Source organism: Pinus tabuliformis, chromosome 5_1 (genome assembly GCF_031772625.1).
Source record: "Pinus tabuliformis cultivar Carrire ecotype Pingquan chromosome 5_1, CPIR1, whole genome shotgun sequence".
Classification (NCBI taxonomy): Eukaryota; Viridiplantae; Streptophyta; class Pinopsida; order Pinales; family Pinaceae; genus Pinus; species Pinus tabuliformis.
The window spans coordinates 937,110,388-937,398,745 of NC_142305.1; the positions used below are offsets into that span (position 1 = coordinate 937,110,388).

Below are 288,358 nucleotides of genomic sequence, written 5' to 3' on the forward strand. Positions count from 1 at the left end.
TTGAGACTTGAGGGGAAAAATAGCATGCTGCAATTCTTATGTGATTCTCATTCTTTGATATTTTCAACCATAAATATTGTTTATTTGCATCTTCTTTAATTAACTGAATGTGACGACCTTCTTTTTCTTTCACTAAAACTAGTATTCCCCCATACCCTTTGCCATTTTCTGCTACCTTGTTCCAAACTGCCAACTTCAAATAACCGTCAAACACAGGAGTTTTGCAACCATCATGCTCATGAGTTTTCGTGAGACAAATTATGTCTCTACCTTCCACAATAGGCCCTAACCCAGGTCCCCTCCTCCAAGGGTAACCTCTACAATTCCAACAAACTAAACTTAGGTAGACCTGGGTAGGATTTGACTGCTACGCAGTTTGGCACATAAGACTCAAATTTGAGTCTTCACCCCTTTTTGTCCATGTTGCTCTTGTTGTTTTTGTCTCTATTATTGAATTCTCTGTTTTTTCTTTACTGTTAGCTTGGAGGCCCAAACACTGCAATAACGACTTTCCCATTGTATAACCATGCCCTTTTCCCTTCATTTCTTGCTGTTCTAATTTTCTCCACTTCATCCCTTCTCTCCTCTTGTTGTTTTTTGGTTAAATCTTCATCGAGGAAGAAGTATGAGCCTTTCAAGAGTTTCTTTTTGCCCAAAAGCTGTCGTTTTTCTTTTTTTTTTAACCACATGGTGAATCAGTAACTATCAAGTTTAATCCACGGGAGACCCAGGATCAAACCTCATTGCTGCCACTATAACACCAAGAGCATAACCAACCACCTGCAAGTCGGGTATGCTAAGATCCTATGATTTTAGCAAGAGCAGACCCAGCGGTCAGGGGGGGTCCGCCCCTCTAGCCGCCACCACAGCTGGTCACTGTACTCCATGAGATTTGAACTTTGGTCTCCCGAGCTTCGCCCGTTTGACTTACCGTTAAACCACACATCACTGCACCAAAAGCTGTCGTTTTTCTTGTACACTTGCCATGGTGACTTTTATGGGTCGAGGCCTCTCTTGACATATCCTCCCAACCCTTCTTGCTTGGAAAATTTGCCCTTTCCAATGTAGTTTCTCTTTCAGAAAGTCTCTTGTCAAATTGAGAGTACTTTCATTCATCCCATAATCTCTTATTCCCCTAATAATAAAGTTTGTTTTTCTGTCCTGTCTTTCTTTTTGTTCTATATCCTATGCTCTGCGATCACTTGCATCTTCTTCTTCCTCTGTCATTATGTAACCATTAGCGTCTTCAACTCTAGCTTTGATTTCTTTTGGACTATCTTTCCCACTGTTCATTTTTGCCTTCTATTTGGAAATGTCTATTTGCTGAGATAACTGTGTATCTTTTTTTTTCCACTGGAAAAATCCGTAATATTTCATTATAAATATGAAAGATTACATATGTAGATGCTTTGAAGCATATGCCAACTGTTCTGTACATTTTCACAAAAAATTTGCATGTCTGTGCTGTATATCTGTCTGTTACATTTTAAAAAATTGTGCAAAATAAAATTGTGCAAAATTGGTGCCATTTTTGGCAATCCTCAATCTATTTCAAATTATATCATGTTGTGCAGTCAAATCCTCAAAAAACTGTTATGTTATGTCGCCTGTTGACCCGCAGTAGGATATGTCGGGTCTATATATGGCCGATGGTAGTATTTCTGCTCCTGCTGATCCAAAAATTCAGTGATTTCCCATAACCCATTCTCCATCACCGCGGCCTCCTTGGAAAGCTTGTCAGCAGTCTGGTTATGTTCTCTGTATATATGAGAGATGTGAAAAAAGTTAAAAGCATCCTTTAGTATAAATACTTCATCAAGCAATACATTTAGAGTGTGTGAGTGACATGTGGTAACTCTATTGACCCAGTTTGTAACAATCTGAGAATCGCCAAATATGTTGATGCTGGTGCATTGGTGACTGAGTGCAAAATGTAACAGATGTCGGAGAGAAATGAGCTCAGAATAATTGTTTGTGCCAGCCCCCAATCCTACTTTGATATGAAAGAAGTGCCTCGAGGATATGTGTAAAATGATACCCCCTCCGCAGCCATGTTCGTTTGCAGCCCCGTCGAAATAAGCCCATGTCGATATTGGGAGGAGGGGTCGGCCGTCGCAGTTTTGTGGGAGGAGGATTTGGTAATTCGTTGTATGCTGTGATGATGCCAGCTTCAACGAGTGGCCACCTAGCCTCCCATCCATCAAATATCATTCTATTTCTGGACTTCCAAATAGACCAGTTAACAATGATAGGGAGGTTTACAATTTTCGAGCCACTGTGTTTGTTCCCCCAATCTATCCAAGCGCTGATAAGGTCTGTACCAGACCAGTCTCCCGTGTACTGTATGTGAAATTTGATATTATGCCATATTTGTATAACAATGGGGCATCTTAAGAATAAGTGTTCAGTGGTCTCTGTGTCTGCTTTGCACAGCACACAACGCGAGGGTCCCGATACTGCCCTACGCTTGAGGTATTCATCAGTGGGAATGCGATTGCGGAGGACACACCAAGAAAATAATTTGGATCTGGGCGATGCAGTTAACTTCCATATCTGGTGCCACCATCTGTCTAGCACTTCCGGCTTTCTGTGGTTAATGATGAGTTTATATCCTTCACGAGGAGAGTAAATCCCACTATCAGCAATCTGCCAGATGAGTTCATCCGGCCCTTCCACAATTCTGATATGGGATTCAGAGAGGGCATCGCAATATTCTTTCCAGGGTTCGTGCCATCTGATCGGGATATCTAATTGAGTGCCAGTTTTCCAAGCCTGGTGTAGTATGTCAGAGCCCTCAGGATCAGCAATCTGTGCAAGCACCCTGATGCCACGGGAGTTTAGGAGGGCAATCAGATCCGGTGGAAGCCTGTGTCTACCTCCGCATCCACTCCATGGGTCCATACCTATGCGAGCTCTGTTTCCACTTCTGATGCGCCACACGATATTGCTTCTGAGAAGGGGGAGGGAGTGTAGGAGGGCTTTCCATATGGAAGAGATGCCCGTTCTGTTCCAGTTTGGAAGTCTAGCCCAATCGATGATGTCGAGAGGCCAGATGTACTTATGGTATGCTATGTCAGTCCATAGACTGTGGGAAGTCAGCAGCGCCCAACCCATCTTTGCAGCAAGAGCTTTTGCAAAGGATGCCAGGTCCTTTAATCCCCATCCCCCCCATTTCTTGGGGAGAGCAATCTTGCTCCAGGAGATCCAAGCAAAGGTGCGCTTCTCTTCCTTTCCAGCCCACAAGTATCTGTTGCATAGTCTCTGAATCTTTGAGAGGATGTTCCGGGGGATCCATGCTAATGCCATCCAAAAAACAGGGGTCGCTTCCAGCACTGATTTGATCAGAGTTAACCTTCCCGCTCTGGAGAGGTATCTGAAGTACCAACATGATATTTTCTTTTCAATCTTGGTGACAAGCCACACCCAGTCAGCTATTTTTTGATTTGTAGGCTTTAGCCAATATCCAAGGTATTTAAGACCTCGATCCAGAGGCTGAGTGATAAATGGAAAAGCCTGCATAGCCGAATATGATTCAGCTACAGAAGTACCTACCAAAGTGATGGAGGACTTCTCCTGATTTACCACCATTCCCGTGGCATGAGTAAATAGTTTAAGGATTCTGTTGAAGGATGAGGTGTCCCGGATACTTCCATCAAGGAGAATAAGGACATCGTCCACGAACAGAAGGTGTGTTAGAAAACATGCTTCTGAGATCTTTAAGCCTCGGATAGTTCCCTCCCTTTTTGCAGAAATGATGAGTCGACTGAGCGCTTCTGTTACCAATAGGAACAAGAGGGGGGAAAGGGGGCATCCCTGACGGAGTCCCCTCTCTGAGTGGAAGAAATGGGATGCAGCGCCGTTAATCAGAATACTATAAGTTGGTGAAGTAATGCATGCCATAATCCAAGTGATAAGCTGATGCGGGAAGCCCAGATGGATGAGAATCATCTTGATGTAAAGCCAGCTGACTCTATCAAAAGCCTTAGAGAGATCAATTTTGAGAAGAATGCTCTTGAGGTGCTTAGTCCAAATAGAGTGAATGGCTTCCTGTGCAGAGCCAATGGCTTCATGAATCTGCCTGTTTTCCAAGAAAGCGAATTGCTGTGGAGCGATGTGTTTGGATAAAATGGGTCTGATCCTATTTGCAATGATCTTGGATATGATCTTATAGAGAACATTGCATAGCGAAATGGGACGAAAATCAGCGAAGGATGATGGAGAGTCTGATTTAGGTATGAGAGCAATGAAGGTGGTATTAATAGCATGATAGATCTGACCAGAGGTTCTGCTCTCTTCCACCACCTTCAAGATGTCTTCTCCAATGATGTCATAAAAGGCCAGATAGAATTCAATGGTCCATCCATCGGGGCCAGGACTCTTTTCCTTCTGAAACCATTTTATGGTGTGCTCCAATTCATTCATGGTGACCGATGCATTAAGATCCTCCAAGTCTTCATTGTTAACAAACCTCGGGAAATGGGATGCTACGCGGATGATCTCAGCAAGGTTGGTTCCCTCAGGGCATTTGAAGATACCCTTGAAATAGGAAGTGCCTAGACTGGATAGCTTGATGAAGGAGTCTGCCAGACCCCCATCAGGATAGGGTAGGTTCCAAATGGTATTTGCCACTCTCCTCCCATTTGCAAAATTATGAAAAAATCTGGAGTTTTCATCCCCTGCCTTGAGCCAAGTAGCTCTACTTCTCAACCTGATCGATTCCTCTCTGAGCTTGAGTATACTGTGCTTCTGCTTCTCTAGTTCGACCAGCCTGTGTTTGCTTTCCCCAGAGATAAAGCCCAGGTTTTGTTCATCCAGCAGAGCGTGAATGTCTGCTTCTATCGAGATGAGCAGTTCATCTTCCTTGGCTTTTTTCATCTTTGCCCATTCAATCACAATATGTTTAAGTTCCGTCAGATTTTTGACAAAACCCCTAGCCAAAGAGGGTTCCCTGCTAATAGGGTGTGCTGCCCAAAAGTCCGTGACCAGTTTAGAGAAACCAGGGTCCTGCAACCATAGATGGTTGAATTTGAAAGGGGCTTTTGGTTTAGGGTGAGGACCCATAATTTCCATCAGGATGGGAGAGTGATCCGAAATTCCCCCAGTACTCACCCACTGCTTATAATGATGGAGATGGCGAAGCAGCGGTCCTTTGATCAAAAAACGATCAAGTCTACGAGCCAAAGCTGCTGGCCCGATCCTTCGATTTCTCCATGTGGGAAGAGGGTGATTCATGGGGATGTCGATGAGATCATGTTGATCGAGCAGGTTCCTCATGAAGTCTGATATGGGGTCTGCTTGTGCCGATGAGCCCCATGATTCACCATATCCCAAGGAGAAATTTAGGTCTCCTCCAATGATCAGGTTTTCCTCTTGCATCAATGATCGATCAAGGAGGGTGCGCCAAAATCCTTCTCTCTGCTGACAGGGTCCATAGATGTTGATGATACGCAGTGGCAGCCCAAGGTCTTTGGAAAAAATGTCAGCACCCAAATATCCTGGCCCTCCCCATGAAGAGTCCAGTCTGATGGAGTAAGGATTGAGTCCAATGGCCATTCCACCCGAACGGCCCATAGCATCCAGCCCAATGTACTGCCACTTTGGCGCAATCGATTTTAGGGCAAGAGATATAGATTCTGCAGAACCCAAAGTCTCTTGAAGGAAAATGATGTCTGGTAATTCGACCTGAAAAAGTCGTTTTAGGGCTAGTTTTTTGGGGGAGCTAGCTAAACCCCTGCAGTTAAAGGATAGGCACTTCATGGGGGACCCCGCTGTAGGGGGTTTGTAGCTCTAAGGGCCCCGACAATGGTGGATTGACGTCCCGAAGCAACTTCAGCCCCAGCACGCCGAATGGCTTTGTTCAAATTTGATTTTCTTCCCCTGGATGAGGTGTGACCAGGATCAGGGGGAATAATGCTCAGCCCCGAGGTACCATCAGAGACAGATTGTGAGGGTCGGGGCCGGAGAGAATAATGGTGAGGCGGTTTTGATTCAGGGAGAGGCACAATAGGGCGAGATGGGGACAAGGAATGATCAAGGGTAAGGGAAGGAGGGATTGTAGCAGTAGTAGGAGGGGGCGGCGGGATAGAGCACTGAGCCTTTGATACAGAGATAGAATTAATGCAATCAGATGATAGGGAAAGAGTATGAGATGAAGGAGATAGATCAGTACCCGATTTCTGAATAGCTGCAGCTGCTGCCCTTGTCCTTGTCATGGGAGGAGTGGATGTGCCCTCAGTAGTAGACGGAGGATGATGAAGCGCTCCATGTGGAGTTGATGTAACCATCTGAGGCGGGGAGATCTGAGGCGCAGTTCTTCGAGGAAAGATAGGAGTATATTTAGGAGGGCTGTTCTCGCGTTTATTGAGAGGGCAATCCTTATAGAGATGCCCTACCTGGTGACACCGGTTGCACCGAAATGGAACACCCTCATAATCCAGTATCTGAATGCGCTTGTGCCTTCCCCATTGCAGGGTGATGTCCTCCTCTAATCCTTCCCTGGTGTCAAGATGTACCAGGATGCGCGCCATGGTTCTTCTCCGAGTATCTACATAAGAGCGATCGTGATCCAAGTATGTCCCCAGAGCGTTTCCAATTTTGATGAAGGCCTCCTCATTCCAATATTGCCGGGGGAGTCCAGGTAACCTTACCCACAGAGGTCCAGCAGCGATCTGCTCCCTTTCAGGATCAAATAAAGGGGTCCATCGCTTCAAGAGTACGGGAGCTGTCTCAATGTGCCAATAGTTCTCAAGTACAATGTTCGTATGATCTTCCTTAGCGAATTGGAGGGTGAACCATCCCCGGGGGAGTACCTCAACCTCAGGGAGCTGAGGGAGAAGGGAGCCCCAGATTTCCTTAACCCATCGAAGCAAGCGGTCCGCCGAGAATGTGCGTCCTCGCACGTGACCCACCAAGACGGTGCAAGCGAGCGCCATAGTTTCCTCGAAACTTGTCGAATTCCCGAAAGTGACTGTGGTTTCCTTCCTGATAGCCCTAACGCATCTTGCCTTCTGCTTCTTTGTTCTCGGGGCGGATGGATGATCTGAAAGAGGGTTTGAATAGCCCGCCGAGGAAGGCCCTGGAGCACATGAATTTACCACGGGAGTACCGAAACATCCTGAGGGCTTGGGCCCTTTTGACGCGGAGGGGGTAGCCGGGTTCGACTGCGGGGGCACATGAACCCTAGGTTCCGAGAGCGAGGAAGGTAAAACAATCGGTGTGGGAGGGATATCTTCGAGAGTCAGAGCCTCGGGGTATGAAGATGCGAGCAAGAAGGCGGTCCCGGGAGATAACGGCGGAGCCTCAAGATCCTGTTCCGGCGAGGCAATAGACGTCAGGTTAACCCTAGTCAGAAGGTCATTTGCAGGATTAGATGCGAAAACCGAAGATGTGAAAATGGGTTCGGTGAACACTGACTGTCCAGATAGCGGATCCTCGGAATAGTCCACGAGGTCCGTTACGGAAAGTCCTCCATGCCGTCCGAGTTCATAACTGCTCCCGTCGCCGTCGTGCTGTCGCCTGTTCCAAAAAAACCCTAACGCCCGACAGAACTACCGTTCCCTGTGGTCCTGCGGCCGTGCTGAGATGTCTTCAACCGAAACCGTCGCGGTCTTCTGCGGAGCGCGGTTTCAGAGCCATTTTCCGCCAATCGCTTCATATTAAAAAGGAAATGTTAAGAATTGCTCCTATATATATATATCAGAGATAACTGTGTATCTACCTGAGTTTGTTTAGAAATTATCACATCTCCGTTTGTTGTTATTACTTCTTTCATGTTTTGCCATTCTTGTTTCCATGTCTCTAGAGCCTCTTGTAACATTGTTACATGTTCCTTTAAAATTCTATTACCTTCCATTAGACACTGGTTTGCAACTGTGATCTCTGAAATTTTGCAGTCTCTTTCCTATTCTTAGGCTTCCACAATCTCCAACCTTGTTTTGACCTTCATCAGTTCTTGGACATATAGATCTGATGACCAAGTAAGAGGTGTAGATGTGGGACTGTAAATGATTGATTACTCCTTATTTTTGTTTATCTTATTTATTTTCTTTTTCTTGATTTTGATCGGTTTTCTTTTCATTTGTCCCCATTTAAGGTGAGCAATCCTACACCTTAAAATGCCCTCATATTGCTTTGCATTTACCCAAATCCACCTTCTTATTTTGTTTGTTGAAACAATTTTGACTTGACCCAAATGATTTGTTTCCACAAAATCTGAAATTTCCTTGCTCTTTAAGCCTTGGTTCCGCTGAGCGTTTCCCGTGTGAGTAGTGAGTTGGCAATAGGCCCCTCTTGTGATATTTTGTTAATTAGAATGATTGGGGTTGAGAGGCAAAGCTAGGTACTCCCTAGGGTGTTCGCAAAGTCAATACCTATACCATTTTTTTATCGGCGCAGTTACAATGCTTCCGATGACACGCACGTGGAGTGGGAGTGGGACCGGGAGTCCGCGACTCCTATCTACCCACTGCTCTATTTCACATGGGAGAAATGTTAATGGTGACGAGTTTCGAACTCGGCTGTTCCTCCGCAATATTGACTTATAGCCAGTGGCAGTGGGGCAGTGTCCCCTGCATCCCGTGTCATTTAATCATTGAATGAAATGAAGCTTTGATGTTGTGAAAGGTCCCGCCCGCGAGTCGCCATCCAGAACGGTGGACTACTCGCCGGGCCTATAAATGCTTTGGTTCTGCTGCATGCATCTTTTTAATGCAGTTCAGTCAAGTCAGAAGGGTGAATGAGATTGAACACAAAATAACAGAAACAGATGGGGTGGGCTACACGATTCTCACTGTCCTTCATTTACTCGACGGTTCTCGTGTCTGCATCCCTTGTCTCTTCGACAATATATTAATCCTATATTACAGCTCTCCGGATGTCTGCGAATTAACTGGTCGCTCGAAAGGGGTGCGTGACTGCGACTTCCATTTGTTGCTCATGTCCGAATCCCAGGAAAATTAGGAAAATTGATCAAACTTGTGATTTCGAAAAATTCTTATTGGACATATTAGAGTGGAAAATATGCCCGAAAACCCTCCTAAGACATTGTCTTTTCATTGATGAAGGCAGACTCCCAACCAAGCAGATCGAACCTGGAAGGGAGCTGACATTGTCTTTTCATTGATGAAGGCAGACTCCCAACCAAGCAGATCGAACCTGGAAGGGAGCTTTGTTCGTTGGCGCGGTCGGAGATCTGCACTTTAGAATTTCCAAGAACTGCCAAGTAAAGACATTTGAGGTTCACAAAGCTATCCTGTTTACAGTATTCACTTTTTTTCTCCCAACTTTCCACTTATTCCCAGTCTATTAATTCATACTAGACATGATGCAAGACTTCCAAGTCGTATCTTGAGCGGGTTTCGTTTTGATTTCCGAAGTCTTCTTTGCTGAGCTCTTTCGAACCATATCGAGGTTTTGCATTTTATTCTATAGAAACCCACCACCATTTTGATTGCATTTATCTCATCTTTCAGACTATTGTAAATGAGGTATTAGAGACAGAATGGCCAAAAGCTTATCTATGATAAATATTTTTATTGTCCATTATCATGAATGAATGATCCGGCTCACTCGTGAGCTCTGGGGTTTTTGCTTTTCAAGTGTTTTAGCCCTTCGTAGTAATAAAGACCCACAATTCTGCTCAGTGTTCGTCAAAGTACATTCTGCAATTGTTGCCAATATTCTGCAGGGTTAAATCCATGGCCCTGATTTGTGATTTGTATTTGGGACAAGTCTCGACTAGCTCCATTTATTTGATTAATATAAGTGGAATTATAGGGAATCTTTGGCTGGCAGATCGTGATCTTTCAGTTAACGATAAGGAACTTTATTTTTAAGATTTCAATTTCTCTTCATATGCAATGTGGAATGAAGTGTGATATCTCTTTTTACTTATACAAAGGAAAGTTTGAAGTTTAGGGTGAGGCCAGAAATTCCACACATTTTAAATTTGGAATTTTTATGGTATCATAGCTGCACGGTGTTGAAATTTCTAAGTTTACTTAGTTAGAAACCCTCCATGCACTTTATTTGATTTATTTCTACCTATTTGTTATTTTACTTAACAAGTTATTTACAATGTAAATACTGAAAATAAACACTAGTGCATGCTCAACATATTACAAATCAACAACTAAAGGAAACAGAAACAATCACACCATGTGACACCATTATTTTTGGACCAATGTCCCTGAAAAACCCAATGTGGCAAAACTGATGCAACTATCTGAGAGTTTTCTTATTAAGCAATACCAGAGTACAATTTGGGTGCCGAAACTGGCCTACCCAACATAGAATTTCCTTGGTAGTAATACCTCTTAGTTTCTGACAAATCTCCTGGTTGAAACCCCAGATAATCCTTCCGGCAGCTACTCAGCGCCAATCTGACCCAAAAACCCTAGTGTCACCCTCTCTCTGGACTGTGTCAGCCCCTCTCTACCCAGCGCTGGCCCTGCGTCACCCCGGATGGCTCTGCGCCAACCTTAGGAGGCCTTGCATCGGCCTTTTGGTCCTCTCAGTCAGCAATGCTGGCTTCTCTGAAGCTCCGCGCAGCTCCTGGCTGCCTCTGCGTGAGCCCTGGCTGGCTTTGCGTCACTCTCCCCGGCTACTGCGCTGCTCTCCCGACACTATCTCTGCCTCTCTGTCTCTCAGTATTCAATGCCCCTTAGCTGCAACTCTTGATTACTGATTCTATCTCTCTTAGCAAACCCCGCTCTAGAAAATAAAATCACTGATCACTCTGGTGTATTCTCCAAGTGACCCTCAAGCCTCCTCTTATATTTTTCTCGTTGACATATCAACGACCGAGATTAAGTCCATAATCGACGGCTAAGATTAGATCTGGCTTGATCCATGCCTTTTGGACCATTCTAACACAGTTTCATATTAATCCATTTAATTTCCCTAAGTTTAGACATAGGGACTCCATTAAAAATATTAATTATTTTAATATCTGCTGGACTGTTTAGAATCTGCCCAAACCCTTTCTGGGTATTGGAAATCTCATGTGCTCCAACCTCTCCACCAAATTTCGTGGCTGGAGCACATCTGATGCCACCCCAAATCAACACACTGGCCGTTAGGTACATTGAAATCATATACCATCTTAAGTCTTTCCTAAGACCTTATGGTCCTATTATCCATGGGTCACTGACAAGTTCTCAAGGACTTAAAATGACTCATCCTAATATGCCCTTGGTAAAAGAGCACATGCTACAAATATAATGTACCGATAGTATCTTCTTAGAGCAACTAATGACAATTGAAAAACTCAATAATCCAGGAAAGCCAGTAACAGAAGTCCTAGGCTTTATGTTGAAATTGGAAACTAGGGCCAAACTCCATGTGGGTCATCTTATCAATGACAACTGATATTTTTCTTGGATCCCTCTGATCGAGAGATGTAGGATTGATCTAAAGATCATCTGATTCCGATAAATATTCATGGAGATATGAATTTATTAGTGTTATGGGACAATTCGTCAAGGTCTGCCAACAACCAAATAAACCCCACTTGTGCTCAACGTTTTAGTATAAATAGAGGTGGACTTCAAGTCATTTAAAAATCATCTCTTGTGATCTCACTCTCCACTTGTTTGGGTTTTTGGTGGAAGGGGAGGTCTAGAGGAGATGCCTTCTACGCAGCCTTAATGGAGAAGCCTTGGATGTGCCCTAGCCGCAGTCAAGAAGGGCAGTGAAGTGTAAGCCCTCAACGCAGCCAAGGAAAGGCTCCCTAGTCTAAGGGAGCTTCAATGCAAATCTAAGGAATCCTAGAGGGAGCCCTAGTCGCAGTAAAAGAGGCATTCACACAGCTGAAGGTATAGCCCTCATATGCTGTCCCAAATGCCCTAGCCGCAGGTAATGAAGGGACCCTAATTTGCTATCTCAAGAGACCCTCAAAAGCATCAAGAAGAGAACCTTGATCTGGTGTTTATGGAGCTCCTAATCCGCAATCCTTAAAGGTTCTCATACGCTGTCATAATGAAGACTTTAGGAGAAGAGTCCTATACGTGGAAGTGCAGCAAGGAGATCTGGCCACAGGCAAAACGGAGATGTATTACGCTGTCATAAGGAAGCCCTCAAACAGTTAGGAAGAAATCTAAACACAGGGCTAAAGGGAGATGCCCTAACTGCTATTTCAATGCACAGTCATAAGCCCTAAACACTGTCAAGAAGAGGTGACCTTAATACGTAGTGAAGGGTGATAAAGAAGCCCTTGTTCACTGTAATAAGGTGTCCTAAAATAGGCTATCATTAAAGGCCTCAATCCGCAATTGAGGATCATTGTTCTAGGAAGCCCTTACTTGTTGTTTCACAGCTAGAGGATGATTCACAACTTTAGGAGGATGGTCATAGGCAACACTAACAGTTGGTTGCTGTCCAGAAAGAAGCCTTACACAATCACCTAGTTGTTGTTGCTGTAGGTGACAACAGGGCCATGTTTGGGTATGATATACTGGGCAAAAGTATCCAATGAGGAGGAGCTATGAGGCTGCTGCTTGAAGGTTGATTGGATCACTGTATAAAGGGACAAGGTTACAGTCAACTGCTGGGCTAGGCCGCAGGCCATAGCCAGCAGTTGGAGGCCTCCTTAAGTGCTGCGTTCAAGCCCTATAAGGCAGGCAAGATGCAGTCAATAGATGGATTGTGGGGTTGATTTAGAACGCTGTAGCTCACAGTGTTTGTGCTCTATTCAGTGTCCAGGTCTGCTATGAAATGCTTTAGTCCTTTCAGTTTACACAAGTTGCTAGATGGGCAAACTTGACATGATTAGTGAAGCAACAAAGGAGGAAGAGCATTATAGAAGGAAAGCTTCAGTATTCTGGACAATTGGTTGAGCTGCTCTAGGTCTATCATCTGCCGCATTGTGTTATCTCCATGGTGAAGATCTCTAATGTTTGATCTCTTTCTTGTCAAGTCAAAGTATTGACTTCTGATGTATATGTACTATCTCTCTATGCTGAACTATTGAAGAACATATAAGAATAATTGATCAAGGGTTTCCCCACATTGGGGTTTGTCCCTGGCTAGCGCCACATCTTGTGTCCTCTTTTCTTGGCTTGTCTTTTGCGATTTATATTTATGTTCTATCTGCAGTTTACTTTAATGCTGATGTGATTGCTAATCTGGAAAAGATTTTGAGCTAGCTATGAAAATTGAAATAAATTGCTCTAGCATAGAACATACCTAAAACTAACACTTTAGGAGCTCAATACAAAATGATTAACTTAAGCTACTAGAAAGCTCAAAGAAAAAAGAACCTTTTAAACTTTTGTCTCTTTCGCAGTCAAGGCCTCTTCACAATGCAACTGTGTGAAATCATTACGAGTATCGATATAAATATGGAAGAACAGCAGTGGGGCCTACTTTGACTTTAGCTTTATATTGTTCACTGAAGGTTCATCCAATGAAGGATCAATAATTTTGAACGCATATCATACAATCGTAATAATCTTTGACAAGGTTTTTAATACAGTCTTTGACACGTAGCTGTAAGATTGGTGGGGCTTCCCAGAGTTTCTACTTTTCCCACAACTCTATTTATCCTTCTCATTATCACAATGGAAAGATCAAACACCCTTTTTGAAAATATTAGCAAGAAAAGGGTTCCTTGATTTGTGCCTTAATCATAGGAGTCAGAATGTGTTCCTTCTTGTGTAAGACCCGAGTTCCCAAAAAATAGGAGATTCCCTATAAATTAGGATGAGTTCCTATAATTTAGGAATTAGTCTCTAAAAATTAGGACAAGTTAGGATGTAATTAACTGCTGTGTTGAAATTGAAAGTTGTGTTTTTGATTTTCTTGTGTGAGTTGATTGAGGAAAAACATAAGTGTTTGAGTTCCAAGTGGTTGACTTGAAATAGGACGAGTTGCATGAGCAGTTAACTAATGCTAACTCAATCAATCACAAAATCATTCCTTAATTAGAAAACGCACTAGTTTTAACCATTCGAATTGCCTTTAAAAGGAGGAATGAAGGCACAAGCTATTCGTTGTTTTGGTGAGCACGAGTTGGTGAGACCAAGCAATAGTGAGCACAAGTTTGTGCGTGGAGCTTGTGAGAGGAAGAGTTTGCAAAAGAAGCTTGTGCACAGGTTGGTAGAGGGCAACAAATATCAACAGTCGCAAAAGTTTCAAGCTTAGATCAAGCAAGAAAGACAAATGTGTCTTTTAGATTGAAATAGTTGTATTTTGTAAGAGACCAATTGCTCAGTTTTTGCTATCAATAAAATTCTCATCAAGTAGAGGGTTTTCCCTGTTGGGTTCCCTAGACAATTCTGTGTTTTTGAATTGTGTGACTGTGTTTTTATTTCTATTCCTATTCTGCTGCATCTAGTAGAGAAATTTTGTGTTTATATGAGAAGAAATTATATTTCAGACTGCTCATATAAGCATATCAAAATTTCGTGGATTTCCTACATGGTATCAGAGATCTTGAAACATATTTAAGATCACCACAAGAGCAAGATGTCATAGAGGAAGAACATCTCTGAGATAGCCGCAGTCCCTTAGGAGCTTTTTTGAAATGAAAGGAGGTCGAGTTTGCTAGTCTTCCTGTGTCTTTGGAGGGCCGAGTTAGGGTAGATGGTTGCTGAGGTCTAAAGGTAGTTTTTTGTGCATGATTGGGGAGCTAAATCCTTTGAGGATTAGGGCGCAATTTTCTATGTATTCTGGAAGGAGGGCCGAGCCCTGTAGCTTCAGTTTTGGAGAGGCCAAAAGGCCTAACAGGTGGCTAGAACAGTCCTAAAGACCAACACATGGAGGAGGCTTGAAGAAGGAGGAGGACCACAATTTTGTTTAGGGAGTTTTTGGACCAGGTTTAGGGAGCTGACATGGACAGTCACTAACCCTAACCAGAGGGCTGGAAATTCAGACTTAGATGCACAGGCTGAGTTGATTTCGGGACAGAAGTAATCGTCTAGACCAAAGATATGTTTGTATTCTTCCAAGGTTGATGATTTTGCTAAGTGTTTGAGTCCAGATTTGGGGCAATTTTGGTGGCATATTAAGTACAGGTGGAGGGTTGTTAGTAGGTGCCTAATTGTGGCCAGGGAGCAGATATTGTGAAGGACAACAAGAGTGCTAGCAGTGGCAGAAATATTGAAGCCCAAGAGTTTGCAGACTTTGAAGGACTAAAGGAGCAGTGAAGTGGGCAATCACCAAGCCTTAAGTACAGTGTTTTGTGAAGGATTACGCACTGTTAGTGGGTAGGGTTTAGAGAGCTCCCAGGGGAAGCAGGATGGCTTACCAAGGGTTGAGAGCAGATCACTGTTTAGAGGGAGCATCAAACTTTGTTTCATGGAAAGGGAGGATCACGATAGTGCAAGAAGAGAATGGGGTGAGAGAGTACATCAAGTAGGTGATAACACCACCTCAAGGCCCCCAACAATTGGCCTAACATAATAAGAATGATATCAAGGCAAGGAGGATCATTCTAGTGTGAAAATTCGGCTAACCCCGAATCCTACTGCAACAACTGATTAAGTTTCTTCTATTTGTTAAATAAACTGAACAAATTATTTACTGTGTTCTACGGTAAATATCGAAACTAATACACTGCAACCTTCACAAAATAAATATTGCGGAAGAAATAAAACACTGGAAGAATAGATGCACACACACACAAATACACAATTATTTTTGGACTAAGTCCCCGGAAAAACCCAACTCGGGAAAACCGGTGCAACAATTGAGGGTTTTATATTATGTAGTAGTAAATCTGAGTACAAAACTATGGATGCTCAAATCTAGCAATCCATACAGAGAAATGACTGACAAAAAGTCTAGTGAGAAAAATCTCACTCCCACTGGTGATCTGACACTAACCTTTGCTCAATATGAGTTGCTCTCTGCTGCCTCTGCGTAGTCCCTGCGTCAGCCTACGCAGTACCGCGTCCCACAACTCGGAACTGCTTCTCTCTCACTATCTGATCAGCTGTTGTCTGGAAAATGGACTCTCTTGGCCTCTAGGATCCCACTCTGGCTTCTAGCACTGAATCATTGCTTCTCCCCAACAAAATACAAAATTCGCTCTGAAGCACTGCGCTACCTCTGTGTGGCTCTGTGCTGCCTCTCTGTGGCATTCAGTGCCTCTCTCCAATGCACTCACCGAAACAGGAAAATCTTCCTCCGACCCTACTATCCCTACCCCTCTCTCATTGCTTCGAGATCACTAGCTCTCTCTCCGGCAACTCAGTGCTGCTACTCTGGAGTTTGATCTGTAGTGAAATCGAACTACTGGTGGCTCAAGTGTGTTCTCCAACGCCCATCGAATTTCGTCTTATAATTTCTCGTTGAGACACCAACGACTAAGATTAAAACATAATCGATGGCTAAGACTAACTAGAATTCGATCCATGACTTCTTTTAGAAGATTCTCACCATGGCTTAATTAACACCCTTTAATTAATCAGATTTCCTAAGTTAGACTTAGGAAACATTAAAAACGATTAATTATTTTAATTAAGTCATCTCTAGGTGGAATTTCTAGAAATGATTTCTGGGTTTTGGAGAATACATGTATTCTAGCCTCTCCACCAAATTTCGTGGCTAGAACACATCCGATGCTACAAAAACTAACATCTAGAAGGGGTAAAAGATCATATAGTGCTCCATGCCCATGAGAAGAAGACATCGTTTGAGATGTACGATACAATCTTGAAGTTGTATCAAAGTACTAGTGATACCAGGAAGCTTTCTCTTAAGGAGAAGTTGAGGCATATCTGGATGAGCAAGGATGAGCCCATCGTCCCATATTTGACAAGGATCACTCAGGTACGAGATGAACTAGGTGGGGTGGGCATGGTTGTATCTGATCATAATCTTTTGAGTTTTTCCTTACTTGGACTTCACAAGTAGTGGAAAGGGTTCCAAGATGCTATTAGTGGGAGAGAGAACTTCCCAAATTGGGAAAGGTTTTGGACTGAATACATACAAGAAGAGATCCGAAGAGGAACCATAGAAGGGAGATTAGTTATGATAGAGGACGGGGAGAACTGTGCCCTGACAAGCAAGAGTAGCAAGGCCAAGGGCAAGAAGGGCCAAGGAGAGGCCGAGTCCAATCAGGAGGGCAAGAAGAAGGATCTAAGCAAGATCAAATGCTTTCATTGCCATGAGATTTGACACTGTGCTTTTAAGTGTCCTCGTAAGAAGAAGGGGGTTGGGAAGGATCATGCTGCTACATCAACGAAGGTAGATGACTTTTCTGCCTAGTTCGAGAAAGATTTCTCATTGATTGCTTGCATGGCAAGCTCAATAGATAGCAGTGTTTGGTATATTGATTGAGGTGCTTCCTTCCACATGACCGGGAACAAAAAGAGTTTTAGCCACTTGAAGGAGAAGGACATGCAGTTTGAGATTGAGCTAGGAGATGGTGGTATCTAGAGGAGTTGGTGCTGTCAACTTTCAAAGGGAGTTAGGTAATCCTCTTCATCTCATAGATGTTCTCTATCTTCCAGGATTGAGGCAAAATCTTGTTTCGGTAGCTACCCTTGAGGACAAGGGATATGATATCATCTTTAGCAGAGGTAAGGCGTACCTCCAGCACTTAGCTTTTGGATGTAAGAAGCAAATAGTTGTGAGGGTGAAGAATCTCTACAAGTTGCAGGTGGAGACAGTTTTAGCCTTGAGCAGTAAGGCAGGGAGTACTCAGATTAGAGAAGTGGTGGTTGAGCAAGAGCAGGATATATCTCTCAAGATGGAGCCTCAACGAGTATCTCAGTTTTAGTTTAAGCTAATTCCCAGTTGGGCTGATCAGCAGGATGATGATGATGAGGACCATAGCCCAAGGTGAGTGGAGGAAGCCACTTAGTCAGAGACTTCCAGTATAGGAAAGTTCGAGCCAAGTGGACAGAGGATTTGGTTAAGGGAGATCAAAAGAGAATTGAGTCTCCCAACATCAAGAAGCAGACAAACAGGTACACAGGATACATGTCCCTTATGACTAAAGTGGTGGATTCATAGAGCATGGTGGGAAAGAATAGGTCTTCAAAGTAGGTTTCGCTGAAGAAAGCAGGGAATCGTTCTAGTTCAGAGGGAGTAGCTGCAGTGGCGGAAAACATGGTAGAGTTGAAGACAGATCTAGGTGGACAAGGTTCTTCCAGGAACACCTTCCTCGCTAAGAGGGAGTGTTGAAAATATGAGAAAAGGGTTCCTTGATTTGTGCCTTAATCATAGGAGCCAAAACATGTTCCTTGTGCATGAATTGAGTTCCTAAAAATTAGGAGATTCCCTATAAATTAAGACGAGTTCCTATAATTTAGGAATCAATCCCTAAAAGTTAGGACGAGTTAGGATGCAGTTAATTGATGTGTTGAAATTGAAAGTCGAGTTCTTGATTTTCTAGTGTGAATCGATTGAGGAAAAACACAAGTGATTGAGTTTCAATGTAAGAACTGTGAATAATTTAAACAACTATTCCCTATGAACAGAATATTACAGCTTTTGCAGAGACAGTAAAGGCTTCTAAAATTACACATCATAATCCCGTGATAAAAATGACTGAATTTTATAAATTTAATTGACAAAACCAATGAAAGTACTTACCTTTAATCCTACGGTCGATGATGCCTCAAACTACTCCTGCTTCGGTTACCAAAAGACCGAAACCACCCAGACAAACTGAGCAGAACCTCACTACTTAGTACAGTAAACTTCTCAGTTGAAGCAGACTGTTCCACCGTGCCCAGAAACCTCAGAACAAGCAAGGCCCAACTGTTCCTGATGATAAACAAACTCTGTGTATAAGCGTTTCTCCTGTTTTTCTCCCCCTGCCTCCAACCGTCCTTTCCTTCTTATAAGTTTTCATTTACCGACATCCTCCATCACTGTGTCCAAAGTATGATACATGTTGATTTTTATAAACAAAATCTGATTTTATTTTATTTGAATATCTTAATTTGAAATAAAGTTTATTTATTTATTTTAATGATTTAATTTATAATTAATTAACTTTATTTGATTTCATAAACTTTAATTTACTATAAGTGGGTCATTACATTCAAGTGGTTGACTTGAAATAGGATGAGTTGCATGAGTAGTTAACTAATGCTAACTCAATTAATCACAAAATCATTCCTTAATTAGAAAACTCACTAATTTTAACCATTCAAATTGCTTTTAAAAGGAGGAATGAAGGCACAAGCTATTTGTTGTTTTAGTGAGCACGAGTTTGTGCGTGGAGCTTGTGAGAGGAAGAGTGTGCAAGAGAAGCTTGTGCACAGGTTGGTAGAGGGCAACGTAGATCAACAACCTTACAAACGTTTCAAGCTTAGATCAAATAGGAAAGACAAGTGTCTTTCAGATTGAAATAGTTGTATTTTGTAAGAGATCAATTGCTCAATTTTTGCTATCAATAAAATTCTCATCAAGCAGAGGGTTTTCTCTGTTGGGCTCCCTAGACAATTCTGTGTTTTTGAATTGTGTGATTGTGCTCTTTTTTTCTTGTTCCTATTTCCCCGCATTTAGCAGAGAAATTTTGTGTTTATATGAGAAGAAATTATATTTCAGATTGCTCATATTAGCAGATCAAAATTTCTTGGATTTTCTACAATCCTTACTTCAACAACGTCACAAAATAATACCCTTATCATTCTAAAATATTCCTGGGAAAAAAGAGTTTTTTGAAACCCAAAGGGAATTTGATGATTTTGTAATGTGCTCAATCATTCATATAGTGGGGGATTAGGTAGGTCTACTAATGTAATGTTCCCGGAACCCACGTCTGGGCCATGTTTGTAATATTTTGGGTACATATTGTATTTTCCAAAATTCTTTTCAACCTCGCTCATAACTTACTTTGATAGCATAGGTAATTTGTATTTCAGCTGTACCACAAGCTGACATTCACCCATAAACTACTCTGATACCATAAACCTATTATGCATTACATATATACAATTATGGAGGCCAAATGATATGCAATCTCATGCACAATGACATAAACTACAAAATTATACATGCAAAATATTTATTAAGTGTAACAACAACAATTAAACACATGAACACACATTATAATAGCAATATTATTGTTGAAAATGTAGCAAGCAAGGTCTTCTGGCTTGTGCCTTAGCCAGTGAAGACCTCGAGTTGTCCTGATAAGTTAGACTTCCGTTAGGATGACTTATTTCTAGTTTATTGGAATAATCATCAAGTTAATAGCTTTAGTTATATAGGAGTCTTCATCAATTTGACTATAGAATAAGGTGGCGATTAGCAGTTCAGCAAGAACGAGTTAGTCATCATTCTTGATTGTAGGAAGAGCAAGTTAGATCTCGTGTTGATTAGAGAAAGCATGAGTTAACAAATCTAGTGATGATTGGAAGGAGAGCGAGTAACACTCTCAGTTAACTTTCCAATCAACAACTCAAGTTCTAAATTTAAACTAGTCCAATTTAACATGGATCGAAACTATAAATGAAGGACGAAGGCACAAGGATTAGACAACTGTTCTGTGCACAAGGTTGTAAGACAAAGCAAGCTCACGAGTTAGTGTGAGAGTGAGCCTTGATTATGGAGCGCAAGAATTGTGTCCTAAAGAATAGGAGCACAAGTGCGCTAGAATTAAGGGGAATTGGTGTGCGTAGGTTGTGTGGAGCTGGGGTCCTAAAAAAGAGGAGCTCGATTGCGCTAAGAAATAGGGACAAAAGTGCGCTAAGAAATAGGGCCAGAAGTGTGCTAGGAAATAGGAGATGGACACAAGGAATAAGGAGGCCAAGTGCGCGAGGAAGGAGGAGCATAATTGAAGCAAGACAACAGGTTTTGAAGAGCAAGTCAAGGAGGTAGCAGAGGATCAATTGTGTGTAGGAACCAAGATTAAGTAGTGATCAAGGAAGGCCAAGATAAATTGTATCAATTGAGTTTAGTGTGAGAAGTAGAATGCTTTCTCATTACAAATTGCTTTGTAATAGATTCAATTGCTCCAAGGACAATCAATAAAATAGCCACATCAAGCAAGCAGGTTTTCCCTATTGGGTTTCCTTAGAATACAAGTGTGTTAATATTTGTGTGATGTGTTTTTATCTCTGTGTTTTTATTCCACTGCATATGAATTGTTAAGAAACTCTGTGTCTTGGTGAAAGTAAACTAGTTTCATTTTTCATTTATTCATCTAAGTAGTTGTAGAGTTTCTTGGAAATTTAACATGGTATCAGAGAAGAGAACAATATAAAGACTAGCACCAGATTGACCAGTTAGTGAAGAGCGTAGATCAAGCAGAATGCTTGTGCTAGAGTTTGAAGAGCAGAGCTGTTCTTTGGATAACAATATGGCATTCCAAGGACTAAGGTTAAATCACAATTTAGAGGAAACTTCAAATTTCTACACATGGAAGGAGTGAATATTAGTGGTGTTGGAAGATAGTGGGGTGATAGAGTTTGTGAAGCAGCAAATAGTGCCACCTATAGATGCCCAACAATTGGCCCAACATAACAAGAATGACATCAAGGCGAGGGGAATCAGTCTTGAGGGGATCAAAGATCATATCATCCCTCATCTCCATGAGAAGAAGACAACATATGCGATGTTTAAAGCCATCTTAGATTTGTATCAAGGTTCCAATGATGCCAGGAAGCTTGCTCTCAAAAAGAAGCTAAGAAGTATCCGGATGAGCAAAGGAGAGCCCATCATCACATATCTTTCAAAGTTCACTCAGGTTCGGGATGAGCTAGGTGGTGTGGGCGAGACAGTAGCAAAAAAATACCTTGTGAGTCTTGCGCTTTTGGGACTCCGTAAGTCTTGGTATAGTTTTCTGTGTTAATTTTCATAGTGTTCTATGCTGTTATAATCACTTAAAACAATTTCTTATAATTTCAACCACCTAGTAACAGATAAGCAATTATAGATAGAACAATAAACAATAAGTGCACAATAGAAGATAACCAAGCACAATGAGATAGAGATTTTTGGTCAAAGACCAAGGAAAACCCCAGAAGGGGGAAAACCCATAATCAATTCTTCTTCTTCTATTAGTCAATCAATGTTCAACATGAGATATATAGTCCAGTAGTACATACAATAACTAGTCAAAGTCAAGCTTTGACTTTCCAAGTCAACCAATAAAAAACCAGTCAATAGAGAGAAAGTCAAATCTAATCCAACAAATCAGTCTACAAAAGAGGGCTAAAATTCAGGCTAGTGAAGTTCGGTCAACCACAATCAACTGTCTGCCAAAATCAACGGTCAAATCAACCTAGAAAAGTTCATTAACCCAACAGATTATTCGACCTTCCATCAACACCAGTCAAAGTGCCTAGAAAAGTTCGGTGAAAGTGTCTTGCATTTCGACCTTCCAAGCCGGTTAGGAAATTTGGTAAAAGTAGCAAAGAATAGCCTCAATCAACGAAATTCAATGCTGGTCATAATAGCCCAAAACAAAAAGTCAATGCTAGTCAAAAGATAATCCTCTCTCTCCTCCCCATGTGTGGATGTCTCTTGTGATTTTCAGATCAGATTTGATTGATGTCATGTGTGATGTGTATCTCTAAATGAGGTCAACAATGGTCAATATATATGTGACTTAGGAGGACCAATTTCCACTTTAGGCTGACTTGTCCTTCACTAGGCCGACTTAGTTAAAGGTGATTTTTTTTTTTTTTCATCATTTTGATGGTGAAATTCCGACCGAAGCCCATTTTTAACACTCCCTTTCAGCTAGGGAGGAATTTCTGGTTGCATCATAAGTCTCATCTCAGATGTACATGTCTTAATATAAAAGGAGATCATCTCATCTCATCTCAGCTAAACAATGATGATTTGATCCATAGAAGAAGAAGAACGATCCACACGACAATAGGGGAGATCTATTTACCACAACCAAGTCCATGGCAATCATAAATGACCTTGGTAAAGAGCACACACCCAATGTCCACTAACTAACCCTCACCCAACTTGGTCCTCAGTAATCAAGTGGTAGAACACCTGCATCCAATACTTAGGGGAGAGATCAATTTACCACAACGAAGTCCATGGCAGGTGCGTCCGCCCTTGGTAAAGATCACACACACCTAGGTCTCCTCACCCATTGGCCAAATGGGTGGCAATCCTGACAAGCTTAACCAAGTCCATGGCCTTTTGGCCAATAAAGGCACAAAGGTGACTTGCGGGTAGGATGCATACTGGGGCATGTACTCAGGCAAGTCCATGGCTTAAAGGAGTACCCTCACACATAGGAGCCTTGCTGCTCAATCCCCCCTCACCAAGTTCATGGCTAGTTGAAAAATTGGGGGAGAGCATATGCTCAACATAGTATTCAAAACTTGTCAGTTTGAACTGTAATCGGTCAAACCGACTGGTTCATTAGCCCAGGCCATCGAAGTAGTTGAAAAACCGGGTTATCTGACCGGCTCCACCAGTTTTTTGGTCTGACTGGCCATAAACCGACTGGTTTATGACAAAACCAATCGATTTTCCCAAAAACTGGCCGATTTTGTCATAAACCGGTCAGTTTATTGCATTGCCAGCCGCGAACCCCACAAAATGCGGTTTTGTGAGTTTTGAAGCGGTTTTGAGGGAAACTTGGGTCTGTTTCCCTCCGAAAACAACCTCTCCTAGAAAAGCATGTCTCCCCTCTCATTTGACTCACACATCTAGCAACGCTGGCAATCAATGGTAATGTTAAATTCTTAAAGTAAAAATGACATTTCCTTTGTCTTTCATTTTCATCCTTTTACTTAAATTTTTAATATTACCATGAAATGACTCAGGATGTTTGAGAGTGGTTGTTGGACACCTAATCCTAATGGGTTAGCGTGGAAGTTGAATGGACAAAGCAGTCCAAGAGACCTTGGGATCTGAATCCCAAGAGTCACATATGTGTACTATAAATGTATATCTATTGTTAATAAAAATGCACTCACTGATTTATCTTTCATATATTTTGTGCTGTCCATGTGTGTTTAACATGGTATCAGAGCCACTTGTTTTTCTGTGGCCTGTTATGTGCACGTCAGTCCTGCACCTCTGCTCATAATTCTGTCTCTGAGCTGCTCATACCTTAGCGCTGCCTCTGTCATGCGTTTCATTCTCTGCCCTGACACTGCGCCCTCTGCCCTGCTGAATGAGCGATTCCCTGAGCGATTCTCTGAGCATATAGCGTTGCCACTGCTGTAGTTTATCGCCCTCTGTCCTGAGCGCCTCTGACATTATCTGCACATCAGTTTTTCCTGAGCGTTCTCGTACTATCCCTCTGAGCATGAATCTGAGAATTTTCGCTGGAAACGCTGCTTGAATAATAGTTTTCCCCATCGCACCTTCTTTCATTGTGGCCCAGCTGGAGAACCCTGAAGCGTTGATGAATTCCTCTGAAGCCTGAAGCGTTAAAGTCTGGCACGCCCGGTGGGACACGAACCCACAATGGAGGCCCGTTTGCGTTCCTCTGGTATACAGTGGTCAACATTGGCGTTCTCCTCTAATCGCCAGATTTGCAAACGTCTCAAAGCTAGGTAACATAAGGCCGTGTCTTAAGGAAGCGAATCTTGCGGCAAAATTTTATTGGAAAGCTCCCGTCAATCTGTGCAGGGGAGGTCTCCAGTCCGAATCAATTCGGTAGTCGATCCACTTTCAACGGCCTATTTACAGTGCTGCTAAATTGATTTCACCGGTAAATTTCTTCCTTCAATTGTATTAATTTTCCTAGCCATTGAAAATCCGTTAGGTTTTGAGCTCCGCATCCTGTTTGCTCTGGAGAAACGTTTTTCTTTAATTTCTGGCATCCAAACGATGTCTGGAATTCTTTGGATTTGAGTTACCTGGCGGGGAATGAGAACTTTCAAGGTATTGGCGTATTAAAGATCTTAAATTTCGGTTTCTTTGAAGTTTCATAACGAATTTAGCGGCGAGAAAGCGTGAATTTCAAAATTCCTTCAGAAAACTTCTACCGGTTGGAAACTATATACAGAAATTCGAGCAAGATCAAATTGAAATTCAGTTCATCGGCGGATTTGCCATCGGATGTTGAATCTTGAATTTATTTTATTTTCAATCACGTAACACTGCTAGATTTATCCTGACAAAGAATTCGGAACCAGCGGTGGAGGAGTCGACGTCGCCGGCACGGCCTTGACACTGTCGTACTGTTCAGCTCTTCCCGGAAAAGGGAGACAAAATAATAAAAGAAATTGCAGCCAGAACCCGTGAAGAGAGCATGGAAATCCAGTAACATGACAAATGCTCCATACTTTTTACAGACAGTGGAAATAGACGGTAAATCCGCAACTCTGACAGATGGATTAGTAATAGATTCCAGGAAAACAACTGTATTATAATTTCTGGGTTCTGCAGTTGTAGTCTGCCCATTTGCTTTAAGAATGTTCTTGAGAGAAAGCTCAAGAGTTTGTACGTTGTGCACATCTAGAAACTGTGTCCTTATTCCAAACCTTGGCGCATCAACCTCAAAAAAACTCTCGAGTGATACCATAGCAGTCAAACTGTGCCAAAATAAGATCACCTGCTTTGCAGAAAGATAATATTGCTGCCACTATAGCCCCCATGCCAGAGGATGTCGCCAAAACCTTGTTCGGCTGCTTCAAGAAGAGCGACGGCCTTTGCAAGTTCGTCGGAGTTGGGAGAACCATATCGTCTGTAAACGTAGCGGGCAGAGGCTAACTCTTCCAGGGAATCGAACTCGTAAACTGACGACTGCCACAAGGCTTTCCCACTGAAAGCATTGCTAGAATCCCCTGCGCACAACGACCCTGCACGAGCACAAATTGAGGAATCCAGGAGCTCCTCACCGGCCATGTCCTTGGCAACCACTTTTTATATAAATTCTTTTTAATGTGGTGCGCTGTTGCAGAGAGGATGAGGGGGCATCATGTCCCATCGAGATAACAGGCGGGCCCTGTTTGAACCTGTTGGTGTTACACAATTTTTAATGCGTTTCTCTGCACTGCAATTGGCATTGAATGTGTGGGATGAGTTTGGGATTCTTTTAAGAAGGCAATTGATATGCGCGGTAAGCTCATTCATGTTGTTTGGCAGAACATAAAATGAAATGTTTGATATAGAAAGCATGGTGAACGAATTGAGATAGAGATTCAGAACAGGTTGAGTGAATGAATGCCCACACTTTTAAAACTTCAATCCTGCTGTTGTATTATTTTCTTTTCAGATCCATCTCTATTTCCACTCCACTCATTGCTGCGCAATCTTATCTTTATCTCTAGTGACCCATTCGTGTATTGTTCGGTAGAGTGGTTTGGGTTAAACTTTGACTGCCATGAGAAGAGTTTTGCTGTTGACAGAGAAAACCTATTGATTTTGTAAATTTGAAGGGAAGGAAGAAGCTTTTGTTCTGCTTGGGCTAATTTTTAGAGAGAGATTTGCTGAACTTTTGCATCTAGATATATTTTTTCTGTTTAGTAAAGATATCAAGAAATGACTCAAATTACTGAAATATTAGAGTTCTTAAAAACTCTCATACATTCCTCAGATCATGATACAGTGAGAATAAGCAAAGTTTCTCTGGTTGATATTAGAACCTGTTTGTATAATGTACAAGAAGATATTGAGTTTTTGCAGCTTGAGACAAAGCTACAGCAGGAAGAATTACAACAGTGGAGTCATCGTTCTGAACCTGTTTCTGTTCAGAAGATTGAAACAGATTCCCATAAACAGCAAAACAATAATGTTACAGTTCATTCAGATCCAGTGCCCAATAAAGCAGCAGTTGTACATGCAGATGCAGAAACTCAGTCTGCACTTCCCAAGCCCATCATCAGACCTTGGGAACAGCTTGTCCACAACAAGCACAAAACTGGTCTTGGTTATGACAAGGACTTGTCCTTTCATATTCCAGACTATGCCAAGCCCATTCAGTTTCAGAGTGCTGGATTCATTTATGACAGTTCACCTACTCCTCATGACGTTTCACCTCTAGCTGTTCCAGATTCTGCCCCTCTTCCACAGCAACAACAACAACAACAGATCATAAAATGCCAACACTGTGACCGAGTTGGCCATCTGAAAGATCACTGTTTTGATCTTCATCCGTGTAAGCACTGTCATAAAACCAGCCATTTTTCACACAGATGCTTCAAAAACAAACGTCCTGCAAGAACAAAGATTCATCTTGGATGGATCGCTTCTTGGCAATGGGCATCAACAGCCAAGAAGATATTCCAAACACATATAAGAACTTGTTCCAAAGTATTGAACAGTCTTGCAGTTGAGTCTTCTCCATCTTCTCACCTTGTACCTGACAGGGGGGGAAATGATGGTCATCTACAAGCTTCAAAGTCACATCAAGCGAGCCTGAGCCACAACCTGCCACACCAGTTTCAGAGTTGTAGCCAGAGACAAGATGCCTGAACATGCCTTCAGTTGGCAATCTGGGACTTCCTCTAGCAGAAGACTCCAGCTTCTTGCCAGTTTTGGAAGAGTTCCAGCAGAGTTGTTGGTCATCCTTAAACCATCACAGATTAAGGACACTTCCTCTAGCAGAAGACACCAGCTTCTTGCCAGTTTTGGAAGAGTCCAGGAATTGCATTAAGCATTCCAGAGTTGTTGGTCATCCTTAAACCATCACAGATTGAGAACACTTCCTCTAGCAGAAAACTTCAATTTCTTGCCAGTTTTGGAAGAGTTCCGGGAACTGCACTAAGCGTTCCAGTGTTGGTGGTCATCCTTAAACCACCGCCCTTTTTTACCAACATTTCATAGAGCACATTCAGCCTAGTGTTGCCATGCATCTTTTGCACATTTTGTATTACAGCTCTCTTCTTGGACTCATACATAACCCTTCGGATTAAGGGGGGGAATGTTGGACACCTAATCCTAATGGGTTAGCGTGGAAGTTGAATGGACAAAGCAGTCCAAGAGACCTTGGGATCTGAATCCCAAGAGTCACATATGTGTACTATAAATGTATATCTATTGTTAATAAAAATGCACTCACTGATTTATCTTTCATATATTTTGTGCTGTCCATGTGTGTTTAACAGTGGTTTCGTCTTCATTGGATTTCATGTGGAGAAACTAAAATTTTAGATTTCACTCAAAATTCAATAGACTTAATGGTTTTCAAGATGGTTTGGGGGTTTGTAATATTTTTGTTTAATTCTATCATACGTGAGGGTATGAGATTGGCATTTGATCAAAGAGCATGAAGCCCTTTAAGTACCTTGATGTTGGTGGCATTGATTGTTGAACTTTGTTGATGATGGTGGTATTGATTGTTGACCTCCCCTACCATGGCCTTAACAAAAATGTACCCTTACTCAAAGGAAAATAATTGGTTAGGCATGCTAAGTTTTTTCCACTACATTATAAGGTTGAGGAGATGAATCCTTCACTCAAACCAAAATCACTAGTTAGGCATGTTAAACTTTTTCAATTTCTATCATAATATAATGTTGAGCAATCCAAGTCTAAAGACTTTGAGGTAGATGATGGTTATGTATCTCTTGTTGATGATCCCATTTCTAGTAGCACTGAGTCAATGATGAGTTTCATGAGTGATCATGTTGATCAGTGATTTGTAGTTTTCATGTCTAGTTTTGCTACTACTACTGCCACTATTACTGAGGTTGCAGAAGAGTTTTAGGAGTCCTTAAACTCTGAGCCAGATTATTTATGTAGCTCATGTTGATGATCCCATGTCTAGTAATGGTGATGAGTTTGATCATGATGAGGAATGCTTATGTTGAACATTGATATGTAGACTTGTAGTAGGCCAGTGGCCCCATAGCTTGTAGCATTGTTTTAGGACTCTAGAGGCCATTTAGAGCCTCATTGATTATGTATTTTGTTGCTGATATGTATTGCACTCGGTGCCATTTTGATATATTCACCTTTACATGGTATACAAATGAACAAACTTTGCATATTTTGTCTCTATTGGTTTGGAATCATGGTTTTAAACCTTAAAAATAGTTTTCTTCATTAAAATTAATTATTTCACGTATTTTTTAAAGACCGATTCATTGAGATCTGACCAGTCTCGGCTGGACCGGTTCCGGTTTGAAAACTAGTTCGATATGTGGACCAGTCCAGTCACTGGTTCTGGTTTTGAATACTATGATGCTCAGTGTTCTCGATCAATAGTGTTCCCTCTTGGGAAGGGATACATTTCTGAATTCAGGCTTCTGTGATCCATATTACATTAAGAAGAGTCTTTTCGGTAGAAATCACATAGGAGAAAATTTTGCCGATGTGTTTCAAACCAGCTAGTGTGGTTCATCATCAGGACTAGATGAAGATGCAGATCATGGCACAAACTTAAATACAGGGCGACGTAGAGACCAAAATATCATATACTAGTTTATGAAAATTAATATTTTAATAATGATTATTAAGATCAAATAATATTCCTATAATGGCTAGTTTAAGAATAATAATATTATAATTTATAATAATAATTAAGATACAAATAATAATAATTAAGATACAAATAATAATAATAATATTAATTAAGAAAAATCGAAAAACGTAAACATTAATAAGAAACAAACAATCGAAGTCAACCAAATACAGGGAACATGGTCATAAAAAATAAATAAAATTTCCCCTGCACTCCAAGCCGCTCTCTGAAGAATAAGAACTTCGCTTTCGGCAAAGAATTCATGAGAATGTTTGCAACCTGCTCATTAGTCGAGATGTGTTGAAGTCTCGCTGCTCCTCGCAATACCATATCTTTGATAAACTGGTACTTGATCTTGATGTGCTTCGACATGTCATGGAATACTGGATTCTCTGAAAGTCGGATCCTGCTTTGATTGTCACAGTGTATGACGATCATATCAAGCACTTGTCACAGTATATCACAATTGTATCAAGCACTTGATCAGATTTAGTTGTAATAAATAGGGAAATTACTGATAGCGGGTCTATCAGCGTTTTAGTGATCCGATATGGTCTGCCGAAGGAATTCGTTGACAATTGGCTTATCAACAATTTCATTTTCACTGACAGACCAACTATCAACGTCGAAACCAGATTTTAAATTTAAAAAGTGATGACTATACTGGCCATGTTAGCGTCAACGATATCATTCAAACATGTCTCTAGCATCAGTGATATCATTCAAACGTGTCTCTAGCGTCAGTGATATCATTCAAATGTGTCTCTATCTGTTTTGAAGGGGTAAAAGAGTACTAGTTAATAATTTTTTATTCGCTCTATGAGTGAATTTAATTAAAATGATTTTACAGTATGATACGAACTCCATTCGTAATCATCACCTAGAGCTTCGTAATCATTCACTCGCCCAATTGTAATATTCTGTCTGCATGTCAAGTTGTTTTACCAGGTCCCATCAGTGAATTTGTTTTTATTAGTTCGGAGTTAGTCACACTTGGCATTGAAACCGTTTTACTCATAGGGATTCAGGATCAAATCCCAGGAAGATCATACAACGCGATGGGGAAAGGAGGCAAAGCAAATCGGTCTGAGCCCATATACCCCGAAATCCAACAACTGTTTCAGCAAGCCTGTTGGAGTGAGTTTTCCACTACTGTACCGACTACCACAATGCAGTGGCTCGGTTTTTTGCTCAGGGTTTGATGGAAATCACGTGGAGGTTGGAGGCTTGTCGTTTTCAGTTACAAAGCAGTCCATTGCTGAGGCCACAACCTTACCAGTAGATGGAGACAAGATTTTTCACAGTCATGTGTTGGTAGGGATCGATGTCTTGTTCTTTTTCAAAGAAGAATTCAAGGGTCAGAATTGGAGGGCCGTAGTTCGGAAGGAGTGGTTACAGGACAAATGGCATTTACCTCTACACCTTCGTCAACAATATTTCACCTACGAAGGGAGGTTCAATCGGGTAAACCTCTACCACTTCTATTTCCTTGCACATCTTGCTGGTCAAATTAGAATTAATCCTTGTTTTTATTTATTAGAAAGCATTAAGCATATGGCAGCTAGGTTCAAGGCCCGCACAGACCCCTCCTCCCATTTCATATACCACAAAGCCCTGATAAAACTCCTAATCGAAAACTAGCTAGCTAGGGCAGAAAGGACTTGAAGCCATTTTCATTTTTGGGGAGGTTTTCAACCTCAACCCCTTAAAAGACAAAGAGGCGGACCAAAGACTGCGAAAAAGGGGAAGAAGACCAAAGGACAAGCCCATATTGAGCCAACTACCAGCCATGAGAACATAGAGATTCCATCTACATTTTTTGGCCCTAAAATCCCCAAAGTCTACCTGAGGAAAAGTGCCAGGCTCAGTAAACTAGACCTTGTATCCCCTGTAAACCTACCTGCTGATATCGGATTTTCCCAGGTTGTAACTCCACCTATTGAAGCCTCCTATAGACATAGCCAAAACAAAGGTTCTTAAAGGCAAAGAAGTAGAGATTGAGACCCAAGAGGAGGAAACACTATTTGAAGTTTTTAAGGGTGGCAAGAGACCCCATACAAGGCCAACAAACAAATTAAGATACAAAATCAAACTCAGAAATAACCCAGAGTTGGCCAAAGAGGTGATTGATGTTGACAATATGCCACTGAAGGACCTCATCATCAACAGGAAGAAGGCTACAGGCTCTAAGAAGAGCAGAGACAAAGAAACTGTGAAGAGGAGTCCTATGGAGACAAGGCAGAGCAAAAAACAAAGATTGGAGAAGGTGGATGTACTTCTTAGGGCAGCTAGTACCCTCAGCTAAGAGGCTTGGGGGAGTAAACTTGAAATTTTGCCTATCTATTTCACGAAATAGGGGTTTTCATTTTATCGCCAACAATTGGCCTAATAGTTTTTGCATATAGCGGAATAGTCGGGAAGCTGACATTCCCATCGTCAACGTTTTTGGTGAAACTGATAGATCCATTGTCAGCTATTTTGACTGTGTGATCGTTGATAGAAAATGATACAGGGACGAAAGCCGACATTCAGTCTATCAACGATTTTGGAGCAAACAGGGAGCGCTGACATCTCCATTGTCAGCGAAATTCAGACAGGGGAAAATGCTGATCTTCCCATTGTCAGTGATTTTGAAACAGGTGGAAAAGAAATGCTGGCAGTTAGTCTGTTAGCGAAAGCTACAAATCAGAAAACCAGTGAAGCTAACAGCAACAATATCCGCGTTTTTTCATTAGGAGATCCGAATGAAAGAAAGGATGAACAGAAAAGGCAGTTTCGTTGGAAACTTGATCTTGTTTTGCAAAGGGACCTATTTTGCCAACTAGGATGTTGTGCTATCAATTAGGGATTTGTTTCTATTTCCAAGGAAGACAATTTGAGAGATATTTCACTTGACCTATATATCAACATATTTTCCAGTAGCTATTTTTAGGAAAAACTGAATGTATTTAAGTTTTTATTTACATGCATGAACTTGAAGATATTTAGATATCTTAGATTTTTGTCATTAATTTGGAGATTATTATTTTGAAATCCGTTGATGTAAGTTCTATAAGACAATTTATGAAGAATGAAGAAGGGTTCAAATTTTATTGAAAAACATTTGCATTCTGGTATATTTGAGCAGTGTTGAATAGATTACAGTTTTTAATGAGCATTTATAGGAAACTCGTGTTGTATTTCCCTGTCAGTTTTCTCTTTGTTATAAAAACTTTCTTTCATGTATGAAAATATTAGTATCTAAGATTGGGATTCATTAATGCTCCTTTCTTGTATTTATCTATCTCATTTCAGTGATTTTCTTCCAATTTCTCAAACAATCAAAGGATTTGCTGCTATCATGCTTTTTATAGCTTGCTCATTAGATCTGTAGCTTTGCTTGTTTAGAACTGGACTCCATGCCCAATGGTAGTTTTGTAAACAACGCAACCAATTTTATCCTATGAACTAAATCTAGCCACCGAACTCAATTGCGAAACCAACTACTACAATGACCATAGAGTTGAGTTTTTCGGAGAGATCCCTCTTTCGATTGAAGGGCCAACTTTCAACCTAAAAGAGGTTTGAGGTTACCTTAGGGTTTTCTCGCAACCAGGGTTTTCTCTAAGTGATAACACCACCATCCCAAATCTCTCCAAGAGTTTGACAACATATTTCCTTGGTTAAGGAAAATCTCTCCAGGTCTCTGCCACACCTCTAAGCCTAGGACATAATGCATCGACCCAAGATATTTCATCTCAAATTCGGAGTCAAGCTCCCTCTTATACTGGATGATTAGAGGCTCTGCTCCTGTCAAGAATAAGTCATCAACACATAAAACCAAAATCGAAGGCATACCTTGGATAACCTTGAAGTAGAGTTTTGGATCGACACTACTTCCTGTGAATCCCAACTTCATCAAGTATCCGTTGATCCGAGCGTAGTAAGCCTTGGGGGCTTACTTCAATCCATAAAGGGCTTTCTTCAATCTGCAAACACGGGTTTCCCTGTCATGTTCCTCAAAGCCTTGTGGTTGTTCCACGTACACCTCTTCCTTAAATATGCCATGAAGAAAGGTTGTCTTCACATCCATCTGATGAAGACTCCAACCCTGATTAGCAGCAAAAGCAATGATGGATCAGATGATAGTGTATTAGGCAATAGGTGCAAATATCTCATCATAATATTCTCCCTATTTCTAGGAGAATCCTCTAAGAGGGAGAATCCTCTAGCCACGAATCTTGCTTTGAACTTCTCAACACTACCATCACTTGCGTGTTTAATTTTGTATATCCACTTGGAAGTCACATCAAACTTCTCCTCAGGTCTTGGAACAACCTCCCATACATCATTTTTCATGACAGACTCATATTCTTCGACTGTGGAATCTCTCCAAACCAGTTTCTTCATTGCTTCTTCAAAGCTACAAGGTTCAGATTGTATGATATCCCTCATCAATGCAACATATCCCTGATATTTGCGAGGTTGCTTGCTCTCCTTGAACGTGCCTCTTGGGGCAAAATGTCACTCTGCATCCTGTAATGTATCACAAAGCCACAAGGGTTTCTTCCTCGTGGGAGGATCACAACAAGGAGGATCTAAAGGATCCATAGGCTCATTTGCAAGGTTAGTCTCTGGCATGGATGGCTCTTCATCTACATCCATAGAATCATATCTTTTCTCAGTGTTGACAAGGGACAGGAGAGTCTCTTGCTTTTCTAAGGCGACATCTTCATCAAAAGTCACATCCCGACTGAACTAAATGTTCCTTTGACCTGGCACATATATCCTGTAAGTGTAAGCTTTAGAATTTTCACATTAACCAACAAATTACCTTTCTTTCCTAAAGCTTCCGGCTTGGACCTCTTCTCTTTTGGTACATGAAAGTAGATAGGACAACCAAAGATTCTCAAGTGTCTAACTTCTGGTTTCACACCTGTAAATACTTCTTCAGGAGTCTTGTCTTCCAAGCCTTGGTGAGGACTGCTGTTTTGGACACACACTGTCGTATTTGTAGCTTCTTGTGACACAGGCAAGTTCCCTCTGCGGACAGAGGCAACCCCTCTAGCTCTAGAGTGGGTCTAGTCACCGCAAAGACAATACCAAAGCAAATTTCCTTAGAAAGTTGGTGTTACGAAGGCCTACCTTCAGATCGTCATTCAATGAAGTCCTCGTCGTGTCGCTCCAGGTCTTGTTCTTCTAATCACTTGTACCTGAAAACAACATGTAGAGAAACACCACAAACGCAATAGAAAACGACCAAACAATCTACTTGAAGAGTCAAGGAACTTCAAGCTATCGACATACAATTCAACATACGATATAGGAAACAAGCTATTGATTTGTATTAATATAAATCAAGGTAAAACTTACAATTGAGCCTTGACATCGTAAGTCTCCTCGAAGGGTCCTGTCGGCATGTCTCCGTAAGCATTCACTTGTGAACCGTCTCCCAAGGGAACAAATGACTCTCTCTTTTGTCCAAAAGGTTGATGCTAGAAAATTCTCAAGCCAACTCTACTCAAACATCTCTCAAGCCAAATTACATGTGAGGCTACTTCCACACTCTAATAACACTCTCTACCTCTACTCCTCTCTTAGAATCTTGAAACTACCAAATTACATCTAGCTATCATCAAGTTACATCCAAGCTAGCTGATTTCAGTCATGGAGGAGGCATTTATAGGAGGGAGAGCTTCCATAAGAGATGGGAGGAGGAACTTATGCTTTAGGGAGGTTGCATAAAAGGTGGAACAACTATCCCAAAAGAGAGAGGCGATCTCATCTGACCCAACAACCAGCCCTAGGACCGCACATGAAGCAGTTTCATCTCGAAGCTTCGACGAGTTGTTTAAAAAACTTGCCAAAAGTTGTTTAAAAAACTTGCCAAAAGTAGCTCGTCACAGGTACAACACAGGGATAGAGTGACGACTTCGCTAGGGCTAGTGCAAACTTGACCATCTTCGCGGGTGGGACAACTGCTGGCTCGCGACGACTAAAAAACTTAGGTAAAAAAGTGTCTGCTTTAGGGATAATGAACTGAGACATTCTTCCTGAGATTATAAGGAAGGTATTGACACATAATTGGCAACATGACACAGAATAGATGTCAGTAATATGGACCGACAGTGTCCGGGATCAGGGAATGCGGGGTCGGTGACAAATTACTGTGTAACAGATGCCCCCTAAAGCATGAAGGCCGAGAGAGTGGGAGGGGTGAAATGCTTTACGAATCCATAACCGAAACAGAACATCATCGTGGAGAACCTGCAAACGCAAGTACAACTGATATCTATGATACATGAGTACTTAGTGAAAAGGAAATACATGTGTATAAGGCATGGGTGCAGCCATCCAGAAGATAAACATAAATGGTCTGTGGTATGGACGCAACCATCCAATCAGAAAGACCACAAAAAAGACTCAGGTATGGTCGCAGCCATCCAATCAAAAGAGTCATGTATGAATCAATCCATGTAACCTGGACTTGTGTAATCTGAGCCTAGGGTCTTGAATCACAACTTGATCATGGTACAAATTCTAATATGCAAATAGATGTGCCGAAGTCGAGCATACTAGAAAATCACTTGATTACCGGCCAATGATGTAAACCGTTAATAAGTGCGAGAGAGACCACCAGTGATGTCAATGGTTCTCTAAGTACTGTTAGTACAATCCACAAAGTGTGAAGAATGATCTGAAGTCGAACACTTGTGAAATCACTCGATCGAAGACCAATGATGCAAGTTTGTCGTCGAATGCGAAGAACTTGCCATTGAGGCATGCAAGCTCCAAGGTACCAGAAAGGAGTCTCTAGATCAACTTCCTGGATAATGAGCTGAAGTCGACAGGAAGCGACCGGTCGAAGGAGGGCCATAATGTTTCCCACATCATCGACGCGAGACAAAGGAATAAAATGAGGTGGATGAGACAAAGAATCAGAGGAAGGTGTGTAAGGATACAAACTGCAGAAGGATTAAGCTCTTGAACATATTGGCGACACGACTCCGGAATTCGATAGCATTTTGGTACCAAGGGATCAAAGGTCATGATGATGTAGCAAGGATCAGATGGAACGAGGCAAAATGAATAACCCAAAACCCGGAAGTCCAACGATAGAATGAGGATATCCCAACCCAACATGAAATAGAAAGAGTGTTGATGTCTAAGAGTGACAAGCTGCCGTAATAACTAACACAACCAACAGAATGTTTCCAAATTTCCCCCACCATTTTTGGCGAGTACCCCAATTATTTTTGAAACACAATCTTGAAGGGGATAACATATGCTTGTAATGTAAGTTCATCATTTGGACGAATCCCACCTACTGATTTTTAATGAGCCCTAGGAAGGAGAAGCTCGGTCTCGTCATGGTGACAAGTCCAATGCCATTAGGGTTTAACGAGTTCGACATAGGTAAAACTCGGAGTCTTTTTCATATTTAGAGAGTTTGAAAAAAACACGGAAAAGAAAACTCCAAAGGTCCCTTTTCGTAAATTTGTCCCTCGAATCCGAAAAGGTAGAAAACAATATCCAAGGGAACCTATTGACCATGATAGATCAACGTATACCTTTTTCGTAAGTAATCTATCCTAGCCCGTAAAAGGGGTAAACTTATACTGGGTAGATGACGCTTCGCAGCCTTTAACGAGTTCAAAGCGACAAGAGCTTGGCGATCTTTTCGGTTTTAAAGGGTCGAAAAAGAGTTGAAAGAAGACCTCCCATTTTTATTCTCTTTAACGAGTCAAAAAGGGAAAAATACTCGGCAAGCTTTTCATTTTTTACGAGTCAAAAAAGAGCTTAAAGGTGACTCGTCCTAGAGGAACGAGTGGTATAAAGGGTAGCAACTGGTTCTGGCAATGGAGGAACTGCTCAAAACACATAATGGTCAAGAGGCTGGCTAATAAAACCACTTATTGCTGCGGTCCCTCAGGAAAGGAAAAACAACCAAGTGAAATCATATGATCGTCCAAAGAGATGGTGACGATGGAATGAAACAACCAAGGCTCATCTAGCAGAAATTAGCTGATAAAAACGACAATCACGAGATGTAAATCGGGTGTGGGTTCATTTTTACACAAGCTTGAACCATGGAGAACTCTGCTTGGATTCGGTTTCATATTTACACAAGCGTGAAACGAAAAAACTAAGCTTGCTATACATTCGCATGCCCCCAGCATAATGACTTAATCGAGGTACATGCCCCCCAAGCTTCATTTTAGTCAACTAGGTGAATGGAATGAAGGTTCACTTGCGAGATCTTGGAAAGACTTGACTGGGATTTTACGCGATGTTAATCAAAGACTCGATTTGGAAAAGGGAGTTGTTTCATTTGTTAATGAGGTTGACACAGTAAAAAACTATCCTCTTGACCCTTGTTTCATATTTTAACGAGCTTGACACAAGACAAAAACTATGCTCACAACCGTTGTTTCATTTTTTAACGAGGTTGACACAAGACCAGAAACTGTCCTCATAACGCCTTGTTTTATTTTTTAACGAGGTTGACACAAGACAAGAAACTAGCCTCGTAACATTTGTTCATGGACCATACGAGCACATGGCTCCCAAGAGATCCTCACTAGATGGAAGAACCATGCTCTGGGAGGAATACATGTCATTTGGTACCAAAGACAGATCAAGTTCCAATGCCCCCAGTACATAATGTACTATACCATCTGTGTGATCATCAGCAGATGTGGAGACAGAACGGGTAGCCACATAATTGACCTGTGGCAGGGAAGGTACTGCTTGCAAACAAGAGCCGATAGGGGATGATGGTTGCAAAGGAGGCACCTGGTGACCAATGAACGACAATTGATCAATAGTCACAATTCTTCCTTCGTGCAGAAAACAAACCACACGGAAAAGTGAAGAAACAAGGGCTCCCATGACATAAACATAGTCACGTCCAAGGAGAAGATTGAAATCTAAAGGACCTTGGACTACCATCACGTCTATATAGACGGTCTTTCCTCCCAAAGTAACAGGGAACTTCGGAAGGATCCCTAAGGGTTGACTGGTTCCTCCGTTGAAAGCCAACAAATTCTGGGTGACAGGCACAAGCTGTGGGGAGCCCAAAGCTTGCCAAGTAGTGGAAGACATGATGCTAACAGACGCACCTTCATCTAAGAGAGTGCCAGGTACTACCATATTATAGGCTTGTACTGTGATCTAGAAAGGCACATAAGATGGGAGGCGGAAAGTAGTCAAGTGACTCCAATCGAAAGAAACAACAAAACTACTTGGTGGGGGTATCATATGATTGCCCCCATGCTCGGCAGGAATAGAAGAAGGAATCTCTTGAATAGCCGGGATGGGAGGGTCACTCTTTGATTCATGAGAATCTGAGGAGACGAGAAGAACATGAGCAGTATGATCACCACGCTCTTCTGGGACAGAGTGAGCAACTGGTGGTGAAATCAAGTCGACACTCTTTCCGACCAATGGTTGGTCGGGAACAGACACAAGAGAGTCAGGTTCAGGAAGAGCAGGATGGGCAAGAGATGAATCCAAGTCAATCTCTTTACCAATTGGGGGAGGGTTAGAAGAAAGCCTCTGATAACCAACAGGGAGTTGGGGTTGAGGAGCTGTAAGGTTTTCCAAAACTTTGGAAGCTTTATCCATAAGAGGACAAAGGTGAAGAAGATGCTCTCCTTCACATAACCTACGGGGAAATCTAATCTTCCCTTTATTCTTACCATCACTAGCCAAGAGTGCAGCATGGACATGATCTCCAGAGGTTGATGGGGAGGGTCGATCCGGATTTTGAGACCATACCTCTAAGACTCTGGGAATGCCAGGATAGTCTCGGAGGAGATGGTCACCCTTACATAACCTGCAAGGGAACTTGAACTTTCGTGGAGGATCAGAGGGTTTGCTGATAGGAGGTGCATTTGAAGTAACAGCCGCACGGTCGACCCCTTGCTTAGCTGACTTCTTCTTCTTTGTCTTCTTCTTCTTCTTCTTAACCTCCTAGTTACTAGATTTGAAACTTTCACCAGGCGAAGTAGAAGAGGAAGGTGAAGAAACAGGGGAAGAAGGCGAGGGGTCAACCTTAGAATCATCATGCTGTGATTCGAATGAAGGAGACGGCGGGGCAGGAGTTGAGACACTCGGGATCATTGAGGTCGAAAATAACCAGACAAGTAAACCAATGGTTAACCCAAGGAGGGACAACGTTGCCATATAAGGAGCACCGACGTTTCCAAAGGAAGGAAAAGGACCAAGATTCCCTTTCGAGGGGAACCCTTGACTGCTAGACTTCGGAAATGTTGCCATTGGAATCGACTCTAAAGAATTACTAAGGAAGTCAACTTTTACTAGGAATATTTCGTGGGAAGTTAATTTTAGAACACTGAAAAAAAACTTTGCCTTTTCATGTTTTAAGAGTCGAGAAAAGGACGAAACGTGACTCTATCACTTTCGATTGGAAACGAGCTCGAAAAGACAAGCTCCCAAATGATCCTTTTACTTTTAAAGAGTCAAAAAGGAACGAAAGTGACTGCTCTGGAACTCTAAGCAAAAGGTTTACTAGACAACCGTGAATTGTAGAATACCTCCCGACGAACCAAGAAGTACAAGCAGGCAATCTCCCCGAATGCTGTGTTCGGTGTATCACATTTGCAAGGTGGCCGACTCGGTTTCCTATGGATAATAGGATTACAACCTAGTGGGGTCTCCCATCATATACGCGACGGTACAGGGAGCACAAGTCCGTACTAGTACTTATCGAATCACAAAAGGAGGAATCACCCAACCTTAGTGAAAACAACAACCACTAGGTTTAACGACGCTAGAACACGTCTCTAGCCTAGACCTCTAGATATAAGCGTTAAGTTTCAATGCTTCCTTAGGTTAATTCAATAAATTTTAACAGTTTATCTTGAATTAGATCTCAGTTTCAAGGCCCTACCGAATGTATCTTCAAAAACTCCTAGAATGCAACTAAATGAGCAAAAAGACCATTCTCGTTGAATGAACAACTAGCTAAGGAAGAGTGAGAGGTTCAATTCACAACAGCTAAATGGCAAGAAAGCAAACCAATCAAGGAAAAAAAGAAATACTTCTACCATTTACTTAAACTTGCAAGCAATCTAAACAAGAAAATGGAAAACACACTTTTTGCTTTTCAATGTCTTAATCTCAAGAATTTACTCATGCAAAAATCGTCTTTCAAGTCTTAATACAAGATGAATGCAATTTTTTGATTTTTCCAAATAAATGATAAGCAACTAAATGCAAAACGAATCAAAGACTCAAAACTAAGGAGATATTTCTTTTTGCAAAACTGGAAAGCTGTCTCATTGACCGGGAAGCAATGTGATCTATGCCAAGTGAAGGAAGGAAACCGAATGAACAAGACATGAAAGTTTGGTAACCAAACGTCACATACCAATCAAGAAGATGACAAATAATGAATAGGAAGAAGCCTCAAACAAAGTCAGAGATTATGCCAAGCAGAGTCTAAAGATCCCAATGAATGAGCGACCCAAGCAAACCAATCATTCAAGAAACCCTAAGGTATTTAGGTCACACGAGGAAGGATTTCAAAAGACTTGAAACCTGGAATCGAAAATCCTAACAACCAACACTTTTGATACAATAAAGAGGCAAAAAGCAAGCTCAGAGGATAGAACACACTGGCCAATCAACAAACAAACTTCAATATTTGAAATCTACAGGAATCGTCGCGAGTGTAAAACTAACAACATGCGCCGACAATGAATCGTCACACCCCTCTAACTAAGCACTTTGCGACGTCGTCGCATAAGTACACTGGTTAGCAGCGCCGAGCCGATTTCAGAACTCTTCGCGACTGTTAGGCAATTTAATTGCGCCAGACAGTAAAAGGCGCAACCCATAAGACAGCGCAGGCGCGACTACTTCGCGACTGTCAGAAAATAAACAGCGACGACCTCAGATCAAAGGCAAAAACGAAAGTTTGGCTGAGGCAAGGCTAGATCTATCACTCATGAGAGTGGGAAGACTACAGGAGTAGTCTAACAACTTCCAGAGTAGAGCATGCTACCCAAACAATGAGGGAGACAATAAACAAACAAAACCAATCAAAACAAAATACAAAAGACAAGATCCCCAGTATGGTCGCCAACTTGTGACATAGGCAAGTTCCCTCTGCGGACAAAGGCAACCCCTCTAGCCCTAGAGTGGGTCTAGTCACCGCAAAGACAATACCAAAGCAAATTTCCTTAGAAAGTTGGTGTTATGAAGGCCTACCTTTAGATCGTCGTTCGATGAAGTCCTCATCATGTCGCTCCAGCTCTTGTTCTTCTAATCACTTGTACCTGAAAACAACATGTAGAGAAACACCACAAACACAATAGAAAACGACCAAACAATCTACTTGAAGAGTCAAGGAACTTCAAGCTATCGACATACGATTCAACATACGATATAAGAAACAAACTATTGATTTGTATTAATGTAAATTAAGGTAAAACTTACAACTGAGCCTTGACGTCATACGTCTCCTCGAAGGGTCATGTCGGCATGTCTCTGTAAGCATTCACTTGTGAACTGTCTCCCAAGGGAACAAATGACTCTCTCTTTTGTCCAAAAGGTTGATGCTAGAAAGTTCTCAAGCCAACTCTACTCAAACATCTCTCAAGCCAAATTACATGTGAGGCTACTTCCACACTCTAATAACACTCTCTACCTCTACTCCTCTCTTAGAATCCTGAAACTACCAAATTACATCTAGCTATCATCAAGTTACATCCAAGCTAGCTGATCTCAGTCATGGAGGAGGCATTTATAGGAGGGAGAGCTTCCATAAGAGATGGGAGGAGGAACTTATCCTTTAGGGAGGTTGCACAAAAGGTGGAACAACTATCCCAAAGGAGAGAGGCGAGCTCATCTGACCCAACAACCAGCCCTAGGACCGCCCATGAAGCAGTTTCATCTCGAAGCTTCGACGAGTTGTTTAAAAAACTTGCCAAAAGTAGCTCGTCGCGGGTGCAACACAGGGACAGAGCGATGACTTCGCTAGGGCTAGTGCAAACTTGACCATCTTCGTGGGTGGGACAACTGTTGACCTGCGACGACCCAGAAACTTAGGTAAAAAAGAGTCTGCTTCAGGGATAATGAATTGAGACATTCTTCCTGAGATTATGAGGAAGGTATTGACACATAATTGTCAAAATGACACAGAATAGATGGCAGTAATTTGGACCGATAGTGTCCGGGATCAGGGAATGTGGGGTTGGTGACAAATTATTGTGTAACACTTCTCCCCACAGAAACATCAAAAGTTTTTGATCATGAATCATGGCTTTGGCTACTTCCAAAATGGACTTGTTCTTCCTTTCAACAACTCCCTTTTGTTGAGGGTTGTATGGAACAATCACCTCCCTCTTAATCTCGACATCTTTGCAGAAGTCTTTGAATTCATTTGAAGTGAATTCTCCTCCATTATCTATCCTTAGGATCTTGATCTTCTTCTTGGTTTGATTTTCCACAAGAGCCTTGAAGTCCTTGAACATGCTGAAAACCTAATCCTTTCTCTTCAAGTAAAAGATCCAAGTCTTACGAGAGAAGTCATCAACAAAGATAATATAATATAAGTATCCTCCAAGAGATTTCACCAGCATGGGCCCACAAAGGCCAAAATGAATGAATGAATTGAAGAATCTCCTTAGATTTGTTGCTGCTAGAAGGGAATGGTCCCTTGATATTCTTTCCACTGGCACATCCCTGACATACACCTTCATGATCAACCTAAATCCTGGGAATCCCTGTAACCATCTTGCTCAAGTCAGGCAAAGCCTTGTAATGAAGGTGTGCAAATCTCCGGTGCTAAAGCTCACACTGATTAGTGGTGTCATGGACCAATGCTTGAATTGGTCATCCACAAACTCTGTATAGGCCTTCATTTCAGACACCAAGTGTGAAGGCTACTCTCAAGTTAGATCTCCTTAGCCAAGCAAGGAATTTTCCATTAATGAATACAACTCTTTATCTTTTGTCTTCCAAAGTAGAAATTGAGACAAGATTCTTCTTCAAGCTTGGCACATACAACACATCCCGTAGATGAATGGTTTGACTAGATTCCAAATGGAAAGAAACACTAGACCCTTTGACAGGTTGAGAAGAATTATCTCCAAGTAGACTTCACGATACACGGTAAAATGTTTAGATGCCCCACTATCCACCAACCAACTATCAATGCTATCTAACGATGAGCTAGAAAGAGCGACAACAAGATAATATTTAGATTGAGTATTAGCAACATTATTGTCATACCTTGTGTTCTTGGACCTCTTTTGAGGGCTTTGGGACTCTTCAATACTTGCATGGGCAACAAGACCTCTTCCTCTCCTTCTATTGTTGAAGTTGTTGTTATTGTTGTTGCTGCTAGGCCTTTGAGTATTTCTTCTATCAGGACAATCTCGGACAATGTGGCCAAATTTATTACACCTGTAGCATTGGACTTTGGAAAAATCCCTCCTATTATTGTTGAATGCAGGGGCTGGCTTCTTGGGCTTCCATTTGGAAGGTCTTCCTTTCCCTTTTCCTCTCTTGACATTGGCTGACATTGTCTTTGAATTCTTCCTCTAGAAATGAGCCTGGATTCCTCTTGAGTGCAATTTCCTAAAAGCTCATGAAACGTAGGGAGCTCTTTCCTACAACTAATGCTTGTGATGAATGTCTCCCAAGACATGGGGAGCCCACCAAGAGTCATCTGCACAAGCTCTCTATCAGATATGATTTTTCCAATGGAAAGAAGCTGATCTCTTATTTGAGAGATCCTCATGAAGTAGGCTGTAATATTCAAACTTGTTCATCTCGATGTCATGGAGTTGACTCTTCAAAGATATGACTTGGCTTAGATTGTTGACCTCATACATCCCAATCAATTCGTCATACATCTTCTTTGGCTTCTTCATCTTGGATATATAAGTGATGAGATGATCTTGGAGAGAATCGATAATGATCTTCTTGGCCTTGATCTCACCCTTCTTGTACTTAGATTTGGTAGTGGTATTAACATTCTCTAGAGGATCAACTACTTGGCTTTGCACATATTCCATCACATCATTCTCTTCATGGGTAAGATACAATCTAGCCCTCCATGTTGCAAAGTTAGAAGCATCATTCAACTTCTCTTCAATCTTGAAGGAGGAGGTAGTCATCTTTACCAAGAAAGTTGATCACCAATCAACAAGAAGAGTGTCTCAAAGGGGTGCTTTCTAGTCTCCTTAGGCTAACCTTCACCTTAGCTTCGATGCCATGTTAATTTTCATTGTTCTATGTTGTTATAATCACTTAAAACAATTTCTTCCAATTTCAATCTCCCCGGTAACAAATAAGTAATTATAAATAGAACAGTAAATAGTAAATGCACAATGGAAGATAGTCAAGCACAATGAGACACACAGAGTTTTGGTCAAAGACCAGAGTAAAACCCCACAAGGGGGAAAATCCAGAATCAATTCTTCTTCTTCTATTAGTCAATCAGTTTTCAACATGAGATACATAGTCTAGTAGTACATCCAATAACCAGTGAAAGTCAAACTTTGACTTCCCAAGTCAACCAATAAAAACCAGTCAATAGAGAGAGAAAGTCTAATCTGATCCACCAAATAAGTCTGCAAAAAAGGGCCGAAATTCAGGCTTGTGAAGTTCGGTTAACCATAGTCAACCATATGCCAAAGTCAACAGTCAAATTAGCCTAGAAAAGTTTGGTCAACCCAGTAGATTATTCGACCTTCCTTCCTCAGTCAAACTTAATCAAAATAGAGACAAATCTCTTCCTGCCAGTGTTGCGGGGGAGTGCCCCACCCCCTCTCGATCCTGCTCCCAATCCACGCTTCGGGCAGGAGCGACTCAGGAGCGGGTCGGGAGTGTGCTCCCAAAAAGGGAGTGATTTCGGGAGCGCGCTCCATAAAAAAATGTGCGCTCCCTGGTTTTTTTCGAATCGACAGAGGGAGCGTCGCTCCAGTCGCTCCGGGAGCGCTCCCTGGTTTTTTTCGAATCGACAGAGGGAGCGTCACTCTCGTTGCTCCGGGAGCGACTTTTACAACCCGGGAGTGATTTTTACAACCCGGGAGCGATCGCTCCCATCGCTCCGGCAGCGATTTTTACAACTCGGGAGCGGTTGGGGAGCGATCGCTCAGGGAGCGGTTGGGGAGCGATCGCTCCTGACCGCTCTCGGGTTATAAAAATCGCTCCCGGTGGCGGTGATCGACGCGAAAAAAAATAAAAATAAAAATTTGACGGGTATGAAAAAAAAGTGAGGGAGGGAAAGAATATAAATAGACCCTCCCTCATATTCATTTCATCATTTTTGAGAGTGAGAGTGAGAGTGAGAGAGTGAGAGGGAGAGAGTGAGAGTGAGGAGCAAGGAAAGAGCAAGAGAGAGCAAGAGAGTGAGAGAGCAAGAGAAAGCAAGGAGCAAGGGGAGATTGAAGAGCTTGCAAGGGGAGATTGGAGGCCAAAGAGGTAGGCTCTACACTCTATTCTAACAATTTTTTTTAATGTTCATTCCTAAATAAATAAATAAATATATATATATATATATATATATATTATTTTTTTTTTTTTCTATTTCCCATTCTCATTCCCATTCCATTTTTTTGCAGATTCAAAACTTCAAATTTCAAACATGATGGTTATATTTCTTGCCATTTTCTTCTTCTTGGTTCCTTTTTTGGTTATTATGGTGTTGGAGAGTAGAAAAAGGAGGGTTGAAAATGAAGAAGGGGATGAAGAAGGGGGCCATAGTGGATTTGATGAAAATCCCGGTGAGGAGGAGCTGGAGGAGAGTGAACATGAGTTAGCTCAAAAAACTAAACAAGACCAAACCCCATTGTGGAAATATGTTAATAGACCTGAAGCAGGGAAAGGGGGTGGAACCACTAAATTTCATTGCCCCCATTGCAACAATAATTACACAGGTTCATACACCCGTGCTAGAAAGCACCTCTGCGGGAAAGGCCATGGGATGGAGATAAACAAATAGGAATCAAAACTTGTACAGGTGTGTCAGCAGCAGATAGAGCCAAATACATAATGGAAGAGGAGGAAACCCAATACAAATCTAAAAAATCAAAGGGTTTCTTTGAACCAAGCTCACAATCACATGCACAAAGAACTCCTTCAGCATCCTCCCAAGGCAGTGGATATGGAGGCACAGGGTCACCAAGTTTAAGGCATAGAAACATATCAGATTTCCTTGATGAAGGGTGTAGGAATGATGTGGATTCAAAAGTTTATAGGTTTCTCTATGCAAGTGGGATACCATTCAATGTTCTTCGCTCACCTTATTGGCACGAAATGGTTTCTGCCATAAATGATGCCCCTAAAGGATACAAGAGCCCTGGGTATGACAAGGCAAGAACCGTTGGACGTGATCATGAAAAAGCAAAAATATCACATTCTTTGAATAGAATGACAAGTTCTTGGACTGACCATGGGGTGTCCATTGTATCTGATGGATGGACAAATGTAAAAGGCAAGCCATTGATAAATGTTCTTGCTGCGTTTGTTAGTGGTGTCATCTTTCTTTCAGCATATGATTACTCAGACAAGTTCAAGACCGGCATGAACATTGCAGAACCATTACTTGAAGCAATTGAGCGTATTGGGCCATACAATGTCATCCAAGTCATCACTGATAATGCTCCTAATTGTAAGGCTACAGGAGTAATTATTGAGGGTAAATACCCCAACATATTTTGGTCTGGGTGTTTGGTTCACACAATGAACCTTTTGATGCATGATATTGTTAAGAACAAAAACGAACAATACAAATGGATTGGTGATTTGTACAAGAGAGGCAAAGAAATGATAAAATTTATTACAAATCATAGCAATACCCATGGGCTTTTCTGCAGTCACTCAAGATTGGAGTTGTTGAAGATTGCGAGGACTAGATTTGGTAGCTATTACCTCACCTTCAAGCGCCTTTTGAAGGTAAGAGAGTCATTGGCTAGCATGGTATCAAGTCCACACTGGTAGGTATTAAAGGAAAGGGCTACAAATGCAGCTAACAGGCAAGGTTTTGAACAGGTGGAGGAGGCCGCTCTTGATGGTATGTTTTGGGCACGTGTGAGGCAAGTATTGGATTTCACCAAGCCCGTTTATCACATGATTCGGTTTGCAGATACAGATAAACCAGTGATTGGCGAGGTGTATGAGCAGATGGATACCATGTTGGGGCAAATAAAAGATATTGTTCATAACAATGATCCCAACTTGTATAAACTGATTCACGATTGTGTGTGTATACGGTGGGATAAACTTAATGTTCCACTACATTGCTTGGTGTATCCTTACGCCAAAATACTACTCTGCATCTTGGTTGGGCCAACCTGCACCAGGGGGTGGGGTTAGGGTCAAACCCCATATAGATGAAGAGGTATCTATAGGATATTTGCAAGCATTAGAAAAGTTGATACCTGACAGGGAGGAATGTGCTAGTGTGCGTCTTGAATTAGGCAGATACTTCAGTTGCACTGGTTTGTTTGGTACCTTTCATGCAATGGAAGATAGAGACAGATTTGATGCTCTCACATGGTGGGAATCATATGGCGGCCAGGGACTTTTGCCAAAATTGGCAAAAAAAGTTCTCTCACAGGTTGTAAATACTTCTTCTGCAGAGAGGTGTTGGAGCACCTATAGCTTCATACATAATGTGAAAAGAAACAGACTCAATGAAAATCGGGCAGAAAGCTTGGTTTATGTGCACTACAACTTGAGGTTGTTGAGTCATTACTGTGATCGGACTTATGAGGATCCAACATATAAAATTTGGGACAACCACCCAGAGGATGATAATTTGGAGGATGGCACTATACATCTTGAAGAACTGGAAGCGGAACTTATGAGAGAGGAAGATGAAGCAACAACCATGCCACCTCCACCATCCAGTAGCAGTGCTCGAGTTTCGAGTCTTGTTCCTTTCCTGTCGCCGCCTCCATCTACACCCTCACGTGGAGGGCATGTGCCTTCTGGTTCTGGTCGTTGGTCTATGCGGGAGGAGACTCCTAGAAGACCACCACGACCTACTCATACATCAGACACTTCTCGTGGCAAGGGCCACATGAAGTAGTAGATAATAGATTTACAGTTTACTTGTCTTTTCTAGTTTCTATTAGTTTTCATAATTGTTGAGTCTTGACTCTTTCATATTTATTATGATATTTTTTGTAAACAATATATGACAATTTAAGTTTGAAGTTTGAAGTTGGCAATTATAACTCATTGGTAATGATTCTGAATTATGAATATGATGCTTCGTGAAAGTTGTTTCATTTCATTTCATAATTCATTTTATAACATTTCATTTCATGTTAGATATTATTTCTTGTAATGGTTGAACTTAGCTTACAAGTACAACTTTGGTGATCAATGATGATAAATGTTATATATTGAATTTTCAATTTTGAAAGCTTGAAGTTGGAACTTTAAGATTGATGAATCATGATTCACGAGACTCAATATGTTGTATGTTACTAACTTGTGGACATGGTTGATGAAGATTATAACTTCTAGATGATTGATGTTATATGGTTCAATGATCAATATATGTTTTTTTATGCTTTTTATATCTAATTCATCATTCTACATGTTTTTGTTGACATATATGTATCAAAATATAAAATATATATATATTATATAAAAATCGCTCCTGGATTTGCTCCCAAACTGAGAGCTTTTGAAAATGTCGCTCCCGCACCCGTTTTCGCTCTCGCTCCCCGCTTTCGCTCCCGCTCCCCGCTTTTGCTCCTGCTCCCAAGTAACACTTCTTCCTGCAATTCGGTCAAATTCCACAGTCAAACCTGTGATCATATCCTAGATCCAACCTGCTATCAATGACAATCAAAGTGCCTAAAAAAGTTTAGTCAAAATCTCTCGCAATTCGACCTTCCAAGGCAGTTAAGAAATTTGGTCAAAGAAACAGAGAATAGCCTCGGTCAACAAAAGTCAACGCTAGTCAAAATAGCCCAAAATAGAAAGTCAACACTAGTCAAAGCATAATTCTCTCTCTCCTCCTTTGCACATGTGGATGTCTCTTGCGATTTTCATTGATAGCTTGCATGGCAAGCTCAACAAACATCAGTGTATGGTATATTGATTCAAGAGCATCCTTCCACATGACCAGGAACAAAAATATTTCAGCTACATGAAGGAGGAGGACATGTAGTTTTAGATGAGCTAGGAGATGATGGCATGTATGTAGCTAGAGGAGTTGGTACTGTCAATTTTCAGAGGGAGTCAAGTAATCCTCTCCATCTCAGAGATGTCCTCTATGTTCCAGGCTTGAAGAAGAACCTTGTTTCAGTAGCTGCCCTTGAGGACAAGGGTTATGATGTCATCTTTAGAAGAGGCAAGGCTTACCTCCAACACTTAGCTCCTGGATATAAGAAGCAAATAGGTGTGAGGATGAAGAATCTCTACAAGTTCTAGGTAGAGACAGGCGCAACCTTGAGCAACAAGGCAGGAAGTTCTCAAAGTAGAGAAGTGATGGTTGAGGAAAGCAGGGCTCTGAGAGAGTCCTTAGAGTAAGAGCAGGTTAGAGTACTTGAGAAGAAGCTACTCAAGATGGATCCTTAGCCAGTATCTCAGCTAGTTGGAAGATGGGCCCACCAGTAGGATGATGAGGAGCAGAGCTTAAGATAGTGGAGGCAACCACCCAGTTAGTGACTCCCAGTGTAGGGAGAGTTCGAGCCAAGTGGGCAAAAGAGTTGTTTGGGGAGAATCAAAAGAGAATTGGATCTCCTAGTACCACCTTTGGCTAGAGTAAGCAACCACAAAGATACACTGGGTACATGGCGCTTATGACTGAGGTGATAGACTTGTAGAGCATGGTCGGAAAGAACAAGTCTTCAGATTAGGTTCCATAGGAGAAAGCAAGGAAGTCTTCTAGTTCAGAATGAGCAACTGCAACAACGGAGAATGTGGTAGTGTTGAAGACAGATCTAGGTGGATGAGGTTCTTCTAGAAGTACCTTCCTTGCTAAGAGGGAGTTTTGAAAATGTAGTGAGCAAGGTCTTTTGGCTTGTGCCTTAGCCAGCGTAGACCTCAAGTTGTTCTCATGAGTTAGACTTCAGTTAGGGTGAGTTATTTCTAGTTTACTGGAATAATCATCAAGTTAACATGTGTAGAGTTGAAGCTTCAGTTATGTAGTAGTCTTCATCAGTTTGACTACAAACAAGGTGGTAGTTAGCAGTTCAGTTAGAGCGAGTTAGTCTTAAGTCTTGATTGAAGGAAGAGCGAGTTAGATCTCCAGTGTTGATTGGAGAAAGCACGAGTTAACCACTCTAGTGATGATTGGAAGGAGAACAAGTAACACTCTCAGTTCACTTGCCAATCAACAACTCAAGTTCTAAATTTGAACTAGCCCAATTTAGCATGGATCAAATCTATAAAAGAAGGACGAAGGCACAATGATTAGACAATTGTTTTGTGCACAAGGTTGTGAGACAAAGCAAGCTCACGAGTTGGTGTGAGAGAGAGCCTTGATTGTGGAGCGCAGGAATTGTGTCCTAAAGAATAAGAGCACAAGTGCGCTAGAATTTAGGAGAATTGGTTGTGCGCAAGTTGTGTGGAGCTGTGGTCCTAAAAAATAGGAGCTCAAGTGCACTAAGAAATAGGGCTAGAAGTGCACTATGAAATAGGAGATCAGCGCAAGGAATAAGGAGGCGAAGTGTGTAAGGGAAGGAGGAGCATAATTGAAGCAAGGCAACAGGGTTTGCAGATCAAGTCAAGGAGGTAGCAAAGGATCAATTTTGTGTAAGAACCAATGTCAAGTAGTGGTCAAGGAAGGCCAATATCAATTGTATCAGCTGAGATTTAGTGTGAGAAGCAGAATCCTTTCTCAAGAGAGACAAATTGCTTTGTAATAGATTCAATTGCTCCAAGGACAATCAATAAAATAGTCACATCAAGCAAGCAGGTTTTCCCTGTTGGGTTTCCTAAGAATACAAGTGTGTCAATATTTGTGTGATGTGTTTTTATCTCTGTGTTTTTATTTAGTTGCATATGAATTGTTAAGAAACTCTGTATCTTGATGAAAGTAAACTAGTTTTAATTTTCAGTTATTCATCTAAGTAGTTGTAGAGTTTCATGGAAATTTAACAATTATAATGGTCACACATTATAATATGAACACACATTTACTTGTTCAGTCTAACAAAATTTCGGCAGAACCTCCCCTTATAACTTCGCTGACCAGCTAAAACCCAACAAACAAATCAATGTGGACAGTGCCCAAAATGATTTTGGAACACTTGCAATTTTTTAGTACAAAAGCCCAAAAATATTCTAAGTAAAATGCTAATGAAATGAAATGAAATTTCTACTCTAAGACAACCAAGAAGAGCTGAGTTTAGTCAGTTTTTCTTGGCTGAGTTGTTGTTGTTAGGACAGCAGCAAAAATGAGCCTTTAACTTGCTAAATTTAACAATGATGTCTCATAAATCGAACCAAGAATGAAAGAAACTTATTTAGAATTTTATGTGAGAAGAGAAAAGGAAAGAAGCTTGGAGAAATCTTCAAAGGATTAGAGGTGAGCTTGATGCGAGGTGGGACTAAGCTTCTTATGTTCTTGAAGATGGGTACTCTAACCGAGGAGGATCCCAAATCTCCAAGCTTGAGGCACTTGTAAAACTTAAGGTCTTTGCCAAGACAAATTGTTAGTAGATAGGTGCTCCCTACACAAGATATCTCAAAAATATGTCAGTCCACCGAGATGAACATATAATATAAAATCTCAAAGTGCAAGCAAGCAAATAGACTAGCAAATAAACGAATTTGAAAGCCTATTCTTAATGGGTGACAAAAACCCTTCAAAGGCCTATTACAATAAAAGTCTAAAGCAAAACAATTAAAACAATTATACCTCCATTAGTACTCCAAGCAACTACACAAGATTCAAAGCACCATGAGCCTCCAAAGCCTTCTTTTATTAAATAACGAATGAACAATTACAAAGTAGCAACAATTTGCCAAGAGTCTACCTTTTCCATCACTAGCTAACAATGGGAGAGAGCTCTTGAATTTATAGAGAATGAGGGTGGAGATACCAATGAATTGATGATCCCAAGGCAGCCAAGCGTAGATCCCAAGAGTGACATGAATTCTAAGAGAGTAATGAATGGCCAAGTATAGCATTGCATGGGCTGCCAAGGAGATGCGTAGGTTGCTAAGGAGAAAGCGCATGCCAAGTGTGGAAGTGTGTTGGCATGAAGGGGGAGTGAATTCCCACTCACTCTTAGTCAACTCCAATATAGCTCAACCTCAACTAATGATAGATCTCAAACCTCAATTAATAACTAAATCGACCCCCAACAAGATCCTCAATTCGTGGGCCAACTAAGCCTCTTTGGGAGTTAACTCGACCCTTGACTTGGCACTTAACTTGAGCTTTCCAATCAGCCTCTTGAATTGAGTTTTGAGTGCTTACTCGGCCCTTGCTTAATTGATTGAGAGACTTAGCTTGATTGGAGACATGTTTCCGACATGTTCCCAGTTTATTTAATTCTGATTTTTCTTATCTTTTTCTCACTTTTTTGAGTAAAAGTAAATTTTCGTAAGGGAAATTAATATTTTCCACCCCAAAGTGGGTATTGTTACCACTCAAACTAACTGGGGGCCTAAAAGGGGATCCTTAAAGGGCAAATGCTAGGCCAAGGGCAACAAATGGAGACTTAGCCCATTGTCACCTCAGCTAAGGCTCCCTTTTATTTACGGACTTTCACCGATTGGAGGAGACTCGGTATGTGTGGTGTGTGGAGTCACCAATGAAGGATAAGTCAATGAATGGATATGAGTGACCCAAATAGTCCCTTTCCCAGAAGAGCTTGAAGGATGGAGCTTGCTTGCTTTCTAAGCAAGGTACCATGCATTCTAGGGAAAGGAAGAGAGGATTTGAGGGTTAGGTTTATGAGATAAGACTTGTGAAGGAGTTCCCCAATCCCTAAAATCCTTGTTGGAATTGGTATCCTGGATGGTTCTTGAAGAATGATCTTTCAAAGGAATGGGACCACACAGGGCCAAGTGGACCCAGTCTAGGGTATGAGGAAAGAATGTAGCAACCAATGATATTCTTACCCTAGACAAGGTGGGGAAAGGATCAAAGAAATAATTTTCACTTGAAGATGTTGTTTTGACCCTATGAGGTACTAGCCTTGGGGATGGTAGGGCAAGGTTTGATCTTGGAGCTAGGGCTTGGCTTTTCTCCCAACTCCACCATTGGAATGGCTTCAAAATTGGAGGAGAGCTTGAGGAAAGGCCAATGTAGGAGACCCTAGGAGATCGAACTTTTTGGAGGGCTAGCTTGTCGGGAAATTGATGCCCTAGGTACCCCAACTTGGCTAGACTTGGAAGGAGGTGAAAGAATATGATTTTTAGTGACCACCCTTGGTAGATCAGTGCCTTAATCTTTTGGGAGAATGGAGTCTATGATGAATATGAGTAGGATTTCTTGGTTCCCAGTCAAGGAGGCCTCAAGATCACTTTGCTAGCCTTCTAGGTCAAGAAGAAATAACTATGCAGCTTTTATAATTCAATGCATAAATCCAATGCGTCCCCTAACCTTCCAATACAACAAGTCATTAGAGAAATCGAGTAAATGAGCTTACCTAATGGGTTTCGGGATGTGCCAATGTCTCCCAAACTCCAAATGGGGTTAACCAATAATCCCATTAGGTGGTTTCTATTTTTAAAGGGGATAATATAGTCAAGGTACATCCATCAAAAGGTGGTGGCATGTGGTAGATAGGTGAATGAAGTAGGGAATGAGAAGGGGCAACCCTGGGTCACATGCTGGGTACAAGGGTAACTAATAAGAGGGAAGCCCACACTTGGGTTTATAATATATAAGAGGGAGCAATCGTGGTACATGAGGTACCTCGACCTTGATTTTCCCACCCTTCTTTATATGCCTTCTGCCTTTTTATGATTTTCTTTGATTGACCGCTCGGGGCCGAAGGGGTAAGAGCATGATGTATAAGATATAGTAGTGAATACCTCCCTTTAAGGTGGGGCAGTTCATTTCCCACCAGGGGTTGGGACAATCATGGGTTCCTATATGATGAAGGAGGTTCATAGAACCTGTGGCAACTAGGGTGATGCCATGATGATGGGGTAGAGCTCATGTATTGGCTTTTGCCCACGTGCTAAATGTATTTTTCGCGGCCATTTTTTGCATTTTGTGGTACATTTTCCTATTGAATGTGGCCATATATGCTTTTATCTTTCTTTTCAGTTGCATCAACCTCTGGGCTTCATTCTAGGCCATGACCCAAGTTGTGGGCAAGGGGAAGGGGCAAGCTAACTCTATGTGGACCCAATGGAGGAATGTGGACCCAGGCGGGATAAATGATGAATGGGGTAATATAAGCGAATAAGGAAGCGGGACCACGCAATCAAAATCAGGGTTTCCTGTGAAATCCCATCATTGGAACCAAATTGTCAATAAAATAGATCCCACGAGACTAGAATCCAAGATTAATTCCTAAAAGGGGTATAGGGGACAAAGGCACAGACCTAGCCCATTCTTTCCGCAAATCCCTCCATTAATACATGCCTAAAAGTGCCCATGATAAGCAAACTACAATGCTCAATTTCCAAATGACAAGGCATATCTTTAGATTTGAGAGGCCCACCTTCAAACATACAATCATGGTAAATGGGCGAGGGTCCACATGGTTGGCTCAGGTCGTGACGAAATGGCACAATGAGCTAGTTGGTGGCTGCAAGGGGTTGCTGGTCGTTGGCTGAGGACCATCTTGGAGAATTTTTTTTCTCCTAGGGATATTACCCACAAAATGGTGGGTAACAGGGACCAAGGTAATGTTGGTACTCTAAGGATGAGAAACGAGTACTCACATGCCATACGACATTTCATAGCACCATTTTTTTATCTATTACATAAATTTTAATTAAAAAATTTCTGTCATGCAGGAAACGTTTAATTATTAAAAAATCCTACTAAAACCTAAAGCAATTCTGCTGGAGTCATGATAATCTCTAGCATGGTAATATACGTTGACCCTAGACTTGAAAAACACATTCACGACCAATTTATTAAGACACACTCTAGCTTTGGAGGCTTTGAGTGAAAATACTCAATTAATTATTTATTTTTGAAAAAAAAAATAATTAAGTAAAAAAACACTCTGGAGTAACTTCCTTAGTAACCATGTCCCAAGGGTCTAAGTCTTTTACACAAGTTCATCATGCTAGTGACATTTTTTCCAACTTCCCCATGGGGGTATGAAATTTGCATAGACAAAGAATGAGAGAAGGAAAGAAGAGAAAGGGGCAAAATTGCCTTGCTTGACTTTTGAACTTGAAAAACATTGTCAGGTGCCTTGTCCATTGGGTAATGGAGTCCTCCTTATTATGCTAAGTAAAACTGATAAGGTAATAGGTTCCTTAACAAATAAGGGAATGCTGTAAGATATACGAGCTAAAGATTTGAATGTTGGAGAGGGATCATCCAAAACAAGTCTGGATCTGATTTGCCTTTTCCTGTTGCTTGATTAATGTCAGCCTTTATGTTTTTAAACCTCAAAATCTACTCAACTTGAGCATAAGTTGTAATTTACAATTGAAATTGAGGGTGCATTTCTTCTCAAGCAGGTAGGAAAGCGATGATTAGTCTAGGACATTATGATTTATTCTCTTTACTTGTATTTATGTATTAAATTTTTGTAGTTCAGTAAGTTTGTTTTGGTGTGTACATATAATTTACATACGTTGCAATGTGGATATGTGATTGCTCATGTATTCCTCTAATTCAAGGGGCAGTTACATATTATTGGTCAATCCCATGTAGTGTTGAATTTTCCACGATACTAGAGTCTAGGATAGAATCTTAAATCACTGGTACTACCAATCCACTTATCACAACAAGACTACTTTGCACAACAAAATAATATACAACATTAAATCAACACGTGCACAAATATAGACAAATTTTTACACAATTTTTACAATCCAACTTCATTATATTAACAAACTGATAATACAACAGTCTAGGGCTCCTGTGCAAGGGATAATGGCCCTCATACATCCATTCAAAGATATGCAACTAGGGTTTAGTGTCGGTCACTTTGACATTCAATCTACCCTAAACAAGATACACTGACCGCCTAGCTGATGTAGTTGACTTCACAACTGCCTTGGTCGTACCCTGAACACATCTGTCCGATCCTTCGTCTCTTGATCTGTAGCAACCCCAATTTGCCTCTATCAATGAACTAACTCCATTAGGCCACTGAACTCGACTTTACCTGCTCTCTAGTTGATCATTTGTCCTTCAACGCATCAACACATCAAGACTCATGTCGAGTAATTCACAACTTCGTTTGTGAACAACTCTCAACTGCCCACTGCTTCTCCTCAACTCTTTTGGTTCTTTCTTCCCACTAGTGCCTTCCTGTGCTGCCCGATAAAGACACACTTAGGGTTGGAGGTATTCCCACTGTCAATGTCGAATGTCCTTCTCTAACAACGAACTTAGGGCATGGAGGATTACCAAACTTCTGCTGTAGATGTCCTTTTCCACAAGTCAAGTCTAGGGCTACTAACTACTCTTGGTTGATCAGACCTTTGATCTCTTCTTCAACCACTTCTAACAATCCGTTAGTCCTTGAAGAGACTTGTTTCTTAGGGCTTGAAGCAAGCCTGTACAACCCTCCACAAGTTGTCCTTTAGGTTGCTCCGACTTTTCCACTTCTAGCAAGCCTAAAGTCCTGCTAGGTCATTGCACTTAGGGCTCAAATTTGGTCCACTCTCCCGCTGCGCTACAACAGTCCGCGAGCATGCAATACAAAACCAACCAAATTGTCCAACCTGGACACTACATCCACTAGCAAATCAACATCAACCAGAGACCATCTGCAACACATTGTTGCTGTCCTCTTGCCTCGGGATCTGTGCAACCTTAAGCTCTGGTTAGGGCACACCAACAACCCTAAACCCTGCTCAAATCGCTGTACCTCCTTGTCCCACTAGGTTGCTCCCTTCACTTCTCCTTCAAACCCTCTCCATGCACTTTTTTAGGCCTTGGGCACCTCCACAAGGCTCTCTACAGCCCACAGTCTGCTACAACAAAGGAAACCTGCCCCAAACTTCAGGAGAATACCCCTGTTCAACTGCGCTGGTTTGTCTAGAGGCCGCGGCTCAGAGAAAATCACCTTCACAAGGCCTCATGGCCCTCCAAACAACCTCCCTACAATGATGTACCCACAACACTCTTCTGCTTCCTAAATAAAGACACAAATATACATACAAACAAGCACATAACAACTTCTACCTCACTTCTGATCTGCGACCTTGTCCTACTAGAAGATCCGCTCCAAAACCTATCCAAGACTAGTCTTCTAGGCCTCCTCGCTGGCTGCCCCAGACCTCAGACACCAACGACTTTGTCTCTCAAGGAATCTAGACCAAAACAGTGAGAGATCCTTTCACAAAACGTTCTCCTTGCTCCTTTCCTAGTTTGCCTCAGATTCGCTCCAATTTAGAGGTATATCTTTGATGTGTTTCTCATTGGATGTGTGTAAATGACCTCACCACTCACTTGTATATATATCTTTCTCTAGGGCAATGTCTAGCCCATCTAGGGCCTTCCTTAAGCTATAAGATGACCCTACTTCTTGAGTATAATATCCCTAATTTTGATTTTCCGCATTGGAGACGATTTTGGAAGAGGAGGCAATTCCAACATTGGGAGTTAGGAGGAAAAAGGGAAATAGTAGCTCTAGTGGAACATGTGGCCCACAAGAGAGAGAAATTTGGTCCAAAAAGGCAACTCACACTCTTGTAGGAGAGAAGTAAGAGGAGGGGGTGTGAATTAGGAGAGAGAAAGAGTGGGGGCCACCAAGGGAGAGAAGGAGGTCAACAATTATAAATTAGGAGAAGAGACCTTCGTTTGCATCTTTGACAATTTAACTTTTGAACACAAGTTTTCTTGAGTTGTTTAGCCAAGTCAACTAGCGCTGTTTAGTAGGAGGGATTCCCAAGCGGGAATTCCACCTCTACTTTTGGTGAACTCCGAGTGTCACCCTAGGAGAGTAGAGAGAAGTCTATCTCAGGACTTCTAAAGGAGCTTCATTGCATATTATTTCAAGCGGGTGCGTATTTTCCTTAGGCGCAGAAGTTGTTCGAAGCACTCCAATTGGGATCAACTATAGATTGCTAAAGTTTTGGAGGATTTGCCGGAGTTTTTCCCACACATAGCCAAAGATTTTGTAAATAATTTGTTGGGCCGTAAGGCGGGGATTTTAAGGAGCCATTTATGTCACTCTGAGCATTGTGCAGGGGTTTCTGGCTTAGACTGCGCAAGGGAATACGAGAAGAATTTGTGGAGAGATAGGGGCAGGGGATAGAAGGTGTTTTTCCAGGGAGATTTGCAAGAATTTGGGAGGCATTCCGGTGAGGATTATGGCATGTATTAGCTGAGCTATTTCTAGCAGTGCGCATCGTCTAACAGAGAGAGGAGCTCACACCATTTTGGGGGCACTGGTGACTTGTGGATCTAGCCCAAACCCTTTCTGGGCTTTTGAGGGATTGGTGAAAGGAGGCTAGGATTAATTTTATGGAATTTCCTGAGCACTTCCGAGGGTAGAATTCCTAGTTCCATCCAGCAGCTAGCAGTAGAAATTATTGAAGGAGGGCGCAGTTTAACCTAAGACCATTTCCACCATTCGGGTTCGTGAGATATTTCTGGGTCTTGCTGTGTATCTAGTGAGGAGGTCACCATCAGAGTTTCAGCTCATTTCAGGAACTCTTCAGAGCAGTTCCTCTAGTTTCCTTCCAACAATAACTAACAGTTTTTCCTGGGCATGCACAGTTCTTCTTGGGGGACCTTTCCAACATTTGAGCATCATAGTCACACCTGGGTTCTTCAGAATCTTGCCATAGCTTGCAGTAGCAAGCCTAGGTTCCTTCGATCTCATTTATTGTTCTCATATTTATCAAAATCAATACAATGACTCAAAGTTTTGCTCATATTTCTGTGTTCAGATGTGTATGGTTGGGCATTTCTGAATTTTGTAGCTGTAGCTAGTTCATTGCTTCTGTTATCTATGGTATTTTCCCATTTGGAATATTACAATGGTATCATAGCATGATCTTGGCCAACTATGGGGTAGCCAACAAGATCATGGAAGATTTGGGCATGTATGCACAGTGACGGGTGAAACCATAGACAAACCCATGGCTCAAGGAAGATTCAGTATCCAGGAATTCTGGGGTGGAATCCACTGGAACGATGAGATGTTGGCCTAATTGAGGAAGGTGACAGACCAAATCCATCCTCATCCTTATAGCAGAGACACTATAGGTGCACAGGCTGTGGGGGTGCAACCATCTACACCATGTGGGGAAAGTCGACAAAATTAGGGCATCAAATCTCCTCAAAACGAGCAAAGAGGACAGGGACAGTTAGAGGGTAAGACCAAGCGTCTCTTTTGCTGGTGGAGACATGGCTTTAGATATTAGGAGCACGAGGAGGAGGTTGAGCATGAGGTTGAGGGCACATAGGGTTGTGAGGAGCATGTAGATATACCCAGCGTGACGTAGGAGTCACCCTTGTTGGAGATTCCTTTGATAGCTTCGGTTGACACCTTGGGGGAAAGAGTAGAGCATACACCCATAGGGCCATCCATTGACGAGGTGCCAAGAGACACAAAGGTGTCCATTGTCTAGGAGGTGCCATATGTTGTTGAGGTATCCATTGATGAGGTGTATAGGGTCGTGTCCGAGTTTTTAGGTGATAGCAACACACAACAGATTGGTGAGATTCCAAGAGACATATCCACCATTGATGAGGTGCCAGGAGACACCGAGGTATCCACCATTGATGAGGTGCTAGGAGATACAGTGGTATTAGATGATGGCTGCCCACAACAATTTCTTCAGTTTTAGGCCGACCTTCTAGCATTGAAAAGGAAGGTCATGACAGTGCGAGAGGCCATTCTATAGCAGAATGGGGAGCTGGAGAGCATGAGAGCGGTTTGTGCCGAGTCAGCCGCCAAACTGATTCACATTGAGCGATGGTTGGATTTCCTAATGGTATAGCTAGAGTGCACATTGGAGCATCAGAGAAGCCCTCTTCAAACATACATAGATGGGGCTTGTAGCACTAGTAGGTTGCCTCTGCACGTTGGTGAGAGCAAGGCCATGTCACCTAGACAGATTTTATGTGACGACCAAATCAGTGAGATGAGACGACATGAGCTGCGTAGGGGGAAACATTCGTAGGATGGGGGGCTAGCTCCATGTACAAGAGTTTGTGCTTTCGATCCTTCCCTTGGGGTTGGATGGCGAGAGATTCTGAGTTGGTACCCGGTGGAGTGGGCTAGGCATATGGAGTTGATCATAGACTAGAGTGAGGGTCAACAAGTGCGTTCAAGCATCAGGGATACTAGAGGCCCAGGTTGGCATTGGGATCCAGGTGGGACTACCTACCATTTACTAGATACGCAGATTGACTACGACATCGGTGGCATAGTTGACCCAATGGTTGGGTGCACGCATTCACTATGGGAGTTTCAATTAGCACCATTGGCCAATCAGTTTGTGAGGGGACTCCATGGGTCATTTGGGTATGTTGGTTGTGCATGGGGTCGCGGGATGATCCACACACTTTGGCAAGAGATTGTCAGAGGAGGTGGCATTGGCAAGCCACCAGACAATGCCTTGTATGGGGCTGGGGATTATCCACAGTTATGTGGTGCACAGGGGACACAAAGTAGCAGAGCAGTGGTGGCATCGCTACTGGTACATAGGGAGATTCACCTCTTGGGTCCCTCAGGGAGGATTTGGAGGGAGAATCCATGCATCAAAGGGTATGGTGATGTGACGGTGGAGGTGGTGATGCTGGTAGGGTGCGGACCGTTGTGTATTGTCTCAACCTTAGGCCATGGCATCCAGTGGGGTGTAGGAGTGTATAACATTGCGTAATGGTTTGCAGGTGGGCATGGAGATGCATGGTGGTGTGCCATAGTGTCTTGGATTGTGCTATGGAGCAGGAGAAGCGATTCACATATGTAATATTCCTAGGGAATTTTTACAGTAAATATGCAAAGAAACATAGACAAAAGGCCACAAAATTTAAACATAAGAATTAGATTACAAAATTGCACCAAAACTGCACTACTGGGCCATTTTATTAAAATTTGAAGAGGGTACAATTAGGTGTTGGAAGGAGTGCACTTGGGCTTGCTCAAGGCAAGCTAGCTAAGCTCAAATGAACAATAAGAAACGCCCTCAGGTACACTGCTGCTCTATCTCTTGGCTCTGCCTTGAACTGCGCAGAAATGCGCTGCTGGGTGAGAAGATATGCTGCTAGGGCCTCTTGTAGTGCTCAAAAAATTTCGGGAAATTAACCCCAGACACTCCACCAAATACCTAGAATAACCCACGAAGGAATTGGGCTATGGTTGACCTCAGAATGTCGACCCTCTTTTCCCTCTATGGCTCTGCCGCTGGGAAATTCGGCCCACCTGTCTATCCTGTTGCAAATGCCCCCAAAAATAGTGTTGGGTCCCTATAATACTAGTGATTACCCCATTACTATTGTAGTTATACCCCTTATTTATATTATTGTGCCCCTATTACCCCCATATTGTTATTTCTGTGCCCCATAGAATCCCTCTATTGTTATTTTTGTGGCTTTATATTATTATTGTTAAGTCGGCTGGATTATATTGTGACTCCTTAGACTCCTATATATAGAAAGGAGGTTTTGTCATTTGAATCATCCAAGAATTGTTCATTTATGTAATGTAAAGGAGGTTGCCCCCTCGAAGAGGCTGAATTCTAAGGCGTTGATCTATCTTTTCTATCTTTTCTTGAGCTGGTTTCATAACATTTGGTATCAGAGCTTTGGATTCTAGGGTTTCGCTGCTCCAAACAGGTCATCGTGGCATTTTCGCTATAACTTTTTTTCTGTGACGTTTCAGAAGTCGCAAGAAAAAACCCATTTGAGAAGAAATCGCGCTGAACCTTGGGTCCGAATTTCAGAGCTTTTCGCGCGATATTTGCAGAGATATGATCTGAGGAAGTTGGTCTTTTTGCAGACTCCTGAATTACATTCAAAACAGGTGACCTGGGGAAAATCGTCATAACTTTCTCTCTGGGGATCGGATTGAAATTTCGTAAGAAGGTACAGAAAGAGGACGGACTGTAGTTTCTTGTATGCGTGTTTCAGATCCAAAGGTTGAAACAGTGACTCGTGGCACGTCGTAAAAGTTCGCTCTACTAAACTAGTCTAAAAGCAAGTCACTGTGGGAGATTTCACATAACTCTTCCTTGGAGAATCCAATTTGGGTCAGACTTGTGGAATTGGAAAGAGGACACAGAAGGCTACTACAGGTCGCAATTTCAGAACTGGATGATCCGAAATTACAGAGATACATCAGATTCAATATCAGGCTTCTATAAAGTGGAAAAAGGTGTGTAGTTTTTTTTAAATTTTTTATGTAAGCTTGGTTTAACGGAATTCAAAGGGCATAGTAAAGCATTATTATCGGTAACTGATGCCCCGAGGAAAGAAAATGCAAACACCTAGTAAGGAACCTGAAAGCTCTAGCACGACTCATGAGGAAGAGGAAGAAATGCTACATGATATATCAAAATTACAAGAACAAGTGCAACAAATGTCACGCTCACAAAAGTTAACAGAAGCTAAGATAAATGGCGTGGAAGCTAAGATGAATGGGATGGAAGCTAAGATGGACAATTTGAAGATGGATTTGAACACAAATTTGAAGACAGGCATGGCAGATTTGAAGACAGATTTGACAAATTTTCTACAAGAAATACTTACTAATGGTGAAAAGGTAGTAAAGGAAACTCATGATGAGAACAAAAGAAATGTTAATCATGATTCCATAGACGCTAATGTTGGATTGAAGAATCACCATATTCCAAAAATCGATATGAGGAAGTTTGATGGCAAGGATCCCGCCACATGGATATTACAGATGGAGCAATTCTTCGATCTCAATAATGTGCAAAACGCACAAAAGGTACGTATGGCCACTGTATATTTGGAACCAAATCAGTTTGTATGGTATCAATGGCTTTGTTCTCGTAAACAATTTATCACTTGGACAATTTTAACGGAAGAATTGATAGCACATTATGAGGATACAAAAAGCAACACTTTTTTTAGCCAATTGATAAGTCTCAAACAAAAGGGTTCAACAATGGAGCACATTGAGGAGTTCCAAAAATTAAACATAAGGGTAAAAGATATTCCAGAGGAGCATAGGATTGATGTGTTCATAGGGTCTTTAAAGGATAATATCCAACATGATGTCCGCCTTTTGGAACCTGATTCATTAGAGAAGGCATTCATGTTAGCAAGAAAAATGGAAAGCAAAATTATGGCAACTAGGAAGCATACCACTCACAACTATAAAGACGGAAGTGTTGTTGCCCCTAGTCTTCCACAACCTACAAGGTTGACACCATAACAATTGGAAGAAAAAAGAGCAAAAGGGCTTTGTTACAGTTGTGATAGCAAATACACAAAAGGTCATAAGTGTGCTGAGAAGAAATTATTCTACATAGATTGTGAAGAGGAAGAAGAAAATGAGCAAGAAAGGTCAAAAGAAGAGGATATACTCTAGGAACAAAGCCTAGATGAAGAACAAATAAATCCGACCATATCTTGTAATGCATTGGCGGGAATTACCACTCCTCAAACCATCAAGATAGAAGGACAAATCAAGAAGAAAAAGGTAATAGTGTTGATTGATTCAGGAAGCACCCACAATTTTATTCATTGTAGGGTAGCAAAAGAATTGAATTGCTTCCTATATCCAGCACCAGAGTGTCAAGTGATGATTGCAAATGGAGGAACAATAAATTGCTCTGGAAAGTGCCATAATATCAAGCTATCCATGGGAGAATATGTATTGACTAGCCCAATGCTTTCCATTCCAATGGGAGGTGCTGATGTTGTACTAGGAGTCCAATGGCTACAATCCTTGGGTACAATAGCTTTTAATTTTCAAGAACTTTTCATCAAATTTTCTACGGAAGGAAAGGAAGTTGAATTAAGGGGTATTGCAGGGAAACCAGGAAAGATAATAAGCTCTAATGGCATGACAAAGCTTCTAAAAAAGGAGCAAAGAGGTGTAATTGCACAATTATGTTCGCTAGATGTTTCCACATTGGAATCATCTATTTCTCCAGATCTCCAAAAAGTCCTGGACAATCATTCCAAGGTATTTGAGACTCCCAAAGGTCTCCCACCTATGCGTGATCATGATCATGCTATTCATCTGATTCCAGGAAGTGTTCCTCCAAACATCAGGCTGTATAGATATCCCTATGTCCAAAAAAGTGAAATTGAACGTATGGTTGCAGAAATGCTAGAGGCTGGTATAATTCAACCGAGTCAAAGTTCTTTCTCAGCTCCAGTAGTATTGGTGCACAAGAAGGATGGATCATGGCGCATGTGTTCGGATTATAGGGAGCTCAACAAGCTCACTATTAAAGATAAGTTCCCCATTCCTGTCATTGATGAATTACTGGATGAATTGCATGGATCAATTTACTTCACCAAGTTGGATCTTCGTTCAGGATATCATCAAATCAGAATGAAGATTGAAGACATTCCGAAAACGACATTTAGAACTCATGAGGGTCATTATGAATTTTTGGTCATGCCTTTTGGCCTTACCAATGCACCTTCAACATTTCAAGGTTTGATGAATTCAATTTTCAAACCATTCCTTAGAAAATTTGTGTTAGTATTTTTTGATGATATACTAATCTACAACAAGTCTTGGAAGGATCATGTTGAACATGTTGACAGGGTGCTACAACTATTGGAGGAGAAACAATTATATGCAAAAAGATCCAAATGTTTCTTTGGAGTCCAGGAGGTGGAATATTTGGGTCATATTGTATCTCATGAAGGAGTTAAGGTAGACCCTAGCAAAATTAAAGCCATTAAGGAATGGAAAATCCCCACATCCATAAAGCATCTGCGAGGATTTCTTGGGTTGACAGGGTATTATCGCAAGTTTGTTAAGAATTATGGGAGAATAGCAGCACCTCTAACAACATTATTGAAGAAAGATTCATTTTCATGGACTCCGAAAGCAACAAAGGCCTTTGAACATCTTAAAGAGGCAATGTGCCAAGCACCGGTCTTAGCTACACCGGACTTCACAAAAACCTTTATTGTGGAATGTGATGCTTCAGGAAATGGAATTGGTGCTGTTCTAATGCAAGATGAAAGACCCATTGCTTTTGAAAGTCGTCCAATCAAGGGAAAGTTTTTAAGCAAAGCTATTTATGAAAAGGAAATGTTGGCAATACTCCATGCACTTAAGAAATGGCGACCCTACCTAATGGGAAGACACTTCAAGGTAAAAACGGATCATGATAGCCTTAAATACTTTTTAGAACAAAGATTATCCTCTGAAGAGCAACAAAAGTGGGTCACAAAGATGTTGGGTTATGACTTTGAAATCATCTACAAAAAAGGGAAGCAAAATGTGGTGGCAGATGCACTCTCAAGAAAGGATGAGGATGTGGAAGCATTGTTGTGTGCCATTTCTATTATCCAACCAGATTGGATAAACGAAGCAAGGGAGGAATGGAAGAATGACGAAGAAGTGTGGGCACTTATTCGAAAGCTACAACAAGATTCCAGTACTTCTGATACATTTAGCTGGCAAAATGATTCGTTATGGTACAAAGATCGCTTATACCTCTGTAAGAATTCCCAGCTAAAACAAAAGATTCTTATGGAATTGCACACTTCTCCCTTAGGAGGGCACTCAGGATTTTTAAAAACTTACCACATGGTTAAGAAGGAATTTTTTTGGGATGGCCTTAAATCAGATATTCAAAAGTTTGTGGCGGAATGTTTGGTTTGCCAACAAAATAAAGTTGAAACAATTAAGACACCGGGTCTATTACAACCTTTATCCATTCCAAGCCAACGTTGGGAGGAGGTTTCAATGGATTTTATCACAGGTTTACCCAAGTCTGAGGGAAAGAGTGTCATCATGGTGGTAGTTGACAGACTTACCAAGTATGCACACTTTTGTGCATTATCACATCCATTTAAAGTCAGTACAGTTTCTACTACATTTATGGAAACAGTTCAAAAGCTACATGGAAACCCAAAGATTATTGTAAGTGACAGAGATCCTATTTTCACTAGAAATTTTTGGACAGAATTATTTTCTTGTCTTGGTACTCAGTTAGCTCATAGCTCATCTTATCATCCTCAATCTGATGGGCAAACTGAGATAGTAAACAAATGTTTGGAAGGATATCTTCGTTGCTTTGTATCTGATAAACAGACACAATGGGTCAAATGGTTGCCTCTGGCTGAATGGTGGTATAACACTTCCTTCCATACAGCAACAAAAATGACCCCATTTATGGCACTTTATGGGTATCAACCACCATCCATCACATCATATTTAAGAGAAAATTCTAAGCTTCAGGCAGTGGAACATCACATCGAACATCAACAACAAGTCCTCCAACTCTTAAAGGATAACCTCATGTTGGCACAAAATAGAATGAAACAATAGGCAGATCAACATCACAGTGAAAGAAGTTTTGATGTAGGTGATTGGGTATTCCTACGGCTACAACCATATAAGCAAATGTCCCTAAAGCAAGCTAAGAAGGATAATAAATTATCACCAAAGTATTATGGTCCGTACAAGGTGTTGCAAAAGATTAGTACTATGGCATACAAATTGGAGTTTCCTGCAGCTTCTCGATTGCACCCAGTTTTCCATGTTTCATGTTTAAAGAAGGTTATAGGCGACAAGCTCCCAATTCAAACAATATTGCCAAAACTTGACGAGGAAGGAAAAATTATATTGGAACCGGAAGCAGTCACAGAAACAAGAACTCGACAGCTACGAAATCGATCAATTTCAGAGTATCTTATCAAGTGGAAGAACTTATCCGCTGAAGATTCCACATGGGAGGATGAGAATTTTATGCAGAAGTATCCAGAACTACTCAAGCGTTGAGGACAACACTTTTTTGAAGGAGAGGGGCATGTTGGGTCCCTATAATACTAGTGATTACCCCATTACTATTGTAGTTATACCCCTTATTTATATTATTGTGCCCCTATTACCCCCATATTGTTATTTCTGTGCCCCATAGAAACCCTCTATTGTTATTTTTGTGGCTTTATATTATTATTGTTAGGTCGGCTGGATTATATTGTGACTCCTTAGACTCCTATATATAGAAAGGAGGTTTTGTCATTTGAATCATCCAAGAATTGTTCATTTATGTAATGTAAAGGAGGTTGCCCCCTTGAAGAGACTGAATTCTAAGGCGTTGATCTATCTTTTCTATATTTTCTTGAGCTGGTTTCATAACAAATAGCTGCAAACTCCAAGCAAAGGCTCTCCCAGACTCCTCAAACCTCAAGCCTAAACTCCCTTCACAACTAAACTCCCAAGTGTGCCTCCTCCGAGCATTGCCTAGTCCCAGCGCTGCTGGCTGTGTCTCCTCCCCACAAACTCGCACCCCACTACTGGAACATCAGGAAAAAGGATGGAACTCCCTCCTTGGGATGGTACTCGAAGTCCACCGAAGCAAGGGTTGAGATCTTTGCTTGGAGACACTCGTGTGCTAAACAACACTTTTAGATTTGGCTTCAACTCAAGCGTGCCATGTCAAAGACACAATTTATGAATAGATGATTGAATGACCAAAATGAGTGTCTTCCCTTCCTTTTTGTCAAGATGCCTCCAACACACTCATGTGGGCCCACCTCGATTTCCTCCCATCGAATTTCCCTCCAAGGCATGCGTATTCTCCATGTGGGCCGTAATTCTCCAAGTGTGGTCCCCATGCTCCACTAGGGGCTCAATATTCTCCTCCTCCTCTAATGTTTGGAGCTTGCTTTTAATCAAAATTTGATGTGGGGCCTCTAAACCCACATTTCCTAAGTGCCAACATGAATGAAGACAAAATTTATCAAAATTGATATTTTACTTAGCAATAATGCTAAGTGGGAATATCACAGTCCTCCTCGCCAAAACATTGCTTGTCCTCAAGCAACTGTAATGAAAGATGTTGAAGTATCTGCTCCCCTTCCCAAGTGGCATCCTCATTTGGTAGGCTCCTTCATCTGATCGGAAACTCCTTGATGACCCTATTCCTCAAAGCCTCTCCTGAGTATCCAGAATAGCCTTCGGCTCCAGAAACAAGTGCCCCTCATCATCCGTAGGAGGTAGCTGTGCAGGTGCTGCCAGTTGCTGTCCCAGTGCCTTTTCAGGCAAGATACATGAAAAGTGTTGTGCAACAGACTACCCGTGGGTAGCTCCAACTCATATGCCACCTCCGCAACTATGCGAATGACTCTGTTGACCCATAAAAACGAGGTTTGAGCTTCTCGGCCCCCTTCTGCTTGAGCGATGATTGCCTGTACGGCTGAAGCCTCAAGAAGACCAAGTCCCCTACCTCAAACTGTCTCTCGACTTTTCCCCTGTCTGCATAAAGTTTCTGCTAGTTCTGGGCTGTCTGCATGTTGTCCTTGAGAGCCTATAAAATGTCTTGGCTCTCCTGTATCCAATCCTTGGCCCTAGGGGCCTTGTTGTCTCCAAACATCACGTTAGCAAAAGACAATGCATCGTAACTGTATAGAGCTCGGAATGGGGACATACCTATGGACATGTGGTATGTGGTGTTGTAATAGTACTCTCCCAGATGTAACCACCGTATCCATGCTCGTTGATGGCCTGTCACATAGTTACGCAAGTAACCCTCCAGCCATTTGTTGACTATCTCCGTCTGCCCGTCTGTCTGAGGGTGGTAATTAGTGCTCGGAGTGAGTTTAGTGCCCACCAGTCAGAATAGCTCCTGCCAAAACCCCCCCATGAACTTGCTGTCCGTGCCATTGACAATGGTCTTCGGAAGACCATGTAGTCAAAACACTTCCTTGAAAAATAATTCTGCCACCTGTGAGGCCGAGTCAATCTGAGTTGCTAAAGAAATGCGCAAACTTTTTCATCCGATCAACCACCACGTAAATGCAATCTTTGCCCTATACTGTGGGCAACCCGGTAATGAAGTCCATCGATATACTCTCCCATTTCCCCTCAGGGATAGGAAGAGGCTGTAGCAACATCATCTTTCAGGCCCCTCCACGCAAAACACTCCTTGATGGTCCTATAAGTCTTTGTGAACCCCTGGTGCCCAACTAGTGGTGAGTCATGGGCAGCCTGCAAAATCTTCTGCCATAGCTGGGAGTTAGGCACCAAGTAAATCCGGCGTTTGTAGTAAATCACCTCGTTCATCATCCTATACTGGTCTTCTGTCACTGCCCCATGAAGGACCTCACATGCAAATCAGTGCTTGGAGTACTCCACTAGTAACTGTGCCCTCCACTTTGGTGCCATGCTCATCAGCGAAAGGGCAACCGGTCTCTTGGACAACGCATCTACCACCACGTTGTGCTTCCCTTTGACATACTCGATGTCAAAATCATACGCTTGGAGTTTACTCACCCACTTCTGCTACCTCTCCTGCAACTGCTTCTACTCCAAGAGAAACTTAAGGCTGTTGTGGTCGGTCTTGACCCTGAACCGATTTCCCACCAAGTACTGTTTGAACTTGGCTAGCGCATGCATGATGACTAGCATCTCCTTGTCATAAATAGAGTACAACCTCTCATGGGGCAATAGCTTCTGACTCTCGAAGGCTATGGGGTGCCCTCCCTGCATCAAAACTATGCCAATACCCTCTTTAGATGCATCACACTCCAACATGAAGGGCTGGGTGAAATCTGGAAGTGCCAATACGGGACAACTGCTCATGACCTGTTTGAGGCAATCAAAAGCCTCTTGTGTTGTAGTTGTCCACTCAAAATCCCCTTTCTTTGTCAGATCAGTGAGGGGAGCTGCCAAGTGAGAGAAGCCCTTTACAATCTTCTTGTAGTAAGTGCAGATGCCCACAAATCCCCTCAACTCTATCACATTCTAGGGCTCTGGCCAATCCCAGATGGCCTTGATCTTCTCCCCATGGACTCTCACTCCATCCTACCCAATGATGTGCCCTAGGTAGAGCATCTCCGTCAAGTTGAACTCACACTTAGATAGCTTCACATAGAACTGTTGCTCCTCCAATATGCGCAACACTGTCTCTAAGTGTTGCAAGTGATCCTCTCATGTTTGGTTGTAGATCAAGATGTCATCAAATAACACCAACACAAACTTCCGGAGCTACCCACGAAACACGTGGTTCATGCAGGACTGTAAAGTGGCTGGTGCGTTGGTTAGGCCAAAGGGCATAACCAGGGACTCAAAGTGCCCATAATGGCACCTGAAAGCGGTCTTAGGGACATCCCGGTCCCTCATTTTGATCTGGTGGTACCCTGAGTGTAGGTCAACCTTGGTGACGAATTTCGCCCCGCTCAGCTCGTCCATCAACTCATCTATGCGTGGGATAGGGTAGCACTTCTTGTTAAGGGCCCTGTAGTCAACACACATCCGTAGGGACCCATCCTTCGTCTTCACTAGAACAACTGATGAAGCAAAAGGGCTAGAGCTGGGCGTGATGTGCACAAGTGCCAACAACTCATGAATAACCCTCTCTATCACATCTCGATATGCCTTGGGATGTCGGTAAGGGGTAGTGATCACTGCCTGTACCCCCGACTCCAACTCAATGGTATGCTCAAACCCCCGATCAGGTGGTTGACCCAGCGGTATGTCTCCAAACACTATCGGATACCTGTCCAAAGTGCCCTTTATATTTGGGTGCGGTGGCTTGGCCTGACCTCCAACCTCTGAAGTCCTCAACACCACATCCCACACAATGTACCCATGTCTCAGATCCGCCTCCATTCCGTGCGCCAAAACAGTCTGTGGAGGGTAGGAGTGCATACCCCGTAGCAAAACTAGTTTGCCATTTGGCCCTACGAACTCCATTTCCAACTTCTTCCAATCATTAGTGACTCTGCCAAGAAAGTAGAGCCACTAGAGACCCATCACCACATTGGTGTCCGACACATTACCATGAAGAAGTGATCTATCATTGAGTAGTTCCCCATGGTCACTATTAGAGTTGGAACATAGCATGTGCACTGCATGGTTCTATCACCTGGCACCAAAATCGAAAAACCCTCAAACTCCTCTATTGTGATACCCCTCCTCTGTACCATCTGTGCATCAATGAAGTTGTGGGTAGCCCCACTGTCTACTAACACTGAAACACGCTGCGCCTGCACAGTACCCTTGATCCTCATAGTCAAAAACTTGGGTACCCCACATACAAGGACCCCTCCTGATGGAACTAAAGTAGCTCTCCCTGACAAGGGTGGTGGTGGTGGCCCCCTATCTGCCTGCCCTGCGCTATCATCTCCACCCATCTCTAAGTACGCATCATCCCCCTTGTCATTGTCGAAGAAGACTTCAATGTAGTGGGCCTTGCTCGTTGCACATATATGACCTGGAGCCCATGGTTCCTAACAGGGAAAACACAACTTCCTCCTTTGGAGGGCTCTCTGGGTCTCCTCATCCAAGGTTGCGGGGGAGCGCCCCCCTCTTCACGTCCCCGCTCCGAATTCACACTTCGCTCGGGGGTGCGCTCTCGAAATCGCTCCCCCTTCTAAGCGATTTTGAGAGTGCGCTCCCTTAAAAAAAAATGCTCCCTGGTTTTTCGGGAGCAATTAGGGGAGAGCCGTTGAGAGCAGCCGCTCCTTGACCGCTCCCCTATGCTTCGAGAGTGATTTTTAAGAGGGGGAGCGATTGCACCCGATTGCTCCCCCTCTTAAAAATTGCTCCAATCCGGTGGCGAAAAGGAAGGCCACGTGGCCGATAGAGAGGGGCGACGACCAACGATGGAGAGGGAGAGAAAAGGGTGGGAAAGAGGAGGGGCAAAAGGATAAAAAGACCCTCTCCCCTCCCATTATTCACTTCATCCATTGGAGAACAAGAGGAGCAAGAGAGTTTGGAGCTTGGAGAGAGCAAGAGAGAGGAGCTTCGAGGAGCTTGGGATTGAAGGGCAAAGAGGTAGGATCTACACTCTAATCTAGCATTTTTTTTTATGTTCATTGCTATTTTTTTGTATTTTTCTCTATTTCCCATTCCCATTCCTCCATTTTTTTGCAGATTCAAAACTTCAAAATTCAAACATCATGGTTATATGGCTGGGCATTTTCTTCTTCTTGGTTTCTTTTTTGGTTATTATGGTGTTGGAGAGTAGGAGGGTTGTTCATGATGAAGAAGTGGATAAAGAAGTGGGTTATATTGGATTTGATGAAAACCTTGGAGAGGAGTACCTTGGTGAGGAGGAAGAGAGTGAACATGATGAGGCCCAAAAAACTAAACAAGATCAAACCCCATTGTGGAAATATGTTTCTAGGCTTGAAGGAGGGAAAGGGGGTGGAACCACTAAATTTGCATGTCTCCATTGCAACAAAACTTATACAGATTCATACACCCGTGCCAGAGGGCACCTCTGCGGGAAAAGGCCATGGGATGAAGATAAACCAATAGGAATCAAAACTTGTGCAAGTGTGTCAACAACAGATAGAGCCAAATACATAAGGGAAAAGGAGGAAGCCCAATACAAATCGAAAAAATCAAAGGGTTTCTTTGAACATAGCTCACAATCACATCAACATGCATAAAGAACTCCTTCAGCATCCTCCCATCGCAGTGTATATGGAGGCACAGGAACAAACATCTCTTTAAGGCATAGTACCATATCAGATTCCTTGACGAAGGATGTAGGAATGATTTGGATTAAAAAATTTACCGTGCGTGTGGGATACCATTCAATGTTCTTCGCTCACCTTATTGGCATGAAATGGTTTCTGCCATAAATGATGCCCCTAAAGGATACAAGAGCTCTAGGTATGACAAGGCTAGAACCGTTGGACTTGATCATGAAAAAGCAAAAATATCACATTCTTTGAGTAGAATGTCAAATTCTTGGATTGAGCATGGGGTGTCCATTGTATCTGATGGATGGACAAAATGTAAAAGGCAAGCCATTGATAAGTGTTCTTGCTGTGTCTGTTAATGGTGCCATCTTTCTTTCAGCATATGATTACTCAGAGAAGTTCAAGACTGCATCAACATTGCAGAACCATTACTTGAAACAATTGAACGTATCGGGCCATACAATGTCATCCAAGTCATCACTGATAATGCTGCTAATTGTAACGCAATGGGAGCAATTATTGAGGATAAATACCCCAACATATTTTGGTCTGGGTTTTTGGTTCACACAATGAACCTTTTGATGCATGATATTATTAAGAACAAAAACCATCAATACAAATGGATTGGTGATTTGTACAAGAGAGGCAAACAAATGAATTTTTTTATTACAAATCATAGCAATACCCATGGGCTTTTCCACAGTCACTCAAGATTGGAGTTGTTGAAGATTGCGAAGATTAGATTTGCTAGCTATTACCTCACCTTCAAGTGCCTTTTGAAGGTAAGAGAGTCATTGGCTAGTATGGTATCAAGTCCACATTGGCAGGTATTAAAGGACAGGGCTGCAAATGCAACTGACAAGCAAGGTTTGGAGCTTGCTTTTAATCAAAATTCGATGTGGGGCCTCTAAACCCACATTTCCTAAGTGCCAATGTGAATGGAGACAAATTTGATCAAAATTGATATTTCACTTAGCAATAATGCTAAGTAGGAATATCACAACATCGCGTTGAGTGCATGCGAGGAGTGTCAGTTACAGTGACAGATAGGATACAAGACAGTACATGATGGTACGACAATAGCAAGGGATATCCAGTGGTGCACAAGGATAGGTCGCAATGTATAGTGGCATGCCGAGGAGTACAGGGATACTTGGTGGTATGCAGTGGCATATGGTGCAGCACAATGGGCTCTTGGAGCGTTGCCTCCCAGGAGACTGATGGATGGGGACATTAGGCATACCTTTGGGTGTAGTTCACCCAGGATCGACGAGGACGCAGATGAGCGACACTTGATGGTATCCATGGGGACTCACACGCATGTTCCTCTTCTACATCACTTGCAGGCACATATGATTTGGTTGTTGTCCTTTGACACTTTGGGCACGAGCAATAGGGGTTAGGGAGCTCACTTGAGATATTTGGATGGGACTCAGCGCACTAGGGGAGAGACTCCTCAGCGGTGGCATTGGGTCAGGGCACGAGCTGACAGGTACAGGTTTGGGGAGTGCATGGCTTGTTGCAGAGGTAGCGTATGTTCCACCCTTGAGTTCACACTTAAGGGGATGCATGACACATTTTGGGCGAGGCACTCTGAGGTATCATGGGAACAAATACAACAGGCGGTCGACCTTTCTTATGGGCGTATGTTTAGTCTTTAGATAATATCAGGGTGCGTTTTCGGGAGACAGGATAGCAGATCCCATGGTGTGGCATGGCAGGCACAGGGCAGTTTTGCATGTGTTAGATTGATTCATGTTGTCTAGAGTCTATATATCGATTACATGCAGGGAGCAGATATGTGGGGCATGTGGATTTTAGTAGTCGTTAGGACTACACCGTAGTAGATTTGATTATGGGATCCAAGGATTTAGTTGCCCGACATACCACTCCATTTCGTGAGGAGTAGGACCATAGTCGAGGGTGATCTAGCTCACTTTGGGGTTGACACATGGGGGATCGCTGAGGCCTCCATTGTTTGGCGAGGCAGGGGTGTCTAGTTGCTACTCAGGATTGGGATTAGCAATGGATGGGTAGATATTGACATCATAGCGATACATAGGCAGGATGAGCTTGGTGTTTGTCGATATTTTTCCACTAGGTTTCAGGGGAGGAGGATACAATTTGCCCATGATGGGCAACATTTTAGAGCCAGAGTGGTGCAATGACAACATGGTTGCACCCCTCTGAGACTAGCATTCATAGCGATACTTGGGCAGGATGAGCTTGGTCTTCGTCGATATTTCGCTACCAAGTTTCAAGGGAGGAGGATACAGTGTGCCCACGATGGGCAGCCTGTTAGAGCGAGAGTGGCATAGTGTCAACATGGTGGCACCCTTTTGACACTAGAATGGGACTCGAGCATCGCAGTACTGGACAACTCAACAACCTTTAGGGATGAGCTAGCTACCATAGGGGGAGATCATTCAAATCTTCTATTGGGCTTTTGTGACTCGCTGATGGCATGGGGGACTTCATCAACATGGCAGGTTGGTCAACAAGAGGATATTAGGGGAAGCCCATGTGGGAGAGACTTCATCCCCACGAGGATTGGGTTGTATCTTCAGGAGTTTACTCTTGGAGTGCATGAGGTGGACTACTCGGTAGGGCAGCTTCATGGGGAGTTGGATAGAGTCCTACATTATCATGATGCTCTACTTATTGATAGTATGCAGAGGGCTTTTGGTACCTATACCTGGCTGGATAGTGAGCAGAGCAAGGGGTGCTTCATAGTGATCAGGATGGCTTGGGATCTGGGTATCGAGGGATTCCTTCATGACCAGACAATGTAGAGATCGGGGATGACTCAGTGGCACATTTGGGACCCTGGTATTATTGGTGGTGATAGTGGTGATCAATAGTCAGAGGGGGTGCTTGTTCAGGTATTGCTTGAGGACAAACAATTTTTGGTGGGGAGGACTGTAATATCTCCAATTTGATTTTCCGCATTAGAGACGATTTTTGAAAGAGGAGGCAATTCCGACATTGGGACTTAGGAGGAAAAAGGGAAATTGCATCTTTAGTGGAACATGGGGCCTGTTACCACTCAAACCAGCAGGGGACCTAAAAGGGGTTCCTAAGAGGGCAACTGCTAGGTTAAGGGCAACGGTGGAGGCTTAGCCCACTGTCACCACAACTAAGTCTCCCTGCTCTTTACAAAATTTCACCAATGGGAGGAGTCCTGGTAGTGTAGGGATCACTTGTAAAGTAGATGTCAATGGCTAGGTGGAAAGTGACCATGGAAACCCTTTCCCAAGGATGGAGTGAAGAATGGAACTTGGTTGCTCTTTAAGCAAGGGACTTGGTCCTCCAAGGGTAAGGGGTGAGGATTGGAAGGTTGAGGGAGAAAAAATAGGCTTATAAACGAGGTTCTCAATCCCTATAATCCTTGGGAAACTTGGATTCCCAAATGGTCCTTGACAAATAATCTTTATTGAGAAGTGGGACCACACGGGGCCAAGTGGACCCAATCCAGGTTCGGGGATGGAATGTAGCAACCAATGATGTTCCTATCCTGGACAAGGTGAAGGGAAAGGACCAAACAAAAATATTTACTTCAAAAGGTTGAATTGATCCTATTGAGGTCTAGCCTTGGGGATGCCTAAGCAAAATTTGATCCTAGAGATAGGGCTTGGGATTCCTAGAGATTCCACCGTTAGAATTGCCTCAAATTTGGAGGAGAGGGAGGGGACCCAATAGCGCAGGAGCCTGTAGAGATCGAAGTTTTTCCTTGGGTCAATACCCGGGAAATTGATGCCCTAGTTGATCTTTGAGGGCTAGACTTGGAAAAAAGTGATAAAAGGTGAAAATAGTGAAGAGGGTGACCACTCTTTTTTAGGGATCAATGCCTAATTCACTTGGGGATATGGAGTCAAGGATGATGATGAGTAAGAACTTGGTTTCTCAATCAAGGAGGCCCAGAAAGTCAGCTTCATCCAATGTTGAGAGAAAGAAAAGAAGAGTGACCTTCAAGCATTTATACTTCAAATCAAACGATGCAAGCTTATCGAGACAAATAATCTCTAGGACATTTCATTCATATAACATTGGCCCATACATTAAATTAGCTAAAACATGCTCAATTCCACATTTCAATCAATGCAATAACTAGCCCTAATTTTAGCGCTATGCAGCAACAAGAATAATAACATCAAAATTTACTTACAACGTTATAGAGTATATCCAACCAGCATTTCGTTTACAATGCAAAGCTCAAAGACAAGATAAAGAACCCAAATCCATACGTCAAAATTCATCCGTCTCCAAAAATATCCTCCAAGGAAAAAATGCGAAGTTCTCTATATTAGAGAGATCCCAAGTCAAGTGATGATCCAAATGAATGTATCTAACATCAATATATAGCCTCCTAAGGAGTTCGAATTAGCCTATGGGCCTACATTAGCCCCTAATGATAAAATAATGTGCAAATAAAACCCCTATTGGTGACAAGCCCACCAAACTAGCTCACAAGTGTAAAGATAAGCCTCACAAGGGGCCAAATAATAATATGTACATGTCGTAAGGCCCTCCAAGGGCTCAACAATATCCTGAAGTGCTATATTGAGAAATAAATTCCTCCGAATATGATGGACAAGGGGGTGGCCCCTTGTTCTCCAAGTAGGAGACCTGTGGTGTTCCCAGTGGGTCTGAAGGGCACATAAATGACCCCATGGGTCTCCATATGAATCGATGATGTCTGTAGATCCTCTGCAAGGGTCCAAGTGGTGGAATGAATGCTGCCATGACATTGTACAAGTCCTGGGACACCTATCAAGAGTGTGGGGCTCCTGTGGGGGGTTACTGGGCATAATGTACCAAGCATATCACCATCATCCCAAAAGTGGATCGCTAGTAATCTTTGAGCATCCATGAAGATCCGTGGAGTGTCGTCTACTGTTGTGGAGGCCCATGGCTCTCTATGCACACACTACATGTGCCAATGTAGACCTCTCGGGGTTGGGATCTCATATAGGGAAACCAAACCTAAATGGAAACCACTTGCAATCTTGCATAAGATCCAATGCGTCCCCTAGGCTTCCAGTATAACCAGTCATTAAAATAATTGGGTAAAAGAGCTTACAAATCATAGATAACAAAGTGGGCACTTCATAATGGCATGCCTCTCGTAGTGGGCATTGGCATGTGCTAGTGTTTGCAAGCTCCAAAGGGGGTTAGCCAAGTACCTTATTGGGTGGTTTCAACCCTTAAAGGGGATAATATGTCCAAGGTACATCCCTCTATTGGGAGTGGCAAGTGACAAATAAGTGAGATGGAATAGGGAATGAGAGGGGCAGTCCTGGGCCACATAGTGGGGCATAGGGGTAGCTAGATAAGGGGAAGCCCACACCTGGGTAGGTAATGTATAGGAGGGAGCAATCGTGGTACATGAGGTGCCCTGACCTTGATTTTTCCACCTTTCTTTATATATGTTTTGCCTTTGATCAATTTTCTTTAATTAACTGCTCGGGGCTCAAAGGACAAGAGCATGATGTGTAAGATATAGTAGTAATTACCCCCTTTAGGTAGGGCGGTTCATTGCCCTCCAAGGGTTGGGACAATCATGGGTTCCTAAATGATAGAGGAGGCTCATCTATGGCATATGGAACCAGGGTGATGGCCATGGATTGTGGTAGAGCTCACGTAATGGCTTTTGCCCACGTGCTAATTATTTTTGTCCCAACCATCTTTTGCATTTTGTGGTACAATTTCCTGTTAAATGTGGCCAATTATGCTTTTCACTTTTTCTTTTAATTGCTTCAACCTCCGGGGCATCATTGTAGGCTTGATCCAAGGTGGGGGCAAGGGGATAGGGAGGCTGGCCCTAGGTGGACCCAGGCGGGAGAAAAGATGACTGGGAGTATAGTGAGTGGAAAAGAAGTAATATGTGTAGGTAAGGGAGCGAGACCACGCACCCAAAATCGGGGTTTCCCAAGTAGTACTACCCTAAAACCAAACAGTCAATAAAGGACATCCTATGGGACTATGATGCAAGGGTAATAACCAAAAGAGATCAAGGGGATAAGTACACAAACTAAGCCCACTCTTTCCGCCAAATCCCCCCATCTATCCATACCCAAAAGTATCCATGATAAGTAAGCAATGTACTCAATTACCAAATGACAAGACATACCTTTAGATTCGGGAGGCCCACCTTCAAACATACGATGAATACAGGTAAGTGAGGGACCACATGGCTGGCTCAGGTGGCAGAGAAATGGCACAAGAAGCTTGGAAGAGGCTGCAAGGGGCTGCTGGCTGCTGGTTGAGGCTCATCATGGAGAATAATTTCTCTTGGGGATATCACCCACGAAGTGGTGGGTAACAGGGCCCACAAGAGAGAAATTAGGCCCAAGAAGGGAACTCGCACTCTTGGAGGAGAGAAAAAAGAGGAGGGGGTGCGAATTAGGAAGAGAAAGTGTGGGGGCACTAAGGGAGAGAAGGAGGCCAACAATTATAAATAAGGAGAAGAAGCCTTTGTTTGCATCTTTTGACAATTTAACTTCTCAACAAAAGTTTCCTTGAGCTATTTAGCCAAGTCAACAGATGTTGTTTAGCACGAGGAATTCCCAAGCAGGAATTCCACCTCTACCTTGAGTGAAATTTGAGTGTCACCCTACAAGAGTAGAGAAGTCTATCTTAGGACTTCTAAGGGAGCTTCATTGCAAATTATTTCCAGTTGGTGCGTATTTTCCTTGGGTGCGGAAGTTGTTCGAAGTAGTACGCATCGTTTGACAGAGAGAGGAGCTCACACCATTTTGGGAGCACTGGTGACTTGTGGATCTAGCCCAAACCCTTTCTGGGCTTTTGTGGGTTTTGTGAGAGGAGGCTAGGATTAATTTTGCATAATTTTCTGAGCACTTTTGAGGGTAGAATTCCTAGTTCCATCCAACAACCAACAACAAAAATTATTGGAGGAGGGCGCAGTTCACTCTGGGACCATTTCCACCACTTGGGTTCGTGAGATATTTCTGGGTCTTGCCGGGTACTTAGTGAGAAGGCCACCATCAGAGTTTCAACTAATTCCAGACACTCTTCATAGCAATTCCTCCAGTTTCCTTCTAGCAGCAGCGAACAATGCTTCTTGGGCATGCACAGTTCTTCTTGGGGGACCTTTCCGGTATTTGAGCATTGTAGTCACACCTGGGTTCTTTCTGTAATGTCCCTAAGCAGGAATATTAGTGATATTTAAACAAATAAACAGTGTAACAACATAAAATTAAAAACAAGAATTACACATCCATGGAAACACTGTAAATCTAGAACTGCTAAGCCATATATTATAAATTCTAAGAGCAATGGGTACAATATAAATGTAGTGGTGCACCCGGGCTTGTCTAAAGGACAAGCTGGAATAAACCCAGGTGATGGAATAGCTAAGATGGTGGCCGTTCAGTTGCTGCACCACTTGCACTGTGCTGTCCCAACAAAACTGTTGATATGCTAACTTCGACATGCTGGAATGTGCCCAAAAATTGCCCCAAAAATTATATCCTTTTAGCCTTAGACTCCTTGGACAAAACCCAGAAAAACCCAGAAGGGAATTTATCTGGTTTTGATTTTGGATTTTCGGCCCCCTTGGAGCCTCTCCCTGGCTGCTACAACCGATTTCAACTTGCAAGAAATAGCCTGCCAATCCCTCTGAAAATACCCCTAGAACGCTGGGTCCACCTGTACTGACTAACTCCTTGCTCCCCGGATGACCCTTGGTTCAGATGACTACTCTCCTAGCACCACGAGTTTGTTGCTACAATGGCCTCTGCACTGACTATTGTGTTGGTCTAGCTGGCTGCTACTCCAGCAGAGTTGCCCTTTCTACGTTGCCTCCTCAATTCCTGGCTCTCCCAGCAAACTGTGAATTCCTTTGCTGGTATATTCTCAGCTCTCCCAGCAAGCTGTGAATCCCTTGTTGATTTCTAATCCCTCCTGCATGTTCTTTGGCTGCCCAGGAATACGCAGTTCCTCCTCGCGCTGATCACTGAAGTGTGTGACTGTATCGAACTCCCTGGAAACTCCTGTGTAGCAGCCTCCCTAGGGTGGGCACAGATGGTCCCCCGAAGAAGAGGTTGAATTTTCCTTGCAGAAGACTCGTGGCTAAATAGCTGATAGACTCGCTGAACAATAGAGCGTACAAAATGAGTTTGTTTGTCAAATAATCAGAATGCCTCAAAATGAGAGCTCCATCCCCTTTTATCACCTTGGGCTTCCTTAGCCTCTTGTGGGCCCCTCCTTCCACTAACTCGAATTCCCTCCAACGTCCTCCTTGGCAAATTCAGATTATGCATGGGTGGCCCCCATATTCCATTAGCTGCCAAAAATAATTCGAACTGCCTATAGTTCCTAAGTTTCTGCATGTGGGGTCCTCCTCCTAAACCAAAATTGCTGCCAAAATTGTGTTGTTGCATCCCGTGACTAATTCATTTGAGAAGGGACATGACAGTCCTCCCCTCCCAAATGTTGCTTGCCCTCAAGCAACCTCAAAGTCGGGTGCTCTAGTATGTGCTCACCCTCCCAGGTGGCATCCTCATCTGGTAAGTTCTTCCAGCGTACCAAGAACTCCCTGATGGTTCTGCTCCTCAGTTTTCTCTCCCTGCTCTCCAATATGGCCTCTGGTTCCAGCACCAAATGGCCCTCATCATCTAATGGGGGTAGATCAGTTGCTGCGGTCACCTATTGTCCCAACACCTTCTTCAGGCATGAGACATGAAACATGTTGTGGATCTTGCTCCCCGAAGGTAGTGCTAGCTCATAGGCCACCTCCCCAACCCGCTTGGTCACCTGGTAGGGCCCATAGAAGCGTGGCTGTAGCTTCTTGGCCCCCTTCTATTTTAGCGTGGACTGCCTGTAAGGCTGCAACTAGAGGTACACTAGGTCCCCCTCCTCAAAGTGCCTCTCTGTGCTGTGCCGATCTACATACATTTTTTGCTGATTCTGGGTTGTTGCTAGATTATCCTTGAGAGCTTTGAGGATACCTTGGCTCTCTTGGATCCAGTCTTTGGCCTTTGGGGCCCAACTGTCTCTGAAAATAACATCAACAAAAGTTAGAGCATCATAACCATAAAGGGCACGAAAAGGAGTCATACCAATAGACATGTGGTGCGTGGTGTTGTAGCAGAACTCGACCAAGTGCAACCACCGAATCCACGTCCTCTACTGACCCGTCACATAGTTCTTTAGGTACCCCTCCAACCACTAGTTGACCCTCTCTGTCTGGCCGTCCATCTAAGGGTGGTAACTGGTGCTAGGAGTAAGCTCCGTCCCAACCAACCTGAAGAGCTCTTGCTAAAAACCACTCATAAATCTCCTGTCTCTGTCGCTAACAATGTTCTTGGGGAGTCCATGCAGTTGGAAAACCTCTCGGAAGAACAACTCAGCGACCTGGGCAGCCGTGAACCTAGTGGGGATGGCAAAGAAATGGGCAAATTTGGTTAGCCTGTCGACCACCACATATATGCAATCTTTCCCTTATACTGTGGGGAGCCCAGTGATGAAGTCCATCGAGATACTTTCCCATTTCCCCTCTGGAATGGGAAGTGGCTGTAATAGCCTTACAGGGTGAGTCAGCTCCCGTTGTTCTGCTGGCAAGCCTCACACTCCCTTACATGTTGCAGCACGTCCTCATTGAGGCCTTTCCACGTGAGTTTCTCTCGAACAACCATGTAAGTCTTCTGGAACCCTTGGTGTGCGGACAGTGGTGAATCATGAGCTGCCTGGAGTACCCTCTCCCTCAACTGTGAGCTGGGTACTAAGTAAATGCGCCCCTTGTAATAGATGACCTCATCCATCACACGATAACACTCATCTGCATGTGTCCCCTCTAACACCTCACAGGCCTTCCTGTCCTAGGAGTACTCAACTAACAACTGAGCCTTCCAATCCCGGCAGATGCTCATAAGAGATAACCCAACCGGTCTCCTGGATAGAGCATCGGCCACCACATTGTGCTTGCCCTGCACATACTGAATATCAAAGTCGTATGGCTGCACCTTGCTGACCCATCTCTGCTGCCTGTCATTGAGGCCCTGCTGCCCCATGAAATGTCAAAGACTGTTGTGATCAGTCTTCACTCGGAATTGGTTGCCCACCAAGTATTGGCGGAACTTGGTCAATGCATGCATGATGGCCAACATCTCCTTGTCATATATGGAATATGACAGCTTGTGTGGTAGGAGCTTCCGACTCTCGAAAGCTATGGGGTGCCCCTCCTGTGACAAAATGGCCCCAACTCCCACCCCTAATGCATCACACTCCATTGTGAATGGCTGGGAAAAATCCGGGAGTGCCAAGACAGGGCAACTGCTCATCACCTCCTTGAGGCGATCGAAAGCGGCTTGTGCTCCCTTAGTCCATGCGAAGGCCCCTTTCATGGTCAAGTCAGTCAAGGGTGCTGCCAACTGCGAGAACCCTTTGACAAACTTCTTGTAGTAAGTGCAAATGCCCAAGAAGCCTCTCAGCGTAGTCACGTCTCGGGGAACTGGCCAATCCCGGATGGCCCTGATCTTCTCCTCATGAATCTTGACCCTGTCTGCTCCAATGATATGTCTAAGATAAAGCATCTTTGTTAAACCAAACTCACATTTGGAGAGCTTGGCATAGAACTACTGCTCCTCCAGAATGCACAGTACCTCCTCCAAGTGTTGGAGGTGCTCCTCCCATGTCGGACTATAGATCAGAATGTCGTCAAAGAACACGTGCACGAACCTCCTCAACTGCCCTAAAAGATGTGGTTCATGCAAGACTAAAATGTGGCGAGAGCATTGGTCAGCCCAAACGGCATGACCAAAAACTCAAAGTGCCCATAGTGGCACCAAAATGCTGTCTTCGGGATGTCCTGATCCCCAACTCTTATATGGTGGTACCCCGAACGCAGATCGATCTTAGAGAAGTACTTGTCTCCTCTAAGGTCATCCATGAGCTCATCAATGCGGGGAACGGGGTACCAGTTCTTAAGGGTCTTCCTGTTAAGGGCTCGGTAGTCTATGCACATCCTGAGGGTCCCATCCTTCTTCTTCACCAGCACTACAAAAGAAGCAAAAGGATTGGAACTAGGCCTGATGTGACCCAGAGCAAGCAACTCCTGAATAACTTTCTCGATCTCGTCCTTATAGGTTTTGGAGCGCGTGTAAGGAGTAGTGATGACTGCCTGTATGCCCGACTCTAGCTCAATGGTGTGCTCAAACCCTCTATCTAGTGGCTGCCCTATTGGAATGTCCCCGAACACTATTGCATAACTCTCCAGAAGAGCCTGTATGTCTGTCGATGGTGACTGTGCCTGTCCCCTAGCCTCTGAGATCCTCAACTCGACTGCCCATGCGATGTCCCCATGTTGAAGATCTGCCTCCATCCTGTGGGCGAAAACTATCTGAGGTAGATAAGACTGCATGCCTCTCAAAACCACCAGTTTGCCATCTGGCCCCATGAACTTCATCTCAGGTTTCCTCCAATCAGTTGTAACTCTCCCAAGGGAATACATCCACTGGACACCCATCACCACATTGGTGTTTAGCACATTGACCACAAAGAAGTGGTCTGTCATCAAGTAGTTTCCCATAACTACTGTCAAGGAGGGCACGTATCGGGTACACTAGATGGTACGGTCACCTGTCACTAGGACAAAGAATCCCTCAAACTTTGCTGTGGTGAGGCCCCTCCTCTGGACCAGCTGTGCATCTATGAAGTTGTGGGTAGCCCCACTGTCCACTAGTACTGACACCCTTTGTCCTTGTATCGTACCTCTGATCTGGAGTGTCAAAAACTTAGGAATCCCGCATAGAGAAGCAAGGACTCCCCCCGATGAGGCAAGAGATGCCCATCCTTGTGGAAGTGGTGGTGGTGGTGGCCCTTTGTCTCCCGAACTCTCTCCATCTGTCCCACCACAATCCCGCTCCACCTTGTCCTCCTGGTCACTGTCAGAGAAGACCTCAATGTAGTGTGCTCTATCCGCTGTGCACCTATGGCCTGGTGCCCAGGGCTCCCTGCATGTGAAGCATAGCTTCTTCCTCCTAAGGTCCTTCCATGTCTCCTCATCTAGCTGCCCCCTCCCTTGTGTGGTCCTCGGTGTCGGGGGTCTAGTCTGATGGCCTTTCTGTGGGAAAGGGGTCCGTGTAGGAAATGGCATTCTAGTTTTGGGGATGGCCCCCTGCAAATCTCTGGCGCACACCACCGCCTCCTGCAGCGTAGAGGGTCTGGGTGACTTCACCAGTGCACACAAAGGCTCAATCAAATCCTCAATGAAGGTGTATACCCTCCTGACCTTGGATAGATTCGAGACCATCACTTACACACGCAGAAAATCAGAAAAATACTGCTTTGGGTTGCCTGTCTACGCAGTTGTGTCAGCGCCCTGAAGGATTCCTCTGGATCCCTCTGATCAAACCGCTCCACCACCCTCCTGGTGAAGTCCTCATATGAAACTATTTGAGCATGCCCCAAAGTGGTTAGGCCGCGAAACCACCAGTAATGGGCTTCCCCCTCCAAATGCAGTGCTGCCATCTTAATGGCCTCCTGTTCTGTCATCCAGTTGAGCTGAAAGTATGTGTCCATCTTTTCAACGCAAGCCCTGGCTGTGCACTTGGCAATGCCATCAAATGTAGGGAAGTACATCCTCGCTATGGTTCTCTGCAGCTCATAGTTTTGGGTCCCCTGTGCTCGGTACCCCTTGTTCCTCTCATTCTGCTTGAGCTTGCAGTAATCTCTGAAGGAGAGGGCTTCTTTGAAATCTTCGTCCATTGCCTGCCACTCTATGAAGTAATCCCCCCTCTAGGGAGTTTCTTCTTCCCGTGCTGGTTTGATCTGTGCCATTGGCACGAAGGAGGGTACTGTGGCCCTAGTGGGCACACTCACTGAAGGGCGCTGTGCTACTGGTGAGGGATGATCAAAGGGTTGAGAAGCCCCGAAGGTCTCTCCACACAGAAACCCTCTAGGTGTGGCTCTGTCTCAACTCTGTGATTTGATCTCCTCCAGCATGTCTTTTTGCCCTTTTGCCAAGTCACTCAGAGCCCTCAAGAGGCTATCGAAAGCCATCTCCTCCCTGCTCTTGGGCTCTGTCATTTCCTCCTCTTTGGCCACTGTTTTCCCTCTTTCCTCTGTGTCTGGTGTAATTTCCAGCTCCCTTTCTCTGCTTCTGTACCTCTGCCTCTGGTAAGTGATGTTCTCCCAGTCTTCTCCTCTCATAGGAAACCAACCCCACAGCTGAGCCAAGAATTAGGCTCTGATACCACTGTAATGTTCCTAAGTAGGAATATTAGTGATATTTAAACAAATAAACAGTGTAACAGCATAAAATTAAAAACAAGCATTACACATCCATGGAAACACTGTAAATCTGGAACCGCTGAGCCATATATTATAAATTCTGAGAGTAATGGGTACAATATAAATGTAGTGGTGCACCTGGGCTTGTCTCAAGGACAAGTTGGACTAAACCCAGGTGATGGAATAGCTGAGATGATGGCCATTTAGTTGCTGCACCACTTGCATTGCACTGTCCCAGCAAAATTGCTGATCTGCTAACTTTGATATTTTGGAATGTGCCCAAAAACTGCCCAGAAAATTATATCCTTTCAGCCTTAGACTCCTTGGACAAAACCCAGAAGAACTCTCTGGTTTTGACTTTGGATTTTCAGCCCCCTTGGAGCCTCTCCCTAACTGCTACAACCGATTTTGACTTGCAGGAAATAGCCTGCCAATCCCTCTGAAAATCCCCCTAGAACGCTGGGTCCACCTATACTGACTAACTCCTTGCTCCTTGGATGACCCTTGGTTTGGATGACTGCTCTCCCAGCACCACGAGTTTGCTGCTACAGTGGCCTCTGCGCTGACTGTTGCGCTGGTCTAGCTGGCTGCTACTCCAGCAGAGTTGCCCTTTCTACGTTGCCTCCTCAACTCCCGACTCTCCCAGCAAGCTGTGAATCCCTTTGCTGGTCTATTCCCAGCTCTCCCAGCAAGCTGTGAATCCCTTTGCTGGTCTATTCCTGGCTCTCCCAGCAAGCTGTGAACCCCCTTGCTGATTTCTAATCCCTCCTGCGTGTTCTTTGGCTGCCTAGGAATACACAGTTCCTCCCTGTGTTAATGACTGAAGTGTGACTGTACCAGACTCCCTGGAAACTCCTGTGTAATAGCCTCCCTAGGGCAGGCACGGATGGTCCCCCGAAGAAGAGGTTCAATCTTCCCTCTGGAAGACTCGTGGCTAAACAACCAGTAGACTCGCTGAACAATAGAGCGTACAAAATGAGTTTGTTTGTCAAATAATTAGAATGCCCCAAAATGAGAGCTCCATCCCCTTTTATCACCTTGGGTTCCCTTAACCTCTTGTGGGCCCCTCCTTCCACTAACTCGAATTCCCTCCAACGTCCTCCTTGGCCAAATTCGGATTATGCATGGGTGGCCCCCACGTTCCACTAGCTGCCAAAAATAATTCGAACTGCCTATAGTTCCTAAGTTTCTGCATGTGGGGTCCTCCTCCTAAACCAAAACTGCTGCCAAAATTGTGTTGCTGCATCCCGTGACTAATTCGTTTGAGAAGGGACATGACACTTTCCATAGCTTGCAATAGCAAGCCCAGGTCCCTCTGATCTCATTTATTGTACTCATATTTATCAAAATTACTACGCTGGCTCAGAGTTTTGCTCGTATTTCCATGTTCAAATGTTATGGTTGTGCATTTCTGAATTTTGTAGTTGTAGCTAGTTCATTGCTTCTCTTATCTATGGTATTTTTCCATTTGGAATATTACATTGAACCACTTTTGCCCACACATGACTTCAAAAATTCATATCTCAACTTCTAGACCTCCGATTTGGATGATTCTCATTGCCCCTTGCTCGTCTAAGGGCCCTCTATCATCTCAAATCATCACATGTCAAAATATCCTCATGGTTTTGTCCCCACAACATTGGCTCCAAAACCCCGCACTTGGGTTCTAAAACCACAAAACCATTTTGTGTGTTCATTCCTCCAAAACCCTCTAGCCTAGGGTTTGGAGTACCTCCCAAGCTACAGATCTCAACATGTAATAGGCCTTTTTCTTATTTATGGTCACCACCTTTCAGCAATTGTACAAGATATTTTTTCATGTCTAATACAGTCTTTCTACTCTTTTGAGCTTGTTCTACCTCCATTATTACAGTCAGAAGATTGTCTTCTTATGTTGTTCGTCTATTTAGATGAAATTATGATGTCATTTTCAGCATACACTTTGTCTTCCCTTATGAAATAGTCAAGCAGGGAAACAGGAGATAAGAAATATTTCAAGAAGGGCTGTCTAGCCTATCAGCTGATCTTCCTCCACTGCATCTGAAAGACTTGAAAACAGGATGGCTCTTTAATGTGGCTAGTTAGACTGATGATTAACTGATATTTGAACATCAACATTTTACATCTTGCTATCCATCTTTTAAAATGATGTTGTGAATAAGTTAACACCTTTTCCTATAATTTCTACCAATTCTATTTGCTTTAATTAAGCTTGCATGTTTGTTTAAAACTGATGGGCATTATTTTAACTGCTTATTTCCATTAGCAATTTGCTAGGTTGAACATAAGTGACCTAATTTGGGGGAAAATAAGCTAAAAGGATGGATTCAGATGCTTTTATTTTGTGGCAGGCTTAATCGTTCACATGTGGATGTTATTTGAACCACTGCATAATGGGTGTCTCAGGGAAGTGGTTTAAGACATTGGTCGGTCTTAAAAAGTCTAAGGAACATCTGTCTGAGAAGCATGGAAATGTGAGTGAGTTGAATTGCATTTGCAGAGAAATCTTTTTCCTTTTTGCCTTGCTAGATTTTCGATGGTGAAATTATTGAATTGTGATCAAGTTGTTCCTAATCAAATAAATCTCCAACTTCAAATCCGATGATCTCTGATTTGTTATCTTGTTTAATCACACCACACCTCTGATTAGTATAACAAATTGAAGATAAGTTTCTCTCTTCTACTGCTTATTAGCAGTTGCAGTATTAATTGGTTTACATTTGTGGATGGGTGATGTTAGTTTGAAATATATTGTTTTGTGTAATATCTTTATTTCAAGAAGAAAATGTGATGTTTTACTCTGCTAGTGTCTGAGAACACAAAAACCTTAAATTGCTTTCTGCACCACTGACATCAAATCTACTAAAAATCAACTAAGCTTGAGCTTTGTAAACATCTCAGATCAACTTTTACAACTGGGATAAAACCATCATAGACCTAGCTTCAGAAACTAGATGACATTTACCATAAACAGAAACTCCACAAGGAAATAAAAAACAATCAACATACCAGAAACTGAGATGGATGAGGAACAGGCAAGCCGCATATCATGTTCTCTATTAATTTGACCAAGCAAATAACTGTCTTTGAGGAAGAGATGAGGTAACCTCATCTTTGATCTCAGTCATACTAAGAATACCGTCCTGAAGAAGCAGCTTGCAGATGGAGGTGCAAAGTTGATAATGAAAAGATGTTGAAAGCTCAAGAGGAGCAAAATCAACTAAAGGCTTAACTACTACAGAACATAAATCATTTGCAAAAGCAAATGAAGAAAGCCCATTGAAGAAGAGAAAATCATGGAAGATCTAGGCACATGGAGGTAAAGCCCATTGAAGAAGAGAAAACCATGGAAGCTCTAGGCAAATGAAGAAGGAGGTAAAGCCCATTAAAGAAGAGAAAACCATGGAAGATCTAGGCAAATGAAGGAGGTAAAACCCTTTGAAGAAGAAAAAACCATGGAAGATCTAGGCAAATGAAGAAGGAGGTAAAGCCCATTGAAGAAGAAAAAACCATGGAAGATCTAGGCAAATGAAGAAGGAGGTAAAGCCCATTGAAGAAGAAAAAACCATGGAAGATCTAGGCTCAAGAAGTGCTATTAGAACTTGAAGGCATCATTACTGACCAACACATCCAACAAGGAAGACATATGCATTCAAAGAATCACAAAGGAGCCCAGAAGTCTCTCCATTCAGACATCAAAGGAGTCCAATGTTTAGATGTGTCAATGAAGTGATTATGGACCAATGTGTTTTGGTTTGGAATCTGTTTTAAGGGTTTCCAAATGAAGTTATGCATATATATATTTTCAAACAAGTTTCAAGTCTCATATAAGGTAGTGAGTGTTTATTTCTTAGACTTTTGTCAAATCTAAATTTTAATGATTTTAAATTTTTATGTGAAAGTGTACATTTGAGATTTGCAAATAAAATGGAACTTGAGCAAACAAAGTGAGAAATGAAAATGCAGATTCTCAATAATGCAATCTGGAAATTATTTTTTTTGCGTCAAATATGAATGCAAAATGCATAAATTTAATAGGGAAATTCTAGGATGCCAAACATAGAACATGAGCCTAATATGTAATCTAAGAAAGTGAAATCTAAGGCTCTAATACAATAGGGAAAAGACAAACCTTTGAACTATATCAAGTGCTAGAAATGCACCTGATGGAAAATAAAAATTAAATCAATTTACAGAATGTATCAAAATCATATTTAACTTATTTATGATGGAAAAATGTGGTTCTAGGTGACTATGCTATGTTGGAAATGCAAATTTTTGAATTAATAAGTGTTGCAAATATCGGCAATATATTTACAACATGGTGATATATCTGTTTTGTTTTGTTTTTATTTATTTATTTTTTTTATTTTTGTATTGAGAGGAATTGACAACTGGGCCAAAAGCTCATACTTGCATGACACAAGGTCGATTCTGATCGCTACCACTATAACCTCTAGGTGAACCCATACGTGTCCCTAGGCACGACCCACAAAGTTAATCACGGGGGGTTTGAACCTCAAACCACTTCAAAATACTTTATATCACGACGATCGCCAATCAAGCTGCCCCCCTTGGGACAACATAGTGATATATCTTGATTTTCTCAATGCGGTGATAATATCATTGCAAAAATTCATGATTTTTTCCAATTTTGAATATATTGCGATATTTTGAAAATATTGTGATATAGCGATAATATATCATCTAAAAATGGAAAATAGTGGATGAGTCAAGAATTTTTTGGATTTTTTTTGCTCAGGTTGGAGAGGGGTAGGGGATTGAGAACCAGGGGGTTACATTTGCCCATAATAAGAATAGAGGGAGGGGGTTTCTTTAGATGTTTAAAAAAAAGAATATTTTTCAATTTTTGTACTTTTAAGTTTGTTGATGTTTTTTGATATTTTCCCTAATGTTGCTATTAAGTTGTTTTTTAGATCCTCGACGATATATTTGTTGACATGATGTTTGCAACACTGCTGGAAATACGTTAACTCAAATCAAAATTCCAGCAAGCACATGTAACACCAGTGTTGCACTAATCAGGAAAAAATCGCGATAATATTGTATTATTGCGATTTTTTCAAAATGACGATTAAATCGGGCGATAAAATCGGAAATTTTTTTTTGAGCCTATTTTTTCGAAAAAATCGCGATTTTTTGGGAAAAAATCGTGGGAAATATATATATATATATATTTTTTTTTGTTGTTTTATGAGGAGGAGGAGGTGACCCAAGCTACCCCTGTCACAAGTAGAGGACGTGGTCTACCTCCTGTAGCTCCTAGTTCTTCAGCTTCTAGAGCACAGCAGACTCCAAAGTCTACTGCCAACTCCACCGACATCTACATGTAGAGGGGCAAAGGAAATCAATATTATTAGACTTTAGTTATTTGGTTCATTTCATTGTATATGACATTATGACTCATGATATGAGATACATTATTATATTTTTTGTTGATATTTTGAGGTTGAGTTGGGACTCAGGAGTCAGGACTTACTATTCAGGACATGATTCACTGTTATGTGTGATTTTAGCACTAGAAATGATATTAAACATCTTCTATATTAGTTCTTTTATCATATTTATGTGTCAATGTATTTATTTTATGTTGTAGATGGTTTAGATATTAAAAAATTGAAAAAAATGAATATTTTTGTACCAAACGATTTTTTCTTGATTATTATTGACTTTTTCCCGATTATTACGATTTTTTCCGATTTTTTCCCTACGCCAAATTAATCTTGATAACGATTAGTGCAACATTGTGTAACACTTTACCCTAGTTTAAAGTTGAGAAATTGAAATCCTAGACTTGAATGGTTTTCCATGAAATTGTAATTTTTCTAAAAAGGTAAAAAGTAGAGGCTACAAGGTGCTTAAAACAAAAAATAAAACCAATTTCCCGTGGAAGGAATGACTTGTGAATTATAATTAATGTCTAAATTATGCGATGAAATTGTAATGAAGTAGACCAACCGTAGAAGTCTACGGAAGAATAAGAGATTAGGAGAAATGAGTGATGTTAGGGATGAAGATGACTTATGAGATTTATGGAGATATTGTGGAGGAAGTTAGGGAAATGATTTGAACTAAAAATCTAATTCTGACATAGTTGTTATGGTCACCTATCATTATATAGAGTGACCATTGGTACAATACAAACACACACGAGAATGTTTATTTAATATAATTTCCTCTTCAAGGGTTTCTTGCATATAATTCTCTCTGTCACTTGTTTCATAATTGGCTATTATAGCCAACAATTGTTATCAAAGCACAAGGTGAAAGTATTGTGGTGAGCATGTAATAGTCAGTGCGTGAAGTTGGTGCGCATTTATGGCTGAGCTTGAACAAACACACATGCGAGGTTTTAGGTGAAGAGCCAATGGTTGGTCAACTACATGCTCCGAGGAAATGAAGATGCGATATATCTCAAAGTTGGAACTTGATGTGTGTTTGTTGGTGATTGAGCTCTTCTACAGGTCATAGACATTTGGGTCCAAGATGTTGTACGGAAAAAATGTTTATAAACATCCTCATATTTTTAACCTCTCACAACATTTAAGCTTCTTAGCGGCATGAGTGCTAGTCAGATGTTTGATCCTTTTGTGAGCAAGACTGCTGTTGTTCATTAGACTTCTGACAATTATAGAGTAACTGAGGATAAACTTCAAGAAATAAGCGTGAATATCCCTTTTAAGTTAGCCATATCAAGTGGCATGCTCTATGATAATGGAATTGGTCACCAGCACTGCCCCCGGGCCTTCCTAAGATGATTCAAGGCTTCAATCCTGGAACTCCTTAGATGATTCATGTCTTCAATCCTACATATCATCGTACGAGTTTTTCTTTAATAACTATAAACTTGGTAATGGCAACATCGACAACAACAACAATACTATAGGTTTTGAAGTTTTATTTACTTATTTATTTTTTCATTTCGGGAAGCATTAGAGACTTGAAAGCACGAACCTTATTTCATTTTGTGTTAATCACATCAATGATATTAAATCCTCAGAGCCTATAATTGTCTGTAAATATTAAATCCTCTTGAGGACAACTGTCTATAAACACTGCCACCATGCTAGCTGTCTGTACATCTGTCCACTCCTCATCAATGGCTAGGCCCAAGAATGTATGCTCATCCTCCTCCATCACGAGCTCAACATGAGCCACTAGCTGACTCCCCAAAGATGGCCCATCATGCGCACTAAGCTCCACTATGTGCTACTCATGTTGGATGAGTACAAGCTACTGGTCAACACTCTCCTCTTCCAAGCATGGCTGCATCGCTGAGACGCTGTCAACAACTCCCCCTGACCGCTCATGCTCCTTAGAGGTGTCCAAAGAGGAGTCCCCATCCTGAAAATTAGAAGGAATCTCCTCCGAATATCCCCATGACGTATCCTAGGTGTCACGCATGCATAAGTGGTTAGGTCCCCATGGTCCCTTGCAGATGAAGCAAAGACACTTCCTCCTCAGCTCATTCTTGTTGCATGATCCACCAAACCTGAGCAACTCCTCCCTGGTCAACTTGTTAAGTTATAGTATGTTTTATGCTTAGTGCAATTTGCTTCAATTTCTTCTTATTAGCCCAATGTCAATTTCACTGTTTAGCAATCACATTAACATAAAGTAAAATGCTGATAGACCATAAATAAATAGACAGAAGACAAGCCAAGACAAGAGACATCAGATGTGGCGACTAGCCAGGGACAAACCCCAATGTGGGGAAACCCTTTGATCAATTCTTCTATAATCTTCAATAATTCAACAGAGAGAGAGAGATAATACAAATATACAGTTCTGTAATTTTATTACAACAGCAGCAAAACCCTAACCAACAAAGTCAAAGCTAGTCAAACAAGTCATAATTGACCTCCAATCAGCTTGGTCAATATCCCAGTCAACTCGGCCTCCAACAGCAAGAAGAGGTAGCCCAAAACAGTCTGAAAACTCAGTCAAATGAAGGTCAACAGAAGTCAACCTGCAACCAACAATTAGGGCAGTCAACACTGGTCAAACTTGAGGTCATATCACCTCGATTTGTGTGCCAAAATCTGCGGCCTGCCAAGGAGAAGTAGCCACACCAAATCCGCAGTCCAAAAAGAGTCCATGCTGGTCAAAGTGTCTTTCTGCAGCCCTGGTCAAACTCGGTCAACACAACCCTAGCCAGAAATCACTTCGTCCTTCCACACGTGTGAGAGAGATGCTGCTCCTAGATGTGTACCCAATCAAATAAGGAGAGAGAAGAATGTGAGATGAGAGATGAGTGAATAATGCCACAAGGTGTCTTCTATTTATATGAATCGTTGAGGATGTGTGCCACACATTTTGTTGCTAGCCGACCTTGACAAATTGTCAAGTATATACAAATAAATTCATATCTCCATAAATACCTATTGGAATTGGATGATTGTTAGATCAATCCTACACCTCTCGACGAGAGGAATCCAAGAAAAATATCAGCTGCCATAAATAAGATGACCCATATGGAGTTTGGCTGTAGTTGCCAATTTTAACACTCCCTCTCAACTAGGGAGAACTCCATCTGCTAATCCATCTAACCATCGGTACTATCTCTGCCATCAAATGCACTGCTCTGCTGAACTATGAAGAAGAAGAAATGATCGAGGATGTATCATACCATCCTTTACTGACCCGAAGTCAGTCCCAGATAAAAGAGAGTGCTCAATAGTGCTCTTACTGACCCTAAGTCAGTTCCAGAGAGTGTGTCATACCACTCTTACTGATCCCAGATCAGTTCCAAGAGAGAGTGAGCTATATCACTCTCACTGACTCGAAGTCAGTTCCAATTGATCCCAGATCAATGTCGGTCATCCTAGCATAGGGAGTATGATAGTTACACGATGTGTCCATCGGTACTACTATGGTCCCTAACCCCATTTCCCTATTCATTGGCCAAATGAGAGGTACTTCCCATGAGTCCCATATTGCATGGGTAGGATGCCTCGATAGGAGAACCACTCATCCTGTCCATAAGTCGCCACGGGGTATCACAGGGGAAGGTTGAGCCATTCACCCTGTACACAGTGCACCACTAGGGGAGGGTGAGTCACCCTATTGTCGCTTGTTGCTCCAAGAAGTACCCCAAGCCCCCCGGAGCTCCCAGAGCTCAATGCATGCATCATACAGGACCCTCATAAGAGGGTCTCACAACGACTCCAAGTCGTTCTCAGAAAGTCAAGAATTCGACCTTTCCAAGGGGCTTCGTCAGAATGTTGGTGACCTGCTCACCTGTACCGATATGATGGAGCCTTATTACTCCTCATTGTACCATATCCCGGATAAAGTGGTACTTGATATCGATATGTTTGGAGCTATCTTGAAATACGAGATTCTCTGATAAACAAATCCCACTCTGGTTGTCACAAAGGATCACGGTAGTATCCAATGTATATCCAAACAGCTCACTGAAGAGCTTCTGCAACTAGACAGCCTCATAAGAGGCCATACTCGCAGCAATGTACTTTGCCTCAACGGTGCTCAAAGCCACCGACTTCTGCTTCCCGCTCATCCGGGATATCAAGGTAGATCCCAAAGAGAAACAACACCCAAAAGTGCTCTTTCGGTCCACCACACTGCCTGCCCAATCAACATCGGTATATCCATGTAGCCTCACATCTTCGGCAGCGTATCTCAACCCATGAATGATTGTGCCTCGAAGATATCTGAGAAGGTTCTTGGCACCAATTCAATGTGAGTGGTGAGGTTCAACCATATGTTGGCTCAACGTGTTGACTGCAAAACATATATCCGGACGAGAGTTCACCAAGAACATCAATGCTCCTATGAGTTGACAATACTCGGTAGCATTTCCCAAAGCAGGTCCGACAACACCACCGCTTAACTTCTTGAAGTCAAGCTCCATTGGGCTAGTCACTGGCTTGCAGTTGACCATGCCGAATCTCTCCAATATCTTCACCACATATTTTCCTTGAGATAGGAAAATCTCCGCTGGCTTCTGCCAAACTTCTAGCCGTAGGAAATAGTGCATCAGTCCTAGGTCCTTCATCTCAAACTGGGAAGCCAACTCCCTCTTACATTTGTGAATGAGAGGGTCTGCACCTGTCAGAAAGAGGTCATCAACATACAACACCAGTATGAGAGGCTTATCATCTTCAACCTTAAAGTAAAGGTTCGGATCGACTTCACTCCTAGTGAATCCTAGTTTCATCAAGTAGCTATCGATCCTCTCATACAAAGCTCGGGGTGCTTGCTTCAGTCCATAGAGGGCTTTCTTCAACCTGCACACGTGAGATTCTCGATTATGAATCTCAAATCCCTCGGGGTGTTCCACATAGACTTCCTCTTTGATCGAACCAGGCAAGAACGCAGTCTTGACATCCATCTGATGTAGGTTCCATCCTTGCGAAGCAGTAAGGGTTATGATCAAGAGGATGGTGGTGTATCGGGCAACAAGTGAAAATATCTCGTCATAATTTATACCTTCCTTTTGAGTGAAGCCACGAGCGACAAAATGAGCCTTATACTTTTCACCACTTCCATCAGCTCCATGCTTTATTTTGTAAAGCCACTTCGAGGTGACAACTGTTTTGTCCTGGGGTCTGGGCACCACATCCTAGACATCATTCTTCATGATGGACTCGTATTCCTCAGTCATAGCATCCTTCCATGCTTGATGCTTCACGGCTTTTGCGAACGATGAAAGCTCATTTTGCTTGAGACCTGGTCGATTTCTTACTTTCATGGAAAGTCCCTCTGGGTGCAATGTGTCCTTCAACATCATCAAGTGTCCCCCTAAGCCATGAGGGCCTCTTCCTAGAAGAGGAAGGCTCTTGAATAGGATCCATAGGTTCTTCCACTTTGGGCATCGTCTCATCTTCCTTCTCATCCGGCTTCTTGGTGTCAGATTCTTTAGGTTTCCTAAGAATAGGAAGATTGTCAACCTTGCTAAGAGCCATGTCTTCATCAAAGGTGACATCATGACTAATCTCGACTTCCATTTGACCAGCCACATAGATTCTATAGCCCTTAGAATTTTCGCTATAGCCCACGAAGATTCCCTTCTTTCCAAATGCACCCAATTTATTCCTTTTCTCTTTCGGCACATGAAAATATACGAGACTTCCAAAAATTCTAAAACGAGAGACATCAGGTTTCTTACCAGTGAACATCTTTTCGGGAGTCTTGGAATCCAATGCTTGATGAGGGTATGAGTTTTGAACATATATGGTGGCATTTGCAGCTTCGACCCATAGAAACTTCGGAAGTCTTTGATCATGGAGCATGGAACGAATAGTTTCCAAAATCATACGGTTCTTCCTTTCTGCCACACCATTCTGCTCAGGAGTGTATGGTATAGTGGTCTCCCTCTTAATGCCAGCCTCTTTGCAAAAGTCATGGAACTCATGGGATTCATACTCGGTCCCATTATCAGTCCTTAAGATCTTGATCTTTTTCTCGGTTTGATTCTCGATCAGGACTTTGAAGTGACGGAACCAAGAAAACACTTCATCCTTCTTTTTCAAGAATTATATCCACGTCTTGCGAGAATAGTCATCTGTAAAAGTGAGATAATATAGATATCCTCCTAAAGAGCTCACAGGCATCATACCATATATGCCGGAGTGAACCAGCTGCAAAATGTCGGAGGTCTTGCTATGGCTTGAGGGGAATGGTCCCCTTTTGAGCTTTCTTTCGGCACACCTCATACATACACTTTCTTGCTCCACTTTAAATTCGGGCATCCAGGTCACCATTTGTCTCACATCGGGTAGAGCCTTATAGTGAAGGTGGGAAAACCTCTGGTGCCATAGTTCAAACTGGAGAGTTGTATTGCAAGACATAACTCCCAATGGACTTCCTCCAACTTGATATAGATAGTCAACTTGAAACCCAAGAGTGAAAGCATCTTTAAGATTCTTTTTCCATACACGTACCTTGCCATCGATGAAGGCCACCTTGTAGCCTTTGTCTTCCATCGCCAAAATGGACACCAGGTTCTTTTTGAGATCAGGTACATATAGGACTTCTTGCAAATGAATTGTGTTACCCTAATTTAATTGAAGAGTAACATTCCCTACACCCTTTACGGGATAGGTGGATTTATCTCCAAGAATAATCTCGAAGTTGGTCTCCTTCTCTATTAGATTAGAGAGAGCTTCCTTGTAACCAGTGAAGTGCCTTGAGGCACCACTATCAATAAGCCAATTACCTAACGAGTCCGGAGGAGAAGTAGTTTCTTGCTTATTGTTAACAACATTAGATTCATACCCGAAGTTTCTTGCCTTCTTGGAGGGTTGACCACTTCCTTGTTTTCGACATTCCTCTTTCCTTTGCCATTGAACCTGCCATTCCTTTGATTGTGGTTGGAATTGCCCCGGGAGTGATTTTGATCATCGTCACGAGATGTGTCTTTTCTATTTGGACACTCCCTCGCATAGTGACCGAATTTGTTGCAAACGAAACATCTTCCCTTCCTTCCACCTTTCGATTCGGCCTTTCCTTTGGATTTAGACCCATAATTATTTCTCCTTTTAGCATGAGAGGAGAAAGCAGTGGGGTTGCCTTTAAATGCAGGCATTTCTGCTCTTCCATCCTAGTCTCTTCTTGAATGCATCTTGCCATCAATTCCTCAAATCCTAGAATTACATTATTGTTGAGAAAAGTGGTTTTAAATACATACCATTCAAATGGGAGCCCTCCAAGAGTTGTGATTGTCAGTTCCCTGTCAGGAATGACTTCCCCAATCGATAGGAGATCATTCTTGATCTCGGTGATCCTTAAGAAGTAGGATTGCATATTCTCATCTTTACCCTTCTTAATTTCCTTTAGGTTATTTTTGAGGAACAAAACTTGATTTGCATCACTAACTTTAAACAAGCTTACCAGTCTATCGTAGATCTCCTTGGAGGTGTTCAGCTTGGAAACACAGGCCAACAAGCGCTTGTCAATAGAATCCCGAATGATCTTCTTTACTTTGACTTCACCTTTTGTCCACTTGTTCCTTGCAGCAACCGATGCATTTGATGGAGGCTCAGTAATTCTACCTATCACATAGTCCAACACTTCCTGCTCTTCTAGTGTCAGATCGAGAGACACCTTCCATTCGTGATAGTCAGACTTCTCACAGAGCTTGTCTTTGGCAGGTAAGTGTGATGAGGAACCCATGAAGTCTAAAGACTTTTTCCGACAGGCTTTGGTGATTGCTCTTGCTCTTGCTTGGGCTTTGTCTTCACCTCAGCTCCGATACCATGTTAAGTTATGGTATGTTCTATGCTTAGTGCAATTTACTTCAATTTCTTCTTATTAGCCCAATGTCAATTTCACTATTTAGCAATCACATTAACATAAAGTAAAATGCTGATAGAACATAAATAAATCGACAGAAGACAAGCCAAGACAAGAGACACTAGATGTGGCGGCTAGCCAGGGACAAACCCCAATGTGGGGAAACCCTTTGATCAATTCTTCTATAATCTTCAATAATTCAGCACAGAGAGAGAGATAGTACAAATATACAATTCTGTAATTTTATTACAGCAGCAGCAAAACCCTAACCAACAAAGTCAAAGCTGGTCAAACAAGTCAGAATTGACCTCCAATCAGCTTGGTCAATATCCCAATCAACTCGGCCTCCAACAGCAAGAAGAGGCAGCCCAAAACAGTCCGAAAACTCAGTCAAATGAAGGTCAACAGAAGTCAACTTGCAGCCAGCAATTAGGGCAGTCAACGCTGGTCAAACCTGAGGTCAGATCACCTCGGTTTGTGTGCCAAAATCTGCGGCCTGCCAAGGAGAAGCAGCCACACCAAATCCGCAGTCCAAGAAGAGTCCACGCTGGTCAACGCTGGTCAAAGTGTCTTTCTGCAGCCCTGGTCAAACTCGGTCAACGCAGCCCTAGCCAGAAATCACTTCGTCCTTCCACACGTGTGAGAGAGATGCTGCTCCTAGATGTGTACCCAATCAAATAAGGAGAGAGAAGAATGTGAGATGAGAGATGAGTGAATAATGCCACAAAGTGGCTTCTATTTATATGAATCGTTGAGGATGTGTGTCACACATTTTGTTGCTGGTTGACCTTGACAAATTGTCAAGTGTATACAGATAAATTCATATCTCCATAAATACATGTCGGAATCGGATGATCGTTAGATCAATCCTACACCTCTCGATGAGAGGAATCCAAGAAAAATATCAGCTGCCATAAATAAGATGACCCACATGGAGTTTGGCCCTAGTTGCCAATTTTAACATCTCCTAAAGAACCCAATGTTCTGCGCAACCAACCTTTCAGCTAGTTCATAATGTTGAAGAATGTAACTAGGTTCGGTCTTCATTGTACTTGAAGTCAAAATGTAATATATATTTGTCAAAAGAAAAGAAAAAACAATTTTTTATTATTATTGAATTGACTTGTTAAAGCATGAGTTTCATGCTTGGGTCAATTGTTATAGGTCAAGCCTCCATTGTAGGCTTTAGGATTATTTATTTAAGTTAAAAAGTCAAAGTTTGTTTGGTCAAAGACTCCTCCATCAAGTCTCCTTCAAGTCAGCCTCAAAAGAATCATCATCAAGTCGGCCTAACCTTAAATGGAGACACAACTGCTTAAGAAATCATGTTGGCTTATTTCTCATGGAGACAACTATATATACAAGCATAAGCACTTCGCTCGACACAAAGATGACAAGTTCGGATTTCAGAGAGAAATTTTCGGTAGAAATACAGTGAGACAATTCAGATCTTTCCAGAGAATGCGTTCATAGCATTTTGGTGATGACACAGTGTTAACATTTCGGTGAAGGCACAGTCTCAACATTTCGGTGAAGGCATAGTCTTGGCATTTCGTGAAGGCACAATATTAGCATTTTGGTGAAAGCATAGTATAAAGATATAACCTCGCTATATATTGAAGAGATGGTTTCGATGCTACCACAATGACAGGGTCTCGGCACAGTGACAAGGTATCGGTGTAATGACATAGATCTTGGTGCTATCTCAGTGAAAAAGGCTCGATGCTATTATGAGGTCTCAGTGCATCACAGTGACAATAATTCATTGCTAACACAATGACATGAATTTTGTAATGCAAACATAGTGAAAGGAAGAACAAACAAGGTTGACTTGATGGAGGTAGTCTTCATTCTATGTTTTAAGTGTCTTGGTCATCTCATCTTGAATCTACTGAAGGAAGAATTTTGATTGGGTTTTCCCCTAGAGTGGGGTTTTTCCCTGGCAGCGTGCCTACATCTTGTGTTCTCTTCTATTTGTTGCTTGGCATTAATCTTGATGATAAGAAAAGATAATTCGAAAGAACAAATAATAATAATGAAAAACATCACAAGATAATGTCATAATAAGAGAAATTGTTTAACTGCCACTCTTTGGATTTCTCAACATGGTATCAGAGCTATGGTCAAGGTCAAAGGCAATTTTAAGACCACTTATACATCTTTGAAGCGTCCTCAGTGAAAGTGAGCTAGTTCAAGACACCTTGAATAAGAAGGAGAAAGGTTCGATGATCTCACAGTCTAGAAGAAATGTAACTTCGCTCCACAGGACAGTGATATAATCCACATAAACAAGTGAAGTTCGGACCAAATTTCAGTGAGGAATTCGTAAAAGTTGTAGTGATGAACTCGAGACATCTAGTATCACAAGTATAAGGTAAGTACTATCCTCAACAAGACAGTTCAAATCAGTTTCGGTGAAAATCACAAGGAGACAAGTTCGATCATTGAGTACATATAATCTCATAAGTAAAATGAGGATTACAATGTGATGTAAGCTACAATGAGACAACTTGATCACTTCAGAAATTGGGTTCATAGTTTTTTGGTGAAGTCATAGTCACAGTCATGAAGAAGAATTCAGCTCATTTTATAGTTGAAGCACTAAGTGCTGAAGTAGTGATAAGATTGAAGCAATGATATGTATATATAGTGAAATAGTACATTCAGTCTACAACTCATTGAAAGATCTTGGAATAGCTGCCTATGGAAATCTACCAATGATTTGATGTATCTATGACTACAAGAAGTATTCAGTTTGAAGGGAAGCCGAAGTCTGTCCTATGGAAAGCACAAAGAACCAGCCTAAAGAAATCAAGTAAGTACTGTCACTACAACAAGTCTAATGGGGTATCAAAATTCAGAGGTATGTAAACACAAGGTACGTATAATCATAAGCTTTTAGATTTTAGCTTCATGATAATGATTCATAGCTAGTCTAGGGTAAAAATTGTAATCGTAGATAACATACAAAAATCTCATGTTAGAACCTTAACTTCTAGAGTTTACAAGTAACCTAGGATGTTAAGCAAAATTCCTAATATTGATTGAAAGAAGGAATAACTTAACTTTCGATATCATAGGATTCCATCCTCCATGGTTATTTAGGAGATATAACTTGAGAAATCAAGTCATGTTCTTAGTATCACATGTTTTTCTTGAGAATATGTATTACAGGTATAAAAAATCATGACTTAGTATAAAGAAAACACTTCAAGGAATCCTTCCAAGGTTTGTCAAGGAACAAAGGTATGCCTTAAACTACAAAACATTGATTTCTTTATAATAAATGTTTATTCATTTGATAACCTATTACTAACATTGTTATGTTTAGCTCTATTGAATCATAATGATTCTTGTTTTGGGTGATTCGTCACTTGATAAATCTACCCTCATATTCTTAATTGATTTTATAGAACCCTAGATAGGTTCTTTGGAAAATCCTACCCTAAGGGTATGATAATGTTAATATTTGAAACCCTAAAATTGCTTAGGGTTATTGGGAAATGCCATTTGAAGTTTTTGTTGATGATGTCATGTTTGGGATTTCACTATGATAATGGAAAACTTAACTTGTTAAGGGTTAAAAGATGTTGTTTGATATCTCGAACCTTTGAAATTTTGGTATAGTAGGGTTTTCTTTGCTATGTTGTGTAACCCTAGATCTTTAGGGTTTGGTTGGGTCTATAAGAAAAACCCTTGTTATGTATTTAAAGTCCTAGGAATGAATCCCTAGGTATGTGTTCATTTGGTTGAAACCCTAGCTTGGTCTAGGTTGGTATATGCCTGACATATGATGTGCTTATGCTTGATAATGAATTCCTAGATATGTGTGCTTGACCTAATTATTAATGGTCATAAGTCCTAGGGTTTGGAAACAAGCCCTAGTCAAAGTTTGATGTTCTAGGATGATGATGTTTGGTAAATCTAGGGTTTTGCAGCTAAACCCTAGTAGTAGTTAAATTCTCTAGTATGTATAATCATCTGGAATTTATGAATCTATATAGTGATTATTGAGAATTTGTAGATGAAAAATCTAGGGTTTACGTCAAACTCTAGTTGAAGCTATTCATGTTATTGATTAACGCTGTGATAGGTTTTGATCTAGGATATGTATGAAATCCTAGTGAAGAGTTTAACATATGAATTTTGATAGTTGTTAGATACATTGCTCGTTTGAATTGTTTCTAGGGTCTACTATATGAAAGAACATGTCATGTCATTGAAACAATATTGAAACCCTAGATATAATGAGTTTGATATCTTGATGAGCTATGGATGTGATTTAGGGTTTGTAACTAAACCTAGGCAAAGAAGTTGAAATATAGTCTCTTGTTGATTGTGTTTGTAAAGTCTAATTCTTCCGTTATTATAAGATTTTGATATGGTTAACTTCATGCTTCTATAAGATTTGGTTGTACTTGCTATCTAAGTTGTGTGGGTACATCATCTTCAGGATAGTGAAGATGATCGTAAGTAAAGTTGATGTGATAAGCATGATATATGAATGAATTTGATAAAGAAGGATGGAAGCCATGAAAGATTCTCCAATAAGAAGTTGATATCCTTGAGTTAAGAGGGAGCCTGGATAGAAGAAATCTCCCTGAGATTAAGAGGGTGCTTGGATAGAGGAAATCACCCTATTTGAGAGGGAGGGCATAATATAGTTTTGATTGGAGAATGCATTTTGAAGGATATGTTGCTCCATGTGAAGTAGGAAAGGAAAGTGTATGATTGAGGAATCTTCTATCAAAGATTCGGTTGATAGTCCTACTGTGTTGAGAAGCAACATCAGTTGTCTGAAAGACCCCGAAGGTTTGTGTTTGTTTATGAACATGTGAAAGTATATTATTGATTGGGGTTGTGCTTGTATAGGTAAATCTCTCGAAGGTTTTGATAGCATGCTAGTTACCGATTAGTTTGATCGAGAGATATTTGTTGTCCTTGATCTGCTGGATCAAGGAGTGTTGAGGATTTGTGAGTGAAGCATTGCCTAGGAATACGTCTAGGCGGGACTTTGTGTTGATGTCTAGGTCCCGAAGTTGGAAGGGTGGTGTTGCCCATAGAGCTCTGACCTCAGATACACACCTGGATCCCTGGGTTGATGGTTAGTAAGTAAGCCTAATGGTACTTAGAGACGCTGAAAGCTTGAGTCCATTTTAGTCCCACTCGGATAGATTGCCCTGGTCAAGAATCTAGTCCGTGGCATCGCGGTGCCTAAATTGTTGAGAGACTAATGGATAGATTGCCCTCGTCAGGAATCTAGTCCATGGCATTGCGATGCCTAAACTTCTTTGTAGATGATGTGTTTTGAGATCTTCCATGTACCTCTATGGTTATATGTAAATATGAATACCTCCCTAGTTAAGAGGGAGTGTTGAAGAATGTAACTAAGTTCGGTCTTCATTGTACTTGAAGTCAAAATATAATATATATTTATCAAAAGAAAAGCAAAAATATTTTTTTATTATTATTGAATTGACTTGTTAAAGCATGGGTTTCATGCTTGGGTCAATTGTTGTCGGTCAAACCTCCATTGTAGGCTTTAGGATTATTTACTTGAGTCAAAAAGTCAAAGTTTGTTTTGTCAAAGACTCCTCCATCAAATCTCCTTCAAGTCAGCCTCAAAAGAAACATCATCAAGTCGACTTCCCTCAATGAACTCAAGTTGGCCTAACCTTAAATGGAGACACAATTGCTTAAGAAATCATGTCGGCTTATTTCTCATGGAGACAACTATATATACAAGCATAAGCACTTCGCTCAACATAGAGATGGCAAGTTCGGATTTTAGAGAGAAATTTTCGGTACCAATACAACGAGACAGTTCATATCTTTCCAGAGAATGCGTTCTTAGCATTTCGGTGAAGGCACAATCTCAACATTTCGGTGAAGGCACAATCTTGGCATTTCATGAAGGCACAATATTAGCATTTTGGTGAAAGCCTAGCATAAAGATATAACTTCACTATATATTGAAGAGATGGTTTCGATGCTACCACAGTGACAGGGTCTCGGCATAGTGACAAGGTCTCGGTTTAATGACATAGATCTTGGTGCTATCTCAGTGAAATAGGCTCGGTGCTGTTATGAGGTCTCGGTGCATCACAATGACAAGAATTCAATGCTAACACAATAACATGGATTTTTAAATGCAAACACGGTGAAAGGAAGAACAAACAAGGTTGACTTGATGGAGGTAGTTTCGAGTCTATGTTGTAAGGGTCTTGGTCGTCTCATCTTGAATCTATTGAAGGTAGAATTTTGATTGGGTTTTCCCCTAGAGTGGGGTTTTTCCCTGACAGCTTGCCTACATCTTGTGTTCTCTTCTATTTGTTGCTTGGCATTAGTCTTGATGATAAGAAAAGATAATTCTAAAAAACAAATAATAATAATGAAAAACATCACATGCTAATGTCATAATAAGAGAAATCGTTTAATTGCCACTCTTTGGATTTCTCAACACATAAGCAATGGGAGAGACCATCTGTTCCTCTCTCCAAATAGCCAACAACTTATATTGTAGCTTCTTGTAGATGGCATCACGATCTCCCATAACTGAAGACAAGATGGACTGTATTTTCGCTTTGACCATGTCTGCATGATTGGAACATTTGAAGAATCGGGTCATCACACTCTAGATCAAACATGATGTCATAGGATCGGAGTTTGGCCATATCTTCCAAAATCTTAAGCTTCTTCCAAAAGGTAGAGCCTGCACTGTTGTCCAAGTCCTTGAAAGTCTTTACTATTAGTCTGAAGACTCTCCTCATAACATCATCCTTGTAAGGAACTATAGGGGTGGTTAGTCTCATGATCTTACTGAGACACAATGCCCCTTCACAAGGTTCCTCCAAGAACTTGTGTTGTATGAGAGCAAAAGTATTTGGTTTTAGAGCTCAAATGAGTTCCTTCCCTTCTAACTAGCTCACTTTGGAGAGGAGTGCATCTAGTTCATCTAATTTGAAAATGACGTTCCATGTGACCTTCATGTGTTTCAAATTTGTTCCAAGTGCAAGGATTTGGTGTCCAATTTCCTGCCCCTTGTGCAGATCCTTTGGTTGTCCTTGGTGAAGGATGGCGTGGACCCTTCTTGAGAAAGGTCTGCTAGTTAATTTTGTTTTCGGGTCTATATTGTAGCCCATGTAGGTATTGCCTTGCTGGTTCATGAGGTGTTTTAAAAATTCCATCATTCAACGATATGTACTATCAACACTGTATTAAAGGGACACGATCAAGGCATACCCTCTACACAAGCTTCTTACTTAATGATGGCAACATATGGATATTACAGGGCTTATGACAACACATAAAAAAAACAAGGTAGAAGTATTCAAATTTGGAATTTCAGTTTGGGTATTCTATGCACACTATGACTTTTTGAATTTCTAACAACATGAATGACAACTGTTGAGATTAAAAATTGTCTCAATTGGTGTATATAGAGGTTATTGCAATGGTGAAGGGAACTTCAGACAATCTTATTTTAACATCTTCAATGTTGGCACAAATTTAATGATAAGCCATTGGAAAACAACATAAATAATTGCAATAAGTTATAAAGATATTATAGAGATAGATAAACCTGGTCACAGGGTAATGAAGCTTTGCTCTAGACTTGGATTTTGAGACAACAGATTGATATCGCGTTCAGAAGTATATATTTCTGCCCTAGAAAGAGTCTCCAATACAATACTGCTACATGTAACTCGTCCTTTTAGCAACCCTAGTATGATAAATTTGCCCCAATAATAGTAAGCTACTCTAGAATTAGAGTCCTCTGCTTCAAATAATTTCAGCCCAGGTATGACAAATCTAAGGGAGGTTTAAATTTCTAGAGTCGGATCTGCTAAATGTTGGTGCGCAGTAACGACTACAGAAGATATACTGCAATTCCACCACCCACGCATGAAGCAGAGATAAACTGCCCAAGAATGAAGCCAATAGCTCAAACCTTCTAAGTGTTACTAGACGTCTAGATCAACCAGTTGTAATGATACAAGCCACTTAAAATGATGCCACCACAAGCTTAGAGCAACACAACCCCAAAAGCAACGATTCACACACCGATAAGAGTGTATTTAACTTCCACGCTTAGAGAAAATACCCACGAGTAGTCTGAGATAAACAATGACTCCGACCATGGAATGCGTCTTCATACAGAGATACGCTCCTTGTGGATAAAAAAGAGGCCAACTACTCTTTTGAAAACAAATTCGATGTTGATTGAAGTGTTCTATGCAGCAACAAGGAGGAAACTCGCTTCTCTCATCAATCGACCCAACTGAAATCTGTATGAATCAAGCTCCAATGTAATTCGCCCCAAGAGATTTATCGTTGTTGCATAAAATCGGTTCGACCTTTCTGGTGGGTGCAATTATGAACTAATAACCCTCACTCCTTTGGATAAAACGGATAAGTTCATCTACACACAACTATAAATTTTGGGCTTCTTCTCTGGAAAAGAATGGTAGTCGGCCAACACAACAAGCTCGTCTTTGAAAATGGCAACTCCTGCATTCTAAATTCAATTGATACGAAATAATTTTCTGGAATGAAATATGGGTCACGCTGAGCGTCAATTCTTGCCTAATCGGCTTTGGTTCTGGGAAGGAAATGGATGCTCTGCCCTTGCAAATCTTAGACAACAATCGAAAAGAATTAAACCATAAGATTTTTCCCTTTAAATGTTCCACGATAAAATTCGGTTCTTCGAATTTCATGTGCGGCTTTTAAGACAATATTCTCGGCCTGTATACTTTTATCTGCTTCTCCCAATTAATTAAATCAATTCTTGGCCTATGTAGGAAGTATTCGAATTGCAAGGAATGGCCAATTCGGCCCAGAATTTTGCAATAACAATTATGCCCCAAGTTTTAGGGAATTTCAGACTTGTACTGGATAATTTCAACAAATTTTCCCTCCAAGCAATGCTTGACCCAACCGTTGATTCTGAATGTGTCCACAACACATGATAGCCCCACACAAATCTTGTTTTGAGACCTCTTAGCAAAACAATTCTTTAATAAAACAACCTGTTACCATTAGCGAATAATTCAACCGCTTCTGAAAATGCTCCTCAGTTTGCCAACAAATTACTCAACTCGTCATAGGTTCTCGGCCCTAGAAAATATGCCCTCTACAAATTAGGCTTTCTGCCTTGTGAGTAATTCACTCTGTTGTTGCACAGAATGTCTAGGCACTGTGACAACGACTTAGACCGAGGGTTGTCACATTGATCCCCAATCTCTCTGTTTGAGTTGTCTCCCAATAACAGACTAAGGGGGATAGACTCTATGGAAATTGAATGAGGGAAGATTAGTTGGGAACCAACTAATCTGGGAGACACAGTTAAGAAACCAATATTTGTTTAGATTGCCCCAGAGTTTGAAGGATTCAATTTGAGTTGAGGAAAATGGTACCAATGCCTTGTGGAGTTAATTATCTTGCGAAGGAAATAAAGGCCAAGTAATGGATGGGAAACTGCTGCTAAATGATTCGACTATCTTATATGCAAATGCAAAACTTAAAACTATGTGAAATGCAGGGACTTGGTTAATTTTAGTTAAATGCCTGTTCTAAGTTTGATCCCTTAATGTTTCTATTGACCAAGCTTATGCTTGGAAGTAAAATTTTAATGTGCAAGTACTAGCTTAGTATGCAAATGCAAAGTGAAATGATGTGATGGCGGAAGGAGGGCCTAAAATATGAGTTATTTCTGAGATATGTCGTGAGTGTTTTTTAACTTAAGGCTTAGAAAAATGATCTTAATGTGAAAACAAATACTTATACCAATAATGTAAAATATGAAGTCTGCACAAGTAATTACTGAAAACACAACAAGAAACCAATGTAACCTTAATGTTTCTATTGACCATGCTTATGCTTGGAAGTAGAATTTTAATGTGCAAGTACCAGCTTAGTATGCAAATGCAAAGTGAAATGATGTGATGGTGGAAGGAGGACCTAAAATATGAGTTATTTCTGAGATATGTCGTGAGTGTTTTTTAACTTAAGGCTTAGAAAAATGATCTTAATGTGAAAACAAATACTTATACCAACAATGTAAAATATGAAGTCTGCACAAGTAATTACTGAAAACACAATAGGAAACCAATGTAAAATGCTGGAAATAAAACACTTTATATTCAAAAATCCATTTGTATGAGGTACTCAATCAGAGATCATTAGATGCATAAGTAAAACTAAATTAGTCCTACTTGAATGAGCATGTAAAAACAAATGTACTTCAAGAATTAAATTAAGTGTTTAAACTCAGATCACAACAATTAGGTGCAAAGTCTGAAATATCAGTTCTAGTAATCTGCTCTTAAAACAAATGGCAATGCCAACAATTTATTTTAAACCAGTGGTCCTATTACCATGCAAGATTCAGATTTTTTCTGTGTAACAACAAAAACTTCAAATGACAAATTGATAACTAATAATTCAGAAATTTTTTGAGTTTAACTATTTCCATTCTAGTGATGCATTTGATTTTAAAACTCAGAAATAAATTACTAAAATAGCAGTAAGATAATATTCAGAAATTTGTCAAATAACATGCAGAAGTTTCTAAAAATAATTCTATTTCTAAAATATACTGCAGTAAAAGATGCAAACTAAATTGGCTACTAAACTTCAGCGAATTGAAACTCTATGCCAGTATTAGTCTTGCTTTCAATCAAATAAATGAAATGGAGTAAGGGTTTAGAGGACGTGGACCAATCAGCCCTTAGGGGCTTGAAGATACTTGGAGATAAGCTGCCCAAGTCACTAGAGATCTCCAAAATCCAACTTATAATTTTTTTGAGAAAATTTTTGTTGAGATTTTTAGGAATAAATTAGTGAAACAATTATGGTGAAGAGGGTGAAAGAGGAGAGGCTTGAGGGTGAGAGAAGAGATTTGAAAGCCCTAGAGGACGAGAAGAAGGGGAGGTCGAGAATGAGGGAGGTCGAGAAGAAGGAGAGGCTGAGAGGAAATGACGGAGATGGCGAGAAGGAGGGGAGGCCGTAAGGCTGGAGGTGAGGGCCGAGGGTGAGTAAGGAGGGCCGAGAGTGAACGATGAGGGTGAGGGAGATAGGGAGGCCGAGAAGGGAGGAAGGGAAGGTCAAGAAAGAGAGGAGAGGAAGCAGACGAGAAGGAGGCCAAGAGTTGGAGGGATAAGGGAGGCCGAGAAGAAGAGAAGCGAGACCGAGAAAAGGAAAGAGGGAGGCCGAGAAGCCAGGCCGAGAAGGAAAGAAGAGGGAACAAGGGGCTGGAGATGCCCAGCGCAGGGCCTCAAGGCCCTAAAAAATTTGCCCACAATCTTTCTGAAATTTCTCTTCAACCTGCAAATAAAATGGAGATCAGATCTTGCCCTCCAGGGCCTAGATCTGTCTCCAAAATCCACAAAAATCGTCTGCAATCTTCAGATCTGTTCCTGCACAAACAAAAGATAGAAAACCCCAAAACATGTATATACAAAAATATGAAATACTTGAAACCCCAATGAATTAAAAAATTTGAAATTTACAAACCTACAACAATATTCTATAGATCTAGCAGATCTGCAGATCAAATCCCTCTATTAGCCAAATCTGAACAATTTTGCACATATTTATAAATAAATTGGAAATTTTAAAGAGGCACAAGCCCAAGAACAACCCTGCAAATAAAATATTTTGTAAGACGACTTCAGAAATTAAAAATAGTAGGCTTTTTAGACTCTGTAATCTGAGTCAGTTGGGCTAGCTAAGGACTTCCCCAAATGCCCAAATCTTGAATAATAACTTCTGCACACTTAGATCTGATTGTTAGATTAATAGAGATTCAAAATAATCATAAAATCATCAAGAAATAGAGATATTTGCTAGTTCTATCAAATCAAAATGATATTTTAAAAACCCAGAAATCTGTGCAAGATACCTGTGCATAGATCAATCCTTAAAGGCTATTATCCAGCAAATACAAATAAAAGAAGCAGAGTATTAAGAGCAATATTACCACATAAATTTGAAAGAGGAACACCACGGTCTGAAACCCCAAAGTCTTTGTGTTTTATTAACCAGAAAAAAGTTACAAGAGCTTTCTCAGAGCAAGTACACGATTCAATGATTAGATCCAAATAATGGAGAGAGACCTCTAATTTATAGATAAATTCTCCAACATTTAGATGGCGTGATCCTCATCAAAGTAATCTCAATCGTTGATGAAGATCAAATGATATTTTAATCATCACTATTGAAATTAAGTTATTTTTTTGAGGAAAATCGAATTTCACTTTTAATTTCTTTTTAATTAACTCAAAAATGATTATTTTGAGTTAATTACTTCAAAAGATTGACTTTGATTTAACTACTAAGGACCAAGGGTCCAAAATATCTTGAAATTTTCAATATTCCTTTGGCCGGGGATCTTAAAAAATTAAAAACTTTAAAACCCACAAATTTCAAATGTTGGAGAATTTAATTTTTCCTAAGACTTAAATTAATTAAATTTCTGGCTTAGCATTTTTAATTTATTTTAGCCATAAAATTTAATTAATTGACTCATGAGGGGATTAATAATTTTTCCAACCCTCTAATACTTTAGCATTATAGCTAAAATATTATTTACATGAAATATTACATTCTAACCCATGAAGGGGGAACACCCGTTCATTATAGACCCTCTATAAGTTACCCATTTTTGCGACTCAAAATATGATCTAGTAGACTAAGTGACTTGTAATAAAATAATCTAACCAAATAGCCAGAATTATTCCCAAATCACTTTTATAGAGACTCGATAAATAACACTAAGACTCATCTAAAATCCCGACAACAAGGTCCACCCTGCTTTGGGGTGAGGCTGGAGGGAAAAACTCTGCCGATCATCCGTGTTTAAAAACACACATGAATCAGTGAGACGAAAAACCTCCTAGGATAGAAATCATTATCAAAAAAATAAATTTACCTAGGTTGTTACATACATTTGTCTTACTAGGATCATTTACATTACAAAATGCAGAATGGGTTTACAAAACTCCAGTGTACATATAGCTGATAATGATGAATCTATGGATCATCTGAGTGCTTAGACATGATGGAAATCCTTGCGCGAAAAAATGTACAACTATGGGGTAGTTGACATGGAGTGGTCAACCTCTGGCTCTGCTTGGGGACATGTTGTCATCAAAGGAATGTGAGAATCCAGAATCTGCACCCAAGAACACACACAATGACATAAGTAGCATCCATCCAAATATAATCCAAAAATCATCATATAACATTATATTTATGAAATAGAAGCTCTGTAACAATTCTACAAACATGAAATGTAAACTTAATCTAAGAACATAAATAAAATGCTAAAATGACAAGGTGTAGGGTTAGAAATATGATACAAAGGATGCCCCATGGCATCAGATGATTTCTTTGAAGAACAACTTGAGCATTTGGCCATTTGTAGGTAAGTCAAGTGGTTTGCCTTCCAATGTGCTCAAATGGAATGAATTTGGACTAGCAATGCCTCGGATGATGTAAGGTCCCAACCACAAAGTGTCAAATTTCTTATGCTTCCTAGTTTTTAATTTTTGCGATCCCATAGTAAAACCATATCTTCAACTTGCAAAGATCTAGACCGAGAAGATTTTTCAAAGCTTTTCTTAATGTTAAACTGATTCTTGCATATACTATCAAAATATTTCCTGCGCGTTTCATCCAACTCCACGATTTGATCAATCCTATTTTGGACAACATCTTTATCACTAGAAAAATGCTGAAGGAGTTGGTAAGTTGGTAATTTAAGATGGATAGGTAATGTCACATCCATGCCATAGACAAGTTCAAAGGGACTTTTATCAGTAGCTTTCTTTTTAGTTATCCTATTTGCCCATAAAGCGTACTTGATTTTGCTGTCCCAGGACCGCTTGTTATCTCCTACTATCTTCTTGATAATGGTTATAAGATTTTTGTTGCTGGATTCGACTAGGCCATTGCCTTGAGGATAGTAGTTAGACGAATGAGATAACATAATGCCATGCTGAAAACAAAAAGATGAAAATTCCATAGAACTAAAGGCCTTGGCATTATCGGTGGTGATTTTAGTTGGGACACCAAATCTAGTAATAATATGATTTTCAATAAAATCCATTATGACCTTTTTAGTGGCATTCTTAGCAGGAATGGCTTCAACCCATTTAGTGAAATAATCTGTAGCCGTCAAGATCCATGAGTAGCCATTGCTAGAATTTTCATGGAATTTCCCAATGAAATCCAGACCCCAATGCTAAAAAGGTGCCTCAACAACAACAGGTTGTAGGGGCAGGGCAGCTAGCTTTTGCTTCCCAGTGAACAGTTGGCAAGCTTGGCAACTTCTAACAAATTTATGAACATCAGAAAAAATCGAAGGCCAATAGTAACCAGCTCTAAGGATTTTGTGGGCAATAGTTCTAGCAGCGTAATGACCACCACAAAATCCTGAATGAAACTTGGAAATCAACTTTTTAGACTCTATCTCATCAACACATCTAAGTACAATGCCCTCAAGATTTCTCCATCCAAGGCCATCCTTCATAAGGCAATACTTAGTGGCTTTTAATCTAAGAGCCCTTCTCCTATGAGCAACTAAATGGTTAGGACATGTAAGATTTAACAAGTAATAAATAATATCCTTGTACCATTCATGCTCTCCTAAATTCTAATCTTTGCAGCTCTGACGAAGATGTATCGTTAAGACAAATCAAACCAAGAGCTATTTCATTTCCCTCGGTCATCATTTCAACCAAACCTTGACCTTTGACTAACTTGGTGGGTCTAATCTCTAAATCATATTCTTGAATCTTAGTCACCCACCTAGCACAAGTCCCTAAGCAATCAATTTGTGTTAATATATCTTTAACATAAGAGTGTGGGACAAAAGCAATGATTTTGGAATGATCCACATAAGTCCTGAAATGCTTAAGAGATTTAACTAAGGCATAGGCTTGCTTTTCCATGGTAATATCATTTAATTCTGAATTTTGAAGCACTCTACTCATGAAAGCTATAGGATGTTTGTGGCCGTGCTTATTCTTTTATAACAGGACACCAACAATGGTATCTTCAGAATCAAAAGAGAAAATCATGAAGTCCTTTGAATAATCGGGACTAGGTAAGACATGAGCTTTAGCAATAACACATTTGATCTCCTGAAAAGCCTTTTTTCCATCATCTTTCCATAAAAAATTAACATCCATTTTTAAAAGAATTTGAATAGGCTTAGCTATTTCTGCGTAGTTTGGAATAAATCTTCTAAGGAAATTGGTTTTCCCAAGAAAACACTGAAGGGATTTGAGATTATGAGGGAGAGGAATCTTTTGGATTGCCTCAACCCTCTCAGGGTCAATCTTGATCCCATCCTTGGAAATGATGTGACCAAGCAACTTCCCTTCTGTTACTCCAAAAACAGACTTAGCAGGATTCAAAGAGATTCCAAATTCTCTGCATCTATCAAAAACCTGCCTAAGATGACCTATATGACTGATACAATTCTTAGAAAAAACTGTAAGATCATCTTGATAAATTTCAATAATTTTACCAATTAAACCCTTGAAGGCATAGTCCATAGCCCTTTGAAAGGTAGCTCCAGTGTTAGTTAATCCAAAAGGCATTCGAATGTACCCCATGGTGTGGTGAAAGTAGTTTTGTGTCGATCCTCTTTCTTAACCCAAACTTGATTGTACCTAGAGAAACCATCTAGCAGGGACATCATTCCAAAACCCGTTATCCTTTGCAACATAGTCTCCATGTTTGGCAAAGGGTAATTATCCTTCTTACATGCTAGATTAAGGTTTCTGAAATCGACACAAAGTCTGATTGTTCCATTCTTCTTTCTAACAATCACCAGATTGGAACACCATGATGAATGCCTAGTCTAAGCAATGATTCTAGCTGCAAGCATTTTTGCAAGCTCTTTTTGGACTAAGGGGGCCAACCTAGGGTTTATTTGCCTAAGCTTCTGACGAAAGGGCTTAGCATTTTCATCCTTTAAAGGGATAGTGTGCTCCATGACATCTTCCCTATAACCTTTTAGCTCATCATAAGAAAATGCTAAGACATCCCGATATTCATGAAGTAAATCGATTATCTTTTTCCTTTCTTCCTTACTAGTACCCTTACCAATTTTAACAATTTTATGGTCACTAGGGGTACCTATATTTACTTCAATAAATTCGCCAGGATCCATCTTATTTTCTTCTCCTTTCTTTGTGGCATCATGCCGATCAAAGTGTTGCTCTAAGGCAACAACATTCCTGGGAGTAGGATTTATAATATCTTCATAGTCATCAGATCCATCCTCCCTACAGCTTGCCCGAAAATTCTCAAACTCATACAAGTTATTTAAAAGCAAATCACTTGCTTTTCATTGTCAAAAACCTGCCAATGCTCTAAATTATCTGAAATGAAAGGTATGAAAATAATTTCCATTTTAATCTTATCCTCACTAATTCACCAGACAACTGCAAGGTAGATGTGGCTACAACAAGATCATCGACCAAACTATTCTACTCTCTTGGGATAGCTTCGAGGTCAAGAGCGTCAAAATATTCCAAAATATCCCACACTGAATTCTGATAGTTTCTCAATCTTTGATTCTTACAAGTAAATTTATTTTTAACTTGCATGATAACCAAATCAAAGTCTCCCTTGATATGAAGCAATTTAACCCTTAAGGCCTTTTCCAACTCAAGGCCCAACAACAAAGCTTCATATTGAGCCACGTTGTTGGTTGCTCCAAATTCTAATCTATACGCAAATTTGAAACCATGCCCTAGGGGATACTTTAACACAATCCCAACACCTTTACCATGCCTAGATGATGCACCATCAAAATGCATATACCATACTTGACTCTTCAAATCGCTTATCTTTTCATCAGCCTTAACTTTTGAGGGGATTATGGAATTAGACAAAATAGCATAATTCCCCAAGTTAGGTTTCTTGGTGATCACCTCATTATGGGGTCTCTTAGGATGTTCCGCATGGAATCTCCTTTCTAGCTCCCTATTTAGTCTAATGAACCTAGAACCTCTAGGTGAAGGAATCATAGCATATGACCAATTCATTTGGATACTTCCTCCTAGATCAGAGTCCCATTTCCTAGATAGTAGCATACCCCAAGCATCAGGAACATCAACTGCAACTATGTCCATCGCGATCATAATGTCAGGGTAGATAGACAAATGGCCTTGTAAATCCTTTATTAACCCATGAACTTCGATTTTCTTAGAATCCATGGCACATATGTTGTAGTAAGGCCTGGAAATCCTTAAATTTAGCTTTTCCATGACCCTCTTGGTCTTAACACAAGCCGAAGCGCTCGAATCTGACATGCAATTGTACAACCTGTAACCATTAACCATCAAGGTAATGAAAAAAGGCTGATGCTCATTATTGTCAGAATCCATACTTTGCAAATACACAGGAGCATCCTAGTAGACAGTGTCAAGAGCGTTTTCTTGAGCAACATTAATAGAAGGATTCTCAATGGCATTTAACAACTTAGCCTTTTGGGAAGGGATTTTCAAAACCTTGGTGACATGGACCCAAATTTTGGAATTGTTCAACCATCCACCCAAGTGAATATTCATTCCAGAGGAGGGGCTAAAATTTCGAAGGGGAGCATGATTATCACTTTGACCTTTATCCCTTCTTTGATAAGTTAGCCCCTTATCTTTCGCAATTTCCAAAATTTGATCTGGAGAAGGCCTTTCACCGAATAATTTAACCAGCGTATCATTGTCATTGTCAAAATTATTGATACTATAGGAAGATGCGAAAGGCCTGACATTATGACTATGCTCCTTAACCCTTTCCCAATTTTCATTTGAGAGGTGATATTCCCTAACAACGACGTTAATATGGTTACTTGCCCCAAAGATACCATTTTCCACAGTTCTCTTAATAGTGGGGCAAGTAGCTTCTTCATGCAAGGCATCACAAGCCCTACAATATGGAGGAGCATCCTCAACAAGGTTGGAAGATTCAAGGGGATTTGGCGGTCAATGTTCACTAGATTGCCCTTTCTTCTGCCAAGCATTATTATTTCTAGGTTGGGAACTTTGAGCTTGTGACCTTTCCATTTGGACCAACCTAGATTGCAAAGTACTTATCTCTCTAGCATGGTTAGAGATTAATTTTGCTTGGTTAAGCTCCATGCTTTCAAGCTTTTGAAGTAACTTCTGCATAGGATCATCCTCAGATTCCTTAACTTCTTTACCCTTAGGCTCTTTTAGCTTTTTTGAAGCTCTATCAAAGTCTGGAATCTCAGATTTTCCAGATGCCTTCTTATTCTTCTCAAGCTCTTCAGCTAAAGTTTGACACTCCTTATAATTAGGGACTTTAGCACGTCTTAATTCATAAGAGGTATCAGCGTTAAAAGCCTAAATGTAGAATTCTCGGAGAGATTTATAAGGAGGTTTATAATCTTGAGGTAATTCCTTAACAATACCATTAAAATTTCTGTTAAATTACTCAACGGTTTCATTTTCTTTTTTCTTTATGATACTTAGGGCTTTAACCAGATGCCTTTATTCCCTCTTATCTCCAAACTTATCCTTGAAGGCATTAGTAAGAGCTTGTAATGAATTGAAGGAATGATCAGGTCTTTCAGTGAACCAATCTAAAGCATCCTCTTCCAAAGAGAGCACAAAGAGCTTCATCCTCACATCCTCATGAGTAGCATTAGCACCACCCCATTTTTTAATGAAATGCCTAAAGCGATTAAGATGATCTTTAATGGTTACCGCATTATTGCCTTGGAAAGAAGGCAATTTATCCATACTTGTATTAGGAAGGTCATGCGGGTAACCCTGAATGTTAGCAAAATTGCAAGGAAGATACAAGTCATCCATGATGTCGTGCTGAATGGGATCTGAAAAAAGTGAATGGATGTCAGAGAGAGATTCCTGTCCAAGATTATCAAGGTGTGCACGGGAAGAAAGCATGTTTAATTGCACTCTAAAAACCTTTTCAGGATCTGAAGTGGGATTAATTAGGGTGTATGGATTCGTTCTAGTGCAAACCCTTGTAGGAAGTGAATAAAGTGGAGTCACCACTTGGAAAAAAATCTAACTCAGACACTTGAGATGAAAGATGAAGGATAGAAGATGAAATATGAGAATTGTCGTAAAGCCAAGGTCCAATAAATTGGTCCCTGACAACGGCACCAAAAAATGTTGTCGCACAGAATGTCTAGGCACCGCGACAACGACTCAGATTGGGGGCTGTCACATTGATCCCCAATCTCTCCGTTTGAGTTGTCTCCCAATAGCAGACTAAGGGGGGTAGACCCTATGGAAATGGAATGAGGGAAGATTAGTTGGGAACCAACCAATCTGGGAGACATAGTTAAGCAACCAATACTTGTTTAGATTGTGCAAGATTTTGAAGGATTCAATTTGATTTGAGGAAAATGATACCAGTGCCTTGTGGAGTCAACTATCTTGCGAAGGAAATAAAGGCCAAGTAATGGATGGGAAACTGCTGCTAAATGATTCGACTATCTTATATGCAAATGCAAAACTTAAAACTATGTGAAATGTAGGGACTTGGTCAATTTTAGTTAAATTCTTGTTCTAAGTTTGATCCTTAATGTTTCTATTGACCAAGTTTATGCTTAGAAGTAAAATTTTAAAGTGTAAGTACTAGCTTAGTATGCAAATGCAAAGTGAAATGATGTGATAATGGAAGGAGGGCCTAAAATATAAGTTATTTCTGAAATATGTCGTGAGTGTATTTTAAGTTAAGGCTTAGAAAAATGATCTTAATGTGAAAGCAAATATTTATACCAACAATGTAAAATATGAAGTTTGCACAAGTAATTACTGAAAACACAACAGGAAACCAATGCAAAATGTTGGAAATAAAACACTTTATATTCAGAAATCTATTTGTATGAGATACTCAATCAGAGATCATTAGATGCATAAGTAAAACTAAATTAGTCCTACTTGAATGAGCATGTAAAAGCAAAAGTACTTCATGAATTAAATTAAGTGTTTAAACCCTCAGATCACAACAATTAGGTGTAAATTCTGAAATATTAGTTCTAGTAATCTGTGCTTAAAACAAATGGCAATGCCAACAATTTATTTTAAACCAGTGGTCCTATTACCATGCAAGATTCAGATTTTTTCTGTGTAACAATAGAAACTTCAAATGACAAACTGATAACTAATAATTCAGAAAATTTCTGAGTTTAACTATTTCCAATCTAGTGATGCATTTGATCTTAAAACTCAGAAATAAATTACTGAAAAAGTAGTAAGATAATATTAAGAAATTTGTCAAATAACATGCAAAAGTTTCTGAAAATAATTTTATTTTTGAAATGTACCGCAATAAAAGATGCAAACTAAATTTGCTGCTAAAGTTCAACTAATGGAAACTCTATGCCAGTGTTAGTCTTGCTTTCAATTAGATAAATGAGATGAAGTAAGGGTTTAGAGGATGTGCACCAGTTAGCCCTTAGGGGCTTGAAGATACTTGGAGATAAGTTGCCCAAGACACTAAAGATCTCCAAAAGGCGACTAAGAATTTTTTTTGAGAAAATGTTTGTTGAGATTTTTAAGGAATTTTTTAGGAAAAAATTAGTGAAATTTTTTTGGTGAAGAGGGTGAAAGAGGAGAGGCTTGAGGGTGAGAGAAGAGAGCTGAAAGCCCTAGAAGCTGAGAAGAAGGGGAGGTCGAGAATGAGGGGAGGTCGAGAGGAAATGGGGGAGATGGCTAAGAAGGAGGGGAGGTAGTAAGGCTGGAGGTGAAGGCTGAGGGTGAGTAAGGAGGGCCGAGAGTGAAGGTCGAGGGTGAGGGAGATAGGTAGGCCGAGAAGGGAGGAAGGGAAGGCTGAGAAAGAGTGTAGAGGAAGCGAAGGAGAAGGAGGCCGAGAGTTGGAGGGATAAGGGAGGCCGAGAAGAAGAGAAGGGAGGCTGAGAAAATGAAATAGGGAGGTCGAGAAGCTAGGCCGAGAAGGAAAGGAGAGGGATCAAGGGGTTGGAGATGGCCAGCGCATGGCCACAAGGCCCTAAAAAACTTTGCCCACAATCTTTCTGAAATTTCTCTTCAACTTGCAAATAAAATGGAGATCAAATTTTGCACTCCAGGGCCTAGATCTATCTCCAAAATCGACAAGAGTCGTCTGCAATCTTCAGATTTGTTCTTGCACAAACAAGATATAGAAAACCCCAAAACATGTATGTACAAAAATATGAAATACTCAAAACCCTAATGAATTAAAAAATTTGAAATTTACAAATCTACAATAATTTCCTACAGATCTAGCAGATCTGCAGATCAAAGCCCTCTATTAGCCAGATTTAAACAATTTTTCATAGATTTATAAATAAACTAGAAATTTTAAAGAGGCACAAGCCCAAGAACAACCCTGCAATTAAAATGTTTTGAAAGAAGACTTCATAAATTAAAAACAGTAGGATCTTTAGATTCTGTAATCTGAAAGTCATTTGGTTCAGCGGAGGACTTCCCCAAAAGCCCAAATTTTGAATAATAACTTCTGCACACTTAGATCTGATTGTTAGATTAATAGAGATTCAAAATAATCATAAAATCATCAAGAAATAGAGATACCTGCTAGTTCTATCAAATAAAAATGATATTTTAGAAACCCAAAAATTAGTGCAAAATACTTGTGCACAGATCAATCCTCAAAGACTATCCAACAAATACAAATAAAATCAGCAGAGTATTAAGAGCAATATTACCACATAAATTTGAAAGAGGAACACCACGGTCTGAAACCCCAAAGTCTTTGCATTTTATTAACCAGAAAAAAGTTACAAGAGCTTTCTCAGAGCAAGTACATGATTCAATGATCAGATCCAAATAATGGAGAGAGACCTCTAATTTATAGATAAATTCTCCAACAACTAGATGGTTTGATCCCCGTCAAAGTAATCTCGACCATTGATGAAGATCAAATGATCTTTTAATCATCACTGTTAAAATTAAGTTACTTTTTTGAGGAAAATCGAATTTCACTTTTAATTTCTTTTTAATTAACTCAAAAATGATTATTTTGAGTTAATTACCTCAAAAAATTGACTTTGACTTAACTAGTAAGGCCCAAGGGTCCAAAATATCTTGAAATTTTCAATATTCCCTTCGCCGGGGACCTCAAAAAATAAAAAAACTTTAAAACCCATGAATTTTAAATGTTAGAGAATTAAATTTTTCCTAAGACCTAAATTAATTAAATTTCTGGCTTAGCATTTTTAATTTATTTTAGCCAAAAAATTTAATTAATTGACTCATGAGGGGATTAATAATTTTTCCAACCCTCTAATACTTTAGCATTATAGCTAAAATATTATTTACATGAAATATTACATTCTAACCCATGAAGGGGAACACCCGTTCGCTATAGACCCTCTATAAGTTACCCATTTCTGCGACTCAAAATATGATCTAGTAGACTAAGTGACTTGTAATAAAATAATCTAACCAAATAGCTAGAATTATTCCGAAATCACTTTTATAGAGTTTCAATAAATAACACTAGGACTCATCTAAAATTCTGACGACAAAATACACCCTAGCTTTGGGGTGAGGCTGGAGGGAAAAACTCTGCCGATCATCCATGTTTAGAAACACACATGAATCTATGAGACGAAAAAACCCTAGGATAGAAATCATCATCATAAAAATAAATTTACCTAGGTTGTTGCATACATTTGGCTTACTAGGATCATTTACATTACAAAATGCAGAATGGGTTTACAAAACTCCAGTGTACATATAGCTGATAATGATGAATCTGTGGATCATCTGAGTGCTCAGACATGATGGAAATCCTTGCGCGAAAATATGTACAACTATGGGGTAGTTGACATGGAGTGGTCAACACAATCTACTTTACAATTGCCATAGTCGACTCTCCTTGATATTCCATGTCAAAATTTAAAACATAATCGGCCTTCAAATTTTCGATATATGCTCACAGCCATATCACATGTCAATTTTAAGTGGGCCAATATTCACGACTTCATAGAATAAACTTTTTGCTATGGCCCCAAATATTATTTGGTGTTTTTAATTCACATTGGCTCATAACAATTTATCTGAAATATGTTACGGCCCCACCAAAATTTGTTATAATTTGATTAACAACCCTTATAATTTGGCTCTCAGAATTAAGTTGTCAACAAACTCAGCAGGAATTTGTAGAATAGTTAGTGTCTATTTTTTTTTTGAAACAGAATGATGACGTTGGCACCTTCCAAAATAGACTTTCGACGATCTGCAATTAGAACCCTCTGGCTGGCAGGAACAACTAGAAAATTGATACGCAGATGAATGCCGATAAAATCACTGAGCCATTTTATTAATCCAACGAAAAGAGTACATTAGCATGAAGGAATAGTATAACCTGACCTTCCCAAGAAAGCGGAGCAAAACCTAGAAAAGGATCTCTGACCCAATTTATGAATGGCTTTGGCAATGATGTCGATGACCCGGTGAGAAGGCTACCGGAAGCTGTGAAAATTCCTAAACCTGAATCCCTATTGCAACAAACTGATGTTACTTCTCCTACTTGTTAATCCATACAAGTTATTTACAGTGTTCTACAGTAAATATCGAAGTAAATACTACTGTAGCCTTTACTTAATAAAAAATAATATGCCGAAACAAGAAACTGAACTGGAGAAAATACAAAACAAGTGACATAGTTATTTTTGGCCAAATGTCCCCGAAAAAACCCAATGCGGGAAAATCAGTGTAGCAGATTTGAGGGTTTTTATTATTAAGCAAAAGTTATTTATGAATACAAACTCTGGATGCCTTGCTGGCAATCTAGTATAGAGAATATCACTCGACAAAAGAAATTATCGAGATTACCTCACTCTACACTGCAAATCCCGGCTGATCCAATAGCTGAACCAACAAGTCCCTGGCTACCTCTGCGCTACCACTACGCAGTCACTGCGTGGGCCTGCGTCACCTCTTTGCTAGGTCGATTTTCCCTCAGGAGCTTCGACTTCAGCCCTCCCGGCTCAGAACGTCAAACCCCCAGCAAAATCTCGGACTTCTGCTTGGAAGGCAATGCGCTACTCTGCATGAGCCCTTCCTGGCTCCATGTCACCCTCATTGGGCACTGCGCTGCCTCCTCTGCGTCTTTCTCTGCCTCTTTACTGTGTATTCTTGGCTTCGGAGAAGATCCTCCAGCCAGAACTATCGCTGCTTCTCTCTGCGTGAACACCACGAAATCATTGCGCTGCTGTAGCCTCAGCGATTTGATCTAACTGATCAACTCTCTGTGTGTATTCCAAATGACTATCAAGCCTCCTTAAATAGTCTTCTCGTTGACATTCAATGACCCAGATTAGAAGCTAATCAATGACTAAGATCATTTCTGCTTGATCCTCGTCTTTTTCTAGAAGTTACACCCACAGTTAGACTAATACCCATAAATTATTTTAATTTCGTAAGTTCAGACTTAGGGTCCCATTAAAAATAATTAATTATTTTTAATAAAATTTCCTTTGGGTGAAATTTCCCAAAATGCTTTCTGGGTTTTTTGGAATACATGTGCCCAAGCCCCCCTGCAAAATTTGAGACTTGGAGCACATGCAATGCTACTAGAAATCAACACTCCCTCTTAGCGAGGAATGTGCTCTAGCGATGCCTCCCACTGAAGCATCACCCTGACTTCATAAAATCGTCCTTTGCGCTGCTGATGTCTGACATATTGTCCACCAACTACTGTGCTGTTGTTGACACTACCACTGTCAACACTGCATCTGTACTACAACTCCCTCTCAAGTGTTGCATCTGTGCTGCTGTTGGCACTGCCATTGCCAACTGCCCCTGCACTGCAACTAAAAAACATCCCACAATCTGAACAAGTGTTCAACATAAATGCATCTCGATGTTGAAGATCTGACTACTGCTAGTCCCACGCTATCCCGCTGAAGCCACTGTGCTGCTGCTGCTACTACATTGTACCTCCCTGCACTATTACAACTCTGCACTACGCTACTCAGACTTAGCGTTCTAGCCACTGCATCTGTCGTTCTAACACTTCTCTGCACCAACTGACACTGGTCCATCCTGCTACTACTGATTTGGGCTCCTATAGCAAGGTTGATCCTAGAGGTGGGCTCCTCAAGGAGCCTGTCCATCTGTAGCTCTTTCGAACTACAACACTAAATCAACCCACCTCCCTCCTGGAGGTATCTCGACTGTTATGGCAAACTCCTCCTCTTCAATCTTCGCGGGTGCAGCCTTCGGATCGTGCTTCTCATCTTTGCCCTTCTTCCTGAGAGGACACTGTGTTGCGTAGTGACCCATTTCACCACACCTGAAGCATTTGCTCTTCGAGACGTCCTTCTTCCGCCTCCCCTGCTGACGTTGCCCTTGGATGCAAGGGCTGCATTCTCTTCCTCCTCCTTGGGCTTCGACCCACTATTGCTGGTTCCGTCAAGCTTACACTTGACTAGATCTCTGCTTGGCTCTTCCTGCTTGAGAGCTGCCCACATACTATCCCAGTCTGGCAAAGCTGCACTACCCAGGATGCTCTGGACAAAGACTTGCCACTCTTCTGAGACTGATTTTAGGGTTAGTCTTACCATCTCAGAACCTTGAGGTGTAGACCCCACAACTGTCAACTCGTCCCGGGTCTCCTGAAGCTTCGTGAGGAACGAATGTGCTCCCCCTTTTGCATCTGTGCAGATGTCAATTTTTGCTCTAAGTACATCTTCCGCTATTCGGAAGATCCTTGATACAGCGAGACAATGCATCACACATCTCCTTAGCAGTCCCTCTGCTAGCGATGTGATAGACCATATGATCCTTCACTCCATCGAGGATCATTCTCCTTGCCTTCACGATTTCTCCCTTGTACTTCTTCAACTGATTTGGATCCACGGGCTCAGCCACCACGTTGTCGACATAGGCCTTGAGAAAATGCTCATCTAGAAGGCACGACATCCTTGCATTCCAGATCACATAGTTGGATGCCCCATCCAACCTGTCCTGATCTCTCAACCCATTGGCTTCCATCTCTGCCATGAAAATGTCGAACTACTCCTCTCTGTCTCTTACTGCTGCTGCTCAGGCAATAAGAAAATGGACTTCTCAATGGGAAGTCTACTGAGGAAAAATTCCCTCAACTGTGTCTCTCTCTTCCTCTGACGTCTTTCAACCCAGTGATCTGCCTGCTAAAAACTGCGTCCACCAGCTCTTTCCTCACACTGGGGCTTTGCGCTACTCCCTTTGGCACGACAAAATTTCGGTCTAGAAGCCCTTCCTCTCTGTCGACTCACTCAGAGAGAGACTTTCCTCAAAAATTCAGCCCTCCTAGCTTGGACTGTGCAATCCCTCTGGGGATTCGAACTGCTGCCTCCTGCAGCTATTCGACCTCCTTCTCTGCTCAGCGCTGAGTTCTCTGGCACTGCTTTGATACCGTGTGAAAATTCCTAAACCTGAATCCCTACTGCAGCAAGCTGAGGTTACTTCTCCTACTTGTTAGTCCATACAAGTTATTTACTGTGTTCTACAGTAAATATCGAAGTAAATAATACTGCAACCTTCACTTAATAAAAAGTATTATGCCCAAACAAGAAACTGAACTGGAAAAAATACAACACAAGTGACACAGTTATTTTTGGACAAATGTCCCCGGAAAAACCCAATGCAGGAAAACTGGTGTAGCAGATCTGAGGGTTTTTATTATTAAGCATAAATCATTTCTGAATACAAACTCTAGATGCCTTGCTGGAAATCCAGTACAGAGAATATCACTTAGCAAAAGAAATTAGTGAGATTACCTCACTCTACACTGTGCAAGTCTCGGCTGATCCGACAGCTGAACCAACGAGTCCCCGACTACGACTACGCTGCCCCTACGCAATCACTACATGGGCCTGCATCACTGTCTTTGAGGCACTGCATCACCTCTCTACTGGATCGATTTTCTCTCAGGAGCTTCGACTTCAGCCCTCTTGGCTCAGAACGTCAAACCACCAACAAAATGTCGGACTTCTGCTTGGAAGGCACTGCTCTACTCTGCGTGAGCCCTTCCTGGCTCCACGTGACCCTCACTGGGCACTGCGCTGCCTCCTTTGCATCTTTCTCTGCCTCTTTGCTGCGTATTCTTGGCTTCGGAGAAGATTCTCCAGCCAAAACTATCTCTGCCCCTCTCTGCGTGATCACCACGAAATCACTGCGCTGCTCTAGCCTCAGCAATTCGATCTGACTGATCAACTCTCTATGTGTTTTCCAAATGACCCTCAAGCCTCCTTAAATAATCTTCTCGTTGACATTCAACGACCGAGATTAGAAGCTAATCAATGGCTAAGATCATTTCTGCTTGATCCTCGTCTTCTTCTAGAAGTTACACCCACAGTTAGATTAATACCTATTAATTATTTTAATTTCGTAAGTTTAGACTTAGAGTCCCATTAAAAATAATTAATTATTTTAATAAAACTTTCTTCAGGTGGAATTTCCCAAAACGCTTTCTCGGTTCTTTGGAATACATGTGCCCAAGCCTCACTTCAAAATTTGAGACTTAGAGCACATCCGATGCTACCAGAAATCAACACTTTCTCTTAACGAGGAATGTGCTCTAGCAATGCCTCCCATTGAAGCATCATCCTGACTTCATAACATTGTCCTTTGTGCTGCTGATGTCTAACATGCTGCCCACCAACTACTGTGCTGCTGCTGACACTGCCACTATAAATAATGCATTTGTACTACAACTCCCACTCAAGTGCTGCATCTGTGCTGCAGCTGACACTGCCATTGCCAAATGCCCCTACACTGCAACTGAAAAACATCCCACAAATTGAACAAGTGTTCAACATAGATGTATCTCGATGTTGAAGATCTGACTGCTGCTAGTCCCACGCTATCCCTCTAAAGCCACTGCGCTGCTACTGCTACTTCACTGTGCCTCCCTGCACTGCTGCAACTTTGCACTATGCTGCTCAGACTTATCATTCTAGCCATTGCATTTGCCGCTCCAACACTCCTCTGCACCGATTGACATTGGTCCATCCTACTACTACTGATCTGGGCTCCCGTAGCAAGGAATTGATCCAAGAGGTGGGCTCCTCAAGGATCTTGCCCATCTGTAGCTCTTTCGAACTACAACTCTAAATCAACCCACCTCCCTCCTGGAGGTATCTCGACTGTCATGGCAAACTCCTCCTCTTCAATCTTTGCGGGTGCAACCTTCGGATCGTGCTTCTCATCTTTGTCCTTCTTCCTGAGAGGACACTGTGTTGCGTAGTGACCCATTTCACCACACCTGAAGCATTTGATCTTCGAGACGTCCTTCTTCTGCCTTCGTTGCTCCTGCTGCCCCTTGGATGCAAGGGCTGCATTCTCTTCCTCCTCCTTGGGCTTCAACCCACTGTTGCTGCTTTCGTCAAGCTTACACTTGACTAGATCTCTCCTCAACTCTTCCTGCTTGAGAGCTGCCCACATACTATCCCAGTTTGGCAAAGCTGCCCTGCCCAGGATGCTCTAGACAAAGACTTGCCACTCTTCTGAGACTGAGTTTAGGGCCAACCTTACCATCACAGAACCTTGAGGTGTAGACCCCACAACTGTCAACTTGTCTCGAGTTTCCTGAAGCTTCATGAGGAACCGATCAATGCGCTCCCCCTTCTGCATCTATGCAGATCTCAATTTCTTCTCTAAGTACATCTTCCGTTGCTTGAAAGATCCTTGATACAATGTAGACAACGCATCCCACATCTCCTTAGCAGTCCCTCTGCTAGCGATGTGACAGACCACATGATCCTTCACTCCATTGAGGATCATTCTCTTTGCCTTCGTCATTTCTCCCTTGTACTTCTTCAGCTGATTTGGATCTGCGGGCTCAGCCACCACATTATCGACATAGGCCTTAGAAAATGCTCATCTAGAAGGCACGGCATCCTTGCCTTCCAGATCACATAGTTGGATGCCCCTGTTGAAGAATCTAGGGCAATTATGTTTAGTATGATTCGTCTTGACTTGATAACAATTTGTGAAGTCTTTTTACAATTTGTCTTGTTAGCTTAATCTTCTTGTTCTTCTTATTAATGCATGTGTGTGTGCTTCATCAAACCAATACCAAAACATAAGAACATGAACACAAGATGTTGGCTCTTTGCCAGGGCCAAAACCTCTCTTCTTGAGAGGAAAATCTTCTGTAAGTTTTCTCTTATTGAAGCTTCTTATTGATCAGTGCCAAACCCTAGACCCTTGACTAGAATATCTTCCAAGCACAAGTCAAGGCCTTCCTCCTCTTTACACTTGGTTTCCCTGGCAGATTGTCTTCCTCCTTCCAACACTTCGTTCCCCGACACTTTGTCCTCCTTCTTCCAGCACTTCATTCTTCCTTCAACTGTTGATGCACCTTGTTGCACTTGCTCTAGAAGAGACACTTGTGATGAGTCCCTTCCCTTTTGATGATCCCTACCTCCTCCTTGACCAAATGAGCTCTTCCTTGAGGTGTACATGCAAAATTGGTACGACTGTTCTGCAACCTTAATTCTTGCACGTGTGGGAGGTTTTCTTGATGTAATATGGTTCCACTCCCTTCGCTTGAGGACCCTCCTTCTTCGCTTGGATAGGAGCATAGTTTTAAAATTCGACCGATTCGAAATGGAAACGGCCGAGTTGATCCGTTTCATTGCCCAAAAATGTGACTCGGTGGAGGAAACGGTTTAGTAGGCCGAGTCAGCCATGACTCGGCCAACTCAGCTGTTTCCGTATTGACTCGGTCGCGTCATAACCAGTGGCCTGTAACCCCATCAAAACAACGATTTGACATTTTTTTAATGAAATTTTGAAGTGTTTGCTGATTGGTTTGGACTCCAATGTGTTTTATGAATTAGTTAAATGTTATTTGGGGTCCATTTCCCCCTCCCAAACCCTATTTAACACACTCAAATGCTCTCTACTATTGATATGCTATTCAAATTTCATGGTAATGTTAAATTCTTAAAGTAAAAGTGACATGCTCCTTAATCTTCATTTTCATCCTTTTACTTAAATTTTTAACATTACCATGAAATGACTCAAGATGTTTGAGAGTGGTTTCGGCCTCATTGGATTTCATATGGAGAAAGTAGAATTTTAGATTTCATTCAAAATCCAGCAGACTTATCAGTTTTTCAGGATTTCAGGATTGGAGGATTGCAATGTTTCCATTGAGTTTTGTCATGTATTAGGGTATGGAACTCGTATTTAATCAAGAGCACTGTTGGTATCATCCCAAGACCCTTTTTCCTTCCCAAAAACATGTCATTTATCCATACATTTTCATCATATATCCCTCAAAATCCTTGAATATTGATTATTAATCGTTTTATAGTTATTAAATTGCATAGAAATTAATTTAGGGGTTTTATGTTCAAGAATTGGAAGTTTTTGATGACTTGGTTACAGGAAGTACCCACATCCTGTAATGAGCTTATCGTTTGACATGTGGCGCAGCAGATGAGCTAGAACGAAAGGCATGGGCGAAAAGCAGAATGTCCAAGCATGGACAAACACCTATCTCCCAGCCAAATCGAGCCTCCTATGTATGCGGTCAACTCAAGTCAAAGCAGGGCACTCTGACAGACAAAAGCAGAAACAGCATCGTTCCATTTTCATTTTAGTCTTTTTGTTCTTTTTGAAACACTCAGCATGGAAACATTTTAAAAAGGCTTATGTGATAAAAGCGGCAACAGCCGAATGTACATTCATTGTATTGATGACATGGCTGTGCGTACGCATATGTAAATACAGTCAGGGTTATGTTTAGAGTTTAGTTGTTGAATTGTTGAATCGTATTTCTCAGAACAGAGTTTTAAGTTAATATACAGACCTATTCACAATCACGACGTGTGCATACTTCTTGCGTTGATTTGATAGCTGATAAGTTATAACCAGTATACCCTTAGGCGCGGACGGGCCCTGCATTCTTCGATTGGTATACTGTTCACTTGTTTCGTTACATTTCAGTTATCACATGTTCGCACAGTATTTACATAGCTTTTGATTCATATCGCATATGGTTTGTATCACAGTTACGATTACATAGCTTTCGATTTATTATAGCACATGGTTTGCATCGCAGTTACATAGCTTTCGATTTACACAGCCTTTGATTTTCATTGCATGTCTATGGTGTGCGCTTATGAATGGTTTATGGTTATGTTGAATGGTCAGCACTAGGATCTGGAAGGGAGTCTTGTAAGGGATTCGATCCCTGTGTGACTCATAGAGACATTATATCATAAACTCTGTTTTGCTTCACCGTTCATTTATGCTTTCTTTATATAGTTTGATAGTGTAAATATCTCTGCATGCTGTGTGTGTTTACCAAACAAGGGTTTTCTGAGTGATATCTCTGTAAGGAGATTAAAATCATTGTCACAGTCATACACAGTACTTAGGTTCATGGTTTGATTTGATAGATGCATCTCATAACAAGCACTGTAATCAAGCATATCAGTAGGGTAATCTAGGTGTGTGAATGATAGGCTACATATTCCGGTCTTCCGTAAAGAAGCCTTGTATCCTACATCCTAATCACTTGGCCAGAGATTCTTTATGTCTATATATTACAGACCACGCCTCTAAGCTTACGCACCTCGGTCGATATTAAATATAGAGTCTAGTCTAGTACCCTAGCTAGAACCACTACAAGCACAAATCCCTCTATGTACCTTGATGTTAGTGACATTGGTTGTTGAACTCCTCTAGGATTCGCTCCCAAACCAGGAGCTTTTGAAAATGTCGCTCCCGCTCCCGTTTCTGCTCTCGCTCCCCACTTTTGCTCCTGCTCCCAACTTCAAAGTAACACTGAGCCAGATGATGTTGGCAACTCTAGCAGTAGCCAGTAGTACTGGTCACAGACTTTTGTTGTAGAGGCTATTTATAGCCTCCTTGGTTATGTGTTTTTGTTTTGATCTCTATATCATCATCGTGTATGTATTGGACAATGCATTGGGTGCCATTTTGATATAATGGATATATTCATGAGCCTACTTTGATCATATGTTGTCATCTATCTATATTCTAATGCTGTGTGTTTGGAAACATGAATGAAAATCTTCAAAATTATGTGTTTTTATAAAAAATAAATATTTAATGTATTTTTTACAACGACCGAGTCATTGAAATCGAGCCGGCCGAGTGGATACCGAGTCGGAGTCGGAGTTGAAGTCGACCCTCGGCCGAGTCAGAGTTTTAAAACATTGGATAGGAGGCCTTGTAGGCCTAGATTCAAGCCCAAACAATGAGATATGCTTGTAAGTTGCTGCTGTCATAACCGCAAGCAACCCTCTTTTTCCTTCACACGTGTGACTGGTATTGGCCCTAGAACAATCCCAAAACCTTCACTGCCCCTTCTATCTTCTTCGCTGCACTTGGAGGCTTCTTCTTCGTCCTTTGCTCAACTTTTCTCGACTCCTTTTCTTCGCTGATTTCAGAGGTGGATGAATGGGATGTTGGAGGAGTGGACAACCTCTATATATAGAGGACTACCCCTCCTTTAGGCCGACTTGTAGACCGACTTGAAGTCTGCTGGCCGACTTGTCTTCTTTGCTTCAATTGCTTCAATTTGCTTCATTTAATGGTGCCATTACTAGGAGGAGGCTTGACTTTGCTTAGAGGTGTATTGTTTGACTCTTATACATAAATATACATGGTGTAACATTCCCTTAAGGTCTTCAACATAATTCTTTTGATTCTTTGACTCACCTATAGCACTTTAACATGTGGTAGACCTACTTCAATGAGCAAGAAACTCATTGACATATATTATAATAAAAATGATATTTCTTTTCTTGAATAAATACAAATATCATAAGTATATTTATAAAGACCGAACCTAGTTACATTTCCTTCAACACTCCCTCTTAACTAGGGAGGTATTCACACAACATTACAAGGTGTTTGACTATTATCAATCTTGAAGAATTCACACAAGAGAAACCGGATTGGCAATCCATCTGTTATAGCATCATAGTAACCAACATTATTTCCACAACAAGGCCTTGACTGACAACTCTATCTTTCAATAGGTCAGAGCACAATGTTGGTGAGACCAATGAGTTATAGACACCTTAGTCATTGTCTCTCAAGGTACATACCTACCCGGGTGTTCACTGAGTATGACCTTCTAGGACTATTCTTATCTTGGGTTCCCAGCCCTCAAAGAATATCGGTCCTCTTTCCTACTCTTGTCTTGAATGCCCTACACATCCTCAAAGAGTATCAAATGCCAGATGATTACTCAGTTCTCCCGTTCTTTCTTCACAAGTGAAGACAAGAATGTTGTGTCTATCCCTTCCTCTAGAATGAGGAAGACACGCCCAAGTTTCCTTTGACAGGTAACTTGCCCAAGTTTCTTTGGGAACTTGTCAGAACTCCCTCTTAGCTAGGGACCTGTCCATTCATCAACAACTTCTTCTTCATAGGTCCTTCAACTACTTGATCTTCTTCTTTCCTTTGATGTCATGAAGTCTTGGTTCAAATATCCTTTTGGTAGGGCGCCATTCATCGATCACTTTCCTTCCTGATTTGTCATGTCATTGCTTCCTTTGTGGAAAGTGGCCTTCTTGTCACATATCAAGTTCTCTTGTCATCTTGTCTATGCTTTGGACTACTCTTCACATGGATGCTTCTTTGTACTTGCTTGTTCCCATGCTTTGATCTAGTAGTCCTTCATGACTTCATCCTGATATTGCTTCAACATTAAATGGTGCTTTTGATGGCTTCTTCATCATGACATCTTCGTAGAGTAGAATCAGTTATCTGCACCTTTCATATCTCCAAGGCCTTCATAGGTATCAAGAGTCCTTTGATCTTTTCCTTTCTTAGTCAGAGTTGTCCTGCCTTCTTTTGGGAGATGTGTTCAATGGATTTTTGTCAGATAGTGATTCTTTGTGATCATGGTGTTCTTAACATGCTTGATCTCTTTCTTCACTTGCTTTTTCTTGGATAGATTAGTCAACCACCTTATGCTCCTTATGGGAGCACTTCTTCATTGCTTGCTTCTAGGATTAGTCAGCATTCCTTTTTCACTTCCTTCTTAGTCAGCAATCTTACACTCCTTATGTGAGTATTTTCTTTTGTTGACCTTCATTGCATTGTAGTACATGCCTTCGAGCATGTCATTGGTGAAAGAGATTCTTGGTGAAAGAGATTCTTTCATACTTGATCATGTTATAGAACTATTCCCATGACTCAATAATATACAAATGATAACATGACTAAACTTTGATGCATACATACCTCATCTTGATTCTCCTTTGATCATCTTAGCTTCATTTGGTTGTCCTTGGTGTGGCCCTTCTTGCTTCATTTTAGCTTGCTTGCATATCATCCTTTTATTGAATCCCATGAACGGGATTCCCAATGAGACATCTGCTTTTGTTTATGAATCTTCTTTTGAAGATTCCATCATAGGATCTTGAAGACCCTTACCCTGCAAATGTTTCTTTCTTTTGATGATGGAGGTCTTCTAAGATTCTTAATCATGATCAATTTTCTTTCATTGTGGATGAGGTCCTATTCTAGGTATGCTCCTTCGACCATGTATATCTTGAGCTATATCTATCATGCTCCTAAATTTTAGAAGATATTTCTATCCATGCATTTTGTTCTTATTATAAATGCTCTTTCTACATGAGTATTTAGAACTCTATGTACATCATGCTTCTAGATTCTAGAAGATGTTTCTAGCCATGCAATTTTATTCTATTCCTACATGCCCCTATACTAAAAACTCTGGAAGAAGACAAGAGTTTGACTTAGTCATAGTAGAGATGCAAATGATCTTCCTTCTTTTGCTTTTTGTCTTCTTATTTAATTTCTTAAGTCGCATGAGCTTCTTCCCTTTTTCTTTTGTTGTTGTTTTCTGTTAATTTATGGTATGTTCTATGCTGAGTGCAATTTACTTCAATTTCTTCTTATTAGCCCAATGTCATTCACTGTTTAGCAATCACATTAACATAAAGTAAAATGTTGATAGAACATAAATAGATTGACAGAAAACAAGCCAAGACAAGAGACACTAGATGTGGCGGCTAGCCAGGGACAAACCCCAATGTGGGGAAACCCTTTGATCAATTCTTCTATAATCTTCAATAGTTCAACATAGAGAGAAATAGTACAAATGTACTGTTCTATAATTTTATGACAACAGTAATAAAACCCTGACCAACACTTTCAAAGTTGGTCAAACAATGCACAAATGACCTTGAGTCAACCTTGGTCAACTTTAGCTTGCTGCTCCTTGGAAACCCAATCAAGTAAGGAGAGAGAGAGAAGAATGTAAGATGAGATGAGATGATAGAATAATGCCTCAACCTAACTTGTATTTATATGAATCGTTGAGGATGTGTGCCACACATTTAGTTGCTGGCTGACTTTGACAATTTGTCAAGTAAATACAAATAAATTCATATCTCCATAAATACTTGTCGGAATTGGATGATTGTTAGATCATTCCTACACCTCTCGACGAGAGGAATCCAAGAAAAATATCAGCTGCCATAAATAAGATGACCCACATGGAGTTTGGCCCTAGTTGCCAATTTAACACTCCCTCTCAACTAGGGAGAAATCCATTTGCTAATCCATCTGACCATCGATTCTATCTCTGCCATCAAATGCACTACCCTGCACTGTGCGGCTTGGCTTTGCTCTGCTCTGCTGAACTATGAAGAAGAAGAAATGATCGAGGATGTATCATACCATCCTCTACTGATCCGAAGCCAGTCCCGGAGAGTGTGTCATACCAATCTTACTGATCCCAGATCAGTTTCATTGATCCCAGATCAATGGAGGTCATCCTAGCATAGGGAGTACGGTAGATACCACGGTACATCCATCGATAGTACCACTATTGTCCCTAACTCCATTTCCCTACTCATTGGCCAGATGAGAGGTACTTCCCATGAGTCCCAGACTGCATGGATAGGATGCCTCGATAGGAGAACCACTCATCCTGTCCATAAGTCGCCATAGGGTATCACAGGGGATGGCTGAACATTTCACCCTGTACATAGCGCACCACTAGGGGAGGGTGAGTTGCCCTATGGTTGTTTGTCGCTCCAAGAAGTACCCCAAGCCCCTCGGAGCTCCCAGAGCTCAATGCATGCATCATGCAGGACCCTCATAAGAGGGTCTCTCAACGACTCCAAGTCGTTCTCGGAAAGTCAAGAATTTGACCTTTCCCAGGGGCTTCGTCAGAATGTTGGCGACCTGCTCATCTATACCGATATGATGGAGCCTTATTGCCCCTCGTTGTACCATATCCTGGATAAAGTGGTACTTGATATCGATATGTTTGGAGCGATCATGAAATACAAGATTCTCTGATAAACGAATCCCACTCTGGTTGTCACACAGGATCACGGTAGTATCCAATGTATATCCAAACAGCTCACTGAAGAGCTTCCGCAACCAGACAACCTCACAAGAGGCCATACTCGTAGCAATGTACTTTGCCTCAGCGGTGCTCAAAGCCACTGACTTCTGCTTCCTGCTCATCCAGGATATCGACGCAGATCCCAAAGAGAAACAACACCTGGAAGTGCTCTTTCGGTCCACCACACTACCTGCTCAATCAACATCGGTATATCCATGTAGTCTCACATCTCCTGCAGAGTATCTCAACCCATGAGTGATTGTGCCATGAAGATATCTTAACAGATTCTTGGCACCAACCCAATGTGAGTGGTGAGGCTCAACCATATGTTGACTCAACGTGTTAACTGCAAAACATATATCCGGACGGGAGTTCACCAAGAACATCAATGCTCCTATGAGTTGATGGTACTCGATAGCATTTTGTAAAAGATGTCCGGCAACACAATGCCTAACTTCTTGAAGTGAAGCTCCATCAAGGTAGTCACGTGCTTGTAGTCCACCATACCGAATCTCTCCAATATCTTCACCACATGTTTACTTTGAGATAGGAAAATCTCCCCTGCCTTTTGCCAGACTTCTAGTCCTAGGAAATAGTGTATCAGTCCTAGGTCCTTCATCTCAAACTCGGAAGCCAACTCCCTCTTACATTTGTGAATGAGAGGGTCTGCACCTGTCAGAAGGAGGTCTTCAACATACAACACGAGTATGAGAGGCTTATCATCTTCAACCTTAAAGTAAAGGTTTGGATCGGCTTCACTCCTAGTGAATCCCAGCTTCATCAAGTAGCTATTGATCCTCTCATACCAAGCTCGGGGTGCTTGCTTCAGCCCATAGAGGGCTTTCTTCAACCTGCACACGTGAGATTCCCGATCATGAATCTCAAATCCCTCGGGTTGTTCCACAAACTTCCTCTTTGATCGAACCATGTAAGAACGCAGTCTTGACATCCATCTGATGTAGGTTCCATCCTTGCTACGTAGCAAGGGCTATGATTGAGCGGATTGTGGTGTATCAGGCAAAAGGTGCAATATCTCGTCATAATCTATACTTTCCTTTTGAGAGAAGCCATGAGCGACAAAACGAGCCTTGTACTTTTCAACACTTCCATCAACTCCATGCTTTATATTGTAAAGCCATTTCGAAGTGACAACTGTTTTGTTCTGGGGTTACATCCCAGACATTGTTCTTCATGATGGACTCGTATTCCTCAGTCATAGCATCCTTCCATACTTGATGCTTCACGGCTTCTGTGAATGATGAGGGCTCATTTTGAATGATCGTGCTCATAATGGTCAAGTATCCCTGATACCTGGCCGACTTACTTTCTTGGAAAGTCCCTCTGGGTGCAATGTGTCCTTCAACATCATCAAGTGTCCCCCTAAGCCATGAGGGCCTCTTCGTAGAAGAGGAAGGCTCTTGCGGAGGGGGATCAATAGGGTCCATAGGTTCTTCCACTTCGGGTATCGTCTCATCTTTCTTTTCCTCTGGTTTGCTGGTGTCAACTTCTCCAATTTTCCTTAGTAGAGGAAGATTGTCAACTTGGCTAAGAGCCATATCTGTAGAAATTTTACCTGTAGAACAAACCGATATATGCAATGTCCTAAAGCATAATACTTGTTCTACTTCTACAAATTATTAAGCGGAAGCATAATCAAATTCATGAGCAACATCAAGTAGAAACATGCATAACTGATCAAGAGAAATAATCACACATAACACAAGATATATCTAGGGGAAAGCACCAACACAAAACCCCAACCATGTATTATCAATCAAGTGGAGATCCTTAACAACATACAAAAAGAATAAGCTCAATAGCTATCCTGCTCTCTCTGTAATAAGAAGATATGAAGATATGTCTCATGAACCAACCAAGCCTTGTTTATATAGGCTTTACCTATGGTCCTTGTGTAGTTTGCTTAGGAAATAATAGCAAAAGTATATGCTATTAATTCCAAACATACCAAATTAACCAATGGTCCAACTATGCAATCCTTGAGGACACTAGTTCCTCAACCGTGCAAAAACTACTTACTAGAAATAGTCAAGCATCTGATAGTACACTGTCCCACATCTGATCCCAAATGGGTCTCTGACAGAACTGACATGCAACAGTTATCCATGAGTGAATCCTCAGTTATCTAAAATAATAGTTGTCACATGCATGCAATCATTAAAAAACTATATTTTATTATTTTAACAACTTGTTAAAATAATCTAACTGGACTTGACTAGTTAGAACTAAGTCAATTGATTCTCTCATTATAGAACTCATACTTATTCCCTCAATCAGTGGAGGAAATTAAGGATAAATTCCTCAATCAGTGGGACAACTCATGTGCATGCTCACAAAGACTTCAAATTCGAATTTCCTTAACTAATTAACTCAACTGAATTAATTAATTAATATTTCCAACTGCTGTTAAGACCAAAATTTATTTTATTTTCCTATAGATAGACTAGTGACTGCTATAAATAGGAAGGGACCCAAAAATGCTATTTTTAGAACTTTCTATTTTTAGCAGTTTCACCTCTCACCCAATGCAGCCAATGACCTCACTGGCCAAACTGCTATTTTTAGCACATTTTAAATTTAACATTTCTTGTTGCACATTTTTCAACACTCCCTCTCAACAAGAAAGGCTTCCTCTCGAACCCGATCCTGTAACTCTGGAATGTTCTGCATGCAACACATCTATCCGATCCACTTGCTCCAACAACACTTGGAACAAAAACACTCCCAACTGACCACTCTATTGGGCTGGGAACATACTCTGATGCTGAAGCTCTACCTGTTGCTAAAAAGTGCTCCCTCTCTGACATCTGCGCTGCTGCAACATATCCATACATCTCGCACCATTGCACACCTCTCTGTGCCACCTAGCACTGTGCAAAACACTTGTGCCTCTCGCATTGCTGTAGCCTGCTAGCTATGCGCTGTCCTGGGATTCCCTGCACTGTCACTCTCTCTGCCGCTCCATCCGCATCTGTCTCTACCCAATCAGTTAGTTCCTGCTACTCCACATCAGGGCTCCTGTAGCAAGGTCTCATCCAAGAGGCTGGGTACCTCAAGGATCCTCCCCCTCCTCCTTGGGACGATCACTCTATATCGCCCCACCTCCTACCTGGAGGTATGGCTGCATGTGATCCCTCTGCCCACCTGGCTCGAAGTTTCCCCCTACTGGAGGTCTCTGCATGAGTAGATGTCTCTACTCGATCTCCTCTCAGCTTCCCTTGTTGTGGCTGCGCCACAACCTCCTGACGCTGCTACACCAATCGTGGCTCCTCCACAATTGTCTGAGACTTCTTCTGGCGTTGCATGTTGAGAGGTAATATACTCTCCCTCTCAACCACCAAGTCTCCATCAGTTGCCTCGCTGCTCAAGGCTTTGCATGCATCTTGAACCTCAAGAGCATACAGGTTCTTGACCCGTGAACCAATCTACTTCACCTGTCTAGTGATGATGTGTCTAAGGAAAACCTTTCCTTTACTGAAGACTACATCATAGCATCTGTCTTCCAGCATCATGATCGACACCATGTTTCTCTTCAGTCCTGGTACATACTTGACATCAGTCAAGGTAAGGCGAGCTCCATGCTCCCTCTGAAAAATAACCGTGCCTACACCTGAGACACTATACTTCTCATCATTACCCATTGTTATGAGTATCTGGAGATCTTTCTCCTCCAAAGTACTGAACAAACTCTTGTCGCCGGTCATGTGGAAAGAAGCTCCACTGTCAAGAAACCAACAACTTCCCACCACGGATGAAACCATGCATGCGAAGAGTGTGAAATCCAACTCAAACTGTGAAGCAAGTGCCTCACCTTCAGATCCTTCTCCAGATCCCTTTTTGGATTTCCTCTGTGGACAATTTGCAGCATAATGGCCCACCTCATGACAACAAAAACATCGCACTTTAGATTTGTCAACCTTCTTCCCATCATTGGAAGAACTGGATTCGGAAAGAGAAACCTTCTCCTTCCCCTTCTTCGCCTTACTCGCTAAGGCACAATTCTCCTCATCATGCATGGATGAAGAACTGTCTCTAGTGCTCCGTCTGATCTCCTCCTGCATCAAGTCCAACCATTGTCGTTCCCAATCTGGCAGTTTCTCCCTTCCATTCATTGAGTCCTGGTAGCTATGCCAGCTCTTAGGAAGGCCAAGGAGTGCTAGACTCACCATATCCTCATCCGATGTCATGATCCCTACACTTGCAAGCTCATCCCTGCATGTGATGAGCTTGGTCAGATACATAGAAATCGTCTCATCCCTTTCACACTTGATCTTTCGAAGTTTTTCCTTTAGTGCCAGCTTCCTCTGATCACTGCTATTCTGATATAAATCTTTCAATGTTTTCCACATTGCATGCGGAGTCTCCTTCCGATGGAGGCTCGAGACAATGTGATCTTGCACTCCCTCCAAGAGAATTCTCCTAGCTCTAGCCACACACTTCGTCCATTCCACCTGCTCAGTCTTGTCAGTAGGCTTAGGAATTTCTTGATCAATGAAATCCTTAAGGCCATTATCTTCCAAAACTGCCTCCATGCGATCCTTCCAAGCTATATAGTTTGAGCTGCCATCAAGGGCATACTCAAACATCAAACCATAGAACGCCATCGATGAAATAGATGTGATAAGAACTTGAGATCTATATCCCGAATAATAAACTTCAAATTTCTCTTGCTAGTATACTATTGTTGCTTGATCACCTGTGCTCCGATACCATGTAGAAATTTCACTTGTAGAACAAACCATTATATGCAATGTCCTAAAGCATAATACTTGTTCTACTTCTACAAAACATTAAGCGGAAGCATAATCGAATTCATGAGCAACATCAAGTAGAAACATGCATAACTGATCAAGAGAAATAATCACACATAACACAAGATATATCCAGGGGAAAGCACCAGCATAAAACCCCAACCATGTATTATCGATCAAGTGGAGATCCTCAACAACGTACAAAAAGAATCAGCTCAATAGCTATCCTGCTCACTATGTAATCAGAAGATATGAAGATATGTCTCATGAACCAACCAAGCCCTGTTTATATAGGCTTTACCTATGGTCCTTGCGTAGTTTGCTTAGGAAATAATAGCAAAAGCATATGCTATTAATTCCAAACATACCAAATTAACCAATGGTCCAACTACGCAATCCTTGAGGACACTAGTTCCTCAACCATGCAAAAACTACTTACTATAAATAGTCAAGCATCTGATAGTACACTGTCCCACATTTGATCTCAATTGGGTCTCTGACAAAATTGACATGCAACAGTTATCCATGAGTGAATCCTCAATTATCTAAAATAATAGTTGTCACATGCATGCAAGCATTAACAAACTATATTTTATTATTTTAACAACTTGTTAAAATAATCTAACTGGACTTGACTAGTTAGAACTAAGTCAACTGATTCTCTCATTATAGAACTCATACTTATTCCCTCAATCAGTGGAGGAAATTAAGGATAAATTCCTCAATCAGTGGGACAACTCATGTGTATGCTCACAAAGATTTCAAATTCGAATTTCCTTAACTAATTAACTCAACTGAATTAATTAATTAATATTTCCAACTGCTGTTAAGACCAAAATTAATTTTACTTCCTATAGATAGACTAGGGACTGCTATAAATAGGAAGACACCCATAAATGCTATTTTTAGAACTTTCTATTTTTAGCAGTTTCACCTCTCACCCAATGTGGCCAATGACCTCACTGGCCAAACTGCTATTTTTAGACATGCTATTTTTAGCACATTCTAAATTTAACATTTCTTGTTGCACATTTTTCAGCAATATCTTCGTCAAAGGTGACATCATGGCTAATCTCGACTTCCCTTTGACCAGCCACATAGATTCTATAGCCCTTAGTATTTTCACTATAGCCCACGAAGATTCCCTTCTTTCCAGATGCACCCAATTTATTCCTTTTCTCTTTCGGCACATGAAAATATACGGGACTTCCAAAAATTCTAAAATGAGATACATCAAGTTTCTTACTAGTGAACATCTCTTCGGGAGTCTTGGAATCCATTGCTTGATGAGGGCATCGGTTTTGAACATATACGGCAGTATTCGCAGCTTCGACCCATAGAAACTTTGGAAGCCTTTGATCATGGAGCATGGAACGAACAACTTCCAAAATCGTACGGTTTTTCCTTTCTGCCACACCATTCTGCTCAGGAGTGTATGGTGTTGTGGTTTCCCTCTTAATGCCAATTTCTTTGCAAAAGTCATGGAACTCATTGGATTCATACTCGGTCCCATTATCAGTCCTTAAGATCTTGATCTTCTTCTCAGTTTGATTCTTGGTCAAGGCTTTGAAGTGACGGAACCGGGAGAACACTTCATCCTTCTTTTTCAAGAAGTATATCCAAGTCTTGCGAGAATAATCATCTGTAAAAGTGAGGTAATATAAATATCCTCCCAGAGAGTTCACAGGCATCATACCAGATATGTCGGAGTGAACCAACTGCAGTATATCGGAGGTCTTGCTATGGCTCGAGGGGAATGTTCCCCTTTTGAGTTTTCCTTCGGCACACCCCGGACATACACCTTCTTGCTCTACTTTAGACTCGAGCATAACGATCACCATTTGTCTCACATCGGGTAGAGCCTTATAGTGAAGGTGGGCAAACCTCCGGTGCCATAGTTCAAACTGAAGAGTTGTGTTGCAAAACATGATGCCCAACGGACTTCATCCAACTTGATATAGATAGTCAACTCGAAACCCAAGAGTGAAAGCATCTTTAAAATTCTTTTTCCATACACGTACCTTGCCATCGATGAAGGCCACCTTGTAGCCTTTGTCTTCCATTGCCGAAATGAATACCAGGTTCTTTTCGAGATCAGGCACATATAGAACTTCTTGCAAATGAATTGTGTTACCCTGACTCAATTGAAGAGAAACATTCGCTACGCCCTTCACGGGATAGGTGGAGTTGTCTCCAAGAATAATTTCTAGGTTGGTCTCCTTCTCTATCAGATTAGAGAGAGCTTCTTTGTAACCAATGAAGTGCCTTGAGACACCACTATTAATAATCCAATTGCCCAACGAGTCCGGAGGAGAAGTAGTAGAGAGGGCTGATATCAGATAATATTCATCTTGCTTATTGTTAACAACATTAGATTCATACCTGGAGTTTCTTGCCTTCTTGGAGGGTTGACCACTTCCTTGATTTCCGACATTCCTTTTTCCTTTGCCATTGAACCTGCCCTTCCTTTGATTGTTGTTGGAATTGCCTCGGGAGTGATTTTGATCATCATCATGAGATGTGTCATTTCTATTAGGACACTCCCTCGCATAGTGGCCAATTTTGTTGCAAACGAAACATCTTCCTTTCCTTCCACCTTTCAGTCCGACCTTTCTTTTAGATTTTGACCCGGAATTATTTCTCCTTTTAGCATGAGAGGAGAAAGCAGTGGGATTGTCTCTAAGGCAGGCATTTCCTGCTCTTCCATCCTTTTCTCTTCTTGAATGCATCTCGCCATCAATTCCTCAAATCCTGGAATTACTTTATTGTTGAGAAGAGTGGTTCTAAATACATACCATTCAGATGGGAGTCCTCCAAGAATTGTGATAGTCAGTTCCCTGTTAGGAATGACTTCTCCAATCGATAGGAGATCATTCTTGATCTGAGTGATCCTTAAGAAGTAGGACTGCATATTCTCGTTTTTGCCCTTCTTAATTTCCTTCAACTTATTCTTAAGGAACAAAACTTGATTTGCATCACTAACTTTAAGCAAGCTTACCAGTCTATCGTAGATTTCCTTGGAGGCGGTCAGCTCGGAAACGTAGGCCACTAGGCGCTTGTCGATAGAGTCCCAGATGATATTTTTTGCTTTGACTTCACCCCTGGTCCACTTGTTCCTTGCAACAACCGATGCATTTGATGTAGGCTCAATGATTTTGCCTCTCGCATGGTCCAACACTTCCTGCTCTTCCAATGTCAGATCGAGAGACATCTTCCATCCATGATAGTCAGAATTCTCATGGAGATTGTCTTTGGCGGGGAAGTGTGATGAGGAACCCATGAAGTCTATAGACTTTTCCAATAGTGTTTGGTAATTGCTCTTGCTCTTGCTTGGGCTTTGTCTTCACCTCAGCTCTAATACCATGTTAATTTATGGTATGTTCTATGCTTAGTGCAATTTACTTCAATTTCTTCTTATTAGCCCAATGCCATTCACTGTTTAGCAATCACATTAACATAAAGTAAAATGCTGATAGAACATAAATAGATCGACAGAAAACAAGCCAAGACAAGAGACACTAGATGTGGCGGCTAACCAGGGACAAACCCCAATGTGGGGAAACCCTTTGATCAATTCTTCTATAATCTTCAATAGTTCAACAGAGAGAGAAATAGTACAAATGTACAATTCTGTAATTTTATGACAATAGTAATAAAACCCTAACCAACACTTTCAAAGTTGGTCAAACAATCCACAAATGACCTTGAGTCAACCTTGGTCAACTTTAGCTTGTTGCTCCTTGGAAACCCAACCAGGTAAGGAGAGAGAGAAGAATGTAAGATGAGATGAGATGATAGAATAAGGCTTCAAACTAACTTGTATTTATATGAATCATTGAGGATGTGTGCCACGCATTTAGTTGCTGGCCGACTTTGACAATTTGTCAAGTAAATGCAAATAAATCCATATCTTCATAAATACTTGTCGGAATCAGATGATCGTTAGATCAATCCTACACCTCTTGACGGAGGAATCCAAGAAAAATAGCAGCTGCCATAAATAAGATGACCCACATGGAGTTTGGCCCTAGTTGCCAATTTTAACATTTTCCTTCTTAAGTTGAGGACAATACCTTTTGTATTGTCCATATTCTTGGCATCCAAAGCATTGGAATTTGGACATATCTTTGTTGTTTTTTTTTCGTGGACCAAATTTGCCAAATTTTCCCTTTCTCTTGGCCATGGTAGAAAATGCTTGCTCCTTTGATCCCACATCTTCCTTGGCTTTGAGACTGGTTTCCTTTGTCTTGCATAGAGACAACAATTCACTTAGTGTGGTAGCTTTTTTCTTGGCATATGTGCTTGATGTGAAGTTGGCCCAATCCTCAAGTAGAGCATTGAGTACTACAGTTGTCATTTCTTTTTTGAACATGACTTCCCCTAGCTCTTGAAGTTGATCCCTCATCTCAGAGATCTTCGTGAAGTAGGGAGCTATTCCTTCCTTTGATATCTCCATCTTGTACAATTCATTTCTTAGATATATCACTTCTCCAATTGTGGTTATCGAGAATAGCTCTACTAGTTTATCATAGATTTCTTTTGATGATTCAAATTTGGAGACAAGGAATGAGAGAGTCTTTGATGCAGGAGCATCTGGACTTAGCCAACAATGTGATGGTTTGTTCACATGTTGTGGCTAAATGAGTTGAATTTCACTGACCTGAGTGGTCAAAAGTCAGTTTTGGTAGAGGGTTGGATCTCTCAAAAATGATCTTTACTTCATTATTGTAATAATTAGAAATTGTCTTATTTTAGACTAAGAGATAAGTTGTTAGCATAGGTGTGTAATAGAGCTTAAAAATAGAGATTTGATTGTTAGATTGATTAAAATAGAGATCGAGTTGTTAGTACAGTTAGAATAGGATTTGACTCATAAAAGAGAAGAAAATGTAATGGAAAGGGATTAGCTGAGATGATTGAGAATTGAGTGAGAGGCGAGAGTTGAGTGATAGATAGGGTTTTGAGATTGAGACAGAGGTCAGATAAATTGCTGTAATTGAGCCGAGAGGGCCAAGACTCTCTAACTACTATTATATTGAAGAAATTGATTTAGTGTGCAACTGTGTGTTAATCTTGGTGAAGACTCTCATTTATCTTTGTGTATTTGCGTTCTGAAACTTAACCGGGTATTTTCTCTGTTTTCACACTTTAATTGTAAATCTCAGTGTTTATGTGTTAATCGCGGTCATTTAGTATTAATGGCGGAAGAAGAATGGCAGAGGAATAGATCTGGATCGTTAGATCGACAGATTTGTTAGATCGACGGTGATCAGCAACTGCGGGGGTAGGAGAGTACGGATTTTCTTGATCGTGGTTGAAGTCCCGCACTCGCTCCTAGCCATCGATCTCATATTCAACCTCTTAGATCACAGTCAATTGCAGGAGTTAAGGCCGTTTTAAACCGTGTGCTAGTTGAAGTCCTGCAAGCTGTAGATTTGATGGCCTCTTATATCCAATGGATATCGGGTCATAAAGTGATCGAACTTTAACTTCAAAATCAGACCCGAACATTTATAGATCAAGGATTTATATTCCTTATCAGCTCCGTAAGGGCGGTTAAACATTGTGCAAGTAGCTCGTCCGATATCACTATTAACCGTTGGATCAAGTGTGCTTTGATCAAAGGTGGAGGATCACCAAATTGTTTTGTTGATCGGTGTGAATGATAACCGTTAGATCTGGAGAGAGGAGATCAACGAATTGCTGCCTCCTATAGCTATTCGACCTCCTCCTCTGCTCAACGATGGGTTCTCTGGCACTGCTCTTCTTGTTTCAACTGCACTACTCTGGTACCATATGGAAATTCCTAAACCCGAATTCCTACTGCAGAAAACTGATGTTACTTCACCTACTTGTTAATCCATACAAGTTATTTATTGTGTTCTACAGTAAATATCGAAGTAAATACTACTGCAACCTTCACTTAATAAAAAATAATATGTCGAAACAAGAAACTGAACAGGAAAAGATACAACACAAGTGGCAGAGTTATTTTTGGACAAATGTCCCAGAAAAACCTAATGCAGAAAAACCGGTGCAACAGATCTGAGGGTTTTTATTATTAAGCAGAAGTTATTTCTGAATACAAACTCTGGATGCCTTGCTGGAAATCTAGTACAGAGAATATCACTCAGCAGAAGAAATTAGTGAGATTACCTCACTCTGCACTACAAGTATTGACTGATGAACCAACGAGTCCCCGACTACCTCTGCCCTGCCCCTATGCAGTCACTGCGTGGCACTGTGTCACTGTCTTTGAGGCATTATATCACCTCTCTGCTGGATCGATTTGCTCTCAGGAGCTTCGACTTCAGCTCTCTCGGCTCAAAACATCAAATCCCTAGCGAAATCTCGGACTTCTGCTTTGGAAGGCATTGCGCTGCTTTGCGTGAGCCCTTCCTGGCTCTGTGTCACCCTCACTGGGCACTGTGCTGCCTCCTCCACGTCTTTCTCTGCCTCTCTGATGCGTATTCTTGGCTTCAGAGAAGATCCTCCAGCCAAAACTATCTTTGACTTTCTCTGCGTGATCACCATGAAATCACTGCGCTGCTCTAGCCTCAGCAATTCGATCTGACTGATCAACTCTGTGTGTATTCTAAATGAGCCTCAAGCCTCCTTAAATAATCTTCTCGTTGACATTCAACAGCCCAGAGTAGAAGCTAATCAATGGTTAAGATTATTTTTTCTTGATCCTCGTCCTTCTTCTAGAAGTTACACCCACAATTAGATTAATACCCATTAATTATTTTAATTCGTAAGTTAGACTTAGGGTCCCATTAAAAATAAATAATTATTTTAATAAAACTAACTTCGGGTGGAATTTCCCAAAACACTTTCTGGGTTCTTTGGAATACATGTGCCCAAGCCTCTTTGCAAAATTTGAGACTTAGAGCACATCCGATGCTACTGGAAATCAACACAAGCCGCTATTGCAAAACTGCTCTCCCCAAATTCCAATGAAGCACTGTGAGATTCCTGAGTGAAATCTCCTCAAGAGTGTTGGTTTTCTGTAATGTTCCAAACTAGGGAAAATAGTGCTATGCAAAGTGGACAATAAAAATAACACCATAAAATTAAATCAGACCATCAGACCACAAAATTGGAACCAAATTGCGTTGTCTACTCATTTTATTAAATGGGAAGAGTTGTACAACAAGGTGTTGGAATGTGTGCACGTGGGCTTGCTCTAGGCAAGCCAACAAAAGCCCAAAATGAACAATGGAACACCCTCCTCAAATTTGCTGGTAATTTGGCCCATGCTGCGTTGTCACTGCCTAGAATGTTGCTGCTACCTAAAATGATCTACTATTAGATCCTTGTTGCTTAGAAAATACTGGGAAATAAATTCCAGCCTCTTCCTAAGAAACCCAGAATAACCCACGAAAGAATTGGCCAAATGTTGACCTCGGAATTTTGTTCCAAATTCCCCTTTGCTCCTCTAGCTGCTGGTTGAGTTGGGATCCTTGTTTGACCCCTCAGATCTGCCCAAAAAATTCTATAAAATTAGGAGTGTGATCCTTGCCCAAAACCCAGAACAACCCGGAAAGGGTTTCCCTTAGTTCCAACCTTCAAAAATTGACCCTTCACAACTTGGCCCTCCTCTAATTTCGAATTTTGTCGCTGTGATTGATCTTATCAATCTCTACTCTCCCAACTCTAGCTATCCTCCTCAAATGGACCTCCAAATGATCTCCCATCACCCCAACTCCAAACTCCCATATGGCGCTGCCCCAAAGAGTCTCACTCCAATGACTGCGTAGTCATGGAGGAGATGACACAATCCTGCGTGTGATGAAATGAGAGCTGCATGTAGGATGGCCCTCTTGTCTATAGCTTCCCTCTATACTCCTGAAAATGATGAAAGGAGGAGATGACGCAGTCCTGCGTGTGATGAAATGAGCGCTGCATGTAGGATGGCCCTCTTGTCTGTAGCTTCCCTCTATACTCCTGAAAATGATGAAAGGATACTCTTGTCTCCCCAACTTCTCGGAGTGCCTCACGATGTGACTGCACAATCCCCACGCTGCTGTAAATTCCCCTGCTGTTGGTACTCGACTTACAGTTGCTGTAACTCATCTCCCTGTTGCTGCTATGAATTGAGATCAAGAAGAATTCCCTTCAGGGATGGCACTCGAAGTCCATCGAAGCAAGGGTTGAGATCTCTGCTCGGAGACACTCGTGTGCTAATCAACACAGTAAGTGGGCTAAGCAGCTCGAGCAACTAAGGTTGAGTTCAATATGTCAAAAGATAAGACGTTGAAATGATGAGAGTTTCCTTCCTTATATAGATTTCGTGGAGCACTTTTCCCTCCATTTTCCCTGCATTGTGGGTCCCTCACTTAGCCATCGATTTCCCCTCCATGCAATTCGAACTAGGGAATGTGTATTCTCCTAGTGTGGGTGGCCCCCACATACAAATTAACCACATCGACATAACTTCTACTAAGTCTAGTCTCCTAATAAAATCGAATGGGCCCCATCACCTCCAAAATTGGCTCCAAAATGTAGAAATTAATAATGTTGCAAAATAATTTAGGAAGTGATATTACAGTCCTCCCCTCCCAAATGTTGCTTGTCCCCAAGCAACCTCAGTGCTGGATGCTCAAGTATGCGCTCACCCTCCCAAGTAGCATCCTCATTCGGCAAGCTCCACCAATGCACCAAAAATCGCTTGTCCTCAAGCAATGCCTGAGCAAGCATCCTCTCTAACTACTGCTCCCCACTGTCACTGCAAAATGTGCTAGGGTCCCTGATGTGCCACTGGATCGTGCTTGACCTGTGCACTGTCCTGATATGAAAGAACCCTTCAATACTAGGATCACAGGCCATCCTGTCCAACATGAAGCTCCCCTTGCTCCACTCATTATCTTGCCCAGTGCAAGTACCAGAAGTCCCTTGCTCCATCAATGACTCGCTAAAGCCGAATGGAAGATCTGTATGATCCCCCCCAGTGGTAGCCAAGCGCATCTCTAAAGGTTATTGAGCTGCGAAGAGCTGTGATGCCCCAGTTCCCTGCTAGTCCCAGAGTGGTGCCACCATGCTGACGCTGTGCTACTCTAACTATGAAATACTCCCCATCTTGCACAGACAGTATCCTCCCCTCCTGGGCCCTAGTGGCGAAAAATCTGAGAGAGTCAAGCTCATTTTGCTTGGGCATCTTCATGATGCCAATATCTACCCATCTAAATCTAATTCCGAACCGGTGCAGCCACAAAGAAAGCCTACCTCGCGATCTGATGAAGGCCACTGTGTACCCCCATGTGCCAACCCAAGAGTGAACTAGACCGCTCTCTGCCATGACTCTGACCATCACGAGATAGAGTGATCTTTCAATCAACTGAATCCTTGCATCCCCTTGTTGGACCTGCTGCAACATAGCTCTGACAACTACAGGAATCCATCCATGCCTCATCTCTAGTCCCTGCATGTGATCAATATATAGGCCCCATATATCGTGGGCTAATCTGATGCATGCTAATCTTCCCTGTGTAGTACCGGTGATTGCAGGAAGCCACGTGTGCCAAATAGCTACCCGTTGAATGCAACCAAAAGATGGGTGTCTGATACTCATAATCGACTCAGGGTATGTGGATCCCTCCTGTCCCTACCAACCATCTCCCCTGGTCTGCCCTCTCAATAATGTGCCAATATAAGGTCTGGAGCCTGGACACATACTGTGAAACTACCTCAACCGTACCTGGTATCCTCTTCTCATCCATGGTACCAACATGCCTTGAGAAAAGAGTGACACGTCTCCCTCATGACTAGCTCCCTAGACGTAGGTGCGGTGATGAACAATATGCCACCCCTGCAGATGATCACCTCATCCCCCAACTTGTGGCTGTCAACTGATGCACCAACCCAATGCCATTGCTGAAAAGTATCTCCCCTAGTGCGCTTAGTGTCACCCAAATATCTCGGGTGAGCTCCTCGTCCCCCGCTGCTTATGCCCAAAGTGCAGAAAGTCAACAGCAAAATCGGCTGCACCCGTGAGGGATGTAGAAGAGGGTTAGTTGTGTGAGTCCCCACAGATACCATCAAGTATCGCTCATCTATGTCCCCGTCAATCCTGGGTGAACTATGGCCAAATGTATGCCCGAGGTTTTCGTCCAAGGGTCTCCCTGGAGGCAACTTTCCTAGACCTCGTTGTGCGACACTATACACCCCTGTATACCACCGATCATCCCAGTACTCTTGGACATGCCACTGTACACCGCGGCCTACCCCTGTACACTGTTGGATACCCTCAGCTATGACTATGCCATCTTGTACTGGGCTAGGCTGTGTCCCTCTTGTGTCACTGTACCTGTCACTCCCTGCATGTACTCAATGTGATGTGAGGCACTCCCACTCCCCAATGCAGTCCAACTCACTACAACACACCACCATGCATCTCCACGCCCACCGGTAGACCATTGCTCAACGGTAGATGCTCCCACTCGTCCCTGGATGTGATGGCCTAGAGCTATGTCTCTATGTGTCAGGCCACACCCGAACAATATCATCACCTCCACCATCGCATCATTATCCCCACTGATGAATGGATCTCTTCCCTCCAAATCCCCCATGAAGGATCCGAGAAGTGACTCTCCCTATGTCTCAACAGTGATGCCACCACTGCTCCTCTCCTCTGCATTCTTTGTGCCCCACACAAAAGTGAAGAGCACCCAGCTCCATACAAGGCACTGTTTGGTGGCTTGCCAATGCCACCTCCTCCGACAAACTCCTGCCAGAGTATGCTGATCACCCAGTGATCCCGTGTACAAATGCCATACCAAGAAGACCAAAAGAGTCTATCCGTAAACTGGTCGACCACTGGTGCTGATCGAGACTCCCCTAGTGAATGTGCATGCTCAACTGCTAGGTCAACTGCACCATCCCGGTTGTAGTCAACCGACATACCTGGGAAATGATAGGTAGTCCCACCGGGAACCCAATGCTAGTCTGTGCTACCGGTATCCCCAGTGCTTGGAAGCTCCTGCTGAGCTACACCCAGGTCCACCACCATCTCCATAGCCCACTCCACAGGGTACCAACTCAGAATCTCTCGCCATCCAACCCCAAGAGAGGGATCGAATGCACGAACTCCCGCACATAGAACAACCCCAGCATGCGGGTGCTGCACCCTGTGCAACTCAGGTTGTCTCATTTCGCTATCCTGGTCAATACATGAAATCTGATGAGGTAGCTCTATCTCTCTCTGCCCAATGAGCCAAGGTAACCTCACAGTGATGCTAGCCCCATCTATGTATGCTCGAAGAGGGCTGCTCTCACACCCCAACGTGCACTCTAGCTGCACCAACAGGGATTCCAACCGCTCCCCAACGTAAGTTAATGTGGTCGTGGACTCAACACAAACCGCTCTCATGCCCTCTAGCTCCTCGTTCTGTTGCAGAATAGCCTCTCGTACTGATACAACCTTCCTTTTTAATGCTAGGAGGTCGACCTAAAACTAATGGAATTGCCATGGGTATCTACGACTTGTAAACTCGGTCACAACTCTAGATGCCTCAGCAACTATTGACATCTCTTCTATGGGTGGCACCTCCTAAACAGATGACTCTATGTTGTAGGCTCTATCCTTTCCACCAAGGTGTCAACTGGGGCTATCAAAAAGGTCTCTAATAAAGGTGATTCCTGCGGAACATCGGTTATATCGATGTGCTCCTCACCATCCTGTGGGCTCTCAGCATCATACCCAACCGCCTCCTCAGGCTCCTGATATCTAAAGGCAAGTCTCCACCAGCAAAAGTGACCCTTGGTCTCACCCTCTAACCGTCTTTGTCTGCCTGCTCCTTTTCAGGAGATCGGGTGCCCTGATATGGTCGACTTTCCCCACATGATGTAGATGGATGCACCCCCACGACCTGCTCACCTCTAACGTCTCTGTTGTAAGGGTGAGGATGGGTTTGGTCTGTCACCCTCCTCAACTGGGCCGACCTCTCATCATCCCAATGAATTCTACCCCGTAATTTCCGCATATTAGATTTCCCTTGAGCCATGGGTTTGTCTCCGGTTTCACCCATCGCTGCACATTCATACCCAAGCTTCCATGATCGTCTAGCTAATTTCCCACAGCTGGGCCAAGATCATAATCTGATACAATTGCAATGTTCCAAACTAGGGAAAATAGTGCTATGCAAAGTGGTCAATAAAAATAACACCATAAAATTAAATCAGATCATCAGACCACAAAATTGGCAACCAAACTGCGTTGTCTACTCATTTTATTAAATGGGAAGAGTTGTACAAAAAGGGGTTGGAATGTGTGCACCTGGGCTTGCTCTAGGCAAGCTAGCAAAAGCCCAAAATGAACAATGGAACACCCTCCTCAAATATGCTGGTAATCCGGCCCATGCGCTGCGCTGTTATTGCACAAAAAGGTGTTGTTGGTTGAAATGATCTACTGTTAGAGTCTTTCCTGTTGCTCAGAAAATTCCGGGAAGTTTATCCTAGCCTCTACACAAGAAACCCAGAATAACCCATGAAGGAATTGGCCAAATGTTGACCTCAGAATTTTGGCCCAAATTCCCCTTAGTTCATCTAGCTACTGGTTGAGTTGGGACCCCTGCTTCACCCCTCAGATTTTCCCAGAAAATTCTATAAAATTAGGAGTGTGATCCTTGCCCAAAACCCAGAAAAACCCAGTAAGGGTTTCCCTTGGTTCCAACTTTCAAAAATTTACCCTTCACAACTTGGCCCTCCTCCAATTTCGAATTCTGTTGCCGTGACTGATCTTGTCAATCTCTGCTCTCCCAACTCCAACAATTCTCCTCAAATGGCCCTCCAAATGATCTTCCAGCACCCTAACTCCAAACTCTCCCGGATGGTGCTGCCCCAAAGAGTCTCACTCCAATGACTGCGCAGTCATGGAGGAGATGATGCAGTCCTACGTGTGATGAAATGAGAGCTACGTGAAGAATGGCCCTCTTGTCTGTAGCTTCCCTCTATACTCCTGAAAATGATGAAAGTATGCTTGTCTCCCCAACTTCCCCGAGTGCCTCATGCTGTGACTGCGCAATCCCCATGCTGTTGTAAATCCCCTTGCTGTTGGTACTCGACTTACAGTTGCTGTAACTCGTCTCCCTGTTTCTACTACGAACTGAGATCAAGAAGAACTCCCTCATAGGGCTGGCACTTGAAGTCCACCGAAGCAAGGGTTGAGATCTCTGCTCGGAGACACTCGTGTGCTAAACAACACAGTAACCCGGCTAAGAAGCTTGAGCAACTAAGATTGAGTTCAATATGTCAAAAGATAAGATGTTGAAATGAGGAGAGTTGCCTTCCTTATATAGATTTCGTGGAGCACTTTTCTCTCCATTGTGGGTCCCTCACTTAACCATCGATTTCACCTCCATGCAATTCAAATTAGGGAATGCGTATTCGCTTAGTGTGGGTGGCCCCCACATACAAATTAACTACATCGACATAACTTCTACTAAGTCTAGCCTCCTAATAAAATCGAATGGGCCCCATCACCTCTAAAATTGGCCCTAAACTGTAGAAATTAATCATGTTCCAAAATAATTTAGGAAGGGACATTACAGTTTCCGTCCAACACCGACTAACATACCTAAGGGTTTCGATCCCAGGGCTACCGATGAAGTAGAGAACTGAGTTCTCAACCTCTCATACAAGAAGAAATATCAAATCCAAGACGTCCTCTAATGGCCTCCTCCTACTCTTTTATAGATCTGATGGACCCCTCTAGAACCTCCCATATTATTATTATTTTAATCATTGAGCACCTTTCTCTCTTTTATTCCATTTAAAATATTATTTTTAATGTGGGAAAAGGGTAAATTGATCACCATGCCTCCTCAGGTCATTGAGAATCATGTCTAATCATTCTGTCCTATAGATCTTTTTGTTCCGGTTCCAATGAGCTATTACACTAAGGTGTTCCGTCAAGTATTCCTCTTATATAGGTGTTGCCTTCCTTATATAGATTTCGTGGAGCACTTTTCCCTCCATTGTCGGTCCCTCACTTAACCATCGATTTCCCTTCCATGCAATTCGAATTAGGGAATGCGTATTCTCTTAGTGTGGGTGGCCCCCACATACAAATTAACCACATCAACATAACTTCTACTAAGTCTAGCCTCCTAATAAAATCGAATGGGCCCCATCATCTCCAAAATTGGCCCTAAAATGTAGAAATTAATCATGTTCCAAAATAATTTAGGAAGGGACATTACAGTTTCTGTCCAACACCGACTAACATACCCGAGGGTTTCGATCCTGGGGCTACCAATGAAGTAGACAACTGAGTTCTCAACCTCTCATATAAGAAGAAATATCAAATCCAAGATGTCCTCTAATGGCCTCCTCCTACTCTTTTATAGATCTGATGGACCTCTCTAGAACCTCCCATATTATTATTATTTTAATCATTGAGCACCTTTCTCTCTTTTATTCCATTTAAAATATTATTTTTAATGTGGGAAAAGGGTAAATTGATCACCATGCCTCCTCAGGTCATTGAAAATCACGTCTAATCATTCCGTCCTATAGATCTTCTCGTTCCGGTTCCAATGAGCTATTACACTAAGGTGTTTCGTCAAGTATTCCTCTTGGAATGCCACCTTAAGCGTAATTAATTGAGTTAAGCCCAATAATAACCTTGTTTTTTGAAAGTTGTCGGAATGCAGCGGAACGAAAGGAAAGCTATGCAGGTGATGGAATACGCCAAGCGAATGCCATCGGTTCCCATAGAAACTCCTCAAAACCCCATGAAACACCTCCAGAAACCCCTCGGCCTGTTGATGAAGTAAACCTACACCTGTGACCTATCTGCCCCAGCCCTGAAAGTCCATCCTAACCATGCCATGAGGAACATTAGAAAAGGGAACATTACATTGGATATGCTCCCGAGCTGGCATTTTGAACTTTCTCCTAAGCACCTGAATGTTTGTATCTCTTGATTTAATCAACACTTGTCTTGAAGAGGAATCATGTGGATTTGCACCCAATTTGATTATAATATGCTCCAAGTTATCTATTTTCATCTGCTTTGTTTTGGTTGAAATTTTGTCGTGTTTCAATTGGGTGGTCACTTTGGTTAACATGCTTACTAATTTTGAAGCATCAATGGCTATATTAGTTAAGCTTTTGGATAACATTTCCCTTTTCTTCCTGTGAAGATCCCCATTTGATCAACTAGATGAATCTGTTTCAAATCAATAGTGAACTTTGCTACTTTGTAGTCTTCTGTAGTTTTAATTACCTGAGACTTAGGTTCGAAAACTGGCATATTTAACTCTCCTTTCTCATAGTCTAGGGCTGAAAGTAATCTTGTCTGTAATCCCGAGTCCCGCTTCTATAGTTCACTATATGCGTCCAATTTTAACTTCAAATTCTTGTTCTTTATTTCCATAGATTTGGAGAAAATATAATCTTGCTTACCAGCTGTAGTAGGTCAAACACTAGAAGATGACGTTTCTTGTGCAAGAGAAGCTGATGGTAGAAGCTCCAGATTGAAAATAGGCTTGCCATTGAAACCTCTATTTCTTTCAATCTGTCTTTGCTATGCTCTATGCTCTGCATTTTTTGACTCTAACTCTGATGCTGACTGCATGTTTTAGAAAATACTCTTTTAAGTTCTCTCTCCTTTTGTTGTGGAGTTTCTGTAATGACCCGTTTCGGTTCTTAATCAAAAGGGTATTAGCATGTATACGATGTATGCATATGATAGCTACATATGCATACTACACATATGTTGCACTAGTATACTTATTGAATAATTATTCAAATAACTAAATTATTTAAGAAGGGAAGCCTAAAAATTCGACACTCCCAAAAGACATTAAATATTAAAGACATTAAATATTTCATGATTATAAAGTTATTAAGTAAAATTAATACTTTCAATCTCCTTAATGTAAATATGTACAAATATTTATATTTTAATATTCATTTCATATATATCTAGCAATTGACAACTATTCATTTATTCTAAAATTAAAAAATTAAAGTTATGTATTAAGACTCATTTGTTAAAATTTATAATTCTAATAAAATAAATGAAAATTAAAAAAACTCATCCTCCACTTTATATTAGCGTATAATCCTTGAGGCAACATGTAACAAATGATTAATGAATCAAATTGGATAAGGGCGATGGAAGAAGGCAGTGACCGCCTGAGGACAAGTATTTATCCATGCACAAAAGAACAGAGGAAGGGGGGATTGGACAAAGGAGGAAAATTACAGAGAAGAGGAAATTCCATGCCACTGATAGAAAGAAGTGTGAGCTCAGTTGTTCTTGAAATTTTGGGCACGGGGGATCAGAGTACCCCGAATTCGAAGTACTTTGAAGCTGGGTACTGAAGGTGTGCCTAGTTTGGTTAGGAGGTTTTGGTCTTTTGGTAACGAGCGCAGGAGCGGGAGCAGGAGTAAATCAGAAGCATCTTCAACCACATAAACTCAGGTAGGTACCCAATATCAAACTGATAAATTCTAATATTATGAATGTCGGTCAAATTCTTAAACAGGTTTCATATTATGTTTATCTGAGTAAATTATTTGAGTAAATTATTTAGAGCCTTACAGTTTCAATGATCACTGATTTTGAGGACTGACCTATTTCACTGTTCATTTAAATAACTGGTTCGAGATCCTGCTCCCAGACTTCTTTGTTGGCAAACTGCTCAATTTCAGGACTTGGCACATGCCTATAAGGAGCTGAACCGTGCTCTATTCTTTTGTTTGATATAATGCTGTGAGGATCATAGTGCCAAATTTCTTCCTGTGAGAACTTGACCTCCTTCAACATTGCCTCAACCTCTTGACTAGCTGCTCTTGTATTAACCAAAAATGGTCCCATTTCTGCCTTCAATTTGAACATGGTAGGATGCTTTTTTGATACAAAAATGAATTTGATCAACACTGAGGCTTTGCTTTATGAACTATAGTGCAAAAATTCTCATTGGTAGGAAAGCAGGAAGCCTATATGGAGGTAATTGACAGCCATAGATTTTGATTTCTCTCAAATCTTTATAAGGATACCAATCTCCAACATTAGTCCTTTCACTGAGTTAAAATACCTTTTTGATCTCTGGCAATATCCTTGGAGGAGACTGATGATATTACAGACTGAAAGACACTGATAAGAACTGATTGACAAAATCAGAAAAAGAAAAATATGGAGAATGCTTTCTCACCATTGGTGTCCAATGAATTATAGAGAGAACATTCCCACTTGAATCCTGAGTTTGCAACTGTAAATTGGAAAGTTTGTCCACTTGAAAGTAAAGGGAAAGGTAAACCGGAACCCAGATTGACTGATATCAGAATGACTTGGTAAGACTATTATTGGCTAATTGGTCATTTGTGACATCAGCTAGATATTGACCAAAATGAAACCTAACAAAAGACTTCTTGCTGGTGATAAGGATGTTAAAAACCCTAAAATCATCATCATACCCTAACAGACAACAAATCATAGAAATAATTTGTCTGTACATTTCACGAGAAATGTTGGATGAATAAGGCAGATCACTTTCAGGTACTTGGAAATTTATAGGCAAATAGGACCCAAGAACAATAGCCTTTTCTTCAAGGGTCAACTCATTATATGACCGACTCAATAGATCTTCATTCAGAGGTTGATTTTGATTAGGCATTACAATCTTCAACATGATGCAGAACTGATTTAAAATAACATTGCTCCGCTTTTTGATACAATGGTCTGCTTTCTTGGGAGGTATTGTTCTGAGCACCATAGAGTCTAAGTTGAACCTTGGCTGATTCCAAGGTGAGGTCCGATATTTAAAACATTGATCTTCATCCTGCTGACTTCGGTGCAAGGTGGATGCACATCACAAGATTACACTCAGGATTTACCATGGAAGGATAATTGAAAAAACATGTGATTGTATTTCAACAAATATATTTTATTGTTGCCAAATGTATTGAGTTTTTTTGAAATTTGTTTAACTCACTCGTTACTGAAGGATAATTAGCATGAACGATTATTTGTTTCAAAGTATAGATCATTGATGAATACATTGTCAAAAAGATAGAATTACTCTGCTTATATCTCATCTGGTAATCATGTTGATAATTATTTTCCATTCTTATACAACCTGCTGAATTATTAAAATGCGATCCTTTTTCAAATGGCAATTGACTTTGTTTCTTGGTTCAAGACTCACAAATTAATTTTCTTTGTTGTATCAGAGGAAGATTCCTATTGACAGGCCCAGAGTATCGCAGCAGATGAAAAATTCTGGGGACAACAATAAGATTCAAATAGATTCAGAAAATATACAAATTGAGGATGCTCTTAATACTGCATCTCATACTGATATTGAATCAAATGCAAATTTCGTCAACGGTTCTGCAGTTGAAGACAGTTCGATAAGTTCTACACACTCTTCAGAAAGGGCCACAAGAGAGGAATGGGCCGTTATTTCCATCCAAACTGCTTTTCGTGGCTTCCTGGTATTTCCTTTCTGTTGCTTGAAAATATTATTTATATTGGGATGTACACTTTAAACTGCATGGATTTCTGTTTTTCCCAAGGATGTTGGGAAATGTACATAGCTGCTATTTTTAACCGCTATCTATTCATTATAATATTTGATAAATTCTACAGCTTCTATTTTTTTTAACAGTAACTGGGGAATCCATAACTTCAGAGGACTAATCTGGGCAAGTTCCAGGATCAAATCACAGTGGCTGCCACTGTTCACCTCAATTTCAATATATTCAAAGATTCCTTCCCTTTCAGGCTTATAAGATTTTTTCTCAGGACGAATGTTCAACTTGTACAAATTTTTGCCACACAGGCTAACATGTCTCTGGAGAATAGAACCCGGGTGGAGGGGGAGTTAAACCTGTCAGTTTCCACTTGAGCTATTGCCCTTTGACCTACAGCTTCTATTTTTAACCCCATATTTATTCATTCTAATATTTGATAAAACTATACAAAAATATTTGGATGAGTAACACTGTCAATGTAAATTCCCTAAAATATCATTTGGATTAGAAAAGGTTTATTGAAATTATTCTGAAAGCATATTTTATTTGTTAGGTAGAATCAAGACTTCAATCAATGCCTAATGTCTGCACCATTAATCTTCAGATTTGTTTAATCCTGAAATGAGGCCAACTCTGGGGTATTGTGTGGTTAGGCATATGATGGTCAGTCCCAAGTTTTATGTCTCAGGAATGTAGAACTCTAAAAAGGGCTTAACAAGCACTGATTTTCTTTCAGAACCAGATGCAGAGCAACCATAACCTGTAAAACAGATTATATATGCGATGCAATAACAATCTAATCACAGTGCTAACATTTGCAGAAAATTTAGTGGATTATTCAAATCCAGTATATGACAAATGGTAGAACTTCCTACAACAGTGCTCCTTGTGGCTTGCCTAATTCTCCTGACAAATGGTAGGGATGGTGCTATCAAAGTGCTACAAAGACAGCAGCTTATTCTAAAATTTATTGTATTAACTAGGGCATCCATCCATATTCTTTTTGCTGCAAAAGCCCTATGTACATGTTTGGTAGAAACTCTACATGGAGTGATCATTACATTGTCTCGTGTAGCATAATTAGTTTCTCTGATTTCCTTCTTTGTGCAAAAATGTATGGAGGAATTTTTATATGAAAGGCTAACCTAGATGTCATCTCAAGTTGCAGAGATCCTTATGCTTAAAATTATCGGCAACATTGACTTATATCAGATAATCAGTGGCCATAAATGTCAGAGCTGTTATAAGTTTGAGCTTTCAAGAAGAGAACAGAGTTTTAGTGATCCCAGGATATGACATTTAGATAGTTCTGAATTTTCTCTGACACATGCTGCAATTTTCTTGCTCAAGTACTAATAAAAGAGTCATTCTCTTTGAAGGCGATGTATCGATTTTATATTACTTGACTAAAAATGTCAAAGAACGTTCATGTCTATAAGACAGTATTGCCAAAGTTGAGTGTTTTCTTGTTTGTAATCAAAATAAAATTTTAAGGTCACTGTTACCCACCAAAATGGGTAACCCCATAGGAGAAAACTTTTCTCCTACATTTGACAACCAGCCAGCCAGCAGCCCCTGACATTCACTTCTTGATGATGATATGCCATATGCCTCTGCTATCTACATCACCCATGCAGTTCTCACCATTTGGCATTTCTTCTTAGATGAAGGTGGGCTGCTACTCAACTAGTACTTTGATCATTTTGCAAATGGGTGCTTATACTTGATGTTTCGGGCATTTAGTATGGATAAAGGGGTGACCTGGAAGATTGACCGATCTTGACTGTAATTATAATTTATGTTTTCTCACCTTACCTAAGGGTTAATCCTTGGTCCTAGTCCAGTGGGCCTTAAGGCCTTAGGGTTTTAGGAGGGGAAATACTTGGAAAAACTGGATTGATATAGCGGGTTCATTTCCCTTACACCATACTTGACACTTCCCATGTCACATTATAAGCCTTTTATATACCTTCTCCATTCTTTTGGTCTCACTTGTCGTTGGTTCATTGGGAATTGACACCCTCTTATCCACATCCTTGAGTAGGGCCTGGGAACATTGCTCTGGAGGTTGATGCAACTAAAAGAATGGAAAAACATAATATGGCCAAAATGAAAGAAGACGAAAGTCAAAATGCAAAAGATGGTCGTGACATAAATTAGCGTGTGGGCAAAAGCCTAGCATGAGGTCTATGCTCCTCATTGGCCATCACCCGGTTCCTAAGCACTTGATGTTATATTTCATTAAAAGGAACCCTTGCATGTTCAAACCATGATGAGCGATAACTTACCTCATCTTAAATGGTAAAATCAAATGCTACATCATAAAGAGCAAGCTCTAGCCCTTGAGCTATGCACGTATTGGTATGCCCTTAACATACAAGTTTGGTCCACTTAGATGCTTATATGATCTTAGTCTCTAATGAATGTTTTCTTTCACGAGAGTTTAAGTTGGTCTTTCCAGGTGGTCCATAGCAGCACAGGTCTTGAGGGTACCCACTCCACAGGTACCTAGGCCCTGCAGAAAGGTTGATGTCTGATGACTTAGCAGATGCAACATTGCTCACTTACATTAGAGTGTTGGGCAATATGATGACTTGAGCAGCTGATGCACATGCCAGAGAACCCCCCAGGACCCAGGAAGTTGATCTTCTTTTTCCTAGCATGGAGGATTCTTGATGATTGCACCATTGGACCTAGCGTGCCCCCAGACTGGCCTTGGCACTACCTAATGGACATGCCATGATTCAAATCCTAGGTGAGGATGGTATTCCATGAGATGACTAAGGGGGTTTGTTGCACTTGATGGAACCCTAATGCTGGAGAAAGAAGGCACTATGTTGACCATTGGAGACCCATGGAGATGACATGGGAGCACCCCAACTTGATTTGGGACCTCTAGAGCTGCTTTGAGGTTGGATTTATGGACTACTCCTTAAATGATGGATGATTATGATGCTTGGAGACACCTTCAGATTTCTCTTCACCATCACATAGCATTGGGAGCCCCAAAAGGGCATGACATCATCATTTTAGTGGCTTACGACTCACATGTATGGGTTTATTTTGGCATAATTTCATGTTGAGCTAGTGGATTGGCTTGTAACCCAAGGTTTTCTTGTGTTTACTCATTGTCAAACTTGTTTTAGGGGCTTCTTAGCTAAAATTAGGTGAGGTAGACCTCATATAAATAAAAGGTTACCTCACCCTTCATATCATCATTAATTGTGGACTATTTAAGCCTCTTTGAATATTTCGGCCTAGCTCTTGTACCTCACTACTCTTGTGGAGATGTGATCTTTGTGGATATTTTGCTATTGGAGACTAGTCCTTGTTGTGGAGACGTCATTTTGGGATAATGAAGGATTGTTCATTGATATCTTGTGAGTACTTTTATTGTTGAATATATTTTTATGGTTATTGTATGCAATATATTTTGCTAGGGTTTCTATATTCCTTGTTTAAATGCATATCTTTATATGAAATTTTTGGTGAAATGTTGCATGCTTCAATTAAGAATTTTGAACTGTTGATTTGGGGTAGCATCGGATGTGCTCTAGCCACGAAATTTGGTGGAAAGGTTGGGGCACATGAGATCTCCAATACCTAGAAAGGGTTTGGGCAAATTCTAAACAGATCAGGAGATATTAAAATAATTAATATTTTTAATGGAGTCCCTAAGTTTAAATTTAGGGAAAATAAAATATTAATGTGTATTAATATGAATTTGTGTTAGAGTGGTCCAAAAGACATGGATCATGCCAGATATAATCTTAGCCGTTGATTAGGGACTTAATCTCGGCCGTTGAATCGTCAATAGGAAAAGTATAAGAGGAGGCTTGAGGGTCACTTGCAGATCACACCAAATGATCAGTGATTCTATTCTCTAGAGCGGGGTTTGCTAAGAGAGATAGAATTAGTGATCGGGAGTTGCAACTGAGGGGCATTGAGTATAGAGAGATAGAGAGGCAGAGATAGTGCCGAGAGAGCAACGCAGTAGCCAAGGAGGGTGACGCAGAGCCAACAACGGCTCACGCAGGGCCACGCAAAGGTAGCCAAGTGCTGCGCAGAGCACCAGAGGGGCCAGCGTAGCTGACGCAAGGCATCCCAGAGCTGATGCAGGGCCTCTTGGGGCTAACGTAGGCCAAGAAAAACTGACGCAGGGCGAGCGTGAGACAGAGAGGGGCCGACGCAGTCCAGATTGGGCAGACGTTGGGGTTGCTAGAGCAGTTTTGTGCTGAAGAGTTGCCAGAAGGATTTTCCGGGGTTTCAGCGAGGAGATTTCTCTCAAACTGTGAGGTATAGCTGCTAAGGAAATTCTCTATTGGGTAGGCCAGTTTCGACACCCAGATTGTACTATGATATTGCTTAATAAGAAAACTCTCAGATAGCTGCACCAATTTTCCCGCATTGGGTTTTTCCGGGGACATTGGTCCAAAAATAATGGTGTCATGTGGTGTGCTTGTTCTTGTTTCTTTTAGTTGCTGATCTGTAATATGTTGAGCATGCACTGGTGTTTATTTTCAGTATTTACTTTGTAAATAACTTGTTAAAGAAAAATTAACAACTAGGTAGGAATAAATCAGGAAAAGTGCATGAAGGGTTTCTAAATTAAGTAAACTTAGAAACTTCAACATGAACATCACTTGAGAACCTCCTAGAGATATTTTCTCTTGCTTTTATCCTCGTATTGAATGATAGCTAGGGTTTTAAAAGTGCAAACTTAAGTTTTCTCCCCTTACTCTTTTCAAGGGTTTGATATTTCCATAGTAATTTTCCCTTAGACTCCATCACCTAAGTAGTTAGTAGGTACTGGCTTCCACATAGATGGTCAAAACTTTTAAAATTTCATTCTTTCTTCTCTCTTAATCAATTTTGGCCATTCAAGGCAAACTGCTAGGGCTAGGGCATAGGGTTGAAGCGTTGGCTTGTTTTGAGGTTGTTCTTGCTAGTTGGACCTTACAACATCTAAATCTTGCATTTTGCATGGTTGGAATAGCCTCCTTAGGGTTGATATCACAAACCCTAGGCAATTCTACCCTAGGAAACCCTAATCTAGCATTAAGGCTTCAACTTAGGCTTGTTGAAGGCTTGTGGCTCCCTTTTTGTTGATCATATCTTTCTTACAAGCCTTTTCTTAGTCTTATATGCTTAAGTGTGCCATTTATGTAATATCATATAAACTCTATGCTATAAGCCTTCCTTGAAGGTTCCTTAGAAGGTACACTATTCCTTATCTTATTGTATTGAGCCTTGTTCTTAGTCAGAGTGCTCTACTTGAGCCTATTAAAGTTGTCACCTTTGAACTATTGACTTAGAATATTTGTTAGGTGACTTATATCAGGAAGCCTCCCTTGTGGTGAAAGTCCTCTAAAGAATAGGAGGTGGAGTGCTAAGGTGATAGTGGCCTCCATCCCATTATTGTATGTTAGTCTAGCCCTTGTCTTGTGAGGCCTCTCAGAAGACTTGCTATATTTTGAGGTAACAATTACTAGGACCAAATATTTACATTCTCACAAAGTGTAAAGGGCAGAAGCAACTATAAAGAATGATGGAAAACATCTTATGAGTCTAGTCCTTGTGCGATTTTGAGTGTGTATTACTGTTGACCTAGGTGAGAGGACATGTCCAAACAGGGCATGTGCCCCATATCCTACGTGTTGGACATGTGCTCTCAACGTGTCCTCCATAAAAGAGGGTGTGTTGCTCATATATAATAATAATAATAATAAACTTATAATTTAGTTAATTTTTATGATATTTTTTAATATTGGGAATATGAGATGTAGCATGAGGTATGTGTCTTCATCCTTGTTGTTGCCATTTAGCACACACACCTAAGTTAGTGAGGAAAAACCCTGAACCCCACAAGGTGTGGTTTGGTGGCAAAACTAAGAGATGGGGTTGTTACCTATTCCCACCTCTCTCCGTTAAAGCTCTCCTAGGTAAGCTAAGGGGGGTGATCCCTAATGAAATGTTATGTGATATGAGTTTCTAGGAGATTAAGTTAAGTGGAGCGTTTGTCAAAAATAACTTGTTTTCAAGATTTAAGCAAGCATATGAATAAATGAGCAAATCTCAAAGATATATTCAAAGTATAGACCAGTGCCTTCAAATAAATAACAATAGCTTGCCCAAAAAATGAAATCAAGATACAATGACAGACAATCTTGTTTGGTCAAATGTTAGACCAAGATGAGCATATAAACATCAATTGCAACTATAAAGGAGATAGTACTTGAAAGTAAATGCTCAAATGACAAGAAAATGACATCAACTACTCATGAGCAAAATGATCATCAAAGCAACAAATATATGACATAACTTGAAATAGAGTTGCACCAATGAAGGATATTCCAAGTACAAGAAAGCTAATTGTTGCAAAAGTAAAATGTAATATCCCTAAGGAAAATTAACAGTAAATATGCAAGCGAACATAGACAAAAACACCATAAACAGTAACAAACAATCAGATCACAAATTGGCATAAAAAACTGCATTGCTGAGCTGTTTTTATTAATGAAAATGAGTGTACAATAAGGTGTTGGTATGAGTGCACCTGAGCTTGCTCAAGGCAAGCTAGAAAAGTCCCAAATGACAAATGAGACACTCTCGTATGATCTACTGTTATGCTGCTCAAGCTCTGTGCTGTAGCTGCCTAGAAATAGTCTGCTGGTTGAATGAATCTACTGCTAGGGCCCTCTCCAGTGCTCAGAAAATTTTGGGAAATTAATCCTAACCTCTCCACCAAATACCCAGAAATACCCACGAAGGAATTGGCCTTTGCTTGACTTCGAAAATTCGGCCCTATTTCTCCACTATGGCCCAACTACTGGGTAATTCGACCCACCTGTAAGTTCTGCTACAAATGGTCTCCAAAATGGCTGCAATGCTCCCCAAAATGTCCCCTAGGCCTTCACACAAAGTTTCAGCCCAATCCCCAACTCACTCCTCCACCTCCCGGAGTGCTCCCACAAAAGACTGCACAACCCCTGCACTGTTGTAGTTGCCTCTCTCCTTGAAATTCGACCCTCCTGCTGGTAGTGCGAAAATGGTAAGGTGAAACTCCCTCCTTGGGCTGGCACTCGAAGTCCACTGAAGCAAGGGCTGAGATCTTCGCTCGAAGACACTTGTGTGCTAAACTACACTTGCAGACTTGGCTCAACTCAAGCGTGCTCTTGTCTTAGCCAATTTTGTAAATGATAGATGAATGAGCCAAATGAGTCTCTTCCTCCTTTTGTTAAGCTGCCTCCAAAACTGCCCATGTGGGCCCACATCAAACTCCTCTCATTAATTCCGCTCCAATGAGCGTACTTCCCATGTGGGCCGAAATTCTCTTGTGGTGGCCCCCACGCTCCACCAAAGTCGCAAGTTTTCCTCTAGCTGTAATGTTGGAGTGCCTCATACGCTAAAAACGAATGTGGGTCCTCTAGAGTCTAAGCCCACTTCTCTTAAGTGTATCCGTGCAATAAACCAAAATTGAGCAAAATTGATATTGACTTAGTAAAATACTAAGTAGGAATATCACTGTCCTCCCCGCCAAAACATTGCTTGTCCTCAAGCAACTACAATGAAGGATGTTGGAGTATCTGCTCCCCCTCCTAGGTGGCATCCTCATCCGACAAATTCCTCCATCAGATAAAAAACTCTCTGATGACCTTGTTATGCAGATGCCTCTCCCTGGTATCCAAAATGGCCTCTGGTTCCAGCACCAAATGCCCCTCATCGTCCATAGGGGGTAGCTCTGTAGCTACTGTAACCTGTTGTCCCAGTGCCTTTTTCAGGCAAGACACATGAAAGATGTTGTGCACTTGGCTCCCCAGGGGTAGCTCCAGCTCATATGCTACCTCCCCCACCCTCCGAGTGACACGATATGGTCCATAGAAGCAGGGTTTGAGCTTCTCACCCCCCTTCTGTTTGAGTGTAGATTGCTGATACGGTTGAAGCCTCAAGAATACCAAGTCCCCTACTTCGAACTACCTCTCAACTCTGCCCTTGTCTGCATAAAGCTTCTGTTGGTTTTGGGCCATCCGCATGTTGTCTTTAAGAGCCCTCAAGATGTCTTGGCTCTCCTATATCCAGTCCTTGGCCCTTAGGGCCCTACTGTCTCCAAAGATAATGTAAGTCAAAGACAACGCATCATAACCATACAAAGCTCGGAATGATGACATACCTATGGACATGTGGTACGTAGTGTTGTAGAAATATTCACCCAAGTGTAGCCAGCATATCCATGTTTTTTGCTGACCATAGTTACGCAAGTAGCCCTCCAGCCACTTGTTAACTATCTTTGTTTGCCTGTCTGTCTGAGGGTGGTAATTGGTACTCGGGGTTAGCTCAGTACCCACCAATTGGAATAGCTCCTGCCAAAATCCACCCATGAATCGGCTGTCCTGGTCACTGACAATGGTCTTTGGGAGACCATGTAGCACTATAAAGCAAATGCTTCTTGAGAAAATGAGGATATTTGCAAATATGACTCAAATAAATTCGAGATAGCATATATAGGAGAGTTGTATTGCAAGTAAAGTGAAATTATGATGTAGAGATGCTCCTGGTTTATTTTATTAGTTGTATTCTAAAAACAAAGTTTCAATTGAACTCTGGTCTGCAGACTTCATCCTCGCCCGGAAATCCAGATCTCACAATGAGGAGTCAATAGGGGTGGAGGGTCCCTAAAGTCTATACAACCAACTTAAGTTGGAGGTTAATTTTAGAAATGCCAATTAGCAATAAAATGTGTCTAAGTGAGATGAATGTAAGTTACTTGCTCTCCAAATTTGAAATCTTGATGGCAATGCTTCCATAAATGAGGAAATACCCAAAGTAAAATTGCACCAATGACTTCAAAGTTAAAAAAAAAATGGTAGCTTAATGTGAGCAAGTGAATTAAAATGATGCAAGTAAGTTGCTTGAAAAATAAATTGTTTCAAGTAGACATTGACAATATAATGTTCCAAGGAAATATCAACAAAACTTAAAGTAACAATGTAGCAAAAGTTGACAAAAATGAAGCTTGTACTCGAGTAGTCATGAAAAAATTTACCATGCTTAATGGAAATGAATTAATAAACTAAATCAAAGCTTTCCAAGAATGTAAAGTGCTTGCATGTAAAGAAAGATTTGCTCAAAGTAAGGCATTAAGTTGTAGCTCAAAGCAACAATGAAATGAAGGATGCAAAGCTCAAGTAAAAATGTAACAGACTTAATTTTGTAAATGAAATGGAGTTTTGAGGTTGTGTCAATTCCCAAACTTTACCATGCATGAATGAGTATTAGCGAATGGAAAGTGCATGCAAGAGAAACTAAATTGTGAAAGTTAAGAATGCAAATCAATCCACCCACAAGAGTCCTCCTAAATGAGGAGGTGGGATACGATGGGATGAATTCCAAGCTCCATCAATCCCAAGAAGATTATTTTATTAGAGGTATTACAATGAGGAGAAGGCCTTAAAAAGCTGCCCAAAAGATGAAGGAGAAACTTTTACACAATCAGAATTATAGGAGCTAGATTTTTCTTCTTGTACAATGTGAAAATTTGGCAACCAAAATAGCTAATGAGACCTCCTCGAAATCTGAGAATTACAAGGGGAAAATCAGGCTTAAGAGGCCCACGGCCTAGCTTTATGTGCAACTCTCAAATGAACTCAGCCTTGCAAAAAAAGAGGGACTCCAAATGCTCAAGACCTCCTTAAAATGCAGCCCCAAATGTGTGCTAAGGTCCTACAAGCAATTTGTTATATGTTTCAAGTGAAAATTCCTTCATGTTGCCACAACATGAGTTAGCAAACACTTGAAACCAAAGGTTGCAAAAAAACAATTCAAATATTAGTGGAAAAATCAGCGAGATAAAATGTATATGAACAATTATAATTTACAAAGGACTAAGCTAAAGAGTTTGAGTATAGTCTCCTCTTTGCTTAGCCATCTTCAAGCTCTTAAATAGCAAATGAAAGCAATGAAGTACAATGTTTTAAAAGAGATTTAAACTTTGAAGTACTCGGCTTGTGTACAAGCTATGTCTCAAAACCCCTGCAAAATCACTTTGTAAGATAAGACTATGAAGACTCGAACAAATGAGAGTTCCTTTGAGAATGCATTAAGAGTGGGTTGGTCTCTCCAAAGACTTCCCCTCATGCTTGATTCTTTGATCTCAGCAAGATGTTCCTTGTACAAAACTTCAATTAAGAATTAGTTCCATATAGATTTAGCAATAAACAATGATAAGAAACTCTAGAGATTTATTTGAAACCAACTAGAGCTTACTTCTAAATCAAATGTCAATGCAAGATAGCTCTACATTAACAAATTTACAAAAGCATATGGAAACAAATTAGATCAAAGCACAAGTAAAATGAATTATACCAATGATCAACAATTCATCACACTCCAAAAAGAGGGACACCTCATGAATGAAACCCCAAAGTCTTTATTGATATTTATGAAAGTGTATAAGGAAACAACGTTTCTGCAAGCACAATAGCTAGTAACATTGATATATGTGTGAGAGCCCATAGATCTATTATATAGAAGCTTGGGAGTCAATACCAAGGCAAATGGTGATAATCCCAAGACAAATAGGTGACAATCCCAGTGCTCCTTCATGCAAATTTGAATTTCCCAAGTGGCAACTTAATTTCTTCCTTAGAGGCCCACACAATCTTTGATGAGAGAGCTCGAATAAGATGAGAGGACATGTGGGAGAGTGAAGTGGAGTGGTACGAGACCACTTTCCACCTCACTCGAGTAAACTCTAATCCAATCTCAAGTCAACTCATGATATCTGCTTGAAGCTCGAGTTAACTTCCTCAGAACGTGGATCTTGTCACTAGAACTCGTTGTCTTCTCCACAAAAAAATCGATTTGCTTGATTTGTGGCTTATGTGGAGTCCATATCATTTGATAACTCAACTTTGACCTTTAGATGAATTTCCACCTCATTTCCACATCATTTGAGTATGTGTGGATATTTATTTTTCTCCATTTATTTAATTGTTGGGCTAATTTATTGCCACAATTTCCACAAAACTTAGGAAAAATGGGTTTTGAGGGTCTAGAAATTATTTATTACCACTCAAAGTAGAAAGTTGAGGGTGAGAGGTGTAATTTTGAGCACACGCACCCTATACAAATTCTCTCGACATCACTTGTTACATTTTACATTAAGATTTTATTCAAATTTTCGCCCCGCGGGAAATTAAAAAAATAAAAAAAACTGACCCCTAGACCTAATCAAATTCCACAAAATTTTATGAGTGATCTAGTATGGTAATATACAATGACTTTAAACACTACGACTTACCCAAGGCCTCACTATCAAGCTGCACTCCGACTTTGGGGTTATGCTTGGAGGAAAAAACTCAATTAATTATCAAGTCCTTGTATGCACCTAGTAATTAATTAAGTGAAAAAAAACTCCCAGAGTAAACTCACTAGATGACAAGATCCCAAGTTACCTAGGCCTGTTACATGATTCAATTCATCATACTAGATCACTTTACATCATCCCCGTAGAGCTTGTGGAATTTGAGTACAACAGAAGAAGATGAGAAGAAGAATTAGAGTTGAAAAACTCTAATGGTACATGAAGCCTCTGATACATCCTCAGACATGGAGTCTTCAAAAATTTTGGTGTACACTTCAATGGTCAACAATGCCTATCATGGATTGATACCTATTGACATTTACTAGCCATTTAATTTATATGGCTGCCCCAGTTTATTAACATAATTGACAATTATTTAAATATCTTTTATTAAAATTGCAATTGGGAATTGGCACCTTGATCAATAACTTAATATAGTCGTCTGAGGAACATTTCTTGGTTTCGTTCAACCGCCATCTAAAAACCTGTAGTCATATATGCTAGATGGGTCATGAAGGGAACATTTCACGGCTAGCTGGTTTGAGAGCACATTTCCTTGCAGTTTGGTCTACCACCATATTAAAACTCATGGTCATATATTCAGGACAGGTCACAAAGGGCGCATTTGACGGTTGTCTAGAGGTTGGGAAGATTTTATTGCATTTTGTTCAACTGTTCAAAATTATTTATTAAAAGACGATGAAGTTGAACTAAACCTCAGCTGAACCTAAGTCAAGTTTCAACTTTGTTTTGAGGTTTGCTGAACTCTGAATCTCAAGGTTCAAGTTCGGCCAACCTTGTGACATTGTTGTAAAACCTAATTTTATCCATCATTCAAGCCTTATTTTACTTGCTTATTACTTGTCTCAAGCGCTGAATTTATTGCTGCTATGATATTGTGTATCACTGCTGTAATTTATTGTCTTTTATGCAAGTTTTGCAACAGCCACTAGTCTTTTCTTGATTTGTAGTGTTTGAGGATCACCTTGTAATACAGTTCAGTTCCTGTCTTCCTTTTCCCTGTTTGAGTACATACATTAATTTCATATGTGAAATGCTTTTAGGGTGAGATGAGAGCAGCTTCTCAACTTGACAGTATTCTTTGGCGTATGGTTCAAATGAAATATTGAGATGTGTTTTGGTACTGTAATGGAGCCTAGTATTACTGGACATGGACTCATTAGAGGTTCCTCACAGAAATGTTATTCTTTTTCTTTTGTAGAACAGATATTAGAATTCCATTTGGTAAATCTTCTTGTTTTATATTCTGGCATTGAGTTCCACAATAAATCTACTTCAAAGGGTTAATTCTGCAGCATATTTATTCATTCAAAGCTTGCATATCATCAGATCAAGTTTACAACGAAACGTAGGCTTCTATGGTAATTTTATCTAGAAAATGTTCCCACTTCCACATTCATAAGCTGCAGTATCATAGCTATCGTTTATCTCCGTAAACTAAGAAACGCTTTGTTCTTTGAATTGAAGTAGTAGGCATGCTAGCATTAGGTTGTCCAAGTGACCAGCATTATGCTTATTGAATATATAACAGGCAAGGAGAGCCCTTCGTGCTTTGAAAGGAATAGTGAGACTCCAAGCTCTTGTCAGGGGCCATGCAGTGAGGAAGCAAGCGGCTATCACCTTGCGATGCATGCAAGCTTTGGTGAGAGTTCAGGCTCGGGTCCGAGCCCGAAGGGTGCGTATAGCAATAGAGGATCAAATTAGGCAACAGAAAGTTGAGCAGCAACTTAAGCTCGAGGCTCAAATCCGTGAAGCTGAGGTATGCTCTTACCTCCGTTAAGATTAAGCTCTTCTGCAATTCATTTTGAACTGCGGTGCCTTCTTGCACAAGCATGTGCATTGGCATACATATCACAGGCATTCTTCGCATGAAGCTAATAGTTCTGTAGCAATAATACTTACTTTGAATTATAAGAGAAGCACAATCTTTCATTTTCATAATTTTTTATATGTAGCATCTGATCTTAGGAACATATTTAGTAATGCATATTTGATTTGAAATGCAGGAAGGGTGGTGTGACAGCATAGGATCAATGGAACAAATTCATGCTAAGTTACAGCAGCGGCAAGAAGCTGCAATCAAACGGGAGAGGGCCATGGCATATGCTCTAACTCATCAAGTAAGCTTTCAAGCAACTCTCTTAAATCAATTAGATGATTTAAATATAAGCTATGCAATGATATTATAAACAGCTATTTCCCATTGGCAATTTGTATATTCAGAATTATGACAGGCTTTAGCCTATTCTTTGGTCTGCCTACAGTGGCAAGCAAGCTCGAGACAGATACATGAATTATCCGAGGGATTTGAAGTTGATGAAAGCAATTGGCGGTGGAACTGGCTGGAACGCTGGATGGCTGTACGGCCGTGGGAGAAGAGAGTTCTGGATCAAAATTTGAAGGGTGGTTCAGAAGGCATTGAAGAGGCCTTTAATGTGAAAAATTCTGGTTATGAACCTCAATATAAACTGGGCGTAAAAGAGGTTGCCTTGCGCTCTGTTAAAGGCCCCCAGAAAAATGCTAGAACTCTTTCTGAAAGCAGCCTTTCACCTTCAACTAAATATAATGCCACGTGTAACACCTCTGGTGTGGTATCATCCAAAGTAAAGTCAAGACAATATCTTGCTTCCGTTGGTATAAACATGAATACGGATACAGTCCAAGAAGCAACTTCGAAAGTTTCCGGCACCAATGGACTATCTTTCAGTAATCCCAAGGAACGGTCACCCATAACAGTTGTTCAATCTAGAGGGAGGTCATCTCTACCAAACTCTGGTCGATCAATGGGCAAGCAAAAGATTCAGCACCCGCAGTGGAATATTGGCAAGGACATGAATAAGTTCATGCAAAACACCAAAGGGCCAAATGGGCAAAATGCAAGAAGGTGGCAGGCCAAATTAGAACGGCAAAATACCACAGGCTCTGCCAATGCAACAACCGATAATACAGATGGCATGTAACATGTTCCTCAAGATCTGACCTGAATTGTTTATCAGGTCGGCTGTCATGCTCCCAAATCATCTAATGTAATAAATTTTGGGCAACTATATTATGGTATTTAAGCGGGGCCAGAGATGCACTATCAACTTGAATTTTCAGGAATTTGGTTGTTATATCTCGTTTTCCTCTTCAGGCTGGCCCCCATGTTCAGAAACGTTATTATTCTTCACCATAAAGCAAGCTAGGCCATCGTATCCAGGCCTTGCGGTCATCATGAGACCAGCAAGAAATATATATGCATATTTTGTACATTTAGGTTTGTCAGATTGAATTTTTGGTTTACAAAAGTTGATAGAGTCTCATGTTGCATCGCGTCTGTACACCTTATAGAATAACTCCCGAGGAATTCAAAGCTTTGGAGATAGTCTCATGGCCTCATATCCTCCGTGGTCTGCTGCGGCTTGACTTTGAGATAGATGTTCCTGGGGCGTTATAGTGATTCTTTCCCTGTAAGTTTTAATAAGTTTTAAAATCGCAGCAGTTTAACTTTTCTCTATGTTTTGTTTTGAAATAGGTCGTAAATGTTACGTGAAAATTGTAGTTTTATATTATCTCGTTAACAACCCAGATTAAACAACAAAAATGAAGATTTGATAAAAAAGATCGACTGATATTTTTTACCATATGCCGGCCAAAATCTCCCGACAAAAAAAAAAAAATCTAATCGTTAGACAAAGCAATTAGAATGTTGTTCCTTCTTGGTTAGACTTTTTGGAGAGGTGAGAGTTTTCTGATATTTTTTTGGGTTAAAAGTTAAAATTGTCTAAAATCGGGTAGGGGTTTGCTATTTGTTAAATTTTTTGGAAAGTTTTCTCGGATTTTTTTTTGGTTAAACTTGCCTAGAATCTGATAAGATTTGCTGGAATTATATGTTTGAATTGTGAACTCTCTATCTTAAGATGTTTAAATTCATATATACAATTAAAACCCCGGTTTAAACAACAAAAATGAAAATTTCCCAAAAAAATTTCACCTAAAAATCAAAATCTCCCCAAAAAAAATTAAAATAAAATAAAAAAATAAAAAATAAAAATAAAAAATTAGATAACTAAAAACTTAAAATGAATTTTTGAATTCAAACCTTTGGAAAAACTCTTATAATATTGTAGATTTCACCGTATAAATTTGTAATTATTACCAATGTTAGTAAGATTTTAGATAAAATTGATTTAAAAAAAGAAAAACATAACTTTTAAATTAACGTTCTATAATTAGGCCTATAGGCCTTTCCTATGCATCAACTTTTCGTCAACACTTTTACTCTGATCCGTTAGATCAGATGAAACACTTTCAACCGTTGATTTGAATCAGAAAACAAAACAATTTAAAATCAAAGCACGGAAAGTCAAGAAAGCACAAAAGCTCAAAAAAGATTCTATGCAAAAAAAATCAAGAAAGCACGAAAAAATCATAAAAATCAAAGATCGAAAGAAAAAAGCTCAGAAAAGCAAAGATTTTTGAGGATTTTTATTTTTATTTTTTAAATGTAATGTATTATTAATTTATTTTTATAATTTAATTGAAATATAAATTTTAAATTTTAAATTTAAAAATTAGTTTAGATTTATTTTTAGTTGTAAGTTTATTATGTGTTAAGAGGGACTTTTTTTTTGAGGTATTGATTTTTTAAGTGTGAAAAGAGATTTGATTTTTTTGGCATTTCGTAGATGTAGAGTTAAAATGAATTTAGATTAGTTTAAATATTAACCTTTAAATAACTCACATTAGAGAAAATACCATGGGAAAAAACCATAGATTAAAAATATAATAAGGAAAAACCATGGGTTGGAAAATTTTATATTTTATATTTTAATTTTAATTTGACTAAGTCAAAATGTTAAACATTGTAACATCTCTCTAAAATAACTAAATTCAATTTAAGTCCATGCTAGCTCCCATCATTTTCCTGCTCAAAAGATAGGCGTTCTCAACACCTTAGCTACTTCGGCAGGCGTTGCAAGTTTATGACGAAAATCACCTTGAAGATGAGAAAACTGACCTCCTGGAAGTTTTTAATAAGAATGGTTATAGTAGGTCTCAAGGTCTTAAGGCTTTTCAAAATGCTGAAAAGGGTCCTAAGAGTAAGATTGACCCCAAGGATTGGTCTTCCAGTGTTCATCTTCCCTTTATTCTAGGGACCACGGATAAAATTGCTAGGATCTTGAGGAAGCATAAGATTCATTCTTCTTTTAGACCTCTTAACACTATATGAATTTCTCTTCATTTTGTTAAGGACCTGATTAACCCCAAGTATTAGAAGGGTGTTTATATCATTCCCTATTCTTGTCGAGCTCCTTATATTGGTGAGACCGGTCGATCCATTAACCAAAGGATTTGTGAACATGCTGCCGACATCAGGCATGGAAGGTCTCGCTCCTCCGCTTTGGTAGAGCATGCAGAAAAAACCAATCATCACATCTCCATTGAAGAGGCTAAGGTCATTGCGAGGATTGACCATTTTCATTATCGTAAATTTAGAGAGGCCTTAGAAATTGAAAAAAAGACTTGTTAATTTAAATAGAGATAACGGCTGGAGTATCAACAGATGCTAGATTCCTGCACTTTCTTCCTAAAAAATTATTTTTATTTATTTATAGATTAATTAATTAATTTTTTTTGTTAATCCCCATATTGCTTAGTTTATGACTCTCTTAAATTATTCTTGGTAATATGGATAGGATTAAACCATAATATTAATATAATATTATATATAATAATATTCATTAATAAGATTATATAGGGTTATGGATCCTTTCTCACTTGAGGGGGGATGTGAAAAAGAGAGCGAGGAGGGTTCCGTCGGCAGGAGGACTCGAACCAGGGCAGCCTAGGCCATCGGCCTAGGGTGTTGCAGACTAGACCTCATTTTGGATGACGAAGACTAGGAGGTACGGGGTGGGTCAACAAGTTTTCTGTGGAGATGGTCCATACATTGGCCATGTAGGCTGTGGGTTGGATCCAGGGTGCTCAATCTGCAAGGATCCCAAGGAATATGTTTACTGGGACAAATTTCATCCAACTGAGAAGGTACAGTGGATGATTGCAGAGGAGGTTTTGGGCAGGGATTCTTCCTTCGTTTCTCCCATGAATCTCAGAGGCTTGATCCAGTACACAAACCCCACCCCTTCCCCATTTGATCCTTTGTTTACGTAATATATTATACGCTAAATTATTCATTAATCGAGCATGTCCAAAGGTATGAATCAACAATCCAACTGTATATATTTGTGATGCTTACTGGTGCAAATTTTCATTTTTCCACAAATGCATAATAGCGAATAGATTTACCTTAAATTATTCAACGTCCAAAGATATCAATCAACAATCCAGCTGTATAGGTATATGTGTGACGTTTACTGGTGCAAATTTTAATTTTTCACAAAAGCAGAATCGCTGTCAGGGTTTACCGAGAAGAGTTGTGGCAGTGTAGGCGACTACGCTGATTGAACCAATATCTCTTCTAAAAAAATTCAACAATTCCAATTTAATAATCCTATCGGCCTCTCTTTGTACCTTTTGAGACAATTGCTAGTTTATTACCATTATTGTAATATTCTTTTGTATGAACTGTTATTTAGCCGTCACATTGAATATTCTTTCTGCATATTGCAGACTTTACCCTGCTGATCTTTGTTTAACCATAAAACATGTACTTTGTTTCAACTGCTGAATATAGTTTGCTACTTCATAATATAGACTGGCAGCCAGTCCTGAGAGACTGAGTAGAGTGGATAAAATGAAGGTGGTTATTAAAATTGTACAGTTTGCGTCTGTACTCGTTGCGACCACATGTTTTTGTTTCGGAGTTCACAGATTAAGGGTGGGGTATTTATATTATAAATGCCTCCTAACTCGGTTCCGTGGTTGGTGGTCGAAAGGATTTAAACCAAATTTTAGAAAGGTGTTGAACTCCAGCTTGTAAACAATTAAAAATTAATAAAAATGCTATGTTAATGTATGGAGATGTCTTTTACAACGGGAAGGTATGGAAATTTTATAATATAAAATAAAAAATGCTCATAAAAACATTATTTTGAGCATAAAATTTATACCAGGTTGAATAATGAGTATTGTCTGAATCATTGGAGCATAAAATTTATACCAGGTTGAATAATGAGTATTGTCTGAATCATTGGTTTAGACAAAGGATTGGTTTAAACACAATCAATGTGATTTTTTTTTTTTTTTAATTATTAATTAAGTTATTTAAAATCTATAGGTGTTTGATAATATTAATCTTAATTATTAAAATAAGAAATATAAGGTGAGAGCATGTTTTCCAAATGCTAAAATCAATGTAATTAAATATTGTTGGTAGTTCTTAGATTAGTGTATGTTAATATCACTGGTCTCAAAATTTTATAAATAATTATTATGTAATAACAATCCTAGGTTATAGTGTATATTTATGTTGTAAGAATGATAAGCCATTCATATTAGGATCTCACAACATTCCAAAGGGGATTTATAAAAATATTTGTTGGAATGATTGGATGTAGTTTAGTTATGGGTCTTTATCTGTTCATTCATAGTGAGATTTACTCAATTAAACCTGAATATGGTGAACCTGACGTGTATTGAATACACTTCATTGTAGGTCAATATATCATGTCATACCAATATTTATTTTAATAAAACTTATTTTACATACATTATATGGGCTTTCTCTTTCATCAATGATAAATGAAGGACTCATCAAAGTTAACTTGTAAATGGTATTGAAACCATTTTTAATGGCCACAATTAATTACTTATGGCAACAAAATTTCTAAACCAATGAGCCACTATTCAAAAGAATGTAAACATTATCGTCAAATAATCTATCAAACAAACACTGAGAAGACAAGATTATGACAAAGAAAACCTTTGAAGACAACTGTTATTGCTAAAGTATGAGACAAACATTGCACAAGAGAGAACAAATGGTTGCCTCAATTCCACCATTGGTCAAGTGCCAATGAAACCGAAAAATAAATATGAAGCTACCCATGCATTGCAAAATATGTCGATGATAGAGGTTTAAATCCAAGATCCATTAAATAATTCACAACAATAATAAGAGCAAATACCACTTTGAAGAAGTTAGTTACCAAAAATCATGTTAACTAAAGGTTTTCACTTGTTCTTGATACCAATTTATGCATTGGAATTGTCAAATACGTCAAAAGAATATTCATGTTGAAAAGTATTATTGAATGTCTAAGAATTATTTGGTAGTTCATGATTTGAAAATCACTATATGGATATGGGTGGCTCACCAACACAATTGACCATTTTCCCCTAACCATTTGCTCTTGATTGTGGTAAAAGTATTTTTAGAAAAACCTGCGAATATCTTACTAAGGTGTACACATATGAAATGAATATTATAATACAACTTAAAGTACTAGTAATACTTCTTTGAAATTATAAACACAACACAAATTTTTAGTGCAAGTTTTGATGAAATAGAAAGTGCCAACTTTTATTTATCATTACAAAAAAGTTAATGCACACTTTAAGTTCTAGGGTGCATAGTAAAATCATAGGATTAAGGGCCTTAACAAGAAAAGTTGGAAAATTTTAATTCCAAATAACAAGGATATCAAATTGAAGGTTATATTAACAAGTAGCTTTTATAAATGCAAATAATAAAAATGTTTTAAAATTATTCATTAAGGTGATTATGTTCGCTTGTGAGGAGATGGACATTGTTGACAAAAAATGAAAGAAATAGATTCCATTGACATTGCAAAATGAGGAAGATATACTGTGACTAATTTTAATGTAAATGGTTCCACTAAATTATACGTAAAAGGTGATACTGAAGGCAAATCCATTATCATAGCTATTATCTTGGAACAAAGTGGTATTTACATTAATGTTGGTTTCGCAAGTTGCTAACAAATTTTCGGATCAAATATAATTGGAATACTACCTTTTAATGAAAAACAACATGAAATAAAAAACATTATCATTGTCAATTGGGGATTATATGTTCAATGCTCTTCAAATGTAATGCAATGAAAATGAAATATACTATAATGGAGCTTTTGGGTTGTAATATACTTTCCTCTTGTTTGTGACCTTCATGTGATTGCAATTTTGAACTTGCTTGCCTCCTTTCATCAACTTTGTGTTCTTGCCCTCTCCTCATCCTCCATAGATTTTCTATTATAATATTCATTGTTTTTGAGGGGGATTCACATGTACAACTACTCTTCTGGTGCACTGAATCACTACGAGGAAAAACTCATAGATATGATCAAATAAATCGTTGTAAGGTGTCTCGAATCAATATAAGGAATAAAACACATGTATGGTTGAATTACTCTCATAATGGATTGGATGGTCAAAGAATTAATGTGTTAAATGGGTTATTCATCCTTCAAAAGTAGAGGAGGGTTGCATTGGAAGTCATAATAAGAATAGGTCGATTTTTTAACAATAAAAAATTTAAATCTTTGATGGTGGAATCATAGCTCCCCACAACTTAACATGAGACAACCTCATTGATTGTAGAGAGATTGGGTGTATCATTTGGATAGGTGGGTCATATATTATTGTTATTATTTCAAATTAATGAAACATTTGATTTATATTCATGATAAATGAATCATAATTGGCTATTTGTAAGATTGAAATTAAAAAATTAGTGTTGAATTTGATAGCTGAAATGTCAACATGGTATGCTTACTAAACATTGAATCTTGGCATCTTTGTTCTCTTGGCTATAGATGTTAACTTTGTAGTTTAATTTCACTTTTACAATCCCACATGGTTATAGGTTGCAAACTCCATAGTTTGTTTGATTTACACATGGTTGTGGCTATCAATCTTTGTAGTGGCTTTTCTAAAATTTTGTTGTAAATTGTAAAATATATAGTTGTCTTTGTTTTGTTTGATTGTAGGTTGCAAGCTCCATAATAATGGTCAAAGAGAGAGATATGGCTACAAATTTGGAATTGGCAATGCCATTTTGAAGCTGTAGATTACTGCCCAATTCGATTGGAATGACACTCAGTGTGATTGATGTGAATTGGAGTCTGCCTTTGAATATTTTAAATTTAATTTACATTTGAAGTCCAAATATGGAGGTTGAAAATATCATCAATCATACAAAGCACAAGAACATGCAATGAACTTCATTTGCCTTCACACTAATCACTGTGGTTATATTGTTGAGCCTTGCTTTGTTAACGGTCTCTAGGATGTTATATCTATGCAAATTTGTTATCTTTTTTATGTTAACGAGACATTGAATATTGGATTTTATTGATGGGCCTTGTAGCATATTTTTTCTCATTAGCTTCAATCTATTCACCATTTCCCCTTGTCTATTTTTTCTTGATGTAGAGCTTGCAATCATTCTCCACTTAGAAGTTGGCCATTACGGAAGGTTACATGTAAAGAAGGATTCCAATAAATCATTGAAATTAGTTGCATAAGCTTGTATCTCATTGATGATACTTCTTTAATAGGTTGAATTAAAAGAATTTCTAAGGATGTTGGATCATAAAACTACATTCTTTTTGTTATGCCTCCACAATGAACGAAGCTTGGAAAATGCCCCTCTACTACCCTATTTGATAACAATCATGCATTTGACTCCTCTTCTCAAGTATCTAAGATGCATTGACAATGTCTATTAGTACTCAATGAGGGTCTTTACAAGTGTTTCAATACTCGAAATAAAACCACCAATAAGTGCTACTATTCAAGAAAGTGCAAAGAATTGATGGCCTCCAACTTAGAATTTCATTTATAGTGAGTTTCAAAATAGTTATAAAGCAAGAAGGGTGCATGTTGAAGAGTCAAAAAAACTTCAAGAGCTTAGTGGAAGGTTGGAAACTTTGTCAATGAACCATTCTAGCAACTTGAAGGAGAGAAGCATTTTTTGCAATCCTAGATCCTTATATGTAGTAGACATTGTGGAATTCCTTTTTCATTGTGATCCATGGCAATTAATTTTTTAATAAATAAATTGATCTCTTCCTTGAAATCTCATTTTGTAAACTTGCAATGAACCTTACAAGAATGTTAGCTCATGTTCAACTAAACTTTTACACCTTTTCTTGGCACATATATAGATTATGCATGAATTGTGTTGAGAAATCTAAGATTTCTCTTACTTTGATAACTGCTCGTGATGTATTTTACTTTACTTGGCTAACTTCTTATTTCCTTTATTATCATTAGTGTTCTCTATCATGAAACAACTACCAAATCATAAAGAACAATGAGACAATAGGACATAAGATATAGGTGATCAACTAGGGCCAAAACCTCTCCAACTTAGAGGAAAACCCACCATAATCCTTCTCTTCTTATAGAACTTAAATTGAAAAATTTCAAGACCTATGACCCTTGACCAAGACCCTCTAAGATCAAATCATCCTTCCTTCTTGATGAGATTTCCTTACACATCTTCTTGCAACAAACTTCAATAGTCCAACAACTTCGAACCCAACAACAATTTCTGCGACTTCGACTTAGCAGCTTCAACAACTTCGACCTAGAACCTTCAAAACTTTGATCTAGAGGCAACTTCACAACTTCGACCTTGCAGCTTCACAACTTTGATCTTGCAGCCTCATAACTTTGACCTTGTAGCTTCAATGCAGCGTCATAATTTTGTCTAGCCCAGAAACTGTAGAAACCCTAACGAAAGAGAGAGAGAGAGAGAGAGAGGCCCAAAAAAGTTGATCTTGATCTTCTTCTTCTTTGTCGTCCTTTTCCATATTCTATCTTGAGGAGATCGAACTTGCTTGAGTGAGTGTACAAATAGGGTCAAATTCCTTCCTTTTTATAGGCTTATGAGGGGTACAAATTGCTATCTTGAGGTCAACTTGTCCCTTCATGTAGGCCGACTTGATCTTTGTGCCATGACAAGGTATTGGAGGGTCTTTTGAATCTATTTTGACTAAATAAATTTTTCTTTAGAATATGTAACATGGCCAAATGGGTCTTCAATACATGACAATGACTCAATTGACTTTATGACAAACCTAGAAGCACTCAATGGGTGCTTGACCTAAAAATAAATTTCCCTTGAGCATGAAACCCATGCCTCAAGAACACAAATAATAAATTTATTTTTCTCTTTTCATTAAATACATAAAATCATGATTACATATGCCATTATGAAGACTAAACCTAGTTACATATTTCAACACTCCCTCTTAACTAGGGAGGTATTCATAATCCATACAAGGTACTTGAACATTCTCAATCTGAAGAATTCTCAAAAGAAGAGTGATGGAACCAGCCCTGATCACTTACGACATATAATTAATGTGTGATTGCGTGGATGATTTTTATGGTTGATTGGTTTTATGGTGCGGTACTGGTGAGTTAATGTTGTGAGGACAACTGTCCTGTCCACGGGCTTCGCTTCTCCCGCCTCTTCACTATGCCAAAGAAACCCTAACCTTTGTCATTCTGTTGCTGTTCTGGTGCTCTATTGCCCCGTCGAGGTGAGGTCTCTGCTATTGGGTTCTGGCTGCTTCTCCACGAGGGTTTTGGTTATCATGTTTTGGGGATGGTTCTCCATGAGGGTTTCTATTTGCAAGCTCTAGTAATGTTCCCTGTTTTGAGGACGGTTCTGAATTTTCGGGTCTAGGACCCCTGGTCTCTGTCTTTGGCTTCTGTCTGTTCGGCGCTGGTTATGATTGTGGTTCTTGTAGTTGTGGGTCTTAGCTGTACTCTGGTCTCTTCTTTTTCGCAGCTATATGGCTTGGCTGTGGCCGCGATGCTCCTCCGTTTATCGGTCCTGTGTATTGATTCGAAGCTCGGCTTCGTGGGCATGAAACCCTCGGCTTCTGCAAGGTACTCCACCCATCTATGGGTCCTGTATTGGCCGCCTACCTTGTGGCTCTACGGGCGCTACTTCGGCTATACTCCTGGGTTGCCTCGGCTCTGTGGTTAACTTATGAACTCATAGTTATATTCGGCACTGTTATGGATGACCTTTGTGTACTCGACTCTTCTGCAAACCCTCTCTGTTGTTTATGAAACTCGACTGCATTTTCTTCTTGCCTCTGTGATAATTTCTCACTCTCTATCACTGTTATGAAATGGGTAGATGAACTTAATTAATTAAGTTTGGAGAAAAAAAAAGAAATAACTTTAGGCTGCAATATATGGACTCAGATTTTTTTGCTTCTCAAAATGATTGCGTGCTTCTTTTTATTCAATACTATGATGGATGATTACAGTGGCTTTTTCCTTCTTTCTTAAAGATCACTGTACAGTTATTTAAACTGTCAGTAGTTACATTTTAGTTATTCATTGATAACTATTCATCTTTGTCTGTATTCTAAAGTTAATTTGAAACAATAAATTAAAATAAAAAGAATAGTAAATAAAAATGAACAGTGGGCTGGGACAGCCTTAAACTTAGAGTAAAGTCCTAAATGCTGTTAACTAGAAATTTAAATGGAACTTTAAAAAAAAAATCTAATTGAAATTCATTCCAGTCTGCAAAGAAAAATACTCCAACCATGACCTCCCTTAGCTGGATGCTCCTGCATCAGGTTTCCGGGGTAGATGAAAATTCATGGCTCTGGTCCATGAGCTCCTCGATAGAATACCCTGCACGTTGTATCTAACCTGTGTCAAGCCACAAACTGTCCTCAATGGGATGGTTCTTCCACTTGATGAAGTACTGTAGGTACTCCTTTCTTCGAGTCCGCCTGGCCACCTGTGTATCGAGGATTCCTTCAATCTCAAGTGGCTAAGTTAAAGGCATTTGTCTCATCCACGAACTACTCTCTTCTTGGGTATCCTGATTTTGCTGCGTCGAACTGTCCCCTTCAGGACTGGCAGTGTATGGGAATAAATCCGCCACATTAAATATGGGCGATATTCCTATACTTGGAGGCAATTGCAGCTCATAGGCATTTGCAGAAAACTTACACAGAATTTTGCAAGGTCCAATTTTCTTAAACTTTAACTTATTGTATTCGCCCTTAGGGAATCTTTCTCTATGCAGATGCGCTAGGACTTGATCCCCTACGTTAAATTGTACCTCCCGTCTTTTCAGATCTGCTTTCTGTTTGTACCTTTGACTGTTGTCCTATAATTTTGACTTCACCTGCTCATGTAGGTCGTTAATTGCTCTTGCGAAATCTTCCCCGTCAGCACTCCTTCTTTCTAACTGTCCCAAATCTCGTAACTCATGCACTCCTCGAGGATGCATTCCATACAAGATCTGGAAAGGACTACTTCCCGTGCTTTGATTTGGTGAATTGTTGTAAGCAAATTCCGCTTGGGCAAGTACACGATCCCACATCCATGAATTTTCCCCAACTAGACTCTGTAGCAGGTTTGCTAAACTCCTGTTCACCGCCTCCGTGTGCCCATCGGTCTGTGGGTGATAAGCAGAGTTGAAGTTTAACTTTGTGTCCAGCCTTTTCCACAAGGTGCGCCAGAAATGTCATGTGAATTTCACATCTCCGTTGGAAACAACGGACTTGGGTAAGCCGTGCAATCTGACAATATCAATGAAAAACAAGTGTGCTACATGGGTGGCGCCACTGGTTTTCCTGCAAGGGATGAAGTATGCCATCTTGGAGAAATGGTCACCACCACCATGATGGAGTCAAAACCCCGCTGTGTTTTTGGCAGATCCAAGACAAAGTCCAGACTAACTGAGTCCCACGGTCTATTTGGAATAGGAAAGGGTGTATACAACCTCATGTTCTGACTGTGCCCTTTCGCCAACTGACACACTTTACACCTGGTTACATATCGTTGCATGTATCTTTGCATCTTCGGCCAGTAGTAAAAATGACTGAGCTAATCCAAGGTCTTATCAATGCCGAAATGTCCAGCTAGACCTCCACTATGTTTTTCCCGGATGATGTTCTCCCTCATCGAACATTTTGGAATACACAGTTGTCCTCCCTTGAATAGTAGCTCCTCCTGTAAGTTATAGTCCAGCCATGGACTATTATTCCTCAACAAGGGATTTTGGCAGGCTTCATAAGCCTCCTTGAAATCTGCATCGGTTTGATACAAGTCCTTCAGGTGTTCAAAACCCAACACTTGTATCGTGCTCTCTTGTAAGAGTAAAACTCTTCTGCTTAGTGCATCTGCTACCTGTTTGGCTTGACCACTGATATGCTTCAATACAAATGTAAAATTCTGCAAGTACTCAACCCATTTTGTGTGTTTATGATTTAGCTTATGTTGTTGCATAACATACTGTAATGCAAAATTATCAGAAAACAAGAAAAACTCATTACCCAACAAATAATGTCTCCAATGCTTCAATGCTTGGACGACAACATAAAACTCCTTGTCGTAAGACGTGTATTTTTGCCTACTTTCATTTAATTTTTCACTGAAGTAAGCTACTGGTTTGTCTTCCTGGCTGAGTATGGCTCCAATGGCTGTACCACTGGCATCACAACGAACTTGGAAAAGTTTGTTAAAATCAGGCAATCTCAAAATTGGCCTTTCAGTAATCTTCTTCTTCAATATCTGGAAACTTTTCTCTGCAGCTTCAGTCCAATGGAAAGGCTGACTTGCCTTTTTGATGGTATCCAACATGGGTGCGTAGATTCCACTAAAATTCTTTATAAACTTGCGATAGAAACTTGCCAACCCGTGAAAACTCCGAACTTGGAATAAACTCTTAGGGGATGGCCAGCTGATTATAGCTGCAACTTTCTCTGGGTCCATTTTTAGCTCATTTTTTGAAATCACAAAAGCCAAATAGACTAATTCCTTCTGAAAGAAAGAACATTTTTTTAAAGTTATCAGCAACTTATTTTGTTGTAACTTCTCCAAAACATATCTAACGTGTTGAAAATGTTCTTCCTTGGTCTTACTGAAAATTAGTATATCATCAAGATATACAATCACAAATTTTCCAATGAACTCCTTCAACATCCCGTTCATTAGGAGCATGAAAGTTCTAGGGGCGTTACTCAACCCAAATGGCATCACCAACCATTCATACAGACCTTCATTGGTTTTGAGAGCTGTTTTCCATTCGTCCCCTTCTCTTATTCTAATCTAGTGGTATCAGCTCTTTAGATATATTTTCGAAAAATATGCTGCTCCACTCAAGCAATCCATCATGTCATCCATTCGTGGCAATGGAAACCTGTACCTGATAGTAATTTTATTTATTGCACTTGAATCAGTACACATCCGCCACTCGCCTCCTTTCTTCGAAGCTAAAACTATCGGAACTGCACAGGGACTTAAACTTTCCCATATCAATCCTTTGTCCAACAATTCCTGTACCTGCTTCTTGATCTCTTCATTGTCCTTAGGACTCATTCGGTAAGCAGCTTTATTTGGTAAACTAGCTCCGGGGATGAAATCTATGTGATGACTAATACTTCGCTTTGGTGGTAACTTATACAGTAAATCATCCACCACAATTTCGCTGAATTCCTATAACAAATCCTGGATTTCTTCAGGTAAGTCAGAAATTTCAATATGCGACAGCGCTGCTCTTGGTCTCCTTACAACGACATACTTTATCTCATTATCTTCAATTTGTTTTAAAATTTCTTTTCACCCCATCAACAACGCTTTTGTCCCACTAGTCTTTGCTCTTTCTTCTTCCTTGATGGGTACTAATGTATGCTTAATCCCATCCTTGACAAACTTGTAGCAGTTTGTCTTTCTGTCATGAACAACTTTTCGGTCAAACTGCCATGGTCTACCTAGTAGAATATGACACACGTCCATAGGCATGATATCACAAGTCACCTTGTCCCTATACTTGCCAATATGAAATTCCACCTCACATTGCTCATCAACTAGCAGTTGATGTCCTTTCTGTAACCAAGACACCTTATAGGGAGTTGGGTGCTTTAACCTTTTCAGACCCAATTTATCCACCATCTCTGTAGCAACTAGATTATCAGTGCTTCCACTGTCTATAATCAATTTGTAGCATTTTCCATGTGACTTACACACAGTCCGAAATAATGCCTTTCTCTGGGTTTGGTCAGTTGTCTCCTTTGCCAGTTTCAGCAGTACCTTATTTAAGACTAAGGCCTCTCCTGTCTCTGGTACATTCTCTACCTCTTGGGGTGGTGCCTTTGCTTCCTCTGTTTGAGCAACATATGCTCCTCTTTGTCCAGCCTGTTCACCTTCACGACACTCAAAGGACCTGTGTCCCCACTTGTGGCACTTGTAACACTGGTAGGCAGCTCCTCTGCCTCTGCCATTACCCCTTCCTTGCTGGTATGGCCTTCCTCCCCTAGTGCTACCTTCCTTTTCTACTGTCCCTGAGGTCTTTGAACTACTGCCTTCTTCACTGTTGTTGGCAATCCTACCTCTGCCAAATGGTTGTCCTTTCCCTCTGCCAGATCCACGTACTCTTCTGGCATTCTGCTTCCTAGTGATCTTTTCTTCTGCCTTCAAGGCACTATGGTATGCTTCCTCTATGGTTTTTGGAGAAAGAATACTTATCTCGTCCAATATCTCCAGCCTTAGGCCATTTAAAAACCTTGCTGTTTTTTTTGGGGTGTCTTCAACGTAACCTGCTCTCAGATTCACCCGATAAAATTCTTTGGTATATTCTTTCACAGTCATTCCTCTCTGTTTCAAATTCTGCACCTACCGATACAGAGAAATCTAGTAATCTTTGGGAAAAAACTTACCCTTCATTTTGGCGACCATTCTAGTCCACTTTTTAATGGGTGGCTTATTTGATCTTCTCCTCTCTGCTTGGACACTGTCCCACCATAAGGCCGCATGTCCTTTCAACTTGGTGGCAGCGAATTTAACTTTTCTATCTTCGCTAATCTCCTCACATTCAAAGTATTTGTCTAACTCACTGATCCAGTCCAACAACACTTCTGTGGACAAACTACCATCATAGTTTGAAATCTCAGGCTTTGGCTTACTGCTAGCCAATAAAACCGACCTTAACAATTTGATTTCAAGTCCTTCCTCATCTGATCCATCTATCGTAACTGCAGCTTCTTCCTCAATGTCGTTCCCTCCTTCCAGATCCCTTCTCCTTCCTGCTTCTACTGCTGCCAAACGGGCACTCAAGATCCTAATCTCTTATCTCAATCCTTCATCTGCTACTATTCGAATAGCTCTACAACGACCTATTCTTCCGACTTCCATTTTGTATATAAAAAAAATTAACCCTAACCTGCTTTGATACCAAAATTGATGGGACCAGCCCTGATCACTTACGACATATAATTAATGTGTGATTGCGTGGATGATTTTTATGGTTGATTGGTTTTATGGCATGGTACTGGTGAGTTAATGTTGTGAGGACAACTGTCCTGTCCACAAGCTTCGCTTCTCCCGCCTCTTCACTATGCCAAAGAAACCCTAACCTTTGTCATTCTATTGCTGTTCCGGTGCTCTGCTGCCCCGTCGAGGTGAGGTCTCTACTACTGGGTTATGGATGCTTCTCCACGAGGGTTTTGGTTATCCTGTTCTGGGGATGGTTCTCCATGAGGGTTTCTATTTACAAGCTCTGGTAATGTTTCCTGTTTTGAGGACGGTTCTGAAGTTTCGGGTTTGGGACCCCTAGTCTCTGTCTTTGGTTTTCGTTTGTTTGGCACTGGTTATGATTATGGTTCTTGTAGTTGTGGGTCTTAGCTGTACGTTGGTCTCTTCTTTTTCGCGACTGTATGGCTCAGTTGTGGCTGCAATGCTCCTCTGTTTATCAGTCCTGTGTTTTGATTCGAAGCTCAACTTCGTGGGCATGAAACCCTCGGCTTCTGCAAGGTACTCCACCCATCTGTGGGTCTTGTGTTGGTTGCCTACCTTGTGGCTCTGCGGGCGCTATTTCGGCTATACTCTTGGGTTGCCTTGGCTCTGTGGTTAACTTATGAACTCATAGTTATATTCGGTATTGTTATGGATGACCTCTGTAGATGCTTGTTTCTTTCTTTGTTGGTAATTGTACTCGAATCTTCTGCAAACCCTCTATGTTGATTTATGGAACTCGATCGCGTTTTCTTCTTGCCTTTGTGATAATTTCTCACTCTCTGTCACTGTTATGAAATGGGTAGATGAACTTAATTAATTAAGTTTGGAGGAAAAAAAAGGAAATAACTTTAGGCTGCAATATATGGACTCATATTTTCTTGCTTCTCAAAATGATTGCGTGCTTCTTTTTATTCAATACTATGATGGATGATTATAGTGGCTTTTTCCTTCCTTCTTAAAGATCACTGTACAGTTATTTAAACTATCAATAGTTACATTTTAGTTATTCATTGATAACTGTTCATCTTTGTCTGTATTCTAAAGTTAATTTGAAACAATAAATTAAAAATAAAAAGAATAGTAAATAAAAATGAACAGTGGGCTGGGACAACCTTAAACTTAGTGTAAAGTCCTAAATGCTGTTAACTGGAAATTTAAATGGAACTTAAAAAAAAAAACTAACTAAAACTCGTTCCGATCTGCAAAGACAAATACTCCAGCCATGACCTCCCTTAGTTGGATGCTCTTGCATCAAAGAGTCAGATTGGTAACCCATCTTTATAGCATCATATCATCCAAGATTGTCACATAGCAAGGCCTTGACTAACAACTCTGTCTCTCCACAATATCGGAGCACAATGCTAGCGAGACCAATGGATTATAGACACCCTCATCATTGTCTCTCTCAGAACATACCCCACCCGGGTTCTCTCAGAGTATGTTCTGCCAGGACTATTCTTATATTGGATTACCAATCCTCAAAGAATATCGATCCTCTACGACTACTCTTATCTTGGATGCCCTACCACATCCTCAAAGAGTATCAGATGCCAGATGCTTACCCAATCCTCCATTCTATCTTACAAGGTGAAGACAAGAATCATGTGTCTATCTCTCCCTCTCAATTAGGGAGGATATGCCAATTCTATTGAAGGAATATACCCATTCCTATAAAAGGAATGTACCCAAGCTCCCTCTTACTCAGGGACTTGACCAAGTTCCCTCTTGACTAGGGACTTGCTTCCAACAACTCTTTAGGTGGATATCTTGGGATAACCAACTGCTTGAAGAGCTCCTCCTTTCGATGTCATGAAGTTCTTTTTCTTTATTTAGGAGTCTTCATATTTTTGGGAATTCTTCGTAGGGAATCAACCATCCATCAATTTCATTCATGAATCATGTCAGTTATGTCATCATTTCTTTTATTGGAGAGTGATCCATTAGTCCATATCTAACCTTTCCTTCATGCCTTGCTACCTTCTTCACATCTTGTTTCCTTCAATATCTTTCATCTTACCACATGAGTGTTATTTGTAGATGACATCTACAAATCTTCCTTTGGTAGCCCTACATTAGCCCATCCAGATATTATTCAAAAATAGAAAATGAACATTAAATCAAAAATACATTTGTCATGGTCTTTCATCATGACATCTCCTTGTTTGCATCAACATCCTACATATATATTAACACATCTACAAAAAAATATACAACGTCAAGGGTCTCTTTCTTTTTCAGACTTTATTAGGATCTTCATATCTTTTCCATGGAGATATCATAGTCAAATCTTCTAGCCTTTGGATGCTGATTTCCTTCTCCATAGTTGCATTTTTCATGATCTCTTCCTTCATTTATTCACACATTTCCTCCTAGGAACTTCCAATCATAGTTCCTTGCAACTTTGTCAACCACCTCCTATTTCATATGAGGACATATTATGTTGATTTAATGTGTGAACCATGCCTTCATGCATCCTTTCACGGGTGGGGGGGGGGGTGGTGTGGGGGCGGGGGATCCTTTCTTTTCATCATGATCTTGAGGTAGAGCACTCATTCATGATATTTGCAACCATATGATATGACTCTATTTTATCAATTACAAGCACACATACCTCATTTCTTTCTTTTGGTCATCTAGACTTCCTTCGACAACTTCCTTGATTGAAAGAACTTCAATCCCTTGGCATGCTTCACTTCTTTAGACATCAGAACATCATCCCATGAATCCCATACAAGTTGGAATTCCTGGTGAGATGCTTCTTTTAGTAGGTTAACCTTCCAATGAAGATTCCAATCGGAGGATCTTGATCATCCTGATCCTGCAAATGAGCCTTTTGAATGATGTATGATGAGCTCTATACTAGATGAATTTCTTTTTCCCATAAGTACTACTTATGCCTCTAATGAGGTTACCAAGAGATACATCCTTCTATAGGTGACAACCATAGACTTTTATTTCAGCTATCTTTCATGCTTCTTTATGATGATGTCACGAGCTCTTGCTTTCAATCGTATGCTTCTATGGTGCCATTTATTAACATGATGCATCCTATCATGCTTCTAATGATTCCTACCATGATAGTTATGCTTTACAACGGAAAATTTGAAACAGAAACTTGAAAATAACTAGGCAAGGAAGACTATCTCAATCATAGTAGATCTTTTACTTCCTCCTTTTTGGATTTCTACTTTTCAGCTTCTTCCACTTCTTCAGTGATATGGGATTCTTCTCTTCCTATTTTTTTGTTTTCCTTCTTGAGCTTTGGACAATCTCTCTTGAAGTGCCCATATTCATGACAACCATAACATTGAACCTTTGAAATGTTCTTCTTCTTTTTTCTGAGGACAAGCTTCCTAATATTCCCTTTTTTTCTAGCCATGGTATCAAATGCTTGAGTTTGCTCGCTTGATCCTACATCGATTTTTTCCTTCAACCTGGTTTCTTTGATTTTTCACAATGACCATAGTTCATTGAATGGAGTAGCTTCCTTCTTCCCATAGATTCTTGATGTGAAGTTGCTCCATTCCTCTGGTAGTGCATTGAGCACTATGGTAGTCATTTCCTTGTCATACATTATTTCTCCCAACTCTTGGAGCGGTCTCTTATTTCTGACCCTTCATAAAGTATGAGGCTATTCCTTCTTCTTTTGATATCTTCATCTTGTAGAGCTTGAGATTATTCTTTCGACGGTTCGACAATAAAACCCTTAACATGATCAATGATTTCATTTTTTAAGAGGATCGAATCTATCCTCTTCTTCCATGCAAGAAAGTTTGACGACCCAACCAATTTGTTGTTCTCATTGCAATATTAAGTCATTTTGACATATTCAAATATAGATATAAAAATACTTACTTGTCAAGTGAAGATACTGTTAGATGATGAAATCCTCAACTTGATGCCTTATTGATTTTGATGATGATGTAGATAATAGAAGATGTCTTTTTTCAAAAGTGATACTTGGGTCAACGGGAGATCATATTGATTCCTTGATGAAGATGGCAACACTTTTTCCTACTTTTCTTCCTTCAAGACAACACTAGTTAAACTAGTTTCACAGCCTCAAATTTCAACCCTTCTTCAGAATTTCAACTTATTGTAGGAATTATGCGGTTTTGGCCTTTTCTGCAATAACCATGGTTCACATGTGTGGCTAGAATATGGAAAAATTTCCCACCTTTCTACTTTGCTTGATGTGAATTCTTTTTCTTGTTATTTTGGCTTGCAAAGGAGACCTTTTTGGCAGAAAACTTGATTCTTGATGGTGGATACAATTCAATATTGATGTCTTAGTACTTCGCACATGTGGAGAATATAGCCCATTAAAATAGACCCAAAAGAGCTTCGCTCTTCCTTCCTCGTGATAATGATTGTAGAATGTGTGAGATTCCCAAGAATGCTTCAAGTGCAAAACCCTTCTTTGAATGAGCTAGGGTTTTGAGTTCTTCTTTGATGCTCTTAATTTTTCCCTTTCAATACGATGAGATGGTTAGTCCTTCTTGATGATTTATGCTCTTGATGTTTCCGATATGATCTATTTATACTTTGGCCCTCGAGTATCCTTCTTCGTGTTGCCCTTCCTTGATGTAGTCACCTTAGCTCTGATACCATGTTGAGAAATCTAGGGGCAAAAAGTGTAGGATATTTCTCTTACTTTGATAACTGCTTGAGATGTATTTTACTTTACTTGATTAAATTCTTCTTTCTTTTATTATTATTAATGTTCTCTATCATAAAACAACTACTAAATCATAAATAAAAGTGAGACAACAGGACACAAGATATAGACGATCAACAAGGGCCAAAACCTCTCCAATTGAGAGGAAAACCCACTAGAATCCTTCTCTTCTTATAGAACTTCAATTCAAAAATTTCAAGGCCTATGACCCTTGGCCAAGACCGTCGAAGACCAAGTCATCCTTCCTTCTTGATGAGCTTTCCTTACACAACTTCTAGTAACAAACTTCGACCTTCTAGAAACTTCTGCAGCAACTTCAACTTGAGCAACAATTTCTACAACTTCGACCTAGCAGTTTCAACAAATTCGACCTAGCATCTTCAAAACTTCGATCTAGAGGAAAATTCATAGCATCGACCTTGTAGCTTCATGTTAGGCCAGAAGTAACTCCAGTTTGGCAGAAAACTGATACGATTTATTTCATTAGGTAGCTATTGTTATATACAAAGAATGTGACTGCTCAGTTCATCTTCTGATGACTGTTCACATTCCAAATTCACCCAATCGCAGAGGATTAGGTGTGAACATTCCCCCCCTTAATCTGAAGGGATGTTGGTGAGTCCAAGCATCGTTCTGAATCTTTCCAACTTTTCTCTTCCAAGCGCTTTGGTGAAGATGTCTACAATTTGCTCATTTGTGGAACAATGACGGAGATGGATTGTTTTGGCCTCAACATGATGTCGGATCAGATGATATTTAGTATTGATGTGCTTTGTACGATCATGGAACTTTGGGTTCTTGGCCAAATTTATTGCAGAGGTGTTGTCAATCATGAGTGGAGTTGATTGTACTTGTTTTACCTGCAAATCTTCAAGAATTTTCCTGAGCCACACAATTTCTTTCGTTGCTTCAGCTGCTGCCACGTATTATGCTTCTGTTGTGGAATTTGCTGGAACTAATTTTTGCGTGATCTCCAAGAAACAACTCCTGATCCAAGACTCATAGCATATCCTGAAGTAGATACCCTAGTTTCTTTGTCTCCATCGAAGTCTGAATCAGAGTATCCAATCAAGCTGAAGTCGTCCACCTGTGTATACTTGATTCCAAGGTCTTGAGTTCCCTTCAAGTACCTTAGAACTCTTTTTGCAGCAGACCAATGTCCCTCACAAGGCTTTTGCATAAACCTGGAGAGGATTCCAACAACAAATGAAATGTCTGGTCTGGTAGTAGTGAGGTAGATGAGACTTCCTACAAGCTGTCTATACTTTGTTGCATCCTCGAATTCCTTTCCTTCAATAGATGTGAGCTTTAAGTTTTGTTCCATTGGAGTAGAAAGAGGATTGCACTCTGTCATGCCAAATCTGTTTAACAAATCTCCAATGTATTTCTTTTGAGAAAGAAATATGGATTTTGGATGTTGGGTTACTTCAATGCCAAGATAGTAATGAACATAGCCCAAATCAGTCATTTCAAAACTTTTCCCCAATTCCTTCTTTATGGATGCAATGTAGCTTTCATTGTTCCCTGTCATTAAAAGATCATCTACATATACCAAAAGATATACAACTGTTTTGCCAACTTTCTTGACAAATAAAGTTGCATCATCAAGATCAAAATGATTGAAGTTGAGTTTCAGAAGATGCTCAGTTAGTTTTTCATACCAGGCTCGCGGTGCTTGTTTGAGGCCATACAAGGAATTCACAAGTTTGCATACTTTTTGTTCATGTCCTTTCATAGCAAATCCTTCAGGATGGGACATAAAAACATTCTCCTTTAGATCTCCATTCAAGAAGACAGTTTTTACATCCATGTGATGGACTTTCCAACCGTTCTGAACTGCTAGTGCAAAGAGTGTCCGGATGGTGGCCCATTTTGCTGTGGGGGCAAAAGTTTCCTCATAATCGACCCTTTCCTTCTGTGCAAATCCTTTTGCCACAAGCCTAGCTTTGTGCTTGTCAAGTGAGCCGTCAGCTTTGTATTTGTTCTTGTAGACCCATTTGCAGCCAATTGGTTTGGTTCCAAATGGAGGATCAACCAGCTTCCAAGTGCCGTTCTTTATGAGGGCATCATACTCCTTTTGCATCGCTTCTTTCCATTCATCATGAGAAGCAGCTTCTTTGAAGGAAGTTGGTTCAAAATCTGTAGACAAGTTCAATTCACAATCATAAGAAACATCCATATCAACAGGTGAATTAGAGTCATCTACATCACCTCCATTTTGTCGGTTTGAATTTCTGGTTCCTGTTTTTCCAATTTCATCAGGATGAACACTTTCAAGTGTCTTTGTCAGCCACTTTGGGGGACCTTTCTGAGATGGTCCAGGCTGCTCTGTTGATTGAGTTGGGACTGAATCAAGATTGAGTCTCCCAATTCTATCAATTACATCACTTAAAGCATCATCCATTTTTGGAGTTTCATGCAGGGGAGATTGTTCTTCATAAGAAGATTCCACATGTTGATCTAGTATAGGAATCCCCCCTTCAAGATGTGGAATCTGATTATCAAATTCTTGAAATGATTTCGTTTTTGCGAATCTATCCAAGCGATCAAGTTGCCGCTCAACAACATTGTCAGATTTGGATGATTCAAGAAAAATGACATCTCTAGATACAACAAACTTTTTATTTGCTTCATCATAGAGGTGGTATGCTTTGGAGGTGTTTGAATACCCTAGGAAGATACACTTATGACTTCTAGAACCAAGTTTGTTTCTATGTACCTTTGGTATCAAAGCATAACAGGTGGAACCAAAGATCCTGAGATGTTTTACCGAAGGAACATGTCCATACCACAATTCATAAGGAGTCTTGTTTCTTATAGCATTAGATGGACATCTATTCTTTATATATGCAGCACATAGAACATCATCAGCCCAAAACATTATCTTTACATTTTTGAAGAAAAGCATGGATCGTACCATATTCAAGACCGTTCTATTCATTCTTTCAGCTACACCATTCTGTTGGGGATTATAAGGCACAGTTGTTTGATGTTTGATCCCATGTTGGCGAAGATAGTTTTCAAATTCATTTGATGTATATTCTTTTCCATTATCAGTGCGAATAGACCCAATATGAGATTGTGCATCATTTTCAATCCATTTATGAAAATTCTTGAATGTTTGAAAAGCATCAGATTTGTTCTTCAATAAATAAACCCAACACATTCTGGTGTAATCATCAATAAATGTCATGATATATTTATTTCCATTTGCAGAAGGAACAGGCATTGGACCACATAAATATGAATGAATGAGTTCAAGCTTCCTATGTGCTCTTGAATGTGAATCATGAAAAGACTGTTTGCTATGCTTTCCTAGAATGCAAGCATCACATTGCTTATGTTTCCTAGGAATTGTAGGCAAACCAGCAACACCATTTTTCTTCATTAAGCGGAGACTGTCATAGTTTAAATGTCCAAATCTAGCATGCCATAATAAACTTGATGGAAGTGTACCTTCTTCATGATGAGAAATATATGAGAAATGTTGTGCGTGAGCAGAGGTTCCTTGCAGTTTGAGAAGCCTTTCTTCTTCTATTCCCCTCATGACAAGTGAGTGGTCAGAAGCTTTTCTTACCTCAAGCTTGCCATCAAACACATGAATGGAGTGACCTTGCTGGCGGATGTGGACCAAGGACAACAAGTTTCTCTTGAGCTGTGGGAGATATAGAACATGATCCAGAAGAAAGTCTGGAAGACCAGGCAGTTTAAGCCTGATTGTGCCAAGCCCTGATGGCTTGATTTTTGACTGATCTGCAAAGTATACTGCTCCATCAACATTATCAGTGAAATCTTCAAAAAAATATTTTCTATGAGTCATATGACAGGTTGCTCCTGAATCAAGCAACCAATCATTTTTCGAAGAAGCAAGTGAAGCATTAAACAAATCTTCATTTACTCCAATGTTACATTTTGCTTCAATATAGTGAGCGGATTCAGGTGCTTTACCTTTGTCTGTATCATCAATTTTACCTTTCTGTTGGTTTCTTTTCTGCTCAATTTTGTCCCATGGTAGCTTGCATGTAGAGGCATCATGTGATCCATTTCTTTTGCAGCGAATGCAATGTAAGTCTGCCTTTTCTCCTTGAGAATTCCCCCCCCCCCTGCCTCTAAAATATCTTCCTCTTCCTCTTCGTCCACCTCTTCCTCTTGTAGAATCTTGAGCAGGATGCTTTTCTTTATGAGCAAGGCACACAGTCTCTTCAGATGATTCAGGGCCTGTCTTCTTTCCAAAGGCTTTCTCTCTTTCAGCAAACTTTTTCACAAGAGAGTCAAAGGTTATATCTTTAAGATTTCCATTTGCTTGTAAAGACTCAAGATAATTGGAGTAAGTAGGATAGAGTGCCTTGAGAAAAGCAATAAGAGGGATATCCAGCTCAACCTTAGTGGATTTGATATCATGCATTATAGACTTTACTTCAAATGCAAGAGAAAGAGGATCATTATTTTTTAGTTCAAGAGTGAAGAGTTTAATCATGAGCTGAACAAATTCAAGTGCAGAATGTGAGTCATAGAGTTCTTTCAGCTTTTGTAAAGCTTCAAAGGCAGTTGAATATGATGAAATATGGCGACTCACTTCTTCATTTACAAATGCTGCGATTAATGGATAGGCTTTGCTGTGCTTGTTTTCCCAAATGACAAGCTCTTTGTCTGATGTAGGCTGTACTGGGTCATTGTCTCCTTCTCCGACACACACTCCTTTCCACAACTCATTGAAGATGAGGGTGTTTTTTATCATCCGGGACCATTCAGGATAGTTCTCCTTGCCAGTGAGAACTATTCCTACCATAGAGATGATTGAATGCATTCTGTAAAAAAATACTTCTGCTGATAAAAAAAATTTCTGCTGATATGCAGTGAAGTTGTACTAAAAAATCTTGTGGGAAACGATTTTGGTTTTTTAATTCATATCACTGTCAATAATCAATCTAGCACTGCGAGCTCTACAAAGTTGGAGCAGCAACGGTATCAACCGTGAGCTCTACAAAGTTGGAGCAGCAACGACATCACAATTTCAAGCTCTGATGGCAGACATCTCATGTAATCTGAGAATATTTTAAACAAAACATAAAACATCTATATTCTAAAGCTCACTGAAAAGACTTAAAAATTCACCATATATCCCTTTGATTTTCTAAATCTTGAAGCACCACAGTAACGTTTATTGCTTTTACACGCATTAATTCTGATGGCAGACCTGCTACCAATACCTAGTCACTGTTTACCACGAGCCATTTTAAAAAGGAGCACCGCACCACTATCTCAAATAAAAAGAGCATCTCACCACCACGAGCCATCTCAAAAAAAGAGCACCGCACCAGCATCTCAAATTTCTTGGGGCCGAGGCATTGTTTCACATCGCCCGGAGGTCATATTTGGTAACTTCTCTATGCGGGTCCCCCAGGATTCGATCCTGTGATGCCCACTACACCAAAACCCACAGGTTAAGGACGCCTATTTCATGGTTAATGGACTGTGCGTTAAGGCGTTGGTTCCACATGGTTAATGGACTGTGCGTTGGTTCCACATGGTTAATGGACTGTGCGTTAAGGCGTTGGTTCGAATCGCAGACTCGGTAGATTGGAAAAAGAAAATGAGCTTCATAATTACAAGCGCAGTCAGAATTACAAGCGCAGTGTTAAACATATATCGACAGGTGAATTGGAGTGTTAAAGATTTGGAGACCGAAAGAAGGCGACGAGATAGACTACCAGCGCAGTAATTTCGGACTCGGCTTCTGGAACTTCCGTAGAACTCGACCGGGCGGTGCCACCACTTAGAACGAGCTCTCGGTTTTGTGTGTGACCACAGTAGTCATCGTGCCATTAAGGGCCGTTACCAAATTCATCATTAATCTCTGCGCTATGATAGTCCTGAGCCTCGAAACCGCTCAACATAGAATCAGCCATTGTTATGCGAAAGTGTTAATGAAAACGTTCAAAGGTGGCCTGTACTGATGGACAGAAGGGTATAATGAAAAGAGCAGCGTTCAATAGTGATGCTACTGACGGACAGGCGGGGGCAGCGCGTTATGGACAGAAACGTTTATGCACAGTTTCTGAGATTCTGCGCCCTCTTTAGTTGAATACGCTCAGAGTCCATAGATAGAATATGTCAGGGCAGCGCAGGTGTGGCAGACACGCAGGTATGGCAAAACGAAGGTATGGAGTTACAAAAACATAAAGACTAAACAGGGAGCTGGCTCTGATACCATGTCAGGCCAGGAGTAACTCCAGTTTGGCAGAAAACTGATACGATTTAGTTCATTAGGTAGCTATTGTTATATACAAAGAATGTGACTGCTCAGTTCATCTTCTAATGACTGTTCACATTCCAAATTCACCCAATCGCAGAGGATTAGGTGTCAATACTTCAAAATTTTTACCTTGCAGCTTCGCAACTTTGATCTTGCAACTTCATAGCTTCGACCATGCAGCTTCGATGCAACTTCAGAATTTCATCTAGCCTAGAAACTATAGAAACCCTAACGAAAGAGAGAGAGAGAGACCCAAAAAATTCAATCTTGTTCTTATTCTTCTTTGTCTTCCTTTTCCAGCTTCTATATTGAGGAGATCGAACTTTCTTGAGTGAGTGTACAAATGGGGTCAAATTCCTTCTTATTTATAGGCTTGTGAGGGGTAAAAATTGCTATCTTGAGGTCAACTTGTCCCTTCATGTAGGCCAACTTGATCTTTGTGCCATGACAAGGTATTGAAGGGTGTTTTGAATCTATTTTGACTCAATAATTTTTTCTTTAGAATATGTAACATGCTCAAATGGGTATTCAATACATGACGATGACTCAATTGACTTTATGATAAACCTAAAAGCACTCAATGGGTGCTTGACCTAAAAATAAATTTCACTTGAGCATGAAACCCATGCCTCAAGAACACAAATAATAAATTTATTTTTCTCTTTTCATTAAATACATAAAATCATGATTACATATGCCATCATGGATACTAAAACTAGTTACATATTTCAACACTCCCTCTTAATTAGGGAGGTATTCATAATCAATACATGAATTGTGTTGAGAAATCTAGGGGGCAACAAGTGTAGGAGATTTCTCTTACTTTGATAACTTCTTGTGATGTATTTTACGTTACTTGATTAACTTCTTCTTTCCTTTATTATTATTAGCATTCTCTATCATCAAACAAATACCAAATCATAAAGAATAATGAGACAATAGGACACAAGATATAGGCAATCATCCTGGGCCAAAACCTCTCCAACTGGGAGGAAAACCCACCAGAATCCTTCTCTTCTTATAGAACTTCAATTAAAATTTTTCAAGACCTATGACCCTTGACCAAGACCCTCCAATACCAAGTCATCCTTCCTTCTTGATGATATTTCCTTACACAACTTCTAGTAACCAACGTCGACCTTCCAACAACTTCGACCCCAACAACAATTTTTGCAACTTCGACCTAGAAACTTTAGCAACTTTGACCTAGAAGCTTCACAGCTTCGATCTAGAGGCAACTTCACAACTTCAACTTTGCAACGTCACAACTTCGACCTTGTAGCTTCACAAATTCGATCTTGCAACTTCATACTTCGACTTTGCAACTTCGATAATTTCCTCTAGCCCTAAAACTGTAGAAACCCTAACGAAAGAGATAGAGAGAGGCCCAAAAAATTCGATCTTGATATTCTTCTTCTTTGTCACCCTTTTCCAGGTTCTATCTTAAGGAGATCGAACTTGCTTTAGTGAGTGTACAGATGGGGTCGAATTCCTTCTTATTTATAGGCTTGTGAGGGGTACGAATTTCTATCTTGAGGCCGACTTGTCCCTTCATGTGGGCCAACATGATCTTTGTTCCATGACAAGGTTTGGGAGGATCTTTTGACTCTATTTTGATTCAATTATTTTTTCTTTACAATATGTAACATGCCCAAATGGGTCTTCAATACATGACAATGACTTAATTGACTTTATGACAAACCTAGAGGCACTCAATGGGTGCTTGACCTAAAAATAAATTTCCCTTGAGCATGAAACCCATGCCTCAAGAACGCAAATAATACATTTATTTTTCTCTTTTCATTAAATACATAAAATCATGATTACATATTATGAAGACCCAACCTAGTTACATATTTCAACAAATTATGGATCCCTTGAAGAAGACTCTATGCTTAACTAACTATAATTTTGATTAATTGTATTCTTGAATTGCTCTGTAATCTATATTGCTATGATGTATTTAGATGTTGAACTTTTATGTTAGGCAAGTGTGCTAATATATTGTATGTTTGCATTCACTCTTGAGGCGTAGCTTCTATGCGTATAACATATCCTCTATAATCTTTGCTTGGTGCTAATATATGCATAACTTGCAAAGTTTTACCATCGATGATAAGCTTAACATGAATGAAAAGTTTGACTCCACGTCGAGAAATAGTTTCAACAAAAAATTGTGATTGTTAATGAGATGCAGCCTTTGGAGAAATACATACCATCCAATGCTACTTTAAAGTGTCATTTTTAAATGTGAGATGTCCTCTTAGCCTACTATCCCTTCAGGAATCCTTCAATTACATTAATGTCTAGAAAAATGGTCGGATAAAACTCATAGCGTAAGTTTTTTTTCGTAGAACAAGATCACTATTATTAGTTTTCACCATTGTTATGCTTCATAGCACCTCAAAGAGGCTTTCACCGTGAAGATGTTTTATTTTCTCTCCATATACTAGCTTTCCATTTATGCTTTTTATGTCATGTTCTCTCCTAGAGAATCATTTTTGGTTTTCACTCTAAGAATTTTATTCTATTTTTTGTACGATTATACTTTTTATTTAAATTTTAGATGGATTAGGTTTTTATTGTTATTCAAAAGTGGTGACACTTTCAACTAGGTCTAATTGTTGCCTTTGTAGCTAGGTAGCAATTTTTCTTTCTTTGAAGAGGGCCTTTCGTATAATTTAAGCCCGTGTCCATAGAGATAGAAAGGTGTCTATTATCCATCAATTTTCCTTGATTTTAGTAATCTATAGTTGTGGCAAATGTTTATTTCATATGGTTCCAACCATTTGGTTTACAATTTTCATTTAAGGTCTTTAAATCTTGATTTGTATAATAGAGCCTAGTCTCATTCTTTGAAGTTATTCTTGATATATCTACCATGCCACTTGATATTTTATTATTAAAAAAATCCGATGTGAAGCAAGGCATCCTACCTTATCTCCTATAAAGTAGTAAGTTGATCTATTATTTTCTTTTGTGTAGTTGAGAGGCCAAGTTCTACTTTCAAGGTTGTTCTTAAGGTTCTGATTTCAAATTTTATAGGTAACATAATTGTCATCCCATAGGCAAGATCATAGGTTTTGAACCTTGTGGTTGTCTTCCATGCATGTTATATGCCTACACTAATTTTGGTAGCCTCTTTGCCTACTCCTTCCTATAATGCTTGATTGTCTTTGTCAATATACCTTCTAGTTCTTTGTTGGCGACTTTCACTAGTATATGTGATTGAACATGATATATAATTGATTTCTTGTGTTTGACTTTGCACAAATCCATCAAATTTTCTATGGTATTGGATGTGAATTGTGGACATTGGTCAATGATGTTTCTTTTGGGATTCCAAATCCATTGAATACATTATGATACATATTTTTTTCCATTTCTCTTCTTTTGCATTTTTAGTGATTTTATGTACACCCACTTGGTGAGGTAATTTGAGAATACCAAGATAATTATTTTTTATTTGATGGTGGGAATATGGTTCCTATAATATCCAACCCTAAATTTCTTAATTAGATCTAATGCTAATTGTAGCTGTAAGGGCATTTCACTTGAATAGGTAGGCTTTCCTATGCATTGATATTCATCACATTTGGAAACATTGTCTACATTGTCCTTGTGGAGATTAGACTATTTGTAGCTAGCATGAAGAACCTTATGTGCTATCATGTTTGCAACAAAGTGACATTTGCATGGTTCATCATGAGAGGCTGCATAATGTTATGCACTTCATTTTATCTAGTGTATCTTCTAAGAATGTGGTTTGGTCCAACCTTAAATAAGCACCCTTTTATTCAAGGGAAAGTGAATGTTGTCTTGTCTTGATCTTGAGTCTTTTTTTGGATTTGATTGTATCCTCTAAATACATCTATAAATGAGAAATATTTCTTGCTAGATACAATGCCTTTGACTTGGTCAATGAATGTTAGGGGAAGTAATCCTTTCAAATGAATTTTAAAAATATTTGTAGTTTACACATTTTCTCCACTTGCTCCTTTCTTATGAATAATAATCAGAGGATACACCCACTCACTATTTGAGATAGGGAAAATGAACCCCATGTCCAAGAGCTTTTGAAGGTTCTGCTTTAACTATCTATTTGAGTCTAGGGTTCATCCTTGTTTGTAGTTGACTGCTTGGAAAATAATAAACTTTAATATATATGCAATGCTTGAAAATATTACGATGTACACCTTGGTTATCACAATAGTTCAAAGAAAAGGAATGAGGACTATGGGTTCTAAGGATATCTAACAGCTGTTGTTCTTGTGTATAATTTAATTGGATTTTTATTTTTAGGGATTTTCTAGGGAGTATTTCTATGGTTTTGACTAACTACTAATCTTTTCCTATTTTTTTTTATAACATGTATGATTTGTTGTTGATGTTATGGGATTTTCATTATCATATTCATTATTAATATACTTTTCACTTTTTATTGTACCGGGATACAAATTTCGTATGTAGGTTGAGAGATGTGTGTCTTCATCCCATTCATTTAGTTCAAGAGTGTATAATTGGTTAAATAGGATGATAAATGCATCCAAAAACTTCCTCTTATACTCCTTCTTTTATCCATTAGGATATCTCTATTTCAATGGGGGGTTTAACAAGGGTGAAAAGAGTGAGTTTCTTCTATGATTGACCCTTTGCAATGTTCACACCCTTTATTCTACAACCAATATAAACATTAATTATAGATAAGCATGCCTTTCATAGGATTAAAGTATATCCACTAAGCTTGGCCTTGGTTGCAACATTATAAAACATGCATGATAATCATAAAGATATATGAAGACTATAACATCTTCCAACACTCCTTCAAGGCCGACTATTAATTTGTTTAATAGTTGGAAAACTATAGATGTGTCTTAACAATATTTTTAATTTAACATTAACATTATATATCTAATTATCACATTAATTTTTGCACCTAGGTCAATTATTGACCTAAAATTAGTGCTAAAATACTATTTTCTCTAATTCATATTCTTATAATAAGCTTCTCAATTTCTCACATTTATCTTTAAAAAAATGGCTTAATTAATCTAAAATTAGTGTTTAAATACTAAAATTTAAAACAAAAACTAAAATAATATAGGTAATTATTAGAAAATTGATAGTCAGGTTCACCTATATGGGCTACATTTCCAAGTCTGTTTCATTTAATGAACCAATCCAATTAGAAGGATGCAAAACATATCATTATACCTCTTTACATCAAATAGTGGTAGTCAATATGCAAAACAGTCTTTAATGTTCCCTAGGAAGATAATAACACAAGTTCTCAACCTTCAATGGCTTCTTCTCATAGTAAATGAACACAAGCTTGTCCTCTTCTCCCAATAAAGGGGCCTTTTGTTACCGATCTAATTCCATGACCCAATTTTTCTTCCTTGTATTTTTTTTAGGCACATGGTGTATGGTTAAGAAACTATCCTTTTTCCATGAAGGTTGGGGTTAAAATCCCTCCAAATCAAAAGTGTTTCTCCCTCTTCTCATTGATGGAGATATCCTTCACCTTTACTACAAGGCCCCTTCACCTTCATGTGTCCTCTTCACCTTCATATGTTTCCAATTCGATGACAATATCATGCATTTTTTTATATAAGGAAAGCATGCGAAGAATCAAATAAGCTACGTGTATGGAAAAAAACGTGGGTGATTGATTCCAATTTTTTGGAAAGATGATGATTCACAGAGGAACAAGATATAAGAAATATAATGGCCAAAACCTCTACACTCCAACCCAATCTCCTTGATGATGGAAACCACATGGTCCCTTATATTTTGATACTCCTTTTTAGTTAGGGTTTGTGCCAGAGTCGATGTGATCATATCCTCAGTATGAATGCCATAGGATCAACATTCTCTATCTTTTTTCCTTGAGGATATGATAATACACCATGTTTTGCATTGCTTGGTTGGCTTGATATGTGAATAGTTTTCAAAAAATTTAAAATTGAAATCCGTGGAATTATACCACATTTCTTGGGACATGGGTAACCATCCACAATCTCCACACCCTTTGAATCAACTATGAAAAGTCTTGGGTGACTTTTTGAGTCCATGTGGTGGCGACAAATCCTTTGCAAATATTTGAGACCGATTGATTGGATCAATTGTGGGGACCCTCTTAGATCATTCCTCCCCACTAAGAAGGTTTTTGACCACCAAAAGTTTGGTTTCAATTAAAGAATAAGTGAGGGTATAGATGCTTGCTGTACTATTCAACAACCCCCAATTTTTATATAATAATTTCCTATGAAATTAATTATTTAAAAATAGGGGACCCTTATTAAGTTTAAAAAAAAAAAAAGAATATATATATATATATATATATATATATATATATATATATATATATATATATATATGTTTTGAATAAAACAATTTTTATAAAAAATAATAAAACATTTTTTTAGTTTTAAAACCATAGCCCCCAAGACCAAAACTCATACTTAGGCTTTAAAAGCCTTAAGTATTAAACATTGGGTTATCAAAATAAAAATAATAAATCAGAGTTCAATTAAAATATGAGTTATGATTTAAAACTCCGACTTATCCAAAATCTCACTCCCTGCATCGCAAATCAACATAATAAATAGGCCATGGCTTAATTCCCCTATGCTAACTCCATTGCGATTACGATTTAGAAAAACAGACCCAACACAATTATTTAAGCCATCACGTCCATATATCGCAATATCCGCGGTCTAAGTCTCGAAGGCCTTGACTCCATTGCGATTGCGATTAGTTGGACCCGACGGGATCGTAAACTCCACTTCATTAAAATCCTGCGTTCGCGCAATCGCAAGAACCATAGGCTTGACACCTCTCCGCCCCTCTGCAATGCGATTTGCGATCAACTCCGAACCTGACAAGGTTATAAAACACATTTTAATACAATATCACATCTGTGGCTATCACAGTTTTATTAGCCATGCCACCCATTCAAAAATCTCTTGTCAAATGCGATTGTGATCTCCTATAAGACTCATTCCTCTGCCACGTAATCAAATGTCATGTCATATATGAAAACATCCATTACGTCACCCATCCCTCTTCCACGTCACCCATGATGTCATCCTCCATGTCATCCGCTACATCATTCTCCATGTCAAATGCCACGTCATCCACCACATCATCTTCCACGTCATTCTTGGGACATCACAATCGCAAATTTTAACGGTATTGTGTGTTATCCACCGCTCCATAATTGCGATGCAATCAACCCATCCCTTCTTTTCCACGATTGTGATATCGCAATCGCAAAAGGAATGGAACTTGTGCCATCGATATTCCTGAGTATTGCGATTGCGATCAAGCCGAACATTGCGATTGTGATCAAAACCAATCCCCCAATATTACGATATTGCAATCGCATATCGCACTTCACGAAAAAAACAGTCCGTTTCCAATGCTTAAGGCCCTATCCTAATGCGATTGCGATTTGAAAGCCCAACAGTCTTCTTTAAACATACTAGTTCATTGTTTTGTTTAACACAACTTATGGATTTATTTTCGACAGTTTCAAAAAGTTAATATTCATATATTTAGCATTGATAGCTCATCCGCTTACTGTTTTTCGATTTCAGGTGAAAAAGAGAAGGGACAATTGCAAAAAAAGGGATAAGTCATTGCATAAAATCAACCAATGTTGGATATTTCAGACTCAATTAGCAATGCTAAAAGAGATAGAGAGACACTCCACATATTGTTATCAAAAATGTTTCTATTCCTGTATTATCTTCACAAATAATAAGGGATTTGTTTAAAATCCCCAACGCTGTGCGCAATCATTTATTTTTTGCATCCTCCATGTGCTATAAAAACCCATTCATCATAATGAATTGAGGGTCCAGAATCTGAGTAAGAAAGCCTTGGGGGCTTGCATTTTTGTATCTCCAAGTTTGTCCTAATAGACTGGACCAGGTCCTGAATTTTATGAAGAAAGCTGAGTGGAGATTACATTTCTATATTTTCAGAATCTCATCTTAATAAAATGATTGGATTGAGGTTCTTATTTTTTTTGTTTAAAGAGGCTTCAAAGAGTCGCATTTCTGTACTTTTGGGAAGCTTTGGAATAAAGGAAAAGGACTGGGACTGTGTATTTTACAAAAGGAGCGTGATACATCGGGTATTTTTATCAATGTTTTAATGTTCTATTTTGTATAATTTGCAGTCATTCCATCTTTCAATTTGTCTGTTATATGTATATTATTAACACAATTCAACATCATCTCATTTTTGAATATGCCAATGCTGTAATAATTTAATATATCTAGCAGAAAATTGTTATTCTATTTGGATGGCAATATATGCTTTAACAATTCTCTTAATTAATTATTTAATTAAAAGAATTAACTTAAAATTTATCATTTCTTTTAGTATATGATTAAATTTTATTACCACGTACTAAAGACAATCATTTTAGATCACATTCAAATAACAAGTAAACCTAGGAAATAAATATTTTTTATATGCATATACCTTAGGGATTGAATATACTTCTATCAAACACTTATGTAACTATTTACTAAGTGCTTGATTGTTAGTATTTAGATTAACAAGGAGTCAGATCTCGAGAGCTATCTCCTTGATCTAATTCCTTCATTTTTACTTCAATTCCTTAATGTTTTATTTTAATAAATAAGCTCTTGATTGGGAGAAGGATTCTTCTTTCCTTCAATCAAGATAGAGTAGATTAATTGCATTGTAGTTTAAGCTTGCAAGTGTTATATTATAAGTCCTCTCTTCGAGGAAAATTTTTAGATTGGTTTGGTTGTTCCACAAAAACAACTTAAGGGTCATTCTTCTTGCCTGATCAACTAGAAGAATTGATCTGATGTCCCTAGCTATTAGCAATTAAAGACATATTTAAAGCTGATAGTGATTAGGAAAAGGTAATTGGACCTAATTTAACTAGTCGGAGCTACTACCCGAAACAGAAAAGGAGCTGCTTTAAGGTCTGGACCGGGTGGTTTCCCCCGATGTTGGTGTAGCGAATTTCAAGGCATCAACACTCCCTCACGTTTTCAATTTCCATCCATTTCACTTTACTTGGTTGTATTCCTTTTAAACCTGCACAAAGATACTCCACATCACCTCTTTGCGATTTCCTCAATGTCTTGTAAAAATAATATCCCTACAATTCATCAAGATATTCAAGAGAAAAATCATCACCATAACGAAGTTGAAGATTCTCACTTGATCCATGATCATATGAGTCTCATATAATTTCAAGTTTTCAACATCAACCATGACATACATCTACATATATGGAGGGAACTCTAACAAAAAAGCATTGTTATGAATCTTTTCCAAAATTTGAAGTGAGCTATACCTAATTGTCTTTAGTTTTTTACCTTTTTACCTTACACCTTTAAGGCTTTCTTTGCTAATATATAACCAAACCCGATCACCAAATTGGAAGTGATGATCAACCTAATTCTTTTCATGCTTAGCCTTATACTTGGCTTGCCTATTTTCCTACTGTTCTTGTATGGTTTGATGACCCAAATGGATCTTATACATGAAATTCATGGCTTTGTTTTCTAATTACATCCATGCACCTCTAGAGTCTTTCCTAAGAGTGAATTCTAGAGGAAACTTAGGAAAACAACCAAAATTTGTCTCATAAGGATATCTTTGTGTAGAAGAATGTATGACATGGTTATAATCAGGCTGTACATCATATATTTTTTCATCCTAGAGCTTAGGATGCCTATTACAATATCCTTGGATTATGTGTACCACTTTCTAGTTGACCATATCTATTTGTCCATCGATATGTGGATGCAACATAATTCCATTTTGAACCTTAATGTCCATTAATTCCCACAAATTTGAACAATATTCCCTAAGTCTCAAGTAGATACAATGGATTTGAGCAAACCAAAATGAATCCAAACATGTTAGAATAATAAATCTGTAGTCCCTTCTCCTAACACCTATTTCTTACAAGGAACCAAAACACACATATTTCTAAATTTGTCCACAACAACATATAAATAATCATGACCTTTCCTAGACCTAAGAAAATCCTCTACAAAATCCATATATACAATTTCCAATGGATGACAAGGTACAAGAAGTGGCATATACAAACTCAATTTTCTATTACTTGATTTCCTAGTGGCACATATCACATATCCTTTTACATATTTGGACATAGTTTCATACATCTGAGGCCAACGACAACGAAAATGTAGTTAAACTATTATTTTTCTTATTAAAAAATGACTAAAAATGAGAGAAGTTTCTGATTCTCTACCTACATGCACTCTTTCACCTTATGGAATACACAATTTACAAATATTAAATAATAGTTTTCTTGTACATGATGATATAATTCTTCCACTTTATTACCATGTATTAGTGTTTGTTAAACATCCTAAAGTCATATGTCTAGAATATTGTTAAATGTAACTTTTATGGGATAATTAACTAGTTGTAAAACAATAGACACATTAACAAAAGGTCTAGATAACATATCAACAACTTTGTTTTATATACCTTTCTTATACTTAGGGACCAAATGGAATTATTGCAAAAATCCCATCCACTAGAAATGGTGCGATTGTTGTAGTTTGGTTTTTCATTAACAAATATTGCGAAGGTTTATGATCTATATGGATGATTGTCGCCTCGCCAATCAAATAATGTTTCCACTTCTTTAGACTTTGAACCAAAGCATACAATTCTTCTTCATAAGTAGGATAAGTTCTTATTGCACTACTGAAAGTCTCATAATGATAACAAATTTGTTTCCTCTTTTGTATTAACATTACTCCCATGTATTAATCACTTGTGTCAATTTCAATCTCAAATTGTTGTTGTAAATCTAGTAATATATAGTTGGGGTTCTATTAATATTTACTTTCAAGATCTAGAGTTGTTTATCGCCTCACTGAAGATCTACTTAGTACTTATCAAAGAATTTAAAGAAGATGAAATAAAATAAAAGTTAGCAATGAACTTCCTCCAGGAAGCTCCTAACTTGTATTATATTATTAGGCTCAGGCCACTTCATAATGGCTTCAAATTTAGAGGAATTAATTTTCAATTCACCATGCCATACTATATCGTAAACATAAACTAAATATGTTTCCTCAAATTCACATTTTGACATCTTTAGACATAATTTACCCCTTTTCAAAACATTTAAGACTTTCCTAACATAATGTACATGATATTCCTAACTTTTAATAAATCAATATATAATCTAAGTAAGCTATTACAAAATCATTTATGAATAACCCAAATACATATTTCATAAACCACATGAAAGTAGTGGGAGCATTACAAATCCTAAAAGGCATAACCAAATATTCAAATAAAACTTATTGTATTTTAAAAATAATTTTTTGAATATCACCTTTCACTAATCCTTACTTGATAATAACCACTTCTTAAGTCTAACTTAGTGAAATAAGTTTCATTTTTTAATTGATCCAAGAAATAATCAATACAAGGAAGAAGGTAATGATTCTAAGCCACAATTTTGTTCAATGCTCATAAGTCCATAAACATTCTCCATGTATCGTATTTCTTTCATACCAACACAATGAGTGATCCACATGGATAGGTACTTGGTTGGATAACTCGTTTCTCTAGCAACTCTTGAACTTGCTTCTTTATTTATTCATTCTCAAGCATATATTATCTATCCATGCCAATGTTAGGAAGATGTGCATATTTCTACAAATGAATCTAATGTTGTATCTCTCTCCTTGGAGATAATCCTTATGGTTCTTGAAACACTTCATCATAGTTAGAATAATTATAACTAATTCATGTTTAGGAGAGCACAATTTGAAAGCTTTGGATTTACCATCATCCTTAGCTCTTACAATAACGAGTACAAAAATCTGGCTTGCATTTACAAGCCTTTTCATTTGTCCTATAGTAAGAAGAGACACTTTAAGTCCCAAGGATGTGGTCCAACATTTAGGTGGGGAGGTTTGGTTCCCACAAGTCATGTGGTCCAATCTTGGGAATGACTATGTATGCTTGAGAGTTGCTCTGAGCACAATTTCTTCAGTTGAAAAAAAAAGACGAGACACATTAGTCTTCACTCAATGGAATATTAAAATATAATCAGTCCCATTTTTTATAGGATGATACTTGTTCTCCTCTTCCTGGAAGAGAGCTTTCCTACCATACAAATAAGGACTTTACCAAGCAATTATAAAATATCAAGTGGTACTACATCTAATTCTACCTCATCTATGAACTTAAAGCACTTCTAGTCTTACATTGTTTAGATACATCTAACTTAGCATCTTCATGTACCAATCCTAAAGAAATGGTTGTGAATAAGGTTTAATTTCAAGTTTCAATGTCTTAACAATTTCTTCAAATAAGTTTTTCTTGTGAGCCACTATCAAAGAGTGTATCTATCTTGGAATGTTTCGAGACAACTCTATCATGGAATAACTCAACTCTTTTCCTTTCATAATGCATAGTTTCATATTTTAATGAATGAGTGTGAGTATTAGAACTAAAAAAATAGATGTGCCTTGTATTCCCATGGTAGTGATCTTAATTTCATCATGTAAATCCAATCCAAGATAATGTTGGATTATAGGCATGGTATTCTTATTCCCATTCTTATTTCCAAACCTCTTTGATCTTAATTCTGGATGAATTTTCGAGCACTTAGCCACAACACGTCCTTCCTTTTTATAATGTGAACACAAAGGCTTCTCATCTTGTTTCTTCACTATGGTTGTTTGCTTCATTTTACCTTTTCCTTCATTCTTCTATTTAAATAACTGAACTGATGTCTTTGAGCAATTGTCCATGATATTTTTCCCATTGGATCAATATGAGTGGCTTGGACACAAACTTCATTAAGATTAGTTGGATTAAAAATATGAATAACACGTCTCGAATAGCTATGAAATTTTCCAATATAGTTCAAAATATTTTATTGCATACAAAGAGGAATGCCCAATGTCAATTCTCTCTTTCTAAACTCTTGCATATAGTACTCCTTATTTTGTCCTCTAATTTTCCTTACATTCTTCCAATCCATTATTTCTTGTTTCATTACCCTAAAGAATATTTCTTCTTTAAACCATCTACGAGTTCATGCTAGGAAGATGTCATCTTACCTCTTTTAAGAACTTCTTCATGAATCATACTTTACCACTAGATCAATGATGTACCTCCTCGTTGGAGAGTAGCTAGTTGGAATTTTGCTTCTTTGTCCAATTTTTTTTGAACCCTACAAGACATTTCAATTTTCTTGATCCCATGATCCATTTTTTTTTGCATTAACCTCTCCATTATGCATTAGAAAGTCAAATTTCATGTCTATTTTCAACTACAACATAGGAAAATTAGAATAATATTTATTTTGTTCTTTTTCTATGGAATTGAAGAGGAACTTGAACTTAAAGGAGAGTATGGGAATGGAATAGTTTTAGGAGGGTCACAACCAAATCCATCTCCTTACCTTCAATTGGGGCTTATTCATACATATTTTGTTCCTTATACAATCCTTCCATGATGGTTTTCATCTCCAAAATGGTTTGTTGAAATGTTGCTTCAAATTCAAAGGGGTTTTCTTCTTGTGGAGATTCTATTGTTTGCTTTAGAATGCACATATTGAAAAAATCTTAAGATTGTACTCTTCAAGAAAACATTCTCTCCGTTTGAGATTATAATTGATGATCATTCTATACTAACACTTATCCAAATCCAAATTAGCTATATGATTTAATCTCTAATCAACTTCTTTGATACCAAACTTGATTTGAAATTAAAAATCTTATGAAGAAAACACCTTGAAAATGATAAAAATTCAATGAATACAGTCCAAGTTGAGGGAGAGACCTAATTTTACAATGTACAAGACAATATGAGATGATCCTAAGAGTAGGTCTCCTTGGTATATATATATAGGAGACAAAGGTTATAATGAAAAGTTCTAGCTGACCTACTAATATAACACTAGAAATGTAATAACTCAATATCTAGGGATTAATAAGGGGTTTTATGCTTAATGCACCCCTCCCATTTAAACATGTGTTTTCCTCAACAGTTGAGTAACTATGGGTATTTATGCATGAAAAATCATCATTAATGTCACTTGTTCCTTCAGTGGGTTCTTCCATTTAATGAGGCACTCAATAATTGCTTGATTTCATAACTACTTAATCTTTGTTTCAAGGAATGTTTGTCGTTCTAGTATGATATTACCTTCTACAATAATATTTAGTAAAATCTTTGGAATAGGATATTATAACTAATTACCTTATTTGATCAACATGGAAGATTGGATTGACACATGAAGATAGAGGCAACTCCAATTTGTATGTCATAGTTCCCATCCTTTTCAACACCTATAAGGGACATAATACTTAAGCACTGATTTATTGACCTTATTTTATTACTTGAGGGACATGTATTTATATGGTTGTACCCTCCAATATATCGAATACCCCACTTCAAATTCCCTTTCACTGTGATGTTGATGTGCTTGTTGTTTCATCCTATTCTGTGCTATAACCAAGTTGTCCTTCAATAGTTTGAGAACCTCTTGTTGGTGTCATATGTGGTCCTCCATTGCTTGAAAAAAATGTATTCTCTTTCAAGGATTGTTAGACATTGTAATCCTTTTGGATTATAATTAAAAGTAATTAGGTGAGGTAATGGTCCAATGAATAGTAGGTTGGGAAAACTGACTGCCCACATGTAGATGATTGCCTCTTCATGTAATCAATTTGTTTCATTTCTTAATGAATTGTTATTGGATCTTTTTGCACAATCCTCAGTCTAACAAGGGAGGCATGATAGAGGAAGGACGATAACCATAAAGTGCCATGAATGGGGACATCCTTGAATAAGTATGAAAGGATGTGTTGTACTACCATTCTACTAAGGGAAAACCACTTGATCCATTGTCTCTGTTTATAAGATGTAAAACAACGCAAATATATTTTTAAATATTTATTCACAATCTCACTTTTCCCATCAAATTGAAGATGGTAATATGAGCTATGAGCATATTGAATATCCAAACAAGAAAATAATTAAGCCCAAAAATTTATAGTAAAAATTGGATCTCTATCACTTACAATAATATTTGAGATTCCATGTAGCTTTTGAACTGTTTCCATGTAGTTGCCACTGTACATTCTTGAAAAGAATGGAAAGAGAACAAAAATGGGCATAGTTTCTCAATCGATCTACATAATGACATTGTTTCCTTCAAATTTGGGTAAACTTATAATAAAATCCATTGAAACTTCTTCCCAATATTGACTATGTATAGCTAATGGTTGTAGAAGACTTGGGGTCTTGTTTGTCTCTCATTTTGTTAGCAAACTACACAATCAACCAAAAAATTGAACATTCGTTTTTAGACCTTCCAAGAAAAATCCTTCTTAATACAATGGTAAGTTTTCAACAACCTTGAATGTTCTCATATAGGATATATGTGTAATTCCAAAAATATATTTTGTTTCAGATGTGATTTTTTACATAAATATAAGCAATCTTGATACCACAATAGATTATTCTTCCACATAAATTTATCTAATGCATGTGGGTCTTCTTATAGTTATTGAATGATCTTTCATGACTTTCGATCTTTGATTCCATTCTTCCCTTGTTTCTTGCACCACATTAGATTACATAATAATAATAGCACAAAGTAAACCCTCTATTTATTCTTCTTTCCTTAAAAGTGCATTTTCCACCATATTATGTTTTCCTCTTTTATAAATAATTTCAAAGTCATAACCTAGCATCTTTGTAATCTGTTTTTGCTGCTCTTCTAAAGACAATGATTGCTCCAAGAAAAACTCCAAACTATAATGATTTATTTATTTATTATTATTATTATTACCACTACTACTTTGAAGTGTCTTCCTATTAGGTAAGGGTGCCATTTTTTTTGGAAAATGGAAAGTGGTAGCTATTATGCTTATTTTCCTTAACATTGATATTTGCTTGTGAATCTTATTTATCTTCTTTATGTCCTTTAGTTAGATATTTTCATCAAACAATATTAAGAACAATAATAGAAACAATAGAGGACACAAATATTAGGCTCTTAGTCAGGGAAAATCCCCTCCATGGGGAAAACTAGGAAACTCCTCTTCTTATAATCTGCTTCAAATGAGATACAAAGACCCAATCCCTAGACCAAGTCCTTCTCCTAGTACCAAGTCAAACCTTCTTCAAGTCCTTCCTTGATTAAGCACCAAACTACTACAAAATACAACTTCAACCTCCCAACTTCGATATTGCTACTCAGCCTGCAACTTCGACCTACAATTTTTGTCTTGCAACTTCCAAGGAAACCCTAGACCAACTTCCTCTTGATATCTTCCTAGAGCAATAAAATACTCCTAAGGTCAACGAAGTCTAGATAGAGTATCCTTATTTCCATCTACAAGATGTTGCATGTCGTCCTACTACAACTTGGTCCTGCAATTCCAGCCCCTTCCACTAGCCCATAAACCCTATAATTTCGCACGTGTGAGAGAGATAGAGCCCAAAAACAAGAAACTTCATCCTTCTTCCTTCTCTAAGACTTTCACTCTTATTTTCTGCTTCTCCTAGCTTCGGATCAAAATTTTTGTTGATAGATCAAACTTGTGTAGTGAGTGTGTCCAAATGAGGTTGAACAAATTCTTTATATAACCTTCTCAAGGGGTCAAAGTCCCTCCTTTATCTTGACCTAATGTTCCCAGGGCTGACTTCTACTTTTGGAGTTTTCTGGACTTTCTAGACTTAAAGTAATTCTTTTTACAATTACATTTTTCCTGGAAGGGTCTTATAAACTGTGATATTCCCATATAGCAATATTGCTAAGGGAAATATCAATCTTGCACAATTTTGTTTTATTTAATGTTTGCACTTAGGAGATGTGGGTTCATAGGTACCACATGAATTTTGGGATTAAGTGGGGGCCCAAACATTAAGAAGGAAGGGAAATATTGCGGCTCTAGTGGAGCGTGGGGGCCACCCCATGGAGAATTACAGTTCACATGTGGAAGACACTCTCATTGGAGAGAAGCTGGTGGGGAAGTTGAGCTAGGCCCACATGGGCATCTTGGAGGCTCTTTGATAAGTAGAGAAAGAGGCACTCATTTTGGGCATTCATTCATCTATTCAGAAACTTGTCTTTGACATAGCATGCTTGAGCAGAAGCCAAGTCTGCAAGTGTTATTTAGCACATGAGTGTCTCCGAGCGGAGATCTCAACAGTTTCTTCGGTGGACTTTGAGTGCCAGCCCAAGGAGGGAGTTCCATCCTTCTTCGATTGTTCCAGTAGTGGGAGTGCGAGTTTTTGTGGAGGAGACATTAAAAATAGCGTGTTAGAAAATTATATATTACAGAGCAACGGAACACATAAAAATATTGCATAAATATAAGCACTTAAAACACATAAAACACATAAAACAAGAGAGATGCATATATACGTGGTTCACCCAATTTGGGCTACGTCCACGGAGAAACAACCAGTCCTTCCTTTTATATTATCCAGCAAAAATGAAGAGATACAACCTACAGTAGATCCATTGTAATTCCCTCTTTTCTCTCACACAATCTCCTCTCTATTTCACGCTCAGAATACACATTTGTATAGCCACAATACAATTCCCTCATATATAGTGAGGGGTTGCCTTCTAAGGCAAAAAAACCCTAAATTAAACATAACTTCTATCATCAGATTTTCTCGCCCACTGGACCCCCATGGTGGTGCACAAAAACGAGCAGAGTTTCTGCCACATTATGAAATGGGTTCCAATGCGGCGATACCTATGAATAAATAAGATAACTAGGCTCCACACCTAACACAATGCATAGACTGCGTAGTGCTTGGAGGATACACACTTGGGAGTTGAGGAGTGAAGGGAGTTTGGGCCTAAAAATTGAAGTGGAGTCCAAGGAAGTGTTTTGGGGTATTTTCCAACATTTTGGCGGAGCAAAAAACACAACATTTTCTACAGGTTGCATCTTCTGCTTGTGGAGGAGGGTCAAGCGTTTGGGGTCAATTTTGGAGCGTCAAAACTAGGACAAACCCTTCCTGGGTTTTTTTTGGGTTTTTGACAAGGACCTCAAAAATAATTTGGCCAAAATTTTTGGGCAGATTTGAGGGGTCAAATTGTTGGAAATAATACTGAGAGGGGGGGGGGGGGTGAATCAGTATTATCACATTAATAAAACTTTTTCATTTCCATAATCAGATTCATATATGCTACTTCCACAACTTCTTATGATTAAGTTAATTGATCTTCAATGAGTGCATTAGAACATTATCAACCATATTATCAGTTAACAGATGCAGTAACATCGAGTAGATCATCACACATAAGGCACACACATGAACACCATGATATAAGGTGGAAACCCAATGCAGGAGAAAACCACCTGCTACAAGTCATCTCAATCTTCTTCTTAAGAAAATCCTTTTACAATATTTTGTACTGGTGCAGTCTTATACCAGTACGGTAGCTACAACCCCCTTTGCTCTTGTACTAGCTGATCCATTTACTAGTACGCAGGCTGCTGCCTGCTACAATGCTCCAAAGATTTCCTTTAGCTCTTGTACTAGCTTAGATACTAGTACTTAGGTGCTGGCCTACAATCTTTCCTCCTCCAGGTACCACGTTTCATCAATTTTCAGACTGGATACACTGAAGCACAACACATAATCTGAAAGGCCACATTTCATCCAATTTTCATACTAGGCCCAACAACATTGAAGCTCATAATCAAACAACCTTTTGAATTACCCAAGCACTAGATCAATACATATACAAGTGAGTCATCAAAAATGAGTCAATAAGAACCTGATTCATTCATCCATCAATGTATAAACATTTAATCAATCACTGTTGTTATCAGAACTTAATACCAGAAGCCAGACATCACTTCAAAACCCAGAACACAACAATAATAAACAAGGGCAGCTAAATAGATTTCATGAGAAGTACGCAGCTTCACCCATAGAACACCTGCGTAGAAGTACGCACTGTTTCCAACTGCTTTCCTGCGTACCCATGCACTGTGCCTCATGGACTTCCTGCGTACCTGCGCTCCGTGTCTTATGAACTGCCTGCGCACCTCCGCATCTGCAGCGCTTCTGGGCCTGCGTATCTGCGCACCTTCAGCGCTTCTGCGCCTGCGTATCTCTGCACTTTTCTTTCACTGCACTTGTGTTCCTGCGGGTATAGACAATTTTCAGACTTCAAGGATAACCCAGACTATCAGATCTACAGATCTGATCATGCATCGAATGCATCTCAACCCATTAGTAGATCCGACTTGTAATCCTCATGTTTCTCCTTTATATTGATTCAACTCTCTCTCACAAACCCATCACTAGAATTTCAGATCTAGCTTCTCTTAAGATCTTCTTACTTCACAAGTGTATAGCCAAATGATCTCCTTTGCTTTATATAGGCAAGCTCTTCCTAAAATCATGGATCAATACCATAGATAACCAAAACAAGGGGCCCAAAAACATGGGGCTCAATAATAATAATAATAATATAAAACAATACCACTGACCAAACCATAGGATCAAATACGTCGGGCTAAATACTATGGTCCACCATTGGATTCCCACATGAGAATAATTTTTCACTGCATGAAAGTGCGTGAACTAGGGTCCACACCTTTTACACGGGATACCTGCGGGTATGTACACACATTTTCTAAGACATTCCTGCGTGTCCGCACCTTTTGTACGGTGTGCCTGCGTACCCCTTATTTTCTTCAATATTTGAGAGCTGATCATCAATCTCTGCTACTGACCTGAAGTACTGTGATCTATCACCTGTATGAGTTGCCATCAAGGACAACACTTTAGCCATAATGCCAACAATCTCCCCCTTTGGACTTGATGGCAAATCTTACTTGTGAATTGTCATCTGATCCCTTTGAACTGTCCTACATCCATGTATTCTGTCATATCTGATATCTCTTCTGTGGATTCATCTGAATGTATACAAGTGAGATGATCTTCTATGAGAGGGTTGCCATCAAGTACAACACATGCATCATAATGCCAACAATCTCCCCCTTTGGACTTGATGGCAACAACACCAAATCGCTCTCCCCCTTTGACATCAAGGGCAAAGGGTTTTTCTCCCCCTAAGAACATGCTCCCCTTGACTATAAATCAGATGAGCTCCCCCTTTGTATATGCCATGGTGCACCAATCTGATCCTGCTGAAATGTCTGCTCTGTTATATAGTGTTGTTCATGCTCAAGCTCCCCCTGACAGTAAGCAAGGTCTGCAAAAAGATGTTCTACAAGAAGAACATGACTCTATATATCATAAATGACCTTCCTATCACCAAAAGACTCAATACATACATCCATCACCCAACCAAGTGGGGATACATTAGGAACTAAATACATTACATCTTCATCCCAGGCATAGTGGGGAAACCAACATAGGTCATTACATGACATGAAGAGATGACTACAATAGATAGAGACATACTATTACATCATGAGTCGTGATATGATATTTATAACAGAGACCAATCACCTAAGATAAACATCAGCAACAACACTGTATGATCTGTTCCATAGAATCTGTCAACAGAAACTAGATCAACAACTTGCATTAGTGCGTGAATCATCAAGGTATGTCTGCATCAACTCATTATGAACCAAGTATCATCAATTTGGAATATCTGCATTAATGCAACTTTGAATAGTCAACCATGAATCATGCCAACAATCCTCATCCATTTGTGCCAAGAATGAAAGGAATCATGCATCATAACTGTAATATATGATCTTTGTGCATATGTCAACAGCAGCATATGAGTGACTCATCATCAAGAAGATGTGAATTTAAGCTAAGTGCTTCTCCTTGTCCTCATGAAAGTTACCATGTAAGCACCATTAGAGAATCAACCACAAATATGATCCAAGAACCATGTGAACAACTCATAGCAAGATGAATCATTTATCTATATAAGCATCATCACCAAGGACCATAATGCCAACAATGCATTAAGAGCATATTCTCCCCCTAAACTTGTGCCATCTGTTAGATCTTATCAGTAAGAAAAGTCAGCCAATAAATGCCTCAAGACAGATCCGCAATTTCTCATTATATGGCCTGCGTGGCTCCACACGTCACCTTCCGCGCCTCTGCGTATCCCCGCACTTGACTTTCTGTGTTTCTGTGTATTCACGCAGAAAGCCTTCTACTACAGCGCGTACCCACGCACCTGCGCCATCAATCGCGCCGCGTACCTCTACTGTGGCCACGCACCCACTGCTTCTATCGCGATGCGTACTACTACTGTGGCCACACACCCTCAGATGCTATCGCGCCGCGTATCTATGCACCTGCGGCTTCTGTAGCGTCGCGTACTTTCACTGTGCCTCCGCACCTGAACCTCTATCGCGCTGCGTACCTCCGCACTGGGACTGTGCCTTCGCTGCGTATCCTCGCACTCTCACTGTGTATCACTTGCGTTCCTCCGCACCGGAACTTCTGCTCTGCTGCGTACGCCCGCACTTTCACAGTGAATGGTCTGCGTACCTCTGATTAGAACCCAATTAACAGTCCTCCTCTGTGCCACTGACAGTCAGATTCCCAGATCTGATCTTGTGCTCGAGAGATCATACTTCATAGATTCACTTCCAACTTCACTTTCGCTACTGCCTTTCTTCAAACAATCATATACGCGATTGTGCAGTATCCAACTCGCATATATACGCAACTTCCCTTTATGGAGTTTGCATATGAGATTCAGGACACTGAAGTTTTGTACTTTCAGCTCCCTTTGATTCTGGTATGTCTGTACGTTGTGCTGTGCCGCCTTTTTCTGACTGTACTCCCTTTTTCCTCCATATCTTCAAGCGTGATGATGTTTTCTCCTTTTGGTGTGATGTCCTTGCTTTGTTCCTACATTCCTTTGCTATATGTCCAAGATTGTTACATGCATAACATCTTACATGTTTCATATTCCTTTTGTAGCAATCAGCAGCTTTGTGACCATACATATCGCAAGAAAAGCAATATCCATTAAAGTACCTTGAATGTGATGATCTTTCTGCATAATGGTCTTGAACCCTTCTTCTTCTACATCTAGCTGCAACATGTCCAAGATTATGACATACATAACATTCAACATTATTCATAGGAGGAGTAAAGGATTTTCTTTGAGGAATCTCTTTCCTTGGTTGATGATGAGATTGATCTTTCATTTCTTCGTTGATCACTTTAGATTTCTCTTTAGAGTTCCTTGCCTCACCTTGTGAACTAGATTCACCTTCAACAGATTCATGGAAACCAAGACCAGTCTTTATAGCAGGAGACCTTTGACTACTAAGAATATCATCCAAGACTTTAGTACTATCTTGAAATCATAAGAGCTTATCCTTTTCTTCTAATTTACCTTTCAATATATTTACCTCAACTTGAAGTTGTTCTTCCTTTTCTAGACATTGCTTCTTCATGTCTTCTTCAGCTTTTCTTCCTTCTTCCATTTGTTGCCTTAGTTTGATTATCTCCTTTTCTTGTTCTTCATTTAGATCCTGCTGCATTTGACGAACTCTGAAGGCACATTCCAGCTGGGATTTTAAGCTGATGACTTCGTTGTCTTGTTTTTCAATTTCTTGGTGTAGATCTTCATTCTGCTTCTTTGATTCTTCAAGATCTTCCTTTAGTGAGAGGATCATGGCTTCAAGACTTTCATAATAACTGGATCGATCTCTGAGCTCCTTGATTGTTGTGTTCTTTTCAATGACTTCATTTCTTAGAGATGTTGCTTCAACCTGCAACTTTTGATACTTTTCCTTGCATAACTTTTGATGAGCTTTTTGTCTAGTAACAACTTCTTTGAGGGCACCACTCTTTATGTTCAGAAGCTTTTCTTGTTCACTAATTTTGTTTGTCATCCTGTTAAATTCTGCCTCTATTTGATATCTTTCTTGCTCACCCATAAGAGCAAATTCAGTAGTCTCACTATCACTTTCATCTTTTCCAAAAGGAAAGATAGCTGGAACATCAGAGGATAGCAAATTCATTCCTGAATGGTCATCTTCATTCTGAACTTATTCTGAATCTGATTCTGAATCTGAAGAGCTTCTTATACCTAATCCCTAATTGATTCTCCCACTGTCATAGTTCCTCTGAGATGTCTTCTTCTTCTTATGAGCTTTCTTCTTAAGCTTCTTTCCCATTGTTCCACGGATCTCCTTCAAGCGATCAAGCTTCTACCAAAGGACCTGCTCTGATACCAATTGTTGGAAATAATACTGAGAGGGGGGGGGGTGAATCAGTATTATCACATTAATAAAACTTTTTCATTTCCATAATCAGATTCATATATGCTACTTCCACAACTTCTTATGATTAAGTTAATTGATCTTCAATGAGTGCATTATAACATTATCAACCATATTATCAGTTAACAGATGCAGTAACATAGAGTAGATCATCACACATAAGGCACACACATGAACACCATGATATAAGGTGGAAACCCAATGCGGGAGAAAACCACCTGCTGCAAGTCATCTCAATCTTCTTCTTAATAAGAAAATCCTTTTACAATATTTTGTACTGGTGCAGTCTTATACCAGTACGGGAGCTACAACCCCCTTTGCTCTTGTACTAGCCGATCCATTTACTAGTACGCAGGTTGCTGCCTGCTACAATGCTCCAAAGATTTCCTTTAGCTCTTGTACTAGCTTAGATACTAGTACGTAGGTGCTGGCCTACAATCTTTCCTCCTCCAGGTACCACGTTTCATCAATTTTCAGACTGGATACACTGAAGCACAACACATAATCTGAAAGGCCACATTTCATCCAATTTTCATACTAGGCCCAACAACATTGAAGCTCATAATCAAACAGCCTTCTGAATTACCCAAGCACTAGATCAATACATATACAAGTGAGTCATCAAAAATGAGTCAATAAGAACCTGATTCATTCATCCATCAATGTATAAACATTTAATCAATCACTGCTGTTATCAGAACTTAATACCAGAAGCCAGACATCACTTCAAAACCCAGAACACAACAATAATAAACAGGGGTAGCTAAATAGATTTTCATGAGAAGTACGCAGCTTCACCCATAGAACACCTGCGTAGAAGTACGCACTGTTTCCAATTGCTTTCCTGCGTACCCACGCAATGTGCCTCACGGACTTCCTGTGTACCTGCGCTCTGTGTCTTATGAACTGCCTGCGCACCTCCGCATCTGCAACGCTTCTGGGCCTGCGTATCTGCGCACCTGCAGCGCTTCTGCGCCTGCGTATCTCCGCACTTTTCTTTCACTGCACTTGCGTTCCTGCGGGTATAGACAATTTTCAAACTTCAAGGATAACCCAGACTATCAGATCTACAGATCTGATCATGCGCCGAATGGATCTCAACCCATCAGCAGATCCGACTTGTAATCCTCATGTTTCTCCTTTATATTGATTCAACTCTCTCTCACAAACCCATCACTAGAATTTCAGATCTAGCTTCTCTTAAGATCTTCTTACTTCACAAGTGTATAGCCAAATGATCTCCTTTGCTTTATATAGGCAAGCTCTTCCTAAAATCATGGATCAATACCATAGATAACCAAAACAAGGGGCCCAAAAACATGGGGCTCAATAATAATAATAATAATATAAAACAATACCACTGACCAAACCATAGGATCAAATACGTCGGGCTAAATACTATGGTCCACCATTGGATTCCCACGTGAGAATACTTTTTCACTGCATGAAAGTGCGTGAACTAGGGTCCGCACCTTTTACACGGGATACCTGTGGGTATGTACGCACATTTTCTAAGACATTCCTGCGTGTCCGCACCTTTTGTGCGGTGTGCCTGCGTACCCCTTATTTTCTTCAATATTTGAGAGCTGATCATCAATCTCTGCTACTGACCTGACGTACTGTGATCTATCACCTGTATGAGTTGCCATCAAGGACAACACTTTAGCCATAATGCCAACACAAATAGGGGTCCCAATTCAGTCAGCAACTAGAGGAGCTAGGGCAAATTTGGGCCGAAATTCATAGATCAACATTTGGCCAATTCCTTTATTGGTTTTTGTGGGTTATTGGTGGATAGGTCGAGGTTAATTTCCCAACATTTTCTGCTCACCAGAGGAGGCCCTAATGACTATTATTTGTAGCCAACAATGAAGTTTTCACTAATACAACATAAGGTTTGTTGGGGACAACCATATTGCATGCTAGAGCAGCTGATTTCATCACCTGTATATTGTTAGCTTTCCCTGAGCAAGCCTAGGTGCATGCCTTCTAATTTTACCTTGTACCCAAATAAAATGGCTCAGCATAGCGCAATTTATGGAGATTTTTGGTTTTTTGATGTGTTGTAAATTTTTGTATATGTTTTTACCATGTTTGCTTTGTTTATCATTGTAAATTTCCATTAGGAATATTACAATGGTATCAGAGCATGATTTTGGCCAGCGATGGGTCTATATCACACAAATTCTCAAGTGCTATTGTGGACTAGAATTCTAGAGGCTAAAACACTAGTCCTACATTATTCTCCAGATTGAACTTATGCCCAAAAATGTCTAAGCAGGAGAAATTTGAAAATTTTACTACGAGCATCAAGAGACTAGCAAGGCTTCTCGAAGATTGGTTGTTAGTAAGAAGAAATAGTAGTTTTCGACCCGCAGAGACAAGAAGAGAGAGAACATACCCTTGAAGGAGGGATTTCATCTAGACACGTTCCAACTAGTTGAGCATGAGGCTAATGGCACGCAGGAGGAGCACGAGGATACACCTAGTGTGATGTAGGAGTAACCCTTGTTGGAGTTTCCTTTAGCAACCCCAATAGATAGATTGGAGGAGGTAGTTTAGCACACATCCATTGATGAGGTATCCATTGATGAGATATCCCGGTCTATGACAAAGATTCAAAATGATAGCCACCTACACCAGACTGATGAGCATGTCTCACATGTTGGGTTGTTTATGGAGGAGCAATTGGAGGCTCATGTCGAGCCCATGATGGATGTGCAACCATCCTTTGGGATATTCATTGATAAGGAGCAGTTTAGAGACCACACATTGGGATTCTAGCACAGTTCGCTTCAGAGGTGCACTGACAAGATCTACAACGTTAACAACCCACCGCTACACATTGGATTGAGAGAGGTGGAGTTTTCTAGACATACCAGAGGGGATGACTAGGTTAGCAGCAATATTGGTTCACCTTTTTCCATCAGAGAGAGGGAGACAAAGCTACCTAGTTAGATCTCATCTGTTTACCTAGATAGCGGGATGAGATGATCAAAGTTGCACAAGGTGAAATATCCGCATGTTGGGGTTGTTCTATGTGCTGGATTTCATGCATTCGATCCCTCTCTTGGGGTTGGATGGCGAGAGTTTCTGAGTTGGTACCTGATGGATTCGAATGAACTCATGGAGATGGTCATAGTATGGAGTAAAGCTGAGTGGGAGCTCTTAGACACAGAGGGCACCGAAGGCCCAAGTTGGCATTCGGATCCAGGTGGAGCTCCCTATCCGATATCAGACATCTGGGATGGCTATGACATTAATGAGGTAGTCGACCCAGTGACTAAGCACATACATTCCCTAGGGGAATTCTAGTCGACATTAGCGGACAGGCGATTTGTGAGTAGGATCCATGGATTGTATTGGCATGTTGGTAGCGCATGAAGTCGCAAGATGATTAACATTCTCTGGAAGGAGTTGGTGGGAGGAGGTGGCATAGGTAGGCCACCAGAACATGCATTATATGGAGACCATGTTCTCCCATTGGGGCATTTGGAATAGGAGTCACTGAGGATCGGTACAATAGAGATATCCCCTCTAGCAGGTCTAGAGTTAGGCCGCTCAAGATTATTAGGGTAGATGAGGAGGTGTATATAACTTTGTGGTAGGTGTACTAGCAGCGTCGTGGTTGCATGGGAACATATGGGATTCCCTATGGTACATGGGGGCATGGAATTTAGTGTTGGTATCCAGGGGTGCATGAAGTTGTGGCACAGAGTTTAGTGATATGCAGAGGAGTGTAGGGATACGTACTTGTGTGCAGCCGAGCAAGACGATGCACAACAGGTTGTTAGAGTGTTGCCGTTAGAGAGATATCATGATGAGGGCATCAGGCACACCATTTGATTTGGCACACTCATATTTGGAGAGCGAGTTGATAACAGGGTCGACCATGAGCTTCCATTTATCAGTCTCCAACTTTGCACACTAACATAGGGGACTTGGATATCATATCTTGATGCTCTCATCACGGGAAATAGGACCCATGGGGTTCATGCGAGACAGTTGGATGGGACATAGTGCATTGTGAGAGAGGCTTTCCAGTTGTGGCATATGGTCAGGATGCAAGTTGGTGGATGCAAGCTTGGGGGTAGTTTGATCTCTTGCAGAGGTATCACTTGCACCACCCTTGAGCCCACACTTAGGGTTATACGTGATTCCCTTTTGGTGAGACATTATAAAGTGTCTCTAGAGCATCTACAATGGTTGTGGACCTTGCTTACGGATAAATGTTTAGACTCCAGGAAACATTGGGGAGAACTTTTAGGAGGTAAGACGAGAAATCCCACTATGTGGTATGGTCGGCGCAGGTTTATGAAGTAATAGATTTATTTGTGATGTATGGATTTCATATATTGATTGCATGCATGGACCTGAGATGTGGTGCAGGTTGGTTCTATCAGCTGTCAAGACTATGCCGCAGTCATTATAGCTGTGGGATTCAGGGGTTTGGTTGGTCGATTAGACACTTTGCTTCGTGGTGAGTGGGATCAGGACAGGGGATGACCCAACTCACCCTTGGTTTGACATGTGGGGGAGTGTTGAGGCCTTTATCGCCTGACAAGATTGGTTTTTCTTGGTGTTGTTACGAATCAGGGTGAGTGTTGGATGGGTAGAAGGTGACATCATGGAGGTGCTTGGTCCAAATGCGCTGGGACTCCATAGATGTTTTTCCATGAAGTCCCAAGAGAGGTGAATACAAATTGAGCATGAGGGGAAGACTTTCATGATCAGAGTTGCGCAACGACATCATAGTGGCACCCTTTTTAGACTAGTGTGGGATCCCAACATCATAGGAATTGGCAGTACAACTACCCTTGGGGATAAGATCATTCAGATCTTCCATTGGGATTTGGTGACTCACTAATGGAATTGGGGACTTCATTAGCATGGAAGGTGGGCTAATAGGATGATATCAGGAGAAGCTCACGTGCATGAGCCACTATCTCTACAGGGATTTGGTGGTATCTTCGAGAAGGTATTCCTGGAGTGCATGGGATGGCCCACGTGGTAGGATAACTTCATGAGGAGTTGGGCATAATGCCACATTATCACGAACCCCTACTCATTGATGGTATATAGGGGACTTTTGATACTTATACCAGATAGGATAGTGAGTCGAGCAAGGGGAGCTTCAGGTGGGCTAGGATGGATTGGGATCCTGGTATTGAGGGATTCTTTCATGTCAGGACAGTGCAAAGGTCAGGGATGAATCAATGGTGCATCTGGGACCCTGACACATTTTTGCAGTGACAATGGGGAACAACAACTAGAGAGAGCATTGTTAGGAAGTTGATTGAGGACAAGAAACATTTTGGCGGGGAGGACTATGATATTACCACTTGGCAATATTGCTAAGGGAAATATCAATATTGCACAATTTTTTCTTATTTCATGTTTTCACTTAGGATGTGTGGGTTCAAAGGTCCCACATGAATTTTGGGATTAAGTGGGGGCCCAAACATTAGGAAGGAAGGGAAATATTGTGGCTCTAGTGGAGTGTGGGAGAATTACGACCCACATGTGGAAGAAAATCTCATTGGGGCAAAGTTGGTGGGGAAAGTCGAGTTAGGCCCACATGGGAATCTTGGAGGCTCTTTGATAAATAGATAAAGAGACAATCATTTTGGGCATTCATTCAACTATTTAGAAACTTGTCTTTGACATAACACGCTTGAGTAGAAGCCAATTCTGCAAGTTTTGTTTAACACATGAGTGTCTCCGAGCGGAGATCTAAACCCTTGCTTCGATGGACTTCGAGTGCCAAACCAAGGAGGGAGTTCCATCCTTCTCTGATTGTTACAATAGTGGGAGTGCGAGTTTGTGTGGATGAGACATTAGTAGTAGCGCACAGACTATGCAGTGCTTAGAGGAGACACAATTGGGAGTTGATGAGTGAAGGGAGTTTGGGCCTAAAACTTGAGGTGGCATCTGGGGAAGTGTTTTGGGGCATTTTCCAACATTTTTGTGGTGCAGAAAACACAAAATTTTCTACAGGTTACATATTCTCCTTATGGAGGAGGGCCAAGCATTTGGGGTCAATTTTGGAGCGTCAAAACTAGGAAAACCCTTTCTGGGATTTTCTAGGTTTTTGACAAGGACCTCATAAATAATTTGGAAAAATTTTATGGGAAGATTTGAGGGGTCAAACAGGGGTCCCAATTCAGCTAACAACTAGAGGAGCTAAGGGAAATTTGGGCTGAAATTCCGAGGCCAACATTTGGCCAATTCCTTCTTGGGTTTTTGTGGGTTATTGGTGGATAGGCCAGGGTTAATTTCATTGAATTTTCTAATCACTTGAGGAGGCCCTAGCGACTATTATTTGCAACTAGCAGTGTAGTTTTCACTAAGATAGTGCAAGGTTTGTTGGGGATAGCCATATTGCATGCTAGAGCAGTTGGTTTCATCACCTAGATATTTTTAGCTTGCCTTAAGCAAGCCTAGGTGCATGCTTTCTGATTTTACCTTGTACCCAACAAGTATATTAATAAAATGGCTCAGCACAACGCAATTTATGGAGATTTCTGGTTATTTGATGTGTTGTAAATTTGTGTATATGTTTTTACCATGATTTCTTTGTTTATCATTGTAAATTTCCATTACGAATATTACAAAACATGATGTTGACTCCTTTGACTCATGACAATAAATCCTAAGACCTAACAGACCCTAGAAGCACAACGATAATTATGAAGACCGAAACTAGATACATTTCTCAACAATTTTTAACTGCATTTAGTATGGAAAACATTTTATTTTCATAAATTGGTTTGAGCAAGTTCTTTCCTTTAATTTGTCTACTTTCAAAGGCAAGGGGCCTTATTTCTTGCATTAAAATTGCACCAATGCCATGGATTGAGGCACCACACTCCATAACAAAGGGTTTTGTGAAGTCAGGTGTGGCTAGGACATGAATTTTATACAATCTCATTAAGTTTTTTAAAGGTTTTGTTTGCTTAAGTCCAAGAGAATGCTTCCTTTAATAATGTTATCAGAGGCACTTCTATTTAACCATAATTAACAATAAACATGTGGTAGTAACTTGTCAATCCTAAGAATCCTCTAATCTTCTTCAAGGTTTTGGGGGTTGGTCATTCAATCATAGCTTTAGTTTTGTTAAGGTCCACTTTGACACCTTCATAAGTTGTGATATGACCCAAGCATTCCACTTCTGAAACTCAAAGGCTCACTTGGAAGAATTTTCCTATAGTTGTTGCTCTTCCAATAGTTTTAATACCTTGTCAACATGTTGAACATGCTCTTCCCAAGATTTTCTATAGATTAGTATGACATAAAAAATTACTAATAAAATTTTTCTAAGGAAGGGATTGAAAATAGAATTCCTCAAGCTTTGAAATGTTGAAGGTGCATTATTCAATCCAAATGGAATAACCAATAAATCATAATTATTTTCATGTATTTAGAAGGCTATTTTGGGAATATACTTGCGTCATTCTAATTTGATGATATCCATAATAGAGGTATTAATTAAGAAAACTGCCCCAAGCATTTCGTCTAATATTTCATCAATGAAAATAATATGAAACTTGTATTTGATGGTCACTTTGCTTAGTTTTTTTAATGTAACCACCCCGTCCCATCCCACATTTACTTGCTTTTACAATCTCATAAGGTAAACATGAGTTGAGATTTACTATGATGTGAGCCAACATCCAAATTCTAGTTATCAAAATGGGGTTTACTAACCAGAAACTTACTGAAACCTCTTAAGGACACCAGATCACCTAGGTGTCAGACAACAACCATTGGTGATCAGAACCTAAGCTGGAACTTATTTTTAACTGAGCTCACAACCCAACAACATGCACAAGTTGTTGTGAGTGAGGTTGGAAAGATCCAACCACATGCACAGACCTCCCTCCATGTGGTTGCAACCAAGATTTACCAGTTCCATGCATGTGGCTACGAAATCAGTACCACCGTTTTAGGGCTAGCCTACAGGCCATTTTCCGAGAACAACCCCAAACTTTTGGGAATCAATTCTAATGTGATGAAAAGTCTACATGATAAGTACTAAGGCTAGATCTTTCTCATAAGTTTTCAAACACATGATAACATTTCGTCAAACACATGGTAAACGTAATAACTACAAGTCATGAATGCATATCTATTCAATGTCTCCGTAACTTCATCAAGGAGTCATCAAGAAGGCTCAATTCCCTCTCAAACTGGATACAACAACACTTGTTAGCACATGCATTCATTTAACCATTCACGAACTTATCAAATCATAAGCAATATTCATAACAAGAACACATCATCTAACGAGACCTATAATCAACATATAACCAAAATGAATCCATGTCAAATTGGTCATAAAATCAACACAATAACCAATACATGAGCTCATTTATCATTATAAGGGAATAACTCATATTAACATATGCAAATGCCAATCAAGTCAAGGACTTCCATGTACCACTCAACCATAGATTGGGTTGAACCAAATATCTCTTTTATCCAATCACCCCTATGCCATATTCCAAGCAAGAATGTGGGATCATATGGGTTAAACCAAAATAGAACCAATTAGGGATTCCATAGGCCAAAGAACCTCAACCCTAAACCACAATTATTTCACCTAAATCAGTGTAGAAATCACTAACATCAAACAAGATTGGATGCCTCTAACTTTCCTCACCATACCTAGAGGAATTTTCCTATCTCCACCCATCCATCAAGAGTTCCAAGAGAAATCTCATCTCCACCCTTTACCCTTGGGAATTCCCTAAGACCGCCTCACCAAGATCCAAAGTCTATAAAAAATTTAAAGCTTAAATAAAAACAAGGCACCCACAACACCACGGTTATCCAGGAAATTGCAAGGAAAGGTTGAAACCACTATCATTCCAGGAAAATCCCATGCTAATGACAACAAAAAAACCAAATAACCAAATGCATGTACCATGCATCCAAATCTTAGCAATGAAATCACACATGCAACCTATTACCTGCAATGTTCTCTTGTTGTAGCTACTTTTCCAACCTTTTCCTTTTGCTCTCTTTCTTTCCTTTACTTGCTTTCTTGTCCAAGTTCTTCCTCTCTCTTCTCTTAGAGATTTCTTTCTTAAAGTGATCAAAGCCATAACTGACAAAAGTTGTAAATTGTTTCTACGATGCCTTTTTATCATTGATGTCTAGTCTCTTCTTTTCCTTTTTCTTTCATTTTCCTGTAATTTCTCTTGCATGCATATTTGTGTCTCTTCATCTTCGTTTTCTCCTATTTTCCTTTATTTATTTTATTAAATTGTCATTTATTTCTTCTTTGCCTTTGCCAATGCCTTTTCCAATTTCCATAGCCATTAATAAACCATAGGTGATGCCCACTATAATGTTTTTCCCTCCATTCGGCTTGGAATATGTGTCCCATGAACTTGATTTAATTTATTTACATAAAAAATCAACCCTAGGTTGTTACAAACCCCTCCCCCTTGGGGGAACACTGTCCTTGATGTTCTATGACACTTATGACTAGCAAAACATACTACCTATGGAGATTTATAACACAACTCGATGCAATATTTACAATGAAAACTGTATATATATATATATATATATATATCAAAACTCATTGTATATATTTATATATACAATGAAAATTGTTGGAAACCATGACAAACATGCCACTTATTGGAGCTTTATAAACATAGATTGATGTGGTATTTATAATCACACACACACACACACACATATCAAAACTCATTTGATTCAAGAAAAAAATAAATAAGCATCTAATGTGTGCATTTGGTTAGCCATCTCCCATGTAGTGTCATTGGGCCCAGAGTGCTTCCAATGCACTTTAACCTACTCTATTTCTCTGTTTCAGAGCATGAGCTATTTCCACTACAATATGCATTATGGCTCTAGCTGGAACTCTCCCTCTAGTTCCACCTGCAATACAAACCAAACAATCACATGATCAACATACTCCACATATCTCTTAAGCAATGAAACATTGAAAACGTCACGAAATTTCACTATTGGTGGTAGTGCAAGTTTGTAGGCCATTGGTCCAATCCTCTCAAGGATCTCAAAAGTCCCACAATACCAAAGTGGTAGCTTGGCACATGATCCAATCCTCAAGGAGATCCTCTTGGGCTTGATGATCACATGCACATGCTCCCCAACCTGAAACGCCTTGAATGATCTATTCTGATTTGCATAACACTTCTGCCTATCCTGTGATACCTTTAAAATCCTTCTAATAACCTTCATCTCCTACTCCATCTCAGCCAACATATCTGGTCCAATCAACACCCTGTTCACTGGATCACTCCAACCGATAGGAGTATTACAACTCCTCTCATAGAGAGCCTAAAATGGACTCATCTTCAAGGATTCCTAATACCTATTATTATAAGAAAACTCCACCAATGGAAGCTACTCCTCCCACTTACTTTGTTGATGCATGACATACATCCTTAACATATCCTCAAGAATCCTATTAACCCTCTCTATTTGTCCATCCGTCTGCAGATGATAAGTTGTACTGAAATCTAACTCTATCCCCAAGCCTGAAAAAAACTCCTTCCAAAACCTGAAAATGAACTTAGAATCTCTATTTGATACAATCATCTTGGGAACCCCATGTAGCCTCATTATCTCCCCGATGAAGATATGAGCTACCTCACTAGCTAAATTAGTTGAATTCACTGCAATGAAGTGAGACACCTTGCTCAACTTGTCATCCAAAACCATGATGGAATCATGCTTCCTCAATGTGTTAGGAAACCATGTAATGAAGTACATGGAAATTACCTCCCATTTCCATTCTGTAATTAGAATAGGTTGCAATAGACCATCTGAATGCTTGCATTCAAATTTTACTTGTTGACAGTCCAAGCACCTTACAATAAACTCAACCACCTCTTTCTTCAATTTTGGCCAATAGTATAACTTCTTGATATTTGTCAAAGTCATATGGTATCCTAGGTGGCCTAAATATGGGTTGACATGAAACTCCTTCAATATAAGATTCTTCAACTCACTACTATCTCGAACATAAATCCTTCTCTTGAATTTGACTAGGCCATTTTCCATGAGGTGATACTCCTCATCCCTATCACCTTCACCTTGCGGATGTAATCTCTACTTCAGTTGCTGATACCTCTCATCATGTTTCCATACATGTAAGATCCGCTCCTGCAAATATGTCCCATAAGAGCTCATAATTGTAATATTATTCACCTACACTCTCCTACTGAGAGCATCTACAACACTGTTCTCTTTTCCCTTGATGTACTTGATCTCAAAATGAAACTCACTAAGGGTAGCTAACCATCTAGCTTTCTTGGAATTTAGATTGGGTTAGTCAAACAAGTACCTCATTCCATTGTGATCAATCATCAAGATGAAACTGCTTCCAATAAGATAATGTCTCCACATCTTCAATGCATGAATGATAGCTGCCAACTCAAGATCATGAATCACATAGTTCTGCTTGCGCTCATTCAACTTCCTTTATTCATAACAAACCACCTTCCCTTCCTGCATCAAGACTCCAAGAAGTCATTCCTTGCAAGCATTTGTATAAACCAAAAACTCCTTATCAGGATCTACAATCTTCAAAACTAGAGCATTTGTAAGAAACTGCTTCAACTACAAAAAACTAGTTGCACACTCTTCAGTCCTTTCAAATCTCTCCCCTTTCCTATGTAAATATGTAATATGATATCAGATCTTAGAGAAGTTCTTGATGAACCTCCTGTAATAACCTACTAGTCACATGAATGATCCGACCTCATCCACATTCCTTGGAGCTGGCCACTCCATGATAGCCTTAATCTTTTCCAGATCCACTACTATCCCTTCCTTGGAAACAACATGTCCCAAGTAATGAATACGAGTCTGAAAGAAATTGCACTTACTATTCTTGGCATACAACTTATGCTCTCTCAACACTCTCAATATTGTTGTTAGGTTCTTTGCATGCTCCTCCACATTCCTTTAACATACTAATATATCATCAACAAAGACTATCAAAAACTTATCCAAATAAGGGAACAACATGTTGTTCATCAACCACATGAAGGTGGCTAGAGAATTATTAAGACCAAAAGGAACCACCACAAATTCATAGTGCCCATACCTTGTACAAAATGAAATGTTGTAGATGTCTTCTTACTTGATGCACACCCAATGATATCATGATCTCATATCAATATTCGAAAATACTATAGCTCCCTTCAACTGATCAAACAAATCATCAATCTATGATAATGGATACTTGTTCTTGATAGTCACCTTGTTAGATTGTCTGTAATCAATGCACAATATGAGAGTACCATCCCTCTTCCTTACAAACAACATGGGTGCTCCATAAGGAAAAACACTTGGAATTGTGTATTCCTTGTCAAGTATTTCTTTAAGTTGAAACTTCAGTTCCACCAAATTTGGAGTGCTCATCCTGTATGGTGCCTTAGATGCTGGTGTTGCCCGTGGTACCAACTCGATAGAGAAATCCACCGCTCTATGAGGAGACAACTCTTGGAATCTTTGCAGGAAACACATCCTGAAACTACTTCAAGACAAGATACCTCCTTAGGACTTCATCATCATCGACATCCTTCCCTTTGTCACTAGAAACATGCACTGCAAACAATAAATATCCTTTCTTGCAACAATGCTTGGCCTACATAGCTATAATTATCCCCATTGATGTAGGATTCTTCTTTTCCTGAAAGAATCTCCTTTCTCTATCATCATTTAGACACTCAATGGACTTGTCATAGTGGTCTATCTTGGTCCCGTGAATGAACAACCAATCCATTCCCAAAAGAATGTTATATGATCCCAAAGGGAGCACATTTAGATGTGTTGATGTAGGCATGCCATTAATCTCAAATGCATAAGATCGCACCCAGTGATGAACTCTTCTCTTGGTCCTTATATCCAACTGCACCAACTAATGTTATTCATGCCTTCTTTACTTAAGCGACATTGATCCACCAGGTCAAGACTAATATAGCTATAATTCGATCCAGGATCAATAAAAATAGAAACAATCTGATCACAAATTTTACCTTCCATCTTGATAATAGATGCCTGATGATCTACCTGCTTACTATCCACCGCTGCATAAATCCAGGGAATATTATGGCCTACATATCTAACTATCTGGGCCTCTTGAGCACTGTAAATATGAGGCCTACCACCTCGATGTGATGGATAATCCCTCCTATGATACTCTCCACCATAAGTACAACACCTCAAAGGTTTCCTATTGTCACCTTTATTCTGCTACTCCTCAGGCTGAGACCCATGTCCTTTCTCAACTGAATTGAAATTCTTATGAGGCCCCACATTTTCCTTGTCACCTACATTCTAAGATCTTACTGGCTTCTTAGGACATTTACCTTTATCCTTCTCATTACCTTTATAATCATGCTTAAACTCATGCTTGCGCTTTGACTTCTCATAATGATGCTTCAATTTTTTGATGACTTCATCTAATGACCGAGGCTCATCATACCCAATATAATCTTTGAATGCTAATGGAAATCCATTGATGAGCCTGTGGAATTTTGTCTTCTCATCCTTGAGATAAGGAACATACCTCAACAAATCTAGAAATTTGGTCGTGTATTCTTCATCTGTCATGAAACCCATCTTGAGCTCATATAATTCCTTGGCCTTTCCATCATAATATCTCTCAGACATGTAATTTTTCTTGAAGATTCTTTCAAACTCATTACAAATCAGTTCCTCTTCTCTAATGCCTCTGACATGCTTAACATATTCCCACTAGATATATCATTTTCCCTTAATATTGAAGGTAGATATCTTGGTTTTCATGTTCTCTAAATAATCATGCAATCTAAATAATTTCTTCATCCCAAGTAGCCATGCTTTTGCATCTTCTGATTTCTTCACTTCCCCATCAAATGCAGGAGGCTTGAATTTCTTGAATTCATCTGGAAAGTGCCCCCTCTCACTCCTCCTATAAGGATGTTAGCGATAATGGTGATATCTCTGGGAGTCAGAGCTAGAATAAAGTCCATGAGTACTAGCCCTCCTGTCAGGTGTATCCAATGATCTTCCACCTCTCGTTGTGTCATCTCTATCCATCCTGTACCCCTTCTGAGACCTGATTCCATATGCACCATTAGTCTTTTCTTCTTATCCATGAATGATCCCCAATAGTCCCTACTTTTGTAAATCTAAAAGGCTCTAAAGAATCATTGCATTAACCATGACTTTCTTTTCGTGAGCTTTGGAAATATTTTCTTGTGCCTCAATCAACCTCTCATTATTTTCCTTGCAAATCACATTTTTTTCCTTCAAACTTATCAGTGTGTTTGACAAACTAGGAGAATGTCCCTCTCCTTGCTACTAAAATGATCTCTCCCATCCTACTAGTGTCTCTTCAGACTTGTACAGAGAGTCACATATACACATGAGACCATTTCGTCAAACACATGGTAAAAGTAGTAACTACAAGTCATGAATGTATATTTTTTCAATGTATCCTTAACTTCATCAAGAAGGCTCAATGCCCTCCCAAACTAGCTGCAACAACACGTGTTAGCCCATGCATTCATTTAACCATTCATGAACTTATTGAATCATACGTAAGATTCATAACAAGATCACATTATCTATCTAGACCTATAATCAACATATAACCAAAATGAATCCATGTCAAATCAGCCAAAAATCAACACAATAACCAATACATGTGCTCATTGATCACAATAAGAAAATAACTCAAATTAACATATGTAAATTCAAACCAAGTTATGGACTTCCATGTACCACCCGACCATATATTGGGTTGAACCAAATCTGTCTTTCAGCGAAATTTCACCACCGTGTCATATTCCAATCATGAATGTGGGATCATATGGGTTAAACCAAAATAGAACCAACCAGGGCTTCCAGAGGCCAAACCACCTCAACCCTCAACCACAGTGATTTCACCTAAACCAGTCTAGAAATCACTAACACCAAACAAGCTTGGATGCCTCCAAATTTCTTCACCATACCTAGAGGAATTTTCCTGTCTCCACCCATCCATCAAGAGTTCTAGGAGAAATTCCATCTCCACCCTTGACCCTTAGGAATTTCCTGAGACCACCTCAACAGGATCCAAAGTCTACTGGCCATCCAAATCTTAAACTGAAACAAGGCACCCACAACACCATGGCTATCCAGGAAATGGAAAGGCAAGTCTAAAACCATAGTCATTCCAGGAAAATCCCATGCCAATGAAAACAAAGTAACCAAGAAACCAAATGCATGTACCATGCATTTGATTCTCAACATTGAAATCACACATGAAACCTTTTACCTGCAATGTCCTCTTGTTGTAGCTACTTTTCCAACCTTTTCCTTGTGCTCCCTTGCTTTCCTTTGTTTTCTTTCTTGTCCAAGTGCTTCCTCTCTCTTCTCTTAGAGCTCTATTTCTGAAAGTGATCAAAGCTAGAACTGACAAAAGTTGTGAATTGTTTCTCTGATGCTTTTTTATCATTAATGTCTAGTCTCTTCCTTTCCTTTTTCCTTTTTCCTTTCATTTTCCTATAACTTCTCTCTAATTTCCCTTGCATGCATATCTGTGTCTCTTCATCTTCATTTTCTCCTATTTTTCTTTATTTCTTTTATTAAATTGCCAGTTATTTCCTTTTTTCCTTTGCCAATGCCTTTGCCAATTTCCATAGCCATTAATAAACCGCAAGTGATACCCACTATAATGTTTTTCCCTCCATTCAGCTTGGAATATGTATCCCATGACCTTGGTTTAATTTATTTACATAGAAAATAAACCTGGGTCTGTTACATTTATAATCTGGACACATATATCATGAACCATCCTTTTTCATAATGATTAGCATTGGTAAAAATAAATCACTTTAGCTAGGTTGAATGATATTGACCTCTAACATTTCTTGAATGATATGCTCAACCTCGCTCTTCTTTGCATATGGATAATTGTAAGACCTAATGTTAGGTCGTACACTTCCAAGTTACAAAATAACATGGTCATAATCTCAAGCAAGTGGAAGACCCTTATGAATCTCTCCAAATACCTTGAAAAGGTTTTTTATAACCTTTTGGAGATCCAATGGAGCATATGATATAGATGTTTGGACATATAGTGAGCATAATTGTTCTATTAGACCATGACATCCATTTTTTAGTAATTTTTTCATGCTATTAGAGCTTATCACTTTAGATGGTTTCCCTTAGATACTCTTAACCTCAATTACCTTTCCTTCTAAGGAAAACATCATGAAAATATATTAAAAATTAAGGACCAATATTCCGAATGATTGTAACCATTGGACCCCTAACACAACATCATCACCACCCATTTAGATGGGATTATCTAATAAATACTCCCACATATTTAGTTTAATAATATGAAACTTCCCTAAACAATTTATGGTTCCTCCATCTGCAATCATTACTTGAAATTATGGTTGTAGAAATACAAAGTGTCGGAATTAGTATCATTGATGTCAAAGGATTAATGTTTTTATTAATGCCATATTAAGACACTACAAGCATAATAAAAAGGGGTTGCATGTGAAAAAGTTAAAAGTGAAATGGGGGTTTCAAACTCATGGTATTGAATTTGGAGAAAGTATAAACATAAAAATTATTGAGAGAAAGTTGGTGGGTGAAAATGTAGTATTATTTTGAAGAACTAGATGGAAAAGATCAAATAACGTTCCAAAAGGGGAGAATGCAAAATCAATTTTAGGTCAATTTGGAATTTTCAGTATAACTTATTTTCTGGGATGTTTCAAATCATGAAACTCTAAGGAGATATAGGAGAGCACTCTAGGTACATGTGATCAAGATTTCAAACATTGGTTGAAGATACTTTCTGAGATATGCCCTGTGGAAGTTAGTGATTTGAAATTAAATGCTGAAACTGACTTTTTATTTCGGAAACTTTATTAATTTATTGGAATTAATAACGTTTGGTGAGCATCTAAAAGATATAAATAATAGACATCAAAAAATAATAAAATAAAAACAACTTGTTAATTGAGTTCACCCCTTGTGGGCTATGTCTTTGTGTCTACTTCAATTATGCAACCGACATTAGAATGATAAGAAATACATCAAATTGCCTTCGTACATTAAACAAATGATCTTAAAACCTGCAAAATTGTCTTCACAACTATTTTAGGAAGATAGGATCACCATTGATAACTTCCTTTGACTTCTTACCAAAAAAAAAAATGTTATATGGCCTTTTGTTTTCCAAAATTGATATAAATTACACCTTATAGGAATTTTTTAGCAACATTTATGACATGGTAGACTTGTGATGTAATGGTAAGGCACAAAGTTTATAAAGGAAAGGTCATGAGTTCAAATCTTATTGTTGTTGTCATTTTGGGGTTTTTTTCCTAAGTATAAAATTTAAATAATAAACCTGCACATAACATAACTTGTCTTTAGGTCATGGTGTCATGGTAAAAATGTGTTGTTTGTATCAACATGGTTAGGGGTTCAAATTTAGTGGAAGAAACATTTATGGGATATACCATATACTTTGGGATATTTTATCCATGTCCACATAAACTTTCAAATTTGTTAATATTTTCCAAAATATTTGGGTTTCCACCATCACATACCCTATATGCTAGTCATGTCCCATGTAAACTCTTTTAGAAGGTCCACGTGGAAACCTTTGATTGGTCCATGTTGCAACCTTTGGTTGGTCCATGTGGTGCCATTTGTTATCCTCTATTTGGTCCACATGGTAGTATTCCATTCAACCATATGTTAGCTGTAGTGCCATGTGTCATGTTGTCACTGTTGAAAATGTAACTAGTTTCAGTCTTCATAATTATTGTACTCATTTCAATATGTATCCTATATAAAAAACAATGGAAGAAAAGAAAAAATTATTATTATTAAAGCATGGGTTTAATGCTCAGTATTGATGTTCTTCTAGGTAAAAGCTTGTTCTTCATGCTTCTAGGGATTGTTAGGTCTTAGGATTTATTTTCATGAGCAAAAGGGGTCAACATAATGTTTATGAGACCCTTCTAGGAAAAATTTAATTGTAACAAGAATTATTTTGAGTGTATAAAGTTTGGGAAACTCCAAAAGTACAAGTCATCCCTAACAATTACAAGTCAGCCTAAAGGAGGGAATTCGACCCCTTGAGAAGGCTATATAAAGGAGCAGTTCAACCTCATTTGGACTCACCCACTTCACAAGTTTGATATATCAAGAAAGAGTTTCATATGTAGTTGGTAAGAAAGAATAAGAAGAGCGAAGGTCTAGGAGAATAAATATGGACGAGAAATCTTGTTTTTGGGATCTATCTCTCACGTGAGAAGATCTAGGGTTTCTGGTGTTGCAGAAAGAGGCCTAAGTTGCAAGAATTTTAAGTGTAGTATATTACAACTAGAAGGAAGGATACCCTACCTTGACCTCATTGACCTTGGGAAGAGTTGTCTTGCTCTAGGAAGGTCTATGGAGGAGGCAAAATTAGGGCTTCCACAGAAGCTGCAAGGCCGAAATTGCAGGTTCGAAGTTGCGGGACGAGTTGCAATATTGAAGCTGGTAGGTCGAAGTTGAAGTTTGAAGCTAGTTGGTACAGAATCAGGGAAATACTTGTTGGAGGGTTGACTTGGTACTTTGAGGAGGACTTGGACTAGGGTTTAGGTATTTGTGTCTTAATTGAAGCAGATTCTATAAGAAGATAAGAGTTTACTGGGTTTTCCCCTTGGAGGGGTTTTTCCCTGTCTGAGAGCCTAATTTTTGTGTCATCTATTGTTGTTGTTTCATTCTTGATATTTGTTTTATGAAAATGTATAACTAAAGAACACAAGAAGAATAATTAAATTCACAAGAAAATATTAAGGTAATGGAAAATAAGATTTAATAAGTTGCCACTTTGCATTTTCCAACATGGTATCGGAGCTAAGGTGAACAAGGAAGGCAATTGGAAGGACACTAGAAGGAATCACTTTTCAAGGGGAAGGAAAAAGGAAACTCTCAAGGAAAGTATGAAGAAGGATTGTCTCTTAAAAGGGATCTGGTTTAAGACTCATTGGTAGACCTCTTTAAAGGAAGAATCAAAGGATGAGGATATGACATACTTTCTCATGAGAGTATCTCAGCTAAGAGATCATATACAAAGACTCGGGGAAATAATAATTGATTCATAAGTGACCATCTGTGCACTGAATGCACTTCCACCTGAATGGAGGAAATTTGAACAAGCATATTCTCCAAGAAATATTTAACTCCTTTTGATGAGTTGCGGGCTCAATTCATTCTGTAAGAATCAAGGATAAAGGTGAAATATGACGTTAGATTAGATGAGAAATCTCAATCCTTTCTAGTTCAAGTCAAGAAGTTGAAGAAGGGAAAGTTTAGAAAATCCAAGAAGAAAGACATGTCTAAGGTTCAATGCTTTAAGTGCAATGAGTTTGGACACTTTAAGAGGGATTATCCAAGCCTACAGAACAACAAGAGAAAGAAAAGGAGTGAAGCTCATATAGTCGAAGAAATGGGAGAACTTGAGAAGAAGCCGAAGAAGGAAGAAGTGAAGGACCTTTACTATTAATTAAGCATCTTGGATCGTTCTTGGTAAAATTGGCCTTTCCTTTAGGATAACATGCATTGTTTAGAAAAAAAAATATTTTGTATAACATCGTAGAGAGAAGCATGTGATAGTTGCATAAGTAGAGTCTACTTGGTTAAGTTGCTTTGTAGAAGTCATTTGGTCTTTACAATTAGATAGATAGAGCATTTTTTGTATTGTTCATCCAACATTATAGGCAATCATCTTGCTTTGATGGATCATTATGATCACGAGAGAAACTTCATTATGGAAGGTTATTGGGAAAAGAACTATGACAAAGGTAGTATACATTCCATTTAATATGGAAGTAATATTGGTAAAGGGATGAAGGAACACAGTGGGTCAAGATGCAGGCTCTTTGTGATATATATAGGATGGGATAAGGAGCATAGGAATGCACATTAAAAATGACTCTTGGATAAGATTCATGTAGAATCTTGTAACATGCTTAGTGTGATTGTATGATGTTTAAAATGAAGAATGTGACTTACTTAAAAGATTAAGACTCTCTCTAGAATATGTAAAATAATTATTAACATCCTATATAATATCCAGAAGAAAAAAATTATAACTTGGTAATCAAGTTTGATCCTTGGGCACTCTCATTCATGAAGGAAGATTCATATGGAGATGGACCATGAGGATGTTGATGGAATGAGAAGGTCATAATAATGAGGTAAGTCTGATTTTAATTATTGTTGGTTATTTGGTTAACATATTATTTTTCTACCTGGAAGGATATTACAGGAATACATGATGATTGTTGGGGCAACTTCAACTGTGTGATGGAAATTTATGAAGAATGTCGAAGGAAGCTCAATATTTGGTACCTGGAAACTATGGAGTCAAGATGTGTCCATCTTGGGATTGAAAGGTAGCAGTACAAGAAGATAACCTAAAGGTAAAAGGAGGTTATTTTCATGAGGAAGCTATGATCAACCTAAAGTTTGGAAAGGCTCAATGCAATGCCTTCATGTCAAAGATGAAAGTGAAGAGCAAGAAGAATGACCTAGAAGCTGTAACAAGATTGAAGAGTGAATATGGATCCATGATACCACGAAGGGAAACAAGATTGAGATGCAAAGAATAGAGGGAACCATGTAGCTATGAAGATAAAGTAGATGATACTCTTATGAAGACAAGCTACAATGCTTGTGATATTGACTTCCCAAACAAAAAGGAAGCATGGACATCCTCTAGTTTTGAGAGGGGGTAAAAGGAGTCTCCTTGAATAGGGGCGGGGATCTATTCTCTAGTTAAAATGAGAATAGGGATGTCTTCTCTGGTTGAGAGGGAGTGATGTTGGACATCACATGTGCATTCTCTTCTTCAGGTGATGAAGAGAGAATGATAGAGTATTGGATAAACATCTGTGGTTTCCTTGAGGATAAAACATCCTAGAAAGGAAAGGTACCAACACTCTATGAGGATGTGACAGGTATTCAAGAGAAGAGTGGATGAAGAGGATTGATATTCTTTGAGGACTCAGGATTGAACATCCAAGATAAGAATAGTCCTAAAAGGACATACCTTGTAGACATCCGGATGGGGTATGTACCTTGTATAGGTAGTGAAGTATCACATGTAAAGCCTACCAGCATAATTCTCTTGATTAAATAAGATCTTGTGTAGTTAGGCCTTAGAGACAATGTTGGGTATGATGATGATGCTTACAATATGGCTTATCAATCCGACTCTTCAATTTGAGAATGATGTTGTACTGGTTGTACAATTATGAATACCTCCCTAGTTAAGAGGGAGTGTTTAAAATGTAACTACTTTCAATATTCATAATTATTGTACTCATTTCAATATGTATCCTATGTAAAAAACAAGAGAATAAAATAAAAATTTATTATTATTAAAGCATAGGTTTGATGCTTATTATTGACGGTATTCTAGGTAAAAGCATGTTCTTCATGCTTCTAGGGTTTATTAGGTCTTAGGATTTATTTTCATGAGTAAAAGGAGTCAACATCATGTTTATGAGACCCTTTCCGGCAAAATGTAATTGTAAAAATAATTATTTTGAGTCTATAAAGTCCAAGAAACTCCAAAAGTACAAGTCGGCCCTAACAGTTACAAGTCGGCCTAAAGGAGGGAATTCAACCCCTTGAGAAGGCTATATAAAGGAGAAGTTCGACCTCATTTGGACTCACCCACTTCACAAGTTCGTTCTATCAATAAAGAGTTTTATTTATATATGGGAAGCAAGAATAAGAAGAGTGAAGGTCTAGGAGTATAAAGAAGGATATGAAATATTGTTTTTCATCTATATCGCTCTCATGTGCAAAGACCTAGGGTTTTTGGTGCTACAGAAAGAGGCCAAAGTTGCAGGTTCGAGTTGTAGGAAGACAAAGTGCAGTATCTTATAGATGGAAGGAAGGATGACCTACCTTGACCTCGTTGACCTTGGGAAGAGTTGTATTTCTCTAGTAAGGTCTTAGGAGGAGGCAGAATTAGGGCTTCCATAGAAGCTGCAAGGCTGAAATTGCAAGGTCGAAGTTGCAGGACGAGTTGCAGTATTGAAGTTGATAGGTCGAAGTTGCAATTTGATGCTGGGTGGTGCAAAATTAGGGAAATACTTGTTAGAGGGATGACTTGGTACTTGGAGTAGGACTTGGTCTAGGGTTTGGGTCTTTATGTCTCAATCGAAGCAGATTCTATAAGAATAGAAGAGTTTACTAGGTTTTCCCCCTGGAGGGTTTTTTCCCTGGATGAGAGCCTAATTTTTATGTCCTCTATTATTTTTGTTTCATTCTTGATATTTGTTTGATGAAAATATATCACTAACGAACACAAGAAGAATAATTAACTTCACGAGAAAGTATTAAGGTAAAGGAAAATAATATTTAATAAGTTGCCACTTTGCATTTTCCAATAGTCACTGTTAGCACTCCAGGAAACTCTTCTAGGTTGTAGTTCGAAGATGCCTGGTAACACATAAATATCCCTCAATGATTGTCTCAGTTATGGGAATGTGTTTGGATCAAGTCAGATGACTGAATCAAGGGCTTATAAACAAGTGGATGCATGAAGAATCCTTACTGTACCAACAGAATCATACATTAACACATATGAATGTCCAATTACAAAAGGTAAATGAAACTTGCAATTCTAATTCATCAATGCAAAGATAAGGTAACAATTATCTGGCATTAGACAAATATGAATAACATGAATAACATATTCAGGTGCAAGCAGAGAACATATAAGAAGATGTAAATTTGAACAGATAATAGCAAAAGAAGCTTGTATTACTAATATGAAAATGAGAAGCTTGAGATTATGAATTACGAAAAGTATCCAAAGTCATACCTCTTCTCATCTCTAGAGTTATAGGCTTTATAGCCATTACATCAAAGTCAAGGTCCTATAAAAATGGATTTGAAACACCTAAAATAGAAAAGTTAAAACATATAGGAATAGATCCTATTTAACTGGTCAATTCTTGTACAAATGGTCTTCATAATTTTCAACAGCTGCAGATTTCTCAGGATTTGATGGATGAGATGGATGAGGTCGAAATCTTCCCAAATCCCAAAGATAATAATCAGTTACAATCAATTTCTGAAACTGTCTACCACAAAAATTGGGCCAGACTGTTGAAAAACTGGGGCTCAGAGATGGATTTGGTTCTCCACATCTGTGACACCTGTGTATAAACCCAAAGGGGTTATTGTTCTTTGACATGTTAGGCTCAAATACTCCGACCATTTCTCCAAATGATCCTCCACCCGCTTAGAATCATCATTTTAAAATGATGACTCAACACAGTAAAAATGCCACATTTCTGAAAACGCTACCTCATCTTGCGGGGGACTTTTGACTGCCTTCCCGAGCTCTAAATCCAGATCTGAAAGTAACATTGGAAATCTTAGGATGTCTAGTTGTTAATCGACTATTTGAGCGTGTAAAAAGGCCTCTCCACGGCTGAAAGCAGTTTATCGTTTGAAAAACCTGCGATTTCGGTAGCTAAGAGGGGTGCTGAGAATGCAGGTTAGCTATCGAAAGCTAATTTTTCAAAAATGAGATAACTAGAAAGTTCATTAACATGATTACAAGCTTACAAATCAATGAAATGAGTCTAAAAATTAAATAAAAATCTTTCCTAAAAAGACCTTCTATCACCTAATGAAATAAAATTGACAATTTTATTTCAGGAGATAACACTGGCTCCTTCTGGGGATTAAAGCCTCCCTGTGAGGTTTCAAGAACCATAGACCAATGCCTTTCTTGTAAAACCAAAATCAAATCTATCTCCTAGTGTTCCATTGGGCATGGAGTTTATTTTTCATAGAAAATAAAAATTGAAGAACATATTTACAATATCAAGGCTTTAAATCCTTAAATGAAATAAAGTTTCAAGAACCGCCCATTGACTGGGCCACCAAAAGCATCTTCTCCTTCCAGATTGTGCAGAAGAAAGGTATTGTTCTGCTGAATTTGAGCGATGACAAATGAACTTGTCCATAAGGAGTCAAACTTACCATGATTACCTTTCTTTTCCTTCAATGCATCCCATTTGAGAACCCAATCACCAACTTGGAAATTGTCCACTTTTTCCTTCCTGTCAAAGGTTTCTTTGATTTTCTTCTGATGAAATTTTGACTTCTCAACCAGCTGCTCTCTGATCTACTGTAATTCAGCCAGGTTATTCATTCTCCTTACCATGTCATTCACTTCATCTTGTTCTTCTTGAAATAATTTGGTCATAGGGATAGTTAGTTGGATAGGAAAAACAACATCAGTGCCATAAACCAGCTTAAATGGAGAAGTTCCTATTGATTTTTTGTTGGTAACTTTATAATCCCAAAGGGAAAACTTCAACTTGGAATCCCAGCTCCTTTCATTAGCTTCTAATAGTTTTTTGATGATCCTCACAAGACTCTTGTTAGATGATTCTGCAAGGCCATTTCCTTGAGGATAATATGGAGTAGAATGTGCCAACTGAATGCCCATTGATTCACATATATCAACCAATTAATCTTCTTTCAAAGCTACAACACTATCATTGACTAGTTTCTTTGGGAAACCAAATCTAGTAAAAATATTTTCATACAAGAACTTCATAATAACTTGATGATTACCATTTCTAGTGGGTATAGCCTCTATCCACTTGGTAAAGTAATCAGTGGCTACCAGGATCCACTAGTGCTAGCCACTAGAATGTGGATTGATCTCACCTATGAAGTCCAGGCCCCACTACTGGAAAGGACCATTGACATGTATTGGTTTCAAGGGTAGATATTTTAGCTGTTGTCTCCCTGCGAACCTCTGACACTTGTCACAAGATTTGACAAAAGCACATACATCAGAAAAGAGAGTAGGCCAATAATATCCAACCCTTAGAATTTTGTGGGTTGTAGTCTTCCAGTGGTGGTGACCTACACGAATGCTAGAATGAAGTTGGTGCATGACTTCCAAAGATTTTTCTTTGTCTAGATATCTCAAAAGGATTCCTGATGGATCTTTCCAATAAAGCAGATTTTTGCTTATGCAAAATTTTACTGATTTGAGCTTAAGGGCTCGAGCTTGACTTGAGCTAAGTCCTGGAGGAACTTCTAATTTCTGCAAAAAACGAACTATGTTGGAATACCATTCACATGTGGCTAAATTTTCAGCCAAAGATCGACTGTGATCCTGCTCTTCTGCTGTTCCCTATATCTGCTCATCATCTGAATTTAAACCGATAAAGTTAATGCCTAACAAGTTGCAATTTTTCTCAGCCATAAGCTTGGCCAAGCCTTGGCCTTTGACAAGCTTAGTGGGCTTCACCTCTATGTTGAACTCAATGAATTTTTCAATCCATTTAGCTCTCTTTCCATCAATATCTGGCTGAGTTAAAACATCCTTCACTGAGGCTGAAGGAACATATGCAATAACCTTGGAATGCCTAATGTAAACTCTGAATGCTTTTAAATATTTGATAAGAGCATAGGCCTGTTTTTCAATAATATCATACCTCAGTTTAGCATCCATCAAAGTTTTACTGAAAAAGGCCATTGGATGATCTATCCCTTCATCATTTTTCTGCAATAGAATTGCTGCAAGTGTATCATAAGAAGCAAAAGAGAAAATATAAAACTCTCTGGTATAATCTAGACTGATCAGAGTAGGAGCTTCCATGATAGCTTGTTTGATGGCTTCAAAAGAGATTCTGCACTATCTTTCCATTTTATTTCTGATCCTTTCTTCAACATAGAAGTTATGTGCTTTACCAGTTCAACAAAGTTCGGAATAAATCTTTTGACAAAGTTAATGTTACCAAGAAAAGATTGAATGTCCTTCTTTGACCTTGGAATAGATAATTTTTGAACTGCTTCAACTCGAGCTAGATCAATTTTTACACCTTCAGTGGAAACAATATGTCCCAAAAGTTTACCTTCTTCAAGAGTGATCTGAGACTTCTTTGGGCTTAAAGAAATCCCAAATTGTCTACACTTCAAAAACACTCTTTTCAAATGCTACAAGTGATCTTTGTCAATGTTGGAAAAGACAGTAATATCATCAAGGTAAATAAGGACAAACCTGTCCTTCTCTCCCAAAAATTCTATGTCCACGACCCTCTGAAAAGTGGCCCCAATATTCATCAGTCCAAAAGGCATTTTTGAGTACATGAAATTACCCCAAGGAGTAGTGAAGACAGTTTTTTCCTTGTCATCAAGATGTACATAAATCTGGTTATAACTTGAAAAGCCATCTAAGAAAGACATGACTTTGGCCCCTGAAACCTTTTGTAGTAAGTGTTCCATCTTAGGCAGGGGGTAGTTATATTTTTTAGAACATTTGTTCAGATTTCTGAAGTCAACACAAAGCTTGATTTCCCCATTCTTATTTCTCACTATCACAAGGTTGGCTATCCACTTTTAATACCTTAGTGGAACTAAGATCTTGGCATCCAAAAGCTTCTTGATTTCCTTTTCAATCAAAGGCAATAAAAGAGGGCTGATAGGCCTTAATTTCTGCCTGAAAGGAATGGTGTTCTTTTCAAGGGGAATCTTATGCTGTATGATGCTGGTGTCATAGGTTTTAAGATCATTATACCCCCAAGCAAAAACATTAGCAAATTGCTTCATCAAGGTGTAGTACTCTGAACTTTGGGCAGAAGAAAAATGAGTAGACAAATTTATGAACTTTGGATGAGCTTGAATTCCAATTTTATGTTTATGGACATCAGACTCATTTTCTTTTTTTGACAGGTTTATAAGGTACATCATTATGATCAAATAGTTTCTCTAGAGGCACTAAACCTCTGGGTATATAGTTACTTGGTAACTGAACAATATTATCCTGACCAATTTTATCTTTCAACTTGGGCTTGTTGGACTCCTCAACAGTTTCATTATCTTGGTCAATGTGCATTTCAAAAAACTCATCAATGACTTGAACAAATCTATTAATCTCATCATCATCTTCAAACACTTTCCAGTGTTTGACATTATCAGGCAGAGATGGTCTATATTTCACCTGAACTTCATAAGTCAACTTGGGAGGCAAAGGAGGAATAAACATGCTAGCAGACACAACAAGGGAATCAGCCAGCTGGTTCATTGTTCTAGGGATATAAGAAATATTGAAATCACTGAAAGAATCCTTGAGCTTCCATACCTCATCTCTGTATGCCTTCAACCTCTGATGCTTTGCCTGGAAAGTGTTGTTTACCTGCTGAATGATATGATCTGCATCCCCAAACTCTTTGAGACCTTTGATGCCCATTTCTTTAGCAGCATTTAAGCCCAATACCAAGGCTTCTGTCAGGCCAGGCAGTAACTCCATAAGGCAGAAATAATTTGACTGTTTTATTCCATCAGGTAGGTCTTCATTATATACATGAGGGAGAGACCGTTCAGTTCATCTCCCGATGACTGTTCATATTTCCTATTTATCTATTTACAATAATTCACCCAATCACAAGGATTAGGTGTCAACATTCCCCCCCAATCTGAAGGGATGTTGGTGAGTCCAAGCATCATTCTGAATCGTTCAAGCTTTTCCCTTCCAAGTGCTTTGGTGAAGATGTCTGCAATTTTCTCATTTGTGGAACAATGACGGAGATGGATTGTTTTGGCCTCAACATGATGTCGAATCAGATGATATTTAGTATTGATGTGCTTCGTTCGATCATGGAACTTTGGGTTCTTGGCCAACTTTATTGCAGAGGTATTGTCAATCATGAGAGGAGTTGATTGTACTTGTTTTACCTGCAAATCTTCTAGAATTTTCCTAAGCCACATAATTTCTTTTGTTGCTTCAGCTGCTGCCACGTATTCTGCTTCTGTTGTGGAATCTGCTGGAACTGATTGTTTGCGTGATCTCTAGGAGACAACTCCTGATCCAAGACTCATAGCATATCCTGAAGTTGATACCCTAGTTTCTTTGTCTGCATCGAAGTCTGAATCAGAGTATCCAATCAAACTGAAGTCGTCCACCTGTATATATTTGATTCAAAGGTCTTGAGTTCCCTTCAATTACTTTAGAACTCTTTTTTCAGCAGACCAATGTCCCTCACAAGGCTTTTGCATAAACAGGGAGAGGATTCCAACAGCAAACAAAATGCCTAGTCTAGTAGTAGTTAGGTAGTTTAGACTTCCTACAAGCTGTCTATACTTTGTTGCATCCTCAAATTCTTTTCCTTCAATAGATGTGAGCTTTAAGTTTTGTTCCATTGGAAAAAATAGCAAGAGTATTGCACTTTGTCATGCCAAACCTGTTCAACAAATCTCCAATGTATTTCATTTGAGAAAGAAATATGGACTTTGGATGTTGGGTTACTTCAATGCCAAGATAGTAATAAACATAGCCCAAATGAGTCATTTCAAAACTTTTCTCCAATTCCTTCTTTATGGATGCAATGTAACTTTCATTGTTCCATGTCATCAAAAGATCATCTACATATACCAAAAGATATACAACTGTTTTTCCAACTTTCTTGACAAATAAAGTTGCATCATCAAGATCAAAATGTTTGAAATTGAGTTTCAGAAGATGCTCAGTTAGTTTTTCATACCAGGCTCGCAGTGCTTGTTTGAGGCCATACAAGGACTTCACAATTTTGCATACTTTATGTTCATGTCCTTTCACAACAAATCAATTAGGCTGGGACATAAAAACATTCTCTTTTAGATCTCCATTCAAGAAAGCAGTTTTTACATCCATTTGATGGACTTTCCAACCGTTCTGAGCTGCTAGTGAAAAGAGTGTCTGGATGGTAGCCCATTTTGCTGTGGGGGCAAAAGTCTCCTCATAATCGACCCCTTCCTTCTGTGCAAAACCTTTTGCCACAATCCTAGCTTTGTTCTTGTCAAGTGAGCCATCAACTTTATACTTGTTCTTGTAGACCCACTTGCAACCAATTGGTTTGGTTCCAAATGGAGGATCAACCAGCTTCCAAGTGCCATTCTTTATGAGGGAATCATAATGCTTTTGCATCGCTTCTTTCCATTCATCATGAGAAGCAGCTTCTTTGAAGGAAGTTGGTTCAAAATCTGTATACAAGTTCAATTCACAATCATAAGAAACATCCTTATCAACATGTGAATTAGAGTCATCTACATCACCTCCATTTTGTCGGTTTGAATTTCTGGTTCCTATCTTTCCAACTTCATCAGGATGAACACTTTCAAGTGTCTTTGTCAGCCACTTTGGGGGACCTTTCTTAGATGGTCCAGGTTGCTCCATTGATTGAGTTGGGACTGAATCAAGATTGAGTCTCCCAATTCTATCAATTACATCACTTAAAGTGTCATCCATTGTTGGAGTTTCATGTGGGGGAGAGTTTTCTTCAGAAGAAGATTCCACATGTTGATCTAGTATAGGAATCATGGTCCAAGAGCCAGGTTGCGATCTTGGGACCTGTGGGTTATGGGCTCTGATACCAGTGTTCTTCAGAAGAAGATTCCACACGTTGATCTACTATAGGAATCCCCCCTTCAAGATGTGGAATCTGATTATCAAATTCTTGAAATGATTTTGCTTTTGCGAATCTATCCAAGCGATCAAGTTGGCGCTCAACAACATTGTCAGTTTTGGATGATTCAAGGAAAATTACATCTCTAGATACAGCAAAATTCTTATTTACTTCATCATAGAGGTAGTATGCTTTGGAGGTGTTTGAATATCCCAGAAAGATACACTTACGACTTCTAGCACCAAGTTTGTTTCTATGTACCTTTGGTATCAAGGCATAACAGGTGGAACCAAAGATCCTGAGATGCTTTACCGAAGGAACATGTCCATACCACATTTCATAAGGAGTCTTGTTTCTAATAGCATTAGATGGACATCTATTCTTTATATATGCAGCACATAGAACAACATCAGCCCAAAACATTATCTTTACATTCTTGAAAAAGAGCATGGATCGTACAATATTTAAGATTGTCCTATTCATTCTTTCAGCTACACCATTTTGTTGGGATTATAAGGCACAATTGTTTGATGTTTGATCCCATGTTGGCGAAGATAGTTTTCAAATTCATTTGATGTGTATTCTTTTCCATTATCAGTGCGAATAGACCCAATATGAGATTGTGCATCATTTTCAATCCATTTATGAAAATTCTTGAATGTTTGAAAAGCATCGGATTTGTTCTTCAATAAATAAACCCAACACATTCTGGTGTAGTCATCAATAAATGTCATGATATATTTATTTCCATTTGCAGAAGGAACAGGCATTGGACCACATAAATTTGAATGAATGAGTTCAAGTTTTCTATGTTCTCTTGAATGTGAATCATGAAAAGACTGTTTGCTATGCTTTCCTAGAATGCAAGGATCACATTGCTTAAGTTTCCTAGGAATTGTAGGCAAACCAGCAACACCATTTTTCTTCAACAAGCGGAGACTGTCATAGTTCAAATGTCCAAATCTAGCATGCCATAATAAACTTGATGGAAGTGTACCTTCTTCATGATGAGAATTGTATGAGAAATGTTGTGCATGAGCAGAGGTTCCTTGAAGCTTGATAAGCCCTTCTTCTTCTATTCCCCTCATGACAAGTGAGTGGTCAGATGCTTTTCTTACCTCAAGCTTTCCATAAAACATATGAATGGAGTGACCTTGCTGGCGGATGTGGACCAAGGACAATAAGTTTCTCTTGAGCTGTGGGAGATATAGAACATGACGCAGAAGAAAGTCTGGAAGACCAGGCAGTTTAAGCCTGATTGTGCCAAGCCCTGATGGCTTGATTTTTGATTGATCTGCAAAGTATACTGCTCCATCAACATTGTCAGTGAAATCTTCAAAAAAATCTTTTCTATGAGTCATGTGGCAGGTTGCTCCTGAATCAAGCAACCAATCATTTTTCCAAGAAGCAAGTGAAGCATTAAATAAATCTTCATTTACTCCAATGTTACATTGTGCCACAACATAGTGAGCGGATTCAGGTGCTTTACCTTTGTCTGTATCATCAATTTTACCTTTTTGTTGGTTTCTTTTCTGCTCAATTTTGTCCCATGGTAGCTTGCATGTAGAGGCATCATGTGATCCGTTTATTTTGTAGTGAATACAATGCAAATCTGCCTTTTCTCCTTGAGAATCTCTGCCCCCCTGCCTTTGAAATATCTTCCTCTTCCTCTTCGTCCACCTCTTCCTCTTGTAGAATCTTGAGCAGGATGCTTTTCTTTATGAGAAAGGCACACAGTCTCTTCAGAAGATTCAGGGGCTGTCTTCTTTCCAAAATCTTTCTCTCTTTCAACAAACTTTTTCACAAGAGAGTCAAAGGTTATATCTTTGAGATTTCCATTTGCTTGCAATGACTCAAGATAATTGGAGTAAGTAGGATAAAGTGCCTTGAGAAAAGCGATAAGAGGAATATCCAATTCAACCTTAGTGGATTTGATATCATGCATTATAGACTTTACTTCAGATGCAAGAGCAAGAGGATCATTATTTTCCAGTTCAAGAGTGAAGAGTTTAATCATGAGTTGAACAACTTCAAGTGTAGAATGTGAGTCATAGTGTTCTTTTAGCTTTTGTAAGGCTTAAAAGGTAGTTGAATATGACCAAATATGGTGACTCACCTCTTCATTTACAGATGCAGCGATTAATGCATAAGCTTTGTTGTTCTTGTTTTCCCAAATGACGAGCTATTTGTCTGAGGTAGGCTGTAGTTCATTGTCTCCTTCTCTGACACACACTCCTTTCCACAACTCATTGAAAATGAGGGTGTGTTTTATCATCCAGGACCATTCAGGATAGTTCTCCTTGCCAGTGAGAACTATTCCCACCATGGATATGATTGAATGCATACTGTAGCAAAAAAAAAAAAAAAACTTCTGCTGCAAAACTTTTACTGTTAATGGAATTTTTTATTTTTTATTTTATTTATTTATTTATTTATTTTTATTTTTTTACTTCTGATGTGAATAGCAACAAACTCAAATGTCAATTCATATTCATTTGCACAACATTAAGTCCAAAAAAAAATATCCTCAACAGCATAAAGCACTGCGTAGAACAGTCATATTTGCACTCTCAATTCCATTCATAATATTGTTCTCTTTCATATAAAACCAACGATGCCAATTTGCAAAATGTCAATTATAAGATATTGTGTCACAACTCAATCATTCAAAATGTATCAGCGCATCTTCCATTGAGATGAAACTACCAGTAAGATGAAGACTTAATGTAAAGCATGATTGTAATCTTTACACAAACGACTCCTAACAACACATACTCCAGCCAAAAAAAGGCCCCAGGAGGCGCAAACAAGCTCAAGAAATAAGCAATCATTGCCACGAAATTGTAAGTGTTATCACCAAATTTTTTTGTGGCATCAATATTCATCTGCATGCATGCTTTACCCGAAGGCAAATGCTCTCTTATGACCAAAAGAGCAGAACGAAAATTGTGCTTGCTCAAAATGGAATCATCATAATGCTGTTGCCTTTCTCTAGCTTCAACTGTTGTCAAAAATTCACCTGCATACTTACAAACAAAGGCTCCCTTTCTAATTGACTCCAAAGAATGCAAACTCCATCCCTTCCTCGGATGCCTAATGACAACGACCCTGACTTCCAAACCACGCTGCGAGACCCGGTTTCTGCAGCTCGAACTGCAACAACATGCTTGATCAGATAATCACCACTTTTCTTCGATAAAAAAACACGTCTACCATCTACCAAAAGAGGCGATGCCTTAGTGCACTTACTGTAATGGGATACAAACAAGAAGTTCAGTAGAAAAGGCGGATGACGATACAGGACGGGCGTCACTTGATTGGAAAATTCATGGCATTCGATCACCACATGAATTTGGTGTGGGGAGATTATGAAATGTTCATAAGACTTCCTCCCAAGAAGGGAGCCGCAGCAGACAAGAAAGAAGAGTGAGAGGATAGACGAGCCGCGCAATATGAAGTGCTTTGACACCAGAGAGCAATCAACGCATTCAGATGAACAGGCAGAGGAATGTTTCAGCAGATCAGAATACGTGGAACAGGATACCAGCGTTTAGCAGAGAATATGGCAGAGGAACGTTTCAGCAGATCAGAATACGTGGAATAGGCTACCAGCGTTTAGCAGAGAATATGGCAGAGGAACATTTGCATCGTTTAGGTGAATGTCAGGCGCAGGTATGTATAAATGGAATATGGCAGACAAAGGGCGTAGCTAATTGTATGGAGGAGCAGCGTAGGTATATGAGAGAAGACAAGGGAGTTACAAGGGACAAGAGCTAAAAAGGAGTTGGCTCTGATACCATGTCAAGCCAGGAAGTAACCCCATAAGGCAGAAATAATTTGACTGTTTTATTCCATCAGGTAGGTCTTCATTATATACATGAGGGAGAGACCGTTCAATTCATCTCTCGATGACTGTTCATATTTCCTATTTAGCTATTTACAATAATTCACCCAATCACAAGGATTAGGTGTCAACAGCTTCGTATTCTGATATGTTATTGGTGACTTGAAAATTTAGTTTGAAAGATAAATTCGTGGGTGACACAAGAACTACACCTGCTCCTGCAGCTTCCTTAGAGCAAGGTCCATCAAAGAACATATCCCAAATTGGTGTGCCCTCTTTCTCTGTGATTTGACAAATTGGTTTTCTAAGTTGCATAGAGGACAAATGGGATTCTTCAATATGAAGAATACAGCTGGCTCCAAAATCAGTGTCAATAGAATAAATGGGGTGATTTGTGGGATTCCATTCATCACTGATGATGTAAGCCAACTGAGCCTCTCTGTACAATCTCCTATTTTGACCTTCGAAAAATGGAACAGTAGCATAGGAAAGTTCATTCTAAAATATTCCCCCCAATCTCTAGATCCAACCTCTAGATAACATCATGCCAAATTTGGGAGGCACATCTGCTACCATAATATCCATCATCATGCTTTTCATGGGTAGCTGAGACAAGGTGATGGCTAAATGTTTGATTAGTCCCAGACATTTTACTTTCCTAGAATCAAAAGAGAACAGGTCATGATAATATTTGGTGATGTCAAGACCTAACTCATCCATGACAGCCTTGGGCATTAGATTATGACTATCTTCTATGTCTAGAAGGCAATTGTGTAGGATTTTATCATGGATACTTAAAGAGACATAAAATGAAGGGGAGTTTTCATCACAGTTTTCAACCATAGGACTGAGAACAACAACTGGTTTTTCATCTTGCAGATTGACATAATCAGTAGTGGCTTGGGTAGCTTTAGGTTTGAGGGCTTTGAAAATAGTTCTTTTGAAAGACTCATTCTTGATCAGTTCGATTAGAGGTATAGGTATTTTTAATTTCTGAATTTCTGCTTCAAAACTGAAGGGAGAAGAAATCTTGTCAAAGCCTCTTACCTCATGAGTTGGAGATTTGAGAATGATTGGATTAGTTGTTGGAATGTGCTGCTTACTAGCTTGCTGTTTTGTAGGGACAACAACTTTCTGAACAGGAGCTTGCTTGGTAGTATTTGTCTTTGACCTCAGGTTATACTTTTGTTGATCATCAGCCTGTAGAACAACTCCATCATCCCACTCTTGACTGATCTGGTCATTGAATAATGACTCTTCATAGGTAGCTAAGGTCAAGAAGGATGCACTACCTTTGTCTTCCAAACAATGGATTTTGTCATCTTCTTCAGATTGCTCTTCTTCCATTATTGCATTCTGGAAAGGTGCCTTTACATTTTGATCTTAATTGGTGTTTCTTTTTCTTTGAAAAATATACAATTTCTCATTGTTTCTCCTATATGGATTTGGGTTTCGAGGACCAAATTTATTAAGACCTCTTCCTCTTCCAGGTTGTTGATTCTCAATATTCAATTTGGAGATTTCAGAGGTTAATGACTCTATCATCTTAGTCATGTTATCAATCTTAGGATATGAAGATGATGAGGATTCATCCTTCTATTTTCTCCTATCAACTTTTCCCTTAAGTTTTTCTGCAGCCATAATATTTGATTCTACCTCCAATGATGCATCCTGCATGTCAGCCAAGGTAGCACATCTTCTCTCTCTCAACAGTAAATAAAAGTTAGCATCAAAGGCATTTTCATATGTGAGTTTTGCGGATGTAGTGGTAGGTTTTACCTCAGCTGGTATCTTATTGTACACACGGTTAAATCTTTTGTTGAAATCAGACAATGACTCACCATTTTATTTCTTTAAATTCACAAATTCTATATGGTAGTAGAGCAGATCTTTCTTATCTCCCCAATGCTTGAGGAAAGCATCATCTAAAGCCTCAAGGTCTGCTATAGACCTTAGTGTCAATTCTATGAACCATTTCCTAGCCTTTCCATCTAGGATTTGAACAAAAACTCTCATCCATACATCAGCTTCACTAATATCCAAATTGCCAGCATAGCTATAAAATAATTCAAGATGTTCTTCAACTGTAATCCCCTATGTCCCTGTAAACTTAGACATGTACTTTTGATATTCTCTAGTAGGTATTGCACTCAAGGGAGTGGGTAATACTAATGGTCCATACCTAGCAGCTATCATTATTTCTACCTTGGTAGGTGCTTGTGGTGCTGCCATGGCTGTGGTAGATATGAAAGTATTGGAAGCTTGAACAACCGAGGGTTGAGGAGGAGCTGATATGAATAAGGGAGTATGATGGATAGGAGGGTAATATTTCTTTGGACTTACAATGAAAGAAGAATCTAAAGAGTAATAAGCTCTATAAAAACCAGATAATAGCTTTGCAAGGATTTATTCTCCTTTTGATGCAATTCTTGTATAGCAAGCTCAATAGCAAGAAGATTGGTATGAATGTAAGATAAGTGGCGTTCAGTTTTAGAATGAGATGATTCTGAACTTGAAGTTCCTTTCTGTAATGATTTTCCTTCTCTTATGATCTTTTCAGGATCAGGTACTGGGTTAGTTGGTGGCTTCTAAGGATTTCACCAAGTATGCCTCCTACACTGAGCCACAATTACCCAGTAGAGTCACCAACAGATTCGTCCCCCAGTGGAGTCGCTAGATAGATGATTACAACTGAGATAGTATCCAGACTTTGTCTATCATCAAAGATGGGTCTTTTTCATCTCCCAGGGAAGCTGAGCTTCAATCGTCGTTCCGTGGCAATGATGCCAATTATGTTAGCACTTCAAGAAACTCTTCTAGGTTGTAGTTTGAAGATGCCTGGTAACATATAAATATCCCTCAATGGTTATCTCAATTATGGGAATGTGTTTGGATCAAGTCAGATGGATTAATCAAATCTTATTCACTCAAGACATACATAAACGCTCTTAGATTGACAAGGCTTTCAACTACTACTGTTCAGAGGGTTTATAAATAAGTGGATGTATGAAGAATCCTTACTGTACCAACAGAATCATACATTAACACATATGAATGGCCAATTACAAAAGGTAAATGAAACTTGCAATTCTAATTCATCAATGCAAAGATAAGGTGACAGTTATCTGGCATTAGACAAATAGGAATAACATGAATAACATATTCAGGTGCAAGCAGAGAACATATAAGAAGATGTAAATCTGAACAGATAATAACAAAAGAAGCTTGTATTAATAATATGAAAATGAGAAGCTTGAGATTACGAAGTATGAAAAGCCTCCAAAGTCGAATCTCTTCTCATCTCTAGAGTTCTAGGCTTTATAGCCATTACATCAAAGTCAAGATCCTATAAAAATGGATCTGAAACACCTAAAATAGAAAAGTTAAAACAGATAGGAATAGATCCTATTTAACTGGTAAATTCTTGTAAAAATGGTCTTCATAATCTTCAGCAGCTGCAGATTTCTCAGGATCTGATGGATGAGGTTGAAATCTTCCCAAATCCTGAAGATAACAATCAGTTACAATCAATTTCTGAAACTGTTTGCCACAAAAATTGGGCCAGACTGTTGAAAAGATGGGGCTCAGATATGGATTCGTTTCTCCACATCTGTGACACCTGTGTATAAACCAAAAGAGGTTATTTTTATTTGACATGTTAGGCACGAAATCCTCCGACGTTTTCTCAAAATGATCCTCCAGTCGCTCAAAATCATCATTTGAAAATGATGACTCAACACAGTAGGAACACCACATTTATGAAAACGCTGCCTCATCTTGCGGCGGACTTTTGACTGCCTTCCCAAGCTCTAAATGCAGATCTGAAAGTTATTGTAAAGCTTAGGATGTCTAGTTGTCAATCAACTATTTGAGCGTGTAAAATGGCCTCTCCAAGGCTGATAAAATTGAGTTTTCCCAAAGCAGTTTATCGTTTGAAAAACCTACGATTTCAGTAGCTAAGAGGTGTGCTGAGAATGCGGGTTAGCTATCGAAAGCTGATTTTTCAAAAATGAGCTGACTAGAAAGTTCATTAACATGATTACAAGCTTAAGAATAAATGAAATGAGTCTAAAAATTAAGTAAAACTCTTTCCTAAAAAGACCTTCTATCACCTAATGAAATAAAATTGACAATTTTATTTCAGGAGATAACAGTCACCATTCCACATGTTAGTCTATCACCATGACATGTGTCATCCTATAACCATGCCACATGTCAATCTAGAGTGTGCCACATGTCAATGTTATCCCCTTTTTTCTTTCAACTTCCAAAGGCCATAACTTTTTCATACACTATCCATTTGAGCCCATTCAAGTTTCATTGGAAATCTCTTAATGAGATATTTGACATGGAGACCTTTTCCTTGTCATTTAATACAATTAATTTGGATCATTTGTGAGAATATTTTTGGATCAATCCTATCCATTATAAATATTTTGGACCACCAAAATTTATATTTTATTCAGCAAGTATATGAGGGCACAACTCCCTCACTTTTCTGATTTCCAGCCAACATGCTTTACTTGGATGCATTCCTTTTAAACCCACAGGAAGGCATTCCAGATCCCCTCTTCATGAATTTCTAATCCTTCTGCTAAGAATAACATCTTTCTTCACCTTTAAGATGTTCCTTGCTGATATAACACCAAACTTGGTCACCAAATTGGAATTGATGATTTGCCCGATGCTTATCATGCCTAACCATATACTTGGATTGGTTATTTTCCAATTGTTTTTGTGAAACTTGATGAACCAAATGGATATTTTGATTGAATTTCATGGCTTCGTTTGAATCACTCACTAAATATTACACAAATGTGAAGTCTAAAGGATATAGGAAAATATCCAAAACATGTCTTCGAAGGAAACCTTTTTGTAGAAAAATGTATGGAATTATTATAGGCATGTTGTACATAATGCAACTACTCATCCCAAAGCTTAGGATGCTTGCTACAATTATCTCATAGTAGATGTATCACTATCATGTTGACAAACTCTATATGTCCATCTATTTGTGGATGAAAAGTGTAGAAATTTTGAATAATTTAACACATATTCAACAGAGATTATCCTGATCATGTACTATTGCGGAAAACATACACAATACATAAGCTCCTCTACGTTGATCAACAATATAGCAGCATCAATAACAATAAAACATCAAGAGAATTCACACATTAACACAGTATGTATCTCGGGGAAAGCATCTCGCTAAAAACCCCAACTATCTGTATATTAATGATTGAGTCATGTAACATTACACATCATAATACTTCTCACAAGTATCTCCACCTCTGTTACACACAATACAGCTCAGATCTGATCTCCAAATCTCTTCCACTGCTTGCCTGCCTCCACTGCTCAATACCTGCTCAAGAACTGATGAGAATAGCTTCCCAAACTCGTTTTTCACCTGCAAAATAGTCACTCACTCTTTGTGGACGTGAGCAAAGGCTAAAATGTGGGCCAAATACGTGAGCAAACTCATTGGCATACTCAATCCTTTGATTGTGCAAGATCTGATGCACAACTATAGTCACAACTGATAGCAATCTGATTCTCTACCACCTGTCCCTGTTGAACTGAACATGCACTGACATGCGACTGAGTTAACTGATGTATTCATTAGTTGTATTATGAGTTAATAACTTGTGAATTAATTAATAACTAATTCACTCAACTCATCTCTAGTCTATTTGCCAGTTAGACTAAATACAACCAGTTTAACAAAGCTAAACTGAACACAACTCCATCAACTCCACAATCAACTCCACCAAACTCAACTGATTGAGTTCTAACTGAAGTCATGCATGCAACAACTCAACTGACTCATAAGAAAAGCGTATTTCCTTCTGACAGCTGCATGTGCCACTTCTGTAGCTCAAACTGAAGTGCTCCAAGAGAATAAGATTAAGTTTATAGTCCAAATATTATTGTGAGATAATAATATTTGACTTTTCTATTTTTGACAGCCAGTCTAAAAATAGACTTTGATCACTCACACTGTGATCACTCACACTTTCATCAAAAATAGAAGTCCATCTATTTTTCCCAACTTGATCAATCATCCATAAACATAGACATGATCCATATGTCTAAAAATAGACATAGTCTAAAAATAGACTTGCGCCAAAAATAACCTGCGGGCCCACTTAGTGAAGGCGACTCTTTTCACTAAGCTCCATCATCTTGTTGCAATCTCAACAAAAATTAGTGCTTTTATGAAGCTTGGTATCCATTAAACCCACAATGTTGACCAAAACTCCCCAAGGAAGTGGAGATTCATGATCAGATAGAATGGATGTAGGTAAACCAAAATAAACCAAACATTCTAAAAGAACATGTTATGTATCTATAATATTAGTGTAGCCCCCATATTGTTATTGTCGTGCCACATAAAAGCCCGTTATTTTTATTGTTGTGCCCCATAGAATCCCACTATTGTTATTGTTGTGCCATTACATTATCACTGTTATGTAGGCCCTAATTATATTTTAACCCCTTAGACTCCTATATATACCAAGGAGGTCTTTTCATATGAATCATCCAATAATTGTTCATTTATGTGATGTAAAAGGAAGTTTCCCCCTCAAAGTTTCTTATTATATAGTCGTTGATCTATATTTTCTTATGTTTTTGTGCTACTTTTGATCAAGATACATAAAATTTGGTATTAGAGCTCTGGATCATAGGGTTTTGCTGCTTCAAACATGTCATCGTGGAATTTTCACTATAATTTTTTCTACAAAGCTTAAAATTGTGAAATTGATACCATATTAAGGTGAAATCTTTATGAACATATGGTTACAATTTCAGATCTTGGTTCGCTATATATTCGGAGATATGGTTCAAGGAAGTTGGGGTTTTTGCATGCTCAAAAATTTAGTCTTAAATAAGTATTCCAAGGAAAATCATCATAACATTCTCTTTGTACATCGAATTTTAATTCGTAAAAAGTGAATAAAATTTCACAGACTTTAGTTTCTCATGTAAATTTTTAGATCCTAAGGTTAACATAGCGACACATAGCACCCCATACAAGTTCGATCTACTGAACCAATCCATAATTAGGTCATCTTTGGAGAATTGGTATAACTTTATCTTGAAGAATCCAATATTGGTATAGATGGTGGGGTTTGAAATAAGACATAGAGGGATACCATATGACACAATTTCATACCTTGGGGAGCCGAAATCACAAATATAAAATAGTTTCAATTTCAACCTTATCAACAAGCTCAAAATCAAACTATAAAAGATGTGTATTTTTAAATTTGCATAACTTTTGTTTGAAAAATCAGTTTGAAGTGATTCAAAGGGAATAGTGAAGCATGGATATAATTGATTGGTTCCAAAACTTCTCCCAAACAAAAAAATTCTACACCCATTAAGCCCTCAAAAATCTCTACTATGACGCATGAAGAAGAAGAAATGCAACATGATATATCAAAATTACGGGACCAAGTGCAACAATTTTCACTCTAACAAAGAGAAACTAAAAATTATTTGGAAGTGATTATGAATGTTAATATGGATGGTTTATAAGGAAAAATAAAATTAGACATGGAAGGTTTGAGAAAGTTGTTAGAAGAAATTCTTCCTAGTGGTGACAAGGTATGCCATGAAACACATGATGAGAACAAAAGGAATGTGAATCATGATTTTATAGACTCTAACTTTTGGTTGAAGACCAACCATATTCCAAAGATCGATATGAGGAAGTTTTATGGCAAGGATCTGATAACATGGATACTACAGATGGAGTAGTTCTTTGATCTACACAATGTGCAACACACAGAAAATGTATGGATTACATCTTTATATTTAGAAACCAATCAATTTGTATGGTATTTATGGCTTTGTTCTCGTAAAGGACTTGTCACTTGGACAATTTTTACGGAGGAATTGAAAGAACATTACGAGGATACAAAGATAAATATGAGTCTTTATCCAAATGATAAATATCAAACAAAAGGGTTCATTTGAGGAGCACATTAAGGACTTCCAAAGATTCAATATCAAGGTAACTGATATTCCATAGCAGTATCTAATTGATGTATTCATAGGGAATTTAAAGGATAACATGCAACGTGAGGTTCATATTTGGGAACATAATTCACTGGAGAATGAACTCATGGTGGCAAGAAAAGTTGAAAGAAAAATTATGGCAACAAGGAAGTCTACAACTTAAAACTATAAATATGGAAATTTTGTCGCTCATAGCTTCTCACAACTTACAAGGTTGACTCTACAACAACTAGAGGAGAAAAGAGTAAAAGGGATTTGTTACAGTTGTGATAGAAAATACACTAAAGGTCATAAGTGTGCTAAGAAGAAATTATTTAGATAGTTTGTGAAGAGGAGGAAGAAAAGGAACAAGAAACAGCAAAAGAAGAAGATATACAGCAGGAGCCAACCTTAGGGGTTGAAAAAGAAGAAATGAATCTGACCATAACTTATAATGCATTGGAGGTAATTACCACTCCTAGAACTCTCAAGATATAAGGATATATCAAGAAGAAAAAGGTTATAGTGCTGATTTATTCGAGTAGTACTCATAATTTTAATCATTCTAAGATAACCAAGGATTTGAATTACTTTCTATATCTTGCACCAGAGTGTCAAGTGATGGTTACAAATGGAGGAACTATAAATTTCTTAGGGAAGTGCCATAATAAAAATCTAACCATGGGGGAATATGTATTGAATAGGTCAAATTATTTCCATTCTAATGGGTGGTGAAGATGTTGTATTAGGACTCCAACGATTACAATCTTTGGGAATGATAGCTTTTAATTTTTAAGAACTTTTCTTGAAATTTTTATTGGAAGGAAAGGAAATTGAATTAAGGGGTATCACAAGGAGACCTTGGAAGATAATAAACTCTAATGATATGAAAAATATTTTGAATAAGGAAAAAACGAGTGGTAATTTCACATCTAAGTAACAATGAGGGGTAATTGTTCACTAGATGTTCAAACATCTAAGTCATCCATTTCTCCAGATCTTGAAAGAGTCCTTGACAATCATTCCAATGTATTTGAGACTCCCAAAGGTATCCCACTTGTTATATGGAATTTGTATCTACGGATAACCACATTTTCCCTAAGTGGGTAGTTACACTTAGAACAACAGAAAGAAACTGGTTTAACCTTTTCCTATAATAGATAGATGAGATGAAGGAACTTACTTGTAATATTTCGCTTCCTTGATCTCCTTTGAATTGCTCCCATCGCTCCCACTCGAACTGAATCCGCTCAATTGGTACCTGTCAAAAGAAACAAAATATGACAACGATCAAAGTACACAATCAATCTACAATAAATAAATGGAATCAACAACATTGAAACATATTTGCATCATAGATATGAACAAGAATATGGGAAAAGGAACAAACAAATTTATTGATGTAGAAGGAAGAGTTACACCCAAAGCAATTCGATCCCGTGTCACTCATCCAGCTTCATTCCAAACCCTCGTCACACCAAAAGTACATCAATCTAGCAGCATAACATTACTTGATATGAACTTAAATCTCAAACCAACATTATTTCTCTACAATCTTCAAATTCCAGCCTCTTGATCACTATGATGAGTGGTCAATTTATAGGGAAGTGCAAGTGGTTATGTCATAAACTTGTCATTGAATGGTTTTCCAAAATTGGAGTTAGTTTCCATGGAGAAAGGGATGAGAGGATAGAGGGGTAATTGATCCATAGCCTATCCAAAATCGAGCTCATAGGATGAGATAAGAGTTGGGCATCCTTATAGAATGCTCTAGAATCAAGGAATATTCCCAGAATCCTATGTCAATTTCGCTCATTCTTGCCCAGCGCAGGTAAAAGTGGGCCTAAGTGCACTATAGTGCAGGTCTGAATGGGCCTACCTACTTTGTAGCACAGTTATCCCTGACCAAGGCTGCGCTGGTGTCCCAAGGAGGCATTTCAACAGGGTTTCAAACTAGGAAATTTTCATGGATGAAAGCATTTAATTTGATGACTTGTCTAGGGTATGTAGCAAATGAATTAGGGTTTTATGAGCCCTAATTGTAGTGATCTGAATGTCAGGAGTGATGTGCCCAAATAGATCTGTAACAATTTCCCTCTAAAGCATGAAGTCGAAAATGATAATGTCGAGTGATATGCTTTATGATGTCATGAGGAGGATCTGAAGCGGATGGTGACCTGCATCGATTACAATACATAATATCATGATATCTTTGAATTTTTCATGAATTTATGAGGGAAGGCATACCCATGCTCAACATATAAAAATTTCATTACATGTACATAAATCATATAGTCGTTTACAGATATAGACCCATGATAGGATGACCATCTGTGTAAAGCCACCATACAGATGATTTAGTACTCTCCTGAAATCACATCCCAGATGGATGACACTGGATCTGGGGTCTTCTATCTCGTCCAATCGTATGCTCAAGTACGAGTCTAACCATGTGAAAATGTGATCTGAAGTCGAGCATGGGAAGACACCGTCTGATTACCAGCCAATGATGTAAGTTGTTAACAAACGCGAGAGAAATCACCGATAATGATAATGATTCTCAATGTACTACAGTACATTCTGCATGGTGTGAATAGACATTTCGATGTCAAACACCATACAAAGTCTTTCGGTCGAAGGCCTGTGATGTCAACCTATCGTCGGAAGCGAGAAACTTGCCATTGATGTATGCAAGCCTCAAGGTACTAGAAGGGTGTTTCTAAGTCAACTTCCTGGATAATGTGCCGATGTCGACAAGAAGTGACTCACCGCAGGAGGGCCTTGATGTACCCCCCATCAACGACATGAAACGAGTGTAATGATTTTGAAGACAAAATGTGACTGACGACACAATGTTCAGGAATGGCGGTCATGAAAATGAAGGTTTATGAGTATTGCAAAGGATGAAGTTTACTGAGTGACTTCTCTTGAACATGTTGACAACACTAAATGAATTGGCAGCATTGACCCAAAACCAAAGTGATGGATGGTGTGATAAACTATAGGTATGATAACCATCAAGTAGATAACCCAAACCAAATAGTCACAGAGATGAAGTGAAAGTTTCATGTTCAAGAGCGACTTGCTACCATAAAGTGATTTATCCCTTTTCCCATTTTCCGTAGTCATTGCTCACCAGTACCTATTTATTTTTTAACAAGCTTGAGGAGGATAACATATGCTTGTAGTATAATTCCACCCTTCGGGTGAATCCATCGCTATGTGATGTTTTAACGAGTCTAGCGAAGGTGAAACTCGGTCTTGTCATGATGGACAAGTTTGTCGCTATTTGATGTTTTAACGAGTTTAACGACAATGAGAACTCGGTCCTTTTCATGTTTAGAGAGTTTGAAAAGGGACAAAAAGAAAAATCCACAAGTTCTTTTTTGTAAATTTGTCTCTCAAGTCTGAAAAAGCGTAAAATAATACAAGAGAGAACCTATTGACCATGTTCGATCAACGTATTCCTTTTTCGTAAGTAATCTATCTCAGTTCGGAAAAGGGTTAAACTTATACTGAGTAGATGTCATTTCCAATCTGTTTACGAGCTGAAAAGGACAAGCGTCCGACAATCTTTTTATGTTTCAAGAGTCTGAAAAGAGCTTAAAGAGGACTCCACTTAGAGGAACGAGTGGTATCTAGGATAGCAACTGGTTCCGGTGATGTTGGAACTTCTCAAAACATGTAATGGTCAAGACGCTGGCTAATAAGACCACTCATTGCAACTATTCCTCAAAAAGGGTAAAACAACCAAGTGAAAGCGTATGATCTGCCAAGCAGATAGTGACGATGGAACGAGAAAAACCAAGGATAATCTGGCAGAAGAGGCTAATAGAATGGCAATCACGAGGGTTAAAATGGAGATGGGTTCAATTTTACACAAGCTTGAACCATAGGGAACTATGCTTGGATTTAGTTTCATGTTTACACAAGCTTGAAATGAAAAACTTTGCTTGGATTGGTTTACATTCCCCCAACATGATGACTCGATTCTAGGTGCATGCCCCCCAAGCTTCATTACATTCACCTATGTAGACTACTCTTGGTTATCAAGTGGATGGAATGAAGGTTCATTTACGAGATCAAGTGAAAGACTCAACTGGGATTTTATGAGATCTAATCAAAGACTCCAATTGTAACTTTTCTCCGGGGGACCTTGTTTCATTTTTTAATGAGCTTTTGTCACAAGACAAGGAACTCTACTCATATTCCTTGTTTCATTTTTTAACGAGCTTGACACAAGACAAGGAACTCTGCTCAGATTCCTTGTTCCATTTTTTAACGATCTTGACACAAGACAAGGAACTATTCTCATATTCCTTGTTTCATTTTTTAACGAGCTTGACACAAGACAAGGAACTATGCTCATGTTTCCTTGATCGTGACCCATAAGAGGTCATGACTTCTAAAAGGTTCTCATCAGATGGGAGAACAATTCTTTGGAAGGGATACGTAGCAAGGAATCCATTAGAGAGATCTGGTTCCAATGCCCCTAGTACATAATGCACAATATCACGAAATTGATCGTCAGTTGATGTAGGCATGGAATGAGTTGCCACATAATTGACCCATGGCGGGGAAGATACCATTGGGACAAAAGGACCATTTAGGGAAGATGGTTGACTAGAAACCATATTTGGACTGGGAAATGAAAGCTGGTCAACTATGACAATTCTGCCTTCATGTGGGTTTCAAATCACTCGAAAGAGTGTTGAAACTATAGCTCCCATGTCATAAACAAGTCGCGCCCAAGAAGTAAATTGTAATCTAAAGGGCTTGGCATTGTTGGGTTGTGTTATATTCTTTCCACAACTAGCCCACATAGTTAACCGGGGGGTTAGAGGGGGGGTGGAGCCCCTCCTTCGTTGCGCCGATTGCGTAGCGGGGGGGTCATAGGGGGTTTGAGGGGTGCGGGTAACCCCCCTCTATGGGGTCTGGGGCAGCGCCCTGGAAAATTTTGTTTTTTGGACCCTATATTAGGGTGGGCGGACCTACCTATGGTTTTGTGCATGTTTTTCACACATGGTTTTGGATGCGATGGTTTTGGTCCATGGTTTTGGACGCGATGGTTTTCGGTCCATGGTATTGGATGTTTTGACATGTATAAATATGTATTGTAACATTGAAAGGAACATAATGAAAAATCAAGCTGGTAGTCCCGGTTTTGGGATCCAGGGGAAAATCTCTGTGTATATGTGTTTTATGTGTTATGCTCTCACATTGTTTATTTTCTGTGTTTTAGAATTCATATGCAGGGAATTTCTGTATGGGGTTAAAATCTACATTTAGTATCAGAGCTGTTTTGGCTTCAAGGGAACGCCTTTGTTGCTGAGGGGTTTCGCTTGGGCCTGTGGTAGACCCTGTTTAGTGGGAGATCAACGAGATTGATTCTGGTGGTGAAAGAAGATGGCAAGCAGTGGAAAGATAGAGATCGAGAAATTTAATGGTCAGAGTTTTGAGTTGTGGAAACTCAAGATGGAGGATTTGCTGGTGGATAAAGATCAATGGATTGTGGTAGATCCGGGTACTTAACCAACGGGAGTGTCTGATGAAGAATGGAAGAAGTTGGATTGGAAGGAAAAGAGCACAATATGATTGTGTGTCTCAGATTCAGAATTGCTGAATGTATCAGGGGAAGCTATGGCGAAGGCTTTGTGGGACAAGTTAGGGACTTTGTACCAATCTAAGTCTCTGGTGAATAAACTGTTCCTACGGAAAAAGCTGTATAACCTGAGGATGAAAGATGGAGAATCGGTGACAGAACATATGAACACATTTAATACTGTGGTAAGTCAGTTATTATCTGTTGATATTAAAATTTCAGATGAAGATAAGTGCATCATTTTGTTGTGTTCTCTACTAGATTTGTGGGATAGTCTGGTTATTGCAATAGGTAGCAATGCAACTGCCTTGCAGTTTGATGAAATAGTCTCATCCTTGCTGATGGGGGAGATGAGATAGAAAAATATGGAGAGTCAAAATGGTGATGCCTTGACTGTATGAGGACGGTCCCAGAACAAAAACAAAAACAAGTCATCGAGTGGGAGATATAAATCTAGAGGGAGATCTAAATCTCCAGGAAAACCTGTAAAGGTGGTTTGCTGGAAATGCGGAAAGGAAGGGCACTACAAAAGGGACTGTAAATCTAAAGCTTCTAAAAAAGGAAAGGGATCTGATGATGCTCCTTCTGCATTGGCAAAAAACACCTCAGATGAAGGTGGGGATGTGTACTTGGCCTCTTCAAGTACACATGTAGATCATGAGGCATGGTTAAATGACTCAGGTGCATCCTTTCACTTCATTCCCCATAGAGAGTGATTCTGTGACTATGAGAAATATGATGGTGGTGATGTCTTCTTGGGGGATGACAGGAAGGTTAGAATCGTTGGTCACGAAAAGTAAAGTTGAAGTTGCAAGGTGGAAGGGTTAGAACACTTCCGGGTGTTCTGCATATTCCTGCATTAGCTAGAAATCTGATTTCTGTAAGCAAGCTGGATGATGCGGGTGTAAAAATAGTTTTCGAGAAGAATACCTACAAGATGGTTCAGGGGGCACTGGTATTGATGCGGGGAGTTTGAATTGGAACTCTGTACAAGCTGCAAGGTAGCACTGTTGTTGATGGGTGCAATAGTTGTGTGGTTCCCGAAAGTGGAGCAGAAAATCTAGTGGTCTCTAGAGAGAAGACCATGTTGTGGCATCAAAGGCTTCGACATATTGGAGAGAAGGGCCTTCAAATACTTCATGGTAAAGGTATGGTAGAAGGTATGAGTAATAGCTCTCTGGATTTTGATTTTTGTGAAAATTATGTATATGGGAAGCAGAATTGGGTGAGTTTCCCCTCTGGTGGTAAGAGGGTGAAACAGATATTAGAGCTTGTGCACAGTGATGTGTTTGGACCTATGAAGGTTCCATCACTGGGTAAGTCTGTGTACTATGTATCATTTATAGATGAATTCTCAAGGAATACTTGGATATATTTCCTTAAGAAGAAATCTGAAGTCTTTGACAGGTTTAAAGAATTTAAGGCTCTGGTGGAAAACCAGATAGAGAAGAAGATAAAGGTGTTGAGGACAGATAACGGTGGAGAGTTTTGCAGTAAGGAATTTGAAGAATTCTATAAGAAGTGTGGTATAGCATGACATAAGAATACTCCATACACACCTAAGCAAAATGGAGTTGCAGAAATAATGAACAAGACGTTGATGGAAAGGGCAAGAAGCATGCTCAGTGGTGCCGGGTTAGGACAGGAATTCTAGGCAGAGGTGGTGGAGACAACATGTTACTTGGTCAACAGATCACCTTCATCAGCGTTGGAGGATAAGACTCCACAAGAGGTATGGACTAGTAAGAAACCCTCTCTTTCACATCTGAGGGTATTTGGATGTGATGCATATGTACATGTTCCAAAGGAGAAAAGAACCAAGTTGGATAGTAAATCTGCAAAGTGCATCTTTATTGGGTATAAGGATGGTTTAAAGGGTTATAAGCTTTGGAACCCAGTAACAAGGAAGGTTATGTAAAACCGAGATGTGGTGTTCAGAGAGGTGAAAGATGTTATTAAAAATGAAGTCCAACCAAGGAACCTGAGAAGATAATGTTTGAGCTTAAGGAGGAAGAATCAGACTCTACAACGGAGGAGGAATCAAAAGATGAAGAGCCACAAACTCCGGGTGTGAGAAGATCAGTTCGAGAAAGAAGGTAGCTAGAAAGGTATAGTCCATCTGCTTTTTGTTCAAATTTTTCTTTATATATTACTGACGATGATCCAAGAACTGTGAAGGAAGTAGTAGATACAGAGGATGGCAAACTCTGGAAAGAGGCCATGGTTGATGAAATGACATCTTTGCACAAAAATGAGGCTTGGGATCTGGTGGAGTTGCTGGCTGGAAGGAAACCCGTTGGCAGCAAATGGATGTTCAAGAAGAAGACAAATGCAGAAGGAAAGGTGGAGAAATACAAAGCTTGGTTGGTAGAAAAAGGTTATTCCCAAGTGCTAGGAATTGATTTTGGTGATATTTCTTCTCCTGTTGCCAAGGTAGCTCCTATTAGATTACTTTTATCTGTTGTTGTTGCTTTTGATTTTGAGGTAGAACAGATGGATGTGAAGATATCATTTCTTCACAGGGATCTGGAAGAGGAGATCTACATGAAGCAACCTGAAGGTTTTGCGGTGAAGGGTAAGAAAGAAGTGGTATGCAAGTTAAAGAAGTCTCTGTATGGGTTAAAACAGTAACCAAGGATGTGGTATCATAATTTTGATACATTTATACGGGGACTTGGCTTCACTAGAAGAAAAGCAGATCACTGTGTGTATTTTAAATTAATTGGTGACCGTGCTATTTATCTGGTCTTGTATTGGATGATATGTTGCTGGTTGGAAATTAAAAAGAAATTACCTAGGATTTGAAGACCCAATTGTCCTCCAAATTCGACATGACAAATCTTGGTGCTGCAAACTATATTTTGGGCATGGAAATTAAAAGAGACCGGGAAAAGAGGAAGCTCTGGTTAAACCAGAGAAATTATGTCGAGACAATACTACAGAGGTTTAATATGCAGGATAGTAAACCGGTGAAGTTTCCTATTCCTGTAGGTGTGAGGTTATTTGCTGAACAATGTCCCAAGACATAAGAAGAGGAAGAGGACATGTCCCGTGTTCCATATGTAAGTGCAGTCGGTAGCCTGATGTATGCAATGGCCTGTACTATACCAGCCATTGCACATGCAGTGGGAGAATTGAGCACGTTTATGTCAAAATCGGGGTAGGAGCACTGGACAACAGTGAAGCTGGTTTTCAGATATTTGCACGGCACTAGTGATTATGGTTTGTGCTACCAAGGAAGACCAGGATTGGATAGAGTGTTGGATATTCATGGATTTGTTGATGCAGACTGGGTTAGAGATCTGGATCAGAGAAGATCTACAAGTGGGTATGTGTTTAACCTATTTGGAGGTGCAGTCAGTTGGATGAGTAAGAAACAATCTGTAGTGGAACTATCAACTATAGAGGCAAAATACATGGCAGCCACTCATGCAAGCAAGGAAGCAGTTTGGTTGCAGAGATTGTGTTCAAGTATGGGGTTAGTATAGGGAGCTATATGGATAGACTGTGACAACCAAAGTGCAATTTTCCTGGCAAAGAACCTTGCATATCATTCAAAGACAAAGCACATTGATGTTTAGTATCACTTTGTGAGGGATATGATAGAAGACAAAAAGGTGTTGCTGGTAAAGGTGGACACTTTGAAGAATACTGCAGATGCATTGACAAAATATATGAGCTCTGAGAAGTTCTCTTGGTGTAGAGAAACAATGGGCATTGCAGGGATGGATAAACGACTAATCTCTCTTACAGCCCCCTGTGGAAAGAAAACAACAAGTGGTAGAATGTTGGGTTGTGTTATATTCTTTCCATGACTAGCCCACATAGTTAACCGAGGGGTTGGATGGAGGGCGGAGCCCCCCCTTTGTTGCGACGATTGCGTAACGGGGGGGTCACATGGGGTTTGAGGGGTGAAGGTAACCCTCCTCTATGGGGTTCGGGGTAGTGCCCCAGAAAATTTTGTTTTTTGGACCCTATATTAGGTTGGGCGGACCTACCTATGGTTTTGTGCATGTTTTTCGCACATGGTTTTGGATGCAATGGTTTTCGGTCCATGGTTTTGGACGCGATGGTTTTCGTTCCATGGTATTGGATGCTTCGGCATGTATAAATATGTATTGTAATATTGAAAGGAACATAATAAAAAATCAAGCTGGTAGTCCCGGTTTTGGGATCCAGGGGAAAATCTCTGTGTATATGTGTTTTATGTGTTATGCTCTCGCATTGTTTATTTTCTGTGTTTTAGAATTCGTATGCAGGTAATTTTTGTATGGGGTTAAAACCTACAGGCACTACCATCACATTGAGATAAACAATTTTTTCTCTCAAAGTAATAGGCTACTAAGGAAGGATCCCTAATGGTTGACTGGTTCCTCTGTTAAAAGCCAAAAAATTCTGGGTAACAGGCACAAGTGGCGGTGAACCAAGCACTTGCCAAGCAGTAGAGGAAAGGATACTCACCGATGCACCTTCATCTATAATAGTGCCAGATACAATCATATTATAAACATGTACTATGATCTGGAAAGGCACATAAGAAGGAAGATGACATCTTGCCAGTCAATTCCAATCAAAGGAAGTGGCCAGACTACTTGGAGGGGGTACTGTAAGAACAAGATAATTACCCCCTTGAGTTACGAGAACGGGAGGATTTTCCTCCTGTCTTGATGGAACGTGAGGGTTTCCTCCAAGCTCATTGGAATCTGAAGAAATGAAAGAACATGAGTGGTATCATACTCACACTCTACGGGAAAGGTATGATTACCTGAAGGTGAAATCGGGTCAACTGTTTCCTCAACTTGTGATTGGTTAGTTATATACTCATGGGATTCACATTCAGAGAGAGTGGGTTTGACTGATGGTTGATTTGGGTCAGTCATTTCATCAACTAGTGAAGTATTAAGGGAGAGTCTCTCGTAACTAGATGGAAGTCACTGCGGAGAAGCAGGACGATTATTCAACACTTTTTGGGATTCATCCAGATAGGGACAAAGGTGAATGGGGTGATTCCCTTCGCATAACCTACATGGAAACTTAACTTTATCCTTCTTTCCATGAACTTTACTACCACTAGTTGATGGTGTGTCACTAGCATGATCTCTAGAAGTTGATGACACAAGATGATGCGAATGAGAAGACCATTCTTCTAAGATCTGAGTAATACCAGAGAAATTTCGAAGAAGATGGTTTCTCGTACAAAGTTTGCAAGGATATCGAAGTTTGTGAGGCTTATCGGACGGTTTCTCAACAAAAGTTGTATTCGATGCAATGGTTGCTTGGTTGCCCCCTACTGAATTTTCTTCTTCTTCTTATCCACCTGGTTACTAGTGTCAATACTTTCACCAGGCGAAGAGGAAGAAACAACTGGCGAAGAAGGTAAAGGGTCAACTTTAGGATCAACTAGAGGTTGATTTTGTCCATTCGTAGGAATATTCAGTTGCGGGGCCAAGGAGATTGAGAACAACCATACTAGAAAGTTGATGGTAAGTCCTGGAAGGGATAATGTATCCATATAAGGAGCACTACTATTTCCAAAAGGAGGAAAATGACTAGGATTCCCATCAAAAGGAATTCCTTGATTGGTGGACTCTGAAGTTGTTGCCATATGTCTCAACCTAAGATCAACTACAGAGTGACGTGGAGGATGTTATCTGCAGTCAATTAATTTTATTTTAATCAAAATAATATAACAAATACAAAGAGGGATAATCTAGGCAAAAGGATTACCAAATAACTGTGAACTGTAATATACTCACTCAGTAAACCAAGGACTTAACATACGTGCAGGCAATCTCCCCGAATGCTGTGTTCAATGTATCATAGTGTACAAGGCGACTGACTCGGTTACCTATGGATGGACAGAAACCTAATGTAGTCCTCCCATATATACCTGAAAGTACATGGAGGCCCAATCCATGTTAGCGCTATCTAATGCAACACCGCATAGTGAGAGCATTCCTTTCTACTTTTCGTACTATAACACCGCCCTATATACCTGAAAGTACATGGACGAGCTACGATATACTTACGTACGTGGAATGAGGTATCACACTCGGAATGTATCGCAGACAATTAGTGACAACTGCTATGTTTAATGATGCTGGAACACATCTCTAGCCTAGACCTCTAAATTTTATGCGTTAAGTTACAATGCTCCATTAGGTTAATTGAGATAAATTTTAGTTGATCTTGTTTAAAAGTTTGTCTTTCAGGTTCACCGCATGATGTTTCTGAAACTCCTAGAATGCAACTATGATGAGAAACATTCTTTTCATTTGATTTGAATAATGAAAACCGTAACTAAAAGGGATAGAGAAATCAAAATATTTAAACAAAGAGCACATAACACATCTAATGTAACTTTCCCTATACTATTCCTACAAGCACACATAAACTTCTAAATGCATAATGCATGTTTTTATTTTCATTAATTTAATGTTTCGATGAACATAAGGAAACTAAACACAAACGATTAATCAATAATTTTTGCAAGAAACGAAGACTTTATGACAGTTTCTTTTTCAAAGAAATGAAGACCTTCCGACACTTCTTTTTCAGAAAAGACTAATCGATGTAAGCAAACTTTGACAATGAATTGATAATGATAAAGAAATCAATTAAGAAACACTAAACAATCAAGGCCAAAGTAGGGATAGGAAATGAAATACAAATTGATTTCAAAACCATAGAAAACATTGGTCTTTCAACAAACAACATCAAAAGAAAATTTGGAAAAAACCAAGACAAAGGTGGGTTTTTTAGCTTGATAGGGATCAGCGCAGCCTTGAGTGGGAGATAGTGCGCTACAAGGAACTGTCTCTAAGCCAAGGGTGCACTGCAGTGTGTTGTCCCCTGACCAAAGGTGCATTGGTACCAGCTCATTCCTAGAATAGGAATTCTAGTGAAAATTTCGACCAAAAAAGCTTCAAAATGACTGGAACGAGATCAATGAAGTCAAGTAAAGTCTACTAGGATGTAATATGATAAGGGTAAACTACCAAGAATGACAATCGTTTCCCAGTATGGTCGTCAATTTGTTATATGGAATTTGTATCTACGGATAAACACATTTTCCCTAAGTGGGTAGTTACACTTAGAACAACAAAAAGAAAGTGGTTTAACCTTTTCCTATAATAGATAGATGAGATGAAGGAACTTACTTGTAATCTTTCGCTTCCTTGATCTCCTTTGAATTGCTCCCGTCACTCCCACTTGAACTGAATCTGCTCAATTGGTACCTGTCAACAGAAACAGAAGATGACAATGATCAAAGTACATAATCTATCTACTATAAATAAATGGAATCGACAACATTGAAACATATTTGCATCATAGATATGAACAAGAATATGGGAAAAGGAACAAACAACTTTATTGATGTAGAAGGAAGAGTTACACCCAAAGCGGTTCGATCCCGTGTCACTCATCCAGCTTCAGTTGAAACCCTCGTCACACCAAAAGCACATCAATCCAACATCATAACATTACTTTAAATGAACTCAAATCTCAAACCAATAGTATTTCTCTACAATCTTCAAATTCCAACCTCCTGATCACTATGATGAGTGGCCAATTTATAGGGAAATGAAAGTGGTTATGTCATAAATTGGGCATTGAATGGTTTTCCAAAATTGGAGTTAGTTTCCATGGAGAAAGGGATGAGAGGATAAAGGGGTAATTGCTCCATAGCCTATCCAAAGTCGAGCTCATATGATGAGATAAGAGCTGGGCATCCTTCTAGAATTCTCTAGAATCAAGGAATATTCCCAGAATCCTATGTCAATTTCGCTCATTCTCACCCAACGCAAGTCAAAGGGGGCCTAAGTGCAATGCAGTGCAGGTCTGAATGGGCCTACCTACTCTGCATCGCAGTTACCCCTGACCAAGGCTGCGTTGGTGTCCCAAGGAGGCATTTCAACAGGGTTTCAAACTAGGAAATTTTCATGGATGAAAGCATTCAATTTAATGACTTGTCTAGGGCATGTAGCAACTGAATTAGGGTTTGATGAGCCCTAATTGTACTGATTTGAATGTCGGGAGTGATGTTCCTAAATATATTTGTAACACTACCTATTTGTGACCATGATCATGCTATTCACTTGATTCCAGGAAGTGCTCCACCAAACATTAGACCTTACAAATATCCCTATGCCCAGAAGAGTTAAATTGAACGTATGGTTGAAAAAATGCTAGAGGCAGGTATAATTCAACCTAGCCAAAGTTCTTTTTCTTCTCCAGTAGTATTAGGGCACAAGAAGGATGGATCATGAAATATGTGTCTAGATTATAGAGAGCTCAACATTCTCGCTGTTAAATATAGGTTTCCCATTCATGTCATTAATGAATTGTTGGATGAACTACATGAAGAAATTTACTTCACCAAGCTAGATCTTCGTTTAGGACATCTTCAAATTAGAATGAAGACATATGACATTCTGAAATTAGCATTTAGAACTCATGAAGGTCGTTATGAATTTTTGGTCATGCCTTTTGGCCTTACTAATCCACCTTCCACATTTCAAGGTTTGATGAATTCCACTTACAAACCCTTCCTTAGAAGATTTGTGTTAGTGTTTTTTGATTATACTAATCTACAAAAAGTCTTGGAAAGATCATGTTCAACATGTTGACAGGGTGCTCAAATTATTTGAGGAGAAAAAATTGCATGCAAAACCCTCGAAATGTTTTTGTGGGGTACAAGAAGTGGAATATTTTGGTCATATTGTATCACATGAGGGTGTTAAGGAAGATCCTAAAAACATTATATCCATCAAGGAATGGGAAATCTCCACAAATTTAAGGCATATTTGAAGATTTCTTGGGTTGACAGGGTATTATTGCAAGTTTGTTAAGAATTATGGGAAGATAGCAACACCTCTAATAACATTACTGAAGAAAGATGCAGTTTTTTGGACTCTAGAAGAAACTAAGGCATTTGAACATCTTAAAGAGGCAATGTGTCGAGCTCCAGAATTAGCTACACCAGAGTTCACAAAAACCTTTATTGTGGAAGGTGATGCCTCATGAAATGACATTGGTGTTGTTTTAATATAAGAAGGAAGACACATTTCTTTTGAAATTCGTCCAATCAAGGGAAAGTATTTACATAAAGCTATTTATGAGAAGGATATGTAGGCATCACTACATGCATTGAAGAAATGACTCCCTTACCTAATGGGCATACACTTCAAGGTAAAAACATATCATGATATTCTTAAATACTTCTTGGAACAAAGATCATCCTTAGAATACCAACAAAAATGGGTCACAAAGATGTTGGGCTATGTCTTTGAAATCATCTACAAAAAAGGGAAGAAAAATGTTGTTGCAAATGCACTCTCAAGAAGGGATGAGGATTTGGAAGCATCACTATGTGCCATTTCTACTATCCAACCTGATTGGATAACAGAAGCAAGGGAGGAATGGAAGAACGATGAAGAGGAATGGGTACTCATTCAAAAGTTTCAACAAGATCCTAGTGCATCTGATTCATTTATTTGGAAAAATGGTTCATTGTGGTACACATATCATTTATATCTATGTAATAACTCCTAACTTAGAAAAAAGTTTCTTTTAGAATTTCACACCTCTCCTATAGGAGGGCACTCGATATTTTTAAAAACTCACCATAGGGTTAAGAAGGATCGTTTTTGGGATGGCATTAAATCTGATATTCATAAGCTTTTGCGGAATGTTTGTTTTTCCAATAAGATAAATTTTAGACAATTAAGACCCCAAACATTTTACAACCATTAGCCATTCCAAGTGAGCTTTGGGAATATGTCACAATGGATTTTATCACAATTTTACGCAAGTCCAAAGGAAAGAGTGTCATCATGGTGGTAATTGATAGACTTATTAAGTATGCCCACTTTTGTGCACTATCTCATCCTTTCAACAACAATACTATTTCTACTACATTTGTGGAAATAGTTAAAAAGCTACATGGAAACCCAAAGATTATTGTAAGGGATAGAGATCTCATTTTCAATAGAAATTTTTGGACAAAATTATTTGCTTGTCTTGGTATCAATTATCTCATTGCTCACCTTATCATCCTAAATATAATGAGAAAAATGAGACAGTGAACAAATGTTTGGAAGGATGTCTCCATTGCTTTGTATATGATAAACAAACACAATGGATCAAGTGGTTACCCTTGGCAGAATGGTGGTATAAATCTTGCTTCTGTACCGCAACAAAAAATGACCCCATTTATGGCATTTTATGGATATCAACCACAGTCCATCACATCATCTTTAAGAAAAAAAGTCTAAGGTTCAAGTAGTGGAAGAGCACATCAATTATCAAAAACAAGTTCTGCAAATCTTAAAAGATAACCTGACTTTGGCACAATATTGAATGAAACAACAGGCATATCAACATAGTAGCGAAATAAGTTTTGATTTAGGTGAATGGGTAATTTTATGACTATAACTATACAAAAAAAATTCTATCAATCAAGCTAAGAAGCATAATAAATCATCACCCAGTACTATGGATGTTAAAAGGTGTTGCAAAACATTGGTACTACAACATACATTTTTGAGCTGCTTGCATCTTCACAAGTACACTCAGTTTTCCATGTTTAGTGCTTAAAGAAGGTTATGGGTTACAAGTTCCCAGTTCAAACTATATTTTTAGAACTTTATGAGGAAATAAAAAACATATTGGAGCCCGAAGAAATTTGTTGGGATGGGGTCCCCTGGGTCAGTTTTGAGGTTAAAATAACCCAAGTTTTGATATATTTGCATAGATACCATCCTAGTCTCAACCATAAACAATGCCGACCAAGGATCGACAAATGTTTCTTTAAGGACTCCACCAACACCTTCTGAGAAATCAAAGTGTTTGGGTTCCGGGGGGAGTATAGTCACAAGGTTGAAACTTAAAGGAATTTCCTAGTCTGAACCATAAATGATGCCGACTAGGGATCAACGGATGTTGCTCTAAGGACTCCACCAGCACCTTCTAAGAAATCATAGTGTTTGGGTTCTGGGGGGATAGGTTATTTGTTACAACTGTGGAACACTAGGGCACTATGCGAGGGAGTTTCAGAATCAGACATGTCGTCATGTCAATAATGCAACCAGTTTGATCACACTATAGAAGAATGCCCGGTGTTGATAGCTAAGATGCAAGAAAAGAAGGTGTAGCCTTAGAAACCTACGTAAAACTTACAAATGATGAGAGCTGAGCCCCGCGAAAAGGATCAAAGTGTGAATATAATGCTGAGAAGCAGAATAACGACTGGCGATGATAAAGGAAAAAAACATGAAGAGGACGGATGGGTCCGCAAGGCCCTAGAAAAGGAATCTAGTTTTGATTTGGCGTGTGCTAAGGAAACTTTTATGGAAGCCAAGAAAAGCTTTGCTGAGGCCTCCACCTTAGGAAGCCAGAACAAAGTGCAAGAAACCAACGTGCCTACAGAGGTTGATCCCTCTATCCTTACTACGTTCTTGGAGACCTGCATGAAACTGCTGCACGATAGCAAAGCTGTGAAGGGCCTGCCAGAGTTAATAAACAAATGCATTGGCAAAGAGAACGTCCTTGGTGGACACCGCGTAGTTAGAAAAATTGGCAAACATAAGGCTAGAATGAGGTGTGAAATGAGGCTCACCACGCAGATAGGAGATTATGAAATGGACCAGGTCATCTTAGACTTGGGGTCCGATGCAAACGTTTTTCAAAACAAACATGGGAAAGAATGGGGAGACTTGTGCTATAGTGGTCTTCGATTCAACTCAGAATGGAAAACCAGTAGAAGGTTATTCCTATGGGACGACTATATGGAGTAACAATCGATATAGAAGGTGCGAAAGCGATGGCTGACTTTGAAGTGATAGAGATTGTTGATGGCAATAATCCATACCCTTCGCTCCTCAGAATTAACGGGGCCATTGACATGAAGGGGGTCATCAATTTAAAAAAGAGAAGGATGTCATTTGAAAGGAAATCACTTTGATTTGTAGTGTCATTAGACCCTGCAGAAGGGGCGCACTACACTGAACCTGTACGCGATTATGAAGAAAGTGAAGATGAATTGGATCAGATCTACAAAATAACAGCGTGAGACCAGGACTTGATCAATTTGATAGTGGATGGAAAAATTGCATGGGACTGGGAGTGTTCCTGTAACTTTGATGCATATGAATAGTTGGAGAACTAGCATAATCATTTGCATGAATTATCTACATTGCGTTGCAACATGATGACTAAATCACTGTGCTGCGTTTCATTGGAGGTAAGGAATTTATCATATTATGATGGTTTAATTGACATGGACAATTTTTTGGATGCGTTTGAGCGAGAAGTCCCTGAGCATCACCACTTCCAAGCATTAGATTTGGCACTGTGCGCTACACCCGCAAGGTGGTGGGGTACGCACATGGATAAATTTGATGGATGGCGAGATTACAAAAGGATGATGAGGTTGCAGTTTGGGCATCCTAACACTAGATTGACTGAGAAATACAATGGGAAGGATGATCCGCATGATCACCTAGAAAAATGGACTAAATCTTATGGAACGGAACCACAGCTGGAGTGGGTACACTTATTTTTCCATACTTTGGATACAATTCCTATGAACTGGTATTTGGAAACGGAGCTCCGCCATGGCATTGCAGAGTGGGATATGTTGAGGGAAGGATTATTATTGACCTTCAGTTTTGAAGATGGCTTCGCGAGCATCGATGAAGCCTTACAGGAGATTAATGTAGTGATCTTTAGAACACAACAAGAACCTCTGGAATGGGTCCATCTAGATTGGAGCACCTAGCTGTGCCATGCACTGCAATTTTATAATGTGATCGCTGAATAGGAGGATGAAGATCCCAGAAATATTAATATCCTAGAGGCAGAAGGGCATCGCGAAGTCGAGGGCCTGCAGATAGAGAACCTAGACATCACGGTGCCGTTGAAGACAAAACAATTAAACATTGGTATAGAAGTAGAACTGAAGTTCGCAAAGATTGGAAATTATTGGGATGACACCACTGTGGATAAAGTTGTTGAGTTACTCTATGAATATAAAGACCTATTTCCTACCAAGTTTTTGGATTTGAACGACATAATAGGCGACTTGGACATTATGAAAATCACTCTGAACCTGGACGCGAAGCCTATTAAACAAACTTTATATCACCTTTATCCTAAATACAAGGAAAATGTTCGCTTAGAGTTGGATAGGATGATCGAAGCAGGAATCATAGAACCAGTTGAAGATTCTGATTGGGTGAGACCAATGGTGGTTCAGGAGAAGAAATAAAAGAGTGACATAAGGATTTGCATAGATCTAAGGAATCTTAATGATGCTTGTGTCCATGATTCATTCACGACATCATTTACCGATGAAGTATTAGACAATATTGGAGGGCAAGAGGCCTACTCATTCACTGATGGGTTTTCAGGGTATTATAAGATCAAGATCACACTAGAGGATAGGAGTAAAACAACCTTTGCAATGAAATGGGGTTGTTTCCAGTGTACTGTGATGCTGTTTGGACTCAAGAATGCATATTCGATATTCTCTCGCGTAGTTATAGTAGCGTTTAAGGAGTTCATCCACAAGTTCTTGGAAGTATACTTTGATGATTGGACAATGTTTGGTTTAGTGAAACGCCATGTAGCAAGCCTGTGCCTGATGTTGGATACATGTCGCAGATACTAGATTGCGCTGAATTTGAAGAAATGAATCTTCTATGTTCCCTTTGGAATCTTTCTAGGTCACGTGGTGTGCAAGCAAGGGATGATGGTGGACCCTGCAAAGATTGCGGTGATAGTGAATCTGGAGGCCCCAAGGAACGTGAAGCAGTTGCACGCAACGTTGGGACATACAATATATTATAGGAAATTTATAAAAGCATATGCTCAGATTACCGTGCCTATGGATAAATTACTGAAGAAGGATGCAACATTCTGCTGGGACGAAGAGTGTCAGCACAAATTAGACGTTCTGAAAGAAAATATGGTCACCGTGCTGATCTTGGTATTCGCGGATTAGAAGAAGGAATTTCACGTACGTGTGGATGCCTCTTGCATTGTGTTGGGTGCAGTATTAACGCAAGCTGGTGAAGGAGAAATGGACCACCCTATAGCCTTCGTGAGTAGGAAATTATCAAAGACCGAGAAGAATTACTCAACAACTGAGCATGATGGATTGACCATGGTATACGCGCTGCAGAAGTTTAGGCACTATCTATTAGGAGGACATTTCAAGATGTACACAGATCATTCCGCCTTGAAATACCTGGTCAATAAGCCTGTGTTGGGGGGGAAGATCTGTAGATGGTTGCTGCTATTCCAGAAGTATGACTTTTAAGTAATTGTGAAGCCAAGAAGGTTGAATGCAGGACCTGACCATCTGTCACGGATCGAAACAGGAGAGGAGCCTAGTAATTTGGAGGAAGGGTGTTGGGCCTAAGAATTATCCTTAAAATAAATCCACTTTCACTCCATTCAACATCCACTTTCTCTCCATTCACACATTTTATCACCTCTATTCCACCACCACGTCATCACATTAGCTTCACTTTCATCATTAAATGGGTTATCATTGTGTTTTCCAAAACATTATTAATTCTTAGTGTCGAGCAGTAAAAAGGGTCTTTTTCACCTCTATTTACCCTACATTAATTTATCAATCCAGGAATGATTTGTTATCTCAAAGAGTGTACTCAGTTTGAGGTGGTAATTTGTTAGAGTAATTCTAGCAGTGTAGTGCTCTAAATACAAAAGTAAACAGATGCTTGAAATAAGATCTACTTACAAAAAAATAACCTTAAAATTCAAAGCATGCACTCAGAAAACTATAGAAATTTATGAGTCAAGGGTACAGTAATGGTAACTCATTCCTCTGTAAACTCATGCAATTGAAGACAATCAAGGAAAAGATCATCAATTTGGGAACTAGACAACAAATGTCAATGCTCGTTACAGTCTCAAATCGTTCTGCACACCAAAGCAACGATAACACAAATGACAAGAAATGGAACAACAACTAGTCTTATGAACAAGATTGAACAAGAAAACCTTAGTCTACGGAAATAAATGCAGCAATTGTATCCTACAGGAATTAGATAACAATCTTTACTCTAAAGATAAATCAGACAACAACAGAAATGGAACGACAACGAATATATATAAAATATGGAACAACAACTAGAGTCAAATATAAATGTACAATGAATCAAAACAAATATCACACACGACATGCTTAATATTAGAAGAAATAGTAATCTGACTTCGATACAACAAGTATAAATCTCAGTTATAAAGAATAATGATTGTAATTCGTAATGGAACAACAACGCTAGTTGAACAACAATCACAATTAAGTGTAAACCATAGATAAATACAATAATACCAACTTATGAATGTTACAGAACGGTTACTTAGTAATTGAACAACAATAGCATTATGTAAGGAACAACAATGTTATATCAATGATTAAAGGAACAACAATGCGTTACAAAGTCAGAATGAACAACACAACATTCCTGTTATAGAGAACAACATTACTTAGTTGAGCATAAACAAAATATAACAGAATCGTGATGTAAAATAGAAAAACACATCAGATTACCGAACATAGCTAATAATGAAAACCACACACGAATTAGAAATAATGGTACAGGAGCAAGTGTTACACCAGGGCCGGGCCCTTAGCCTCCAGGGACACACCGCTTGAGATTACTCCAAAATCAAAGGTGGAACGACAACCAGATTTATATTAAAACATCAAAAGAGAGTTACAGTGGATCGCTCTTCAACGAGAGTAAATGATCAAAGTTTCAAATACAAAGGAGAATTACATAAAAATAACAACAAGTCGTCCCCCGGCTAGCAGTACTGCCCCTTCTTATAACAACCGACATGAGATATCAATGGTACAAAAATAGTTAAGATAGTAATACCTCAGGATCAAAGTATCCTGAGGGATTCGCCAGACTATTAATTCTCAGTTATCCTCTTGTTCTCTTGCACTGATTTGATATCTCCTTTTCCCTTTCCTGGTTGATACACTCCAATTTGGATTGCCTTGTTTGCATGCGGTTCCCTGCCAAAGGGACAACAATTAACTTTGTCTTGTCTTTTCCTTTGGGACGATAATCTTCCGTTTTCTCCTTTTCCTGCATAAGAAAAGGGCAATTATTAGTTATTTTGCGTTGCATACAAATCCCATGAATTTTGTCATAATTTCTTATTATCTACCTAGTTCATGATGCAAAGAGGTTATGAGTTTTAAAGAAAAGATGACAAAATAAACGATAATAACATACCTTCTTCAGTACTCAACACACCCCCCTGCTTACCCTTTTTCATGCCCTCATGAAAACATTGTAGTTGACATGCAAGGCAGTGAGAGAGTAGGCCAGAGACGGGATCTCATGAGGTGGTCTATAGCCATGATGCCTAGCTAGGTGTTCAAAAAGATGTCCTGTCTGACCCTCAGGCATTTCATACAAGGCTTGGTATCCAGGTGCAGGGTGCCAAATAATTGGACTGCGGAACCTAAAGCCTAACCAAGATGGTCCTTCTCTCAAAATAAGGTCACCATAAAGACCCAAGCAATCAATAGCTAGCTTAAAGTTCTCATAGTTAAACGATTCCATAAGTTGGATGTTCGGATTAGAAGTCTGATATCGGAATTTGGTAGCTGCAATGGCAAGGTCCTTAATGGAAAAGAAATATTCTATCCCTTGCCGATTGATTGTTGTAGGAATAGGTCCTAATGCCTCAATCATGCCCAGAGTCCTCATGAGGTTCCGATGTTTATTCCACAACTGTAATGGGTCTCTAGGCTCAGCTCGTACCCATAAGTCTAATCCATTTTCTTGTCTTTGAAAGGCATTATAGTCTTTAAGGCATTTTATTTGATTAACACCAAAATAAATGAGTGCCTGCAGTTGGATATCCCCAACGAAAGGGCTGGGGTTCTGCTCTGTTCTTGATCTAACACAAGGTTATGCAGATAGAATTCACATAATAATCTTTGAACCTTCACCCCATAGTGCTTACAACAATTTATGAAATCATCAATAGTGTTTATTTCCATTGGGGCTCCTACTTTGACAGCTTCAATTTTCAATTGCAAATATCGTTCCATTAAAAACAAGGCATAATTCCTAGTAGGTGCTCTACATGCTAGGATGTCAGTATACAAAGAGCATAAGGTATCCACTTGTTTGATGACTACATCTAGTCTATGAGTTACCTTTTTGACCCTTTCTTCTTCCTTTCGCCATCCTTCAAAGGCTTGGCTTTCGGATAAGTTGACATTCCTCAGCTACTGTTGTAATTTTTCATACTTTTCTCGAGAGCCAATCTGTTCTGTAAGTTTCTCTACTGTTTGCTGGGTTTGCACCAAGTCCTTTACTGTCCTCGGATCATTTTCCCACATGGTAGTTGTAAGCGAAAGGTTTACTTGAATCTTCTTATTGCATTGTCTTGTGTTTATGGTTCACACTCCTTAAGAGGACTGTGCCTCTGTCTGAACTTCTTTGTCACAGGCCGATATATCATCTGTTTGTACTTCAACATGGGTGACAACTGAATGCTGTTCCTTTTGGTTTTGAACAGTAGGCCGGATTTGAGTCCTCCTAATCTTTTTCTTGAGGGGTTTTGCCGGAATGGTTGCATGTCTTACCCCCGAGGTCCTTTTTGCTCTCTTTACCATTTTCAAAACCCTGATTTATTGTCAAAGTCGTGCTACCACATTAAGCAGTCTTTGCTATTCTTTTCGTAATATTTTGATCTCTTCTATTTTCTTGGAAAGAACAACTGTCTATTTACTCGAGCCTGGACTGTCATCTTGGCCAATTTCCTGGTTCTATTCTTGGGGTTCTTCCTCGTTGTTCTGATTGGGCTGTTCAGGAGTAAAAACCCTAGCTTGTTCTGTTATTTCCTGGGTGACTTCTTCTTCCACCCCTTCTCCTCCATGAAATTCTTCCAGTGTAGTCTGGCTAGGAACATATTGTTCCTCTTCTATATCTTCATCACTTTTCTCTCCAGATATACTTTCATCATGAATGGAGTGATTCTCTTCTTCTTCTTCCTTGTCGCACAATTCTTCGGATGCATCTTTGTCATGAGCAGAATGCTCCTTCGGTTCTTCTTCGATGTGGAGGTTTAGTGGGCTGAGAGGTTGAGAATATTCGCCCATATTGGCTAGAATTTGGGCCAATTCGTCCTCCTGCAATGGATTTTGCAATGGGCTTTCTTTGCGTTGCTCTGTCTCTTCCTCCACCTGCCCAGACTGCTCGGTCTCTTCCTCTGTTTCTCCTTCCTCATTTTCCTCCAACTCTTTCTCATTCTCCTCTCCTTCCAATTGTGGGGGTTTCTCATCCCCTGAATCATCTATCTCCACCGGTTGACTGGTATTCCCTTGGGAATTTCGTAGCCTCCCTCTGATCCATGCCAATCTAACTGATTTCCTCTGTTTCAATGGTCTATTTGGTGTACTGGTAGCATGTTTTTGTTTTGGGGTTGGCAGAGCTACTCCCCCGTCTATCGTGACAATCAGTTCTTCCC

At 39.8% G+C, this 288,358-nt stretch overlaps 1 protein-coding gene across 5 annotated transcripts; it reads left to right on the forward strand.

The window, feature by feature from the left end:
- The first annotated feature begins 8,584 nt into the window (after nt 1–8,584).
- LOC149167864 (protein IQ-DOMAIN 5-like) lies at nt 8,585–173,964 on the forward strand. Of its 5 annotated transcripts, none has more exons than XM_089433209.1 (7): nt 8,585–8,904; nt 9,063–9,235; nt 88,532–88,654; nt 158,789–159,052; nt 172,006–172,233; nt 172,481–172,594; nt 172,739–173,964. In XM_089433209.1, exons 3-7 carry the CDS (start codon nt 88,574–88,576, stop codon nt 173,432–173,434), a joined length of 1,383 nt encoding a protein of 460 aa, XP_089289335.1. In that variant the 5' UTR covers nt 8,585–8,904; nt 9,063–9,235; nt 88,532–88,573; the 3' UTR covers nt 173,435–173,964. The 5 variants fall into 5 exon arrangements, with proteins under 5 accessions (XP_089289335.1, XP_089289334.1, XP_089289336.1 ...); XM_089433208.1 differs by having other exon boundaries at nt 9,067–9,235; XM_089433210.1 differs by lacking the exon at nt 8,585–8,904 and having other exon boundaries at nt 8,923–9,220.
- Nucleotides 173,965–288,358: the final 114,394 nt, after the last annotated feature.

Coding starts and splice junctions, on each gene's coding strand:
- LOC149167864 (XM_089433209.1), top strand. CDS start 88,574: ATGGGTGTCTCAGGGAAGTGGTTTAAGACATTGGTCGGTCTTAAAAAG. Junction 172,234..172,480: donor CTCAAATCCGTGAAGCTGAG/GTATGCTCTTAC, acceptor TTTGAAATGCAG/GAAGGGTGGTGTGACAGCAT. Junction 172,595..172,738: donor CATATGCTCTAACTCATCAA/GTAAGCTTTCAA, acceptor GTCTGCCTACAG/TGGCAAGCAAGCTCGAGACA.